The sequence below is a fragment of the Pipistrellus kuhlii genome, unplaced genomic scaffold, assembly GCF_014108245.1.
Source record: "Pipistrellus kuhlii isolate mPipKuh1 unplaced genomic scaffold, mPipKuh1.p scaffold_m20_p_15, whole genome shotgun sequence".
NCBI lineage: Eukaryota > Metazoa > Chordata > Mammalia > Chiroptera > Vespertilionidae > Pipistrellus > Pipistrellus kuhlii.
In genome coordinates, this window is record NW_023425460.1 from 33,152,593 (window position 1) to 33,397,944 (window position 245,352).

The following is a 245,352-nucleotide window of genomic DNA, read 5'->3' on the forward strand; positions in this document are numbered from 1 at the left end:
GGGAGGAAGCGAGAGGGAGAGAGATAGAAACATCAATGATGAGAGAGAATCATTGATTGGCTGCTTCTTGCTCATCCACACTGGGGATGGAGCCTGCCACCAGACATGTGCTATGATTGGGAATCTAACCGTGATTTCCTGGTTCATAGGTTGATGCTCAACCACTGAGCCATGCCCTGAGGCCAATTCTTGTTACTTTCTGACAGAACTCCAAAATAGGTATTTTGACATAGGACCCCTGAATTTGGCAGTGTGTCAGTCAGTATGATCAAAGGACATTCAAAGACATAGGAAACATTTAGATTAAAACTAATGTTGCATGGCCCATAGTGTGTGGCTCTGTGGTTGAGTTTCGATCCATGAGCCAGGTCACAGTTAATTCCTAGTCAGAGCACCTGCCTGGGTTATGGGCTCTGTCCCTGATAGGGGGTGTGCAGGCGGCAGCCGATCAATGATTCCCTCTTATTGATGTTTCTCTCTTCCCCTTTCCCCTCTCAGAAATCAATAAAAAACAAAACAAAACACTAATGCCACATGGACCAATGAATCAGCAGCCCATTGCTATATCCTATATAATAAAAGGCTGATATGCAAATCGACTGTAGAGCAGAATAACCGGTCCTGGTGGTCAGTGCGCTCTCACAGGAATTTCGTGCACTGGGCCTCTAGTTTATGTTTAAATAAATAAGGTTTGCGAGTCAGCAAACCAGTGACAGGTCCTTAGTTGGCGCACTTCCCAGGGCTTTTGAGGGACCCTAGCACCTCAGAAGGATGCCTGCACATCTCCATTGAAACCTGGGTTCCTCCTAACACTAGGGGGAGGCCAAGAGCTTTGGGACGCCTACAGGGGGAGGCGAGACTTACTGCCGAGGCACGCTGCCTCTGTGACTGGCACGGACGTCAGCCAATGGGGTCCGGGATCGGGCGCGCCGGGGCCCCGCCCCCTTGAGCGGCCCGCGGCCCCCCAGGCGCTCTCCGGCCCGCTCGGCGGCGGCCGCGGCCTGGGCGGACGGCTCTCCGTGCGCAGGCGCGGGTCCCAGCCCTCGCTGCAGCCCCCAGCGCCTCTGGGAGTCACACCTCCGGGGTCCGCCCGCCGCCGGCGCGTCAGTGCCCTCGCGCTCGCTCGTCTGTCCTCCCGGGTCCTCCCAGCGCCGGGATGGCGGAGCTGCGGCCTAGCGGCGCCCCCGGCCCCACCGCGCCCCCGGCCCCCGGCCCCACCGCTCCGCCGGCCTTCGCCTCGCTCTTCCCCCCGGGGCTGCACGCCATCTACGGAGAGTGCCGCCGCCTGTACCCGGACCAGCCGAACCCGCTCCAGGTCACCGCCATCGTCAAGTACTGGTACGGGGCCCGGGCCGCGGGGGACGGCGGCGGGCCGCGAGGAGTTTAAGCGCCCGCGGCGAAGTAGTTTGCGAGGGAGGAAAAGGAGGAGGAGGAGGAGGAAGAGGAGGGGGAATGGTTAAAGCACTGGGAAGAAGGGCTTCCTGCTGGGAGGGAGGGAGTTAAGGCTCCGGTTAGGAATGGGGACAAAGGGGTTAAAGAAGGCTGCGGGCAGCGAGTGGCTGACGGGGCTGCGGAGGCTGAAGGGTTAAGGGGGTTTGGAGAACGGAGTGAATTGGGTGTGTGGTGTGTGTGTGTGTGTGTGTGTGTGTGTGTGTGTGTGAGCCGAGGGGGGTCGGGAGGAGAGGGGGGACTGTAAACGTGGTGGAAGGAGGGGGCGCCTGCAGGGGGTCACCAGCGGGCGGGCCGGGGGAAGCCCGGAGGGGGTTGCGGCTGCACTGGGCCGGGCCGCGGGCGGGCCGTGGCGGGGGCGGGGGCGCCGTGGCGGGGCTTTGCAGGAGCGCGGCTGGCGGAGCTGGAGGGCAGGAGACTGGCCCGGGTACGGGTCCGAGGCGGGTCTGGGGCCCCGGGCTCCGCTTTGGGTGAGGAGGGGCGCTCGCTGTGAGCGGTGCGCTTGGGAAGCGGTGGAGGAGGAGGAGGGCAGCCTTTCTGTTGCTTTCCGGGGAGCTCAGACATCGTGTCAGCGCCGTGCTTTTGTGTCCTAAGTTTCACGAGACAACTCCCCCCCCCACCCCACCCCCGATAAACTTGGTGCTGACTCCGCACAGTTCTCCTCGTGCCGAGCTTCCCGCTAGCTCTGCAGCTGCTTTCCTTTATGGCACTGGCCAGGGCAGAGCCAGGGCTTGGCTGGGGATCGCAGGGGACCAGAGGAAACCCTCCAAGTGTGGGCCTCGGACAGGGTGGGGGGAAGGCGGTGAGATGCGGAGGAGCTTCCTAGCCACAAGCTTCAGGATGCAGGCAGCAGTTTCTCAGGGGGTCTCTGAAGGATCTCCGTTAAGGATCAGACCTTTTGCAGAGGGGCTGGCCTTGAAGTAGGAATGGTCTTCTCTAGTTTCCCATTCCTGTTTCATCCTGCAGCCTCAGGGCAAAACGGGCGTTATGGGAACTGTGGGAAAGAAAGCGCCTATCTTCATGATCTTTCTGGACCAAAAGTTGACTGAGGGATTGTTGAATATGTCCAGAACCACATTCTTGCAGGCAGTGTGTTAAGATGGAGCCCTGAAAGACTGTTCAGGCAGCTAGCTGCTTGGAGTGTGGCCATAGTTAGGATAGACCTGGGGGGAGGGGGGGGGAGTGAGTGGATGTCTCTTCTGGTTACCTCTCCCTTTAGGACTGAGTCTCCCCCAGGACAATGTCTTCCTCCAGAAATGGCAGAAGGTAGGCTCCGGAGGACTGGAGCATGTGAAGAAGTGGACAGTGTGGAGGACCAGCCACCTGCTCCTTAGGGGGAGCCGCGGGGAGCAGCCTGCTTCTGTCTGGTGGCCAGGAGGTGTGGCCAGTGGTACAATTCTTGGGTTGAGACGAGTTTATGAAGAGAGCTTCTGAATGAAAAGCAGCTCTTGATAACTTAATCCCCATTCTAATTGCACCTCTGTATTTAAATACGTATTGTGTTGAACTCTCCCGGATTGTGTCATGAGAAAAGTAGGCCAGGCTCTGCCATGCTGTTTGTTCAGGCCTCATTTGAGTGTAAAGAGGAATTGCTACACAGACTTGGGCGACTGTCTCTGTCTCCAAAGGATAGAGTTGTGTGTAAAAGGTGGCCATGAAGGATAGAGTTGTGTGTAATAGGTATGGGAGCACAGGCAAAGGACAAAGACTAGTTTGGGAAACTTACACCACCACCACCACCACCACCACCACCACCACCACCACCACCACCACCACCATCCCCCTCCTCCCCCCCTGTAGCAAGCTTGTTAACCAGGCAGGACTTATTTTCAGAGATGGACTAAATTCTAATGACGAGTCCAGGCAACTGTACAGCATTCTTTGCAATTAGAAATGCTTCCTAGATTCTTTATAGATTTGGATTGTGCATGATTAAGACCCTGAAATTAATTCATCGATTTCATTTGGGATTCCACCAAGGCCTCTTCAGTTCTCCTAACAGGATGACTGGCTGAGGCTGCCTGGGTCTGGCTGTGGCCCAGTGTACCTTGGGATTCCTTTTCTTGCAACAGAAGGGTGGCTCTTGGCTAATGCACCCTGGTCAGTAAGGACATTCTGAAAGCTGAGACTTCGGTGAGTAGGGATCAGAAGCAGAGAGGCAGAGCTTGTGCTCTGGGCCTACTCTAGTCCTGGGGAGTGAAGTCAGGTGTTCAAGGTACTAAGTCGAAGGATGCTGGGTCCTTGGATAACATCTTTTCTAAGTACAGAATATGAAAATTTTCTGCATACCCTTCTGCTTCCCATCAGGTTTCTGAGTAAGTAGAACAGAACTGTCTGTGCTGGGGATGAGGTTCGTTTGGTCTGACACTTGGTCATTCCCTGCAGTTGGAGTTTCAGGGTAAAGTCTCTCTCCTTGAGAGTGCGTCCTGGGAGCCGTGGCCAGAAAGAGGATTGTTGTGGAGTGGCAGGTGAAGCATGGAATGGCGGATGCAGTTTTGTCACTTGTTGCTGGGTGGACCAACGCTGAAGGAGGGTAGGACTGGGGTTTTGCAGCAGGACAGTGGAGCATACATGGAGCTTGTAGTCACTCCATCTGTTCTTGGGCTTTGCACTATCCTAGGGTCCTTTCAGAGTTAGCTGCTCTTTGCTTTTTTCCCTTCCCCGACAAGCTCTCCTAAATCCAACTGGTTGTGGAATTAGTCAGATGATTTTGGCAAAATCTGAGTTAAGGAAAGACAGGGAGATTTGTCCTTTTTTCTAATCCACTCAGTTGAAATTCTAAGCTATTTGTAGCAACTTTTTTTTTTTTTTTTTTTTACAAGTTCTAGAAATAACTTAGCATTTCTTAGCGGAGAATAAGGATTTTTACAAAAGCAAATAATATCCTGGCAAAGAGGATGAAAAGACACCTACTGGTTTTAAATAGTGCTTTAATTGCATGGTGTTGGCATGCTTGCTGGGATCACACATAAGCATGCTTTTTATTTGGTTGTCAGTGTTCCTTTAGCATATGAACCCAGTTGCAAAGTGCACTCTATCAATGTCCCAGGAGCAGCAAAGTTTTTGCAGTCTGTGGAACAGTCAGATGTCCGAGGCAGCTCAAATGCAGAGGTGTCTGTGAGCTAACTGCAGACTTCCTTCCACTGATGGTTTCCATTTATTTCATCTGTTTCTCAAGTCTACCAGTTTCCCTATCCATTCTGAAGAAAAGCAGGATTTAAGAAAAAGAGAGCACTAATTGGTCTACAAAAGGGAATCCTTATTGAATTAAATCCTCAGAATCAGGTAATGACCGAATCTCTTCCTCCACTGCCTTTCAGTTGGAATTATGTGGGAAGTTTAATGTGGTCTTCAGAGGCCCCAAATAATTTAATGTACAATTCTACCTTTGAGATGGTAGTCTGCTAGGGTCATCTTCCAGTTCTGAGCTCACATGGCTCAGCCTGGCTTCTCTGCAGTTATCTTTATCTGTGCTGAGGTGAGCTAGCCCAGGTTTGGCTTTTGTCATTTGCATGATGAAAGACCAGCTTTGGGCCCTGGCTGGTGTGGCTCAGTTGATAGGAGCATTGTCCTGTACACCAAAAGGCTGTAGTCCGATTCTCAGTTGGGCACATGTCTAGGGGTGCAGGTTCGATCCCTGGCCAGTCAGGGATCCCATGTGCAGGAGGCAACTGATTGATGTCTCTTTCCCCTCCACTCTCTCTCCCTCTCAATCAATCAATTAAAAAAAAAAAATGTCCTTGGGTGAGGATTAAAAAGTTTTCCCAGCCGAAACTGATTAGGCTCAGTGGTAGAGCGGCGGTCTGCGGACTGAAGGGTCCCAGGTTCGATTCCGGTCAAGGGCATGTACGTACTCTGGTTGTGGGCACATCCCCGGTAGGAGGTATGCAAGAGGCAGCTGGTCAATGTTTCTCTCTCATCGATGTTTCTAGCTCTCTATCCCCCTTCCTCTCTGTAAAAAATCAATTAAAAAAAAAAGATTAAAAAAAAAAAAGTTTTCCCAAACAACCAGCTTTGGTCTGTGGGGTACAGGCATGGATCTGAAGGCATTGGGTTTGTTCACAACAAAATGTAATTAACGAAGGGCACAGTTTAGTCTGTCCAAGAGGCAAGAGTGGAGCTGAGCCTCTGTTTCCATTCCCATTGGGGATGCTAAGGATGGTCTTTCAACAGAGGCCAATTGGATTGACAGATGCACCTCTTGCCTTGAAGCATGACATGTTTACAGGCACCATGAAGGAGAGATAATCCCTGCCAATCGCATTTGGGATTGGTAGTTTGAAACAGGAGGAAGCAAAAAGGGCAACCATCCAATCTGTTTTACTTCTAAAAGAGGTCCTACATGTTGGAAGGAGTCTGTCATGCGTGGGGAATTAGACAACTTCTAGCCACCTATCCCATGGTCTTATCCCAGAGAGGCGTGGCCTCCCTTTAGTTATCTTTCACCCCATTTTCCTTCAGTTTGGGGCCCCTCAGGTTTGTAAGACATCCCTTAGCTTCACACTGTCTGCTTTCAGATTCACACTAACAATCCTGTGTTTTGTCTTTTGCAGGTTGGGTGGCCCAGACCCCTTGGATTATGTTAGCATGTACAGGAACGTGGGGAGCCCTTCTGCCAATATCCCCGAACACTGGCACTACATCAGCTTCGGCCTCAGTGACCTTTATGGTGACAGCAGAGTCCATGAGTGAGTGTGTGCCACTTGTCCACCCTTCGCCTGCCTGTTCCTTAGCTTGAACCTTTTCTCTGAGGTTTTTCCATTGTAGAGATGATGATGTCATAGTCCTGTGGGGTTGGTACTTCTCAGGTGGAACTTCTGGGTGTCTGTCCTCTGCCTATATCTCCTTGTGCCAACAAGGTCCAGGTCAGCACCTGAGCTCTGCTTACCTGTGCAGGAAATTGTCAATGATGAGCAAGAGTTCTAAAACTATCAGGTTTTCCCAAGCTCGCTCTGGTGTTTGAGCTCAGAGGACAGGCAGCGTAGCTATGACTCAGAATTTGTGTTGATGCTTTTAAGTATACTTCTCTCCTACTAGCTTATTATGAAAAATTTTAAACATAAAGCAAAGTTGAAAGAAGCATATAGTGAATACTCATATACCCACTACCTAGATTCTGCCATTAACATTTTACTCTACTTGCTTCATCAAGAATATAACCATCTCTATAGCCATCTCTGTCCCTCCATCCATTTTACCTACTTCCTCTTTGAAACAGATTCATGGATTTTTATTTAATTTAGTGTTTAAAGATGAGGTAAGAATTGTGAGAGTTCTAACTTCTAGCATAAGTGCTAAGAGGTATTAAATTGGAATTATGGTAAGTGAATTTCTGGCAACATTCTTCTTCTACTGTCTTTTGTCTTCTTGTTTAGTGAAAAAAGGCCAGAAGCATTGGTTCCTTCAGCATACACTCATCAAGCACCTGTTTTGTAATAGAGATAGAATGTCATATGTGTTGGGAATAAAATTCCAAGAACATGGTTCTTACATTGAGCTCATGTTCTCGAAGGGAAGGAAGCGTAAAGAGAAGGTTGTAGTACTGAGTAATAAATGCTGCAACCCATGGATGTAAACATCCTCTAGGAACAGGAACTGTAACCAGCCTGCGGGGTCAGAAGCTCCAGGAAGGAGGTGACGTTTGAGAGGAATCCTGTAAGAAGGGGTCTGGGGTGAGAGCTGCATCTGACACTTGAAGACACCGACATTCACTTTGAGGACTGCGAGAGGCTTTAAAAATCTTCTAGCCCCATGTTTCCAAAACTTCTAGTGCTGCCTACATAATTTTTGCCACCTGTAGCATATTATCTACTGTGTCTTCTCTGTAAACTAACCCTCCTTTTAAAAATTGATATAAATAAATCTTTAAAAGTTAAATCGCTATCATATATGGAAACCAATATCATTTGCTGTATATTTAAAGGTAGTTATGGAAATAAACACAGTAATAACAAAGCATGGTTATTAAATTCTAGCTTAATACTGTGGCCTGTCACAGAATATTCTAAGCCTGAGGCCACCTTTCTCTTTGTTCAAAAGATTAGCAAGACATATGAGAGAGGTATTTAAAAAATATGTTAAGCCCAGCCTATGTGACTCAGTGGTGGAGCATCAACCTGTGAACAGGAGGTCATGGTTCAATTCCCGGTCAGGGCACATGCCTGGGGTACAGGCTTGAGCCCCAATGTGGAGCATGTAGGAGGCAGCTGATCAATTATTCTTTCTCATCATTGATGTTTCTATCTTTCTATCCATCTCCCTTTTTCCCTGAAATCAATAAAAATATATTTAAGGGGGAAAAAAGATATGCTAATACCAAATAGAACCTGACACCAGACATGATTAGAAAAACTGAAAGAGAATTGAAAAGGGAACTTTTTAAAAAGCATGATTCAGTATTATTTATTGTCACAGATAAATGGGAAACATTGATCTAGCCCACATCCCCTGGTTGTACAGCTGAGGTAAGTCCAGCAGCCTGCCAAAGGCCATATAGCAAGTTAAGGAGAGCAGCAGGATCTCCTGACTTTCCCACTGTTCTCTGCTGTCTCTTATGATTGGGAAGAAAGGAGTGTATGGGGCATTTTTTGTCTTTAAGATGATAATACAAGCAAACTTAAGAAGAAAAAAAAATTATATATATATATATATATATATATATATATATATATATATATATATATATTTCAGAGAGGAAGGGAGGGGGGAGAGAGAGAAACACCAATAATGAGAATCATTGACTGGCTGCCTCCTGCACGCCCCCTACTGGGGATCGAACCTGCAACCCTGGGCATGTGCTCTTGACTAGAATCAAACCTGGGACCCTTTGGTCTTCAGGCCGATGCTCTATCCACTGAGCCAAACCAGCTAGGCTGCCTTTCCATTTTAATTAATCACAATATATATTAAACATCTAGTGGGTAACTCCTCCCATTAATATCTTTCCTTCACCTCACAGTTTGTGGAAGGTAGACAAGCAGAAGCCCAAGGGTTCCCTGCATTTCTTGCCCCTGGCACGCTTCCTTTGGGGGCAGTAAGGGGAGCCCCATCCTGGTAGCCCTAAAAAAGGGTGAAGAGTAAACTGATTGGATGAGGCCTGGGATGGCTAGTTCCATCCAAGTTTTTTTTCTATTTACATTCATGAAAGGAAACAGGGCAAGAGAGCACTTGTTTGGATTAAAAGGTTCTCAAGAGGCTGTTTCTGAAGTTGGAGAGATGGAACAAGTTCCAGCTTGGAGCAGCCACAGGGGAGAACGGAGTGCTTTTCTGCGGAACCTAAGGCTACTCCCAACGACTTCAGCAGCAGAGACGGTCCTGTTGCTCTTGCCTGGACTTGGGAGGTGTGAGACAGCTGAACAGCAGCTGCCAAATGCTTGGAAGCTTGCAGCTCTGGCTTTTCCTTTGTGGCCAGACAGCTGTGGACTGGACTGTAGAGATTTGTGGGGCTCTGCAAGAGGTGGCTCTGTGAGGATTTTGGGCTGCCCCTGGTGCTGCCAGCAGCCCTGGCTGGACCCATGCTACGCCAGACCTAACCACAACGCACTCAGCTGACCAGGTGTAGATTATTTGTGATCTCAGGCAGTCTCCCCTAATGAGATTCCACTGGGCAGGTCATCTGTTACACGTCAGGCTGCTTCCAAAGACAGCTCTGGGTGGTATGGCCCAAAGTGTGGCAGCTCCACAGGGGGGAGCCTACGCCTCGCCCACAAACTGGCTTCTGGCAGGTGTGTCCATGGAGTTGGAGTTGTTCGCGCAACACACCCCCCCCCCCCCGCCCCCGTGGGGACTGGTTTTCTACGGCTGCCTCAGGTTTTGCCTTTCCCCCACAGGTTCCTCTCAGCTGGGCTCCCATGGAGTGAGTTATTTATTAAAACACTGGATACAGATTAACTTTTTCACTTGTTGTTTTGTGTGGTCTTAGTCCTCTACAGATGGGAAATGCTAATTTCCTTCTTACAAGCCTGGTTTGCAGGAACTTTTGTGCCATTTCATCCTCTAGGGTTCCCAGTGGAAACCCTGCCTTTGCCATAACACACCTGTCCTGAGAGCATGTTTCCCTCTTGGGTTGGGCATTTGCTTTCATCCCAAAGCTCTCACGAGACTAACAACTGGACTGCTTTTGTAAGCCACACACTGACAGCAGGTCCCCGCCCCGCCCCTAGCTGGGCCCAGCAGGCTGAGGAAGTGCTGTGTAGGCACATTGGAGGGCAGGCCTCCCTGAAGCTTCGGTCCCACTGCCTTTCTCTCAGCGGTCTCTAGTTTCAGGATGACTGTTGGTGTGACACGGTGACTGATGTCCGCTAAGGGCAGGGATCTGGGCTCCCGTGGGTTTAGCCCAGGGTGGGAGTAGGGGCCAGCAGTGGGACTAGGGCTCTTCCGGAAGCTGAAACCACCACTCTGGGTTGGATTTCAGGCTTCAGACCTCTGACTTTTGGAATGTTGAGACTTTCTTTTCTTTGGTAATCACAGGAACACCTAAGGCAGTGTGGGGCTCCCAGCAGATCTGTGCAGGTGTGTGGTTTCATCCTTTATCTAGCATTTCATTTGCAGCATAGATTAGCTCTTCCTCCATGGGGTAGTGATTCCAAATTGTTTCCTCAGCACTAAGGGACAGTGAGAAGAGGTTCCTTAAGCTGGCCCAGTCAAACTCACTTTAAAAAGTCCAAGAGGACGCTGTACCGGTTTGGCTCAGTGAATAGAGCAACAATCTGTGGACTGAAGAGTCCTGGTTTTGATTCTGGTCAAGGGCACATGCCCAGATTGCAGGCTTAATTCCCAGTAGGGGGTATTCAGGAAGTAGCCAATCGGTGATTCTCTCTCATCATTAATGTTTCTGTCTCTTCCTCTCCCTTCCTCTCTGAAATCAATGAAAAAATACATATTTTTTTAAAAAGTCCCAGAGGAGATGATTATGAGACTTATTGTGGTGAGTACTTGGTAAGGCATATACATGTTGAAAGACTGTGTTGTGCTCCTGAAATATGTCAAATATGTCATAATGTTATATGTCAGTTGTAACTTGTAAAAAGAAGTCTGAGAAGCCTAACTACTGACCAGCACTGGGGATTTCCTTCTCTTCCTGCAGAGAGAGGCATACTGGAAGCCTTTATGGATTTGACTTGATCAGATCTCTCAGTCCTAGGATTCTTCCCTGTTCAGCCTGTCTTTCTAGACTCCCATCTTTCACACTGTGACTTCTCCACATTGAATTCTGATCCTCACACCTGCCATGTTCTAGGTCTGTGTTTGTCAGCATCTGTTTGTCAGCAATTAGGAGCCAGTGGTCCAGATTGAGGGACACACACACACACCATTGCCCAGGTCCTGAATCTGGATTTTAACCTTTGACTCCTAAATTTATTCCTCTCTCCTGCCTCTGGGGTATCCCACTCAGCTATGTTTTGTTTCAGTATCTCACTTCTGATGTCTGTTCCTAAGATATGTGTGGAGTGATCCTATCCTGACAAAGTAGGAATCCAGCCGGGAATCCTTTGGTACATGGGACGATGTGCCCTTTGTCATGTGCCCTCTGACCTGAGCCCTGTAGAAATGGTCTTTTCTCCCCTGCACACATCCTTGACAGCGCACTGACCTGCCTGTGAGCTCTCCTGCACTCAGTGTTGGACTGTGCAGCACACCCCACCAGCAAAGCTATGTCAAGTTCCCAATACGAGCAGACTGTTGGAGAAGATGATATGTTGGGGTTGGGGACAATGAGAAGTTGTCATATCCCTAACTCTGGTCCCTGGAAACCCCAACATCTGTTTGACAAGAAATGGCAGTGGCTGGGAAAGAAGAAAGAAGATAGTGTGGATTGGGGCTGGAAACAGCTTTTGACTTTATCTGACTTCTCTTACCCTGTGATCTTCGGTGCTTCCAGAGACTTAAAAAATGTAACAATAGCAAACCCTTATAGTTTTTGCTGTGTGCAAGCACTCTTCTTAGTATTTTATATGAACTCATTTCATCTTCACACAGTCTTTATGGGGTAGTGATTATTAATATTATTTTCCAAGGAAACTGAGGCAGAAAGATGTTGAGGTACTTAGGTACTTAGCTAGTGAATCCTGGAGCTGAGCTATAAATTCAGGGACTCCTGCTCCAGATGTCCTCACCCTTTCCTTCCCTTCCTTTACCTGTGTAAAGAGGAGGGTAGGGCTAGAGACCATTATTACGATTATGCACTTAAGTTCAAAGGTATCTTGGCTTAATGGAGTGTGAATAGTTAAGGAGGAAGTGCTTTGTAGGGGAAATGTTGAGCTGAATATTGAAGTAACTTTACAGAGAAGAAAGAGTCCTGCTGGGTAATGGCAAGAGGGTAGAACTGGAGAGCAGGCCACAGAATCCTGTGTCAATCTGTGAAGGATTTTTGTTCTGATAAAAGATGTCTGCCCTGGCCGGGGTGGTTTAGTTGTTTGGGCATCGTCCCATGTACCAAAGGATTCCCGGTTGGATTCCTACCTCGTCAGGGCATAAGCTCAGGTTTCAGTTCTTATTTCCCAGTAGAGGGCATTTAGGAAGCAGCCGATTGATGTTTGACACATTGATGCTTCTTTCTTCTCTCCCTCACCCTCTCTCTTTCTCTAAAAATCAATTAAAAAAAATTTTTTTAAAGAAGAAAAAAAAAAGATGTCATCCTGCAGAGGATATTTTTTCCTTCAATCTTTATATGAATACTAGAGGCCCGATGCATGAAATTCGTGCATGGTGTGTGTGTGTGTCCCTCAGCCTGGCCTGCACCCTCTCCAATCTGGGACCCCTCGGGGGATGTCCGACTGCTGGTTTAGGCCCAGAACCAGAACCGTTGTCAGGACTGTTTGGGGCTAGGCTGTTTATCAGTGAGTTATCAAAGCTTCTCAGAGTGATGTGGTTCATTGGGCTCCAAGCTTTTTACTTGATTGTCAGTGAAAGCTAATGGCCTTCAAGGATCCCTTACCTTCCTACTCCCTCCCATGTTATTCAGGCTTCTTAAGTCCTGGGTCATAGAACCAGCTTTGCCACAAGAAGGCCAATCAAGGAGATGTTTTGTTTTTCCAGCACTGACCCTGAGAGTGCTTGGAGTCCTGCCTCTGACCACTAGTTTCCCTTACTCTGATCTCAGGCTTTTCAACATGAGGTCAGGAACTCAGGAGCCATGCCTGTGGGGAGGGGTAAGTACTAGAGAATGGGGCCTGGCCCAGGCTCCCGATCCCAGGGCGTCAAGCTGGCGGCTGCGATTTCTGCCTGTGATGGATTTGATTCCCAAATGCTTCAGAAACACTTGGTGGTTAGAGGGGAAAAACATAATGGAAACAGACAGATGACGCTGTGGCTTGCCCTAACCCCTTTCCTTCTTGCTCTAGTTTTTCCAGGATATTGAGTTGCAGACATGCTGGATTCCTGCCCTCTTAAAGCTAGTGTGGAAATTTCTCATTTCTGTAGCCAGGGCTTTTGCAAAGAGAAAGAGCCCAGAAGGATAGCAGTAGCGGAGCAGGGAGCCTTTGAGGTTGAAGCTTTGCAAGAACATTGCTGATGTGGGTCCCTTAGTTCTGTAGCCGGGGGCAGTGTCCACAGCATTTCATGCATGTCGCTCCCTGCTCAGAACCATCCAGTGGCTTTCCATGCAGTTGGTGCTCTCTGAAGTTGTACAGCGCTCTGGTCACTCAACCATGTGAAGATGGTAGGTAGTGAAAATAGCTAGTGCAAAGTCCCTGTGGTAGGAAGGAGTCCAAGGAACAGAAAGAAGGCTGGTATTTTTGGGACTTGGTAAGAGAGGAGAGTAGTGGAGCAAGATGAGGTGGAGAGTTTGAAGGCATTGTAAAGAACGTGACATTTGACAAGTTATCTGTTGATCAGAAAGGGAAGCAAAGGGATGATGTGTTGGATGGAGGCCAGAAGTGAGCCTTTAGGAAACCTTTGCAGTAATGTGGGACCTCAGCATTGGTACAAAGGCAAGAGAATAGAGTTTAGTGATGGTTTTATTTCCCTAAAAAGGAAACGGCAGCAAAAGTGGCTCAAAGGAAATGCCATTAAGTATTTGAATCTGACTTTGATAGTGACTGAGAGGAAGACTCATTGCTTTTTAATACTGTCTTATCTTGTTTGTGTTTGACTGTCTCAGCCTGATTATCTTTTTGGATGACAGTGGGAATATTATTTCCATTTAGCATTTGCTCAGCTGTGACATAATGTGCTCATGTACAGAACACGCAAAAGTACAGTCTTTGGGGAACTGAGATGCTGAAAAGATTTGTTTCTTCCCATTACCCTCAATCAGATTTCTTAATCTTCTAGGGCAGCTGGTTCCCAGAGTCCTGAAGGATAGTGGGTGGACAAAAGGTCCTTGTGAAGAATGCCTGGCTCTTGGGTATGCAGGAAGCCCCCAAGCTGTACACCTATAAGCAGATGGCGCCTCATTTCCAAAGTCAGACTGTGGCCTTGCTGCCTTTGGCCTAGCCTGTCTTGTCTTGTCTTTTCTTTTCTTTTTTCTTTTTTTAAAGATCTTTGTATACATGTTGCCTTATGCCAAAGCCAAGAGTGTGGCAGCTGTTAATGATGCCAAGAAACCAGGCACCAGGCTTTTCCTTAGCCCGAAATTCCTAGAGAGCATCCAGTTGGCTTGAAATCCCCCAGGGTATTGACTGACCTTTCAGTTCTTTGATGGCCGCTAGGAGTGGCGGGACAAGGTACAGTAGGTCTCCACTAGGGGAGAGTGAACGGTGAGTTTTCACCGCCCTGCAGAGAAAGGGTATGCTGCTCTGGGCTTGGTGTTTTTGTTCAGTTTAGTGTCTCAGTCTGGGAAGCTCTTTGCCCACTGGGATAGAGTTAAGCCACCCTAAGTGTTGGAAGCCAGGTGAGATTGCTTGGCTGGATTATCAGCTGAATCAGTCCTGGAAGCTACTATTTTTAAACTTGTGGAATGCTGTGGGAATGTGCTCCTTGGCTCCAAGCAAGGGATCTCAGGAAACATCAACCTGAGCGAGGCAAATGCATTCCCTATATCTGGTTGGATGGCATGTAGTGGAAAGAGCATCTCCTACTCAGAGTTAAAACTCAATGGTACCCTAGTCAGTTTGGCTCAGTGAATAGAGCGTTGGCCTGTGGACTGAAGGGACTCAGGTTCCATTCTAGTCAAGGGCATGTTCTTCGGTTGGAGATTCCCCGATCCTGGCCGGGGTGCATGCAGGAAGCAACCAATTGATGTGTCTTTCCTACATCGGTGTTTCTCTCTGTCTCTCCCTCTTTCTTCCGCTCTCTCTAAAAATTCTCGGTGAGGATTAACAACAAAACACCAAAAAACCTCAAATGTGACTGGCCTGCACGGTAGCCTCCTCAGACTTCCAGCTCAGTGTGAGGGTGCAGTCTTAGCTGTTGGGTTTTTTCTTACTCTTTCTTGTTTCTAAATTTCTTTTAAAATGTTTCAATTATGGTTGACATTCAATATTATATTAGCTTCAGGTTTATAGCATAATGGTAAGACATTTATATAACTTATGAAGTGATTCCCCTGATAAGTCTAGTACCTACTTGACACTATAGTTATTACAATAATATTGATTATATTTCCTTTCTTCTTGGCAGAGGTGACTGTTATATCCCTATGATTGTTTTTAACTTCCAGTTTGTACTTTTTAATCCCTTCACCTTTTCCCCCAGTCCCTCAACCCCCTTACCACCTTGTTTTTTCTCTATTTTTTAAAAATTGATTTTAGAGAGGAAGAGAGAGAGAGATAGAGAGAAACATTTATCAGCTGCCTCCCAAATATGACCTGACCAAGGATTAAAACTGCAACCTGGGTATGTGCCTTGACCAGGAATCGAATACTACCTTTCAGGGGGGGACACTCCAGCCAATTGAGCATACCATTCTTTGGCTAGGGCACATTCTTTTTTTTTCTTCTTTTTTTAGATTATATAAAATTAATATATTATAGCTGGAATTTAAAAAAAAATCTTAGCTATATCAGAATATTACTATATAAACGTATTTCAAAAGAATTTTATAATATTTTACACATAGTATATAAATATTATATATAGTACTTTTGTAATTATCAAATACCATTTTAAAATAGCTAATGAAATGTCAATAATTGTGAACTGTTAAAAATAAAAACATCATATTTGCAAATGTTAATTTAGTAATTATTTACTGAATTCTGTTGTAATAATGGCTGTCACTCAAAGCGTGATAGCAGTCAGGAAGAATCCAAGGCCTAATTGAGGGTTCTGGGAGGAATCCAACGTCGGGAAAGTCTCCTCTATTCATCTTCCGCCTGACGTTAGCGGTCATTTTTGCCTCTTGGAGGCCGAGTGATACCTTCTTAGTCAGATGCTTTGAGACAGACCTTTGGGCAGGTTCCAGGGATTGGGCAACTGTATCTAGGATTCAAGGCACATGTTCTTCCTGCCAGCAGGTTTGATGTTACTCTTAAGGCTGGCACAGCCTTGCCTAGGCTCGCCGTGCCTAGGACAAAGCCAGCCTGTCCCCTGGGCACCTCAGTGAGCAGGGTCAGTTCTTTAGCTGGAAACAATTTTTAGGGGCCATTTTACTCATACTTCTGCAACAAGACAGTTAGAACCCCGCAGCCCTGGTGATTCCTGGTAGTGAGTGAGTGAGGGGAGAATCTGTAATGTTTTTGTTGTTGTTTTTAATTCCTGTTGTAAGAAACTCCACCAACCAGTTTTTTAGCAAAAATCTTTTGCTCTAATCCAGATCCCACTTTCTGCCACACATGCTGATTTTCTCTCGTCTTCCTTTCCCAGAAGATGCGAGAGTCAGCTGCTCCTAGAAAAGGGGCTTCATCCTCTGGTCAAACAAAACAGCTTTGGCTGGAGAAGCTCTCATGTTGAGGAAATACAGACCAAGCCAGGCCCCTGCTGGGGACTTTAAAGACTGAATGACTCTGTCACTTGGCTATTGCCTAAGCAGTCTGCTTTGAGAGAGACCTGACAGGCCCCAGGTTGTGTGTTTATCCTGAGGCAGGCCCATTCCAAACTCATGTTTCAGAGTTTAGAGGTTGTGTTCAGCCAGCCTGGTGGGTGGTAATCAAACCCAGGTGGAGACCATCTGGATGGGCCTGCCCCTCCCAGTCAGTCCCATGAAAGCTGGCCTGCCCACCACACAACTGGCCTAGAAAGCACCCTGTGTGCAGGCAGATGGTGTACATGTGCATGTGTGCACAACCCTCCTCAAGAAAGTGGTGCTGCTTGGATACATTATTTTTCTCTCTCTGCATCCAAGGGTTCCCCCTATTGCACATGCCAAGGAACGTGTTTTTTTAAGTCTGTTTCTCAAGTTTTTGTGGTTAGAAATCATGTATTTTTCTTGGCCCAGCACGAAAGGCCTGGAGTAATCGTCTCATACATTTTACAAAGCTCCTCTAATTGGTGGCTGCTTGAAATCTTCCCTTTGACCTAGTAACCCAGCTCCTTTTGTAGAGTTTTAGCTCCCAGTCAGTCTTGCATTACCCCAGTTCCTCACACTCCTGTCGTATCCGCAGCCCTTGGGAAGCAGGTCTTCTAGCCTCAATTTGCTTAGCTGTTTCCTCAGCCTTCCTGCATGGCATTGCCCCCAAACAGGGCAGTTCAGCAAGGAAAGAAATATTATAGTTTACACTGCTTCCTGCCAAGCATCTTCTTGTGTGGTATCCAAAACTCAAGGCGTGTACCCTCAAAATGGATTTTATTTCCCACACTGTTAAATGCTCATAGCAAATGCAAGCCATGGACACCTCCTTTGCATAGAATTGGGTATGGCCATGGTGACTTTAAGGATGGGTTCCTTTTCAGTCCTTGAGAGAATTTAGCTGTGAGAGGTAATCTCCTCACCACAGCATGTGCAGGAAGCCTGAGTTCATCCAGGCACACAACCGGGTAGGGCTGGTGTCAGAGCTCCTGAGACTTTGAATATCTTTCTCTCTAGTTTCTGGGCCTGGTCTTTTGGGGTTCGTGGTGGTGATGATGATGATGACGATGTAAAGATGCCACATGAAATTCCAGGGTTCAGCATTGGCTGTCACTATCCCTTCAGAATTCTCCCCTCCGTTTCAAGCCTGTTCCAGTAGCTTGGCTGGCAAGGAGGTGTGGGCTGTCATCTTAGTTTATGGTTTGTATTTGTATGCTGAGGAACTAACATGTGTATAATCATTGTAGCTCATGTTTGTACAAGATCTAATTACTGAAAATTATATCATGAACACATTTTAGCTTTTAATACTTCCCATGCTGGCAGACCTCCTGAGCTCTCAGGAACTCTCCCTGGTGCTCCCCTCACCTAGGGAGGTGTGTCACACACACACACACACACACACACACACACACACCCCGCAACCAGGCCTTGCTCTCTAATCCATATAATTTCCCTCTCTCCTCTCGCAGAAGTCCATTCCAGGGACTTCGCTGGAGACTTACGGCTCCTGAACACTTCCTAGCAGACAGGGAGGCAGGTGCTCCTTGCCTCGTCATCACTGTGATGACTGTGGCTGCAGAGGCAGTAACTGGTCATTCTGGGCCGCCTAGATGGGAAGAGAGGGCAAACTTTGCTTCCTGAAGGTTCCAGTGATTGAAGAGTGCCCATGGGCTGCCAGATTTTAGAAATTCTTTGTGCTGATTAATGAATGCACATAGAATATGCAGGCCTCCCACACTCCCCCTGTGGTAGTGCACTGACCACCATGGGGCAGCTCCTACGTTGAGTGTCTGCCCCCTGGTGGTCAGTGCATATCATAGTGACTGGCCAGTAGTTCCAGTCAGTCAGTTATAACAGTCCCCTAGGCTTTTATACAGATAGTTTTCATAGATAGGTAATAGGTAGGCAGATAGACAGTTTTCATATAAATAACTATAGATTACCACACACACACACACACACACACACACACACACACACACACGTAAAATTATAAAGGCTGTGAACTATTTTGAAAACTGTTTTGTAGTTTCACTAAAAAAAAAAATCCACTTTTGAGTAATTACCTACAATATGTGAAGATATATATCAACAAAAGGACTTATTCATCAATGTTCATAACATTATTTATAATAACAAAATTCTGGAAATAACTCCATAGCTCATCATCAGGCAAGTGGGTAAATAAAGTGCAGCATATCACTATAAGGGGATTCTATTCAGCAATAAAAAGGGTTGGTTATTGACACATGCTATAGCGAAATTCAGACTCGATGAGATTAAACGAACATCATCTGCATTATCTTTCACCTATTTCATTTATATATTGATTTTATGAACACTGGAATATAACCCAAAAGTTGCAGGTAAATTAAGAGTCAAGGCCCAGGCTGGATAGCTCAGTTGGTTAGAGCATCATCTCAATGTGCTAAGCCTAAGGGTTCAATCCCCAGTCAGGGCACATACAAGAATAAGAATCAACCAATGAATGTCTAAGTAAATGGAACAACAAATCAAGTTTCCCTGTCTCTCTCCTTTCCTCTCTTTAAAAAGAAAATGAAAATAGCCGAAAAAAATAAAAATAAAAAATAAAAAGAATATGCAGGCCTCCCAGTATTTGGAATCTGTCCTGGGACCTATCTGAAAATGCACTCTTGTGGGCCAAGGTGGGGGTGGGAGCAGAGAAAGGGTCTCATCCTCACAAGCATACAGCAGGACTTGAACCTTAGCAAACTTAGTAGATGCTTATTAACAACTTGAAGGAATATGGAGCATGAATAGGGAAGGGTAGGCCCTCAATCACACAGAAAGGAATGCTCCAGAGCCACAAAATGTGGAACTCATAATTTAGGGTGCCAGGAGGGGAATTTGATTGGCTGGGCTAAGGTCATACACAAGTGTTGTAGCTGGCTGGAGGTGAGGTGAGTTCTGGTTCCTTATTGAGGTCCTTTTTGACCTCGAGGCTCACACAATGGGATATTCCTCTGACTAAGGGGTTTAGATGCTGAGGCCACCAAGAATAAGGGAGAACTTCAATTAGGCTTTCCAAACAGTATTATTGTTTTTTTCCTAAGGTAGTTGAACTAAAAACATTTGTTTTTTATTTCTTTTAGATTTACAGGAACAGATGGGCCTAGTGGTTTTGGCTTTGAGTTGACATTTCGCCTGAAGAGAGAAACAGGGGAGTCTGCTCCCCCAACATGGCCAGCAGAGCTAATGCAGGGCTTGGCCAGATACGTGTTCCAATCAGGTAAGAGCCCCAGGAGATGGTTGGTTGGTGGTTTTACTGTCATGGATTTGGTTGTCTTTGGAACTCACAGGTATGCTTTGATGTCTGCAGAGTGACCTTTCCTGGGAGTACTACACCCCATTTGTACCATGAGGGTGATTTGTTTTGCCTGATGTTTTGGGTGGAAAGCTACCTGGGACATGGAGGAGAAGGATATGCCACTATGACCTCTGGCAGCAAGTGAGAATCCTTGCTGCTGTTCTGATACCCTGAGTCCTGTTACAGTCTGCCAGCCATGCTTCTGATTTCCATTGAGCCAAAGGCCAACTTGGGCATGGAATGGATTAGCTCTTCTCTGTCTGCCCCATTTTCCATAATTAGCCTGGTCCTGGCTCCCTGCTGCCAGTGGCCTAAACCATCTCAGTCTCTGGGGCCTCAAGGATACATGTTAATCTTGACTAAGGATTGGGTGAATAGGAAGAGAGAGAAGGGGGAGGAGGGAAGGAGAGAGGGAGGGAAGGAGGGAGGGAGAGAGGGAGGGAAGAGAGAGAGAAAGAGAGAGAGAGAATGGGTGCTTCTGTACCTCTGCCTTCTGCTGCTCCTCTGAGTCTCGGTGTGCTTTTCCCTTTCCTTCTAGTTGTAGAATTCCACTCAGCCAGCCTTCCTGTGGTTCTGGATGATGTCTTTTACAATAGTAGTAGTTTTGAAATTGTTGTGCAAGGCAGCAGTTCAGGTGTTTACCCATGCTGCCATCTTGGTTTCTCTCCAAAGAATTTCTTTATAATGAAATGATTTGGGAAGCTATCACTTTAAGGAAATGATCAAATGTAGCAACACCAATAATGAAACAAATTATGTTGTTAGGTACCTCCTTGTGCATTGCAGTGTGAAGTATAAAATATCAACTATGTAGCACTTTTCCAAAAAAATGTTTCATATGAATTGAATTCTGAGCAAATGGACAAATCCAGATTGTGGGGCATTTAATTAATTAATTAATTAATTAATTAAAATATATTTTATTGATTTTACACAGAGAGGAATTAAGAGAGTTAGAGAGTTAGAAATGTCGATGAGAGAGAGTCATCGACCAGCTGCCTCTTGCACACACCCCCACTGGGGATGTGCCCGCAACCAAGGTACGTGCCCTTGACTGGAATCGAACCCGGGACCTTTCAATCCGCAGGCCAACGCTCTATCCACTGAGCCAAACTGGTTTCAGCTAGATTGTGGGACATTTTATAAGACAACTGCCTAGACTCTTCAAAAAATGTCAGTCCTAACCTATTTAATAAAGATGGAATATGCAAATTGACCATCACTCCATGACAAATCTGGCAGTGCCCACAGCCAATAAGGAGGGAATATGCAAATTGATACAACAAATATGGCAGCAGCCATTCCACCCCACCCTGACTACTCCAGGCATGGAGCAGCCTGGGCAGGGTGAGAAGTCTGCTATGAGGGGGGTGGCAGGAGGTGGAAGGAGCTATAGGAGGGTGGCAGGGCCGGAGTGAAGGCAGAAGTCGATGGCCAGAGCAAAGGCCGGCATCCCAGGTGCCAGAGGGAAGCCGATGCTGGCAGCCAAGGAATCTTCGTGCATCGGGCCTCTAGTGAAAGATATAAAAAGACAAGGGGTGGGGACTATCCTAAATTGAAGGAAACGACAGTTTAAATGCACTTATGATCCTGGATTGGGTCCTAAATTGAAAAAATAAGTTCATTTGTAGGGCACTTGGAAAAATAGAAATACATACTGTGTATTAGATAATTGTATTGTGCAACTGTGAAGTTCCTTGGGTATGATACATACATTATTATGGTTAATGTCCGTGTTCTTAGGAGATAATAGCTGAAGTATTTATGAATGCAATGATATGATATCTGCAACTTAATTTAAAAAAAAACTTTTGTAGGCTCCTCTGAGTTCTTCTTCTTCTTTTTTAAATTTATTTTCAGGGAGAGAGAGAAAACATTGATTTGTTGTTCCACTTATTTATGCATTCATATGGGAGTGAGGCACTGTGTTATACCAGATTTATAGAGAGGTGACGTAGCGTGTTCAAGATCAGAGCTCTAGTAGGTGCAAAGGCAGAATTTGAGTCTAGGCAGCGTAACACTAATGCCGTTCTTATAACCATGATGCCATGTTGCCTGTAGCTCAGCTGATGTCTGGGCTGCTGGATGTCTCGGGCTAGAAGGTGAGATTTGCCAGTCATCCATATGGGTGATTGCATGATCTCTGAGCTCCATGATACCTTGCTTGAATATTCAGGATCATGTGGAAAATCGAGGAGGGCAAACGCCTAATAAGTAGTGTCCATTTCCACACCTCTCCCTGTACTGTTTGCCATCTTGCAAATGACTGCCAGATCAAGGGAGCAGCATAGTATGATGGTTAAGAGCGTGGCCCCTGGATCCAGACTGCCTGCATTTGATCTCAGGTCTTCCAGTTACTGCCTCCTGACCTTGGGCAGTGTAACCCATTTACTCATCTATAACGCAGATTTAATAATAGTAGCTACACAGGAAGTTATTAAGAGAATGAAATGAGTTTAATACCTGTAAAAAATTTAGGACAGTTATGTAGTAAGAAGTATATAATATTACCTGCAATTATTATTACTCTGTTTTTAAAACTTTATATGGATCAATAAGGTGAATACTTTGGTCTTTTTTGTGTGTGACAATAAATACTCCATTTAACAGTAAAACCCTGTTAGGAAGGAAATGCCTTGCTTATCTTGGATCAATTACCTGCCTCAACTGATATGATGACATTTGGTGCTATCACTTTTATCCCACACAGAAAATCAGTAATAGTGCCCTGGCCGGAGTAGCTCAGCGGTTGGAGCATTTGGCTCATACACTAAAGGTTGGCAGGTTCAATTCCCAGTCAAGGGCACATACCTGGATTGTAGGTTCACTCCCTGGTCCTGGTCAGGGTGCTTGTGGGAAGCCATCAGTTAGTGTATCTCTTTCACATGGATGTTTCTCTCTCTCCTCTTCCTCTCCTTCCATTCTCTCTAGAAATCAAGGGGGGAAATATCCTCAGATGAGGATTATCAACAACAAAAAAGAAATAAAGAAAAGAAAAAAGAAAGTCGTTATTAGTGATACAAATAAAATTAACTGGTTTTGTTCATCACATTATACAACAACAAAAATTCAGTTCAACTGTGGCTCCTTGATTATATAGTTGACAGTATCTGTACAGCCTTCTACAAATCAGATCCTATTCTAAATGCAATGGAGCCCAGGCAGTTTCGTGGGACCTGTGGTACATCCTTTCATAAAGTAAAGAATCTTTTTATAGTGAGAATGTCTGCCCCTTATTGTAACTGTTTTGTAGGATTGGGCTTAGGTGTTTCAGTTTCCTCAGAGCAGGGCGCCCTGATGCTCGGAGAACCTCCCTTGAGATGTGTAGGCATTGTTCTGCCCCCTGATTGGTTACACTGCAAAGTTTACACAGATGTTATTATACAGAACATGTATTTTATGTTTGATGTGTACATAGATATACCTACATATGTAACTAGCAGCGGAATTCTGTTTGTTGGTCTTGCCTCACTTGTGCTGTCCATCTTCAACTCAGTGACTTTATGTGGTGCACCCCTCCCATTTGCATGAGAGAACATGCAGAGCAGTGTTATCAAGTAAGTGGAATGCTTAGACCTGCTTTTCCAGATCTAAAAGGCATCCACAGCCTTACCATCCAGGCTCGGAAATAGCATCAGGGAAGTGGTAGGCAAGGGAAAAAGGACGAGGAGACTCTGGGGTGGGCTGGTGATGGCTGCCCCCAGCTGTGGGGCTACGTGCGGCTGCCTCTGAAGGCTGCTATGAGAAATGACTCCGAAGGGTCCTGTACAGTAGCCTGACCTTCCGGAAGATGGATACCTTTTGGTTGGTTTGCTCAGAGATGGGAAGTAGAAATGAGAGAGGCCTGGGAAAGAATAGCCAGAGAAAGTAAAGGATTCAATGTGGGCGTGGGGCTGGTTGGTGTTTATTTTAGTTGTGATGCTTCTAGTTATAAGAAAATAACAGAAACCTAACTCCAATTATCTTAATAACAGACATTATTGGTATAGGTAACGGACATTCAGGGTTTCAGGCATGGCTTGATCTCTGTGTTCAAAGTGTCCCCAGGGCTCTGACTCTTGTGTTGGCCACATACTACAGACTGACTCTCCCCATGTGCCAGGAAGGATGAACGCCCCCCCCATCAGAGTTTCTGTTTCTCTGTTTGTAGTCCCAGCAGGCAGAAGGCCTTTCCTTCAACATTCCTACATTAATTCTGGGGAAGGACTCAGATTAGTTCCATCTGGGTCATGTGACCACCCTAGTTGGTGGTCGTGGTCCAGAGGAGCACCAGTGTTTATGTTTAAAGTCCCGTTCTTCCCCCCAACCCTACTTCTAACCACATGGAGTAGAAGTCCTTTAAAGCAAAAGGTAACTGCTGGCAGAAAAAGAATAGGTCTAGTTCTGGGTAGGCAAAATCAGTTGCTCTCACAGGGCCAAAGGGGAATCTAATACCCTTGTAATCCAGCTGTGCAGTTATGCTTGGAAGTTGAATCATTAGAGAATTGATGGATAGCAGGCATCTTTTGTTCTGTGTTGTTGTATATGCTGGGATGGGTTTGACTCCCAAGTAACAGAACACCCTGACTAAAATGGCTTAACAACAAGGGCACTTATCTTACATAGCAAGTCATCTGGAGGTGGGGCAGTTCCAGGATCAGTTGTCATCTCTTCAACAGTGTACTATGGCCCTGAGTTCCTTGTAACTTCCTGCTCTGCCTTCCTCAGCACTTTGGCTTGTCTTTTTAAACCATTTCCCTCGGATTCCAAAGATGACTACCATAAGTCCTAGCATCCTGGCATCACACTTGATTCGCAGAGTCTATCAGCAATAAAAGAACACTCCTGTACACCTTTTTAAAGACCAATCCAAACCTCCACAGAGGCCCTGGCCATGTACCTCAGTTAGTTAGAGCATGGTCTGATACACCACGGCTGTGTGTTTGATCCCCAGTCAGAGCACATACAGGAATCAACCAATGGATACATAAATAAATAGAACAGCAAATTGATGTTTCTCTCTCGTTCCCTCCTTCCCTTCCTTCCTTCTTCCTTTTCCTTTCCCTCTCCCCCCTTTCCTCTCTCTTTCTAAAAATCAATAAAGAAACATAAAAAACCTACACAGAACTGCCCTCATTGATCTCCCCTTGCTTCTCATTGGCTAGAGTTATGTCAGGAAAGTGAGACAGCCTTATCGGTTTACTAATCATATTCACTTCCTAAGGGCCGGGGCTGGGCCCCTGGTTCCCTGAAGGTCATGCTAAGGAAAAGCAGAGGAAGAAAATAGGAGTTCTGTTAATAAGAAGGGGAATGACCATCAGGTGGCAAACAGTATCTGTACTCCTACCCGAGAAGCGCCAGCCCTTCCTGGGGTCAGAGGAACCTTCCATATTGATCAGGATGGTAGGCCAGTACAAAAGTGTCATATGGAGAGAGAATGTTCCAGGCGTGAGGACAGGATAGCTGTCCTTGTTTCACCTGCTACAGCAGATTTAGAACCATATCGGGATGTATCATTTGGAAAGTTCTGCAGTAATTTACATCAGTGACTTCACCAATAGGTATCCAACTTCTTTCCTTCCTACCTTGAAGCCAGTTTCTCTTACTTTCCCATTCCCTTTTAATTTTATGATCTGCTTATTCTTTCTTCTCAGATTGCCAGTGACTGCTCCCTTGCCCCCCATCCTCTGGGTTTCATTAGAAAGAAATCATTTTTTCTCAGCTGCGCTTTAGAATTCTGCTAGATAGGCTGTCTGCTCTCAGTTCTGCCATTGGTAGGCTTTAACCACAAATTCCAAGGCAATTTCACTGGAGTTTTAGGAGAAATATGGCCCCCCAACCTTGTAACTGACACTGGAAATTCAAGTGCCTTTGTTGCTGTTTAATGGCAACCTCATGACTTATGCTGAGTCGGCACAGTTTGTGATTCCGTCCCAAGAAGGGAGACAGGATGTGCTGTGAGCCTCCTGAACCGTCATTGCTGGTGACTGACCAAACTCTGGTATTGACAGACTAACGCCAACAGAGACTTTATTTTTATTTTCCTTTTCCCATTTATAAAATAAGCCAGAGGCCCAGTGCACGAATTCGTGCACCAGTAGGGTCCCTTGACCTGGCCTGCAGGATTGGGCTGAAACCGGCTCTGACATCCCTGAGGGGTCCTGGATTGCGAGGAACCCCACCAGTGCACAATCGGGGCTGAGGAGAGACATGGGAGATTGGCCAGCTGGGGAGGGACCGAGGGAGATCTCCAGGGTGTGTCCAGCCTGTCTTACTCAGTCCTGATTGGCCGGACCCCAGCAGCAAGCTAACCTACTGGTCGGAGCGTCTTCCCCCTGGTGGTCAGTGCACATCATAGCAAGTGGTTGAGTGGCCTTAGCATGTCATTAGCATAATTACGCTTTGATTGATTGAATGGATGACTGGACACTTAGCATATTAGGCTTTTATTATATAGGATAGTTTCTCATTATAAAAACTGAAACATAGAACTATATGACACAGGAAATGAAAATCCTAAGTCATTCTCCACTGGAAAAAAAAGTTGGTGTTTCTATTTTCAGATTTTCTTTCCAGAACATGTTCTATATAGAATTAATATTTTAGCCTGGCCTGGGTAGCTCAGTGGTTGAGCATCGACTTATGAACCAGGAAGTCACAGTTTTATCCCTGGTCAGGGCATAAGCCTAGGTTGTGGGCTTGATCCCCAGTGTGAGGCATGCAGGAGGCAGCCAATCAATGATTCTATCTTATCATTGATATTTTTATCTTTCTCTCCTTCTCCTTTCCTCTCTGAAATCAATAAAAATAATTTTAAAAAAACTAACATTTTATAAAAATGGACCATGATTTTTATACTGTTTTTCAGCTAGTTTGTTTTTTTGTTTTTTTTTTACTTCATATATTTTGGACATCTTCCTATGTCAATATATATATATTTTTTTTATTAAGCTGTACTATGTTTTATTTAGTAACCAGTTTCTTGTTGTTGGGCATTTGAGTGATTTCCATTTTTTCCCTACCACAAATCTGCATTGAGCATCTTCGTATTTGTGTGTCTATACTCCTGTCTAAGTATTTCTATGAGATAAAGTCCCAAAAAGGGAAATGAACATTTTACATTTTAATAGCCATTGCAGATGAATACTAGTAATTATATTATTAGAATATTGGTGTAGCTGAAACCGGTCTGACTCAGTGGATAGAGCGTAAGCCTGAGGACTGAAAAGTCCCAGGTTCGATTCTGGTTAAGGGCATGTACCTTGGTTGCGGGCACATCCTCAGTGGGGGTTGTGCAGGAGGCGGCCGATTGATATTTCTGATTCTCTATCCCTCTCTCTTCTCTGTAAAAAAAAAGTAATAAAATATATATTTTTAAAAAGAATATTGTTGTAATCATTTAGTAAATGTTACAGTTGTTTTCAACAAACAACAGAATAATTGTTATATAAAATTATATTTATAGCAATGAAGTCCTCTCTTGAGTCCTTGATAATTGATTCCCATTTTTAGGTTATTTGGCCTGAGAGATTGTTAATTCATGTTCAATGACATACGTTTGGCGTTAGGAAGCTCTTACACAGTTTCATGCAGCTTAGATTTAGCCCAGGAACCCATCCCTCAGGCTTCCTTTCTCTGAAGTTGGAAGTGGTGAGAGATACAGTGTACCGCCTCAAATCAGAGACTTTTTCAAATATTGACAGCAGGTCAAATTTTATATAAAGAATCTCAATGAATTGTGGAGTTTTCTTGAGTTTTGCCTCCTCCTACCTTTCCAAAAGTGAAATTACACATGCAACTCAGGCGTTTTCTGTTGAGGCCTTTTTAAATTTATTTTTTAATTGACTTTTTGAGACAGAAACATCAATTTATTGTTCCACTTACTTATGCATTCATTGGTTGATTCTTGTATGTGCCTTGACTGGAGATTGAACTTGCAACCTTGCCACTTTTCAGATGAGGAAATGGGCTCAGAGAGGTGGTGGCCTGCAGCTGGTGAGTGGCAGGAATGAGCCCCTGGATGCTCTCCCCAGCGCTGGTTTGCATGCTGTAGCCTCTGAGCCTCTAAGAATCCATTTTAAATGAAAACAAGACTTGGGGGGAAGGAGCTCTTTCCATAGTTTTATTTTTTCTTTAAGAGCCTGCTACATGCCAAGGACTCTGTCACATATATCCGACCCCTGCCATAGGCAGTGGAGAGAGACACTGAAACCACAGGTAGATAAGTATTTGATTCCATAGACCACTGAAGGAAAGATCAGGGTGCACCAAAAGAATAAGGCAGTAGACTCATTTTTGGATTGAAGAGCTGGGCAAGGACAGGACTAACAGCAAGGAGAGATTTTTTATTTTTATTTTATTTTATTTTTTTGGCAGAGGGAATAGCATGTGGAGGAACACGAGGAACTGGCAGAAGGCTCCTGTGGCTGGAGGGAGGTGCGGGAGAGAAAGGAGCTCAGGGAAAGCCGGAGGCCTGGCAGGCTTGGGAAAGTGTGGGGTCTTGCACTTGTACTGAGTCGTGATGAAAGTCTGGAGTTGATTCTGAAGGCAGTGCAAAGCTGTGAAGGCATTTTAAGGAGGAAGGTGAAATGACCAGATTGGGAAGTATAAAACCTCCTTTTAAAAAATGTATATTAAGATGTGCTTGCATTTGCAGTGTCAAGACTTTTCTGCCTGTATTTTAAGAGTGGCTTTTCCCCAGAAGATGCTGGAGCTGTTGCAGCACTTAGAGCATAGCCACGGAGTCATAGATTTTTCTCTTCTCATTCTAATCCTTGGGGCCATAGCTCGGTACAGTCCTGGCTCTCCAGTCTAGAGAGGGACCCCTCTTCTCTCTTAGAGGTGTTAGCCCCCACATACCTCCCACAGCATACCACAGGGCTCTCCTTCCAGATCCAGGAGGTAGAATGGGTTTGCTTCCTGACTCCTGCTCTGCAGGTGAGTGAGGAAGTCAGGAAGATTGAGTAAGGAGCTTAGAGAATATCCCCAAGTGTGAGTTATGGTGGGGCTGTAGTTCAGCTTCTCATCAACAGCTTACCCACCTTTTTTCTCTAGACGTCCCAAGTGTATATGATCTTAATATCTTTGCCCCAAGTAAAGTTTTCTGAAAGGAGACGCTCCATTATTCCAGTGAGAGCTGTCGAGTTCTCTCGTTTACTGGTTTGGATAAGCTGCCCATTGCTCCAGTTAGCTAACTGAAGCCAAATGGAGCTGCCTGATTATATTAATATCATTTTTCTTCCTCATACTCTTTTTTATTTTCTTGACATTTTCTTTCCCTGAGCCTGAGTTATCTTCTTTTCTGGTTGCTATGGATCTGTAAAATATTTTCCCTTTCATCTGTTAGTAATACTGACCACAACTAGAAAGCAGGACAATCCCTGATTTCTCTGTTCCCTCCCAAGATTTAAGGTTAATAGTTAAAGGATTATATTCCCACTCCACTGGAAAAGAACAGGTCAGCCCTTCAGAAGTGAGCTTATGCCTTAAGCGGTTTGCATGTAAACTAGATTCTATCTAGCCAGTATCTAAATCTGGATACTTTTAGGGAAGACTTCAACCTTAAGAGCAGAGGCTGGCAAAGTACAAGCCTGGAGGCCAAATCCTAATGGCCACCTGTTTTTGTAAATAAAATTTCATTGGACATAGCCATGCCCATTACATATTATCTGTGACTTTTTTGCTGCTACAACAGCAGAGTGGAGTAGTTATGACAGATATGCAGCCCTCAAAGCCTAAAAATTTGATATCTGGCCTTTTACTGAAAAAGTCTGCCAATCCCAGACTTAGAGATCATTTTCCACTTTTGAATAACGACCAAAGTAGAGGAGTGGCCATCTTTAAGTCTCTATGAGATAGCCTTTTGAAATTAATTGCCTTAGCTGGGGCCTGTGCGATGGCCCATGATAGGGGGATCATATTTGCAAGAGGTTTGTTGGAGGAGGTGTGAATGCATCTTCTACTGAGCTGCTGTTTGATTTGAGACAAATTCATTTAGCTTCTATGGGTCTGTATCTTACAAAAATTTGGGGAGCTCTGGCCAGAAGCTGGAGTTAAAGTCCCAAATACATATTTCTTTCTTTCTTGTTTTTAAAAGTTAATTTAAATTCTTTATTATTTAAAGTGTTAAATATGTTTTATTTTTCCACCATTGGCCTTTCCCGGGCCACTCCCACCCCTCAGCACATGCCCTCACCCCTCTACTGACTGTGTCCAAAGGTTATGCTTATATGCATGCATACTAGTCCTTTGGTTGATCTCTTATCCTCCCCACCCCCCTTCCCTCTGAGGTTGGACCATCTGTTCGATGCTTCTGTGTCTCTGGATCTATTTTTGTTCATCAGTTTATGTTTTCCAGTATATTCTACAAATGAGTGAGATCATGTGATATTTATCTTTCTCTGATGCTTATTTCACTTAGCATAATACTCTCCAGGTCCATCCATGCTATTGCAAATGATAAGAGTTCCTTTTTTTTTTTTTTTTTTTTTTTTACAGTAGTATAGTACCACAGTTTTGTAGATGTACCATTGTGTAGATATATCACAGTTTTCACCTGCTGATGAGCACTTAGGCTGTTTCCAAATCTTAGCTATTATAAATTGTGCTGCTACGAACATAGGGGTGTATATATCCTTTCTGATTGATGTTTCTGATTTCTTGGGATATATTCCTAGAAGTGGGATAACTGGGTCAAATGGGAGTTCCATTTTTAATTTTTTTAGGAAACTCCATACTGTTTGCCACAGTGGCTGCATCAGTCTGCATTCCCACCAATAGTGCACATTCTCACCAGCACTTGTTTGTTGATTTGTGGATGGTAGCCATTCTGACAGGAGTGAGATAGTGCCTCATTGTCGTTTGATTTGCACCTCTTGGATGATTAATGACTTTGAGCATGTTTTCCTATGTCTCTTGGCTTTCTATATATCCTCTTTTGAAAAGTGTCAGTTTAGGTCTTTTGCTCATTTTTTTATTGGATTTCTTTTTTTTTCTTTTCTTTTTTTTTTTTTTTTTTATATTTTATTGATTTTTTACAGAGAGGAAGGGAGAGAGATAGAGAGCTAGAAATGTCAATGAGAGAGAAACATTGACCAGCTGCCTCTTGCACACCCCCTACCAGGGATGTGCCCGCAACCAAGGTACATGCCCTTGACCGGAATCGAACCCGGAACCTTTCAGTCCGCAGACCAATGCTCTACCACTGAGCCAAACCGGTTTCGGCTTGATTGGATTTCTTATCTTCCTTTTGTTAAGTTGTATGAGTTCCCTATACATTTTGGAAATTAAACCCTTGTTGGAGATAACATTGGCAAATATGTTCTCCCATGCAGTGGCTCTCTTATTTCTTTGTTGGTGGTTTCTTTTGCTGTGCAGAAACTTTTTATTTTGATGTAGACCCATTTGTTTGTTTTCCCTTAGTTTCCATTGCCCTAGGAGCTGTATTGGTAAAGATATTGCTACGACATATGTCTGATATTTTATTGCCTATGGATTCCTCTAAGACTTTTATGATTTCCCGTCTTACATTGAAATCCTTTATCCATCTTGAGTTTATTTTTGTGTATGGTGTAAGTTTGTGTTCTAGTTTCATTTTTTGTATTTATTTGTCCAATTTTCTCAACACCATTTATTGAAGAGACTGTCTTGACTCCATTGTATGCTTTTGCCTCCTTTGTCAAATATTAATTGAGTATAATGGCTTGGATTGATTTCTGGGTTCTCTCTTTTGGTCTATATGTTTGTTCTTATGCCAGGACCAAGGAGTTTTGAGGACAGTGGCTTTGTAATATAGTTTGATATGTGGTATTATAATTCTTCCAACTTTGTTCTTTTTTCTCGGGATTGCTGTGGCTATTCGGGTCGTTTTTTATTCCATATGTATTTTTGGAGAGTTTGTTCTAGGTCTATGAAATATGTGATGGTATTTTAATGGGGATTGCATTGAATCTATATTGCTTTGGGTAGTATGGACATTTCAGTGATGTTGATTCTACCAATCAATGAGCACGGTATATTCTTCCACCAAATACGTATTTCTTATATCAGTATAATAGATTGTAAGATAACAGAACCCCCCACCCCCAGGATAAACAGACTCTTCTTGATGAACTTTCAGATAGTTTTCAATTTCCCCCACTTTAAACAGCTCTGAGGACTGTTCACATATTAGTTTCCATTGCCCTAGTATGTACATGTTGGCAACTGTGTTCAGTTATCTCAGAATAAAGTTCTGACATGGGAGGGCTGGGTCATAAGGAGTGTACATTTGCAGTTTGGCGTATATGTGCCTTTGTCCTAAAGGGGATTGCAGAGGCAGCCGTTGGTCACGATAGCCCCAGTGCTGTCAACCTGTACTTGTGGCCACTTGCAGCCCAAGCACCAAGGAAACGCTGTGTGTTCTTTGAAGCCCACAAAATAAGTCACAGGAGTCATCCATCTTTTGGTAAATTTAAGGCTGGCCTAACTCCAGTGTGAAGGAAGTTCTTTGAGACTGGAGGGCTATCCTAGTAAGTTAAGTGGACTCCATGGTTCTCCAAAAGCCCAGTTAAATGCACTTCCAAGCTTACCCTCACAATTCAGCCCCTACTCCATCCCTCTCAGCAGGAAGAAAAATGTCCTGGCAAGGAGTCTGGCCTAAGCACTAAAATGTTATTACTCATAATTCACTGCTGTTTCTTCTTATAACAGATCCCCCAAATTTGGTTATTGCTAAAGCCCCTTCCTGCGTCTGATCTGATAGGAACTTTGGAAGTGCATGGGCAGACACACAGACAGCTGGGCGTCTTGCTCTTTACACATGTACTCAGAAGCCAGTGTCTGCTTCACGTTCCATCTCCAACACAACAGCCCCTCCTGGTGCAGCGTTCTCTGAGGGGCATTGACAACTCAGAGCATATCCAGGGAAGAGTGTTTTCAGACTGGCAGGAGTTCTTTAAACTGTGGTCTGGAAGGAATGGCTTTAAAACTGAAGAAACTGGAAACGTTTTAGTCAAGAAGAAAAGACTTTGGGATGAGGTGTGAGGAATGGTGAATATGACGCACAACAGGTGTTTTAAAAATATTTGAGGTCTTGCCATATGGAAGGGGAATTTGACTTTTTTGTTGTTACCCAGAGGAGAGAACTAAAAAGCTGTTAACTTTTCTTTGGAATGTGGAAGCACTTCTTAACATGGATAGGCCTCCAGAGACAGTATACTCACCGTCTCTGAAGTGGCTCTAGTAAATCTGGGCATCTGCTGGCCCAGGGCTCTGCGGAGCGGCTTTAAGTGATGGGAATGGGGCTGGTGATCTAGGAGCTCAGCCCACTGAACCCAGAGGCCACCTACTACATGCTGGTTTTTCTTCTAACCCAGTGTGTTGACAACTACTTCTGCCGGGCTCCTATCTGGCTACAAACCGCCTGCTTCCTTCCCCTTCTTGCTTTCTGTCCCAGGTTCTTCCAGGTCTGACTCAGCTAGGTGATCTTGGACAGCTAGGTGATCCGTAAATACTGTAGCTGTGTTTCTTGATGTAAATTAAGGTACCAAGAAGGGGGGGGTTTCGTTTTCTAAGCCAAAAATTAGAATCCTGGCTCCCGCAGAAGCTATCTGCTCTGCCACTGTGGATGGACTTTGTGTGTCTTACCTCCCACTGTGCCTTCCATCTTCATTGTTTCCTGTAAAACGTGGCCTTGCTTTCCAGTGATAGAGTCTTTCAAATAAGTAACGGTTCCTTAATTTGTATAGTACTTTCAGCACACAAGATAATTTTTACGTATTTTAATTCTTTTTAAAAAATATATTTTTTATTTATTTTAGAGAGGAAGGGAGATAGAGAGAGATAGAAATATCAGTGTTGAGAGAGAATCATTAATTGGCTGCCTCCTGCATGCCCCCTGCTGGGAACCAAAACCCAGGCATGTGCCCTCACCAGGAATTGAACCATGTGTGACCTCCTGGTTCATCATTCGACCTTCAACCACTGAGCCACACCAGCTGGGCTACATATTTTAATTATTTATTTGATCCTAAAATTACCCTGCTAGGTATACAGTAGCATCATCACACCATCATGTCTTGATACACAAAGAAACAGATGCAGAGAAGTTAAGTGACTTGTTTAAAGTCATAAAGCAAAGAAAGATGCCTTAGAAAATAAAGCAAAGAGAAGTGCCATTACATGGACTCTTCACTTGAGGATCTGTTTTTACCTTGGACTTGAAGGTAAACACAATATGTATATTTGGAGTGACTATTTGGGAAGTTGGGGTAGTGGTCATAAATGATTCAGGATTGTTCATGAGTTGATTATTATTGAAGGCAAGTGATGAGTATATGGGAATTAATTGTATTATTGTCTCTACTTTGGTTTAAAATTCACCAATAACAAATTATTATTTTTGTTTGCTTATTTCTGAAGCCTAAAATTCAGATTTGGAGGGAAAAATGAATTTTTTTTAAAAATGTGCTTTGGAGAACTTGGAAGTACAGGGCTGTAAGGTGGGCTGGCCAAGGCCTAGCAGATTAAGTGAAAACGACTTTTTGAACCAGGTCCTCCAGTGCTCATGTCTCTCCATTCCATATGCTTTCCTTCCTCCTCAGACTCTTTCAGTATGGCTGGGAAGAAAGGTTGAGACTTCTTGGTTTGGTTTGATTGATTCATCCCGTTTTCTCTACTGTCGGACTGAATCTAGTGACTCAGCAGTGGCTTCTTCCAGAGAATGCTGGGATGAAGCCCTCAGCTCCACACCGGGCCTGCCCTTCGATGGTCCCCCTTCCACTTTGGGTTATGTTTGAACTTGCTGTCTGGATGAAGATGGGCATGTTTTCTGTGGTGAGATCAGCACTTGAGCTAAGAATTTCTTGTTTTGTCTACTTAACTTTTTACCTGGCTCCAGAAAGTTTCTCTCTTCATAGTGATTGGAAACCAAATGCTTTATGTACACAGGGCCAGGGCAGGGCCAGGTACTTCTCCTGAAAAGTTCAAAGCCACCTTCTGGCCTCCTTATCCTCTCGCTTGAAGGGAAAACCAAGTGCCAGGAACAAAACTCTCTCCACTCCCCAAACAAATACAAAACAACAACAGAACAAAAAAGTTTATCCTAGGACACTGTGTCCCTCCTGATTCCCAGATTTCTGTGGGGCAAGATGGCCTCTCCCTTTGGAATTGAGGCAAAGTGAGGGCCATGCTAAAGTTCTTAGGCTTGGGAATGTTCATAGATACAAATGCAGCTTTGCTCCACAGCAAAAGTCAGCTTTGTCCCCCAGCCCAGAAGAATAGCAGGTCAGTGCACTATCTTCACCTGGCCTTTCCAGTGTTGGTCTGTAGATGTGTTTACCATTTTGATCTCAGATTTTAGATGTTATAAGGGCAGTGTTAACCCTGAGATACAAAGCAGTAAAAATGCTCAAAGTGCCGAAACCGGTTTGGCTCAGTGGTAGAGTGACGGTCTGCGGACTAAAGGGTCCCAGGTTCGATTCCGGTCAAGGGCATGTACATTGGTTGCGGGCACATCCCCGGTAGGGGGAGTGCAAGAGGCAGCTGGTCGATGTTTCTAGCTCTCTATCTCTCCCTTCCTCTCTGTAAAAAAATCAATAAAAAAAATATATTTTAAAAAATGGTCAAAGTGCTAGTAAGAAACAATGTGCAGTGTGCAGAAATAGGACTGAGAAACAAATCTGCCAGCGAGAGAAAGGGGATTGTTTTTAAGTAACTGACCATAACCACCAAAAGAAGAAGAAAAATAAAGCAGTGGAAAAAATTTGAAGTCTGTGGCAAGAGGACCAGCGTCATTAGTCTGGTTAATTTAGGAGAAGGTGGGGTGTTTGTTCAAGAACCTAAAAGCTAAGCTGGTGGAAGTGCCACTGGTGACATTTCAGATGTGAGCCAAGGATGGTCTCCTAGATACCTGGCCCTCCCGGCCTTCGCCCTGCACTCAGAGCGAGTGGCGTGGTGGCCAGCCTGGTGGCTGCGGGAGCTGCTAACGGGGCTTCTGCTATACCTCAGAGAGATGGAGGAAGGGTTCTCCTTGTTTTTTAAGTATGCAAGTAACACATAAATACATATTTGAGGTTAAAAATTCAAACTTCACAGATCAAGTTCCCCGTGACCATACAATCCCAAATCAAGCCCCTCCCTAAGGGAACTACTTTATCCTTTGGTGTGGATCCAGGCTTTTCTTCTGTGTATTCACCTTATTCCAGGTACCTATAAAAATGGTCTGGGTTCTTCTTTTATGTTAAGTGAAACTGTACTGCTTTTCCCAACTGGATTTTAAAAATTAGCTTCAGCAGCCCACCAGCCTCCACCTCCCCTGCAGTATGTCTTAGAGATCTTTTCATGTCAATATATAGAGATTTATCTCATTCTTTTAGCTGCTGCCTGTGATTTTGTAGCATGGATAAGCCATAATTTAACCATTCTTCTAGTGATGCACATTTAGGTGGTTTCCGTTTTTCTCTCTTGCCAACAGTGCACGGATGCTGTGAGCACCCTTGCTCATTCCTCCTTGTGAATGTATTTTGCTCTAGAGTGGACACTAAGTAGAATGATCAGGTCAAAGGGAATGCCTTATGCTAATAGAGTCTGCCATGCGACCCTCCCAATTGACTGTGCTAGTTTACATGTGTCTGGCAACTGCATGGATTTTCATTGTGGATTTAACTAGTCTCTTCAGGAAAAAGATGAAAGGAGTAGAAGCATATGCTTGATTTTAAAGCTTCAAAGGATCTCCTGACATTTGGGGCCAGAGAGTGTGGTGGTGAAATGTATAAGGGAACTGCAAGTTTAAAACCTCAGTCACTTCGGCTTTAAGAACAAAGGGGCTTGGGCTCTGGCCTGAGTGTAGGTGGCAGCCACTGTGCCAGCTATGGGGCTATGGCGCTGTGGCGAGTGAGAGCAGTAAGGGCAGGAAGGGCAGGTTTGCCCAGTTACAAGCCTTGGGGAAAAGACTCTTGTTCCCTCCCCATACTGACAGGTGTCTAAACAGATGGAGCTGTTTTAAAAGAAAAGTGAAAGCACTTGCCAGTTTAGTGGGAAAGGGTCTTTTAAAATGGTGAGCAAGGACCTGTTTCCTTACAGAAGGGCCTGGAACAGCCCTGGCCGGTGTTCTCAGTGTTAGAATGTGGGCCCAAGCACTGAAGGGTCAAGGACACTGGGCCGTAAGGGTAGTGCCTAGGATCACACCCCCTCCCAATGAGCATAGTATCATGCTTGTGTTAAGGACTTCAGAAATGTAAGGACACATACCTGGATTGCAGGTTTGTTCCCACCCTGGTCAGGGTGCATGCAGGAGGCAACCAATCGATGTGCCTCTCTCACATCGATGTTTCTCTCTCTTTCTTTCCCTCCCTGTCTCCTTCTTGCCCTTCCCCCTTTCCTTCCATTCTCTCTGAAAATAGGGAAAAAACATCCTCAGGTGAAGATTAACAACAACAAAACTTTCAAAAAGGGCATAGCACACAGCGGATGAAATAGGATTTGTCTGGTGACAGCTGCAAACTGCAGTAACAACCCTTGGCTGAGCTCCGTTTGCAGGTGAGGTGCCCTGTGTGCGCAGACCCGAGGCGAGTGCCTGGGGTTCAGTCCGCTCCCGGGGAAGCCGCCGTCGCCGGGAGTGGGCCATTCGGAAAGGTCTGCAGCCCCCAGAGACCCGCTGCAGCCCGCAGCCTCTGCCTTCCCTCTGTAACCCTGTGCCCGTTGAGTTTCCCTGCATATCAAAGGGATTTTTCTTACACTTCACTCTGCATTTATGATTGTGACTTTGAGGGAGAGGATGGAGGCTGGAAAGCCAGAGGTTTTGAGAAAATATGTAGGGAAACAATTTTGAGTCTCCTCTGACTGGCTTTCTGATCCTTGGTGATTCCTTTGATTCTAGGCAAAACCTAGAAGGAATATCCTTTATGTTTTCCTTCAGTTTTGTAAGAACAAACATGTCTCTTCTTGCTCTTTTTATTTAATCAAGTGTACAGCACATCCACTTCCCAAGCAGTGTCTTGCAACCACATTTAGCCAAATTAGTATCAGACACAATCTAGTTAAGGGGAACTCTCTAATCAAGCATTCAAATTAACTTTTCAAATTACAAGAACTGCATTCAGAATTTTAAAAAGGTGGGAGGGGGTTAGTTCTTGCTTCACTGCTTGACCAGTTAGAAAAAAACTTTACAATTGGCCACCATCCAGCTATGAAGAACTCTGCCTGCTAGCTACAAAAGCTCATGACACGTACGGAGAATGTTTCTCTTCCTCTCCCATACATGATTTGTTGTCCTATTGTTATTTTTTTCTTACTCAGGAGGAGTTAGATTTGAGGCCCTGCAGTGGGGCTGTTGTGCAGTTATGCTCGGATCTCCTTCTCCATGAGGATCTTGTCTGCTCTGCATGTGTGTGGAGAGGAGAGGGGTGTCAAATTCCATTGGTTTGTACCAAGTGAAGCCTCTAAGCTCCAGAATATCCGCTCTTATCCTCTCCTTGCAGGGCTCCAATGTTAAAGGGGCATTGCCCAGGACATGTTACTTTTTGCTCTCGTGTGATGTGCATACTAGTATATCACTGCTCTCAGCTGTTATCAGAGCTTATAGGGTAGGCCTTGCCTCACCACTGCTGCAAGGCTCTGAACTGAGCTCTCAGCTTTGGCTTGGGGATGGGATGGGAGTAGGGGTGGGTAGGCAGGAAAGTGCTCACTCACTCACAGCTTTATTTGGAGCCCAGGAGGGAGGAGAGCCGGTGTTAATAGGAAAGAGGAGAGTCTCCAGTGAGGAGAGAGTCTGCGGCCCTCCATTGGTGGGTGCTGTCAGGTGGAGATAGAAGCCTGAAGGAGGCTCTGGGTCTTAGGGGGCTAGGGCCGTAAGGGTAGTGCCTAAGATCACACCCCCTCCCAATGAGCATAGTATCATGCTTGGTTAAGGACTTCAGAAATGTAATCTGTGGCAGTGGCATCAGGCTGTCCTATATCCTATGACCTCCTCATATTTGGAAATAGAGTAACAAAAGGGTAAATTAGTCATACACATTCTCACGCCCTTCCCCCCTTGGCTTAGAGCCAAATTATAATAGGATTATGTGAGGGACCCAGTGAGGACAGTGGTCAGACTAAGAGGCTCCAGTTGGGAGCATCTGAGCTGGGCAGAGGCCATCAGGACTGACTTTGAACTTTACCTCTTCCACCGCCTAAGCCAGAGCTGGTTCATTTAGCAAAACCTCCACATTGTATTCTTCTCTCATGAGGGGTCATAAGGCTGCCTGGGCCTGTGCGGGCTCGTGTTTCTGCTCCCATAAATATATTTTAGTTTGTGGGCCTTCAGTTGACTGTAAAGGGGTTATCTTCCAATCTCAGAGGAATCCTTCTCTGAGCCCAGCTTCACCAAGCAGCCCCCAGTGGCTGCAGCAGCAGCGTGGACCTTCTCAGGAAGGAGGGTAGGCGTAGGCAGTTGCCAGGGTCTCCCCATGTGTGCTGGTTTCACCCTGGAACTTTCTGGAGACAGGAGGGCAGGCTATCTGACCTTCCCTACCAACAGTCTGTGCTGCTGCGGGTGACTCGAGTACACCTGGCATTTTAGAGAAAAACTGCTAAGCCCTCCTAGGAGCCAGCTCCGTCATCATCTAGGCCACTTGGGGCCTGGTTATGAAAGTAACCTGTGAGGACCTTCTTTTTGTGTGTGTGTGTGTGTGTGTGTGTGTGTGTGTGTGTGTGTGTGAGGACCTTCTTAAAGGCCAGAAAGATTGAGGCTGTTGCTCAAGAGACTATTATGGCTATCCTGTTGTTCAGAAGTTTGACCTCAACGTTGACAGACGCCAGTCTGCCAGCCTGTTTTGGCACCTCCTGCCTTCCTGGCCTTTCCAAAACACCTCTGCAGACCAGCCGCTTATTTGACACCTGACACAGTTCAGCAGGATTTCCTGCCCCTGCCCCCTGTCCTCAGAAAGCATGTGATAGCGCAGAACACTCAAAAGGGCTTTTGACTCCCAGGCTCCTAGCTTCAGCCATAGAAACCCACTCTTCTGGGCTTCAAAAGACAGCCGGAACCTGTTGTCCTCGGACCAATATGATAATTTTAACCACTGGGATGGGACATGGAAGTGGGATGGGAGGGTTGCTTTTTGCTTCGTGAGCTGTTGTGTAGAACATCACTAGGACTGTTGTTTCACAGAGAAAGAACAGTCATTCTCCAGAATTGGGATGAATTAAGAACTCTTAGAGCTGGGACGGGTTTGGCTCAGTGGATAGAGCGTCGACTTGGGGATTGAAGGGTCCCGGGTTCGATTCCGGTCAAGGGCATGTACCTTGGTTGCGGGCATATCCCCAGTAGGGGGTGTGCAAGAGGCAGCTGATCGATGACTCTCATAGATGTTTCTAACTCTCTATCTCTCTCCCTTCCTCTCTGTACAAAATCAATAAAATATATATTTTTTTAAAAAGAGCTCTTAGAGAATATATTTGTTTCTCAGTATTTCAAAGGCAGCACTAATTATTTTGCAAACAATTGCTGTTTTCTTTTGCAACCCATTTCCCTAGATTTTGCTACCTTATATCTGGCACAGTCCAGCTTCAAACCACCATGACTAAAGCTGGATGTTTGGTGGGAGTTGGGTCAATTTGAGGGACCAGTTAGAATCTACACGCCCACACCCCTGTCCCCCAACTTTTTAAATAGTTCTCGCCAGGGAGTTGTTTATTAATGGGGATAGAGACATAGAGTAACAAAACCTTTCTGTCAACAAAGCAAGGGCAGAGCTGTACCTGGAAGCTTCTGGATGCCTTTTGCCACCCTGAGGTGGTATTTCCTCTCCGGTGAATTTGCCAAACAGGCAGCAGCTGAGGGAGGTTTCTCATGGTACTTGGAGACGGAGCTCAGAGCAAGAGGGGAAAGACCTGCCTTCGGATCCCAGAGAGCCCTCTGCTGCGTGGTTTGGGTAGGGGTCCCAGAGATTTGCATCTTAATTTCTTGGTTAGGGTACTTCAGGCAGTCTGAGAGGGAGAGGGAGGCGCTCTCTAACCACTGGGCGGAACAGCTGGGCCTCTGACTGAGGCCGAATTAGCATTTGAAAACCCTCTGAAGGGGGCTGAGAGCTTCCTGGGGTGAGCGCTGGGGCCTGAGTGCTGAGACCCACCGTGGCTCCACACAGAATGGGGCTGAGCATCCAGAAATAAAGACCAGAGCAGACTCAAGAATGAGCCCTTTGTGGCTTTGTCCCAAGCTTGAAAACTGTGACCAAGGCTCTTTGATTGTTAAGAAAGGCTGTTTCTTGGCCACAGCAGAGCTAATACATCTAGTTCTCCCATCAGGCAGGGGTAGGGAAGAAAACACTGTCCCCGGCTACAAGGTTGTTCGCCTCCTGCTCTTTAAACCTTTCTGTGTGTGGTTATGCTTTCTCCTCACCTGCCCTCCTTAACTTGCTAGTACATTGCCAGAGCTTATCACACACACCAGGGAGGTGTGTTGGTCCTAGAACAGCAACTGGGTCTGTTTCCCTTTCCTGCTTTACAGTCTCCTCTCCCAGCTGCCTAACTTGCACTCCTTCCCAAATTAAGTGTACCTTTTATTTTTTTTAATTAAAAAATGTATTTTATTGATTTTTTACAGAGGAAGGGAGAAGGATAGAGGGTTAGAAACATCCATCAGCTGACTCCTGCACACCCCCCACTGGGGATGTGCCATAACCAAGGTACATGCTCTTGACCAGAATCGAACCGGGGACCTTTGAGTCCACAGACCAACACTCTATCCATTGAGCCAAACCGGTTTTGGCTTAAGTATACCTTTTAGTCATTCTTCATTTAAACAGTTTAGGTTTAGACAAAATAAATGTCGATTCTAGTTCATAAAAGATCATGGCTTCAAACCTTTCCAGTCCTTTCCCTATTGCCAGTCTAAGTATCTTTCAGGCTTGGGGTATATTTCTACAGACCAAAAGTCTGCTAGACCTGAAGCATTGGAGGGAACTGGCCCAGCTTTTTAAAATCAGGAGTGCTGGTGCCACCTAGTGGCAACTGCTGTTAGCTACAGGCTCTGTGGCTGGTCCTGCTTCCTGGTAAAGGAAGTAGGACCTGGGTGGAGTAGCTGTACTGTATTCCAGGTCAGGCGTGGAGTCATAACATGCAGCAGTGGAGAGCACTCTAAGTGGGTGCTCTTTTCCTACTTACAGAAGGGGAAACAGGCTTAGAAGTTGCCCAGGGTCACAGCTAGTAAGGGGCAGAGGCAAGTAGGAACAGGGCTTTCCCAACTGCAAAATTAACCACGATGCCATGATTTGCCAAAGCCAGCAGGAGATTTAGGTGGAAACTGGACAAGGCTTCCAGTAACATGAGTAGTGAGGACTCTCTTTCCTCTTCAGAGCTCTGACTCAGTCCTGCTGTTTTTGTCAGTTGATATGACTCACTTTTTAATTCTTAACAGCTCTAACCCTTGATCATTTCAGTTTTAACAAGGTTAGGTAAGCAACAGTATCTGTTAGAGATTTAAAATATTTTGTTTTCATTCAATCATTTTGAAGTCATCTACTTTACAGTGAGCAACACTGATTTTCCCTGTGTAGTGTTGTGATGGAAGGTTTCTATTTAAAGGAAGTTTGCTTAGGTTTTTAAAGTGAGTCAGTTTTAGTGGGAAAGGGGGAGACACAGGTGGTACACAGATAGATGTAAGAAATCCGGCCAGTGTTATGGATAACTCGGAAGTTTGGGAAACATTTCCCTGTGCTCTGTCGTCATTGACTTGCCCTATGACCTTGGGCAGTCTTGAGGGTCCTTTCTTCATTTGTAGAAAATGAAAATGTTGGACTAGGTGGTCGTTGGGTCACCTAGACTTATAATAAGTGTGGTGTCTGGGCATTATGAGTGAGGCCTCTCCCATGCTGGGTGCTTACCTGGAGGAGGTGGTGAAAAGGAATCCAGGGCGTTGGCCTGGCTTCACACACTTTGCCTCTCCCCCAGGTTCCTTCCTTTTGCCTTCTTTCTTTCTTTCTTCTTCTTTTTTTAAGTGTTTTATTGATTTTAGAGAGAGAGGGAGAGGAAGAGAGAGATAGAAACATCAATGATGAGAGAGAATCATTGATCAGCTGCCTCCTGCACCCTTCCCACCCTCCCCCCACTGGGGATGGAGCCCACAACCCAGGCTTGTGCTCTTCGCCAGAATAGAACCTGGGACCCTTCAGTCCTCAGGCTAATGCTCTATCCATTGAGCCAAACCAGCCAGGGCCTTCCTTTCTTCTTAATATCTTTATTAAGATGTAATTCACATACCATGTTATTCATTGTTGTGAAACCATCACCACAATGAACTCTAGAACATTTTCATCACCCCCAAAAGCAGACTCATACCAGTCACTCTCCATTCCTCCCTAGCAACCAGTAATCTATCTGTCTACACAGATGTGCCTGTTCTGGAGATTCCGTGTAAATGGCATCATATATGGCCTTTTGGGACTGGCTTCTTTCGGTTAGTGTAATGTTTCTAAGGTTCGTGATGTACAGTGTTGAATAGAAGTGGTAAGAGTGGGAATCTTGGTCTTGTTCCTGATCTTAGAGGGAAATAATTCAGTCTTTCACCAACAAGTATGATGTTAGCTGTAGTTTTTTTGTAGATGCCCTTTAACAGATTGAGGAAGTTCCTATCTATTTGTAGTTTGAGTGTTTTATCATGAAAGAGTATTGAATTTTGCTGAATGCCTTTTCTGTGTCTACTGAGATGATTATGTGTTTTTTTTAACCTTTAGTCTATTGACATACTATATCAATATTACATTTATTTTTTTAAGTTACTTTTACACCAACCTTGCATTTTTGGGTTAAATCTCACTTGGTCATTGTGTATAACCCTTTCATATGTTGTTGTGTTCAGTTTGCCTGTATTTTGTTGAGGACTTTGTGTCTATGCATCAGAGATATTGATTTATGGCTTTCTTTTCTTATGGTGCCTTTGTCTGATTTTGGTATCAGGGTAATATTGGCCTCATAGAATTAATTGTGAAGTGGTACTTTTAAAAAAAAATAGTTTGTGAAGAATTACTATTAATTCTTCTCTGAATATTTGGTAGGATTTACCAGTGAAGCCATCTGGACCTGGACCCTTTAATTGTGGATGAAGCTTTTAATTACTAATTCATTCTTTCTACTTTTGACATTGTTTCTAACTTGAAGATACTTATAGACATGCACTTCTGTAAAGGAGAGGAAACCTGGGCAGAGTGAGCTCAGAAAGAGTTTAGAAATTTGGGGGTTTATGATTGGCTCTGCCTGGAGCCAGGCTCTCTCTCCCCTTTATTGTTTCATGTCTCTTAGAGGAAGAAGTCTTTCTTCTCTCCCTGAATGAATGCTTTTGAGGTTAGGACCAATAACGCTAGAAAAAGTAGTGTATAACTTCACCTGACACAGGAAGGAGTATTTAGACCAAGACAAATGAGAGCAGATGTGCTCTCAGGCCTTCAGACTGATGTGTGTGTGTGTGTGTGTGTGTGTGTGTTTTCTAACTTGCTTCAAATATTGATAAAAAGTGAAGGGACCTCAGCTGTTGAGACTCCCTACGTTATATGTGATAGACCACGGTGAACTGCCATTTAAAGAATGAGGTAGCTTTCTCTGTGCTGATGTGAAATGATTCCAAGATATATGAAATGTACAAAATGGTGTGTTGTATATGTATTTGAAGAAACAAGATAGAGAGAACCTATAGATACATACAGGCGGTAAATGCCTAGTTCCTTTGGAAGATCACCCAAGATGAAAGTCAGGGGTAGTGGAAGACTTCATACCACATAGGTGGTTTTTCCCTTGTGGCTATGCAGCCTTAAACTTTTTGAGTGATGGATCTGTGTGAAGGTCAGTGGTGAGGCTATGAGGTGGCTGTGTTTGCACATATTTCTGTTGGGCAGCCTGGGCACAATATCTGTGTCCTCATGGAAACAGCCTCCCGCCCCCAGGTCTGTATGTCTCTGCCGCAGTGTGTGAGGCACAATTCAGACTTCTGTTTAGTCTCCAGTGTTCCTCCCTGAGGAACTGTCCCCTAAATCTGTCTTCCTGGGGGAAACTGCTGACAGGTCTCAAAGGCCCTGCAAGGTGAGGTGTTCTCTTTTGAGCAGTCTCAGCAGTACATTAAACCCTGGTCTGTTTGTCCAAGGTAAAAGGCTTTCACTGCCCTCCAGTCTCCTATTCAGGTGGCCCCACAATAAAGCACTTTATTCTTTCTTGGTGAGTCCAATCATGACTGTCCCCCACCCCCACCCCAAGAAGTGAAGGTGCTGGGGAAGTGGAGCAGACGCCAGAATTCTGGCTTTGGACTTGCCAGGCCTAGTGAGCATGCACACTAGCAGCCTGTCCTTTTCTGGAGAAGGCTGGCAGAACTGGCCAGAAGGAGTGCATTTGGCTTGGGGGAAACATTCAAACCCTGCTCTCATCTGCACGAATGCTTCCCCTCCTTCATAGACTCCCTTGGAAAACTTGGGGGGCTGGGAGGGGCCTTCCTGCCTGGGTTTCTCAGATCCCAGGTTGAGTTCTGGGCCTGGATGCAGGGCCTCAAACACTGAGAATTCTCTTGTCTCTCCCACAGAGAACACCTTCTGCAGTGGGGATCACGTGTCTTGGCACAGCCCTTTGGATAACAGTGAGTCAAGAATCCAGCACATGCTGCTGACAGAGGACCCGCAGATGCAACCCGTGCAGACACCCTTTGGGGTAGTTACCTTCCTCCAGGTGAGGCACAGGTTGGACATGGGCAAGAGCCTTCCCTGTAGGAAACGTCTTGCGAGGGCAGGAGGGCTTGGGTTGGGGGAGTGAAAGGAACGGGAGATTTCCTTGTTCTTTTCCCATTTTCTCCTCCATCTGTTTACCATGTCTATTCAGATGGTCTGATTTAACCTGCCGAGAGGGAAGAAGGGGGAAAGGAAAGGGACCATTTGGGTAGGAGAGGATGATGGTAGCAGAGGCGGGTAACAGGGAGGGTATTTCTGTAAACTAGTTAAGACCCAGGCAGCCAGAGGCACAGTAACTCCCAGCCTTGGGGTATGCATCCATCCCCGCTGCAGAGGGCCTCTTTGCGATCCTGATGGGTCTGCGTGAAGATTCAGTTGTTTCTCTTGAGATTTATCAAAGGCTTAGCTCCTGATGAGGAAGGGAGCTCTTCTGCCATCTGCTGGGCCCTTTGGTTGTTGTTTCGAGCTTGAAGAGTTTCAAAATCTATTTACATTCCCCATGATCCCAGATTGGGCAGCAACATTCCCTATAATCCCAGGGCCTCCACTACTTCTAGGGACATCCTGATTTTCTCTGCAGTCAAGGACTTAACTTTGTGTCACCAGAAACCTGACCTATCACAGCAGAGCAAAAATCAGCCATTAGTGCTACATCTGTGGACCCATCCATACCCTGGCCAGGCAATTATTTCCTCCTAAGGGAACCATCCCATTTCAGATGTACTAGCCTGTAGTCCCATCACTTGAAGTGACACAGAGTCTGGGTGGCTGACCTTCTGGATTGGTGGGAGGATTAGCCATTAACACACTATGGCATCTTGTCTCTGGGTCTCAGATCGTTGGTGTCTGCACTGAGGAGCTCCATGCAGCCCAGCAGTGGAATGGGCAGGGTATCCTGGAGCTGCTGCGGATGGTGCCCATGTGAGTACCTCCCCTCCCTATGAGGTGGGTGCCTGGCTTCCCAGGCCTGGGGGTGGGACCCCCTTCTTCCCCCACATGTGGGCTTCCCCTTACATTGCTGTTCAGTCACTGGCTTTTCACATCAGGGCTTCCTGACAACTCACTCCCTGATGGCCCCCGACCACTAACCTTGAGTGTTCTGTGCCTGGGGCAGCAAGCAGGGCAGGCTGTAGGCCCAGCCCAGACCCTCCTGCCCCCTTTCTTTATCCACAGCGCTGGCGGCCCCTGGCTGATAACTGACATGCGGAGGGGAGAGACCATATTTGAGATCGATCCACACCTGCAAGTATGTCTTGAGTGAGGAAAACCTTTCTAGCACACTGTGCCTAGGCCTCTTCCAAATAACACTGGCTTTCATCCTGGGAAAACAAGGAGCTTTATTTGTGAGTGAATGACATATGGCATGATTTGGAACTTGTCCTCTGAATTCTGCAGAGTGCTTAAGGGAGCAGAGATTTCAGACCAGAAAAACTGGTCTCAGACGCATGTATTTTTTAATTTTAAAAGGATACTTTTATTGTATGCAAATCTCATATCAATAAACCTGATGTTCAAAAATATGATCGCTAGCAACTAAATAATAGTGGATATAGCTTACCCAGTATTCACCCTCCCACATCCCCCTTCTATAAAGAACACAGACTTTCTTTCTGGGAGCCATCCCACCACTGTCACCAAATCCTATAACAGACAGAATAGGTGATGCAGTGGGAAGTCCTGATTGGTCAAATGATCTTATCCCCTTTCTAGATACATTTTCATCTTGATCAGTCAGATACCAAGCTCCTTCCCTGGGTAGGCTGGAATTTCTTGATGTGTAAAGGAAGTCTTTATACACACAGGCCTACAGTTGCCCACTCATGTGGCCTGGCTCTAGAGTTTCAATGTCATCTTTGATTTTTTAGAAGAAACACTATTTTTTGCAGGCAGGTGAATTTTCGAAGCCACATAGAGCATAACTTCCTTTCTTACTGGTTGCTTCTGATGCAGGAGCAGCAGGTAGCTATAATGTGCCTGGCATGTGTCTGCCTCTCCTTTCCCCCAGCCAGTTGCAGGTCATTGCTTCTATGAAAATCTTGTAGGACACAGGCAGCTGTCAGGAGTTACTATACATGTCCTGTAGGAGGGATAAGAGGTGGCAGGGAAGAGGTGGACACATAGCCAGCAGCCCCTCTGCGTTCTTTTTTTTAATATATTTTATTGATTTTTCTTACAGAGAGGAAACGAGAGATATAGAGAGCTAGAAACGTTGATGAGAGAGAAACATCGACTAGCTGCCTCCTGCACACCCCCTACTGGGGATGTGCCCGCAACCAACGTACATGCCCCTGACTGGAATCGAACCTGGGACCCTTCAGTCCGCAGACTGACGCTCTACCGCTGAGCCAAACCGGTTTCGGCCCCTCTGCGTTCTTTACTGCAGACCTGTGAGTTCTTGGGTAGAAACCCGGCTCATTCACAGATGATGCTCCTCTATTTTCCTAGTGCCTTTAACACTGAAGTTTTCAAATTGCTGCCAGGATCCTCTGTAATCTGTACTTTAAACTTGGTTTCATTGTAACTTCTGCTTATGCAAGAACAAGGTACCACCAAGGGTATATTTCCCTAAACCCTTGTACTATAGCCACACTGGATTCAGCATGGTGGAACACTGTGGGCTGTTGTTTTACCCCTATCACAAGTGCCAAGGATTGAGAAAGAACCAGTCCTTTGAGCTAATAGGGTAAGCAACCTATCATTTCCTGCATGCTAAGAATAGTTCTCTTCCTAATCTTTAGGCTCCCCCCTCAACCAACTAACAGGACCAAGAGTACCTAAGAGGTTGTTTTTTAATATATTTTTATTGATTTAGACAGGAAGGGAAAGGAAGAGAGAGAAAGAAACATCAGTGATGAGAAAATCATTGATCTGCTGCCTCCTGCATGCACCACATGGGAGATGGAGCCCACAACCTGGGCATATACCCTGACTAGGAATCAAACCGTGACTCTTCTGGTTCACAGGTCAATACTCAACACTGAGCCACACTGGCAAGGCCCTAGAGGTCTTTAAAAGTAAGCAGGCAGCCCTAGGTGGTTCGGCTCAGTGGACAGAGCATTGGCCTGCGGACTGAAGGATCTCTGGTTTGACTCGGTCAAGGGCATGTACCTCGGTTGCAGACTCCTCCCCGGCCTGGGCCCTTAGTCAGGACTCATGCAGAAGGCAACTAATCGATGTGCTTTTCTCACATTGATATTTCTCTCTGTCTTCCCCTCTCTCTAGTAATCAATGGAAAAATATTCTCAGGTGGTGATTAAAAATAATAATAATAATAATAATAATAAATAAATAAATAAATAAAAAAGTAAGCAGGCAGCCCTTGATGAGAAAATCCAGCTTTTTTCCTGGTGACTCTGTGTCAAGTGGGAACTCCTTTGTGCTCATGTGTGCCAGTCGGGCCTGCTTGCAAGTGGTTCATTTTAGAGTTGGCTCCTGTTCCTTTGCTCCAAGCTCTACCACTGGGTAGCTGTGCGCCTAAACAAGTCCCTTAACTTCTCTAGGCACTAACTCTTTTTTACGTATAAAGTAAGTGGTCTTAGCTAGTTGAGCCAAGAGGTATTCTTAGCTTTTTGCTTCAGTAAAGGGCTTTAGGGTGGCCACTAGAAAGAGGGGAAAAGTCAGACTCTACCCTGAGCAAACTAGGGCCCACATGCTCCTGCCTGGAGCACAGAGCTGCTCCCTTCCTCAGCCTGTCCCTGTCTCTGCTCAGAAGCCCAACTTTGTCTATGCGGTGCTAGCACTGGAAAGGAGGAGAGTGTGATTGATGAGAGGGAGGCATACAGAGCCAGGCCTGGTCTCAAGAAAAAGGACCTTACTAGTATGTAAGCTTACCTTGTGCTTCCCCAGAGAGGCTTCCTAGCCCAGCAGCAGCCAGATGGTGCCTGTGAGGCCTGAGGAGAAAGGCGTGCGGACTCTTTCTGAGGAGCTCACTCGGGAGCTTTGTTTGGCCCACATGGTTGTTTATGAGCAAGATTATTAGAGCCTTCCAGATGACCTTTAATCCAAAGCCCAACATCACAGAGCGATGTTTTACCAGAAACCCCAGGGGTGGGATGTTTGGGCATGACTCTTCCTCAAGGCCATTTGGCAAGGCCATTTGGAGGGTGTTTGGACTCAACAGTGCCAAGGCCTGCACGAAAGAAGGGCCTCAGGTGAGGTCTGCAGATGGTCACTGACCTCCAGGCACCCATTTCATTCCAAGAAACGGAAAAGAAACGTCATGCAAAGTCTTTTGTCGAACAAGTTAGCAGTGCAGGAAGTCCCGCCCTTCTGCTCTGTGGTGGTGCTTCACTGTGACGACACCCCCTGCTGTTAGAAGAGGGAACTGCTGATGTGGAGCCAGGGAGAAGTTGATCTGAGTCCTGGCCTCTCCCACCTGTGCCAGCTTCCATCCTGTTCTCTGTAGTAGCAACTGAGGAGGTTCTTCCTGGGCGATGGGAGGAGAGGAAGCACTGCTTTTCCTCAGGGAAATAGTTCCTGGTTCTGCCACATTAGCCACACAGGCCGCATGGTTGAGCAGAGCTGAGGCATTGAAACAGGTGTGAAGGGTTTTTTACTGAAGATTGATGATAGAAGAGAAGCTTCTCTTGGGATTTTTCTTCTTCCTGGCTTCCCCTAATCCCTGGTTCTGGAGGAGGGCTTGGCTGGCAGAGATGCCTGTGTGTTAATAACCGAGGACCTGCTCTTCTAGCACTTGTCCCATGCTCAGCACCTACAAGGGCTCAGTAAACACCGGAGAGGTGGTGTTGACCTTGGGCCACCGGTTCGCTGAAGGAACTCTGGCTCTTTGGTTCTTTCTAAGCAGGAGAGAGTTGACAAAGGCATCGAGACGGACGGCTCCAATCTAAGCGGTGTCAGTGCCAAGTGTGCCTGGGATGACCTGAGCCGGCCCCCTGAGGATGACGAAGACAGCCGGAGCATCTGCATAGGCACACAGCCCCGGCGGCTCTCCGGCAAAGGTAGGAGCTCTCACCGGCCTTTCTCCTCCTCTTTCCCCAAGCCTGGCTTTCAGGCTCTGTTGGATGGGTCTCTGACATAAACAGCCCACTCAATAGTTTTTTCCTGGCAGGACTTAAACAGCATACGAAGTCTTCCAGCCGTGGAATTAAGGGGGCGTTGCTGACCCATTTCTCCTGTTCCCTTTGTGTGTATTTCAAATGTACCACCAGCAGTGACGATTGTGTTTTAGATTGATTTATCCCTTGCAATCTGAGGTCAGGGAGGTGAGTGGAAGCCATAGAACAGTTACAGGAAAAGGCCACAGTCCACCCAAGTACAAGAGAACAAGCATCGGTCACCCATAGAATTGACTCAGGGCCCAGCTCTGGCCTGAAAGCCATGCCAGATCGAGGATCACTCTGGCCTCCGGCCTTAGACAAGAGAGGCCCAAGTGTGAGGCCAGCTTGCAAATTTCCCTGCCCCACTGCTCTGCAGATACAGTGCGAGGCGCTGTGGACAGGGAACTCTGTGCCCACTACATTCCAGGTGAGGCCATGGAGGAGGAGGATATGGCTCTCTCGTTAGAAGCTCATCATGTTGGTCTTGACTATAGAAATAGTTGTGGTATTTAGTAAAGAGCATCCAGAACTAACTCCAAAAGAAAAGCAGCCATTTACAAATATATAGCTTCTTTTTCTGCTTCTTTTTTCTATTCCTCCAATTTTTTTTCATTTTTTGAAGAATAAAATGCCTACATATGTGATAGCACTTACGAAAGGTTTTCTTCCCATAAAGGACAATTTAAAACCCTAACACAAATACCCGACCCAGTTCTAATGGTGTGCCAAACCCATGGGAGGTTTCAAGAGAACGTATACAGCCGAAACCAGTTTGTCTCAGTGGATAGAGCATCAGCCTGCAGACTGAAGGGTCCAAGGTTCGATTCCGGTCAAGGGCATGTACCTTGGTTGTGGGCCATCCCCAGTGGGGGTTGTGCACGAGGCAGCTGATCGATATTTCCCTCTCATCGATGTTTCTAACTCTCTATCCCTCTCTCTTCCTCTCTGTAAAAAAATCAATAAAATATATTAAAAAAGAAAAAAAGAATGGCTTCTTCAGACCAAAAGTTTTTTGAGAACATAATGCTTTATCAGCCCTGTGTCCTCACACTGTACCCACTCAGATCACACAGCTGATGCCTAGAGCAGGCTCAGGAGGCCTTCATGGGGGCCTTTCCCCAGCATATCTACAGAACCCGGTTTCTAGGGCCGGTTGGGGGATGTGGGAGTCTAAAGAACCACCAGACAACTTAGTGGTGTTGTTGCAGACACGGAGCAGATCCGGGAGACCCTGAGGAGAGGACTTGAGATCAACAGCAAACCTGTCCTTCCACCAATCAACACTCAGCGGCAGAATGGCCTCACCCATGACCGGGCCCCGTAAGTTCCCTATCACAGAGGGGCTTAGTACTGGGACCTGTTAGCGATGTCCCAGGGCTGGGACAAGGGGACAGTTTTGTCCTGAAGGGCCTGTTTCTGTGGCTTGCATGAAAGAGAACAATGCTGATAGCCCTTGCTGGACGGGCCCAGGGTCTGGGGAATACTGATCTGTGGGTCATAGATAGGAAAGGGCCTCAGAGGGGACCAGCGGAGCAGGATTATAAACATTAGTAAATATTTATATGGGCTGTGTGAGCAGACGGGAGGCCAAATTGGGGCAAAATCTGAGTTGGGGCCTCCCAGCCTTGTGGGAGCCCATTGTGCTGAGCACGGCTCCCCCTTATCTCAGCCTCGACCAGAGTTGCCCTTCCTTCCTTCCTGGAGCCTGGTCTCCGGCTGATAGCTGCAACCCCAGGGGCCTCACTGTCTGGCCAGCCCCATACGGGACGCCTGCTATGAGGCCCTTCTTCCTGCCTCCCTTCCATGGGGCCCAGGGCGGGAAGGGAAGTCCCTTGCAGGCCCCTGCTGCCTGTCCAGGGGCCTCCAGAGCCCTTGGGAGAGACTGTGGCCACCCCAAGGTCAGATCCGTTTCCTGCTGACCTCTTTTCCTCTGAGAGGGGACAAATGGTGGGTAGGGCTGGAGCTGGGCACCCCCCTCTGCTCTTAGTCCTAGGGCAGCTCTAGGGAATAGCTGCTGGCAGGGGATACCTGGGAGCTGGCAGGCCAGAGCAGGAACCTGGCCTGCCAGGGAGGAAGTTGCTGTGCTCTGAACTAAAAAGGAAGCAGCTCACTTCTGCAAGACCAGTGTAATCTGTCCTTCTTCTAAAAAGTCTTTATTACACACTTGCTGTGTGGCAGGCTCAAGACCCAGGGGTCCATCTGGGCTAAAGGTTCTTTTAGGGTCACACGAACAAGTTAATTAATTAATTAACTAACTAACTAACTAACTGACTAATTGGTGTGAGTCTGGCTGTCTTTGCAATTTTTTAGAAATACCTAATTCTTTCTATTCTAGCTCCAGATGCTCATCCACAAGCCCCAGGAGTGTTAGTGGTGTAATACACTGCAAAAAAGATAAGTCAGCATCATCAGGAGTAGTTAGGGGGGCGGGCTTCTCAGAGGAGGAAGAACATGAGCTATGGACCCTGAAGGCAACCTGGAATTGTAAAAGTAGGGAAGGAGCTGACAGGGATGGAATAGGGAGGCCTAGCTAGTTAAGGTTAGTGCTACCTGCTGGGAGCAGATTATGGAGCAGAGAGAGTTGCTTTGGGGGCAGGCCTGCCCATGAGGGCTCACCATGCAGAAGCCATGAGAACTGAGCTGTTCGGCAAGTGCCAGGAGAAGCCTCCACTGCCGCTTCCGAGCAGTTTTCAACCCTGAAGTAGCTGGCTGGAGGCACCGTCATCTTCCCTTGGCAGCAGCAGATGGCCAGGCTGGGTTGTGTGGCATCTGGAGCCTCTCTACCTGTGAATCTGGACCCTGTCCTAGGCCACACTCCTTGTGCCCTGAGCTTGGCTTCTGGGCCCCCAAGCCCTGGTGATAGGCCTGGAGGTACTTTAAGGCTTAAAGGCTCAAACGGATTGCCTATAGTTTGCAGACAGTCTTAGCCCAGGTGGCCCTTCCAGCTCTGGAAGGTTCAGCTTTCTAGGCAGAAGGGGCAGGGACTCCTGTGGAGACACCCCACTTGCCCTCTTGTATAGCTGATACAGGTCTGAAGTCTCACTTCCTGTCTTGGGTATACTTCTGGCCGGTATGTCCCCCAGACATTGCAAGGAAGCACAAGTCTTTGGGTTTCTGGATGCACACATACCGCTCCTTCAGACTGGGCAGTGGGCGTCAGACCTGGTCTGAGGGCTGTCTGTAGACACAAGACAGAGGCTGCAGCCTCCGCCCCTTGACCTGAGTTGGCTGAGCGGCAGAGAGATGGGTAGGAATAGACCAGAGGTGCTGGCCCTCTGGGATCTCCCTTTCTTGCAGCTCAGGTACGCAGTGATGTCTCCCAAGTGCCAGAATCTGCAGTTTGGAGGGAATCGGAACCTTTCCTCTGAGATTCTCAGTGCCGGTTACTAATTTGTTAACAGTTGGTTGAGAAATGGTTCCTCCTCCGTTGCCAAGAATATTTTCCAACACACGCCTCCAGTCTCTCAGGACTGGCTTCCTATTATCTCATGATCAATGATGATGGACTTGGTTCAGATAAGCAAGCACAGATGTAATATTGTGCTTCCCACTCTGGGACTTGACCCCGTTTCAGATAAACCACATGGTTTGCAACTGAGAAAGCCGACCCCAAATGTGTTGGCACCAGCATTTGCTCCTCCCTGAGAGGAGGCTGGGAGCAACCAGCACGGACCTTATTGTGTCTGCACGTCTGATTTTCCTTCAGTCAGGCTCTCTGGGCTGGGCATTCCGATGCATGGGCTTCCTGGGTCTGAATGTGGCCTGCGGGAGCTGCAGGTCAGAGGAGCTGATGGAGCCCGGACATCGGCAGCGGGGCCCTGGCCTACCTGGGAAATCAGGTATTTGCTCTTTTTATGCCTCAATAGCAACTAAGATGTGCCAAGTGCTGTTCCAAGTGCTTTATGGCATCTGAATTTAGCTCATCCTCATAGTCACTCTATGAAATAGATAATCTTAGATGAGGAAACTAAGGTACAGAGTGGCTAATGAACAACTTGCTCACGGTTACAAAAGAGTGGAGCTTATGGCAGGCTTAGCCATTCATACAGTGTGATCTTCCTCATCCCATGATTGGGGATCCTGTGAGGGACACATAAGACTGTGTCTCTGATGTGGTAACCCTCACTGATGGCTCTTACCTAACTAGTTGGAGCACAAATAGCAATCTTTCACGTAACATCAAGGGCAAGGCTAAATCCTGGAGTTAGAAGCTTACTCTGCATATTTAACCCTAGAGAGGACATTCCATCAGGCTCCTGCTTCCAAATCCCAGAAATAGCAAGCCGTGTCTATGGCATAATTGGCTCATTTATTCCAGAGCTACTTTTTGACACAGAGCCTTTTCTTCATGCTCAGAAACAAAACCAGCCCTATCTGTGGCCCCTCCACCACCTCTGAGGTTAGAGATTTCTTTCTTTCTTCCTTGAGGCCTTACTTCCTGCTTCCCAGAAAGGCAGGCCCCTCTGGGCAACCTGCTCCTCTCCCACTAGCCCTTGCCAGCCCTCCCTCCGCCCACCGCCTTCCCGGAAAGGAGAGTCCTTAGCCCTCTTTGGGGCTCCTTCCAGCATTTCACAACCCTTGCATTCCAGCTGTGAAATTTATATCTGGCTTTCCCCAAGATGATCAGTTGAGAAAAGCCTCCTTGGGCTTGGCTGGCACCTTCCTTCCCACTGCCTGCCCCAGTGAGTTTAGGAAGCATGAGAAATAGTTCCTTTGTCCACTCAGGAGAGCCTGGCTTAGAGACAGCGCCTGCCAATACTTGTACGGACCTGGGGGGAAAGTCACTGGGTGTCTTTCCTGTCTGAGGCTGCCGTTAAACACGCAGTTCTGGGAGTCTGGCCTCAGCTCCCAGCCTCCTATAGTGAGTGTGTCGGAGGATGTGAGTGTCCGGTGCATCATGTGGGGAGTGCATCATATGCGTTTCTATTAACTTACTCTGATGCTGGAAACCTGCAGCAGTGTCCCAGGCCCTCCCCTCCCTCTGCCAGTGACTCACTGAGGTGGGGGGACCCCTCGGGAGCCTATGGGTCAATATCCTTCCCGAGAGGGACTCAGGTGTGTGTGTACACAGGTTCCTGACTGTGAGAAAAACTCTTTGTAGTTGAGGCACCTTTAAAAATCAAACTAACCTTCCTTGCTAATCCAAGTTTCTTGGTCTTCTGGACTTGCACAAATAGTTTTTAAGGTGTGAGGTTTTTGTTTTTTTCCTTTTTGCCTTAATTTCTCAAAGAATTAAAGTTTCAAATTCTGTTGTGACATTCTCAGCTGCAGCCTCCCTCCAGCACGGACACACATACCCACACATAAATTTCTCTCCACTTTTATGGGTATTTCTGCTCCCATTTGTTTGGCCTCCTGGGTGGGGTGACTTTGCTGCCTCTCTTCTCGAATCTTGAATAGCTTGTGACCTGACTAGGGAGTCATCCTTTAGGAAAAAAATGTGTTTTGTTTTGCTCATCCTCAAAGCCATGAATGATAATTAGGAGAAGAAAATATCTAGTTTGCATCCAATGAGCTGGGTGAAAGAAGGTGAGTTTCCATCTGGGAAAACATCTGGGCTGTTGCTATTGCTGCTCACACGCAGGGCGGTCTTCAGTAACCCTGTTCTAAGGGGTCTGTGGCATCAATGCAGTGGTAAGCCAGGAGCCTGCATCTGTCACATTGTCCTCCCTCATCCCTCCCAGGCTCGGGAAGTATAGTTTTTTCACTGGAGAGAAAAACCCAGGAAGAAACAGGCCTGTTCTCAGGGTCTTCGCCAGGCCCCGCAGAGCTGAGGAGGACAGACCCGGCCTCTGTGATGTCCATGTGTCGTGCCGAGTGCCTGGCTTTATTTGCCTTCCTCAGAAATACATGTTTGAAAGGGTGAAACTAGGTGCTGCACAGCAAATCCGGCTCAGTGAATTTGTTTGAACTCCATTCTCTGCTCCGCTTCCCCGAAGAGATGAAGCCATACTCATTGTTGACTCCCCAGCCTCGAGTTCACGGCCAGCCCATTGAATTTCCCATCCAAAATACATCCCCTCATCCTCAAGTTGCACAATCGCCCATCCTTGATATTCATTGTCACCCAACACTTCAGCAGTGAGTCACTTCTCCAGAGAAGGGAAAAGGAAGGCTCAAAGGTGAGACTGGAGAGAGGAAATGACTCAGTGTCTCACAGAATGGGAAGCCAAGGGCTCTGGCTTAGAGTGGGCTCCTTCAGGAAAGCAGGGGTCCTATTTGCCCACCCAAGTCAGAGCCCAGGCTGGGATGGAGGTCTTTGGTGCCCATAAGAGTTGACTATTAGCTGAAACCGGTTTGGCTCAGTGGTAGAGCGTTGGTCTGCGGACTGAAAGGTCCCAGGTTCGATTCCGGTCAAGGGCATGTACATTGGTTGTGGGCACATCCCCGGTAGGGAGCGTGCAAGAGGCAGCTGGTTGATGTTTCTCTCTCTTCGACGTTTCTAGCTCTCTATCCCTCTTTTCTCCTCTCTGTAAAAAATCAATAAAATATATTTAAAAAAAAAAAAGAATTGACTATTAGTTAAGGAGTCCCTTAATAGAAGTTTTCTCCCTCTGTCTTTAGCTACACTGTGTCCCATTGTTCTGTTATCACATTCCATACTTGGCATATTCACAGTGAAAAGACTGCTTCTTATCATTTGGTTATTGGTTTACCAATTCCCTGCCTTTTACTACTGGTCTTGTCCCCTTCTCAGAATGACCAGATTGAGCCTTTTGCTTAACAGTAATTGTGGAGGGGAGGGGAGCTGGTGCCCTCATCCCCACCCATTCCCTGTTCTAGTCCTGCCCTGAAGACAGGTCTACAAGCAGTTCTTTCTCTGGAAAGTTCAGAGCTTTCGTCAGCAATCTGAAAGCAAAAGGAATAATCTCGCAGGCCACACACAGAATCCAGAGCCTGGGCTGGGCTCAGCAGGCCAAACCCACTTCACTTCTGAATAGTTGCCAACCCTGATGCCCTGGTTCCCACTCTGGGCAAACCCAAGGAGAAAGCCCCACGTCGTGTGGCTCATGTGTACGTCACCACTGTCATGGGACTGGGATTGTAGCTAAAAGGAGCCTTGGTTAGGCTTCTCAAGTTCCCACGCCTGCTGCCATTGATAGAATATAACCAGTATCCTGGAGTTAAAGTGGAAAAATTGAGACTTTTCCATCTGAAGAGACCACGGTGAAGAAAATGGATAAGGGTCTGTCAGTGTGTAGAGTGTGGGTAGGGTGAACAGGGGCATGTACTGTAAACTGTACAGCACTAGAGCTCAGGAGCCTTATCTTAACACTGGAAGGAGATGGTATTTTTGGATATGTAAAAAGTCACCTTATGCAGTGGGAAGTGTAAATATAGAATGTGTTATATAGACAGGTGGGAAAAGGGAAATGAATGGAAAGATTTAGATCAATTCCTGAATTACCAAGGTGTGCCTCTAAGCTATCTCATCAATCTCTGCTTGGTGTTCCCAATACAGGAGGAATCCTAGGCTAACTAGGTTTTTGTGGCCAAGCAGGCAGTTTTTATTGAGTATTGCCATGTGTCAGGCCCTGTGTGTGAGCTGCAGTTGTCCTCATTTTATAAATTAGAGCATGGAGGCCTAGCTGAATTATATAATTCACCCAGGGTCAATAAACTGGGAATAAGGGTCAGAGCCAAGATTTGGATGTTGGGTTGTTTGACTCCAGATCCAGGCCTCTTCACCACTGGATATTGCCTGTAAAAGAGGATAAAGTGGGGTAACTGCCTGCCAAGTCCCAGGAAAAAATAACTGGAAAGAAGGCCATGGAAGTCTACATACCAATGCACAGAGTAAATGTGGTATTTTAGTTTGCCTGAAACCCAAGAGGGTGGCAGGTTAGAAGAGAGGGGCCATTTGGCTGAGAGAAAGAGACTAAAAAATAAAAAGATGCTGGAGTATGTGCTCCATTGGAATGAGTGGGGAGAAGGTACAGGAAATGAGATCCAACAAGAAAGACAAGAGGGGCCCCCGGGGTGAAGGTGGAAGAGTGGTCCCACGATGACAGCTGTGCTGCAAGAATAGAAGGCAGCCAGTTCAGACTGGAGCAGTTTGGGAGGACCCTCCAAAGAAATATCTCTAAGAAGATAATATCCTATCTAATAAAAGAGTAATACGCAAATTGGCCATCACTCCAACCCACAAGATGGCTGCCCCCATGTGGTCAGAGATGGATACCTCCATGTGGACACAAGATGGCCACCACAAGATGGCCAGCAGGGAAGGGCAGGTGGGAGGGACCAGGCCAGCAGGTGAGGGCAGTTGTGGGTGATCAGGCAAGTAGGGGAGGGCAATCGGGAAGTACCAGGCCTGCAAGGGAGGGCAGCTGGGGGCGATCAAGCCTTCAGGGGAGGGAAGTTAGGGTGACCAGGCTGGCAGGGGAAGGCAGTTAGGGGCAATCAGGCTCGATGGGGAGCTGTTAGGCATCAATCAGGCTGGCAGAGGAGTGGTTAGGGGGTGATCAGGCTGGCAGGTAGAAGTGATTAGAGGCAATCAGGAATGCAGGTAGGTGAGCAGTTGGGAGCCAGCAGTCCTAGATTGTGAAAGGAATGTCTGGTAGGATCAGGCCTAAATGGGCAGTCGGACATCCCGTGAGGGGTCCCAGATTGGAGAGGGTTCAGGCTGGGCTGCGGGACACCCCCAACCTCTCGTGCATGACTTTCATGCACTGGGCCTCTAGTTGACAAATACTTGATGTATTTGAATCTCTTAGGAGAATCTGTAGACCATTGGTAGTTTAGAATTCAATCTGTAATAAACACATTGAAAACCAAGACAGTAAATCCAAGAAAAATTACATCAGAAAGGAAGAGTAATCAAAGTATACTACATGACTCAGTTGTAAACAGCATTCAGTATCGTATAACAATGTAAATACTTAGTAATGACTCAAACAAGATCACAATACACTTATCTTGAGAAGATGAGAAGGTGGGGTGTGGGGATGGAAGAGTACTAAAAGCTCATCTTCCATATTGGGAAGCCTGAAAGGGAATACCCAGAATTAGAAATAAAGCATATTAGAAATATTGAGGAAAATCCCAAAAGAATCAGCTTACAGATGAAAGTGGTTGTTTCTGAGAAGGGGATAGTGGGAAGATTGCTTACTACTGTAATGAACCTTACTTACAGAACTATTTGACTCTTTAACCTTTATATTAAAAAAAAAAAAAAAAAAAAGTTAAAGAAATGCTATTATAGTAGCTGTTATGGCTTGCCCTACCCAGGAAAAAGGAAGGATGACACTTTTCAGGAAAAAAATCACAAAGTTGGTGCCAAGGCAAGCCCTGGTCATGCAGAGGAGCTTCAGCTTCCCTGGCATTAGCTGAGAGCTGAGTAGTGTTTAACCATCCAGCAGGCCTCCTAGGAGTGTCCGTCTTGAGGTAAAGGAAATGATGAGAGACACTCGTCTGTGCACCTAATTCTGGCCAGTGAAGAGGTTGATGGCGTAAAAGTGACAGGGCCTTGGGAGAAAGCATGTTGGGCAGAGCAGTGCCTGCCGGAGAGTGGTCTCCAGGGGGAGGGCCCCCACAGCCTGTTAGGGGGTTTTGTTGGATGTTCAGTGAAAAGGGAGTTCTCAAAGACACAGACTCACACAAAATGAAACCAGTTTGCTTGCTTTCTATATCCCTCCTCAGAGTCTTCAAAATGCCAACATTTTATGAGTCTCTAATCTGAGATGCAGCATATTACATTCAGCCCTTGCCACATCTGCTTTTCTAGAAGCTTCTCTTAAATTAAAATTCCATCAAATACCCATTGGGAAGCCCTGCCCTGACTTTCTAGGAAGCAGTTCTTTTATGAGTTCAGGGGGAAAAATAGATGTGTCTTCATGGTCTTGAAACCCCCAGAAGAAAGACCACTCAAAGGGTTGGGAGGTTCTTAAGGAGTAATATTGTGGTTACATTTTTAGCTGGCGTCAGGAACCTGGGGATTTTGCTTCAGCCCTTTATTTGCTCAGTGTGTGACCCTGGGTTGGTTATTTAAGTCTCTGAGTTTCAGTTCATCTGTAAAATGGGGGAAATAATAGGGTTGTATGGAAATCAAAGTATTTAAAGGGTTTAGCATAGGACCTGCACCATAGTCTGCACTCAAAAAAAAGTGCCTCTTAGTATTATTATTGTAAATAGTCCCTTGAAAATTAAAAGGAGGTTGAATACTTCCAGAGACCAGTATAGATGTGAAAAAATAATTTATATAACTCAATTTTTTTTAATATTTTATTGAGTTTTTACAAAGAGGAAGAGAGAGAGGGATAGAAAGCTAGAAACATCGATGAGAGAGGGACATCGATCAGCTGCCTCTTGCACACCCCCTACTGGAGATGTGCCCGCAACCAAGGTACATGCCCTTGACCGGAATCGAACCTGGGACCCTTCAGTCCGCAGGCCGACGCTCTATCCACTGAGCCAAACCGGTTTCAGCATAACTCAATTTTTAAAAAAAATTTTTTGAGCAAAAGCTGGAAGGAGAAGTATGTTATAACAACACAGACTTTAAGGAACAGGGTCAAGAAAAGCTGATATTTAAGAACTGAGTCTTGCAAAAATGTTTTGACCAGCAAAAATGACTTCAGTTTTTGTACTTCTGTTTGGAACAGCAAGAAGGAAAACCTACTCCTTTTTGGGCAGAGTAAAGTTAATCAGTGGCAGAAAGGAGGCAAAATTTACTCAAGTTCTCTTATGCTTCCATTTCAAAAAGAATGGTTGTCAGATCAGGAAGGTGATCACACAGGCATAGGAGGATCAAAGCCATGATTTCAAATCTCCTGGTCCACATGTATTGTGCCCCAGAATCCCAGGCAAATTGGCAGATGAAATTCAGGAGGCTGAAGTCAGAATCTTTGAGGGGATGGGAGAGAGGTATGGGCATACTGAAAGCAAAAAGTATCTTGACTCTCTAATGTCTAGACAAGTGAGCGTGGTGTCAACTCGGGAAAAATTCTGGACCAGATTATTCAGCAAGTAGGCTGTGAACACTCCGTAAGGGAAACAGCCCCGAGAGTCAGCAGGGGCTCATGAACAGTCAGACCTGCCAGGCCATCCTCAGTACCTTTTTGGAAATAAGTTACTTATTTCTACCTGGTAGACAAAGAAAGTACTGTGGAGCTTTTATAGGTGGGGTTTAGTAAGACATTTTGAGAATGCCCTCTGCTATCATTGTTGGCAAGACAGAGAAATGTCCACAGAGCATCCAGGAGGGGGAGGGGCTTGGTGATGGGACGGTTGGGTTGGTTTATAGTTGGTTGAGTGAGCATACCCAAGGGTACTGATGTCAGTCTGTCAGCCTGTTTGCCTGGCCCTGTCCTGTTCAGTTAGTCAAAGCCTGGGATGAGAACATTGATGGCAGTTTATCAGCTTTGTCAGTGATGTGAAGTCAGAAGGGAGAGCTGATATGATGAATGCCAGAGTCAGTTTTCAGGAATATCCGAGCTGCTTAAAACACTAGCCAGATAGTGTGGAGTTCTGCTCTTAGCCCCAAAAACTCCACAGGACCCACAAGATGGGGGTGAAGAGGTCTCAGTGCAGCACAGGGGAGTGCAGTATGAGTTGGCAGTGCAATAAGGTTACAAGGAATAGACAATTTGAAGACAGTTTTAAGAGAAATAAAATATCCTGCACAAGAAAGCTCATAGTCCCTCTGTAATCTGCACTGGTTAGGCCTCATTGTATAGTTATTTCCACACACAACCTTTCACTTCTGGACACGACACTCTGGCTTTATGCGCCAGAGTGAATTCATAGGAGAGAGATGTGGATGGAAGGAAAATACCAGAACCTTGTCTTTAAAATATAATTGGAAGTAGGGGCCACAAATTCTGGAAAAGAGAAATTGTTAATGGGCAGTGAGAGCGGCTTTAGGGATTTGAAAGGCGGTCATGAGGGTGGATTAAACTTCCTGGGCATCTTGACGATGAGTGAGTGAGAACTACAGGAAGGCCGATGCAGGAGGGAGGCCTCAAGGGCTTTCATTGGCCTATAGTTGGGCCTTCCCAGGGCCCCTTTCCAGCCCCATCTCAGAAGCCCCCTCTCAAGCTCAGGGCAAAGCCTTTGCTCAGAAAGGGGGGATGACTTGGCCAGAAGCAGATGGAATATGGGCCCAGGGAAAAGGCAAACAGTCTGTATTAAGCTGTCAGCTTCTTGCAGGAGGAGCAGATAGTCTTCTAGAGGCAGCCTCTAACATCCTGGTAATGCATTCCAGATATATTTTGAGTGCCTAATACATCCCAGACACTGTTAGGTGCTTAGCTTGGGTCATCTCATTTAATCCCATAAAGAAGGAGTATTGTTATTTATTTCCATCAAGAGGATACGGAAGCTTAGGGAGAGGTTTAAGTCATTTGCCTGAACCAATGCTTTTAGCCATTCTGTCATCCTTCACCCCTGGCTCCATATCCCAGCAGTCCTAGGGGGTGTGAGCCATGCCTCCCTGGGAGCCCTTCTCCCTTCCAGCCCCTAACCTCTGCCTTCCCCTCCACTGGGAGCTCCAGGAGAAAACAGCCCCGCTGAAAAATTAGGCCATGCTAGCGAGCACACTACCTATTTTTTTATGACTAAGATTAAGCTGACAACCATGCAAAACATTGCAAACCTGTGTCGGCTGCAGATTTAATACCTCACCCAGCCCACACAAATAATTCATGCTTCTGAATCGATGTCCAGAAAAAACAAATCAGCAAAAAGCTGGGCTCCTGCGTGAGTGTGGAGCAGCCGCATTTCCATTGAAGCAGCATGCCGGAAATACCCGAGCTCCAGGACTGCACATCCAGCATTCTGCGATTTTTTTTCTCTTCAAAGATTAAAGTACGATTTCAAATGATTGAAGGTTGGTGGGAGGTGTAAATGTGGGCACTTGTCACATTAGTTCTTCAGATGATTAAGTTCTTTTCCATTTCTTTAAAGCTGTTTGCAGTTGGGTTTGATGTCCTCGTTCAGGGTGAGTGTGTTGTAGCAGTTACCAAGGTGACTTTAGCTGACTTTCAACAATTTATTTTTCCCTCCAGCTTGAGATGTCTCTAGTCCTGTGTGCTGTTGATTCTTCTCTCCCAGCCTCCCACCCCCACTCCCAGTTGCTATTCATCAGCATTTTTGCCTGTGCCAGAGAGGCCTGGATCCTCCTAGCAGGCCCTGCAGGCTCTGGGGCCCTGCCTGGCAGCCAGGCCTCAGCCTCTTTCCGGAGGGAGCACGATGATATGTCAGTGTGCACCAGGGTAGTCAGAGATGGCACAGGGAAGCAAGTGTAAGAGCCACGCCCTGCCTCTTGCACTTAAACTCACTCTGTGACCTTGGGCTTGTCACCTCACCTCTCTGAGCCTCAGTTTCCTCATCTGTAAAAGTAGGGTTAGCCTAGAATCTACCTGGGGTGTTTGATGCAAGGACTCAGAAAATCTCTGGGCTCCTAACTCGGGAGCAGAGGAGGGGCTCGGGGCAGGAGAGCTCTGCTGAGTCCCACCCTTGTCTGGGCCTGGGAAGGAGGCCATGTTTAGTGTTGCTCTCCTTTCTGGGGAGGGAGGCAGGAGGCCTAGCAGCTGGACATAAGGGAAAGCGCTGGTCAGAGGTCCTAGGCTCCCACACTGGCCTGCTGCAGACCAGTGTCCTGGCTCTGTTTTGTAAAGGAAAGAGGGAGATGAAACAACCTGAGTTTCCTTCCAGTGCTGAAATTCTGTGACCCTCTGGCCAGAGCGTTTGTCCCCTTAGGTCTTGTGAAAGGGTTTGTCAAAGGAGAAGCGAGAGCAAAGGGCAGTTTCAGAATTGGCTTTGGGAAACCAAGGGGAGGGAGTGCTTGGTGAAAGAGCAGTCACATACATCCAGGGATGGGTCCACCCAGCTCGTGGGGGGTCCCCATTACCTCAGGGGCTTTTATAAGCCTACGTCGCCCTTCAGCCTTTTGCCTGCTGACCTCACACCTCCCTCTGGGGAGGTCCTCTGCCTCACTGGCCGCAGACCCCAGCGCTCAGCCTTCCAGTGTGTGAGGAGGTTGGCCCTGCCCCTCACTGGCTCTCCGCCTGTCAGGCCCAGGCATCCTGGGTGGCTTTGGCCACTTGAATTATAAATAACTAGAGCTTCTCACCCAGTATTTTGATGGACACTGGGGGATTGTTCTGAGAGTCACTGCCCAAACCAGGATCCGGCCTTTTGAATGGGATCAGTGGGTAACCCTCATTTCTGGCTGAGGCAGATTTGAGGCGTTTCAGTAGGGGCAGCTGAACTTGAAAAAGCAAATCTTAGATTGCGACGGGACCCCGTGACTTAGCTGTGGGACAAGCTGTTGGTAGGAGGGAGTATGAGGCAGCAGTGACAGCTCACTGTAGCCAAGGCCACAGTCAGAGTCTGTACAGGGCTCTGCAGCCCATCCAGGCTCACCGTCTGCCTCTGAGAGCCTGGCTCCACCCCTCGCCGAGGACTGCAGCATTTCCTGCTCAGACGAAGGATGCGTATGTCACTGCAGCTCCTGGCCATCAGCAGAAGTGTGTAAGCCTAGAGCCTTTTCAGAGCAGCTGGAAGGAAGCTTTTGGAGCCTGTCTCCTGGGTTTCTAGTAACCACAGAGAACTCGGAGTCTGAGGCTCCGGGTCAGAGAAGAAGAACCCCAGAAGCTTCTGCTGTCGTCATAGGGAAAAACAAGTCACCGTGACACAAACATTTATACCGCGTGTTGGCCAGAGATGTGAGCTTCAGAACCAGATCTGTCTGCGACCACAGCCCAGCTTCACACTCCATGGCTGTGCAGCCTGGACAAGTTACTTACCCTCCCTGATCCTCCGTTCCTTATCTGTAAAGAGATAGAACAGTTCTGCCCACCTTGTGGGGTGCTGTAAGGTTGTTTAGCAAGTTCTCTTTTTAATTAAAAAATTTTTATATTTTATCCATCACCATTTATCCCTTCTATGCCCTCTTCCACCTCCACCTGCCCCCCACCACCTGTAATCACCACACTGTTGTCCATGTCCATGAGTTCTCATTCTTTTTGTTCCCTTTTTTGCTCAATCCCTTCATCAACCCCCAGCACCCCCTCCCCACCCAGAGCTGTCTGCCTGCTCTCTCTGAGTCTGTCTCTGTTTTACTTGGTAGTTCTTTTGTTCATTAGCTTCCACATGAGTGAAATCATATGGTACTTGTCTTTCTCTGACTGGGGCTTATTTCATTTAGCATAATGTTCTCCAGATCCATCCCTGCTGTTGCAAAAGGGTAACATTTTTTCCTTTTTGCAGCAGACTAGTACTCCATTATATAAATGTGCCACAGCTTTTTTATCCCCTCACCTCCTGATGGAGGCTTTGGCTGCTTCCAAATCTTGGCTGGGCAGGTTCTTATGGAGTGGGGGCTGTTGTTATTACCATCAATCACTGCCATTGTCGTTGTTCAGGATTCCAGCCTGGGAGACTCCCATCTTGTTCCGCCCGGTGGTCAGAGCCTATGCCTGTGCTTGCTTCACAGGAGCCGCAAAGACAGCCTGGAGAGCGACAGCTCCACAGCCATTATCCCCCACGAGCTGATCCGCACACGGCAACTCGAGAGTGTGCATCTGAAATTCAACCAGGAGTCAGGAGCCCTCATCCCTCTCTGCCTAAGGTGAGAGCCTCACAGCACCCAACTCGGTCTCAAGGAGCCACCGTGCCTGTGCTTGCCACCTCCCCCCTCCCCCCACACCTCCCTGGAGTCTGGGACCAGGGAGGAGCACTAGTCAGGCAGCTCCATGGAAGCCTGTCGGGAGCCTGCGGACTCCGAACCGTCCAGTAGCCCCCACTGTGCTGAAGATCTCTCCTTTGTCCAGAGAGGTGTCCCTCAACCTGTTCCCTTAGGAGGGGAGGGAGCTCAGTGACATAGGGCATCTCAGATGCCCCTGCCCTCCCCCAAACCCAGAGTTAGGGCTGGCAGGGTCCCCAGAGCACTGGCGTAGAAGGGCAGGGCTGTGGTGGATTGGCCTCTGTTTCCTCCTGCTTGCTGCTTTTCCCACGTAAAACACGCAGCTCTTCACACCCAGTGACCAGTCCAGCAGACTCCTCGAGGGGCCAGGAAGCCCAGCTGTGTCCCTTCTGCTACTGTCCACAGTGCCAGAAACCCAGCCCTGTCCGGAGTGCAGCTCCCCACAAGGGGATGCTGCACTGGGCTGCATCTGTTGCAGCTGGCTTCCTCCACAGCTTTCTGGGGTTCCACCCTCCGCTCATTGCAGGGAAGGCAACAAGAATAATTCGAAACATCAGTAGCAAGGAAGGAGGACAGGGGAAGAAGGAGCCCCAAAAGCTCCTGCTGCCATCAGAGGGAAGAACAAGTCATTGTGACATAAACGAAGTTTATATAGTGTGTTGGCCAAAGATGCGGGCTTAGAACCAGATCTGCACTGGTTTGGACCCTCCACACTGTCCCTGGAGCCTGGGGAAGGAGCTTGGGTGGTGACAGGCTGCGCCAGCCACCCTGGTTAGCAGCGCAGAGATAGTCGTCAGGACCAATGGCAGCTGGCAGGGTCCCCCGTTCCCCACAGCTAGGACCCCAGGCATTTCCTCCCCAGCTTCCTCTCAGCCAGGCTCAGGGCCTTCCGATTAGTAAAGGGTTAATCTGGGGCAGCCTGAGAAAGCAAAGAGCAGCTTTGCCTCCTTTGCTGACTGGCATCTTTGCCCCACTGGTTGCTCCTGCCTGCCCCTCCCCCAGATGTATTTCCAGACTGGGGATTAACAGTGACTTCTTATGCTCCCTCAGAGTGACCCCACTTGGCTTCAGCTTTCTCTCTCTCTCTCTCTTTCTCTTCCTTCCTTCCTTTCTTTCTTTCTTTCACATTAAAAATTGGCTTCTCCCTTTGGGGCTAGTCATTTATTTATTTTTTTAATTACTTTATTGATTAAGGTATCACATATTTGTCATCATCCCCCTCCATTCCCATCGCAAACCCCTCCCCACGCATGCCCCCACTCCCCTGTTGTCCATGACCACTGGTTAGGCTCATATGCATGCACACAAGTCCTTTGGTTGATCTCTCTCCCTTATCCCCACCCTCCCCTACCTTCCCTCTGAGGTCCAATGGTCTGATCGATGCTGTTCTTGTTCATCAGTCTGTTATTCATCATTTCCCCTAGATGAGGGGGCTAGTCATTTAAATCTGATGGGAGGGGCAAGCTGTTGGGAGATTCTGGGCATAGGGCTTGTGCTCTGAAGGCACTCCACCGTCATCCAGGAGCGTGGGAAATTAGGAACTACATCACCCCCCCATCCTCTAAACAAAGAGGCCATGACTCACCCACCCCACCTCAGCTCTGGGCATGACCCAGGGTGCACTGCTAACTGCCCTCTCTGGCCTCACCAGGACATGAAGGAGGCGGACTTGACTTCCCCCGAGGCCCTCTGAATGCTGCTCTAGTGTCTGCTAGCTTTGAGCGCTTTGGAAGAACGCCATGAGAGAAATTGTGAGAGGCTTCTCTTGGAAGGTGCTGAGATGACCATGTGTAGTTACAGTCCCCCTGGACTGGTGGGCCTTCAGGAGGGCATGTGCCAGGCATCCTGTCCCAGGGAGCAGAGCCCCCAATCCCTGAGCCTCAGCCAGGCCTGCTGCTCACTGTCTTCCTGTTCCCACCCCCAGGGGCAGGCTCCTGCACGGACGGCACTTTACATATAAAAGTATCACAGGTGACATGGCCATCACATTCGTCTCCACGGGAGTGGAAGGTGCCTTTGCCACTGAGGAGCACCCTTACGCGGCTCATGGACCCTGGTTACAAGTGAGAAGGCTCTTTTTCTTCTTCCCACCTCCTTCTCTGGGCTCTTCCAGCCCCCGTCCGCTCCCTCTCCTCCCTCGGCAGCTCTCGCGGCTCCTTCCTGAGGGCTGGTATGAGAAGCCCTGTGGGGTGTGGCTGCTGCTGCCTGTCCCCTCAGCTCCAGAGCCCTTCCTGGCCTCTCCCCTACCCCCCGAGACATGAGTGATAGCTCTCTGGGCCCTGGCCATTGGTAGATGTTTGCCATGGAAATCCAGGTTTTAGGGGTGTGCTCTGCACCCTGGGGAAACCAAGGGTGAAGTAGAATGGGGGATGGGTGGGGGCCACTCTCGAGTTCCTGTGGAAATCCCACCAGAATTCCTAGAAAATGGGCCTGTGGACCCGGAGCTGGGATGGGCAGGCCTCGGCAGGCGGAGCCTCTCCCTCCCCTCATCCAGTGGCTCTCCCATTCCTCCGGATGGAGACCAGCTTCTCTGCACAGAAACCTGCTGGCTTGTTCTCCTTTACTGTTCTGGCTGGAGCACAGCTTCAGTGCCACTGACAAACGGGGTGCTGGGCTGACAGCTACAGGCCCCCTTCCAGACCCCACCTGTTTCAGGCCTCATAGGTACTTGGTCTGTCCAGGTGTACTAGACCCGTGGTGGGCAAACTGCGGCTCACGAGCCACATGCAGCTCTTTGGCCCCTTGAGTGTGGTTCTTCCACAAAATACCACCGCCTGGGCGAGTCTGTTTTGAAGAAGTGGTGTTAGAAGAAGTTTACGTTTAAAAAATTTGTCTCTCAAGAGAAATTTCAGTTGTTATACTGTTGATATTTGGCTCTGTGGACTAATGAGTTTGCTGACCACTGTACTAGAGGAACATCCTTGTTTGTTGTTTGTTTGTTGGGGTGTGGGAGGAGGGACACTCTGCCTTACCTCTCTCCGGAGTATCAAGAAAGGGACTCTGACCCTAATCCAAAAGGTGGCCTGCCTTGTTTGTGGGTGGGGCTGAGATTACAGGAGAGGAGAAGAGTTTGTGGGTTTTGTGGGTTTAACACGGTCCCGGGTGGGATGGGGGAGGATCTGTGAAGCATATACTACACGGTTAATGTGGGCATGCTTTCTGTCTGCATGTGTGTGTTGTCTTGCAGCTGAATTTCTCCTCCTTTAGGCCGGCATTCTTTCCCCCTCCCCCAAAATACTAACCCTTAATTAAAACAAACAGCAGACAAGGGACACCAACCACACTCCCCAGACTCAGCCAAGGTAGAAGTGGAGGCTGGTGCTTTAGGGATATTGTGCTCCATAAATTATCTTGCCTTTTTCCACTGTTGTTATTACATTGTTTCATAACAAAATTACTTTGAACCATAAAGTTATAAATACATTTTAAAAGTCCCTCTTGGTAACATTAGATTTCTGTCCATGTGGTGTTGATAGTTACTGTAGCAAAAGCTCTGAAGTGTAACATTTGAAATTAGCTTAGTACAAGTGGAAAAGGCCTCCACACCCCACCCCCAGCGGTGTCCCGGGCCCCCAGGCTGCCTCTGTGGACAGCAGGTAGGAGCAGGCCTCTTGCCTGGGCAGAGCCAGACAAGAGGGGGAAGGTGGAGACCATGCAGGAGACCCCAACCCCTGAGAGCTCACAGGGCATCATTCCCAGTAGATGACCGAGTGCTGACAGATAACATTAGCGTATATTGGAGGTTCATGCAGTTTCTTGGGAAAGTAGAGCCTGGGGCCTCCCAGAACTCAAAAAGAAATCCTCCCACCCCAATACAGTTTACACCCTCAATTCTGAACCTGTTGTTGGAGTCCCACTTCCCGCAGGAACATCTTCTTGCCCTGAGGAGGGGGTGGTCAGCATCTCCAATTCTTACAAGCCGAGGAACCTTGAACTCCCAAGGACTGAGCAGATGCCATGTTGCCCATCAATTCCCCTACAGTTCTGGACCCAACTCTAGTTCCCAAGCCTCCTATCCCCAGCTCTGGCATTTCAGCCCACTTCCGCTCCCCTCGCCTCGCCTGCAGCCCCTCAGTGAGCTTCAGTACTAGGGCTCTGCTACTCCCATGCACATGTTCCCTCCCGTTCACTGTTGCCTGGGGAACCGGGAGCAGTGGGAACCAGCCGCTGGCTTCAGCATGTTTCAATAAAGTTGCTGTGCTGGGAGCTGCTTAATCAAAGGCCTGTGTTATGGGCTCATTAGTGTGGTCCACCACAGGGGCCAACTCACAGGGGAGCTCCCAGGAAAGCTGGCTAGGGCCTCACTCTCCAAGCACACACCCTCACTCACCAAGGGGTTTCTCAGGCCCTTTCCAGAAAGTCCTGGGAAACCTTCTGCCCTGCCCCCAGCTGGTCCTCACCATAGAACCAACACCCACAGCAGCCCTCCTCCCCATCCAAGCAGTCAGCGTTTTCTGCATCTGACTGCCAGCCTACTTCCTTTAGGGTCTTGCCACAGTGGTCATAGGCAGCTCCCTAGCTTGTGGGAACGTGGGCCTGTAATTACTGTGGGCCTGAAGGTCTCCCTCTGAGGCTGGTTGTCTCCCTGGGAGTCTGCAGGACCTCTTTGGGGCCTGGGATTAGGCTTGTCACCAGTAAGGGCAAGAGACCCAGACTTTTTTCTTGGCTGCTACTTGAACCTTCCTGTTGGTCCCCGCTGAATTGGGAGGGGCTGGATGACTTCTTGCATCAGCCTTCAACAGTCTTGGAAGCCTTCATTTCCAGCCTTGGCACCTTGTTCTGGCTACCAGCCCAGGCCTGTTATCTCTTGGGGGAAAGGCATGGCAAAGACACCCCACATGGGAGGAGAGTGACAAAGGAGAGGCTGAGAGAAAAAGGCAGAAAGTGAGGGAATCTGGGCCTGCACCTGTTCTCCATGCTGCTTTTCTCCCCGTCTCTCCAGCCCCACGAACGTCAGGCCCCAGCAGCACAGAAAGGCAGGGTCATGGCAACCCCACGGTGAGCACGGGATGAGTCTGGCTTCCTGGAGGAGCTGGAGAGGCAGAATCCTGCTCCAATTCCTAGGCTTCTCCATTGAGGTGGACACCTTGACTCCCTCTGCCCTCCCATCCTGCTGTTTTCACCCTCATCGAGATGGTAAAGCCTATTGGCTAACTCTGGAGCTGGGCAGGCAGGTCTTCAGACCTGAGGAGAGGCCTGCCAGCATCCTCTCCTGCCTGCCTTCCCCCAGAATTCTTGGTCTTGGTGGCTTGAAACAAGCCCTCTCCCTTGAGTCTGTCATCACCATGCTGTTAGTGCTGTGAGCAGGAGCCCAGCCCAGAGCTAAGTCATTCATCCGTCCCCAGCCAGGATGATCGAAGGGGAGGAAGTTGGCCCCAGAGGTTATGTAGGGGTCACATCACCAAATATGAGAATATTTTTTTAAGCCCTGCAATGCTTTCTCAGCTGTGTGGTGTCTGACAGTTCACCCAGGTGGTGCTCCCATTCCCAGCCATTGCCTCCCAGCCCTGACGGGAGGTCCCAGGCTTGGGAGAAGAAACCCTGCAGCTGCTCTGAGTGGCTCCACCCTGCAGGCCAGGTTTAGGGACTCACTGCTGGGCTCTCCTCCTCTGACTCATCACTGTCCTCAGGAAAAGCCCCTGCCCTCTCCCCTCCCTACCCACCCAGTTGGATGTGTGTGAAAGACACTTGGTAATCCCTTCAGTGCCTCCAGTTTTCCCTTCCACTGGTGAGCCAGGCCACAGCCCGTTCTCCCTGGAAGCCTTTGCTCGGGCTGTCGTGGTGACCTCATTGTCCAGGGGCACACCCATTAGGGTTTAGATCCCAGCACCCCTGGGGAAATATACTGCCCTCCCTTTCAGGAGGTGATGGGATGGCCCACGGTGCCCTCACCAGCCAAAAAACAGCCAGAGCAGGAGGAGTCAGAGCCACCTCCTCCCCACCAGAGCCAGCTCCTCACCACCCACTGAGAAAGGGAAATGGGTGAGGCTTACCTGCCACACACGCTGCCCCTGAGCGTGTGTGTGTGTGTGTGTGTGTGTGTGTGTGTGTGTGTGTGTGTTCTAGGCTGTTTCTGGCTGTGGTTGTAGGTTGGAGTGAGGGGGACACAGACTGGACCGCTTCCTCACCCCGCTCCTTCACTGCCATCATGGGTGCCAGAGCAGCTCTTTGGCTTGGCCCTGCCCTGTAAACAACAATTTCCTTCCCTCAGAGAAGGAAGAGAGAGAAAAAGAATCCAAACTTGTTGGAAAGCAAGAACAACGTGTCAACACGAAATGCAAACAAGGCCCCAGACAAAGTGTGGATTGTCGTACCAGGGGGACGGAGTGGGCATTGTCAGCACTATTTGCAGACTCAGAAATATCATTGACCACAAACATTTGAATCAGACCTGCAGCATCTGGGCTTCTGCCGGTAGCATAGCCAGACCTGCCCGGGGCAGGCACTGACAAACAGTCCCTTTCTGAGTTCCTTTTGGGACTTGCTGGGGCCTGGGAAATTGGGCAGCTGTTGACAACCCTCCCTCATCACCACCAGCCAGGCTGCCCCAAGGTACCTGTGTGAGTAACTTAGACTAAGTTACTGGCCTAGATTCCAAGCCCCCTCCCTGATCAAAGGTAGAGTGTGATGGCGGCAAGGAGCTACAGCCACCAACTCACCCCTGCTGGTTAAGCCTGTGCCCAAACTCCGTTCCCCTGTGAACCCGAGTGTTTCACACACACACACACACACACACCCGCCATGATTTTCTGGAGCGCCTTTTAAAATGCACACGCCTTGGCCTTGCCCAGGATATTCTGGTTCCGGAGGTCTGGATGGGGGCCTAGTCTTCATATTTTCAAAAATTTCCCAAGGGAGGTTGGTTGGGGGCTTTCCCCTCGCAGTAGAGTGTCTCTTCCCTCCGGGGACTGTTTGTGCACAAATATAAACATTTTATGCCCAGCATTTTGTGAGTTTAGACATCAGTGAATGCTATTTAAAATTTTCATCATCATCATCATCATTATTTATACTGCTGTTTCCTGACCAGAATAACTATTGCCTTATGTATGCATTCTCTAGCTAGCCTGGAAATTTTCCCTGCTGTCCCACTTGGAAACCATCTTTGGGCATGGGTTTCCCTGCTCTTCCAATTGGCCAACTTATTCTATTGGGTTTTTTTTTTAATGTTTTTATTGGTTTTTACAGAGAATGAGAGGTATAGAGAGATAGAAACATGGATTGGTTGCCTCCTGCAGACCCCCTACCAGGGATCAAGCCCTCAACCAGGCATGTGCCCTGACCAGAAATCAAATCAGTGACCTCTTGGTTCATAGGTCAACACTCAGCCATCGAGCCACCCCAGCTGGACATGTCCAACCTGGTTTTTGAGCAGGTATGTTTATGACCCTCAGGGTGCCAGCCCTTTTGAGCTGAGCAACTAGCCAGGAGTTATGTGGCTAGTTGGAGTTAGGATTGTTGATTTTCCAGGCATTGGTCAAAGCCAAAGTCATCTTCATCTCCCCAATCAAAGGAGAGAGCAGTGTTGGCACTAATTATATAAGGTTTCTAGAATCAGGGTGCCTTCCCCAGATAGAAAAAGTGCCTCTACTACCATGAGGTCAGATTACTATTCCCTTTTTTAAAAAATTGATGAGAGAGAGAAAGAAGGGAGGTGAGAGAGAGAAAAACATTAATTTATTATTCCATTTATTTATGCATTTATTTGTTGGTTCTTGTATGTGCCCTGACCTGTGACCAATCCCACACCTTGGTATATCAGGATGATGCTCTTACCAAGTGATCTACCCAGGACCAGATCACCAGATTACTCTTCTTTTATGTTAATCCTCACCCATGGATTTTTTTTATTTTTATTTTATTTTATTTTTTTTTGAGCGAAGGGAAGGAGAGAGAGAGAAAGAAAAAGAAATACGGATGTGAGAAAGACACATCGATTGGTTGCCTCCTGCATGTGTCCCGATCAGGCTGGAATCAAATCTGCAACCCAAGTACATGCCCTGGGTATTGAACCTGCAGCCCTTTGGTACACTGGCTGACGCTGTAATCATTGGCAGCACCATCCAGGGCAGGTCACTGTTCCTTTAAAGTCCAGAAGACACTTGTCCTGCTTGTCTACACAGTGGAAATGATAGTTTTCTCCCTTGCAGGACTGCCATAAAGATTCGGTGAAACAGTACAGGTCAAGCACTAAGCCCAGTGCCTGGCACACAGAGGAGGCATTGCTCCTGCTATTGGTGGTGTTGTCATTGCTACTGTCATTGTCATCACCGTTCCCGTTATTATTTGTGGCAGAGCCAGGCAGCTCCATAGGGACCCAATGAGCTTCAAGAACCCCAAACCCCAGAATTGCACAGGCTTTTCCCACAGTTGTATCACAACGGGGAGTCTGTTACTAGTGAGAGTGCTCCATCATAGCTGTCTATCTCCAGTGTCCTGTTGATAAGATCTGTTAACATTCTCAGCTCCAGGTCTGAAATATACAAAGAACGGGGTCTTTGTTGAATTCAAGCGTCTAAGGTTTAACTCCCAAAGGAAATTAAATTAGGTGCCTGGAGCTATGACAGTCTGTCGTGTTCCTTTGCAGGGAATGTCACCCTTAATATCATGCAGATCTCATGTATAATTTTACCCCGTTTAGTTTCTTTAAAATAATTTGAAGTTTCCAGCAGGAACCAGCAAATCATCAGAAGTGAAAATTAACCAGCAATTAGGGTTGGTCCTCTTTTTTTGGTCCTGCCATCCCCTCTCCCAGCTGAGTACAGAATGAGTCCACAGACAGATGGTACCCTACACCCTTGGTAGTTGTTCTACTAAAAGCCCCCATAACCCACCCTCTCCACCAATCCCAGGCCTTTGTCAGAGGAACTGGCTTAGCGCTGAACTCAGCGTTGGTGGGGTTCTCTCTTCCATTGCTGTAAAACAGCTCTTTGGAGTCACACTGGGTGGGCATAGTCCCTGGGAGCCTTCCCCCACCTCATCTCACCCCCAGAACTCATTACCTCTCTGGCAGAAAAGTCTTCTCCCTCCAAGTTATTTGTGGGTTAGAAATCAGCCCAGCCTGCCCCAGACTGGAGCCATTGTAATGTAACTGGGTTTTAGGTATGCTTATGTTTGTACTAGCATTTGAAGAGATGGCAACAAGTCCCGGAAATGCCAAAAATATGAATGTGACTTTTGTACTACTCAGGCAGACTGGTGATAACTGGTAGAGAAACTCCGGACTTGGCGGTGGGGGAGAAGTGTGGGGGGCGGGGGGCGGGGGGGGGGACCCATGGGATAATAGGAGGAGGAGCAAGGAGCCAAACCCCAGTGGGAGGATCAGTGGGATTGGGAACTGTAGTCCGTGAGAGGAAGTCAGCCAGTCCCACTGTGCCGAACTGGGAGGAAGAACTGGGCGGGGGCACCGCAGCCCTCGCTGGGGTGTTTCCCTAGATCAGCTTTGCCTGTCTGAACCTTGTCTCTGTCCTCACTTGAGGCCCAAGCTCCCCAAACAGAAACTTGAGTGAGGAGACGGAGGCCGGTGGTCGGAGCTGTTTTGTTCCTGACTGTGGGCTTATGGCCTGAAATGGAGATATCCTTTGGCTCCCTGTCAACAAGGGTTGGGGGGTGTCCAGGTGGGGAATGAACTGACTTCATTTCTATGTCCCTGGGGCTCCACCCAGGGCTGGGCCTAGCAGAGGCACCCAGGGAATGCTGTGGAATCATGTAGATTGTTGGGCAGATGAGTGGAAGAATGAGCAAAAGCATAAACATCATGTGGGTAAGAGTTCAGGATTTGAAATGAGGCAGTACTTCAGGCACCAACTAACTTCAAAGTCCAGGAATGACTGCGATGTGGTCTTGTCTCAGCCACTCACAGCTGTGAGGTGTTGGGCCGATGACATAACCTATCTGTGCCTCGGGTTCCTCATCTGTAAGGAGACGGAGGGGATAAGGCTGTGAGCATTTGTAGGATGCCTGAGGTGGTGGCTGGTGTATTCACTTGGGATAGTTTCGCTCATTCCTTGTTCCTATCTGTATCCCATCAACCTCCTCCCTTTGGAGTCCTCTATCCTGGAAGGTCCTAGTGACCCTGCTGCTTTTCCTGTCATTTCACTTCATATCCCAACCTGACTATAATATATATATATATATATATATATATATATATATATATATATATATATATATATATATAAAATTGATTTTTTTACAGAGAGGAAGAGAGAGGGATAGAGAGTTTAGAAACATCGATGAGTGAGAATCATCGATCAGCTGCCTCTTGCACACCCCCTACCGGGGATGTGCCCGCAACCCAGGTACATGCCCTTGACCAGAATCGAACCTGGGACCTTTCAGTCCGCAAGCCAACGCTCTATCCACTGAGCCAAATCGGTTTCGGTTCAACCTGACTCTGACTATATTCTAAATGTTGGAATTTCTGCTCTTATCAGAGTGCATAATTCCCAGGGGAAATCTGATGGGTATTTTCTCAACTTCTTCATCCCCATCCTGCTCATAGAGGGTTTTCCCTCAGAGGAATCCTTCACTTTGATCGTTGCCCATTGTTTTCCTTCCTCTGGCCGCACCAGGTCATTCAAAGTGTGCCGGAGGAGGCAAAGTAGCAGCAGGGAGAGCCACAACCTGGTGGTGGAGGTGTCTGGTGGGGGAGGCCCCACAGACAAGCACAGGGAGGAGCTTGGCAAGAGGAAGACCTCCTCAGCCTGGTCCTGGGGTGGTCAGGCCTGGGGTGGGCCTGGCCTGGCTCTAGAGCCAGCCTGAGCAGAGGAGCCGGCTGGGAAAATGGCCCATCGGGCTGAGGAAGGCCTGAGTGTCCTTGGACATCCCCGTGGGTGTGAAACTTCTTTAGAGGGTGAGGGTGGTGGTTGTGCCAGCTGACTAGCGGGGCCAGGCTGTCTTAGACATCAATGTATAACATGACAAGGTGGCCGACTGGAGCAGCAAAGTGGGACAGCTGGGAGGCGAACTGGAAAAGAGGTTTCTCCAAGGAGGTTTTGAGGAACTCGGGCTGAATGGGCTGCAGGACGGAGTTTGGGAGCTTCCGGCCCGAGAGAATGTGGGTACACAGATGGAAGTGGGAGTTGAGAGTCCCTTTACCCATTTATAAAACAAGAGATTGGTGCACAGATTCCACATTCTCCAGCACATTCTTGGATGTACCTTCCGGGGCATTTCCAGATTCCAGACCGGCTTGTATTCCAAATCCAAACAGATTCCTTTTGTCCTACCAAGTGAGGGCGAGGGGAACATGTGACCTGGTTGGGCAAGGATGTTGGCAATCACTCTTCTCTGCCCCTCGGCTTTTGTTCCCCTCTATTGCACTGAAACCTGCAGGAGGCCCCAACTGCCAAAACTGGCATTTGCCCACCCATTTCCCATATCCCTTCTGGGACCAGATGGCCCCACCTTGCTTCCCTATTGTCCTCTGATGCCCCCCCTTCTTAATCCTAGTTCCTCTGATATTGCAGGTAGGTGGGGGTGGGGGCGGCAGTGGGGTGAGGAGGGGGGACGGGAGGGGGGTAACCGTCAGAATAGGCACTTCCCTCTGTCCCAGAACAGATCACCGCAGGGGCTCATATCTTCTCCCCGGCCAGGAGACGGTCCATAGCTTGACATTTGGCAAAAAGACCATCTATTGAAAACAAAAGTCTTGTGCTTTCTTTCCAGATTCTATTGACGGAAGAGTTTGTAGAGAAAATGTTGGAGGACTTAGAAGATTTGACTTCGCCAGAGGAAGTAAGCCTATTTGATTCCCTCTGACAGAGGACTTAGGTCTCCAGGAGCGGGCATGCATGTCTGCGTTTCTCTTTCTCTCTCCCTCCATCCCTCCCTCCTTGCGCTCTCTCAGGTGTCGGGATAGGCTGGAAGGAGACTCTGGAGACGTTAAACAGCGTTCTCTCTGTCTTCCCACCACCCAGTCCTCGTAAGGACACCCGCACACTGCATTGCCTGCTCCTGAGAACCGCATTGAAGGGCAGCCAGGGCCTGCAGGCTAGTGCGTGTGCTCCCCGGCCCCTGCTGTTTCCTGGCAGGTTCTGAACAGAAAGCTCCTGCCTGCTGCCAGAGAACATTCCGCTGGGGAGTTCTGGTGGGCAGCAAGGGACTCCTGCTCTCGCCTCAGGCCACCCAGGAGCCACTCTCCTGACTCCTTTCCCCAGCCAGAGGCTCTCCCCTCTTGGTCCGCCGCCTCTAACCCAGCCCAGAGCCTGAGGAGCTGGCAGGCCAGGTGGGCGCTTGTGCTTTCCTTGGCTGCTCCTCGGGGGTACAGGACTGGAGCCCATAAAGCCCTTTGTTTTTCTTCCTTGTTCCCGGCATCCTCATTTGCAGGGACTTACCTCATCCTGGAAAGTCCCTTCACCTCCCCTGGCCTCCTACTAAGCAGCACCCCAGTGGGATCTGAGCCTTCCTGGCCTTGATGCCGATAGGTTAGTAGAACATTAGCAAGCTGGCCTTGGCCTCTGGAGAGTTCTCCTGGGCCCTCCCCGGCCTGTGGAGAGACAGGCCCTCCCTGGCCTTTTCTGCCGGGAAGTGTGTTTGGGGGAGAGCTCCTTCACTTCCCAGGGTCCAAGCTTCCCAGCCAAGGAGAGGCCAGGCAGGAGCTAGCTTTCCGCCAGGAGCTCCAGCTGCCAGGACTCCTGGGCGACACAGGACAGGTGGCCTCCAGCCTCCCGGGGTGCGGGAAGAGTGCACAGGGCGGGCCTGTCCTGTCTGGGGCTCCAGGTGGACAGGAACTTCTGAGAGCCTGAGGTCACCCCTCATAGGACAGTGTCTCCTCTCTCTTCTGGGATACAGCTTGATAAATTAACTCATTTATACATTCAAAAGTCACCAAGCACCCAGTCTGTGCCAGCCAATCAGCCCCCACAAGCCACTGGTCCCTGAGGCCCAGCTCCCATTCACACAGACCAGAGCCAGCTGCCCAGAAGACTTCCGGAGAAGCCATGTAGCACTGGATGGCGCTGTGCCAGCTGCTGCTCTGCGCTTGGATGTTGAGGGGGTGGGAGGGGGGCAGTCCAGGCAGGAGGGACAGGAGCCAGGGGAAGCTTAGGAAAGTAGGTCACTAAAAATGACTTTTTTTTCCCCCCTTCTTTCCTGTCCGGAGGCTGTCCCCATCCCTTGTCCCACTCTCCATTTAGTCCTGGCTGGACAGTCCCCCATCAGAGGGACAAGCCAGGAAATATCAGGGTTCGCTTCCAGCCCCAGCTCTAGACAGGCTGAGGGCCGCTCTTCCTCCTGTCCAGCTGGCCTGACCTCTCTCCTGGCCCAGGACAGTGAGCGTCCTGAAAGGTGGACCCTGTTTCCCAGTCAATGCACATCTATTGAGCACTAGCTGTGTGCCAGATCACACTCAGGGGCCTAGAATATGGAGGGAATAAGATGTGTCTTTCCTCTACCCCACCGGAAGCTCTGAAACAAAACTATAAGCAAATCAGTGATTCCGGGGGGGGGGGGGGGGGGGGGGCGGGCGCAGGAAGACCTTGGTCTCCTTGGCCACCACTGGGACCACTCTTGGCCTGGAAACCTTGGGAAGCAGATGAGGATGAGCAGGGGCGCAGAGTGGGGGTTTGCTCTCCTGGAGGATGACCAGACCCAGAAACCACCTCCAGCCATCCTGCACCTCTGCTCCCTCCCAGGCCAAGTCGGAGCCTCCTTCCCTCGGTCCCTTTGGCAAAAGCAACAGAGGGCAGGTTTCCCTGTCCTTCTGCACCAGCTTCAAAAGAGAAGCCATGGCAGGGACAGGTTTGCAGTTTCAGACCTCAAACCATTTCCCTGTAGCATCTGTACCCTCCCCCTGCTCCCCATTCTCCAGCCCCAGGGCCTCAGGGAACAGATTCCTTACATGCTTGTGGCCAGAGGCAGAACCAAGGAAGTGATCTGGAAGGAGGTCAGCACAGTCAAGAAAGAGTTAGAAAACATGCCTCCCGCAACCTGGGGTTAATGATTGGCCCGGCCAGGAGAGGGGAGGAAGGGGTCACGAACTCCAGCAGCTTGACTTCAGCCACCCACCTGGATCTAGCGTTTGAGATTGAAACCAGGCAACCAGTGGCCTGTCTTGCCCAGGCACCCTGGGACAGGTCTGGGTGAGAGTCCCAGCCCCTCTAGGCAATCTGGAGAGCAGGCCACGGGTTCTGCTAACATGTGCACGCTGGCTCTCTGCTTGCTCCCTCCACAGTTCAAACTCCCCAAAGAGTACAGCTGGCCTGAGAAGAAGCTGAAAGTCTCCATCCTGCCTGATGTGGTGTTTGATAGCCCACTGCACTAGCCTGGGCTGGGCCCTGCAGGGGCCAGGAGACCCGGCTGCTCCCGGTGACTTCGGTGTAAGCGAGTCCCACCAGTAAAAGGACAGACGTGAGGATGAGGAGCACCTGCAGGAGCACCTTCAGCCCGGCGGGATGCCAGGCATGGGCAGCTGACCTCGCCTCACCTGCGGTGCCAAGCCCACATGACCAGGCCCTGATCCCACTGGGTACCGAGTGGGCAAATGCAAACCTTCCTTTCCTGCTGCCGCCTCAAGTTCTGGTTTGAGAAGCGACTCTGGACCTTCAATGTGCCCCTCGGTCTCGGGCCGCCTCCTGAGCACCCAGCCGAGCGCCCAGCAGGAAGGAGGTGGGGTGGCCCTCAGGGTTCACTGCCCAGCTCAGCCTGGGAGCCTTGGTAGTCAAGCTCCTCTTGCCACCGAACAATTCCTCTGATTGTGTTTGGTTTTCTTCCTCTATTTTATTTTGTAGAAACCGATGGTATTGTATTGCTCTTCAGAGATGTCCAGAAGCTGTGTATATAATGTCTTTTAAACAGAACTTTATTGCCAGATGAACTTTCGCATTCTCTCAGACAAGGGCCTGGGGCTATCTCCCCCTGAGCCGCCACCAGAGAAGGTATGGTGTTCACCTGCCTGCCCAGGGCCCTAGCAGCCAGCTTCAGAGAGAGGCTTTTCTCCCCGGTGGGCCCGGTGGAGCCTGTGGCAGGGGAGAGCTGACACTCCCCCATGAAGCCCTGAGCCCACTTTGCTGGCCACGAAGGAGTGCTGCGGCTTCCCATTAGAGGACATCAGGACCTCAGATACTGGGTGGCCTCAGCCTCATCTTCCAGGCTTGCCTGGGAGCGGGTGAGGCCAGCGCCTCCCAGATCATCCCCACCTGCCACTCAGGGTCTGGGTCTCCAGCTCTTCGACCACTCCCGCCCCATTTCCTCAGCCCCTGGCCTCCCAGCCTCCAGGCTGCAGGACTCTGGCTTCTTAACCTCTCAACGTCTTTCACTTTGATTTTGCAAACACTGCATTCTACCGCTCTTCTGTCCTCCCTGCATCCGTCCATTTCTCATCCTTCACTCCCCATTCCTGTCCTGCCTCTGGGCCTCGGTCCCTTGCCCCAGTACTGCAGTTCTCATGGTCTTCCTCCCAGAAGCCAGTCTGTTTCTGGCCTGTGATTTTGGGGTCCCTCTTAGATGATCTCCCACTCTGTCCTGGAATCAGCAAGCCCCGTTCATGCCCTTTACCCCCAACTCCAAGGACTGCTATTTCAAGATCATCCTCCAGGCCTGTCCAAAGCAAAGCCATTTTGTCTGTCAGGGATCACATAGGACTGCTCTGTCCCACCAACACCACGTGCACACCAGGAGGCCATCGGGCCCAGCAGCCCCCTGATGGGAGAGCTGCCTCCGGGGGCCATGAAGACAGCGACCGTCTCTCCAGGGAGCAGCAGTTGGACTTCCAAGGGGCCTGGCCCCTTCTCTGCACACACTCTGAGGGCTACCTGGTTTATCCCATCAAACGCAGAGTGTCAAGGCAGACCAGCCTCTGGAGGATTGGGAGAGAGGGACTCCAGGCTTCCAGCAGCCAAGGTGCAACCTCTGGACCTGACACTGGCAGCAGCTGTGCCTTCTCAGAACTTTTCAAAAGGACGTTTCCCGGCCTCCGTCTGCCACAGCATCTCTGCCTTTGAAGCTCTTGTCTTCTGATGCCTTGTGGCCAAAGAGGTGCCATCGCCTTTCCTCCTCTCCTGCCACCTGACCTGCTCTCCACCAGTTCTCCTTCTGGAACCCTGCCTCCACCTGCCTGGTTTGGCGACGGGGAGGGGCTATTTTATAAGCTTTGTCATCAGTATGGGAGGCAGTAGGTGAGCTATGAGCCCGTGAAGCCTGTGGCCCCTGCCTGCCTCATGTTGGGAACCTCCCAGGTCATGCTGGGGCCAGGCCTCCATTTCCTTTTCCTACAGGGCAGTGACTCTGGGGCAGTGGCAGGGCACCCGCTGTCTCTGACCAGCCCTCCTTTCCCTGTGTGACCATGCCTTCCCAGGGGTACTCCATGAAGCTGCCTGGTGAGGGACAAGCAAAGCTGACCACGCACTGTGCTTAGCACAGCGCCTGGAACGTGGTGGCTGCTCACCAATATCCCTCCTTCCCCTCCCTGCAGCCCTTCTGAGCCCCGACCTCATAGTGAGTGGGGAGGTAAGAAGCTTCCCTCTTTCATCTGCCTCTTCCACTGGCCTCCCTGAGATTTGCCTGGCTCTACCCCACCCTCCCAGTCCCTGGTGCTAGGAAGGGGCGCCCCATGCTGTTTGCCTGCTACACAAGGCAGACTTCTGTGGCTCCTCAAGTCCAGTATGGGATGTGAGAGGACCACAGACCCAGCTGCCACTTGGAGGGGGTGGAGAGGCTCATGCAAGCTCTCGGATCTGGCCAGGGAACTGGCACTTCCCTGTCCTCTTCCTGTTCCAGAGGCCAGGCTCCCTCTCTGGGACTGGGAAGCCTTGGGGAGAGTCTAAAAGGGCTAGAATGTTTTAAAAATAAACACAGGGTCTTGGGCCTGGGTTTTGAGATTGAGTTGAGCAGGAAAAAAGCTGAAAGTTGGTGCCCCTATGGGGCAGACCAGTAGAAAATCCCTTGACTATTTTTTTATTGGATTGTGTTTCCTCTCTAGCTTCCAGGTCCTCCGTGCCAGGTGAGGTACCTGGGTCCCTATAATAAGTCAGGAGCCCTATAGAGAGAGCCCTCCTTTTGTATAAGTACCTGAATGCTGCAATAAGCAGACTTTTGTAAAATTTTCATTAGTTTCTAATGTCATTGGCGACTCGGTTCCTAGGGGCTGCAGCCAGCCAGGAACTTTTGTAAGAACGTGGCTGCCTCACTTAGATGTCGTTTCCTTCGTGCCCCTCTTCCTCTGTGTAATCTAAGTGCATTAAACAGGTTTGCAGAAGTGCCGGGTTTTGTGCTCCTTTCTGGCTGCCTGGAGTAGGGGTGCGGGAAGCCCAGGGCCCCGGCAGAGGGGGTGGATTGGACTCAGCCTTTTAGAAGCTGGGGTTACACACGCACTCCCCCCCCCCTTTGTCATCCCTCTCCCTCCCCCTCCTTCTCCCCCCCCCCCCTTGCCTTCCCTCTTAGGCACAAATCTCCAAAGCTCTAAGGGACCCCACAAGACTTGCAACCAGGGGTGCAGTGGGCAGGGCAGCTTGTCCCAGGCTAACCCCTGAATTTGCCTCCTAGGCTGTCTTTTCTCTGACTTCTCAGTGAGCCAAAGCAGTCCCGCCTAGGTCTGTCCTGTTGCGCTTCTGTCTTAAGTCCTTCCTCGTTTCACTGTCCCTGGCTTTAATAAACATACTCTCAACATGAAAAAGAAAAGAAGAAGCTGGAGTGGGGAAAGGTCCTAAAAACTGTTGCTGGGAGAATGTGTGTGGGGGTAGGGTGGCAAGGAACAGGATCATGCAGCTGGTGACTCTTCAGTCATGCAGAAATGACTCTGCTGGGACAGTCTCTCTCTTACTGGTTTTGAATTCCTCTCAGGTCAAGAGGGAAGGGGCATGGATGGGACACAGTCTGGGGAGATGAATGGGTGGGTAAAAACTTCATTCCTCTTCTCTCTTCCTCTCAACAAAACCCTTTCCCCTCCGTTCTCCTCACCTCCAGTTTGGAGTCCTTGCTCCCACTTCAGCTGGGCCAAGAGCAGCCACTCCCTCACTAGACTGCTAAATTCCACCTCCGAATCCAGAGCCTGGGGCAGGATGGAGGAGCAGCCTCAGAACCAGCACACTCACTGGGTGACACTGAGGCCCGCCCACCCTTCCTCTCAGCCTCTCTGGGCCTGGTATGCATGAGGAGGGGGTGGCTCTTCCTTCCCTGGATTGCCCAGCTCCTGTCTCTCCAGGGCACAGTGTGGGAAAACAGTTCAGTGCCCAGGGGAGAGAGAGCAACTGCCTGGGAACTTACAGACAGACAGGCGGTCTGTGCGGAGACAGCTCCCGGGCCCTGCAGCACGGCTCTGTCCTTATGCACTCGTTCTCTTGCTGCCAGGCCTAAGTAGCAGGGTCTTTCTCTTGGTGCTTGGGGTGAGATGCAGCTATAGCAATCAGGGTTCTACTGGGCCAGGTGACATAGGTCAAGAGGGCAGGGGGAAGGGTGTCAGCGCCTATGAAGGTACGGTTAGCTCCCTTCCCGGTTTTCTGTGAGAGCTAGCCGTATCTGGGAACCTTACCAGGAGGAGCTGTGGCTGGTCCCTGGAGCAGTGGAGCAGTTCCTGTCTGGGGCACTCGGCCCCTCTGGCAGTCAGAGCGAGGGACGTGGGAGGGTCTGGAGCCAGGCTAACCACCCCAGACGGCCCAGGCCACACCTTTCCCCCTCCTCCTTGGAGACCAGGGTGGGGTTCTTATCTAACCCTCCTCATCTGACTAACCAAGAGGATCCAGGGTCCGGGAGGTTCTTGCTCCAAAGATCCTGTGCTTAGGTGATTTCCAGAGACGGGACTAGGCTGGGGTTGTTTCTGGAAAGAGAAGGGCTCCTGGGGGTGGGGGGTAAGAAGCCCTGGCTGGGGGGCAAGGCTTCTTATCCCCCCACCCCCAGGGTCCAGGGGCTGGGGAGCCTGAGAGATTTGCCAAACTGGCCAGACAAGAAGGAGAACGCATGCTGAAGTGACTCAACCCAGCCCGTCAGGCACTGAGGCAAGCCGCAGCTGCAGAGGAAAAGCAGGTGGGAGGCCCGAGGGGAGTGATTTGCTGGGCAGCTGTGTCCCTAGGGGAAGGTCAGGGTGTCATCTGGGAGGGACGGCCAACTCCAGGCCCTCCTATGGGAGGCATGGGACTGGCCAGCCCCTCCTTCCTTAGAGCCTGAAAGCCTGTGGGGGAGAGCTGAGGGCAGTGCCAGATGGTGCTGGTTGTGTGGCACAGCTCTCTGAGTAACTTGAGGGGGTAACTTGAGGGGCAAGGCAGACTTTGAAGTTGTGGTGAGAGGAGTGGTCTTTTTTTTTTTTTTTTTAATATATTTTATTGATTTTGTACAGAGAGGAAGGGAGAGAGATAGAGAGCCAGAAACATCGACGAGAGAGAAACATCGACCAGCTGCCTCTTGCACACACCCCACTGGGGATGTGCCCGCAACCAATGTACATGCCCTTGACCGGAATCGAACCCGGGACCTTTCAGTCCGCAGACCGATGCTCTACCACTGAGCCAAACCAGCTTCAGCGAGAGGAGTGGTCTTATTGGGGCCAGAAAATGGAGGGAAACACCTCTGCTCCTTCGTTTTTCCAATTTCACCCATTGCCAGCCCATCTCCCATCTTAGCACTGAGAGCCCTGAAAGGAAGGAGAAGGGGCCCTGGGGGTCTCAGCCTTTATACTAAGACGGGGAAGCCTCTCCAATACCACTGGGGAAAGGGTAGGAACTAGAAAATATATCCACTCGCTTGTTCTTTCAACAAACCTGTAACAGGCACTCTCCTACATGCTGGGAGGCCGACACAGGCCTGCCTGGCCTTAAGGAGTTTGTAATGCAGTGAGGGAGAACAGACGAGAAACAATTACAAGGAAGAGCCATGAAAGAGGAAGGAGTAAGCTGCTTTTTGTCCTACCCCAGCATCACCAATTATTGTCAGTGTGACTAAGGCTAACGAACTTGTGCCTTCGTTTTTTTTTCATCTGCAAATGGATACTTGATTCATAGAGTTTTTGCAAGGATTATATGAGATTATGCACACAAGATGCCTGGCACATGGTAATTGCTCAGTTAGGGTTAACCCTTTATTAAAGGGATATGCTAGGGTATATACACACAGAAAAGGAGCTCAGCTCCATCTAAGGAGATTTTTTAAAAAAATTTTTTTTAAATATATATATTTTATTGATTTCTTTACAGAGAGGAAGGGAGAGAGATAGCTAGATGAGAGAACCATCGACCAGCTGCCTCTTGCACACCCCCTACTGGGGACAACCAACATACATGCCCCTGACCGGAATTGAACCTGGGACCTTTCAGTCCGCAGACAGATGCTCTACCACTGAGCCAAACCGGTTTCGGCCATCTAAGGAGATTTTATAAGGCATCCTGAACCCGGACATCGTGGCTCAGTATGAACCAGGAGGTAAGGGTTCAGGGCTCATCCCAGGTGTGTGGTATGCAGGAGGCAGCCAATTGATGATTCTCATCATTGATACCGTATTTCTCTTTTTCCCTCTCCTTTCTAAAATCAATTTTAAAATATTTTAAAATAACAAAAGGCTTCCTAAAAGAAATGACATTTAAGTCAAACCTGAAGGACGCTTAGTAGATGAACTGAGCAAAAGAGGGGCTTTACTTTCAAAAGCTCCCTGGCAGGCAGAACAAGGGCAAAAGCCCCAAAACTCTTCTTGGGAACTGGAGAGTCCAAATTGCTATATGGTTTTAGGCATCAAGCTTTCTACCTTTGAACCACCCCCTACCAGATTGTAGAGGACCTTGCAGCTAATTATAAAAGTTTGGTTTTTATTCTGGTTGAAGTGCGAAGCCACTGGAACATTTTGAGCATAAAATTGACATAATCTGACTTGTATTTTTTTAAAATGACTCTGGCTTCTCTGTTGAGATTGACTCCAGGAAGTAAGGGCAAAAACAGAGAAACTAGTTAGGACCTACTGAAATAATCCAGGCCACAGATTATAATAAAGTAATAGAGATATTAAGAAGTAGTCAAGATTTGCTGAAAGGTTGGCTATCAGATATTTGCCGAGAAGCAGAAGATTGAAGTTGGCAGAGGTTTAGGGGGAGCAGAAATTAGGATGGTTTTTGGATATGTTGAGTTTGGGATGTTTGTTGCACCTCCAAGCGAAGACGCTAAGTGAGTAACCAGTGTACAAGTAAATTATTGGAGATTTAAGAGTAGGATCTATAGGAACTGAAGACTGATTGAACGGATAAGAGAGACGAGAGGGAGATGTCAAGGTTGCTTCCCTAATCCTTAGTTTGGTAACTAAGTGGCTGACATGTCCACTGACTGAAATGGGGATCACAGTGGAAGGGGAACGGGAATGTGAAAAGGATGACATTTCCTTTTCAATACATTGAATTCAAGGTGCCTGTGGGACATCTGAGTGGAGAGCATAGTTGACTACATGGATCTGCAACTAGGAGGCTGATGATCTGGGCCGGAGATACTGCCTGGGGAGCCATCAGTGTATAAACAGTAATAAAGCCATAGGAATAAATGAGATGCCCAGGAAGCAGGTATAGATTAGCAAGAGAAGAAAATGGAGGGCAGGATTCTGAAGACCAACAGCATTTATGAGATGGAAATTAGAGAAGTCTGTGGTTAAAAAAAAAAAAAAAAAAAAAAAAGCCAGAAGAGTATGATGTCTTACAAGTCAAGGGAGCAGTCTAGAAAGGTGAGAAATGAGAGGGATCCTTTAGCTTTATTATCTAAATAAATAACAATGGAGGTCATCGTTGAGGAGGCCCCAAAAGGACCCTCTGGCTCCAACCTAGACCTTGTGTTACTGCTTTTTAAAATTATCTTTATTGATTTGAGAAACATCGACTTGGTGTTCCACCTATACATTCACCCACTGGTTGATTCCTGCATAAGCTGGGGATCCAGGCTACAGCCCTGGTGTGTAAGGACAATGCTCCAGCAAGGCGAGGCCTTGTTATTTCTTTGCACCACCTTTAGAATATGTAATTAAGGACGAGGACTTGAAACCCATTTTCTCCTTTTTTGTTCATTGAGGCATGCATGCATTCAGTCATTTTTCATCTGTTCAGCTTGTGAGGGGATGCCAAGTGCTAAAGACACAGACTCTCCTCGAAGGGACCACATTAGCCCTCACATCAGGAATAAGGAGAAAGATTGTGCAGCAGGAAGGCCCTCTGGTTTTATGGAAGGATCAGCACCCGCGGGTCATACTGAACTGGATTTGAATTTGTTCTACCATTTAAAATGTAATAGCTGATGACTCTGAAATCCATAGTAGTCTCTAGCACAAACCTCCCCCTTGAGTCTGTGTGTACCATTGCTTCCTCAACATTTCCACTGGGATACCTGAGTCAACTTAGACAGCTACTAAAAATCTCCCCACCCAAACCTGCCTACTTCTCTTCCATTCATTCTCAGTAAATGGCACCACCATTCAGCCTCCTATGGAGGCCCAAATCCTAGGAATAATTTTAAACATTTTGGGGGTAGTATACACACACATATATAAACATATATATCACATAAACTACATAATGTTTTTAAAGTTCAGAAGGATATATACTATGTATAGTGATAAGCACATCTTGATCCCATTCCTACTCTATTAGTATTATGTATTGATTCCCCTCCATCCCATATCTAAGCCTTATCTAGTCCTATCGTATTAGCACTACTTCCAAAATATATCCCAAATCTGACAGCTTCTCACAACCAGCTTCAAGTTCAAACTCCTTACCATGATCTACAAGGAAGGCCCTGTGTGTTCTGGCCCCTACCTGTCTTCTCCCTCACCACACAGCTTCCATTCTGCCCTAGTACATGTCTAATCTATTGCTTTTGCATTTGATTTTCCTCTGACTAAAGCACTCAGAATGTCACTTGTTTGACTCCTAGACATGCAGATTTTGGTTCAAATGCCACTTTTTTAGAGAACAGTGTGTGAGCCCCTTTCACAGAAATTATCCTACATATTTAATTTAAAAAAATTTTTTTTGTACATGTTCTCTGAGGAATCCCTGGATCCTAGAAAAAATGCCTGGCACATAAAGGCTTTTGTTAAGTATTTGTTGACTGATGGACCTATGGCAGATTACTTCCGTTTTTTAAGCCTCTGTTTCTTTTTAAAATATTTTTTTTTATTGATTTTTTACAGAGAGGAAGGGAGAGGGATAGAGAGTTAGAAACATCGATGAGAGGGAAATATCAATCAGCTGCCTCCTGCAGACCTCCTACTAGGGATGTGCCCACAAGGTACATGCACTTGACAGGAATCGAACCTGGGACCTTTCAGTCCGCAGACCGACGCTCTACCCACTGAGTCAAACCGGTTAGGGTAAGCCTCCGTTTCTTTATTAATATTAACTGTTGATATTAATATTCAATCTTGTTTAGTAGTTTTAAGTGTCAGAAGTGGGGGGTTTAAAGTGATGAGGACGTAGGAAAATTGTCCCACAGTGAACCTTTGCAGTCACCTGCTCATGATGGAATGCAAAGGTTCACTGTGGGACAATGAGCAGCCCTCCTTTCCCTCTCAGGTAAGAAGAGCGACGGGTGAAGAAGCCCCCGGAGAGGCGGTCACCATCGCCCTTTTAAGAAGCGCGGAACGCTCCTCCCACCCGATGTTTAATGAACCTAAGTTAGTGCGAGTCACGTGAGGAGCTCCGGCTGGCCCGGCCTTAAAGGGGCGGGGCCTCCGCCGAGGGCCCTATAGCTGGAGCGTCCTCCGACTCCAGACGGGGAAAAGGGGCGGGGCCGGGCGCCTCCGCCGCCGCAGCAGCACTTCCGGACAGAACGCCCCGGCCCCGCCCCACGCTCGCCCGTCCATTTAGTTCCCCTGCGCCGGGCGGGCCGGACCGGCGGGCGCTGATTAAAGGCGCCGCGGTTCCGCGCCCGCTTTCTCCTCGCCTCCCCTCCCCGTCTCTCCGCCCCTTCCCGAGGAGCGGGGCCGGCGGTGAGGTAGAAACACCGCCCTCCGCCTCTCTGCGCCCCGGCCCCGGCCCCGGAGTCCGGCTCCCCGCAGCCCCCTGCCCGCTCGCGTCCCCGCCCGGCGGCTGGGGGAGCCCATTGTACCCGCACCCCCCGGCCCGCACACTCCCCGGCCGGGCCGCCGTGGGAAGATCCGGGACCCCAGGGCGCCCCTCCAGCCGGTCCCGCGAGCGAGGGCCCCTCCTCCGCCCGCCCTCCTCGCCGCTGCGCGGCCGCAGCCCGGGCGCCCTTCCCTCCCGGCGGAGGCCGAGGCCAGCTGGCGGGCGGCAGGGCGCACCCCTTCCCGAGCCCCAGCGGCGAGGCCCCCGCCGCCGCGCCCCCTTCCCAGGGGAAGGAGAGCCGCAGCCCGAGCGAGCCGAGGCAGGAAAAGGCTGCCGCGGACCGCCCGGCCCGCAGATCATTTTTTATTATTGAGATTATTATTAAAAAAGAGGGGGGGCGGGGAGCCCGGCGTGCGGGGGAGGGGGCAAGAGACAGCTCTATTTTTATTAAACAGATTATTCCCAAAATAATACGCGCAAGATGGCTGAAGGTGGCTGTGATGAGCGCTGGGGTTTTACATCCTCCCCCCCCCCCTTTTTTTTTTTTTTTTCTGATCTGAGGATAAAGCTCTGAGGCAGCGACAGCGGTAGCCGAGACCCTGCCGGAGCGCCCTCCCCTCCGCGGAGTAGCTGCGGGCGGACAGACGGACCCGCCGACCGAGCGCCTGGCGCGGGCCCGCCCCGGACGCGTCGCCAGGGCAGCAGCCGGGGGGGGGGGGGGGGGGGGGGGCGCTCGCCTTTCTGCCGACTTCTTCCAATTCTCATCTTTTTTTATTTTCTGGAAAGGACCGGGGTGGGTGGAGCAGAGGTGGAGAGGAATCGGGACTTGGCATTTTCTCCCCTCTCTCCTAATTTGAGAGAGGCCGCCAGCTCTCCCCTTTAAGAGAGAGGAGAGAGAGAGAGGAGGGAGAGAGAGAGGAGAGAGGACTGCAGGACCCTCGAGTGCGCGCCCGGCCCCCGGCCCCGCTCAGCCCGCCGCGGCCGCAGGAGCCCAAGATGGCTGGGCGCTGAGGGAGGCCCGGCCGCGCCGCCGCCGGAGCCGGCCAGGCCGGAGCGGAGGCCGAGAAGAAAAGAAAGTGTTGGGGGGAAGGGGGGCGGGGTGAGGCCGGGGCGGCGGAGGGGGAGGGCGGCCGGGGGAGGGGAGCGGGAGCCGGCCTCGGCTCATTAGCAGTTGGGAGGAATTCCTTTCTAGTTGGATCCCTCCTGGTCCCCCGGCAGCGCCGCCCGCCCGCCCCGCGCGGCCGGAGAGCGGGTCTCCCCGCGGCGGGGGCGCCGGCGCCGGGCCCGGGGAGCGCACCCGCGGCGACGGGGAGGTCAGGCCGGAGCGCCGCCGGGCTCCCCGCCCTCCCTCCCTCTCTGGTTGGCGTTCTTTTTTTTTTTTTTTTTTTTTTTTCCACTTCTCTCCCTCCCCCTTCCGTTTCTATTTGTGAAGGGAGGGAGGAGGAAGGCAGAGGCGGGCTGGTGTCTCTGGCCGGGGACTGGAATTTCATCTGAATGACTGCCCCGCCGCGCACGCAGCGCCCCGGAGCCGGCCCGCCCGCGCCCCGCAGCCCGCGCCCGCGGACGGACGGCCAGCCGCGGGGCGCCCGGAGCCCGCGGGCCCGGATCTAGCCGTCCGCGCCGCCGCAGCACTTGCTTCCCCGGCCCTCGGACCCTGGACCGGGCGCAGGGGAGCCGGGAGGGAGCCACCATCGCCGCCGCCGGAGGAAGTGTGCGGTTCCCGGGCTCCGTCCGCCGCGGGGCGCGCCCCGATGCCAGCCGCGGGGCCCGGCGCAGGCCGCGGGCCGGGGCTGCCCTAGCCGCGCAGCCCGGGAGGCGGCCTCTTGTATGGAATTTGGACTCCGGCGCCCCCCCTCAGGGCCGGTGCCCCGGCCGCGGCCCTGGCGCCGCCCGCCGCCTCCCGCTAGGCGCCCGGGAGCCGTGAGGACCTAGCTCCCCCCGGGGCCCGGCGCGCGGAAGGCGCCGGCGACTGAGCGACTGTCCGGGCCTCCCGGGGCCGCAGCTCCGGGCTCGGCGGGCCTACAGCGGCACCGGCCGGACCCCCAGGGTTGGGGAGCTGGGAAGGTCTTGCCCGGGCCGCCCGCCCGCCCGCAGCCGCCATGGCGGAGAATTGGAAGAATTGCTTCGAGGAGGAGCTCATCTGTCCCATCTGCCTGCACGTCTTCGTGGAGCCGGTGCAGCTGCCCTGCAAGCACAACTTCTGCCGGGGCTGCATCGGCGAGGCGTGGGCCAAGGACAGCGGCCTGGTGCGCTGCCCCGAGTGCAACCAGGCCTACAACCAGAAGCCGGGCCTGGAGAAGAACCTGAAGCTCACCAACATCGTGGAGAAGTTCAACGCCCTGCACGTGGAGAAGCCGCCCGCGGCGCTGCACTGCGTGTTCTGCCGCCGCGGCCCCCCGCTGCCCGCGCAGAAGGTCTGCCTGCGCTGCGAGGCGCCCTGCTGCCAGTCCCACGTGCAGACGCACCTGCAGCAGCCCTCCACCGCCCGCGGGCACCTCCTGGTGGAGGCGGACGACGTGCGGGCCTGGAGCTGCCCGCAGCACAACGCCTACCGCCTCTACCACTGCGAGGCCGAGCAGGTGGCCGTGTGCCAGTACTGCTGCTACTACAGCGGGGCGCATCAGGGACACTCGGTGTGCGACGTGGAGATCCGGAGGAATGAGATCCGGGCAAGTATCCTGCACACACACACACACACACACACACTCCCTACCGCCTGGGACCACCCACCTAGGAGGCAGGCTGACTCTTGTGACCTCCGGCCGGAGGCTCCCTTCTCGGAGCCTCTAACGCTCAGAAAGTTTGGGGGCAGGCTTCTGGGAAGAAGGATCCTCCATGGCTACCCAGGGCCTTTCTGCACCTGTGCTCTCGTGAGTCATTTGTGGAACTCAAGTGTGGGGCTGTTAGAGCCGAGTTCGGGTGTTGCTTTTCCGTTCCCCGCACAGCCCCCTCCCCCAGCCTTGTTTCTGTAGGCCCTGCAGGAAGTCACCAAGGCAGTGACCCAGGTTCTGCATCTCCAGCTGCTGTTTATGTAATGAGTGTCCTGGTGCCGCTGCTGTGGCTGACATGATCCATGATGTTGGCATACCAATGAGGAAGTAAACAAAAGCAGCCATGTTAGTTTCAAGCCCTACTGGAAACGCATTGGGGGGTGGAGGGGAGCTTCCGGAGGGAGGGCAGAACTCCCCTGTCTGTGAGGACAAGGCCCAGACAGCCAGCAGTGTCCGGAGTGTCCCAACTGTTTGGATTATCCTGGATGGCCCGCTCCATGTGTGGGAACCGCAGCCCTCTGTGTGCCTGAGTGTGTGTGTGTGTGTGTGTGTGTCTCGAACGCTCCTGCATGAACAAACCTTAAAGTATGTGCCTTCATCACCCTGAGCCCTTTGCTCCCAGCCCAGCCCTGTATCACAGCCCTCCCACATTTGGGGAGGGGAAGTGGAAGACGGAAAAAGAATCCTGTGGGTTTAAGGTTGAGCCGCCTTACAATCTGGTTTCAGGCAGCTGGCTCCCCTGGGCTGCCGGCTGAGTGATTACGGAACCACATCCCCTCCCATTGTATACACCCTGCAGCAGCCGCCAATGTCAAAACCGCCTTCCCCCTCCGGCCTGCGGGCCAGGCTTTGGAGCTGGACTGAGGCAATACTTCCGTCCCCTCCGGTGGAGGGGGCCCCTCCTCCGTCCCTCCCTGGTCCCCCGGCTTTCAGAGTTGAGTCATCCCCCAGGAAGGGGCTTGGTCTGAGCCTGGATGTGCCGTTTCGGAAGCCCAAGCTTGGGGCCCGGGGGTGAGGTTGGGCTCTGGGAGGACTGGGAGTGTTTCTGGGTGGGGGCCCCTGGAGGCTAGTTGAGGCCGGTGGGGAGTTTGGGTATGAGGAAGCAGGATCTGGGGGACGGCTGTCGACGGGGCTGTTTCCTTTGGAGGGACAGTCAGAATGAGTCAGTGTTTAGCCATTAAAAAACATACACAGACAACTAACAAAAGGCAAGAGGGCCGCCGCAAGCTGAGGGCAGGGACAACAAATAAAATTTGCTGTATAATTAGTTTCCAATCCGATGGGCGAGCTCTGGGTTTTTGTGCCAGTACAGGGCCTCTGGTTTCTCAAAGGAAGTGTGGGGGGTGGAGAGAGGAGCCATTTCCACTCCCTCCCGCTGGGGTTAGAAGAGGCAGGAGCCTAGGGGAGGCACATGAGCCCCAGGGCCAGCGGAGTCCAGGCTTTCCTCCGTATTGGGGAGCTGCTGCTGCTAAAAAGACGGGAAGGCCCGGGAGAGGAGCTGGGGAAGGGCAGAGGCAGGAGAAAGGGGCTGTCCAGTTCTCAGTCCTGGGCTTGGCAGGGCAAAGTGAGAGGAGGGGGGAAATCTGAAATGTGGCTAAAAAACAGGAGGGGGGCAGCAACCAGGGTGATGAATGTATGTGTGCCCCCACCCAAGGTTTTGCTCTCAGCTGTGTCTGTTCCAGTGGTGTCTGTCATTTGGGTGGGGGAGAAAACATGATTGTACCTAATTCGGCAGTAAGAAGGTACCTCTAGATGTGTGTGTTGGCAAGTGTCTTTGCCCTCAAAGGCACCTGTCTCCTGGTTGTGTAGTTGGGGTGTGGGAGGGATGGCACATGCATGCAGAGGGCATCCTGGGGTTCCCACCGGCAGGTCCCTGATCCCCAGCTCATAAGAGGAACTGGATGGGAGCAGGCCCCGAACTTTGTCAGCAGCTGGGTGCATGTGTGCGTGCGTGCCTCTGTGTGTGTGTGTGTGTGTGTGTGTGTGTGTGTGTGTGTGTGAGTTCCTGTCCCTAGCGTGAGCAGGGACTCAGAAGTGGTGGGTTTCATCAGGGCCAGATGTGCAATTCTGTTTGCTCAGCATCTGTGCCCCCCATCCTGAGTCTCATCCCCCCTCTCCGTCCTCCCCTCCAGGCCCTCAGGATTCTCTCTGGTGCCCAGGGCCCTGGAGTTGGAAAGCCTTCAATAGCCCAACACCACTCAGTATGAGTTGGATTTAGTGAATGTGGAGGAAGGGGGGGGAGTACCATCCAGGGGGAGGGAGTGAGCGTTGGAGAACTGAATGGAAGAACCCATTTCATTCTCCATCCTCTCTGGGAAACGGGGGAGGAGCCTTTTCTCTTGGGAATCAGTCCTAAAGGTACTCCTCTGGTACCATGGATGAGGGCAACAGAATTCTCCCGGATATAGAAACAGGAGCATGGGGACCCAGCACATGCCTTAAAATGTAGCTCTGCTTCTTGTGCTTCTTCTTCTGTCCTCCCGGGAGAGGGGAGAGGGTGGCTACTGGAATGCCCTATCGCCTAGAAACAGAAAATCCTGATCAACTTCTCCCTGGCGGCCCCTACGTGCTTATTCAAAAGCACGCACGTGTGCATGGAGCAGGGGCCCAGTGGGAAGGCAAGCAGGGCCTCCGTTCAGGGGTGGGCCCTCGCAGGGGGTCTCGGAGTTAGGCCTGGGACGTCCACAGCCCCATTCTACACTCGGGAAGCCAGGGTGAGGCCACATTGCCCTGAGGCCTGGATGCCCACTGCATGGGCCTCAGAGACCACTCTCTGGGACATACAAGATCCTAAATACGTCCTAAGGGCCCAAGATTAGGACATTTAGGTGGGTTCCGGTCTGGTAGCCTTGGTGTGTTCAAATCCTCTTCTGTCCCCTAAAATTAGGGCTTCTTCTGAGCATCATGGTACTGGTATGAGCTGTGAGTGCCTCTAATTCATGACCGACCTCCCTCAACATGGAAAGATGACTCAAGATAAGCCCTAGTTATCTTGTGTGAGGGGCTATGCAAGGTGTGTGTGTGTGTGGGTGTGTGGGTGTTTTCAGGTCATAGTTATGCCTGTGTCATTCCTAGGATCCCAGCTCAAGGCTGGAAATGTTCCTTGCGTTCTTGGAGGTTTAGAGTTGAGGCGATCCCACTGCTTGGGCCAGGTTGGAGTGGCTCTCACATTGCCCCTGGCTGGAGGGGTTGCATGGGACCCTGGGTGTCCACTCCATGTGTCCGTGCCAGGCAGGCTGTGGGAGTGAGAGTGTCCTGGTCTAGCCCACTCGGACAGTGCGGAGCCCACTGCTGCCTCCTCCCCCCACACACACACTCCCGGGCAGAGTGGAAGCTGGGGTGGGGAGGCTGTGTGTGTTCAGGGCACCAGGGCCATAAGCGCCCCTTCCGTGACCATCCTGAGGTTTACACAGAAGGGGGCCTGGCTTGGCCTTGCTCCCTGGGCCCCAGACAGCGGCCCACCCCCACCTCCTCTCCAGGATACTGCTGACACAGCCGGGCGCCTGTCACGCACATCCTATTGATTCCTCTCCTCCTGCACTCTAGCTGTGCATCCATGTCAGTCTGCAGGTGTGTGTGGCCAGCATGCCTGGCTGTGTCTCTCACATGTGACCAGTTTTTTGTATCTCACGTGTGTCTCTCTGAGAAGGTCTGATGTGAGTGAGTGACTTATTTCTGTAGTTGTCTATGTATGTGTGATGTGGGGTAAGATTGTGTGATTATGTGTGTGTGTGAACAAGCATGCCGCACACCTACGAGGTGAAGTTGAGTGTGTGTGCATGGCTGCTAGCGTGACGGCCTGCTCGGGCTGTGGTTGGTGGTTGTGAGTCTTGTGCGACTTTTCTCACCTGGTGGGGTGGGAATTGGGGAGGGAAGGGGGAGATGGGATTCACCGAGGGGTGAGCTTATTGCTCGTGGCAGCATCAGGGCTATAGCATCCGGGTGGATCCTGCGATGCTGTATTGGGGGCAGTCGGGTGGGCATGGGAAGAAGGCGAGCCTGGTTGGGGCCCCTACCCTGGATTAAGCAGGCAGCCTCATCCCTGGCTCTGGAAAGGCCGCCCTTCCCGGCTGGCCTGGCATTCAAACCCACACAAAGGGGGGCTTTCTCTCTCGCCTCTTTGTTCTGCTGCCCCAGAGCACTGCTCTCTGCATGGCAAAAGCTAATTTGCCTCTGCAGCTGGGAAACCCTCTCTGGGGTCTGCGGGGCCTGCCTCCCAGGTGCTGCCTTTCTTCCTGCCCTGGCTTCTGCCCTGCCACCTCCTCCCTCGGGGGCTGCGGGTGCCCCGCCTGGAGACTCACAGGGCAGCCCACGGCAGGATCTGAGGCACGAAAGGGCTTCTATGGCAGGCCGACGCTGCTCTGAGCCTGGGGCCCAGGAGCGAGGAGGCTACCGTCTTCCTGGGATGAGGTCTTTGGTGGGAGAGTGGGGAGGAGTCAGGACAGGGGAGCTCTGGAGCGGGGGGTGCAGCCAGAGCTGGAGCCAGCATGAGAGTCCTCCGGGCAGGGGTCTGAGTGGCTTAGCTCCCTCTTTCTGCCCCCACCCTCCCACCACAGGGGCTGTTGGGCCCAGCCCTGGCTTTGTCTGAAAACCTCAGGCCTGCTTCTGGCCCAGCCCCTGGGGCCCTGTTCCCTCCTGACCTTGCCTCTCTTCAAGGTTGACTTGCGGGTTTTATTATTATTTATTAACTTTTATACAGCCTCCAGTCCCCATGGCCTCACCCGTCTGCCCAGTCCAGTCTGACACCAAAAATGCCAGTTGGGCCCGGCCAGTCCGGCTCCACAGGGACACCAGGCTTCCCCAGGGCAGGAAAGGGGCTTGTGGTTGCCCCCTCTCCAGGCTGGGAGGGCATCAGAGGGAACAGCTCAAGGCGCAGAGTCTAGACCCCTAGGTGACAGGTGTGAGAAGCAGGAGGTGCTGGGGCCTGGGGGGCATGGGAAGTGCTGGGAAGCCTTCTTGATGCTTTTGCCCTCGCAGATTCAGAGCTGACCATGGAAGGCCTTAGGCCTTCAGGGACAGAGACCGGAGTGAGCTGGACATCTGGACCGGGACCTGTGGGGCGGGGCGGGGCTCATAGTGTCCCTCCTGCTGGAGGTGGCCTGGTCCCTCAGTGCTTCCAGTCTAGACCATGGTTCCCCACTTTGCTCCTCTCCACTCCCCTCCTGCACACTTGAGGTGTGCCACCGTCCAGGTGACTCACTGTGGGCTGGGCGACGTTTATAAAGTGCCCTCCACCCGGCAAGGAGAGCCCTTGCTCTGAATCCGGGTGGGATGACCTCAGCTGTGGCTCTTTCCCAGGTGAGCAATGGGGCCTCCAGTCTCAGCCATTCCCTGGAGGCTGAGACGGAAAGAGGCTGCTGGTAGCGGAGAGGGGTCCAGGCCTTGCTTCCTCTGTTCCCCATCCTCCAGCTTCTCAGCAACCTGATTTAGGCGTTTGGGGTAACGGAGATGAGAGGTAATGAAGGGGGCTGAGAGGTAATGAAGGGGGCAGCACATCTCCCCAATTTCCCAGGGCCTGAGGCGGCAGCAGTCCCCCACCCCTGCCTTCCCCTAGGTGTTATCTGTGGCAGGATTAAGAGCACCTGGCCCCAAGGAGGGCATTCCCTGCAAAGGTAAGCTGGCAAAGACAGGAGCCCAAGAGCGTCTGAGCTGGGGCAGGGGAAATGGAAAACCCAGCCACCTCCTAGGGAGGGTGGCACTGCCTTTACCAGGGCTGTGGGCAGGCGGGAACCAGGACCTGGGACTGGTGAAGCTGGGAGAAGATGCTACAGGTCCCAGGGTAGAGGTGCTGCCAGGAAAGGCTCTGAGAAACGCCTATAAGAAGAGAGAAAGGGCCAAGCCCCCAGACTGGACAGGAGGTGCCTCCCATGGCTCTGCCTGAGGGGTCGCCCACAAACTCCCAGAAAGGGTTTCCAGGGGGCAAGGGAGGGGCTTCCCACTGGTCTGGAGGGTGGAGCAGAGCAGCTCCATTCCTGTCCTCTGAGGGAAACAGCTGGGAACTCACCTGGGCCGCCCTTTCCCACCCTCATTGGGACTCAGCCCCAGGTGCTCTCCTGTCAGATGAGGGTGAGTTTGAGCAGGGAGTCCTTGGTGATGGGGGCCGTGGGGCACGGGACCTGGGCTTTCAGGTGTCCAGGGCATTGGGAAGGCAAGAGTGAGGGATGCATGGGGGAGGGGGCTGTCTTCCTGAGTGTGGGTGCAGGAAAAATCTGAGGGGAGGTAAAAAGGCATTGTGTTCCTAAGAAGGTGCCCTGGCCACCTTGCCTTTATGGCCGGCCTCCCTCCATTGTCTGGGGCCTTCAGGAAGCCCAGCCTTCACCCGGAAGGGGGTTGGACGCAAGTACCTGTGCACCTGGTACAGCACTCTGCATGAGGTATTCGCAGGGCCCAGAGGCAGTATGTGTGCGTGCGCGCGAGCAGTTGTATGCCTATATCTGGGCCATACACTGAGGCGCTGCCTGCCCCCTTCACACAACTGGGGGCTGTGTCACAGGTGGGGAGGATCCATGACTACTACCTGTCTCTTCCTGCCTCGCACCCAGCAGTGTTTCTGAACAGGTGCTGATCCCAGATTGGCCACAGATCCCTGTGCATGTTGGGCTGGTGGGGGAGCCGGCTGGAAGGGCAGATGCTGGGGGCAGGGCGAGGGCTCCTGAGGCTGGTTCTCAGCGGTCCTGTCCTGGGTCATTGGAAGGTTAAGTTTCTCAGGGAGACTGCCCCAGGCGTCCCCACTTAGCTAAGAGCCTCGCCCCCACCTCCTCCTGGTATTTTGTTTAGCAACCAACACAAAAGGGGGTCACTGAACTCCTGATTGGCCTAACGGGGTGGGGAGTGAGAAAGGGATTGGAGGCAGGTTGGGAGGCCACCTGGGTGTGGATGGGAGTGGGAGTCATGGCATCAAGCTTGAGGGTCACTCGGAGGCCCACACTGTGAGCAGGGCTCTGCAATTGGCTTTGCAGACCTTACTTTATGTGTAAAACCCATGGTTTGTTCAGAAACATTAAGCATCTATAGGTGCTGGGACCTGGCTCAGAAGGGAGGTGAAAAAAGATAGCAGCAAAGCCCTATTTTCGAGGGGCCTTGAGTTTTGTAGGGAGATCAAACCACAGTTTATGAAACAAATTACAGAATAATGTATCCTATAGATCTTTCTAGGGTGGTGTCTGTTTTGTCTCTCTAATATTCAGTACGTTTGCCAGCTATTGAGCACTTACACTGAAGCTGGTGCAACTGAAGAACTGATGTTTAATTTCACTTACTTTTAATTAAATTTAAATAGTCCAGTATGGTTAGTGGCCATCATACTGGACAGCAGAGCTATAGAGGCAGGCAGAATGTGACAGCCCCTTTGCATGGCCAGGACTGGGAGGGGCCTGCATACACTCTGAGCAGGGCCATGAGAAGTCTCCTAGAGGAGTGGGGTCTGGAAGGACAGACAAGGGGAGGGAAGAGGCCTGTGGACTGAGAAAACCATCAGCGGGGGGCAGGGAGTTCAGATGTGCACAGAGTGCTGGGGACAGGATACTCTCAGGTCTTAAGAGAGCCTTCATTGCCATGCCAAAATGTTTGGAAGGAGGGAGTCATCGAGGGTTCTGGAGCAAGAGCAAGGCCCTATTTGAAGAGGTATGTCTGGTGAGGGGGATGACAGGATGGATGGAGCAGCTGGGATGGGCAAGCGGGAGGAGAGGGGTTGTAGAGAGAGGATGTGAAGGGCTGAAATAGTAGCTTGGTCCAGCACCTTGCAGCAGACTGGCCTCAGGCCTTAGGAGAGTCAGTGTCTCCTTTCCACCTGGGTCCAACTGAGGGTCTGAAGCAGTTAGTGAGGACTTCAGAGGCCTGGCTCTCAGGGTCAAGAACAAGGGTGGGGGTCGCTGGCTTGATGCTCCCAAGTGTAAGGTTTGACCCTCTGCTTAGGGCACTGATCTCTAAACTAGGGCTCCCAGAGAGAGGCAGCACGCCTTGGATAAGAACAGACCTTACTGCCTGTCGGAGTAGCTCAGCTGGTTGAGTGTGATCCAGTGCACCAAAAGATTTGCTGTTTCGATTCCTGGTCAGGGCACATACCTGGGATATAGGTTTGATCCCCAGTCCCCCTTTCTCTCCTTCCCTCCTTCGTGCCCTCTCTCCCTTCTTCCCTTCTTCTCCTTTCTTCTCTCTAAGCATGTACTCGAGTGAGGATTTATTTATTTATTTATTTTTTTTTTTTAAATATATTTTATTGATTTTGTACAGAGAGGAAGGGAGAGAGATAGAGAGCCAGAAACATCGATGAGAGAGAGTCATCGATCGGCTGCCTCTTGCACACCCCCTACTGGGGATATGCCTGCAACCAAGGTACATGCCCTTGACCGGAATCGAACCCGGGACCCTTCAGTCCCCAAGCCGACGCTCTATCCATTGAGCCAAACCGGTTCCGGCTCGAGTGAGGATTTAAAAAATAGCCCTGGCTGGTGTGGCTCAGTTGGTCAGCCGGGCACTGGATTCCTGGTTCTGTTCCTGGGCACGGCACATGCTTGGGTGGTGGGCTGGATCCCCGGTGGGGAGCATACAGGAGGCAGCCCATCAGTGTTACTCTTTCACATCAGTGTTTCTCTCTCCCTTCCTCTCTCAAAACCAATAAACTATTCTTTTAAAAAAATAATTAAATCATAAGAACAGACCTTACTGCCAGGTCACCTAAGTTTGTGTCTCAGCTCTGCCATTTACTAACTGTATAGTTTGGATAAATTACTTAACCTCTGGTTTCCTCTTCCCTGAAATAAGGATAATAATAGTACTCATCTCATAGCATTACAGGAATGATAAGATTCATTGGGGGTGGGGGAGGGGTGCTTAGAACTGAGACCGGCCTGCCCCTGCCCTCAGAAAGCTCACGGTTAGATGTGTGTGAGAAGCCATTCCAGGCTTTGATCTCCTGGGAGCTCACCATCCTTGGTAAGGGGTGGGGCTGACGCCCCTGCCTCCTCTGTCCCTGCAGAAGATGCTGATGAAGCAGCAGGACCGCCTGGAGGAGCGTGAGCAGGACATTGAGGACCAGCTGTACAAACTCGAGTCAGACAAGCGCCTGGTGGAGGTAGCTAAGCCCACGTTCATGGTGTGGGGTGGGGGCTGCTTGTGTGCAGGGCCCTGGGCTAGTCCTTGTTTGGTCTAGGATCTGCTGTGTGGTCAGCTCTGTGCCAGAACCCTTTGGACAGCCATTCCGTGAACTGTTAGTTGCTGAGCCCTACAGGGGTAGCTGGCACAGAGCCCTGAGCTACCAGCAGGTCAAACTTTGCCCTGAGGAACCCTGGGCAGTCTCGGGGTTTGGGGTCCCAGACTCTCCCATCCAGGATGTAAGACAGGCAGACGCGGCAGCCAGTGGTCCCCAGGGCTCACCTGTCCCCTGCGCCCGCAGGAGAAGGTGAGCCAACTGAAGGAGGAAGTGCGGCTGCAGTATGAGAAGCTGCATCAGCTGCTGGACGAGGACCTGGGGCAGACGGTGGAGGTTCTGGACAAGGCCCAGGCCAAGTTCTGCAGCGAGAACGCGGCGCAGGCGCTGCACCTGGGGGAGCGCATGCAGGAGGCCAAGAAGCTGCTGGGCTCCCTGCAGCTGCTCTTCGACAAGACGGAGGACGTCAGTTTCATGAAGGTGGGCTGGGCCCTGGCCAGATGGTGGGACCCAGGGCATTCCTAAATCGGAGCCTGCAAAACATACTCATTTTTTTTGTTTTTAAAAAAGACATGTTTTTGTTTTTTTGTTTTTAATTGATTTTAGAGAGAGAGGAAGGGAGAGGGATAAAGAGATAGAAACACTGATTATTTGCCCCCTGCATACTCCCCACTGGGGATCAAGCCCGCAACCTGGGCATGTGCCCTGACCAGGAATCGAAAAAGCAAGTCTGCGATTCTTTATTCCCAACCAGTTCCCCCCCCCCAGTGTGCTCACAGGGCTGTGGAGCCACCCTGTTCCTTCCGGCTTTGTGACCTTGGCCAAGTCCTATCTGTTCCTTATGCCTCCGTTCCCTCACCTATCGAATGAGGTTGATAATACAGATCTACTCTCCTTTATCCTCAATTCCAAATTTTAGTAATCTCTGCATACTCAAAGAAAAAAATTCTGGCAACTCATATAACAGCAAAAATTGACCTGAAGTGATGTTGGCAATGTATGGTCTTTATTTATCTCACCTGGTACACATATTTAAACATTTTGCTACAGAAACATTGGTGTATTGAATTGTGCCTACTGGGGGGTGATATATACTATATGGTACAGGCACTATATTTCCCTTCTGAAATCCAAATAATTCCACATCTGGCCCCAAAGATTTCAAATAAAGAGGATTGATTTCTCCTGCAGACCTTCCTTCTAAGGTAGTTGTGTGGATAAAATGATGGATATATAAGAAACACTTGCAATATCGCCTGTCACATAGTAAGTGCTCAATAAATGTTGGCTCTTCTTCTAGAAAAGCAGACACCCCCACTCTCCCACCACCTCCCGGCCACACTAGCCAAGGGCTGTCCTGCCCGGGGAGAGGGAGGAAAGGGCAGATAGGGCAGTGCTGTCTTCCCCTCGGCCACGCTGCCTTTCCACTGACAGCCTTTTCTCTCTCCCTAGAACACCAAGTCTGTGAAAATCCTGATGGACAGGTGAGCAGGTGGTTGCTAGCTCTCAGGGGAACACGTCGTGGGAGGGTCAGGCCCACGGGGTGGGGGGAGGTAGGGCGGGCTCACCGGTGACACCTCCTCACAGCAGATGCCCCGTCCACTGCCCCCAGGACCCAGACCTGCACGGGCAACAGCCTCTCTCCCCCTAAGATCGGCCACCTGAACTCCAAGCTCTTCCTCAACGAGGTGGCCAAGAAGGAGAAGCAGCTGCGGAAGATGCTAGAAGGTGAGAGGGGCGTATGCCAGAGCCTTCCCTCCGAGGCAGCGTGGCCTCGTTAGGTGGCCCTTCCTGCATGTCCTGGCTTTGCCACTCCTGGCTCTGGGACTTTGGCCAGCCATAGTACCTCCCTGAGCCTCAGTTTCTCCAACTGTAAAATGGGAGTAATAGCATCTACCTGCTAACGGAGCAGTGAGCACCGACCCAGGGGAGGCTGACATGGAGGGCTTGGTCCTATGGATGAGAAAGGTCCCCGGGGGTGAGGAGGACGTGCACGTCATCGTGTTTTGTCCCAAACTCTCCGCAGGCCCCTTCAGCACGCCGGTGCCCTTCCTGCAGAGCGTCCCCCTGTACCCCTGCGGCGTGAGCAGCTCCGGGGCGGAGAAGCGCAAGCACTCGATGGCCTTCCCCGAGGCCAGCTTCCTAGAGACGTCGTCGTCGTCGGGCCCCGTGGGCAGCCAGTACGGGGCAGCGGGCACCGCCAGCGGCGAGGGCCAGTCGGGGCAGCCCCTGGGGCCCTGCAGCTCCACGCAGCACCTGGTGGCCCTGCCCGGAGGCGCCCAGCCGGTGCACTCGAGCCCCGTGTTCCCCCCGTCGCAGTACCCCAACGGCTCCGCCGCCCAGCAGCCCATGCTCCCCCAGTACGGCGGCCGCAAGATCCTCGTCTGTTCCGTGGACAACTGTTACTGTTCTTCCGTGGCCAACCACGGCGGCCACCAGCCCTACCCCCGCTCCGGCCACTTTCCCTGGACAGTGCCCTCGCAGGAATACTCACACCCGCTCCCACCTGCTCCCTCCGTCCCCCAGTCCCTCCCCGGCCTGGCCGTCAGAGACTGGCTCGACGCCTCCCAGCAGCCTGGCCACCAGGATTTCTACAGGGTGTACGGGCAGCCCTCCACCAAACACTACGTGACCAGCTAACGCCAGCGGGCGGCGGCGCTGGGGAGTCTTCCCCCCCAGCCCCCAGAGGCTCGGGAATTATGCATCCAGAGACCTGTCCTTCCTTCCTGTCCTCCCTCCCTCTTTCCCCTAAGTCTTGTCCTTTTGGATTTCGTTTTGTTTTGGGCTTTGTTTTTGATTTTTTTTTTTTTTTTTTTTTTTATGAATCTCTGGACGTGGAGTGACAGTGGGAGCTGGGCTGGGGCCGCAGGTGGCCCTGGAGTTGGGAAAGCGTCTACCTCAAGGCGCTGAGCTCTCTCTGTCTCCTGTGCTCTCCCACGCCTTCTCCCTCTCACCCCTGCAGCTGAAGGGGCCTCAGCTTTCCCTGAAGCCTTGGGGGGTGGGGCAGTCCTCCTCACCCAGCCCTGGAGGAAGGACCAGTGCCCACTGGTCTGCTTCCCTTGTTTTTCTTTTGGGCAGTTTGATCACTGACTGAGTAAGAAATGACCTGTAGATTGTGGGGCTTTTGTTTTTTAATTTTTTTTTTAAACCAAGAATGATTTCTCCTGCTTCTTTCTTCTCACCATCCTCCTAGATGGAGTTCAAAGGCCACTTCTCAAGCAGCTTTTGGCACCTTCAGCCTCAGAGTGGAATCTTACAGACAGGAACCCCATGTCCAGGAAAGAAAAAGAAGGAACTTTGCCAATAATAGTGACCACAGCAAAAGCAAATAATAATATTAATAATAATAAAGAGAAATAAAAGAAATAATTAAGTAAAAAAACCATAGCACAGCCCTTGTTGAGGTCAGCAGGGGAAGAGGGGCTGCCCTGAGTTGGGTCCTGGCCTGGATTTTGACACAGCAACTTCCTGTAGTGAGCACTTTGTATGAATCGTGGACTTCCTGTTCTCAAGGCGCAGGTATTCTGTAATCTGTCTAGAGCACACACCGAAATCCGAGTTCTAATAAACAATGGCGCAGTCCCATCCCTGCCTTGCCTCTTCCCCCAACTCCTTAGGCCGGGGGTCTCCAGGCACCGGGTGGGGAGGGGCCCACTAGGAATGGAAGCCCAGCCCGCCTTCCTTTGATTCTGGCTCCAGCTTGTTCCAGGCCTGTGAATGGCAACCTGTAAGGCTCTGATTGCATCTCGGCCTTGGGTTCATTTGGGGAATGTTGGCTAAGGGTCTCCCATGCCCAGTCCTCGGCTGTGTAGGCCCTGGCATCTTAGTTTCTGCTAACATGCTCTAAGCAAGGACAGACAAGGGAAGAAACCTTTCTATGAGTCTTGCAAAGTTTACCTCCTTCAGTCCAGTGTTTATTGAGCACATGCTAAGTGCTGCATGAGCAGAGCGAGACCCCCCCCCCCCCATTGGGAGGGTGGGGTCACTCGGCTCCAGGCTGGCCCCTGAGCATGGAAGAACGGGCAGGATGGATAGTCTGGCTCTGGGAGGCATGGAAGTGGGTAGCAGCAGGAGAAGCACATCTTCCCTCTGTCCCCTGAGGCAGAGCTGCTCCAGGTCTCCAGCATGTGTCGGGAGCTTGCTGAAGGGCTGAATCTTAGATCCCCACGTAGACTCAGTCTGAATTACTGGAATCTGCACTCCTAACTCCCCGGGAATTCTGACAGATCCTGGGGTTTCAGGGGTGCAGCCATGAGGGACTGTCCAGGCTCCTGCATGCCACAGGGGCCCCTGGGGTGGAAGGAGGGGGTGGGGTACACCAAAGGCCCTTCTTTCAGGGGAGCTGACCTCTAAAAAGTATCTCTTGATTTGTTGCCTAATCCTGCATGGGTCTGCTTACGTTGTGAAGAAGCCTGTACCCTTCCATACAGAAGCTTCTGGGGTAGAACCAGGGGTCCACGCCTCACAGACCCCTAGTCTCCCCTCTTCTCAGAAAAAAAGGAGAGCCAGATTGGAGGACATGGGCTGGCCGGGCCAAACCAGCCTGGTCCTGCTCAGCCCCTCTGCCCTGTCCCATGGGAGTAGAAAATGACTGTGGGGCGGGTGGGCCCCTGTTTCAGTGCTCCCCCTTCTACGTGGGCCGGGAGCCAGGAGCAGGATGACAACAGCTGGCCTGCCCCTCCTCGCCCCCTGCACCTGCTTGGGGCTAAAGAGAGGGGGCAGATGGCCGGAGCGCAGCGCCCTCCCGCCCAGGGTGGAAGGAAGCCCGGGGCAGGTGGTGGTGGACACAGAGCGGTTTAGCTCCACTCACATCTGTGCCTGTCGCACTGCCCTTTCTCTGGTTGTCAGGGACGCTGGGGCATCTTCTGTGCCAGGAGTCAGAAGCCAGGAGCAGAAAGCTGCCCAGTTTCTCTCCCACTTGGCCCAGTTTTGCCCCGGCAGATAGGAGGGACCCTTTCCCCAGGTGCATCCGCCAGCTTGGGCTAGAGGAGACTCAGGTGGCGCCGGGATGGGCTTGAGCCCCCACACCTGTCCCAGCTCTGCAAGCCTCGCGCAGACAAGCACACGCGGAGGCTGGAGGCAGAGCAGCCAGCCGCCTGGGGCACGGCCTGCGGGTGCCGGGGCAGCCCGGGGAGCAGGGAGTCAGAGCTCGCCCCATCCAGCTGTCCCGGCCTCCCAGCTGTCCCGGCTTTGTGGGAGCAGCTGTCACCGCTTCCGAAGCGGCAGGGGCAGCGGAGGCCCAGGACGCGGCCTGCGGAGAAGGTGTGTGTGTGGGGGGGGGGGGGGTCCGCGGCCCGCACCGGTGAGGGCGCTCAGGCCCTGGGGCACCCACAGCACAGCCTGCCCTCCCTCTGCCGAGGGCCCGGAGACGCGCTTTCACACCCGTGCCCTCCGCCCCCCGGAGGAGCCTTCCGGGAAGGCTGGGCGTCGGGAGCGCGGCTCCCCCACCCCGCCGCCAGGGGGTGGGGTGGGATGGGGGTGGGGGTGCGGGCAGGGAGGGGCCCAGTCCTGGGGCCCAGATGTACGCGGGCGGGGGGGGGGGGGGACCACCGGGGGCTCCTGAGCCTCCCCCGCGGCCGGCGCTTTCATGTCGCTGCCTCCCCGCCCCGCCCCGCCCCGCCCCGCCCGCGCCCAGCTGTCTTCGGGGCGCGGCTGGCAGCTGGGCAACAGCTGCAAGGGGGGGGGCGGCACCCGGTGCCCCCGGCAGCGGCCGGAAACGGTCTCGGTGCCCCGGACGCGGTGCGGGGGGCGGGGAGGGAGGGGCGGGGCGGGGAGGGAGGAAGGGCGGGGAGAGGAGGGGAGAGGAGGGCCCGAGGGCGGGTCGCTCCCCGCCCCTCCCCCAGCGCATCTGGCCGGCGGGGCGGACCCGGATCAAAGCCCCTCCCGGCTTCAAAGGCCCCCCCCTTCCCTCCTCCCCCTCCCCCCGGGCGGCGGGGGCGGGGCGGGGGGGGCGGCCGCTGAGTCGGGGCCCCGGGCCCTCCCCTCCCTCCGGGATCTTCCGCGCCCCGTTCGCACCACCCACTCAGCTCCCGGGCTGTCACCGCGTTCTCTCCCTCCGCGGGCGGCGGAGACCCGTGATCGCTCTCAGGACCAGCCCTGGCTCCTGGGGGATTCCCTGCCCCACTTTCCGCGGCACATCCGGGGGCAGGGCGGGGGCGGGGGGCGGTCCAGGTCCGGCTCTGACTCACCCGGGCTCTGGGCCGCAGAGAAAGGGGCAGCTCCTCCCTGGGGCTGAGGGGTTCAGGGAAGTGGAGGTGGTTTCTGGGCGTCCCCGGACAGACCCCCGCACGCCAGCCCCTCTCCTGTCTCCCTGGATGGCTTTGGAAAGCCCCGCCTTGGAGGTGCTCAGGAGCAGCGGTCTCTGGAGCCTGGGTCCTGGTCCTGGTTCTGGAGCCCCTGAGGCCTTTTTCCTGAGCGGAAGGGGCAAGGAATGACCTGGAGGCCCTCTGGGATCGCCCTCCCCTCCTCCGCGCTGAAGTGCTGAGGCCAGGCCCCGGGACCCAGGCTGGGACCCCAGAATGGCCCCTGGAGGCTGAGGGGGTGGGCTGGAAGCAGATCCTCACGGCAGAGTCCTGGGCCCGCAGGAGGCTGGCCTTGGAACAGCAGCTCCTTCCTTCCGCTTCTCTCTTCCTTTCCCAGCACCCCCTCTCTCCACCTGCACCCCAAAGCTTCCTTCCCTTCCAGGAGAGGCGTCTTCTCCCCGGGGACAGGGAACTGACAGCCTCAAGGCGCTCTTTCCCCGGGAAGGCTCTGACAGAGAACACAGAAACCTGGTGGGTGGAGGGGACTCGGCCCTGGTGAGGGAAGCCTTCGGGAGCCCAGAGCTTCTTCCCTAAATCCCGCCCCTGGCATCTGTGGCGCAGGGACGGGCCACAATGGGAGTTCTGCACGGGAGTCTGGGTGTTTCCTCCACAGGCGGCCAGTGTTTGAAAAATGCTTTGTGGTTGATTCCTCTGCACTGAGATATGTATTTATCCTTGCACTAGGTCTTTAATAATTGGATATTTCTTGAGAGAGAACTCATACATTTTTTGTGTGTGTGTTTTTTTTTTTTAATTTAGTTTCAGGCAAGAAGAGGGTGAGGTGTGAAGTGGTGTGTGGTAGTTGGTAACAGCTTGCAGGAGGGTGGGGGCGGGGGAGTTAGAGATGGCACAGGCAACATCTCAACACTGCAGGTAAGGAGCGAAATGAGGGAGCAGGCTTCCAAGAATCGTGTGTGAAGGGTGGTATGGACTTCTGGTCTACCTGGAGGCCCTGGCCGCCTGCTGTAAGCTGGGTGTTGTCATCAGGCACTGACTCTCCGTGGGGCCGGGCAGGGAGGAGGGAGGGAGCATCCATGCAGAGGGGCAGCTCCAGGCCTCACCAACAGTTACTCCACAGCCACACCCAATGCCATCCCTCCCGCGGCAGCTCCCTGTGCTCCCCATCCAAAGCCTAAGCTTCGTCAGTCCTCCAGCCGCCCGTGTGGTGTCAGGCCCCCGTAGCTCTTCTGATCCCTCTGCCTGGCGGTCTGCTAGACTTACAGCCCTGCCCTCCCTCCCCCCCAGGACCTCTCTCCGCCCTCTCCAGAGCGAGGAGTCATGAGATGACCCCCGTGAAGCGCCAGGTCTGTGCTGGCACGGCCCGGCGTTCAGGCATCGATGGCTATCTCAGTGTTTATGTTTCTGTGAGCCGGTCCCACCCCCATGCACGTAACGTTCTTCCCTGGTATTTTAACTGACTGGCTACCAGCTGCATCGCTTACTTGTCCAACGAGCCCGTGTGTCCCTGGAGGACACGGAATATTAGTCATCTTCGGTTTTTCCAGAGCCGAGCACAGTGCCTGTTCCATTCATTCCCTCAGCCGTTCGCTCAGCAGGTAGTTACTGAGGTTCTAATGCTGGCACCGTTCCCAAACGGGGGTGTTTTGGTGAACACAACAAGCTCTGCCTTCTTGGAGCTGATAATTTAGGGAGGAAGGGACAGATGACAAACAAGAAACCAATCGATGTGAGCTGAAGATAAGTTCTATGAAGGAAAGGAAAGCAAGGGGCGGGGGGGGGGGGGGGTGTCACAGAAGAGAGAGGCAGCGGAGTTTTTATCCAGGGAAGTGGGCGGGGCAGGGGACATGGAGCAGAGGCTCCAGAGCGAAGGAGGCAGGTCTGGGGCTCTGCAGCTGGAGTGTCCCAGGAAGAGGGAACAAGCGTTGCCCGAGGCGGATGATGCCTGTTTCAGGAACCGGAGAGGGTGGGTGTGGATGGAAAGGGTGAGTAAGGGGCAGAGAGTGGGTGATGAGGTCAGAAAGGCGTGAGGGAACCGGCCACGAGGGAGGGAGACATTGTGAGAGCTTGTCTCTGCCCAAGAGACATTTGCTGAGTAAATGAGTGAATGGACAATGAATGAATGAATGCCAAAAGCCTCTGCTGTCAGGGCTCTGGAAGTTTCAGAGGGAGCCCTGTGGGCTCCAGGGTACTAGGCCATCTGCCTCAGGGGACAGAATTTGAATCATGGCCTGAAAAAGGGGGCAAGGAAAGCACAAAAGAGGAGAGATTCAGGGAGGAGGTGGCTCTGAGCACAGGTGGGGAAATTAGATTTTGGGGTGACGTTGAGGGGCAGGGAGGATAGCTCACCTGAAGCTCAGGGTAAGTGTGCGAGTCCATGATTGACAGGTTTATAAAAAGGTTTGGGGTTGCCCTACCAGTTTGGCTCAGTGGATAGAGCATCGGCCTGCAGACTGAAGGGTCCCAGGTTCGATTCTGGTCAAAGGCATGTACCTTGGTTGCCAGCACATCCCCGATAGGGGGTGTGCAAGAGGCAGCAGATCGATGTTTCTCTCTCATCGATGTTTCTAACTCTCTATCTCTCTCCCTTCCTCTCTGTAAAAAAAAATCAATAAAGTATATATATATTTTTTAAAGTTTTGGGGGTCAGTCAGATCAGAGGGGCCTTGAATGGCAGGATAAACAGTTTGGCCTTGAGTACCCCACAGCAACAGGGCCTCTGACGGCACCTGAGTGGCAGAACTGCATTTCAGAACAGAGTGGGTGCGTGGCCAGGCAGGAGAGGGCGAGGTGGCGAGAGAGGAGGCAGCCTCAGGTCCAAGTCAGGGAGGAGGAGGGGGGCAGGGGGCCAGGAAGGACGGTGGCAGGTCCTGCTGCTCAGGTCAAAGGATGGAAGCCCAGACCAGGCCTCTTCCTTCCCTGCCAGCCCGCCTGGGCCCCAGAGTCAGCAGAAAACACCAGCCCTGGGGAGGCGGCGGGCGGCTCGGAGCCAGAAGCTGCTGAGGGAGCACTGGCAGCAAGATGCCATTGTATGGCCGCAATCAAGATACTTCAGAGGAAATCAAAAGCACCAACTGGGGAAATGAAGTGTGCACTCTCGCTTTCTCTCTCAAACACACACACACACACAAACTTCTGCCTCCAAAATGGGTCAAGTGAAGGCTGTGGGCGTGGGCTGTGGGGGGAGGGGGAGGAAGGGGGGGAGGCCCAGGCCTGGGAGCCGCAGGGGTGCTGTGCCCACTCACCCTTCTGGCGGAGGGGAGGCGGCAGCTGCAGGGCGGGGTGGGCCGGGAGGATAAATATACACCTCCCCATGCATATGGATATGCACACAGCTGCCCTGCCTGCTTTGCGTTCATTAGGACCAACTGTCTCAGGAGCGGTGGCAGGCGGGCAGGAGGGGGTGATGTGCCCATTCACAGCCCGGGGGTAGGGGGCTGCCTGCAGCTGTGCAGACACCTCCCCCCCTGCCTGGATCAGCATCCCGGCCAGCCCTTCCTTCCTCTTTTTCTTCCTTCAACTCTCCACTCTGGCCGATCTGGGGGTCTCAGGGGGTGGGAATAGGAGCTAGGGAGTTGGCTGACTCCTCGCAGGAGCTGGGGGAATGGAAGGGAGAGTGGGGCCAGACTGCACCCCCTGTTGCTTACAAACCAAAGTTCCTCATCCCCTTCTTCCCAAAAGCCACCTGCAGCACGCAGGCAGGAAGATGTTTTGGTCCTGGCATCTGGAGGCTCCAGGGAGGCCCCATGCATGTTCACAAGATCCGTGCCCCCGGACAGATGCCAAGGGCCAGGGGGTGGTTTCATGTGATTCCGACGTCTTGGCAGTGACTGGTCGGCTCCAGCTCAGGAGCAGGTCACCCAGGGGGGAGTGAGGACTGGGGGGCTGGGGGGGGGGGGGGGGGAGGGGAATATTGAGAGCCAGACCGGTTGGTGTACTAGTTAGGGCTGTGCAGCTTTGGCCCTACCCAAGGCCATGCCGCTGAGGGGCCCTGGGCTCCTGCCAAGCCTTGCACCCCGGTGTGCACATCCTCTCCCATACGGGCCAGCGGTGGCCCAGGCGACAGGCCTGTCTAGTGTCAGGAACGTGAGTAAACAGGCAAAGGAAGACTGGGTGGGCAGTGGATTCGTGCATGTGTCTCCAGTGGGCCCTTCTCTTTCCCCTGGAGAATCTAAGGGGGCGGAGGGCTGGATGGGGCTGCTGAGCCCTGGAAGGGGATGGAGGCAGCTGACGCCAGGTCAGGGCCCAAAGAGCAACAGCCATCCAGCCTCTTTGCTGTCAGGTTGGGGCTGGGGCCCCTGCCCCCTCTGCTGGTGGCCTCCAGAGCTGCAGTCACCTGGGTCCTGAAGAGGAGGTGGGTGGCACACAGAGGTAGGCCTCTGGCCCACCACCTCCCTGTTTCCTGGAGCCCCGCTCCAGCAGGTCAGGGCCCTTCCTTTAGACAAGAAGGCAGGCGTCCCGGAGGAAAACGGGCTTTGGAGGGGGCAGGAACCCCCGCCACGCCATCTCCTGGCTGTGCGACTCCAGGCAAGTGACCTCACCTCTGCAGGCCTTGGTTTCCTCAGCTGGGAAACAGCAGTAGCCAGTGACCAACAGGAGCAGCAGTTGGCTTAGCTTCGTGGCAGTCCTGCCCCCAACCTTGTAGCCTTCAGCGTCCGGTAGCCAAGCAAGTTCTCCTCAAACCCTGCCCCTCCCGGGCGCCGCGCTGCAGGCCTGCCATCAGTGTTTCATTTCTGGAGCGAAGGCTTGGTGTGCTTGGGGCTCGGCTGTCACCTGGGAACAGAAACCTCTCCATGTCCCTTTGTGCAGGAGGCCGCCTCCGCCCAGTGGTCGGCAAACTGCCGCTCGCGAGGCACACGCGGCTCTTTGGCCCCTGGAGTGTGGCTCTTCCACAAAATGCCACGGCCTGGGCGAGTCTATTTTGAAAAAGTGGCATTAGAAGGAGTTTAAAAAATTTGGCTCTCAAAGGAAATTTCAATCGTTGTCCTGTGGATATTTGGCTCTGTGGACTGATGAGTTTGCCGACCACTGCCTTAGCCTCTTTTCTGGGCTTAGAATAGGGGTGTCGAACTCAATCAGAGAAGGGGCCAAAATCTAAAATCCAGCCTAAATTGCGGGCCGAATGGTTTACTGAACAGTCATAAACTGTCATTGTGATGGAAACGCAGCGGGGTGCAGTGATGACAGTGTGGTGCGGGCCACATTGCAAGGCCTGGCGGGATGGATTTGGCCCGAGGGCCTTGTGTTTGACACATGTGGCTTAGAAGCCTAAAGGGAAAGAGAAACCATGCTATGAACTTGGAGCCCCGTAGTCAGACAGGCTTGGGTTCAAATCCTGACTCTGCCTTGCTCTTCCTGTGTGATCTTTGAGCAAGTGAGTCAAATTCTGTGAACCCTGGGTCCAAACTGTGGGCGATACTACCTACAGTTAATAGTGTTTGCAAGGATTACATGCTAACTCTGCAGTCCTGCCCTGGTCTGACGGACCCTGGGGGGTTGGTCAGATCTCCACAGGCTCATGTGTGTGGCTGGCTGTGGACACACACACACACACACACACACACCCCTACTCCCCTGACAGTGCTGGCCCAGCAGATTCTCTGCAGGGAGTGGGAGCTCTCTCCCTCCTCCCGGCCCGGCTCCTGCAGTGCTGGAAAAGGAAATTACTGAACAGATTGCAATTAAGCGGGGAGCGGAGGGAGAGGGAGACAGGGGCCCTAAAATGCAGCTTGACTGAGCGCTAAACTGTGTTTTTGCCCGGAGCCAATCAGGAGCCTCTGACAAGAGTGTGTTCCCACTTACGAACCTGATTGCCGGGGGAGGGGACTGCCAGCCTCTCCAGGAAGGAAAGTTGCCATGGAGGGGCCAGGCGGCCGGGCAGAGGGCCTGGGGGCCCGGGAAGGCCTGGGTTCAGAGTTTCCCCCGTGGTAACAGTTACCGATGATTTGGCATAGACTACGCACTGGACATGCAGGCCTCCGCTAATCCTCCGGAGAATGCCTGGCGGGAGATGACTATCACCTCCCTCTGCAGATAAGAAACTGGAGGCACAGAGTGTCCCCACTGCAGGCTGACTGTTGCCCGAGGTCTAGGTATTTTATTGACATTTTATCTCCTTCCAATCTCCCTATAACTTTAATCCCATTCCACAGGGGAAGAGGCCAGGCTCGGGGAGAGTAACCAACTTGTCCAAGATCACAGAGCTGATTTATAGACGACTCCAGAGGACACACTAAAATTGTACCAGAGCCAGGCATTCTGGATAGCGTGACTAGATTTAGCAAAATAACAAAACCCAGCCGAAACCGGTTTGGCTCTGGATAGAGCGTCAGCCTGCGGACTGAAAGGTCCCAGGTTCGATTCTGGTCAAAGGCATTAATACCTCGGTTGCGGGCACATCCCCGGTGGGAGGAGATGTGCAGGAGGCAGCTGATCGATGTTTCTCTCTCATCGATGTTTCTAACTCTCTACCCCTCTCAATTCCTCTCTGTAAAAAAAATCAATAAAATATATGTATTTTAAAAATAACAAAACCCCAAAACCGGGATGGCCAGTTAAAATTTGAGTTTCAGCCGAAACCGGTTTGGCTCAATGGCTTGGGGACTGATGGGTCCCGGGTTCGATTCCGGTCAAGGGCATGTACCTTGGTTGCGGGTATATCCCCAGTAGGGGGTGTGCAAGAGGCAGCTGATCGATGACTCTCTCTCATCGATGTTTCTAACTCTCTATCTCTCTCCCTTCCTCTCTGTATAAAATCAATAAAATATATTAAAAATAAATAAATAAAAAATAAAATTTGAGTTTCAGATAAACAATTACTACTTTTTTTTCTTTAGTGTTATAAGTATGTCCTAAATATTGCATGGGATATACTTATACTAAAAATGATTCCTTGTTTATTTGAAATTTAACCGAATGTCCTGCCATTTATCTGGCAACACCAGACCTCTCTCCTTTGGCCTCAAGCTCCCTTCTATTTTGCCAGCTGTTTGCCGTTAGAGGTGGGCCCTTAGAGAGCCAGGCGGTATCTCCTCTGCTCCAGGGGGCAGAACCCTGGACTCGTGCCTGCTCCACCACCTCCTGTGTGGCTGTGGGCCCGTCTATCCCCCTCTCTGAACCCCCTTGAAAAGTAAGACCCAGGATCAGATCATTGCAAACATCCTTGTCAGCCCTAACTTTCCTGTTGTCTTCACCCCTTTTTCCATCTGTGCAAAGGAAGGTGTGAAATACATGGTTGTGGCCTGGCTGGTATGTTCAGTGGTTGAGTGTCGACCTATGAGCCAAGAGGTAATGGGTTTGATTCCCGGTCAGGGCGATCCCCACTTTGGGGCATGCATGAGGAAGCCCATCAATGATCCTCTCTCATTATGGATGTTTCTCTCTCTCTCACTCTCACTTTCTCTCTGAAATCAATACAAATATTTTTAAAACAAACAAACAAAAACAGGCAGTTGTGCTGTGAGGACAGAAGATAGCCAACACCTGGGACAGAAATGGCCAGGGAGCAGAGCTGGGCGTGAAGGCTAGGGGCTCGGGCTGCTGGGAAACGGGCTGCTACTGTCCTTGGCTCCCGAGGCGGCAGCGGGCTGCAGCGTTCAGGCCCGGGTCCCAGGCCCCTCCTGCACTAACAGCTCTGTGGTCTTGGGTAAAACCCTTCACCCAGGAAGGGCCTCGGTCTCCTCCACAGCAAAGTAGGCCTAATGCTGCCCCACGATGCGTGCGGAGTGCCTGGTAGGTGGGGGAGCTTACTAAGCGGTTATTTTTATTTTTGTTATTGGTGGTGTTAATATTACGTCCTTCTGAGAGAGAGAAAAAAAGCACCTTGAGGAATGCTAACCTCTGAAACAACAAACAGATCTCAGGCCCTCTCTGAGCTTCAGCAAAGAACACAACACATTCCAGGCGGCCTTCGCTTCAGCTAGATTTTATTGGCTGGATTTCTGACGGACATCTAAATTATACAGTGAATTTTCCACATGACCAAATACCGCGTCCACGTCTTTATCATTTTCAAAGGGGACTATATAAAAAGAAACTTTCGATGGATCAGACTGAACCCTGAAACCACATGGAGTGCAGAGCTAAAAATAAAAGGGAGTAAGAACTTGCCCCTGAGAAGGAAAGAGAAATCAAAGGGACGAGTCCTGGAGGGGGTGACATGGCGTCACCCTCCAGGGCAGGTCCGGATAAGGAGTGGCCACAGTGAGGGTGAGGCACAGAGGAACACAAAAATAGCCACCGCTCAAGCCCAGAGGGGAATAAAGAAATTTGTCCAAAGCCAGGATGGAGGAGTGGAGGGAGGGAGGGAGGGAGGGGGCAGGACGGTGGCCTTCAGCAGTGTGGGACCCGTGGACTTCTCTCCCGGCACATTTGTACCCACCGGCATACGCGCTGACTTTCAGCTTCGCGCCTGCCCGCCTGACATGTTCCCCCGGCTCAGCCCACATCAATGACACCCTTGTTTCCATAGTAACCAGGGGAGAGTGAAGGGGAAAGGGTGTGCTGCACTGGGCTTGGGGATCCAGCCAGGAGGAGCTGCACTGGGAAGGTCAGTGGGAGGGGAAGGGCGTGTTTCTCACAACTGGTCTGAGCACACATCCTGGGGCCCCACCCGGGCCTTGCTGCCCCTCCCTCCCTCCCCCGCACATTCAGATGCAGAGGCGCATGGAGGGAGGATGGGAGACCCACCGGGCATCCCCTTTCTAGCTTCACATTCTATCTTCTGGTCATGGCCCCGGGGGGTGGGAGTGGGGCCGGGGAGAGGAGAGGGGACTTTAGAAGTATTTTGTTTTTACAAATGGGAGCTCTTAAAAGTCTGCCTTTTTCAGGCATCTCTCATCTGCCCCGTGAGCCCCCAGGGGGGGCCAGCAGGGTTCAAAGGGAAGATGAAAGCTTGTGACATCTACCATGCCACTCTGTCTTTAGCTGCAAAGCAAATGTGAACGTTCACGGAGGCTGTTATCAGAGGAGGGGAGTGGCTTCTGCCTGTTGGCCCGGGCCTGGGAGGACTCTTGCAAAGAGTTCCTGAAGTTGGTGGCAAAAGAACAAAAGTACTTTGCAGACTATCCAGTGCCAAAGCTCTGATCACATCTTTCCAAAATCACAGCCCTCACAGCAGGCTGCTGTCCCTCAGCTCGCATCCCCGGTGCACTATCTGGAGGGAAAACCCATTTTTAAGCCCTGGAGCCACATTTCCAGCTGGATGGCAGGGGGTGTTGGTTTCTTGTGATTCTGTTTTCCTTGTTCAAAGTGGGAGAGGCCCTTGGGTGAGACAAGGAAGCCAGAGGAGGAGGCAGCAGGAAGCAGGCGTCTCGGTGGTTTGGGAAAAAACCTCACCTCCTTCTGTTTTACTAGCCCTCACAGGCCTGTCCCCGGGGTGCACCCCCGGCCCAGCCTTCCGCGCCTGCAGGAGTGACACCCAGCCCAGGAGGCTCTGAGGCTGGACACGCTTCAGCCTCACCTGCGCAGCGTGGTGCAGAAAAGCTGGGCGCGGAGGGCTGGGCTGGAGCGGCCTCAATGGGTTTGGGAAGGGCCACCTCCTGGGCTGAGAAGGCAGCTGGCCCCCTGAGGCCCACCAGCCAGCCACTGGACAGTCCCTTATTCATTCTCGGAAAACCCCTCGGCTCAGGCACCAGAACAGAGTTCAATTCAGGAGCTGGGTGATGCTCTGGCCAGCTTTCATGCTTGAAGCGAGGGATTTCTTAAGACTCGGGAAAACAAGCTCTTTTTGCAGCCGTGGGGCGGGAGCAGCCTCCCTCCAATCAATCAACAGAGGACACATTTTGCTGGAGAGGCAGGGGAGATGGGCAGCTGGGGTGAGTCGGGCCTCCCTGGGAGTGGCCCCTGCAATCACACCCCTTCTTCCCAGCAGCAAGCCCTCTCCGCCTGTGAGCTCCACGCACCCCCACGTTGCCAGCACTGTAAAAATTGATCTTGAAAAAAATCGATCTGCCTGCCTCTCCTCAGTGGAGCAGGTTCATGGTAAAGCTGCATTTATTTAAAAAATCTGATAGCGACGGCCTATTGTGATCATTTAGACACAGAATTCTTTGAGCTTTAGAAATCCCTTCTATAGGACTGCCGCGCCGAAGCCAGCTAATCTCGGAGTCGCTGCTCCCTGCTCCACTGAGCCGGAGAAAGCCTGTTTGCGCTGGCCCGAGCCCTCTGTGTGCGGGCTTTCTAAGGACCTTGTAATTTTTCTGGAATTAAACCTCCCACCTCTTCTCACATTCCACATGTCATTATAGTCAAAAGTCATAAGAATTTGCTTCCCTGTATAGCTGGCCGGGGGGGATGGGGATGGGCTATGTTTATGTGGTGACTTGTTTGCAAGAAAGGATTTTTTTTTTTTCCTCTCCAAAGGGTGAGGATTACACACTCAGCCTCTACCTGCATGACAAGATGGTTTAATCATCTGCTCTTCCTCCCCTTCCCCCAGCGGCCTCCCTCCGGACGGAACGCAGCCCTGGCCCCGTTGGTGATGGTAAAAGTCACTGCCCAGCACCAGCAAACACTGTCCGAGCTTCCAAAACCACGGGGAGAGCAAGGGACAGGTCAGTAAATAAACGAACGCAGCATAAGCTGCTTCTTTCTCTTTTACTTTTTTTTTTTTTTAAAGGAAAAAAAAGGAAAAGCCCACTGGAATTGTCTGAACTGCAATGCAATCTCTTGCTCATTTAAAAGATCTCATTTTCTAATCATGTGCTTTGAGACATTTAATACTATTTCAATTATGCAGAGGAAATAATTCCTTTATTTGAAAAATGATACCGAACCTCAGAGATCAGTTAAATCTACTGCTGGAATAGGGATTCTTTTTAAACTGTGTTGTACCCTCTCTTCAAACAGCTGTAGCTGTACACAGATGGAAAAACATTTGGTCAGAAAGCAGCAAATTAGTGTTTTTTTCAGGACAGAACTCAGTTCCTGAAGCTCCCGCGTCTCCATTCGTCTAGGTTTTATTTCTTCTTTGTGATGACATTTTTGCACACCCAGTTCATGCCGTCCTTTGAGGAAAATGGGCAGAGAAAGGCAGCGTTAGTTATAAGAAAGACACCACACAGGCAAGCCCGGGGGCGGGTGTGGGCCTCCCCTCCCCTCCCACTCCCTCCAGGGAGCCTCTGCCCCAGGGCCCACCTGGGTGACCAGGCACAGTGACCTCCTGGGGAGGCCCTGAGAGCACAGGAGGGAGATGGGAGTGGGAGTGCCCAGTGTCTGAACTTGAGATGGATTCTCAGGAACTCCCTCTGAAAAAATAAACACATCTGCTTGGCTCCAAGGCCTGATTGAGGCGCTATCAGGAGAGAGTCCAGCCCTTTTTGGCTTTTTCTAAAAGCTGACCTTTGCTAGGGCACTCCGTTCAATAAGCCACTCTTCTGGTGCCCGGTGTGTTTACACATGGCCGTGAACATGGGTTAAATTAAATTTCTTTTTGGAAAAACAAACCAGCTGCAGTGTGCGTTACTAGACACACACTAGGGTAATGTGCATTTATTTCTCTCCGTGCAGCGCCCCAGGGTCCGGGCCTGGTTCTTGTAGCTTTAAGCGTTACCCAGCGGAGGGCCTGGGGAGACGGTTCCCTTAAAGGCACAGTGACCTTGAACGTGTCCTCTCTTAGAAGGCTGGAGAGGGACAGAGGTAAAAACCACACAATGCCTACAGCCACCTGGCAGGTGGCAGGATTTCTCCTGGATGCCTGGCCTGCCAGAGATGACCTCCTTTTCAACCCACTTTGGAGACACCCCTGAATACTCTCCTTTCCCCCAGAGTCTCTCCGACCTTGAGGGGTGTGCAGAGTTCCCTTGGAAGCTCACGACAAAATCAAAGCAGGATCCTTTCCCCCCGACCCCCACCCCCCACCCCAAATCCCCGGCACGTCTGCAGTACAAGCTAGCTGAGGTCCCAGTCACATTTGCACATCTCCGGGCACACATGACACGAAGAGCCCTGCACTTCCTGTGACCACGGAGCTGGTGGTTGAACCTGAACAGCTGAGCCAGCTTAAAGCAATAAATATCCGCTGACACCTCTGGGCTTTCGGAGCATTAATCCCATAAACAATACATCACTGCAAAACCACCAGCAGCCACCCTATCTCCCGGCTAATCTGACCATAACCTGCATCTACAGTGATTAAAACTCTGCCAGTTGCCATCAGAAGGCCTGGGCGGGAGAACCAGATACTCTGATGGCTGCTCCAGAGCAGACCTCGGCGCCGGAAGGTGGGCAGCCCCTGGCACGGACGGGACAGAGGGGGTAGAACGCCGAGGTGGGAGAAAGGTGGCCTCCACACACGTCTCCAATCACAACTGGGTCAGCTGCCGGCTTCCAAAGCTGAGGCCAGTTTCAAGACCATCTTATGAAAAGGATTAATTTAAAGAGAAGCATGTTTAATTTTAGTAGCTAATTGGTTTCCAGGAGAAAAAAAATGATCACCTGCCAGGAGACAGAAAAGATTTTACAAACACAAGAGGGATGAATAAGATAACCATCTTCTCTCTGCTCTCCAAGCTGAATAGCTCAGCACTTAGGTAGCACTTTCCATCTTCAGAAACCCGCACGAACACTATCAAAGGCATGCACCTCCATATTCTCTCCTCTGCGGAGACCTGCAGTATTTAATCACATCATCTCAGAGAAATCAAGTGCTCCCACACTCTTTGGATGCCAGTTTGCCCCCTGGTTTTATGGCTGATTACAGGGGGGTAGTTCTTTTTATTAACTAAACACGAATACAGTCAGAGAGATAGGAACAATATTTACTCAGCTGCAGGAACCGAAGCAGAATGTGGGGGTGCGGGGCAGCCTTCTTTTCGGTATCTGTGATGGAGGCGGAGGGAGGGGATTTAAATGCGGGAGCCCCGCAGGGGAGCCATGTGCTCCAGATGTCTGTGAGGCCAGCAGTGGCAAAGCCCTGTCAGCCACAGTCCTGCCAACAGAGGGCGCTCAGAGGTCAGTGCTCACCAGCTCTCCTGCTGGTCCCTGAGCCTCTGCAGCTGCCCCGGCAGTCTGGAGTTTGGGAGGCACAGGGAGATTTAAAAGGGGCCCAAGCCACAGCTGACTTGGCTCAATGAGTAGAGCATCAGCCTGGGGACTGGAGTCCCAGGTTCGATTCCGGTCAAGGGCACATGCCTAGGTTGTGGGCTTAATCCCCAGTGTGTGTGGTGTGTGTGTGTGTGTGTGTGTGTGTGTGTGTGTGTGTGTAGGAGGCAGCCAATCATTGATTCTCATCATTGATCTCGCTCTCTCTCTCTCTCTCTCTCTCTCTCTCTCTCTCTCTCTCAAGTGTTTGAGGAGTTGTACCTTTCCTGTTATTACTTGAGGAGAGAGAGCACTGGAGATGAGGGGCAGTTGGGGAGGCAGCAGTCAATGGGGCTAATACCTCTCCAATTAATTCAGGACAAGCTGTGCCAAATTGGCCACCGAAAAGGAGAGATAATATGTTGTCCAAGCTCCCTGAGGGGAGGGTCCACATCAGACTGGCTTGAGGTTGTGTTTACAGAACCTAGCATGGTGTCTGGTCTACAGTACTTAATTTATACCTTTAAAAAAAAATTAAAAATATATTTTTTAATGATTTTTTACAGAGAAGAAGAGGGAGGGATAGAGAGTTAGAAATATTGATGAGAGAGAATCATCGATCAGCTGCCTCTTGCACAGCCCCTACTGGGAATGTGCCAGCAACCAAGGTACATGCCCTTGACTGGAATCAAACCTGGGACCTTTCAGTCTGAAGGCTGACACTCTATCCACTGAGCCACACCGGTTTTAGCAATTTATACCTTTTTAATGAACACTTTGAACACCCTGTGAAGGAGGGACTATGATGTCCACATTACAGAGGAAGAAATGGGACACAGCTCAGTGTGTGGCAGAGGCGGGCTGGGAACCCAGGCTCTCTGGCTCCAGCGCCCATACTCTAACCCACATGTGTCAAACACAAGGCCCGGGGGCCAAATCCGTCCCGCCAGGCCTTGCAATGTGGCCGGCACCGCGCTGTCATCACTGCACTCTGCTGCGTTTCCATCACAATGACAGTTTATGACTGTTCAGTAAACCATTCGGCCCTCGATTTAGGCTGGATTTTAGATTTTGGCCCCTTCTCTGATTGAGTTCGACACCCCTACTCTAACCACTGACCACTTCTCAATGAGTGCGGGCAAGTGCTGGCGGGAGGAGCTCTGCCTGGAGCTTATGGAGAAGCGGGGAATCACCCTAAAGTTGGGAAATAGCAATTCTAGTTATTTCTTCCTTAGGATTTCTGACTAGAGGGGCCTGAGGCTGGGGCAGCCCCAGGCTAAGTGCCAGAGGCTGTTTTTGGCCACTCAGTGCTCAGGATTCCTGGCTGCCAGGTACGCTACCTGCAGGAGCTGCATGTTTACCTGCTGCCCGGCCCAGCAGTCACTCCCCGCCTTCATGGAAACGCTACATTTAGAGACAACATCACAGCAAGCAGCAGAACCTTCTGCTTCTCAAGTTTAAATTAGTGCTCCACATCACTCTTGCCTTAATTTGGCGAGGCTTTGTTGTTGTTTTTTCAAAACAGACTGAGAAAAAGTGATCAGTTACTTGAAGTAGGTTACTGCTCTGCTTCCAAAGAAGGAAATAAACTCATAAGTTTGTTTAACGGTGGAACCTTTATTGTTAAAAACTGGTTTGACCAAATTTCTGTACATTTGATCTTCGTCATGGGGGTGACAATATTGTGGCCTGAGCAGTCCTCCCCTTCCTTCCTCCACCACACTTCTTGTTGAAACTGAATTTAAATTGATTAGCTTTAATTCAATAATAGAGACTAAAGCGAGACATTGAACCTCAAGTACTGAGCTTTGTTTGGCCTCGTGGAGAGGAAATAAATTTTGCTGTGTCATGAGATTATCCCCTAATATGGCCACTGGGAAAAATAGAAGGCTGCCCCTAACCACAGGGGTGGAATACTCATCACGGATCTCAGAGGCCCAGGAAGGGTGGACCAGGGCTGCACGGCTCCCGTTAATTTGATCACCCTACGATGCATCCATCACTGCTCAGTAGTTGGAAGGAAGCAGTGGCAGCCATGGTTGGGTGGGCCTGGCTTTTTATGCCGTGAGGACTACATGCCACATCAGTAATTGCTTTAGGAGGAGGCGGAGCTCAGGCCCTCGCTGAGCAATGCAGCCTATCCCATTGTGTCACCAGGCCCCCAGGGTCAAGGAGCAGCTGGATGCTGCATACATAAAATATTGCTTGCTATTAATATTTTTTTTTCTGGTGACAAAGGGCAGTGCACCAGAGAAGTAGCAAAATTGCCTGTCCTGAGCTTGCTTTCTTAGTCTGGAGAGAGGTTTGAAATTTTAAAAATAAACCTGAGGTCTGACTTGCAGATAATGAACACTTGGAGTAAAAAATAACTGATGCCAGGCCTGGAAAGCAGTGGTAAATGTCATATTTAAAAATACCAAATCCTATTGGTATAATATTAAGGGAAAAGGCCCCTAGGCCAAGGAAAAAGGAAAAAGAAACAAGGAGCTGGGCTAGGAAATGTGTAACGTTCCCTGGGAGGTGCAGCTGGTGTGCAGCTCACATACCAGGCTCCAGCTGCTATGGCCCTTCCTAGTGGGGAGACCACAAGCTGAACCACTGCTCCTGTTTAGAGGAGGAAGGAAGACGGAGCGTGGGAGAGATGTGAAAAGAAAGTGTGAGCATGAGGTGGGGCATGAAGAGGTATACCCGAGAACTTTCTGCTAGATCAAAGCTACTGGTGGAGGCAGGTCTCTGTTATGACGAAGGCTAGAGGCCAGGCTGAAACTGCTGATCTCTGCACCGAAAGAAAATTCTCTTCCAGTACAATTTTACACACACACACACACACACACACACACACACACACACACACGATGTTTTACAGAGAAAAAGTCTTCAAACACCTGACACTGCAACCGACAAGGACAGCGCTGTGGTCTGGGTTCAAATTCAGATGTGCAGGTGGAAGAGGCTGATTTCGCTCTACCTTTCTCTGGCTCTAAGCCAAGCCCTTTGTTCGCTGTTTGTAGAAGAGTCCCAGGGCTCGCTGTCATACACCAGGAGAGGCCCTAGCAACACGGCCCAGCCCCCAGGCGCAGAGGGCGCGGCCTCCATGTCTGGAGGCAGTCTGGCTCAGGGGCTGCAGGGTTTCCCTCCCAGGCGTTGTTCCGTTTCTCCCCTTTCTGCCTCCCTCTACGTGACACAACTGATCTCTTCTGATCGCTCCTCTGGACTCTGGGCCTCCAGCAGGCAGGGCTTCCAAGATGGATGTTCTCCTTCAGCTTCTACTGCCCTTTGCCTTTGCCCTCCTCTGGACAGTTTCTCATGGAAACCCGCTTTAATTACACAAGGGGCTGGCCTCCTGGTCACCATCTGTCAGGCAAAAGAAAGGCCTGTTCTGAACTCCCTGGAAACTCTCAAAAGTCAGTCTCCACATGCACAACAGGGGCGGCGGAACAACATAGGGGATTGCCTGTCCTTGTCAAGACTGCACATATTTGTCATCAGAACATCAGGTAGAACAAGAATCTGAAATCCATCCCAGGAATCACTAACTTCCATAACCTTAAGTCATGTGTTTAGGCCGCTCAGCTAAGAAGTGATCCTCCTGCCCCCTGAGTCCAGAGGTGTAGCTCACCACCTGGTGGATCTGTGGCTGCTCCCCCGGCTCACTCACTTGAGGGTGTTATTTATGAGTAGAAGACGGGTCTCTCAAACATTCTGATTAAAACACACACACACACACACACACACACACACACACACTAAAAATAGACCCCATGTCTCTAAACACTTGAAACTGTAGCAAAAAATCCGGAAGTTTTTTTGTTTGGTTTTTTAACCTTTGTACATTTTTCCTTTTAGGGTCATTAGAGCCATGGTGCCAGATGTTGTTTGAGTGTCTGATCATTTTAGTAGCTCTGCCCATATTGACTGGCTCTCCTGGGGCAGCAGGAGGGGAGGAGGGAGGGAAGATGAAACAGGAATTTAGGGAATTTTAGTAATGACTATGCAGTATCCATGTCTGAAAGTGATCTTATGAACATTTTTCTGGTGAGGTCTTTCATTTTTAGGAATCCTTGAAACCTTAGAAAATAAAAATAATTTAAAGCCTGCACTTGAATTAGGCAATGCAGGAAAACAATTCCTCCTAAGTGACTCTTTTTAAAGTAAAAACCATGACACTGGCTGGGTTGACGAGAGCCTAGGTCACAGGCGTTACTGGGGGAGGGACATGGCCAGTGGGTGTCTCACAATGAAATGCTTCCACAGAAAACGCCACGACCTTTCTGCAGTCCCCAAAGGTTACCATTAAAGGACAATAGAGAGCAGATTCCCTTCTTAATTAACATTTTTATTAAATAACTCATTTCAAATAATGGTTAAATTCTCTAAATTTATATCATTCTATTAACCATAATCTAATCTCATTAACCTTGAAATCCCAGTCTTAACTACCCAATTCTATACACCACGGTACTATCTAATAAACTAATTAAGTGACCTTCAAACTGTTTCTCCTCCATATAAAATCATTATATATATATGTTTTTTTTTCTTTCTTTTTTCTCATAGTTCTTTGTTAGATTTTTCTTGACATAATTTCCTGTGAATCTGGTTGCTGAAGGTCTTTGATCTAAGAAGAACTTGAACAAAAACAAACCATACATGGTTGTCTCACTTGATTTAAACTGACTGATTTTAAAGCCTTCCCTGGCTCTGCCTGATAGCTCACTGCTGCTTTTTTGGTCTAAGATCCTGTGACTGAGGGGAATGCCATTTCTGTGGTGGTTACACAGCCGAGAAAAGAGCTCTCCTCCCTGGAACCTCCCCACACAGGTTGGGGTGTGGGAGGTGGGGGCTGGGAGGACAATGACAGAGCTCCCTCCCAGTCTCCGGGCTCTGAGGAAGTACCATTGACATGAATGCCACTACCCAAAATGCTGATTTTAGATAACTCTAGTCCCTGCTTCAGGCTGGCTCAAGGAACAAGGACCTTTACTGTTAATCTGTTTTTTCGTTTTTTCTACACTCTGACCAAGTGAAAAAAGATCACGGGCTGCCACTTTCTAAGCAGTAGGCACACAGAATGTGTGCCACCTTTAGAGCCCCCGACCTTGAGATGTTTTCTCTATATTTGTGTTTGAGGCCATTTAGACAGGCAGAGTTCTCTTGCTGGAGTGGTTTGTATAAACACAAGAAAGCTTCATCCAAACCCAAATCATTTTAGGCCTCATGAAGGCCATCTTATGCACAATTGAGGGAAATACCTTAGGCTAAACTTGATTTTTTTTTTTTTTTAAGTGAGAAGCTAAAATGATTTGAGTTTACTTATTAAAAAACATTCTGGGGCCCTAGCCAGTTTGGCTTAGTGGATAGAGTGTCGGCCTGCAGACTGAAGGGTCCCGGGTTCAATTCAGGTCAAGGACACATGCCTGGGTTGCAGACTCAATCCCCAGTAGGGGGCGTGCAGGAGGCAGCCAATCAATGATTCTCTCCCATCATTGATGTTTCTCTCTCTCCCTCTCCTTTTCCTCTCTCAAATAAGAATAAAATAAAAAAATAGAAACATCCTGGGTTGTAGTATAGTTGTTGAACCAGCCTAAATTAAGCTGAAAAAAAAAAATGCAGTTAATTTGAAACTAAATAGATCTATAATCACATATGTGATTATAATTTTAAAGAGGAGACTTAAGAAGAATAAAACTATTAATGATAGTTTCTTTATCAAGTGGGATTAGGGGAGAGGAAAAAACTTTACAGTTTTAAATTTTATATGTTTTTATATGGTTAATAAAGAGAATATATTACTTTTATAACCAGAGTCTCGGAAAGAAGGAAATAAGACTTAACACCTCCCCCCCTAAACAAAAACCTCCCAGAGGCCCACAGAGCTCCAGCATCCATTTTGGGGAGGTAGCTGAGCTCATCTCTGGCTATTTTAGAACACCCCCCCCCCCCCACACACACACAGAGGGTGTAGGTACCGAGGGCTGTAGAAGAGAGGGTGCTGGTCTTGTGCTGACTGGTCTGCTCTCAGATCTAAAGGCTGAGCACAGAAACAGGCCCTGGTTGTTTGTGTAACAAAAAGAGAAAAACCAAGCAGCAAGCAGATGGAACAAGTGAGATAATGCTAGGACGTGACTATTTTCTTGAAATAAAAGCAGTCAGGCGGTTTTAAGACAAATCAATGTCACATGTCCTCAGAGAGAGGGAAGGAGAGTATTAGAAAAGAGATGGAGCCGGGACCGGTTTAGCTCAATGGTTAGAGCATCGGCTTGGGGACTGAAGGGACCTGGGTTTGATTCCGGTCAAGGGCATGTATGTACCTTGGTTGCGGGCATATCCCCAGTAGGGGGTGTGCAAGAGGCAACTGATCGATGACTCTCTCTCATCGATGTTTCTAACTCTCTATCTCTCTCCCTTCCTCTCTGTACAAAATCAATAAAATATATTAAAAAAAAGAAGAAAAAAAAAGAAAAAAAGAAAAGAGATGGATAGAGGCTGCAGGATGACTGAGAAGTTGCAGGCTCGTACCCCAACACACCAAGTTCAGAGAAAAGCAAACTGGTCATACCATTAGATACACACGCCATATGGCAATGAGGGAAGACACACTGTGTTAGATGTTGATCCCCACAGCGTCCCAGAGCAGTACAGTCCGACTCTCACCTTGTGGTGTCACTTCCCCGGCAGGTCCACCGATGTTTAAAGGGAGGTGTGTGGGCCTGCCGGGGCTTTGGAATGGAGAAGTCCTAGAGCGCTGACTCCAAGTGTCACCTGGTTTGCGTCTGCTTGGTGGGAAGCATCAGAACTGAACCTGCTCACCATTCTTTGAGGATATACTAGGAGCCTCTCAGTTACTATCAAATGAGGGGAGCCTGCTCCTCTGGTATGTAGTCCTCAGTATCAAACAAGAGCCCTCAGTGAGCAAAAGCCCACCAGTGGGAAACCAAACTGAAGTAGCAGGAAGCAGACACCAACTCTGAAGGCAATGAAGACAGCCAACAGAAACAGAACACTTCGACAGGGTAACTAGTGTGCATCATTGTTGATGGCTCTGTTACCTTGGCCATAATATGAGACACAACACAAAAACCCCAAAGAATCATCAGAGTCCTAGAGTTAGAAAGCATCCTCTAAGTCAGAGGTCGCCAACCTTTCGGACCTCACTGACCACCAGCTGGTGACTGCTGCTCTAAGTCTTCTGTTCTGACCTCCTACCTAGTGAGGTAGTTTGCTGCTTGTGTGGGTTGGGCTTGCCTTTCCTAGCGCAGTTAATGAGGTCACACTGGCTGCTAAGTAGGAAAAAACTAAACTCTTCATGTCCTTCACATCCTGGATTGTTCATCTGCCAATCAAAGGCTATTTGTTTCATATCTTTCCTGTCTAGATCAGCCCAGCCAAGGAGACAGACTACTTTGGTTGGCTGTCGCGTTGCCAGGTGACCAAGCCTCCAGATAATCTCACCTGAACGCCCTCTCCTGTGAGAGCTGAGCAGGACTGGATCTGCCAGACTCGGTCCCGGATGGTGTGCAGGTTCAGTCCTTCTGCAATTTCAGAGGCAGGGGCTGCCGTGAGCAAATCCTGCTTATTAGCAAAGATGAGCACTGGAACACAACTTAGCTTTTCTTCCTCCAGTAATTCAGCTAGCTCCTGGATCATTTTGAGAATGGATGGGGAGGGAAGGATGAAAGCTATGATATTTAACCATTAACTTCTAGCTAGAAAAACAATAGAACAGTTAAGCTGATCAACCAGCAACTTTCAAGGGCAGTGGTTCTCAAACTTGAGCCTGTGAAAGAATCCCCTGGCAGATTGCTGGGCCTACCCCAGAGATGCTGACTTTAAAAAGTCTGAGCGAGCAGAAACCTGTTTGGCTCAGTGGATAGAGTGTCGGTCTGCGGACTGAAAGGTCCCGGGTTCAATTCCGGTCAAGGGCATGTACATTGGTTGCAGGCACATCCCCAGTAGGGGGTGTGCAGGAGGCAGCTGGTCGATGTTTCTCTGTCATCAATGTTTCTAACTCTCAATCCCTCTTCCTTCCTCTCTGTAAAAAATAAATAAATAAAATAATAATAATAATAATAATAATAATAATAAAAAGTCTGAGCAAGGGCCTAGAAATCTACCCTTTATCTTATTTATTTACTTATTTAGGAATCTGCATTTTAACTAGCTCTCCTGTAGTAGTTCTTCTATAGGGATTCATAGATCATACTTTGAGAACACAGTTCAAGGGAGAACACAAGTTGTGACAAAAATTTAAAATTTAGCCAAAATAAAATTTAGCCAAAGTTGTTATCTGCAAATAATTTTCAAGGTGTGTGTGTGTGTGTGTGATTTATTTGAATACTAGAGGCCCAGTGCACAAAATTTGTACATGGGTAGGGTCCCTAGGCCAGGCTGGCGATTAGGGCCGATTGGGCCCTTCTAGTTGTCAGCCAGGGCCTTCCTTCATTCTGTGCTGCCCCCTGGTGGTCAGCACATGTCATAGTGAGCGGTTAAACTCACAAGGGGACAATTTGCATATTAGCATTTTATTCTATAGGATAAATTGAAAATGACAATTGCTTTAAATACTATAATTCTGTTTCATCAATATTTACCTCCAAAACATGTCCATGCATTACGCTTCATCAAACCCACATCCTAAAATAACTGTATTAGTCCACCTGGCAAGGTCTCTGATTTTTAGGCTATCGGTTGGGGTCTACCCTGTAGTTTCTGTCTGCAATAAGTATAGGAGAGGGTGTGTACTTACCTAAATATGAGGACCCACCTCTCCCATTAAATCCACTTTTAACCCTACTTAAGACACTTGTGCTGTCAAAGAGAACTGGAGGGTTCAAGAGGCAGATAGTTATACGACACCCTTCACCTTCAAGCTCACATGAAGTGATGAACCAGAAGTCATCAATGTATAGGAGGGTTATCCTGAAGAGTTCTCAAACTAATTTCCAGGAAAAAGGAACAGAAACATGGGACGGCTACCTTTGAAAGGCCACCACTGGTAGTTTAGGACATAAGCCAAGGACTCTGCAATAAAATGCTTCTCCAAAGAGGTCCACTCTACCCCTTGCTTCTTATCAGTGTACTCAGTAGAATGGTCTGTGCCCACCGCGTCTCTGTTTAAACCATGTATACAAATTGCACTGTGTAACCATGTTGACATGTAGTCTGCCTTTGAAGCCATTTTTTGGGTTCAAGGATACCTATCTTTTGGCTTGGAAACACAAGCAGGTTAGTCTTGGCTTACACATTTCTTCCATCCCTTTGAATTTGTTAGTTGCCCTTGGGTCAATCAAGTTGATATTGAAAAATGTACGTAGAAATAATAAGTGAATTGTTCTTCTGGGTTCATTTCTATGTGGAATGAAGAGAAACTGAAGAGCTTTTGGGCATGGTGGTAAATTCCATTTTCTTATAACTTGTTTATTCAATTTGATTTAAACTAAAAGGCTTTAATACAAAAAAAAATTGTTTAAAGGATTCTGAACTAATTTTTTTTTTTTTTGACAACTGGTATTTTTGCCTACTTGCCAGAGTGACTGCCTTATTTAAACTGCAAAGGTTAAACAACAAAGAAAAAATCTCTCTCACTGTCATACATTTACAAGGCAGATTAATGAATACCCAGTTATTTGGGAAATAGGTCAACAAAAGAATTATTTACCTGGCCCGTCTCTTCAAATCTTTTTCTGTCTGCGCTGTCAATTACATATATCTGTAAAGTAAAAAAAAAAAAAAAAAAAAAAATGTTATCTCAATAGCAGATATGTAAAAGACAGTGCACCTTTATGGAAAGAGAGATGATCCTATCAGCCAATTTTACATTAGCATAGCATATAGAAATTGAGCTGGTAATTATTACCTCACCTATGGATGCAAAACAAACAAACAAATTAACTAATTAATTAATTAAATGGAGGGTGCCCCCAAAATATCTCCAGCAAAGCTCCAAAGTAAAAAGTAGAGCTATGCAGGATGAAAATAGCTACACTTACTGTGCACTCACTAAGCATTCTTGCAAGATTTCTCATATTAATCCTTGTTACAACTCTATGAGATAGATTGCACTACTTTCTCATTTTATACATAAACTAGAGGCCCTCAGCCTGGCTTGCACCCTCTCACAGTCTGGGACTCCTTGGGGGATGTCCAACTGCTGGTTTGGCTTAGGCCCAGTCTCCGGGGATTGGACCTAAGCTGGCAGTTGGACATCCCTCTCATTATCTGGGATGCCTTGCTCCTTACCACCTGCCTACTCGTTCCTTACTGCTTGGGTTGCTGCTTCTTAGCGCTGCTGTGGAGGTGGGAGAGGCTCCTGCCACCACCGCTGCACTCACTAGCTGTGAGCCCGGCTTCTGGCTGAGCAGTGCTCCCTCTGTGGGAGTGCACTGACCTCCAGAGGCAGCTCCTACATTCAGCGTCTGCCTCCTGGTGGTCAGTGTGCATCATAGTGACCGGTCATTTTAGTCGTTCGCTGTAATGCTCACTTAGGCTTTTGTTATATAGATAAACATAAGCCCAAAGAAGTTAAGTAACTTGCTCAAGTTACATCAAGTACTTGACAAAATTGGGATTCCAACTCAAGCATACCTTAAGCACTCTACTAATACTGCATCTCAAGTTGACTGAGAGAGATGGTGTTTTGAGACATCTACAAATCGTAGTCTTTGAACATCATCACGCTGAAAGTATCATTTGAGTATTAACTGTACACTGACTTCATGTACTGAGGCAGGAGACCCAGTGATCTCCACCCCTTCCTACCTTGCTTATAACCTCCAAGGCTGCTAGGAGCTGTAAGCAAATAGCAAGGGCATAGCCTTTTCCAGAGTAAGAGACGCCTTGAGATTCACCATAAGTTAAAAATCTCAAGCTTTCTTTCCCATCACTGAATTTTATTTATTGCATAAATGACACCCTATAACAATAAAGAAAATAAGGGAACACCAAAATAAAGAAAATTATTTATAGTTACAGAACCCAAATATATTATTTTAATTTCTTATGAATGTTCTCTTAATTCTTCTTATGAAAATTTAAAAAGAAAATTAGATATAATATTATAGTCCTTTAAAACAATTGAATGATATATTAAATATTTTCCCAGTTTCTAATCTTTTTTTTTTTTAATGGGTCCAGTTTATTTTATTTTTAAAATATATGTTTATTTTTTTTACAGAGAGGAAGGGAGAGGAATAGAGAGTCAGAAACATCGACAAGGGAGAAATATCTATCAGTCGCCTCCTGCACACCCCTACTGGGTATGAGCTCGCAAACAAGGTATATACCCTTGACCAGAATTGAACTTGGGACCCTTGAGGCTGACGCTCTATCCACCGAGCCAAATCGGTTAGGGACCAGTTGCTAATCTTAAAAATTATCAGATTTTCTAACTTTTAAAAAATAATTTAGAACTGTTATTAAACTAATGGTACAATGAAAACAGAATTTTAAAAGAGCATACAGTAAATCCTTAACGTCATCAATAGGTTTTGCAACTTTAAGCGAAAAGACATATAACGAAACCAACTTTACCACAGGCTAATTGACATAAACAAGAGTTAAGTTCCTACAGCTTCTCATCCATGTTATAATGAAACAATGTTGAACAAAGTGACATTACTTGAGGGCCTGCTGTATTCATTTAGAAACAACAACACAAACAACTCTCACCTTTACATGCCTTAAATTACATAAACTAATATACTACAATATACATAAGCATTTCTGTATGTATGTTAAATTCTGTGCTACTTGAAAATTTGCTCTCTTTTGAAAGAAAAAATTACAATTCCTTGGTTTAATGCACTCTCATTTAGAATCACTAATGCAAAATATGCAGGAACAAAGTTTAGGCTTTCCTCTGAGAATACCCTATGTTTCCACCTATGTTTCTTTCATGGGGAATCATAAAAGGAGGAAGGATGTTGTCTCAGTATTTTTTCCCCCAGCCTTAATATCATTGTTGTAGTTAATATTACTCTTGACTCAGTGTCAATAGGTTCTGCACACCACAGACACCCAGAATTCCAGACTGTTTTCCACCAGTGAGGCTCTCATTATTAGGGAGCAGATATAGTATAAATGTAGATGTAGAACGAAGGAATGTAATGGGAGGGTGAACCTCAACATAAAAGACCTAATTAGGATTATTTGGGAGGCTATAGTGGATTAGGATTATCTTCACCCAGGAAATAGTTCAAGATGTGAGGGAGGGGAGAGGGCCAAGTGAGCACAGGGAGCGAGTTTGGGGTTCAGAGGGCTTAATGAAGGCTGTGTGCAGGCCACTGGGCAAGAAGGGGATTTCAAAGTAAGAAAAAGTGGGTCTGGGAGCAAAGGTGTGAGTAACAAGGGAAGAAAAGAGGAGGTTGAACCAAAGTGGAAAACACAAACATAAAGTTAGGAAATGGATGCTTGATATTATGAAAAACAGTCGGGAGAGGATAAGAAGGAATGGGAAGAGATTTAAGGACAAGAGAGATGATACCAGAGAATACAGAGGCTGAAGATCAATGAGAAGAAAGTTTTAACTATTACTTATAATTACTTGCTATTTATTGCCTCCATTAAAAGATTCAGTATAATCAAAGGACGGTTTTCCTCAACTATACATTTAGCCTAATTCTCTCTATCATTTTGCATAATTTTTATAAAATTTGACAACTACTTCACAATAATTCCAGGAAGAAGTCTAATTTGGTGATACACCAATTTGTATTTCTGCAGTGCTATATGCTTCTCTTGGTTGCTCGCCAACCCAGTGCTGCCCAGTATCTGTTTTCTTCTGGTCAATAAATAAAGGTAAGGAGAGTGCCAAAACTGGTTTGGCTCAGTGGTAGAGAGTCGGTCTGCGGACTGAAAGGTCCCACGTTCGATTCTGGTCAAGGGCATGTACGTTGGTTGGAGCACATCCCCGGTAGGAGGTGTGCAAGAGGCAGCTGGTCGATATTTCTCTCTCATCGACATTTCTAGCTCTCTATCTCTCTCCCTTCCTCCTCTCTGTAAAATATCAATAAAATAAAAATAAAAAAAGTAAGGAGAGCATCTTGCCTTAAGGGGGAAAAATAATATATAGTTTTTTATTATATATATATATATATATATATATATATATATATATATATATATAACATATATTAGTATGTATGTATATATATGTAAAAAAATTTAATCCAAAAATAAATAATAAAAGTACTCAGAAAGTATCGGATAAAGTTAAAACATTTATAATGCTTCTGACCTTAAAATATTATGGAGCCTCAAAAATCAAGTTTCATTAATCTGCTCTAAAATATAGTTATCCATGGCACTCAGAATGATGCTTTAAGCAAAGCCAATTCACATCTTCCTTGGCAACTGCTTTGAAATTATTATTTGGTTATGGAGGAAGACTAGAGAAAGAGGTTTTTTGTTTGTTTTTCTGAAGGAAGTACAGCCTACTCTGGATTATCCAGACTGACTATCCAGCTTGTGGATGGAGGGTTCTTTGTTTCTTCTTTTGCTTCTGGTCCTCCTCCCTCCTGCTGCCACCTTTTGGTCATTTTATTGCTCCCAAGTATTTCTCCACTAAAGGGGTAGGGAGCCAAGTAGAGATGATACTAAGATGTGTGGCTTTTTAATGACCACTTGAGCAGAAGTCTAAAAGGAGGTTGAAAACAACAAATAAGGTTTTGGGTAATGCGGTTTTCAATTATGTGTGCTGCAGCAGTATCGATACCCAGGTGACTCGGGTGTGAGTGGCATTACGGAAATAATACATGAGACAGTTGTTAGAGATCTCACTTAAGTCCTACACACTGGAATGTAAATGATGACACAGTTGCTTTATTTAAATTATGTTGCATTTAAACACAAAACTGATAACAATAAGTAAATAGAGTTTAGTAATAATATGAACATACCTTAAAAAAAAAAAGATGTATTTTTATCTATTACAAGGCTGTTATTTCCTGGCCTAAAAGAAATGGAAGACAGCCTCTCCCTTCTTTCTATCATACTTTAGGTTTTATTTACTAGTATTAGTCACCTCCACAATTAATGAAGGCGAAGTAAAATGTTCTCAGTATCATCTTCCCTGAGAATAACTTCGGCACTCTTAGGAGTTGCCCTAACCCTGTCAAACCCCTAGAGACCCATTTAATGATCTAAACAAATCTTTTTCTGTAAGGGGTTAGGTAGTATGTATTTTTGGTTTTGTGGCCCACACAATCTCTTTCACAACTATTGGATTTTGCTGTTGCAGTGTGAAAGCAAACATAGAAAATACAGGGTGTGCAAAAGTAGGTTTACAGTTGTAATGAAATAAATATAATAATTAAATAATAATAATAAAGTAATAAGCTCTGTTTTGCATGCTCACAATTATAAATCTACTCTTGCCCATCCTGTACGCAAACAAGTGGATGTGGCTGTGTCACAACAGAACTTTCTGGACACAGAAATTAAAATTTCACTTCATTTTCATGTAAGGAAATCTTATTCTTTTGAAATTTTTCAATCATTTAAAAATACTGTATAAAGATATATATATATAATATATATATATATATTATATATAGTAATACTTTAAACAATAAAATAAAACTTAAAAATAAAAAAACTATATAAAACCTATAGGAGGCAGACTAGATCAGTTTTGTAGACACCCACTTTAAAGCAAGAACTTATTATGGCGCTCTAGAGATAATTGAAAAGTGTTAACCAGGCAACTAACTGTGTCTAGCCTCAATTCTATTGTGGAGCCTAGTGTAATAGATCTTTTTAAACAGCAATGGAAAACTATTAAATACAAACAAATATAATCCATCAACCACTGCCACTGCAAGCTGCTACTGTCAGAAAGAACTAAGAGTCACAGGCCTTAGAATTTAACGCTGGGGACCCAGCTGCTCCCCAAGAGTTGTTTAATCCCAAATGGCACTGGGAAATAATGGAATGTTGACACTGAATCCAAAATACTGTCTGGTACTGGCAACGTAATGTAGCTGGTAAAAGCCCCTGCAGGGTTGCTCCCAGCTGATTTTTGCTGGCTAGTTCTATAATTCCCAGGCACTCCAAGCAAATGGGAAGTGTGGAATCCAGAGTCAGATTATCACTCACTACCTTGCAGTCTACCCTCAAAGTGTTAAGAGTTTATAATTTAAAATTCTCATTCCATACCTGGTTTGGCTCAGTGGATAGAACATCGGCCTGTGGACTGAAGGGTCCCAGGTTCGATTCTGGTCAAGGGCACATGCCCAGTTGTGGGCTCGATCCCCAGTGGGGTCTTGCAGGAGGCAGCCAATCAATGATTCTCTCTCATCATTGATGTTTCTATCTCTCCCTCTTCCTTCCTCTCTGAAATCAATAAAAATATATTTTAAAAAATTCCCTGACTTGAGGACTGGAAAGTTTCCAAGACCTCCGTATGGAACCTTAGAGTCATTATGTCCTTATAAACTGCTCTTACTTCAGTATTTCTTTCCAAGTACCTTAAGCCAGGAGACAAACAGTAGTTCTAAAGAATGTGATGGAGAGCTGAAAACTAACATCCCAGCCTCTGCCTGAACAAAGGCCACCTGAGCCAGGGAATTCCCAGTGCCTGAGGCAGCTTCTTTAATTCTGGGCAGTTGCAATTATAGGAAAGTTCTTCCTTATTCTGAGTTAAACTCTACCATCTAATACTCCCTGAACTGCTTCTAGTCCAGTCCTTTAGAAATATTCACAATGAGGCTAATCTCTGATTTAAGATAGTTCTTAAAGTAGCTGAAGACAGTTCCAAGTGTTTCTTTTCAGGCCTTTCAACCATTCCTTACACATCACTGTTCCCAGGACTCTCACTACTATCTTGGTTGCTCAGTTTGGGATACTCTTGATTTGTGGATATCCTTGGGATGATAGAGTTAGCTGCACAATCTTCTGACTTCCCTACTGCTGTTCAAATCACTATGGTAATAAACAAACACTTTATTTGCCAAGGTGGGTGTGGGTTCAACATCGTTACTGAGCGACAGCAAAACATCTTATACAAGTTATACAAAGATGTTTCTCTCTCACAATCTGGAGCCTTCTGCTAGCCCTAAATTTAGTGATTGATGTTATGGCAATGGAATTATTGGCAAGACAGAACCTTATAGAGTTAATGTTCCTAACCCAGCAGAAAAGACTATGAATTAACACATCAGAAAGAGTACTTACAAGAATATCAGTGTTTTCAAAATAATTCCTCCAGTATGGTCTGATTTTCCTCTGTCCACCAATGTCCCATACATTCAGTTTAAACCCTTGTGATTGTACACTTTTGATGTTAAAACCCTGCAACCAAGAAAGGTAAGTTTTATTAAGCTTTGATATCATAATTCTGACAAAGTTACACTGGACAGCTATGTTATTTACTAATTCTGAGGTACTCTGCCAGATGTGACACTGATAATACTGAAAACAGTTTGCTATGATAGGGAACAAAGAAATGTATTTATACATGCTTACTTCATTCAGGTTGAAGTCAGTGTTAAAACGCCATGGCTAACATGATGTGCTTCCTATCATGAGTACACACACACAACCACTGAGGACAACTTGGTATGAGAGAAGCTCTGATAACACAGGCCATGCCTCTGATGAATCCTCAGGATGGTACATTTAACAGGACATTACTTGTAACTAACAAAAAAACCCTGTAACTGAATCTGAAAACTTGACAGAACAGAACAAATGCTACATTTAAAAAGGCAAAAACCCAAAAACAAACAAACAAACAAACAAACAAACAAATAAAAAGGCAAAAGCAAAAATCAGGCAGATTGCATTCTTTAGCAGTTCAAAATTAAAAAATTTTCTCATATGGATTACCCAGGAAAAGGAAGGAGCTGAACTTAGGAAACTCTGGTGGAGGCTGGCTAATAACTGGATTGTGAGCCCAGTGAGAAAGGTAGGGCTGCTGGGACAGCCTGTTCAAATTCTGAAGTAGAGCCCTCAATTATAGGCAGTGATGAAAACAAACCAACAAGCAGGTATTTGAAATTATTCTTTAGTAGGTATCTCTAATGAACCTGAAAAGAAAGCACTCATTTTCAGGATAGGTACTCAAGGTGGAACTTTGGGGAAGGCGAGCAAATCAGAAGCAGGCAGAATGATGAGCTGGGAGGTAGTGTGCAGAGAAACAAATTAACAAGAACTTTGGGGTTTGGAGAGAAGGCATTTCATGAGCAAGAATAAAAAAAAATATCTTCTTGCAAAAATGATTTAGTGAAATCAGGCTCTGAAAAATCCAATCACCAGTGTGCTACCCCAGAAATGACATTTCATCCAGAATAGCTGGAGTTAAGCACATCTGGGGGTGCCTCCAAACATTTGCCTCATCTGGCAGCCTGCCGGCACTACTGCCTCGCCCAGCAGACAGGCGCAGTGCAATGGTACAGGAGCACTGCCACCCAGTTTCTCCTGAGGATAAGTAATCACTAGAGAATAACTGGGGTGATGCTGATTGCAGCTCCTCTAAAATGCCAATGACTGAATAAATAGGAAGTTCAAGAACTAAAGGGATGTGACTTCAGATTACTGTAAAAGGCTGCTTCATTCTGACTCATTGACAAAACCATTTTTATGAGCTTAAAAATACTATACATAACTATAATATTACATGTTAAATCCAATTACATTAAATCCTTCTAAAAGGAAGCAGGAAATAAATAAGAGTAAATCCTGGAATTCAACCATATGTATCAACTGTCTTAAAATTCTATTGTCATCAAACCTAATAAATCTACTAAGAAATTATTCTAAGAAAATAATGAGATGTATATGATATTCATATTTATAATAACAAAGAAAGGTGTTACATATCTTGTATTGAGTGAAAAAGATGATATAAAACAGCATATTCTCTATAAACCTTTTTTATTTATTTTAAATATATCTATCATACATATGCATAGAAAAGAAATCGAATGCATATATCACTAAATGTTAACAGTGGTTATGTATGAATGGATATTACAGGTAATTTTTAATTTCTCAATTTTACTTATGTATATTTCTAAATTTACTATAATGAACATCTATTACTTTTTTAAATATAAAAACAAAAATACAATAAAAGTTTGTTTTTAAAGAATATGAAAACAACTTAATACATGATGTGGCAAAAGTAGGTTTACAGTAGTTAGTACACAAAATAGAGTTTACTCTTGTGTTACTTATTAATTATTGTATTATTTTCCATACAAACAACTGTAAACCTACTTTTGCCCTACCCTGTAGAATAAGAGTTACCTACAACACATCAAACAAAGCCTGAAAGTTAGAATTGGAACTTTGGATCCATACTTTGAGTTCATTTCCATGGTTGTAGCATGTTCTTGAGAAATACAGCCTATCTCGAATCAAACAAACAAGGCCCCGCCAAAGAACAAAACAAAACAAAACAAACACCAAAATCCAGCACTTCCTTTTCTGGCAGAAATCCTCGCACACTAATGTTTTCAGCCTTTCTAGGCTATACTACTGTAATATGCTCCTCCTTCGACTATACATTAAATTTATAAACTTGCTCATTTGATAAGAGTTGAAATGACTTTCCTGCAAAGTGTTTTGAATCAGTAATATTCATAGCTGTGAAGTACACACCCCCGCACAGCTATTCAAACCTGACACCACACTCTTAGTATAGTATGGCGACAGAAAATGCTAACTAAACCAGGTTTTGCTGACTGTTAATGCTGAAGCACTTTACAGTGACTGGGACTGACTGATAGGGCTGTTCCTACTTAGGAAATCTAAAGACTTGGCCAAAGGTCCAGCTTTCTCAGAATTTCCAACAGGAAAGGAGTCTAAAGAAGCAGACTGGAGTTCTTCCAACCAGGACTTGTCCTTCAACTTCCATACAGTGAGCACCACCGTCTTATCCTTTGTGCTTTACTTGCTAAGCATTAGGAAAGAGGAAGGTTGATGAGACTGCATTAAAAATATGGGTAATTTTGCCGAAACTGGCAAAATTGGATAGAGCGTCGGTCTGCGGACTGAAGGGTCCTGGGTTCGATTCTGGTCAAGAGCATGTACATTGGTTGCAGGCACATCCCCAGTAAGGGGTGTGCTGGAGGCAGCTGGTCGATGTTTCTCTCTCATCGATGTTTCTAGCTCTCTATCCGTCTCCCTTCCTCTCTGTGGAAAATCAATAAAATATATTTTTAAAAAATATGGGTAATTTAAAAAAATTGATATATATTTGTGTTTATTAAGTCTGAAAAATACACACTAAAATATTAACAGTGGGTTTTCTCACAGTACTCTTTGCTTCTATTTATACTTTCTCTATATTTGCTATATGAATTAATTTCATAATCAGAGAAGATAAAGCTATTTTTTAAAGGAATCTCTTAGATCTGAGGGACTTGATTGTGTGCTGACATAAGTATAGATATATATTTGCATTATTTAAAAATTATTTTAAAAATTATAAAATATACATAAAATGAAAATGTACCATTACATTTTTAAGTGTACAGTTGAATGGCATTAAGTACATTTGCAGTGTTGTGCGACCATCACCACCATCCATCCACAGAACTTTCTTCATCTTGCAACACTGACTCTGTGCCCATCTATATATATAAAAGCCTAAGTGACCGCTTGACCCAAATGATGCACACTGATTATCAGGAGGGCAGACGCTCAGTTAAGGAGCTGCCCTCAGTGCACTCCCACACCCAGGAGTGGTGCTCAGCTGACCGATGGGCACCAGATACCGGGCTCACAGCTGATGAGCCTCTCCTGCCTCTGCAGCAGCACTACAGAGCAGCACTGCGGCAGGCACAGTTCGGCTGGGATGAGCAGGAATGGTGAGGCACCCAGCCTGAGCTTGGACTCCTCCCAGGCAGCCTGCCACTTCCTGCATTACTACATCCCTCGGGGATGTCAGGCTGTCGGTTTCTGTCTTATCCCAGGGTAGGGCCAAAATCAGCAGTCTGACATCCCTCAAGGAGTCCTGGATTGCGAGAGGGCACAGGTCAGGATGAGGGACCTCATAGGTGCACGATCCGTGCACTGGGCCTCTAGTTAAACACTAATTCCCAATTTCCTCCTCTCTTTCCAGCCTCTGGTAACCATTATTCTACTTCCTGTTTCTATATATTTGACTAAGTATCTCATATGAATGGAATCTCGATACATTTTTGAAATCTTAAGATTATTTTATACAGTGTATACTTTTCCCAGTAACAAAACTTAGAATGGACAAAACTATATTCCTCATTTTGTCTCTCATATTGCTATTATCGTATTCTGTGAGTCCCACAAATATCTGGGGCCAACCCAGTGCTCACCTGTGTAGGTGTGATGTGGCTGATGTCTTCAGATGCAAGCTGCTTCAGAAGGGTGGTCTTGCCAGCATTATCCAAACCCAGGAGAAGGAGTCTCACCTCCTGGTCTGGTGCACTTTTCAATTTTCGCAAAATTGAGAGTAAGCCCTTGAACAACCATAAAAAAGATTACTTTTGGGGCATTGACTTTCATATTATCAAACATTAGAGTACCTTCTCCTTGAAAAAAGTAATGTGGATAGCTTAATTATTATTATTTCCTGCTTTGATGCCATTTGTTCCATTTGCTTTCCCCTTCTATGTTTTGGCAGAAGTAGGCTAGTAAATTCAACAACTTAATAAATAGCATGGCTTATTTCTGCTCCTTCTATTAATCCATTTTAGTAATCACCCCAAATCTCCTAAAGCTCTTTATATAAACTTAGAGTACAGTACTCATCGAATCAGACTACAGGTGACTGACTTTTGTATTTTCCTCCTTTAGTAGAGTGAAGTTTCTCATGGTTAAGGACTATAGTTTCTGTTTCCCACATGCCTGGCACTAGATAGATACTAGATAATAGTTGTTTAATTAAACATAATTAACACCCAAGTTAATGTAAGTTAAAGGTGCTATACAAAGAAATACAAAAAAGTTATATGAAATTGTTTTTGGGCTCTCTGTTTCAGACTTCTTCATTTAGCTCTGGCCCAGTAGCTCAGATGGTTAGAGCGTTGTCCTGCTATGTTAAGGTTGCAGGGCATATACAAGAATCAATGCATAAACCAGTGGAACAACAATTTGGTCAGGGAACATACAAGAATCTCTCTCTAAAAAAATCAATAAATAAAATTTGAAAAAAGAAAAGAAAAAATAGCCAGGACCGGTTTGGCTCAATGGATAGAACATCAGCTTGGGGACTGAAGGGTCCCGGGTTCGATTCTAGTCAAGGGCATGTACCTTGGTTGCGGGCATATCCCCAGTAGGGGGTGTGCAAAAGGCAGCTGGTTGATGACTCTCTCTCATGGATGTTTCTAGCTCTCTATCTCTCTCCCTTCCTCTCTGTACAAAATCAATAAAATATTTAAAAAAAAAGAAAAGAAAAGAAAAAATAATTCATTATTCAAAATACTTCATCATCATGAGACCCTTACAGGACAGGTACACAGTGTGGATTATCTGTGTTTTTCCCCCCTCCAGATTTGTTCCAATAAGGCATAGTTACAAGAACCAAAGAATACCAGATTTTAAAGGGCATTTAATCTAATCTCCCAGCTCAAGCAGAAATCCCTTCAAACTCAATCTTAGAATTATATAAAATGGTCATATATATTTTTAAAAAAATATATTTTATTGATTTTTTACAGAGAGGAAGAGAGAGGGATAAAGAGCTAGAAACATCAATGAGAGAGAAACATTGACCAGCTGCTTCCTGCACACCCCCTACCGGGGATGTGCCCGCAACCAATGTACATGCCCTTGACTGGAATCGAACCTGGGACCTTTCAGTCCGCAGACCAACGCTCTACCACTGAGCCAAACCGGTTTCGGTTAAAATGGTCATATTTTTTTTATCTACATTGCATCAGGCAGTTATTCAAACCAGCCTATTCACTAGGATCAAATAATTCTATGAAATAATTCTCAACAACTGAGTCTATGGATAATGATATGCAAATATGCCTAATTTTTAAGAATTCCTTTCTCTTGAGAGACTCTTTGTTTACTACATCTAGTACTGTATTTGCACTGACTTGCTAAGGACCACATTAACCTCTCTATGCCTCAAATTTCCCAACATTAAAATGGAAGGATTGGTTAAAGACAGAAATACAAATTCTACACCAAAAGATCTGGGAAAGAGAGGCTGAACAGATTGAAACTAACAAACAAAAGATAGGCATGACACTTCTTTAGTTTTCATCTCTTCTGGCCTTGAATACTTTGATACCATTCCTTTTTTAAACTATATTTATGAGAATTCTCCCTGGCTTCTGTTAGCCACATTGCAATCACTCATTTATAATACCCTCTTTCAGAACAGTTAAAATTAGAATTCTGAGATCCTCAGGGGACTGGGATATAAAAAAGCTAAGAACAGGGGAAACACATTGTACTACTCCTGAGTTCCTGGTTAGATGTCCTCATTACCTTTCCAATAAAATTATAAAACAACTGGAATTTATCCCATTAGAACATTAAACAACAGTACAGGTACAGTTCTTCTCATAGAAATCGTGAAAGAAGGTCCGTTTTCTTTTTTTTTTCTTTTTTTTTTTAAGAGTTTCTTTCTTTTCTTTTTTTTAAAAATATATGTTTTATTGATTTTTTTCACAGAGAGGAAGAGAGAGGGATAGAGAGTTAGAAACATCGATGAGAGAGAATCATCGATCAGCTGCCTCTTGCACAGCCCCCACTGGGGACGTGTCCACAACCAAGGTACATGCCCTTGCCCGAAATCGAACCCGGGACCTTTCAGTCCGCAGGCCGACGCTCTATCCACTGAGCCAAACTGGTCCCGGCAAAGGTCCGTTTTCTATAAAATATTTTGAAGGTTCAAAATGAATGTTTCCTCACGTGTCTCTTCTTTTGAAAAACTATTAAATAAAAATACTGCATTCTGCAGGCTGAAATTTTTTTATGTACTCATTCTATTTGAAACTGATTAAAAGAAAAATACAATTTCTATTTATCTTAAAAGGAGAAAAGCAAAGCACAGATGAGAAAGAAATCATTTTAACTATAGTTAAGCTTTATTAACCTAATGGTATACAAAACAAGGCATCTACATTTCTAATGGGCAATATTCCTCAGCGGGAAACAATGGCTTCACTTGTTTCACCTTTAAGTGAAATTACTGAGAAATGAAAAGTTCAGCTAATATTTTCTTCCAGCAAAATAATAAATGGCATTTCAAGCATGGTCCAGGAGAGACAAATGCAAATACAATACAGCCTCATATTAACCCAACTACTGAGCACAGGGGATCACAGGATTACAGGGTTTGCTAAATAGGGAAGAGGATATTTATAGATATCAGGATTCTGCCTGAAAGGTACAAAGTAAGCTGGAGGAAAGAGAACAGAATAAGTCTATTCTGTGTTTCTATCTATTGATATAAAGGTCCATATTTCATTTTAAATGTCAAATGAAAGAAGGCAGACATTAGAAGTTAATTTTATTATGGAGCTAAGTGTGCAGAATAAATCCAAGGGAATGGATTTTAAAGGTGTATTTTTTGTCAAAACATTCATTCATTCATTCATTCATTAAATTCCCATAATGTGCCCAAGTGCAGTAGTGAGTAAAATAGACACGATCTCCATGCAGGATTTGTGTTCCTATGCCATTAAACAAAGGCAATTTAAGAAACAAGAACTTCAGTTCTCTGTGGATTGTGTTATCACCATGCATGTACTAATATACAAGTTGTATGCACCCTGGTGGATAAAAGTGGTCTGACTCGCCCATAAATGTTTATACAAACTTTCTTACGGGCAAATCATGAATAGGTGTGCTACATTATACCTGCCTCAAAATCAACTTAAACTCAACTACTGGCAGAGGAGTGGAAGCACTGACCTAAAATGATACAAACTAGGTCATTTAAAGAAACTGGTGTAGTGGAATGGGGAAAGGAAGATAATGGTATATGGAAAATGCATGCGGCTCTGAGGAGCAGCTAATACTTAAATAATCCAAAGTCATAAGGCAACTGTCACGTGCATGCACTCCCCATGACTAGCTTAAATAGAACTGACTTCAATTTATTTTTACCTCTTTAATCTAACAAAAGATTGGTGCTGCCTAGTAAGACCTTAACTAATTTTCAGGAATTCCTATGGTTTAATAGAAAGAACTTCACCCAAATTTTGCCTTCTTTCTCCTCACCTCTCAACTAAATAAAACACCACGTTTCTTGAGGAATAAAATATGGGCATCTTCTCCGAAAGATTGTGGGTTCCCACCTCATCAGAATACTAATGAAAAGAACATCATGGGGTTTAGAGTTTCATAGATTTGTATTCAATTTCCCTATATATGTAACTCCAGGCATAGTTAGATCTAGAAAATGGGGACAATACTTTTAAGAAAAATGTTAGAGCCTGGCCAATGTGGTTCAGTCGGTTGAGCATCATCCTGTGCACCAAAAGTGCGCCTGTGTGATTCCCAGTCAGGGCACATACCCAGGTTGCAGGTTCGATCCTGGGTTGGGTACTTATGGGAGGCAACCAATAGATGTTTCTTTCTCACATCGATCTCTCTCTCTCTCTCTCTCTCTCTCTCTCTCTCGTCAATAAAAACATTTTTTTAAAAAGAAAAAATGTTAGGAAGATTAATAAGGTAATGCATGTAAAGCATAGGCACATATTAGGCACTCAAAACCATTGTTGTGTTTATTCTTCTTCTTTTTACTTTTCAATGACTATGTCTGACCAGAAAACAATCTTGGCAACCACCTTCAAATGTTTAATACTATCACTAGGTTCATACATGTAGAAAGCCGTCAGTAAGTAATTCCTGAATGAAGGAGTCATTATTAAATAACAATAATTAGTTATACCCTAAAATTACTGCCATCTTAGTATTTCACCAAGGATGTAGAATCATAAGGGGGGTGTGTGTGTAAAATAGCTGACCCTAAATGTTCAGAGAAACCCCAATGGGTTTTTGTTGTAGTACTCTCCAAATTAAAAGTATGTATTAGTCATAGCTGAAGATATATTAAAAAAACAAAAACAAAACCACAACCCCAAACCCAACACCCTGGGACTTACTGTTCAGTTGAACAATTACCATGGGGGCCCATGGGATACAAGATGTGACACCACTGACCCTTTAAATTCCATGTTCCACTTTCAGTTCTAAGAATAGCTTGCACTTTGGGAGATAGGGGAAAAAGTGTATTTTGGAAACCAGATAAAGAATCCAGAATAATTTGTCCTAATTTCCTATTGCTCATTTTAAGTAAAAAGAAAAACAAAAAAAAACAAATCTGTCTTGATCACTGAACAGAACAGTTGCATAACAATGTTGCATACACTGTGTATTTGTTGTATGCAGTGTACTTTTCACCTGGAAACATGAGCAGTGGTTAATTTATTGTGGTCCGTAATTATAAGCTAAACAATCATGAAATTACAGCCCATTTGATTGATAAAAAAAACTGGGAAAAAGGCTACTCTCATACATTTCTCATTTATGATGACATCTCATTCTCGATTAGGTTGGCATGCCTTTTTCATTTCAATTCTAGTTATTTTCAATAAATATAAATATGTATGTTTATATTCATTTGTTGAGAAAAGCTTAGCCTTTAAATGGACAACTCATGTATAAAGGATTAATCAAAAGAAAATGCAAAAATCTATTTAGCCTGAGGCTAATAAAACAATGTAGCAAGTGTGAAATGTGATTGGCAACTTTAGATCAAATAATTCTACTTCTTTATCAGTCTGACAGTGTAAAATCAATAGAAAATTTTTTTCTTATCGGCATTTATTCATTAGATAATCTGACCAAAGGTACATATTTTTTCCTTGTGAACACTTAGTAGCTTTTTCTTCTAAATCAATAGAAATGGTTCACCCTGGCCAGTGTGGAGCATTGAGAGGTCGCTGGTTCTATTCTGGTCAGGGATATGCCTAGGTTTCGTGTCTCTCTCCCCCTCTCCCTTTCTCTATCTAAAATCAATAAAGACACATTAGATGGAAACATATATATATATATGTGTGTGTATATATGGATATATGCAGTTCAACATTTCTAAAAGTAAAAAAGAGATTGGGGTTGGGGTAGGGAACTGACTCTTAAGTGTGAGTACTGGCTCTTTACAGTTGGAAAGCCAACCAACCTGTTCTAAACGCTTCAAAATCCATTTTTCTTTGCTTCCTCCTAAGACTACTTAATTTCATTTTAACACCCTCCAGTTAACTTCAAAGAAATCATCAAGGAACAGATGATTTCTGGTCAAATCTGTCACACATCATACTTTACAGTTTTGGGAAGGTTTCCTTAGGTCTGACGGAGAAAAGGATTGCCCCAGGTTGATGCCCACCCTATAGTTTTCATTTCCCACTCAATTTCGTTTGCAGACCCCACGCTGAAATTGCCCCCGTGGTTCTGGTGTGGCCATCCGCAAAAGAAGGCTGCAGCAGGTTCTGCAGGAAATGCCAGGGACTGGGCAGCAAATCTGCTTCCATCTGCATGGATTAAGTATTGATCATCACGTACAACCAGACCTTGCAGAAGCCTCAGCAAATAGCTCAGGACTGCAGAAGCAAGCCCGCCACACACACACACACACACACACACACACACACACACACACACCGAGCACACCGAGGCAGCGTAAAATCCACCAGGCACATCTTCCAAGCGGGACCTCTTTTGTGTCCTGGGATTTACACCCTGCCCCCCAGACGGCCGCACACCGCTAGGTGAAAAGAAAAGGAGCGCTAGGCTACCAACTCCCACGGTACCGCTAGGGCGCCCTGAGCCGCGGTAGCGCTGGCTCTGCTCCCCGCTTCTGGCCCGGGGGGACCCCAATGTCTGGCGGCGTGAGGAGGCCAGTTCCCTGCGAGCATCTAAGCAGCTCCGCGGCTCCGCCCTCACCCCAGTCCCCTGAGTAATGATGGAGCCCAGGCTCCGAACGGAACATCCACGCACCCTTCCTGCCCCTTCTCCCCGAGCTTCAGACCGCTGCACGTCCCGCCTTCCTCCCCAGGCCCGGGTCCCACACCCTCGGGGTTCCCCGCCACCCCGCGAAACCGACCCAAGACCAGCCAGCAAGCTGAGCTCCATCCCATTCCCAACTTTGCTGTAAGCGCGGTGCCCCGCCCTGGGCCCGGGGCCGAGATGGGGAGTAGGGGAGGAGGGGGAGGGATGACCGACGGGCTTAGGAGGGGCCCAGGCCCCCACACTCACCATCCTTCTGCCGAGTCCCTCCTCCTCCTCCTCCTCCTCCTCCTCCTCCCTGTGCCACCCCCGTTACCAGGGGCAACTGTTGTGGCGCCGCCCCCGACGTCCCTCGCACGCACCGCAGCGGAGCTAAGCAATAGAACGCGCGGGTTCCAGCGCCGCCGTGCCCGGAGTGCGCAGGCGCGCCGCGGTTCCCGCCCACTGCGCAGGCCCGCCCCCGGGACGGCGGGAGGCTCTGGAAGAGTGAAAACTCGCCCACGTGGCCGGCGGGCGGCCCGGCCTGTGATTGGTCAGGAAGGAGCGGCGTAGGGGCGGGGCGAGGGGAGGTTCCCGAGCGGAGTCTGACGGGGCTTCCGGGCCAAGCCTGCACACACTCTTCCCGGGACCAGGTAAGTGGTCTTGGGAGCCAGCCGCCTGCTGCCAAGTCTACCTTTTAGTTCTTCAGTCCCGGGAGGGGGCTTGTGTGTCTGTCCACACTCAGACCGGGCTGGCCTGCAGCGCGGCCTGGGCTTCTTCCACCTGCTGGAGCCACGTGGCGAGCGGAGTGGCCAGGACCTGCCTCTCCGGTTTGGCCCCCAGCAAGCTCCAACTGTCAGTCTGAGGGGAGGGGGCCTAAAGGGTGGTGCACCCTTCTCCACTCCCCACTGTGGAAAGCCTGGGGTGGAGGAGGCCAAGGGGTGGGAGGCTGCCTGTCGGAGGAGGCGACAAGCTGCTGAGGAACTGTTTCTGAGCCCTGAAGTGAGCTGACAGCGCGGGTGAAAGACGTGGTGGGTTAGCGGGGTTTTGCTAAGTGACTTTAGGACCGGGAGGTACGACTTTTGCAGTCCCCAAGGAGGCCAAAAAATAATAATAATAATAATAAAAATGGGCCTCTTCTTCTAGGCACCTAAGACGGAGGGGAGTCTGGGTGAGTTGGGAGGTCCTATCTCCCACCTCCTCCCCAGGCAGCGGACAGGAAAAGAGTATTCACAGGGAGCCAGATCCTGGAGACACAGCAGCGCACAAAATGTACCCTCTTGGATATTACATCCTTATTTCGCACAATATTTCGTTTCATTCTCAACCCTAGGAAGTGGTTAGTTTAAGCAATGTAGAGGAGATTTGAACCCATTTCTGTCTGACTCTTATGTAAGTTCTTTTAAACGTTTTTGTATTGTCCAGAACAGAGTGGCCTATATTTGTGATGTAAACCTAGAACTTTTTAATAACCAATATAGTGTGTGTGTGTGTGTGTGTGTATGTGGGGTGGTGGGGATATACCTTGACTGGACATGCCTGTGTGCCTTTTACTCACCTCCCTGGGTAGGTAAGGATTATACAAATTATAATTGGAGATTATATAAATTATTACATGTCCAGTTTATAGAACATTGCCTGGCACATAGGAAGTGCTATATAGGACTTAGCTATTACACTCATGCACCGCATAACTTAGTATCAATCAACAGTAACATGTGTTCATATATGTTGGTGACCCCCATAAGATTATGATGAACTGAAAAATTCCTATTGCCTAGTGACTCTTGTAGCTGTCCTAACATAGCACATTACTCATGTGTTTGTGGTAATGATGCTTAAATAAACCTACTGTGCTGCCAGTCATATAAAAGTATAGTACACACAATTATGTACAGTACATCATACTAGAAAATAAGCAACTATATTAATGTTTTATGTATTTACCGTACTGTACTTTTTATTGTTATTTTAGAGTAAACTCTTTATGCTTATAAAAAAAAGTTTGCTGTACAACTATTCTGTTACACTGGAAGCAGCCTCCTACCTATCGTGTTTACCATGTCTCTTGTTTTCATCATTTTCTCTTGCACTTGGTTTAAATTTGTATTGTTTTATATAGTAACATGCTGTACAGGTTTGTAGCCTTGGAGCAATAGGCTATCCCGCATGTCCTAGGTGTGTAGTAGGCTGTACTGTCTAGGTTTGTGTAAGGCACTCTGGTGTTCACACAACTGCAACGTCACCCAATGAGGCATCTCTCAGAGTGTATTCCTGTCGTTAAGCAGAGCATGACTGTATTAATAGTTTCACCTAGGTTTTTAGACTTTGCCCCTCTTCCTGACAGCAGGTTTTCTAGTCTGGTGAAGATCATTGGAATGAAGGTAGACTTCCCCTGAATGGTCCTTAGCTATTTAAGAATCCAACTAAAGTAATTTTTTAAACATCTGCTCCCTGCATACCTGCTTCAGATCATTGGAGAGAAAACTCAGTTAACATCCTTGACCAATGTGGGGCTCTGTAAGGCAAATCGGTGTGTGATTTGCTGTCCAGGCCAACTTCTTATAGGTTCTTTTGGAGTCAGGTGAACGCTTTCCCCTCTCCCACTCCTGGCTCAGTTGGGACTGAGTGAAACGCCTTTGGTCTTTGAACCAGCCTGCAGGAGGCCGAGTTAGCCTGTTCCTGGAGGCAAAGCCCAGAGCTCCATGGGCACAGGCTGTGCATGTGAGCTTGTCATTTTCTGTGTATGGAAGATTCTGAGTTAAGGTGATATTTTAAAGAGAAAAAAAAGAGACATATAACCTAGTAGTGGAAGATATAAATTAAATCTGAAAATTATTCATTATAAAAATGAGTAGGTGTTATTAGTGAAAAGGGGAAGGAATAGCACTCTGGACAGGGAATGTATTTGCTAAGGAACAGGTGGCAGGCAGCCTATTGCATCTCAGAAAGTCCTATGGGCCCTAAATGGTTTGGCTCAGTGGATAGAGCGTTGGCCTGTGGATTGAAAGGTCCCAGGTTCGGTTCCGGTCAAGGGCATGTACCTTGGTTGTGAGCACATCCCCAGTGGGAGGTGTGCAAGGAGGCAGCTGATTGATGTTTCTCTCTCATCAATGTTTCTAACTCTCTATCCCTCTCCCTTCCTCTCTGTAAAAAAAAAAAAATCAATAAAACATTTTAAAAAAGAAAAAAGAAAGTTTTTTGGCACTTGAAACTCAACTTGTGGAAAAATAAAACTTACTCTTTCTCCCCCCCCCCCCCCCCCCCGAAAACCTATTTTTCTTTTTTTTTTTTTTTTTTTTTTTTTTAATATATATTTTATTGATTTTTTACAGAGAGGAAGATAGAGGGATAGAGAGTTAGAAACATCGATGAGAGAGAATCATCGATCAGCTGCCTCCTGCACACCCCCCACTGGGGATGTGCCCGCAACCACAGTACATGCCCTTGACCGGAATCGAACCCGGGACCTCTCAGTCCCCAGGCCGACGCTCTATCCACTGAGCCAAACCAGTTTTGGCCGAAAACCTATTTTTCTATATTCTCAGACTCAGCACATTTTTGCCCAAATCAGAAACCCCAGGTATCACTCTAAATATTTGTGATGTGTCAACTTGACTAGGCCAAACAAAATTCCTTAGCATCCCCCTTCCCCCCTCATATGTTTGTATTGGGCTATGAGGGAGAAGCAGCCGTTCCTAGCCAATCCCTTCCCACACACTTTCTCCCAGTTATTCCATGGAACACTAATTTAGGGACTGTGGTGAAGGAATTTTGCAAATGTAATTAAAATCCATAATGGGTTGGTTTTGAATTAACCTAAAGGGAGATTATCCTGGTGGTCTGACTTAATCAGATGGAATCCCTTTAAAAGAGGGCTAGGCCCCCCAGGAGTCAGAGACAGCTGGGCCTGCATTACTTCCCTTTCCCCCAGGATCAGCCCTTTCTGACTGTCTCTTTTGTTGACCTCCTGCTTACTTAGCCAACTCCCATAATTACATAAGCCAATTAGCTAATTCCTTGTAATAAATCAATTTTTATCAGTGTGTGTGTGTGTGTGTGTGTGTGTGTGTGTGTGTATGTGTGTGATTTTTGTTGTTGGCGGAAACAAAGTTTATGGTGGATAGACAGACTTCCTGCCGTAAGAGGGCAGCAGGAAGGGGGCCCAGAGTGGATTGCCTGTGTATGAGATTTTATATGTCTATATATTTCTTATTGATTCTACTTCTCTACTTAAACCTGACTCATAATATTCCTCTTATACCTGATCACTTAGGTTCTCTAATTTTGGGCCCTCCTCTCTGATTAGTGCATTTGGGTTCATTTGAGCCCCACTTCTTGCCTGATTATTAGGGTCCTCTTCCAGCTCCCCTTTCTGAGTCTTTATCTCATACTAGAGGTGCAGTGCATGAAATTTGTGCACAGGTAGGGTCCCTAGGACTGGCCAGCGATCAGGGCCAATCAGGATCTTCCTTTGTTCCATGCCATCACCTGGTGGTCAGCGCATGTCATATTAACCTTTTATTATATAGGATGATTGTTCTGTATAAGCTACACATCTGATCTTGTCACTCTTCCTAAAAATTTTAAAAAAAATATATTCCATTGATTTTATACAGAGAGGAAGGGAGAGAGATAGAGAGTTAGAAACATTGATGAGAGAGAAACATCAATCAGCTGCCTCTTGCACACCCCTACTGGGGATGTGCCTGCAACCAAGGTACATGCCCTTGACCGGAATCGAACCTTTCAGTCCGCAGGCCGACACTCTATCCACTGAGCCAAACCGGTTTTGGCATCTTCCTAAAATTTTTTAATGGCTTCCTAAATTTTAAAATTTTTTAAAATTTATTTTTAATATACTTTTATTGATTTCAGAGGGGAAGGGAGAGGTAGAGAAATATAGAAACATAAATGATGATAGAGAATCACTGATTGGCTGCCTTCTGCATGCCCCACACTGGGGATCAAGTCCACAACCTGGGCTTGTGCCCTGACCTGGAATCGAACCACGACCTCCTAGTTCATAGGTTGATGTTCAACCACTGAGCCAAGCTGGCTGGCCTTCTTCCTGAAATTTTTAGGCAAAAGTTTCTAAGCCTTAGATTTTTGTTTGACTTCAGTTTCTCTCTTCTGTTAGCATATTTATTATTAATTTTTCTTTTGGGAAAATTTTTTAGTGGTTGCCCTAGCGTTTGCAATATACATTTTCAACTAACTCAAGTCCACTTTCAAATAATACTATACCACTTCATTTCAAGTACCTTATAATAGAATATTCTCAGTTCCTCCCTCCCATCCACTAAATCGTTCACTTATCTACAGCTATAATCACGGGATACATGGTTGCTATCATTATTTTGAATACACTGTTATCTGTTTACAATTAGAATAAGAAAAGTAAAGATTTAAAAAATATATATATATTTTATTGATTTTTGGGAGAGGGATAGAGAGTTAGAAAGATTGATGAGATCAAATCATTGATTAGCTGCCTCTTGCACACCCCCTGCTGGGGATGTGCCCGCAACCAAGGTACATGCCCTTGACCCGAATCAAACCCAGAACCTTTCAGTCTGCAAGCTGATGCTCTATCCAGTGAGCCAAACTGGTTTCAGCCTCCTTTATTTTTTAAAGGATCGTTTTGTTTGATGCAGAATTCCAGGTTCATGGGTTGTTGTTTTATACTTTCAACACTTACAAGTAAATATTTCACTCTACTCTTGATTACATGGTTTCTAAAGAAATGTCTGATGTAATTCTTTGCTCTAAGTAAGGGTTTTTCCCCCTCCTCTTTCTGGCTGCTTTCTTGATTTTCTGCGGCTTGAATATAATATGCCTACATGTAGATTTTGGGGCATTTATCTTGCTTGGTGTTCCCTGAGACTCCTCAATTTGTGGTTTGGTGTCTGTCATTAATTTTGGAAATTTTTCAGTCATTCTTTTTTTTTTTTTTTTTTTACACCAAGCAACCTACATAGCTGCTTTTCAATCATTACTTCTTCAAATATTTCTTTTCCTTTCTTCTCCTTCTGGTATTCCCATTATGTGTTTGCCACATCTTTTGTAATTGTATCAAGGTTCTTGGTGATTCTATTCTTTTTTAATTTTCTCTCTCTCTTTTTTAAAAAAAAAAATATTGATTTCAGAGCAGGAGAGAGAGAGAGAGAGAGAGAGAGAGAGAGAGAGAGAGAGAGAGAGAGAGAGAGAGAAAGAGAAATATCAATGAGAGAGAATCCTTGATTGGCTGCCAGAAGCACTAGGGGATAGTTTTCTGATCTTCACCTTGAGAACCTACTGGACTCCTGGAGGTAAAACTCACAAAAGTAGTGTCCCCCCAAGATTGAGTCCCCACCTGTCCACATCGAGCTCCAGAAATTCGTTGATTACAGTTTTAAGTTTTCCAGTGAGACTTGCCCAGGCAGTGGGCTTCTGCTCTCAATGAGCTGAGTGACTCCTTACCTGCCTGCCTCCAGGTTTTGAGGCAGTGGTTTGCCCTGTGATCTCGGTTCTCTGATGGGTCTAAGAATAGTTGTTGATGTTTAGTTTGTTCAGCTTTTTTTCTTCTTGTGAGGGTAGGAGTGACATTGTGCACACCATGAGCTTTAAGTGCTGGCTCTTCCTTTTGCTTGAAATACTGCTCTTCCATCTATTTAACTTCTATGTGTATTTCCAAAGCATTGTTTATTTCTCATACTAACAAAGTGTGTTCAGAATCCCTCATCTAGCCCAGAACCCACGGTGGCAGGCTGTGGGGGTGGAGGGGTGGCCCTGGAGTGGGGGATTTGGGATCTAGCATGGTGGCTGTGGGGCTGACAAATGGAGAAGAAAAAGCCTTTGGTGGCTGTGAAGGCCCTGATGCCACATGGCCCAGGTCAAGTTGCTGAGAATGACAAATGAAATCAATTTTAGAGAGATCCCTTCATATGAACTATCAAAAGCATGCATGGCCGAGACCGGTTTGGCTCACTGGATAGAGCGTTGGCCTGCAGACTCAAGGGTCCCAGGTTCGATTCCGGTCAAGGGCATGTACCTTGGTTGCTGGCACATCCCCAGTGTGTGTGTGTGTGTGTGTGTGTGTGTGTGTGTGTGTGTGCAGGAGGCAGCTGATTGATGATTCTCTCTCGTCGATGTTTCTAGCTCTCTATCCCTCTCTCTTCCTCTTTGTGAAAAATCAATAAAATATATTTTTTAAAAAAGCATGCATGTATTTTACTTACAAGGTTCGCTACACTAACAGCTTCACAGAGATTTCTGAATTCCCAATTGCACCTGAAATTGCACTGGAACTGCTGATGGCTGAGAACTTCCTAGATTGTTAAATAAAATAAATTATAAACTGTTAGCTATTTTCAGTATTTAATACCGGTAATTTGGTTAGTAATTTTTTCATAGATAGTATGTTGCTTGTGTGCGATTGAACTTTAAAGTCCATTGCAAAGCAGACTATCGTCTCTTCTTTTGTATGACACAGTTGAAATTTGTTTTGCTACATCAGCAGATTAAGGACATATTCACCAATTGAGAAATAAACAAATATGCCATTTACTCGGTAGTTTGCCCTTACCCTTTGGATGTGATTTTTAAAATCAGAGCAGTGGCGATATAGTAAATGCTGAAATTTAGTCATAAATGAACATATTCTACAGGTAAATATTGGGGCTATGTATTTTTATGTTCTTGTGTTGTTGTTTTTAAACCTATTTTGATCTTATAGCTGTCATTACTTTTATTAAAATTATGCAAATAATTGCATTGTAAACATGTTTATAACTTAGACATGTTGATTTTTTTTTTTTTTTTTTTTTTTTTTTTTTTTTTGTCCACGAGGGTTCCTTTTTCTCCGCAACCTCGCCAACACTTGTCGTTTGTTGATTTGTTGATGTTGGCCATTCTGACAGGTGTGAGATGGTACCACATTGTTGTTTTGATTTGCACCTCTTGGACAATTAGTGACTTTGAGCATGTTTTCATGTGCCTTTTGGCCTTCCTTCTGTGACATGTTGATTTTTATAACTGTCAAAGACATGAGTTGAAATTTCTTATCTGTCTTTTGATAAACTGCAGTATTGTTTTAAATGTATCTTGTCTTTTTGTTCATTGCTAAAATTTAAGAACTTTATTTAAAAGCAATTTGGAAGATTACTTAGAAAGGCTATTGGAGTAGTGACCTTTTGAATTGTAGCCATGTGGTCAATAAGTGAAGTACAAGACCTTGATTTCATGTGTACTGTGCATTTTGGCCAACCCAAAGTATTGTATTTTCATTGATTACAAAACTTCCTTTGTAATATTCATTCTTCTTACATAGGCCCTTGTTATGATTATACTTCTGGTTGCTTAAATGTTTTAAAAGATTCATTGTGAACTTTACTCACATCTTAAAAGCTGTACTTTTCTGAACAAATCCAGTCTTCCTGTATCCAACTGAAATGTTATAAAATATGACAAGCATGTGGACAGATATAGGGAAAATCTTGTAATGCATTGTGATATAGTATATGAATTATCTTCTATTAATTAAAATTTGTCCCAATAAATATGCCCATCATCTGTGGGTCTCCTACTGATATCTAACTTGTAAAGAGGTCATTCAGCTTTTATACTAAGCAGACCAAAAATGTTTCAAAAGCTATGACAGAGCATCTCTGCTTGGGCCTGGGAAAAGAGAACTGTAGTTTGGTTTATTATTGTTTCTATCTTAGGAAATCAAAGCTATCATTAGGGTTTTTAAGTTTCTATCTTAGTTCTTCAAGACTGGTTTAATATGGACCAATTTTTATGGGCACTGCAAAAGTCATAAACAACCAAGGTCTATAAATGATTTTCCTCTTAGAAAAACTTAACATACTTTCTAGCTTATTGAAAGCAGTTAAATATATATGTTAATTCCATATATTTAGTAACTTATTAAGATATACTGCTGGTACGTATTTTAGTATAGAAGATTACCAAGTACAAGAATTATATTCTGCTACTTGAGACAAATGATGATAATTATAAATCTAAATAATAAAAGGTTAAGCCATGAGGCTGGCATGGCTCAGTAGTTGAGCGTTAACCTGTGAACCTGAAGATCCCAGTTCGATTCCCGGTCAGGGCACATGCCAGTGTCTTGATCCCCAGTGGTGGTAGAAGTGGTGGTGGTGATGGAGGAGGAGGAGGAGGAGGAGGAGGAGGAAGAGAGGGCATGCAGAAAGCAGCCGATTGATATTTCTGTCTCATCAATGTTTCTCCTCCCTTTCTCTCTCTAAAATCAATTAAAAAATATATTTAAAAAAATAAAAAATAAAAGGTTAAGGTGTTAGTTAGAATCAAATTTTACTTTGACCGATTTTAGTAGGTTACTTCTTATGTTAGATTCACAGTAATCTTAAGTTAAAATATTGAAAAGAACTGAAAGATTAGGAAAACATGTATATCTTGTGGCAAATGATACTTGCATATTAATAAAGGCTCTATTGACTAAAAAAAAAAGAACCCCTCATCTATTTCAGATAAGGTGACCATTTCATTTATCATCCAAATTGGGACACATCCACATTGAGAGTGAAAGGGGTGCTATTCGTAATGACCCCAGGCCAACACTCCTAGGCAAACTGGGAGATATGATCATCTCAGTTTTAGATGTCTCTTTGCTGGCTTTCCCCTGCTCCCAGTGTCTGCTGCCCTTACTGAATTACTTACCTGTTTAGCCTCTATTCTGAAAGCCCTTGAGGGCAGACATGGCGCCTCACTCACAGCCATGGCCCTGAAGCTCTCACAGGGCCGCCATGCACCACACACACACAGACACGGTAATGATGGAAATGATCATGCCACGTTCATTTCTACTTTACCTGTGATAGTTTCTACCTTTAACGGGATCCCCTGCCTTCTACCTCCTTCAGGTAAACCTGTCTTCTAGGGCCTTGCTCACATTCCACTCCTCCTGGGAAGCCCTCTTTGATTGCTCTGCTCCTCCGCCCCTCAGTCTCTGCTTCTGCCTATTTCCTGTTTTGCTGTACATATTACATACTGTTCCACTGTGGGCTCTTGTTCCTCAGTCAGTCTCAGCTCTCCAAGTACAGGCACTGCGTTGACCCTTTCCCAAGTCTCCCCCGTACCATGACCAAGCATAGGGCTGGCCATTAGTAGGCACTCAGGAAACACATGTTGGTACCCAGTTGCTCAGTCTGAGCCCTTCCCAAAATGAGTTAGATGACGGCAGTGGCTGGTGAAAGCAGGCAGTTCACCAAAGTGGGAGATGGGGCCAGGTTTTTTTTTTTTTTTTTTTTTAAATATATTTTTTATTGATTTTTGTACAGAGAGGAAGGGAGAGAGATAGAGTTAGAAACATCAGTGAGAGAGAATCATCGATCAGCTGCCTCTTGCACACCCCCTACTGGGGATATACCCGCAACCAAGGTACATGCCCTTGACCGGAATCGAACCCGGGGCCCTTCAGTCCCCAAGCCGACGCTCTATCCATTGAGCCAAACTGGTCCCGGCTGGGGCAAGGTTTTGATTTAGGGAACAGCCCTCATTTTTCCTGTCTTCCTTAAGTACCCAGTTGTGTGTGAGCAAGATGGAGCCTGACCTGTCTGGTTTTAACATCGATGCCCCCCGTTGGGACCAGTTCACTTTCCTGGGGCGGGTGAAGCACTTCTTCAATATCACGGACCCTCGCACTGTTTTGGTACCAGAGCGGGAGCTGGATTGGGCCAAGATGATGGTGGAGAAAAGCAGGTGAGTGGCTAGGGGGAAGGGTTGGAGGCACTGGGGCAACTTGGATGGGTTCCCTACAGGAGGTGGAAGCGGAAGATGAGGGTATAGGCAGAAATCTCAGGAAGGAGGGAGAAAGTAGAGCAGGATGACTTGGAGTGGGGGGACAAGGGGGTAACTCTGTCCTTGGGTGACAGGATGGGGGCCGTGCCCCCAGGGACTCAAGTGGAGCAGCTGCTGTATGCCAAAAAGCTGTATGACTCTGCCTTCCACCCTGACACCGGGGAGAAGATGAACGTCATTGGACGGATGTCCTTCCAGGTTCCCGGCGGCATGATCATCACAGGCTTCATGCTCCAGTTCTACAGGTGGGATTTGGGAACAAGGCAATGGGAGGTGTAACCACTTGGGTCTGCTCGGCAGGGAGCCATATTATTATAATAGCCATCATTATTGAAACTTTCCGATGCTAGGCACTGTGCTAAATTCTTTGAACGTGTTACCTCATTTAATTTTCTCAACAGTCCTACAGATAGGTACTATTACCTCTCCATTTTATAGATGAGAAACTGAGGCTCGAGAGAGGTTATATAACTTGTGCATGATCATATAGCCAGGAAGTATTCGTACCTGGATTTTAACATAAGTTAGTCCTTTCTAGAACTTTCAGTGAATAAACTATGCTAATTTCCTCTTTAGAAAGTGCTTATATTAACAATGAATTCAATGTTTTTTATAATCTACACTAATAAAAGAGAAACATGCAAATTAACCATCATTTTGCTACACCCACCAGCCAATCAGGAGCAAGTATGCAAATTAACCCAACCAAGATTGTGGCCACCACAGAGTTGGAGCAAGCAGGAGGCTTGGGTTTCCCCAAGCGATGGAGGAAGCCAAGCTTCCTGCCCTGGCTGACCCTGGCGTCCGCTCAAGGCTACAAAGTTTCAATTATAGAAGATAAATAAATCCCACATACCTGTGGAGGAGCAAGCAGGGTGGTGGAGGCAGGAGGGAAGCAGGCGGGACTTTGCTCCCTTCTTTGCTTTACTCAGGAAGCCCTATTCTTGCAGGAATCTTCCTGCAACAAGCCTCCTATTAAAAAAAATAGGAAGGCCCTTTCAGCTCACTTGGGGAGAGAATAAACGTAGCTGCTGCATGTGTGACTATTCCCCTTCCTCTCTTCATTCTTCCGTGCCCTCCCCCCCCCATGCATTTATTTGTCTTGTTATTGAGCCAGACTTTGAGCCCCAGCTCTTAGGAATATAAAGACTTTAGTCCTTCTTTCCCCTCAAGGAGCTTCCAGTTTTGTTAGAGACCAAGAAGTAAGTGAAGAGTTACAGTCCAGCTTGCTAAGTAGTAGGTTGAGGAGAGAATATGGGATTGTAGGAGTTGGGAGCATGGGATGACTTTGCCTCAGGAAGGGCAGGGGAAGGGTCAAAAAGGTTCCAAGGAGAAAGTAATCTCTCAACAGGGTGTGATTTAGCCATGTTTGGAACAGTGTGAGAGTGTGAATGAGTGTTGTGTGTGTGTGTGTGTGTGTGTTCCAGGAAGAGGGGAAAGGCTGTACAAAAGCCCAGGTGTACAAAACACGGGGACAGTTTGGGGAACAGCTGTTAACATGGTTTGACCTGTGCATACCTCCCTTCATTCTCCTCTCCTTTCCGGACCTCGATTCCTGGTAGGACGATGCCCGCGATCATCTTCTGGCAGTGGGTGAACCAGTCCTTCAACGCCTTAGTCAACTACACCAACAGGAACGCGGCTTCCCCCACATCAGGCAGGTAGGAGACCTGAAGCCCAGGCTGTGCACCTGGGTTTGGAGGAGGTGGCTGTCCTTTTGCTTCCAGGGGAACAACCTTGCTAGAGGGTTCTCAAGCTGTCTGTCCTCCCCGCGTAGGGTTCACACTGGACAGGTGACAGTTTCCCCTTTTCAGGGTTTGGAAGTGTTTTCTTAGGCTGACTAGGAAAGCATCTTCTTCTTGGACCAATTCAAAATATGTTCATTCTAAAAACATTTCTTCTACATTCATTCCACACATATGCAGGAATGATTCAGATGCTAGGGATACGTTTGAGTAAGGCACTTGTGGTCCCTCTTTTTGTAGACTTTAAGGTCTAAGAAAACAAGTGCAGTAACCTCAGATTGTCGCCATTAGGAAACACACAGGTGACAAATTAGGGAACAGCAGAAAGGTGTCTGTGTAGATGGGCTGGTCAGGGAAGTCCACAGCTGGGAGCTGGATTTTGAAGAATAAAGATTTAGCTATGAAAGAGCCCAGGGAGCCCAGCCAGTGTGACTCAGTGGTTGATCATTGACCTATGAATCAGGAGGTCATGGTTGAATTCCCCCTCAGGGCACATACCTGGTCTCGATCCCCAGAATGGGGACATATAGCAGACAGCCAATCAACGATTCTCTCTCATCATTTTGGTTTCTATCTCTTTCTCCCTCTCCCTTCCTCTCTGAAATCAATAAAAATATATTTAAAAAGAAAAGGAAAAGCCCAGGGAAGAATACCCTGGGAAGGGAGCAGCAGCGTGCAGAGATCCTGAAGTAGGAAAAAGCTGGGTGTGTTTAAAGTACAGAAAGGAAGCACCTGGAATGATATATGACACATAATAGACACTCAGTAATGTAAAATTGAAATGTAAATAAAGCACAGAAAGGAGGCCCAGGGGGCTGGGTCATCTGGAGTTAGGGGGAGGCCACGAGATGACACAGGACAAACCCCATGAGCTTCTCAGGTATGAAGCCCCATTTCCAGACTTTCTCAATCAAGCCGTGGTCTTACTCTCATCCAGAAGGGCCCCCCATTCTTAAGCATCTCTCTCCTCCACTAGGCAGATGGCTCTTGCCTACGTCACAGCCACAACCACTGCAGTGACCACTGCTGTGAGCATGAACATGTTGACAAAGGTACTTCTGGGATTGCTGTGGGCATGGTAGCCACTAGGGGGCAGCAAAGTCCTAGGGAGAACTAGGCATTTCCCCAGTCTGGGTGAGTTGGGGTATAACCAGAGCCCAGCCAAGTAGTGGGGAATGCAGCAGGGCTGTCCCCAGGTTGGTCTTTCTCAGGCCTCTGAGGGAGTTTGGGTTCCCAGATGGATGTCTGGGTGTGTGGGAGTAGCCCTTGTTTTGTAGTCCATAAGTCAGTCCCTTTACCCTCATCTTACAGCGAGCCTCAGCAACTCCCATTGTTCCCTTTCTCCAACAGAAAGCTCCACCCTTGGTGGCCCGCTGGGTGCCCTTTGCTGCTGTAGCTGCTGCTAACTGTGTCAATATCCCAATGATGCGACAGCAGTGAGTACAGGGGTCCCTTTCCCTCCTTACAAGCCACAAGGCCAGCAGGGAAACCAAGGCAAGAGACCCGGCTTCTTGGAGCCGGGGTGGATGTGGGGGGAGGCTGGCCTCAGAAGAGTCCCCGAGGATTGACTGCTCCAGTAGTGAAGGCCAGTCCAATAGAGTGGCGGGTGATTTAGGTATAATCTGTGATGGGTACGTGGGAGTCATTTTTTGGATGGTGTGGGATGGAGACTTAAGGGGAGCCTGTGGGTTTTATACTCAATCATGTCCTTCCAACTGCAGCTGTATTTAAGTGTGAGCGCTGCCTTCTTCCAAAGCCCTGGGGATGGTTTACACTGCACATGTGTCAAACACAAGGCCCGCGGGCCAAATCCGTCCCGCCAGGCCTTGCAATGTGGCCCGCACTGCGCTGTCATCACTGCACTCCACTGCGTTTCCATCACAATGACAGTTTATGACTGTTCAGTAAACCATTCGGCCCGCGATTTAGGCTGGATTTTAGATTTTGGCCCCTTCTCTGATTGAGTTCGACACCCCTAGTTTACAGGATGAAATGCAGCAGAGTGAGGTGTCCATAGGAAGAACAGGGCCAAGAAGCTTTGAAAGAAGCCCGTGGAGTTAGATAGATGTTTTCCAGGTACCGGGCTCTAAGAATAGGTAAAAGGAGAAACCTGTTGTGTCTCAGTTCTTATTTCTTGACTAGAGAAAGCATAGATGTTCCTCTGTTATAACACTGAATGATGTAATATATGTCAAGTCCTCAAAATAGCACCTAGAAAATAACAAGTGCTATATAAATGTTAACTTTTTAAGAAATATATATTTTATTGACTTTTTAAAGAGAGGAAGGGAGAGGGAAAGAGAGTCAGAAACGTTGATGAGAGAGAAACATCAATCAGCTGCCTCCTGCACACTCCCCACTGGAGATATGCCTGCAACCAAGACACATGTCCCCAACTGGAATCGAACCTGGGACCCTTCAGTCCGCAGGCTGATGCTCTATTTACTGAGCCAAACCGGTTAGGGCTAAATGTTAGCTTTTATTGCTATTGTTGTCGGCATTGCCTTCATCATCATCACCAATTTCTACAGCCACATTTTCTTAGAAGTGTTAGTAAATGGGAATGCATCACACTTGCCCAGAGCACACTACTGGAATAGTCGTGCATACACATTGCTCCTCTCCTCTCTCCCTTCCCCATCCAGTTGCTACTTTCCATCAAACGAATAAGCCCCAGCCACCTACCATGTTTTGGGTTGAGTGCTGTCAAGAACTGGCCTGAGAATAAAAACCAGAGCAGCTACTGTTTGTGGTGCAGTCTCTCCGTGTCAGTCACCGGACTAAGCACTTTGCAGGCATTATCCTGTTAAAACACTGAGTCCTAGGAAGTGGGTGTCAGGATTGTCTCCATTTTGCAGTTGAGGACAACTGAGTCTGTAGAAGGACTAGGGAAGTTGCTCATTAGGGAAGACACGCTCTGCAGTTTCAGGGCTCAACCTAGGCAGTCCGGGCTCAGGACTGGCTCTCCTAACCAATGCCCTAGATCACTTCAGATTCCACTCACTGGAGTGCAGAGGAAGGTCACAGGGCAAGGCTACGGAGGTGGCTCCCCAGAGCTTGAGTGCCCTGGCCGTAGTCCCCTGGTGTGTCACATTGTTGGCAGACTTCCAGCACCCCTTCCCCATATCCAGCATCTCCTGTCTGTGTCTAGGGAACTCATCCACGGCATCTCTGTGAAGGACAAAAATCACAATGAGATGGGTCATTCCCGGGTGAGCAGAGGTCCTCCCTTTGGGTGGGAGGAGGGAACTCCCTTTCATACCCTTTCCTGTTCTTAGGGGTCCGAGCAGGCGTGGGCTCCATTATAGGACCTCCCCGACTCCACTCTCATTCTCCTCAGTTTCTCCCACGTTTCTCTGTTTGGGACATTTCTCATGTCCTTTTTGCATCATTTCTAGTCCTAAAGCTGGCTGGGTTGGTGAAGGTTGGGAGAAGTCACTCAAGCCCTGGCAGGTCCATCGCTTCCCCATTCCCAACTCAAGCTTGGCTGTGACCCTGACTCTGACCCTGACTGTGGCCCAGTCATGGATACTGGATAAGGTCATTCCTAACAGCTTGCTCTTCTTTGCCCTCAGAGAGCTGCGGCCATAGGCATCACTCAAGTGGTAATTTCTCGGATCACCATGGCAGCCCCTGGCATGAGTAAGATGGGGAAGGCTTCCCCTCTGGGGGGTCCCTGGAGCACACGATAGAGGCCTCAGCCACACTCAGCTTTTGGGTGGGAGGTGGAATCCCAGCTTCTATAGCGAAACTTCTCTTACCGGTTTGCTTGAGCGCTGAGAGCCACAGGAATACCACACTGTAGTTCTTGGAACATCAATTGATGAGACATTTTAAAATATATTTTATTGATTTTTTTACAGAGAGGAAGGGAGAGAGATAGAGAGCTAGAAACGTTGTCAATGAGAGAGAAACATCGACCAGCTGCCTCTTGCACACCCCTCACCAGGGATGTACCCGCAACCAGCGTACATGCCCTTGACCGGAATCGAACCTGGGACCTTTCAGTCCGCAGACCGATGCTCTACCACTGAGCCAACCAGTTTTGGCTTGATGAGACATTTTAAGTTATTTTTATTCAGCACATATTTCTTAAGTGTCTTCAATGTACTGGACACAGTGTGGGGTGCTGGGGAGACAGTGATAGCAAAAATAAACCCCCTGCCCTCGTTGTGCTTCCAGCAGGGGCAGGTTACAGAGTAAGATAAAAAGGCTGTCTACATGAGCTTTCAGAGGTAGTTTGAGTCCTGAGGACACTTTGGGCCTGGGGCACATGTTCTGTGATTGCAGGAGTGCTTGGGGAAGCAGCCTCCTGCTGGGACTCGGGGGCCAAGTCAGAGTGGCCATGCCTACAGTCCGCCATTCTCCCAAATGAAAAGTATTTTCTGGAACTTCTGTGGGAGGAGGGAGAATCATTCAGTCCCTGATCTAACTCCGGAAAGGGGTCTTAGGGATAGTCCTACAGGTCCCCCCAGCTTCTCCCTGGTTTCTTTCAGTCTTGTTGCCAATCGTCATGGAAAGGCTAGAGAAACTGCGCTTCATGCAGGTGAGTGGGGTTACCTTTTGCCTCTTCCCTGCCCAGCGTCTTCCCACCACACCTGTGCCTGGGAGCTCCTGACCCTCTCATCCTTCCCTCTAGCTTCCAGTCTTCATCTCACGGAAGTAGGGCTCATCAGACCAGTCCCCCCTGGCTGCCCGCTTCAGACAGCATAGCCGGTTGCTCGGCCTTGTCTACAGAGAGCAAGGAGAGCCCTTGTTCTTTCGCTCAGGGCCAGCAGTCTTATATCTGCGGCTGGTTGTTCGCAGGGCAGGCGAGGGGTTCACCTTAAGGTATATAAGCCCCATGTGGGTTTTCCTGTTGTTTGTTTTTGTGCAGAAAGTCAAGGTCCTGCATGCACCGTTGCAGGTTATGCTGTGTGGCTGCTTGTGAGTAGCACGTTTTCTTGGTTTGGGTTCTGCGGTGGCTGGGGCACCAAGATCTGTCTTATGTCACCTGTGTTGAAAAACACGTCCTCCTTTGCCTGACTTCCACAGTGCTGGAGCTCAGTACATCTGTGATCCATCTAGAGAGCTCTCACCTCATCTTTTTGGAGGAAACCAGGCTAGCAAGGCTCTGTGCACACAGTCGCATGGGAGGCAGAGTGCTTGGGTACCCTCCTGTCCCAGGGTCTTCCCTCTGACCTTACGTCTGGAGAAGAGACAAAAACGATGAGACACATGGGAGATATCTGTAATACTATCAGCAATAAAAACTGTATTTCAAAGGAAAAATTTAAAAAAAAGATGAGACAGTCCCACCATGAAAAAGAAGTGATAGTGATGTGACAGAGGTGTTAGCTAACACTCAGATCATTGTGTTACGATATGTGAATGTATCAAATCAACATTTTAAACTTCCACATTGTTATATGTGTCGATTATATCTCAATAAGATAAATAAATAGATAAAATACACAAAGAGACAAAAATATGAGACAGCCCGGGGCTGTCAAGTATCTCAACCTCACACAGGAGGAAAACACATCATGGCAGCATTATCAACTGGACATGCCCTACCATTAATCATGATGCCTCACAGGACTACAGCGCTAGTGGCAGCAACAACAACTGACAATTATTGAATGTGCCCCCTGTGCTAATGCTGCACATCTATAATTTCACTTACTCTCCTCAGCCCTAGAGGCATAGATGCCCTCATCTTCTTTTACAAAAGAAGAAACTAAGGCTCAGAGCAATGAAGACACTTGCCCAATTGCTGGAGCTGAGATTGGTCCTTGGCAGACATGCTGTACTTCTGTTTATTGAATTACTTCTTCTGTTCATTGAATGGACACTTGCCATAGGTTGGGCGCTGTATATAAGTCATTATCTCATTGAATCCTCACAGTGATGCTGCAAAGTAGACACTCTGATCCTCCCTCTGCTGGCCCTGAGATAACATGCCCCAGACGGTACCACTTTTAAGTGTCAAAGCTATGATAGGAACTCAGGTCCATGACTCTCAAATCTTGTAAGACATGGTCCTGGAACTGCATCGTCTGAAATCTTGTTAGAAGTAAAGACTCGCAAGCATTTCCCGAGACCTACTGATCAGCATCCCATTTTCATAAGCCCTGGTATGCACATTGAAGTTTGATGGACCCTGGCCTTTACTGTTCTCCAACAGTCCAGATGCTCAGTGAAGAGAGGAGCAGGATCTTTGGATTCACACCCCTCGCTGCTTTCCCTGCATGTCAGTGGATGCATGTGGTCTTTAGGGCTGCTGCTTACACTCCCTAGTGACTTCATGTGCTTGAACAACAGGGGTGAATTGGGGTAAGGGATGAGGGATGGAGGCTGGCTGATTTTAGTACGTACTAGAATGAGCATCCTGGCACCAAGAGACCAGGAGAAGGGTTGAAGGGAGAGGAGTTATGGAACCAGATGGGAGGCCAAGTGAATGGGCATCTGCCCTATCCTTTAGGAGGCTCAGGCATGTGGGAGGGCCTGTGGGGAAATGCCCCCTAATGCTTTGGTTTCTCCTTTTTTTCCAGCCTCATCTTCATGGTGCCAGTGGCATGTGGACTCTTCCCACAGATATGGTATCAGTCATTCAATCCTTACTTTGTTTTACCAAATGTCCTGTCCCTATTCTCCCTGCCCTGCTTGCTGTCCAGAAGGAGAGAGGGAGGGGCAAGAAGGGCAGCATTTGTCCAGGGACAAGTGCCTCTCAGCCTAAACTCTGGCCCTCTTAACCCTGCGTGAATGGTAAGCCAGAACACGTCTCCAATGGGATGAAGTGCTTCCTCCCAGTGCAACAAGGGCTGCCTTGGAGAGAAAGTGGCGGAACAACAAGAGACTCTGTCCTGCTGGTTGGGTTATTAGTGAATCTCCCCTGGCTGGATCCAGTCTTTGAATTTGAACAAGGGGACAGGTCCTTATCATGGCTCTTATTTGCCAGAGGGTGGATGACTTGAACCTCTTCACTCCCCTTGCGTGTCATGGAAGGGCAGCATCAGATGGATGGGAGGAAGGACTGGTTCCAGGAGACCGGGTATGAATACATACCTGGAATGTATACCGAGGAGATGCCACTCTCCCCTCTCTTAGTGCTCTTAGCTCAGTGGTCATCTGTTAGATGTCTCCTGTGTTCCGAGCACTGTGCCTGTAATCTTGTGGAGAAGGTGGAAGTTGAGCACCAGGGAGAAGGAAGACAGGCTTGAGTAGAGGTAAAAGCAACATATTGTGGGTGTACAGCAGCTACTACTAATTCTGAAGGAAAAAATGGGGAAGGGGCTTCTTAGAGCAGGTATTTGCGTTGAGCTTTATCTAAGGGTAATTTGCTGCTGTGGCATACTCATAACCATCTTCTCTCTTCTCAGTGAATTGCCAGTTTCCTACCTGGAACAGGAGCTCCAAGACACCATCAAGGCCAAGTATGGAGAACACGTGCCTTCTGTCTACTTCAATAAGGGTCTCTAAATGTCCCACCTCAGCAAGGACAGGTCTATCCCAATATTCACCAGCTCCTCCTCAGCTGCCTGTGCCCTCATTCCTCTTTGCCAACAGGGCCTAAGACTAGGGTGTATTTGGGGGTGTATGAGGCAGCAGAATTCCTCATGCTTATACCCAGGCACTTGGTTTATTGGGCTCCAGGGGATGGAAGTGAACAAGGGGAGGAAGACCAAATTCTCTTTCTGCTTCCCCTTTCATCCCATGGAAACCAGGAGCTGAGGCCCCCTCAGGGGGGAGTTGCTGGGACCTGAGGGGGACATTCAGCAAACCGATTGGAAAAATTAGGAAAACTTTGGGACTCTGGTTCCAGCCAGGATTGGGAAGAACCTCTGGGACAAAGAGAAGTTCCTACTCTTCTTTCCTCTTCCTTCTGTGTCATCTTCTCTTAAGCTATGAAACCTTTACCCTTGTAATTCTAGTTAATGCAGGAAGTATGTGGGGGGGGGGGAGGGGTAATCTGTGTCACTCTGGGGCTCATCTCCTCTCTCAGAAAGGTTCTTTGGGAGTGCTGCTAACCTTGAGTTTTATCAGGAACGTGGGAGTTCTTAGTGCTGAAAAGAGGTCATTGTGTGAGGCAGCAGAGTTCTGTGGTGCTCAAGCTCAGTCTATTGATACTTTGTTCTGCTCTAAAATCATGTCTGATTTCACTTCTGTGTTTTGTTGTTGTTTTTTTAAACCTTTTTAAAATATATATATATTTTATTGGTTTTTTACAGAGGAAGAGAGAGGGATAGAGAGTTAGAAATATCAGAGAGAGAAACATCGATCAGCTGCCTCTTGCACACCCCACACTGGGGATGTGCCCGCAACCAAGGTACATGCCCTTGACCGGAATCGAACCTGGGACCTTTCAGTCCGCAGACCAACACTCTAGCCACTGAGCCAAACCGGTTTCGGCTCACTTCTGTGTTTAAAAGATAATTCTGCTCGGCCTGTGTGGCTCAGTGGTTGAGCATTAACCTATGAACCAGGAGGTCACAGTTTGACTCCTGGTCAGGGCACATGCCTCGGTTGCGGGTTCGATCCTCAGGAACTATCCTATAGGAGGCAGCCTGTCAATGATTCGCTCTAATCATTGATGTTTCTATCTCTCCCTCTCCCTTCCTCTCTGAAATGAATAACTCACACACACACACGCACGCACGCACGTACACACGCACACGTACACATATATAGAGAGATCTAGAATGGCTGTGCCTTTGGTCACCTTGAAAAGAAAAAAAAGATAATTGTAACTGTGAGTATAGAGGATGTATGTAGGCATCAACCACACACTGTAATGGGTATAATTTTCTGGCTACCTCCCTTCTTCAGCCCATTAGGTTAAATACCAAAGACTGGTGTGTACTGACTAGGAAAGGGAAGCTTTATTTGGACGCCTGTAAGAGAAAACTAGCAGGACCAAAGAGCCTTCAAGGACACATAGCAAACCACAGTCACTTGTCCTTCCCATCTTGGCTGCTGTAGGCGATTTCTTACGCTCCTTGGGGGACTATTGTGGCATACCTGGGGTCAATGTCTGTGTAAGCTTTGTCTAGTAGAATTTACTGACTGTTCAACGGTACCACTATGAATAAATTTCTTAAAAGCACAATGGACTGTCTGTAGCCTGAGTTAATAACACCTGGATGGAAAATAGGACCTGGACTTTGGCCTTGTCATGGAGGGAGGGGAATATCTTTCAGGGGAACCTACCTGTCTGAAGCCCGGAAGCCATTGTCCATTTACCTTGTTACAAGGGAAAAATCCACCTGTCTTTGCTGGAAGCTCCAGAGATCTCCCAGAACAGGAGCTGTGTTGCCTCAGAGCAGGAGTTGCAAACCATGGCTCAAGGCTTTAAAGGGTTGTAAAAAGGAAGAAAAGGATATATGACAGAAACTCAATGTATGTAACATGCAAAACCTAGAATATTTACTCTCTGGTCTAGGGGTGTCGAACTCAGTCAGAGAAGGGGCCAAAATCTAAAATCCAGCCTAAATCGCGGGCCGAATGGTTTACTGAACAGTCATAAACTGTCATTGTGATGGAAACGCAGCGGAGTGCAGTGATGACAGCGCGGTGCGGGCCACATTGCAAGGCCTGACGGGACGGATTTGGCCCGAGGGCCTTGTGTTTGACACATGTGCTCTGGTCCTTTACTCTGGAAAAATAGCTCTTAAAAAATGCATCAGGAGCACCTGTTAAAACAGATCGAATGGCTTCCTCTTCCAGGATTTCTAATTATGTGGGTCTGGGGCAGACCCTCAGAATTCACATTTCTGGTAATTTTCCAGTGATGATTCTACATACTACACTTGAAGGACCATTGCTCTAATGAGAAGGGCCTCCATTCTGCAGTCACAATACTGGCTGCAATTTAATTTTTTCCTCCATTAAAAAAAATTAAAATGTAATCCATATAATATAAATTCATCCTATTAAAGTGTACAAATTAGTGATTTGTAGTAGACTCAACAGAGCTGTACAACCGTAATCATGATCTAATACCAGAACTTTTTCATTACACCCAAAAGAAACTATGAATTAAGTCACTCCTCTCATTCTCCAGCCATAACCCTTCACAATCCCTAATCTATTTTGTCTCTAGTTTTGCCTGTTCTGGACATTTCATATAAATGAAATCACATAGTGTGTGGCTGTCTGTATCTGGCTTCTTTCACTTAGTATAATGTTTTCAAAGTTCATGTTATAATATTGAATTTGATTTTAGCTGATGTCGGAGCAGAAAGAAAAGGTCTGTGTCTGTGAGCTAGTTTTCTTAGGATAGCGATTTGACTTCAGCTTTGCCAACTTCCAAAGACAAACAGGGAAATCCTTACCAAAGCTCAGAAGCAGTTTGACATTGATGTTCTTTCAATAACCAACCACCTTTCCCTTCCCTTCCAAGTTTTGTAAGCCTCCTGGCATTCCTCTTCTCTTCACAGATGATTACTCTTCGGAAAAGTCTGGAGTATGTAGTGGCTACAGTTCAAAGGTACTCTGGAAAGCATTCAGACTGCATTTCAGCTCCATCTTGTAAGGCCTCTGCTTTCTTTCAGTTGGCTCTTGTCGGGGTGTGGAAATAAAGTTGGTTAGAGTGACTAAAATGTCTTGGTGTGGGAAGTGCTAATCCAGACTAAGTGTTTGTCCTGTCCAGTAGCTCAGTTTGAGCTCTCAGGTAAAGGGAGAAAGGGAAGTTGGGACAGAATCCTGTCTGCCAAATTGAAGCCTTTGGGGTTTCCCAATGATGAGAATATCTGACCTTTATATGGCCTCTGTAATTCTTTGATGCCAAGATTAAGACCCTCTATGAAAATAATTGGGCTCTTGCTTAGTATTCAATTTTAAAAAAAAATTTACATAAATTTCCTTTTTCTTCTATTGACTTCTCTCCCCGGCTGCCCCTAACCCCCAGCACATACCCTCACCCCCACACCCTGTCTGTGTCCATTGGTTATGCTCATATGTATGCATAAAAGTTCTGTGTTGATCTCATCCCCTCACCTCCCATCTTCCCTCATAGGTTAGACAGTCTGTTCGATGCTTCTATGACTCTGGTTCTATTTTTGTTCATCAGTTATGTTGTTCATTATTTTCCACAAATGAGTGAGATAATGTGATATTTATCTTTCTCTGACTGGCTTATTTTGCTTAGCATAATGCTGCCCAAGTCCATCATGCTGTTGCAAATGGTAAGAGTTCTGTCTTTTTTATAGGAGTAATATTCCATTGTGTAGCTGTACCAGTTTTTTTTTTTAATATTTCTTTATTGATTTCAGAGAGGAAGGGAGAGGGAGGGAGAGGTAGAAACATCAATGATCAGAATCATTGATTGGCTGCCTCTTGAACATCCCCTACTGGGGATTGAGCCCACAACCCGGGCATGTGCCATTGGCCAGAATTGAACCTGGGACCTTCAGTCTGCAGGCCGACACTCTATCCACTGAGCCAAACCAACTGGCTAGGGCAATGTACCACAGTTTTCTAATTCACTCATTTGCTGATGGGGCTTAGGCTGTTTCCCAATCTAGCTATTATAATTTGTGCTGCTATGAACATAGGGTGCATATATCCTTTCTGATTGATGTTCCTGGTTTCTACTAGGTCAAATGGAAGTTCCATTTTTAATTTTTTGAGGGAATGCCATACTGTTTTTCACAGTGGCTGCACCAGTTTGCATTCCCATCAGCAATGCAAGAGGATTCCTTTTTCTCCACATCCTTGCCAGCATTTGTTTGTTGATTTATTGATGATAGCCAATCTGACAGGTGTGGGATGGTACCTCCTTGTTTTGATTTGCATCTCTTGTATGATTAGTGATTTTGAGCATATTTTCATGTCTCAGTACTCAGTCTTTATTTATACCCTATGGAGCTTGATTGTGGAGTAGATAAATTTCTAAGAAACTTGAAATGGAGAAAAATACTTGTCACCTTTTGCAGCACTTGGGAAAGCAGGAGCAAGACAGAGGTAGAACTATGGACATTCTTATATTGGGGCAAAACCTGTTTCCCACTTTGCCACCACTTAAGCCAAGAATGAACTCCCTGTGGGCTCAGGCATAGGCCGGATTGGGCCAGGCTGTATAATGCTTTGAGAGGAAATTTACAGCCGCAGGTAATTGGTTTCTCTGTCATGGGTCTTCATTTCACTTCACTACCACTTATTAAGTTCATAGTTAGGTCCTATACAGGATATTGTAGGGATTTCTTAAGAAATGAGTAAGACTTGGTGTGCTGTATAAAAAGCTGCAAATTTGCTCCAGCTGGCTTGGTTCAGTGGCTAGAGTGTCAGCCTTTGGACTGAAGGGTCCAAGGTTCAATTCCAGTCAAGGGCATGTACCTTGGTTGCAGGCATATCCCCAGTAGGGGGTGTACAGGAGGCAGCTGGTCGATGTTTCTCTCTCATCGATGTTTCTAACTCTCTATTCCTCTCCCTTCCTCTCTGTAAAAAATCAATAAAATATATATTTTTAAAAATAAGTAAAAAGCTGCACATTTAGTAAGAGGGGTCAGCCAGTCAGATGCAGATTAGATACACTGAGGGAGGAGTGTAATGTGAATCCAGAAGAAGAAAGGGGGGGAACTAGGAGTTTGTATGTGTAACGTGTAAATGATGTTAAGTGTATTAGGTAACACAGCACACTGAGGATCTCCTAAGTGTATACAGTGTGAGCAGAATGTGTGGGTGGCAGTGGAGATAAAGAGAAGTATGCAGGAATCAGGACACAAGACCATATTAAGAAGTTTGGACTATATATCTTGTAGGTAGTTTATTTATTTATTTATTTATTTATTTTTTTTGGGGGGGCACTTTAATCCTCACCCAAGGATATTTTTTCATCGATTTTTAGAGTGAATGGAAGGGAAGGGCCAGAGACAGAGAAACATCGATGTGAGAGAGACACATTGATTAATTGTCTCCCTACAATCCGAGGTAGGCACCCTTGGCCAGAATCAAACCTGGGACCCTTCAGTCCACTGGCCGATGCTCTATCCACTAAGGAAAAGCCATGAGACAAACACGGTGTTGTGTGTGTGTGTGTGTGGTGGGGGTGGTGGTAGTGGTGAGGGGGTTATGAGCGTGGGGTGGGATAGTAGAGCACCCTTGTTGTGTGTGGTGTGTGAAAGGAGACCATTTGTGTTTAGCCAGGAAGAGGAGAATATGGGTTAAAGCCTTTGGTGTGGACTTCAGAGCTATTTTTGTAGCAGAGTGACTAGAATTTTGCCCCAGGAACTTGTGGTGACGAAGCACTGTGCCTCAGCTAAAGGCATGTCTCCTAGGAACTACAAGTTGCCCTATTGCTTGGCCAGTTTGAAACCAGCAGAGGGACCCTGGTACTGAGACTGTGCTTCAAGACAAAAAATATCAAACAATTTTTAGATTGCAGTTGTTATATTCTTTAGGAGCACCTGGCTACCTTCTTAAAAAAATAACATTTGCCAACACCATTTCGAATCATCATGCTCCTTCTCTTTCTTGGCTGAACTGTGGCAACCTAGTACTTCCGCCACACTCAAGATGGCCACATCCGAATGCGACTGTTCAATACCACGCGTTCGAGGAGGCCCCGCCCCCCGACCGGAGCGACTCCTGACACTCCTCCTCCACACCGGCTGGCAGCACCCAAGATGGCCCAGCTTCCTCCTACTTTCCATTGGCTGGCTCCGCCGGTTTTCCGCCTCCGTGGGGCGGGACTTCAGTGGGGGCGGGACTTCGGTTTGATCGATAGCCATTTGGACGAATGGACGGAGGGCACGGGCCAATGAGGCGCCGGTACCGGAGAACCTCCCCGGTGTTTGGGGGCGGGGTGTTTTGGCCGGGGTGGAGTAGAGCCGGAAGCGGGAGGGGGCGGGGGGAGAGAGTGAAACAGGAAAAGAAGGGAAGAAGGAAGAAGAGGGAAGAGGTGGAGAGGGAAGAGGAGGAGGGTGGTGGCGGCGCCGTGGCGGAGGAGCAGGAGCAGGAGGGGGATGGAGAGGAGAAGGCTCCTGGGTGGCATGGCGCTCCTGCTCCTCCAGGCGCTGCCCAGCCCCCTGTCAGCCGGGGCGGAACCCCCGCAGGTAAGGGGGAGGGGGCGTCCGGGCCCGGCGGGGAGCCTGGGGGTCGTTGAGGCCTGGGCTGGGGGAGGCTTGAGGCGGCCTCGCTGCTAGCTGGAGGGGGCTGAAGAGTGTGGCTGCCAAGAGTTGAGGGGTCCCCAGGGGGACACCTGGGGGTGGAGTGGACAGGACCTAAGGGGGCGTCGGTGTGCAGCTGAGGGACACCTGTTTTGGTTTCTGGGAGGTTGGCAGGGGCATGGTGCCAGGCGAGTGCGGGCCTCTGAGACGGCTGTTAGGTCAGGTGGGCTGGGATGCCTGTGACTGGGGAGTGGTGCCAAGCTGGGGCGTGTGGGGTGCATTCGTGTTCCCCGTGGAGCAAGTTCCAAGCAGCGGTGCCGCGTGTACGTCCGTGCGGGTGCAGGTCGGGCCCGTGGGCTCCCGAGCTGGCCTGAGGGAGGAGCGGCTGGGAGGATATTTATCTCAGGCTGGAGCAGGGGCATGTTCTGAGGGCACCATTTTTAATAGTGCTGGAGTTAAGGGGTTGGAGGAAGGACTCTTGGAAGGCAGGTGGGATGAGGTGGGGGGGGGGGCGCACTTGAGATCTCAGAAGCTTTTGCTGTTAGGCTGGCCGGCCTGCGAGAGCCGGGCGCTGACGCTGATCTGGGCTAGCCTAAGGCTTTTGAGCAAACGGATGTGCCGATGCCAATAGGGGCAGCAAGTGGAGCACCCTGAGTGGAGCTTTTCTTGCTAGGTGGCTTGCTTTTTATTTAGGCAGAGAAGCTGGCTTGTATGGATTCCAGCTCCGGCTGGCATTTCGAAACCTTAATGGGAGCATTACTCCTAATGCCAAGTTGGGTGGGGTGCACCAGGGGTAATGACCCCTCCTTTCCTTGCGTTTGGCAAGGCTTTCCCATTCTGTTTTTTTTCTTCACTTTCCGTTCCCTTCCCTGTCTTTGCAGACAGACAGACAGGCAGACAGACACACACACACACACACACACACACACACACACACACACACGATGGCAGAATCTATACAGCCTAGTACTTGAAACCTTGCGTTGTGATCAAGAGTAGCAGCTGAGTCCCAGCAAAAAAATACTTACCTTTTCCCTGAGGAGTTCATGGGCTGCCTAGTTACATACTGTATGCATCTTTGTTTTGTCCATTAGTATTCTTTATTTTAAAGATTAAGTGGGGTGAAATTCACATTTAAAACCATTTAACCATTTTAAAGTGAAAAATCCAGTGGCATTCAGTATATTAACAAGGTTGTGCAACCACCACTCTATCTAGTTTTAAAACTTCCCAAAAGAAACCCCTCTTCCCATTAAGCAGTTCCCCCCTGTTCCCCACTTTCTCCATCCCAGGCAACCACCAATATGCTTTCTGTCTCTTATGTGTCCACCTATTAAGAATATTTCATATAAATGCAGTTCTACAGTGTGGCCTTTTGTGTCTGGGTTCTTCCCTTAGCACAACGTTTTCCAGATTCGTCCGTGTTGTAGCATGAACCAGTACCTAGTTATTTTTTATGGCTGTGTAATACTCCACTGTATGGCTATACCACAGTCTGCTTATACATTTATCGATTGACGTGTCCTGTTTCCCCCCACCCCCCTTCAGAGTATATTTATGTATATTAGAAATAACATGTGAATGTAATAGAGCTCACTTTCTGGGCCAGTATATTCCCTTTTCTAAGTCTGAACTCTTTCGTTTTAGGCTTTGTTGGGGCTCTTTATTTTCCCAGTTAAAATCAAACCAGCAGGAGAAATCAATTTTCTATGTCCATTCAAAAGTCACCACCATTTGGACTGGTAAAATTAAGTATAAATGCTGACAGAACAAAACATAGAACAAACTGTTGTTTTCCCTTTGCACCTGTCTACTTCTGTCTGTCTAAAGGGTGTTTCCAGTTACCAGTGAAGAACTAGCCTTGCTAAAGGGTTGATTGAGGAATGTTGAGCCTCCGGAGGTGGGTGCCCAGAGTCTGTGGACTGCCTCGCTCTCTTGGAGGGGAGTGGTAGACCTCAGAGTCAGTGGTGGGAAACATCCCTTTCTTTAGTGGGAGGAAGGATGGCAAGTGGAGCTTCCTTACCATGTCATGCAAGCCTGGGAGAAAATGTGGGACAGGATCTTCAGTGTCATGTCCTAAGAGCAGTTTGTTGAGCACAGGCTATTTTCTTATCATGTTTCTGGCACTTCCAATACTTACTTTGGGGACAGGGTGGCTTTTGTACTTTGTTCCATTTGGATGGATGCACTGACCTGCAGCCATTATGTGGTTACAGTTCCTGCAGAGAAGGGAAGGTTTTTGGAATGAGTAGTCTCCCTCTTCCTGACCCCTTTCCTCCTGTCTCTTTGTCAGGGAATACTGTATATCTGTCGTGAGATTTGTATTTTGAATCTTTAACTTTTGGAATGGGAGCTATTATATAATTATTAACTCGGAATCCACCACAGGTTAGCCAGTTTGGTTTTTGTTCGTTTTTGGTTTGTGGAAATCAGGAAAGAAAAAAATTCAGGTACGCACTGTCCTTATTTCAACAGGTGACTTTCAGCTAACCCTGAATTGAGGACTCTCCACACTCCTTGTTGAAATGGCTCTATTAAGTACAACTTTCCCCCCCCCTTATGTATTTAATATACGAAAAACATGATATTTAGGTGCTTCCCTCTTAATAGCTCTGAAAGAATTTCTTGCTATCCTGGCCCAGAAAAGTTCATTAGCTTAGCTCACTTCTGTGGTTAGGAACTTAGACTTAACTCACCTATAGGTTATGAGGCAATTCCGTTATGAGTCCTTGAATCCATAGAGAATAAAAAAACAACAACAAAACCCCCCCCAAAAAAAACCCAGTAAGGTCTCTAAATAGTAAGGCCTTGGCATTTGTCTCTTCCAGTTGAATTATGATTGAGATAACATAGATTTCTTTTTTATCTTTTTGATTGGGCTTAACCAGGAAAACCTGGCTATAGATCTAAAATAAAGATTTAGTAAAGAAGTCTTTTTCCATGAAGTGACTCAACCAGTGGCTTGAGATGCGGTCATTCCTTCTCCTCTGCCATGCTTAAATCTTTGAATTGGATGGGGGCCCTCGTCCCTGCAGTTTTTCCCCAGCTCTCAATGGAATACCCATTGGCCCCTAATTCCCTCCTTTACTCACCTACATTGCCCCAGTTTTCAGTCCAGAAGGCTTTCTTTCTTAAAAATGGCATTTCAGTACAATCACCAACACTCCTCGTAGAATAATGGGATAGGAGACTTCAGATTCAAATCCTCTTCCTTCATTTTTGAAGTCTGTTTTAAAATATATTTTATTGATTTTTTACAGAGAGGAAGGGAGAGAGATAGAGAGTTAGAAACATCGGTGAGAGAGAGTCATCGATCAGCTGCCTCTTGCACACCCCCTACTGGGGATATGCCCGCAACCAAGGTACATGCCTTGATCGGAATTGAACCCGGGACCCTTCAGTCCCCAAGCCGACGCTCTATCCATTGAACCAAACCGGTTTCGGCTTGAAGTCTGTTTTACACACCAAAGTGAACAATGTTGAAAACCAATACCTTGAGTTTCTGTAAATCCCTTTAGTAGAATTCAGCAACATATACCGAAATGTCTACTCTGCAGCAGGCTATTATTATTGCTAGGCATTGGGAACCCTCAAATAAGTAACAGATTCCCTGTCCTCAAGGAGCTGGTCATCTTGTGGGAAAGACAGATAGCACACACAACGATTTGTAATCCAGAGGGATCAATGAAGTGCAAAGGCCAGCGGGAGCAACTGGTTCTGCTAGGGCCAGGGGAAGGTGGGCGTTAGGGAAGAGGCATTTGGATGTGCTCTGAAGGATGAAGGATAGGTGGAATGTCTGTAGACCAAGAGGGGGGAGAAAATGGAGCATGCATGTGGAGGAGGCATCTTCCTATGGAGACGGACTCTTCCTATGTGGGTGTGAGAAGAGGCGTGTGAAAGTAGTGAGACTTGAAAAATAGTTAGATGGTAAAGGAGGCCTTTGACCCATTCATTGATGCAGTGCTTATCCAGTAGAATGTTCTGTGATGTTGGAGGAAATGATCTTTCTGCACTGTTCATTTTGGTAGCCACCTACCCACGTGTGGCTCTTGCGTATTTGAAAGGTGGCTAGGATAACTGAGGAACTGAGTGTTTAATGACATTTAGTTTTTTATATCAACTTTCTTGAGATATAATTAACATGTCAAAAGATTCATGCTTTTAAAGTGTACATAAAATGCCTTTTTATAAGTTACAGAGTTGTGTGACCATTACCACTATCTAATTTTAGGACAGTTTCAATCACCCCATAAAGAAGCCTCATAGCCATTAGCAGTCTCTCTCCTTTTGACACCCTCCTCCCCCAGCCCCTGCCGACCGCTGATCTACTTCTATCTCTATGGATTTGCCTATTCTGGACAGTCCATATAAATGCAGTTATACACTTATGTGGTCTTTTATGACTGGCTTTCACTTAGCATAATGTTCTTAAGATTCATCAATGTTGACAGATCAGTTTATTATCACATATATCAGTATATTATTTCTTTTGTTAACATTCAGTTGTATGAATTATTTCTTAACATTCAGTTGTATGAATATACCACATTTTATTTATTCATTCCTAAATTGACGGCCATTTAGGCTGTTTCCAGTTCTGGGTTATTATGAATAATGCTGTTGTGAACATGCGTGTACAAGTTTTTGTGTAGACATATGTTTTCATTTCTCCTGGGTATGTATGGAATTGCTGGGTCATATGGTAACTCTATATGTAATCTTTTGAAGAACTGCCAAACTGTTTTCCAAAGTGGTATGATATTTATTTTAATTAATTTAAATGAAATAGCTACATGTGGCTACTGACTACATATTAGACAATGCAAGTCTAACAGCTTTCCAATGAGGGCCTGGGGTATAGTCTAACACAGTGGTGAGGTCATGAGCTCTGGAGGCAGCCCACCTGAGTTCCAAGCCTGACTCTTCTACTTAACTATCCTTTGAGCAAATTACCTAACCTCTTTGTGCCTTAGTTTCCCCATCTGTAAAATGGGAGTAATAAGTAAATAAACCTAGTGGGTTTGTCCTGAGGTGAAAAGACAATATATGTAAGGCTCTTGGAATATGTTTAATGGTTATTAAATATAATAATCATCACTTCTGTTAATATTGGTGGTCCTCAGAGTACATTGTAGTTGGTAAGTACCGTATTTTTCGGACCATAAGACGCTCCGGACCATAAGACGCACCAGTTTTTAGAGAAGGGAAATGAAGAAAAAAGATTCTGAAACAAATAGTGTCCTAAAATATTTTATGTGCATTAAAACCCAACATCACAGTCATAAACACATGTAATCAACCCTGTAAAGTAAACAGCAGCATTTAGAACCATTTTAGAGCCAGGCAAGCACACAGAGACCACACAGAGCCGGGCAAGTAAAAAAACTTTTTTTTTAAAGTATATGTGTAGGCTATATTTGAACCATAAGACGCAGGGACTTTCTCCCCCCACTTCTGGGGGGAAAAAAGTGCGTCTTATGGTCCGAAAAATACGGTAATTAACAACTCCCAAACTAAGTTGGGAAACTGAGATTCGAAAGTGACTTCCTTGACTCTATACCATCACTTGAGTTTAGTTTTGTCCCTGTTATCTTTTAGCTATGTAGGTCACTTTCCACGGTGAATCTATGTGTTCAGAGTAGTGGTTCTCAGTTAGGGACAGTTTTGCTGCTTCCAGAGGACATTAGTCAGTGTCTGGAAACATTTCTGGTGTGTTATAGTTTGGGAGTGCTACTGGCATCTGGTGAGTGAAGGCCAGTGATGCTGCTTAACATCCTACAATGCTCGGGATGGTCCCTCTCCACAAAGAATTGTCTTTGTTGTGAGTAGGGCCAAGGTTGAGAAACTCTGGTATCTTACCAGATCCTACTTAGTTACCACAGGGTTCGAGGTCAGCTTTCCTACAAAGAGGGAGCATAGCATTGTGAAGTGTATGAAATACCCTCTGACAACACATTTTAGGTGGGATAACTTAAAGCTTTAAATCCTGATTCTTGATTACACTCAGATTTGTTGACATGTCAGTCCTACTTTGTCAGCCAACATCAGACATTTTGAAAAAAGCATATTTTTTTTTAGTCTGTGGTTTAGAAAGCAGGTGAGCCCTCCCTTAGTCACCCAGTTTTGAACTTTCTTTTCCCTTGCTTTGGGCTGCCTTTGTGGTTTTTTTGAAGAACATGTTTGTTTTCGCCCCAGTGAAGCTGATGGCCAGTTACTTTCTTTTCTCAGTGTCCTCCATGGCCCTAATCGGAACTGAGTCATGTTCTTACAACTTTTTCCTCTCCCCCTTCCAAGTCTTGGCTCTGCCCTCACGTCCAGCCTCACGGACGTTTGCTTGTTCTCATACACGCTCAGCCTGCAGAAACTATTAGGTGTTTTCAGGGTCACCAGGAGGAAAGCCGATTCCTGCATGCCAGGAAGGCCGTGACTAGAGGAGAGTCTTCTCCTGCAGGCCTCAGGATACAGCTCATTGTGGATGTTGGGCACTAGCCAGCAACTCTTATAAATACTGTGGCCACTTTACATGGCTTTGGGTACAAAATTCCAACTGCCTTTGGAATTCCTGGCCATCCCTATGCCCTAGAGGGCCTCTTTCCTGTCGTAAATTGTTAGGAATAACGCTGGAGAAACCATCGGGACCCAGGTGGGTTTATTTCTTACCCTGCAACCCAGTTGTGGGCACTGCCAGGACCACCTATCCGTCTGAGCAGCCACTGAGTGACGGCGCTGTGACCTGTCGTCAGTGGCATACAACAGGCAGGCTGATGTCTGGCTGTGGGCACCTCCCTTTTGGACCATCCTTTGTATTTCCACTAGGTGGAGCAAAGTCTGGCCAAAAAAAACTGCTTGCAATGTGGAAACCACAAACAAAGACATACAAATAAATAGAGAACATTGCAATCTGGGAAATAAGGAGAGGGAAGGAAACATATCTCATCCTATTGAATTCTACGGCTTGTTGATACAATCCTGGGCTTTCCCAGGGTGGGAATTAAAGTAGGTCATTCTCCCAGACTTGTAGATCGCCAGTCTTGCATGGGATGCTCTTACTTACTCAGCTACATTCCCATGGCCTGGATTTATTTACTTTTGGTTTCCTTCCTTCCCTACTTTCTTCTGTGGGAAAGCGGGTGAGCTATGTACGTATCTTCTGTTTCTAGTGCCATCATCTCCCTCAGAGGGCCATAACTAAGGTTTGATTCATGATTTTAGGTGTTTTAAAGAATTTAATTTAAACTTGTTTTGAAAGAGGTAAAAGTGAGCGAAAGACGATGCAAGGATATTTGTGGCTGGGAAGGGTGTGGGACCTAGAGTCAAGTTATAAAAACATGTCTGTTTTTGTTTTTAAGTGTCAAGCAAGACAGATCTTATGTCATAACACTGTTTCATTAAACATTCTTGCAGATCAGAGGCATCTGTTCATGGCGAAAGTATTCATGTTTTTCATAATTCTACATGCTTTTTTTGTTCACCCTTTCCTAAATTATGTTCCTCACCTGAAATCGGCAGTTTCACTCCATTTGTATTAAAAACCAATTTAGCATAGAAACAACAACAAAAAACTCCACAGCTTCATTTATTGCCCGGCCGTTGTGGCTCAGTGGGAGGGCATCGACCTATGAACCAAGAAGTCACAGTTTGATTCTCAGTTAGGGCACATGCCCGGGTTGTGGGCTCCATCTCCAGTGTGGGGCGTGCAGGAGGCAGCTGATTAATGAATCTCTGTCATCATTGATGCTTCTTTCTCTCCTCCCTTCCTCTCTGAAATCAATAAACATATATTTAAAAATAAAATAAAACAAAAATAGAACTCCATAGCTTCATTTATTGGTCAGAACTTATTATTTTGCCTTTAGTGGCTTTTTTTGGGTGAGAAAGTTAATATTTGGCTTTTTACACTGGGATGTTGGAGCATTGTAGCTTTTTAGTAGTTGAATAGTGTTTGAGTTCAATAGTGTGAGAAGTTCATCATCCTGTGTAGTTTTTTCTTATTTCTTTAAATATATATATATATGTATATGTATATTCAGCTTTCTGACTGGGAATTGAACCATGACCTCCTGGTTCATAGGTCGATGCTCAACCACTGAGCCACACCAGCCGGGCTCACATCAGTTTTTAATTACACAAAAGTAACACATGATCCTAACAATGTTAAATTATCTAGAAATACAACAGTGCTTAGAGTAAAAGGTGAAAGTCTGTGGTTTGGTGTGTATTCTTGGTGGTTTTTGTGCTTATGCTGTCAATTTATAAATATACAGGGTGGACAAAGGTAGGTTTACAGTTGTGAGTACACGAAACACAGTATATTTTGTGTTATTATTTATTATTATTATTGTATTATTTGTATTATAACTGTAAACCTACTTTTGCCCAAACCCTTTAGTAGTAAATTCACATATATACATTTATTTACATATACACACATGTGTATATGTGTATGTATATATATATTTTTTTTCTATAAATAAATGTAAAGTTGGTGGTATGTGTAGGGTTCTTTATTGTTTTTCATTATTTATTTATTTATTTATTTATTTAAAAATATATATTTTATTGATTTTGTACAAAGAGGAAGGGAGAGAGATAGAGAGTTAGAAACATCAATGAGAGAGAGTCATCGATCAGCTGCCTCTTGCACACCCCCCACTGGGGATATGCCCGCAACCAAGGTACATGTCCTTGACCGGAATTGAACCCGGGACCCTTCAGTCCCCAAGCCGACGCTCTATCCATTGAGCCAAACCGGTTTCGGCTGTCTTTCATTTTTTAAAACAAAAATGGGGTAATTTATAACATGAACTTTTAAAAACCTGAATATATTGTGTTATATCTCTGATTTAAAAAAAAATTAAACATTTTAAAACTTATATCCACTTTTTTTTTGTTTCTTTTAAATCCTCACCTAAAGGTATTTTTCCCATTGATTTTTTTTTTTTTTTTTTTTTTTTTCTTATAGAGAGAATGAAGGGTAGGGGGAGAGAGAGGCAGAGGCGGGGAGAGAGAGATGAGAAGAGAGGAGAAAAGAGAAGAGAAACATCTATGTGAGAGGGACATATTGATTGGGATCAAGCCTAGGGAATTGAACCCATGACCCTTTGGTCTGCTGAGCCAAACCGGCCAGTGCATCGCTAATGTTTTTTAAATGCCTGTATGTTATTGTATTAGACCTTTATTTATTTAATCACTCCTTTATAGATACATGCATTGTGTCCAAGTTTTTGCGAGGTAAACATTGTTGTACTTAATTTCTTTCTGTAGTTGTGCTAGATTCCTATAAGTGGCATTGGGGATGGTGAAGTTATGGGATAGGAAATTTGGGTTCAGTAGTGCCAAGTTGCTCTCCACAGTGGTTCTTTCAGTTTACCTTCCCTTTATTAGGGTATGCAAGAGCTCATTTCCCCAAAGTGTAAGCAACATTTTTTTTACCTGTGTCCTGTGAATATCCTTGAAGAGGTTCCTTCTGATTGTCAACATGAGCACTAGGGGAACATTTCACTTTACTTGTTCAAAAGTTCAGTCCTTTCCCCATCTGCAAGCCCATTGTTCCATTTGCTGAGGAGGAGGATTCACCTAAGGACTGGGAGCCTGTGGCTGGAGAAGTAGAAATGCCTGCTGGGCGCTGAAGGAAGTGGCTTGTAGTCCCCTGGAAAGTGTCAGGCAGGTGCCCTGGAGCAAAATGTCGCCCAGTTGCTATGTAACGCACACGTCTAATTGCATGCCCGCCCAACCAACCACCTATTTGTGATGATCATCCCAGGATAAGGGACCCTTGGATGTAACATTGCTGAGAGTACAGACTCTGTCTGGAGCCACACTACCTCCCTATAATCTTGGACTAGTTCGTTAACTCAGTTTTCTCATCTGTATAATGGGATGATAACACCTAGCTTATAGGGTTATGGTGAGGATACATTGAATTAATACTTACAAAGTACTTAGAAATTAGTAAATGCTAATCTCCCTTATTATTGCTATGTTTGGGGAACCTTTTTAAAAAATATATACTTTATTGATTTTTTTACAGAGAGGAAAGGAGAGGGATAGAGAGTTAGAAACATCGATGAGAGAGAATCGATTAGCTGCCTCCTACAACCCCCCCCCGCTAGGGATGTGCCCGCAACCCAGGTACATGCCCTTGACCGGAATCGAACCCAGGACCCTTCAGTCCGCAGGCTGACGCTCTATCCACTGAGCCAAACCGGTTTCGGCATGTTTGGGGAACCTTTAAGGCTTCCCTATTTCTTGACTGACCCAAGACCCGTTTCCAGTGGAGGAATTTAGGAATATATTTTGGTTAACCCCTAGTCCAAAAGACATGCGCGTTACTTTCCATAGCATCCGATGAAAGGTGTTTTTCCAGCTATTGTTTTCTAATAATAAAGAACGAAACTGTAGAGCAGGTAAGTTAGAATATGTACTATTATTCTGATCTGTACATCATTGTTGTTCTCTTGAGTAGAGAAGAGAGTGGAGGGTTACCACCAGCAAGAAAGTGTGATGTCTCAAGAGTGGGAGTTTGGTTCATCGTCCGTTCTGACCACAGTGCTAGACCACACGCAGAACTCGGTGTACTGTTCTGAGGTGAGGCGCTCTCTGGGGCTGCTTGACATCTGACCCAACCTCCATTTGGTACATCCTGTCATCCTGTTCTGAGGTAAAAATGGTTTTTGAGGCTGTTTTTTTTGTTGTTGTTGTTAAGCTTTTTGAGATATAATTTAGATACCATAAAAACCATCCTTTTAGATTGTACAATTCAGTGGTTTTAGTAAATGGAATCATACACCATGTGGTATTTTGTGACTGGCTGATTTCACTTAGCATAATATTTTTGCAAGGTGCATCCATGCTGTAGCATGTGTCAGTATTTCATTTCTTTTTATGGCTGATTACTATTCCATTGTATGGGTGTAACACACTTTATTTATCTCCTCATCAGTTGACTGACTGTCGCATCCTGCACTCCCTCTACTGGGAATCGAGCTTGCAACTGGGACATGTGTCCTGACGGGAATCGAACCGGCCACCTCTTAGTACATGGGACATTGCTCAGCCCACTGAGCGACACCAGCCAGAGCTATGTTTATTCTTTTGTTTGTTTGTTTAATATATTTTCATTGATTTCAGAAAGGAAAGGAGAGAGAGAGAGAGAGATAGAACCATCAGTGATGAGAGAGAATCATTGATTGGCTGCCTCCTGCACACCCCCTACTTGGGATCAAGCTGCAACCTGGAATATGCCCTAGACCGAATCGAACCCTGGACCCTTCAGTCCACAGGCCCACACTCTATCCATTGAGCCAAAACAGCTAGGGCGATCTATGTTTAACTTTTGAGGAACTGCCAGATTATTTTCCATAGCAGCTGTACCATTTTATATCTCCACTAGCAAAGTATGAAGATTTCAATTTCTCTACATCCTTTTTATTTGTCTGTCTTTTATATCGTAACCAACCTAGTGTATGTGAGGTAGTACCTCACTCTGGTTTTGATTTGCATTTTCAATAACTATTGATTGAACAGCTTTTCATATTTTTATTGGCCATTTGTATATATTCTTTGGGAAAAAATCTATTTGATTTTTGGCCTGTTTTAAAGTTCTTTATCTGAAGGGAAAGGTGTCAGCCCAGGGGGAGATTTTCCTTTCAACTAGATTTAAGGCTCTGGCCATGTTACCACCTGTTCTCTGGAGTCTAGGCCAGCTGCTTTACCTTTCTGAGCTTTCATTACTTCTATCTTACTGTCCAAAGACTGTCTGAGGCAGCCATTATCTGCAGTAAGAGGCCCATGTGGTTAAAGAAGTTGCTGTCTCTTTTGGAGATTCACAATGACCCTACTTTACAGTGAAGCCACTGGAGAATCCTACAGTTAAGCCTAATGAGACCTTTGTCAGATAAATGATTTGCAAATATTTCCTCCTTTTCATTTTTATTTTATTTTATTTTTTTCACTTTCTTGATGGTATCCTTTGAAGCATAACATTTTGATGATGTTCAGCTAACCTATTTTTTTCTTTTATCACTTGAGCTTTTCGTGCTCCACAACCTGGGCATGTGCCCTGACCGTAAATCAAACTGTGACCTCCTGGTTATAGGTTGATGCTCAACCACTGGGCCACACCAGCTGGGCTCCTTAGTTCTTTTAATAAAAATAAAGAGAACCCATGTACCCATCACCAACTTCAGCAATTTTGTCATGAACAGTCTTGTTTTATCTATTTCCCCTCTCATTTTAATTCATCCCAGTAAAATTATTTTGAAGCAAATCGTAGATTTCACATTATTTCAACCATAAATAGTTCCATTTGAATGTTTAAGAAATAAAAGCGTTCTGCTCCTCAAAATAAACACCATCACATCCCATACCCTAAACATGGACAGTAATTTTTTACTGTTATAAGATAGGATCTTGCATGAAACCATTTAAATTAGATTCTGGGGTAAAAATTCAACTAATTATGACAGCTCTTCAGTTTTCATAAGTAATTAACCCTCACTAAGTATTCCGCTACTTAAAAAACGTTACTCCCCATCTCTGGCTGGTGGCTCAGTTGGTTGGAATATCATCCTGTACATGGAAAGGTTACGAGTTCAATTTCCAGTCAGAGCATTTACCTAGGTTGTGAGTTTGATCCCTGGTTGGGGCTTATACTGGAGGCTACCAATTGATGTTTCTCTCATCTCCCCTTCTCTCTCCTTCCCTCCCTCCCTCCCTCCTCTCCCCACTAAAAATCAGTGGATGCACTTTGGCTGGTATGGCTTAGTTGATTGAAGCTGTTGTCCTGTATATAATAAGGTTGTTATTCTGCAGAAATCGGTTTGGCTTAGTGGAAAGAGCATCAGTCTGTGGACTGAAAGGTGCCAGGTTCGATTCCGGTCAAGGGCATGTACCTTGGTTGCGGGCACATCCCCAGCGTGGAGTGTGCAAGAGGTAGCTGATCAATGTTTCTTTCTCATCGATGTTTCTAACTTTCTTATCTCTCTGCTTTCCTCTCTGTAAAAAATCAATAAAGTATATTTATTTAAATAAAAAAAAAAGGTGGTGATTGATTCCTGGTTAGGACATATGCCTGGGTTGGAGGCTCGATCCCTGGTAAGGGGACATGCTGGAGGCAGCTAATTGATATTCTACTCTCATGTCAGTGTTTCTCTTTCTCTTCTTTTCTCTCTAAAAATCAACAAAAAAATATTTTAAAAAATCAATGGCAGTTTACCCTCAGGTGAGGATTAAAAACAAACAAAAAACCCCACACAATACCCTTCAAAAGTGCTTCTCCAACCACAGCTTTCTCTTGTTTTACTTGAACTGGTCTAGTGGTGGAGTTAATCCTGGCAAACCTTTTTTACACCGCTTTGTCATTTTGTTTGGCACACGTTCATTTCTAACTTCTGCCCAGTACTTAAAAGTGAAAGATTAGCTTATGACTTTTGCCCTCAATTTCTAGTGTAGGGAGACTTTTTGGAAAAAAAACAAACCCTCCCCTTATCTGAGATTGCACAAATGTTCAGAGAAATTTGGGAAAATAAGGAGACCCCATGAGTGCATTTTCTTTCTTTCTTTTTTTTCTCTTTTTTTTTAAATATATTTTATTGATATTTTACGGAGAGGAAGGGAGAGAGATAGAGAGCTAGAAACGTCGATGAGAGAGAAACATCGACCAGCTGCCTCCTGCACACCCCCTATCGGGATGTGTCCGCAACCAAGGTGCATCCCCTTGACCGGAATCGAACCCGGGACCTTTCAGTCCGCAGACCGACGCTCTACCACTGAGCCAAACTGGTTTCGGCTTTCTTTTTTCTTTCTCTTGTTAATCTTCACTTGAGGATATTTTTTCCATTGATTTTTAGAGAGAGTGGAAGGGAGGAGGAAAAGTACAGAGAGAGAAAAATCTCATTGATTGGTTGTTTCCCATGTCCCTACCCAGCTGGGAATAGAGCCTGCAACCAAGGTACCCTTGATTGGAATTGAACCCACGTCTCTTCGGGCCAAGGGCCAATGCTCTAATCGGTTAGGGCCCCATGAGTGTATTTTCTCCTTTTTAAGCTGTCCAAGGGTGCAAGCTCTGTGGTCCCCTTTCCCCCACTGCCCAATCCCTGCCTGGCTAACTGCCCACCCTCAAGATAGAGTATTAGGGGTTTCACAGCAGATGCGCAAGGCTGCTGAAGGAGAAATGGGACATAGAATATGGAGGCTGAAAGACTGTAGAGATAACGGTGCTATGAAAAGAAGTTTAGTAAGAGAGAGAGTCTGTGCTATTCAAAATGTAGCAGATTTAGAGCTGAACAGGCTTAACTGTGGGACTCTTCAGAGGCTTAACTGTAGAGCACGTGCATAGTAAATCTCCAAAAGTGACCTTAGACTTCTTTGACCACAGGGGCCTCTTATCGGCAGAATTGGCTGCCGGGGGTGGGGGTTGGGGCTTGAGGGTGAGAGATGGTGTCTCTGGATAATGCTAACAGAAGTAATATAGGCTCAGAACAGTAAAGTAATTGGCCCAGGGTCGTGAGAATAGGTTGTCGTATGGCTGATGGGTCTAGAATGCCAGGGCCCTGACAGAGTCTAGTTGAAAGATAAATCTCCTCCTGAGGGTACTCACTGGGGCTCCCTGGGAAGACCTCTGTCCCCTAGATCTTACTTCTGGGACATTCACACTTTCATACCTTCAGTAGACTCCTCTGAGAAGTGGGGATTGTAATAACTGTCTAGCCCTGTCACCAGCTGATGTAAGGAACAACTAAAATGGATATGAAAATAGTTTATAAACCTTGAGTTCTCTGCAAGAAAGATAATTTATTGTGTTTCTCATTGGTTAGTGCCACCTTTTCTGCCATTTCCCTCTTCTTACAACTTATGGGAGTGATAAACTGTGAATGTTTTCAACCATGAAATCTTAAGAACTGGCGTAGATTTGGTTACCGCATAGCCTAAGGAGAGAGGAGGTAATATTTGATTTACATAAGATCCAGGAAACGAGGGAAGGCATGGTGCTGGTGCTGGGAGCTGTGTTTCCAACTAGATCTTCCTAAGTTTCACAATCCTTTCTGCAGAAAAGGCAACTTCTGGGTGTTGCTTATGGAGTTATCTGGTGAATGGGACACAAAACCAGGAGCAGCTTTGTCCCACTCACGTAATTAAAAAAAAAAAAAAAAATGTTGGGGGTGTAGATCAAGTCTCTTGAAGACGGGACTTTTGCTTTTGAGATGGCCTGAGTACTTTAAATCCCTCAGCTGCGAAATTAGAGACGTACAGATAATGAGATCCATAGAGGGTTTCCCAGTAGTAGCATCAAACCTTGGAGTAATATCCAGGTGCTTTCTTTATCTCTTAGCTGTTTATCAGGTTTCTATGACCAGGAAAATGTTATCCACATTAATTGAGGATTTAGCTATATGAGCTTTAAAAAAAAAATTATTGTATTGATTTTTTACAGGGAGGAAGGGAGAGAGAGAGAGTTAGAAACATCGATGAGAGAGAAACATCAAACAGCTGTCTCCTGCACACCTCCTACCGGGGACGTGCCCGTAACCAAGGTACATGCCCTTGACCGGAATCGAACCTGGGACCTTTCAGTCAGTCCTCAGGCCGCTCTATTCAGTGAGCCAAATCAGTTAGGGCTGAGCTTCATTTTTACAAACTTATTTTTAGTCGTGAAGTCTGTTCAACCATGTAACAATCTTTTATTGAGGGCTTATTTTGTGCAAGGTATTGTGAGGGACACAGAAGTGAGAGTTATGGATCTTGCCCTTAAATTGCGTGAACTTAAAAGAGAACTAATCCCGAGAATAAATAACTTTGCTGAGTGTCTGAGCACAGAAAACAGGTAAGTGGGTTTTTCTGTAAAAGCACAACCAAGATGGTCTCTCGACCATGCAAATGATTGCTCTTATGAGGGTCTGGTTAGAGGGACTGCTTCCAGGGATTCAGAGTCAAAAGTGCCTTTAATAAAATGACTTTCATTTTAGTTTTTTCTGTGTGCCTGCCACACTTTGCATTTACCTTCCCACCTAATGTAGACCACATCTCTCTTTGTTTTGCCCCAAGTTTAAAAGTGAAAGATGAAATCAGACTTATAGAGACCTGGAAGAATAATTTTCCTAATGGATTCCTCTTCCCAAGTTCTGAGTGTGTATCATTAGTGTGAGTGACCTCTGACCCTCCTTATGTTGTTATTCCAATCTTTGGTTTAAAGAACAGTTCATTAGGAGAGACGAAATGTGTCCGGGAACAGCCCTGAGCGTGGCTTGCTAATTTTCATATAATTCTTGGCTACTTGCCAGTTTGGTTGAGGTTGAACTGTTTCTAGGGCAGGAAAGATGAATCTTGTGTTTTGATTTGTTTTGTGTGTGTGGGTGTGGTTTTTTTTTTAATCCTCACCAGAGGATATTTTTCCATTGATTTTTAGAGAGTGTGGAAGAGGGAAGGAAAGTCAGAGAGAAATACCAATGTAAGAGAAACACATCATTTGGTTGCCTCCTCCTGCACACATCCTGACTATGACCTGGACGGGGGAGGAGCCTGCAACTGAGGTACATGTCCTTGACTGGAATGGAACCTGGGACCCTTCAGCCCGCAGGCTGACGCTTTATCCACCGAGCCAAACCAGCCAGGCCAAACCTTGCATTTTGGTATGAGGGTAGACAGGCTGCTGTTATGTTTGATAAAGCTAAATTTGCATATCCAGCAATAGCCCATTAACCATCAATGATGGCCCACTGTCAGTGGTGAGTTTCAGAGACCCCTGTACTCTCTGGAGAGGGAAGCAATGTTCATACATGAAAGTAATAAATATTGTGGAGTGATTGATTGTCAGCACAAAAGGATTTTTGTTTTTTGTTTTGTTTTGTTAGAGGATGAGAGAAGCAAGAGGCAGAAACCTTAGGAAGCTGTTGTAAAGTGGCTTCAGCTTCTGCTACTTTGAAGCCACTTTACAACAGCTTGTAAATGTACAATGTACAAAAGGTACATTGACCGAGTATCTTCCTTCCACCTCTCCCACTCCCATAGTATAACAAAGTCAGCTAAAAGATTTATCATATTTTAGTAGTAAATATAATTAAACAAGCAAAAAGAGAGCCCAAGATACTTAGTAAACCAGAAATTCCTGTCCTAGATATTTTTGGCCCTACTGTCATCATTCAAAAGAAAAAAATGTGCTGGTCAAAAGTACTCAGTAAAGACACACATTGTAGGCCTCTACAGTCTACCTCCAGCTGACCTTTGTTTCTTCTTCCACCTTTCTCGGATGCTCCTTGTGTCCTTGTTTCCATGGTTTTGGCCATTGTTGGCTCTTCCTAGTGTGCTCATCTTCCCACCCAAACCCTACACCTTATTTTAGTACCCATCTCTTAAACCTTTTTTTGGTCACTCTCAACACCCTCCCTAGTTCAAGCCCTTCTAGGACTTAAGGTCTTTACTCCCCTCCAGTATTTATTATGAAGTGCCTATGTTTGTTTCTGCGTCTGCTATCTTTTCTTCCAAATTGGGCAAATAAACAAATCCTCCAGGGCAAGACTGATTCGTTCAGTAGTCCATCCTTCTCATTCCCATAATATATTCTGGATGACTGGATGTGACTGTGACATTCATAGGTGTTCAAGACATTTTGGAGCCAAGTATGCCTGGTTGAAACACTGATTCTACTGCCTACTAGGTGTGGGTCCTTGAATGATTTGCCTAACTTCACGTTTTTCATTTGTTAAATGTCACATATCAACATATGTTAGGATCCTCTCTCTCTGAAATACATCTTTTGGTGTTCAGCAAGTGATTATGTACTGCATTTCAGAATGTATGCCTAGGCTTCTTCCTGTGAAGACTCAATAATGAGAGAGCATCCACAGGTTTTTGTGGAGACCCTGTAAAGGAATAAGCCCCGTGACTTATAAAGCTCCTCGTCCTCCTCAGAAACTAGGAGTGGTGTGTTTTCTTGCCTGGGCAGGCTCGCCTTTGTTCAGCCCCAGGACACAGATAAGCTAGTATTCTTGGCTTCTGGCCGCTAACTGATCCTTAGCATTTCTCCTTGGCAAAGTTCTGAAAAAAATCTTTGTTCTGAGTTTGGAATTCTTCCCATGGAATTCCCCAAAATAATGACTGCAGGATTCTTTTACTGAGGTTCATGCCGTTGAAGGTACTTGGTTTGACTCGTGGTGGCACTCACCTTGCTTTGGGTTTGCGTTAGTATTCCAGTCTGTTGTGTGTGTTTTTTGTGAGAACTCTAAAACATTTAAGTGTACCTATGCCAACCTGAGGAAAAAAAGGTCTCTTATCTTAGATGTTCTGTGTCTGCCTAGCAGTCTCTAATCAAAGCTCCTGGAAATAAAATGGCCTTAGATCTGGACTTATCTCTTACCCCAGAAGCCTGGAAGTTGCTGTCCTGTTCTGATAAAATTCTCTTTCTTCAGATTTCTTTACTTCAAAATTAGAATTCCCCTTCAGTCTCAGCCATCCAGATGACTTTTGTGTGGGAACAGGTCACCAGGTTACCTGAGATCCAAGGCATGGGAAGGTCTTCCACTCTAGCTTGCTCCTTGTCTGGGGCCCAGCTGTGTGCTGGGAATAAATGAGAACCTTAGGGCTTCCCCAGTCATTTACCTCATAGAACCGTGGCTGCAAAGTGAGTCAGAATGGCAGTTCTTGGGCGCAGGGGCCCTGGCTCCACATTCCCGAACACCCCTGTCAGATCCAGTCTGAGTGGCTGTCTTTTAAACGAACAGGGTGCTGGGGCACTGACTGGGGACAATGTTCAACTGACCCTTATTTTATTTTTATTAGTAACTTCCGATCTAATATTATTATTTTTTTAAAATATATTTTATTGATTTTTTTACAGAGAGGAAGAGAGAGGGATAGAGAGTTAGAAACATCGATGAGAGAGAATCATCCATCAGCTGCCTCTTGCACACCCCCTACTGGGTATATGCCCGCAACCAAGGTACATGCCCTTGACCAGAATCGAACCTGGGACCTTTTAGTCCTCAGACCGACACTTTATCCACTGAGTCAAACTGGTTTGGGCCCGATCTAATATTATTAATATTATTGTAAAGGAAAGAGTCTTTGGAGTAAGATACTTCATTGAAATTCTTGCTCTCCTACTACTAGCTTTGTGACTTTGGGCAAGGTCTCACCTGTCTCAGTTTCTGCAAGTGAACAATAGGGTTCATGCTACCTGTGTTGTGGGGGAGTTGTGGCATTGTGAGCTGTTGGTTAAATGGAGTTCCTAGCACAGAGTGTCGCTGATTGTCAGTGCTGAACAAATAACTTTCTCAACCTCTGTCCCAGAACTAAAAACTACAAATACATAGGCTGCCAAGGAAAATGTTGCCAAAAGATTCTTAAATCAACCACAGTGAAAGAATGAATGCTAACTGGCCATGAACATATATACTGTTGTAGTATGTTTTCTTAAATAATAATCAGGATACAAAGGCTTTTTAGCATTACTGTTTTTGGGATTCTGTGAACTGGGACGGAGGGGGCTGGTCAGTAGAAAGATGTCTCAGACACTGCTTGAGGCCATAAACAGTTGTTTAACTGCAGCATTTTGACAACATAAGCCTGCTTAATTCTGGTTTAGTTCCCTTTTTTAAAATTGGAGAATTCATCGTTGAATTTAATTCTGCATTATCAGACAGATGACTACAACAATTATATGATGAAGGATTGGACTTACCTTTGATCTACCATGTATGAACCTGGATCACTTACACAAAAGAACCCTTTTTTTCCATACTAGCAGAAATTGCTAATGAACAGCTTGCCTCTTAAATCCCAAAGCTGACTACTTTGCCACTGGGCTGTGGCAATATTTCCAGGGCATGGCAAGAAATGAAGCTGCTTTCCTTGGAATGCCTGCATTTACCAATTCAGCCTCTTTCTCTCCTCACCCCTCCAACTCCCCAAATCTCAGTGCTCAGTGAGAGTTGGTCAGCAAGGGCTGGGCAAGAAAAAGTAGATTAGTGAAAAGAAGCCATCCGTGGTCAGTAACCACTCTATTATAGTGTATGATATTGTGCTAAGTGTAATGCTTTGGGTGTATGATATTGTGCTAAGTGTGTAATGCTTTGGGTTTAATGCTGCCTTGCCCACAGGAATGTATAATCTCATAAGTAAAAAAAAAATGCTGATTAGAAACACTGTCTTGAGTCGTATCCATTAAAGTAGTATTTATTAGGGGACATCAGGAAGTCTATGATGCAATTTTGATCATTGAGATTGAACTTCTACAAAATTATTATTTGTTTTCTAGTAATTTCGTTGCAATTCCACTTATGCTGAGTATTATTTAGAAATGGGGAATGTTTACATAGCCTAGCAGAGCAAGGGTTCTTGGGTATTTGTTCATGGTGGTATCTGTAGGCCCTAGAACAGTGCCTGGCACACTGGGCGTTCAGTAGATGTGGAACAAATGAGTAAGTACACTGACGCCATGGTACTCCTTCTGGAGAACTGCAGGTGCCACTCTGTCTTGTTGGGTAGGTTCAGGTCAGAGTTGCTCATGAAGGGCTTAGGATGCCTTTCCTCCAGTTTGGTTGTCACACTTAATGATGCACTTGTTTTGTGGTGGTCGGCTGTTGCCAGGGAACTGAGGAAATGAAAAAGAAGGCATTGAAAACAGCTCTTTTGCTCTTCTTTGGGTGGCTGTGCCTTGATGTCCAGGCCTAGGTGGCTGGCATTTTGGCCTCTGGGTGAGGACTGTAGCAAGGCATGGGGTAGACAGTATGACCGTGTCTTAAGAACACATATGCGCCAAAGAATGGTTCCCGAGGCCATTCTTCTCTCCGCACATCTCCCCTCTTTTCCTCTCCTTGGCAGTGAGGCTGTGATTCATTCTTTTTGTAAGCCTTGAGGAAATGGCTCAGCTGGCTTGCCCCGTTCATTTCCTTGTCAGGAAAGTCGATGTGACCTTGACCATCAGTGGGAGACCTGAAGCAAGCGCCTAGTATTTGGCTGGATTCACTAATGATTGAAAAATACTTCTGGCAATTCACCATGCTCTGAGTGCTGTGTACTGCTAATTTATTATCCTAGGTGGGGGTGAAAGATACTAATTTGCAAGACTCATTTCTGATTTACCTGGATCACACTAAGCACCGTGCCACTCCCAAGGAGGCCTTTGATAAATATCACTGAAAGAAAATGGTTGAAGAAAATAAGATGATGAGATATACCTGCTTTGAGTCATGGAAACTATCCCTAATTTGCACCTTGCGAAGTTAGCAGAAAGTAACTTTGGATTTATAAAGTTCCTCTAAAGATTGTTTTCCTTAAGGAGAGTTATGTCTGCAAGTCCAAATGCAAACATAGGCCCTTTGTCCTCTGCTGGCGTTTTCTTTGTGGAGGATTGCAGGTCAGAGAGCTACTGTGACCTGCCACTTAGGGCAGGTGGCCAGAGAGCTGGCTTACATCACTGACTAGGAAAAGTCAGATCAGGACACCAGCCCCAGGGGCCTTTGCTTTTTTATGCAAAGCTTGCTGTTAAGTGAGCCATTTTCTCCATAAACTGAGCTCAGAGGAGAAGGCATAACAAACCTAAGGCGGGTGAACTTTTCAGAAGCAAGAGTTAGTTTAAATATAGATGATCTGCTTTACTGGCAACTGGGAGGCTGCCGTGGGACTTGTTGTACCTTTTGTAAGACAAGTGAGGAAAGATGTTGGCACCTGTACATGCGCAGTTTGTTTATGAAATAGAAACTCTCCCGTTGAAGTGAGGGCTGGAGAGATCAGTGTCCAAGGTAGCAAGCATGTCCTATCTTAGCTGGGAAAGAGGTGCTTCTGCACGCCCCCTGCGAACTGTCTGAATCCCTAGGGAAAGTTGGGACAGCTAGAGACTTAAAGCACTATTTGTTGAGCATGGACTCTGCGGGGGGGGGGGGGGGGGGGGGTCGCGCAGGAGGAGGAGGAAAGCTTCTGTGAAACTAAGTCATTTGGCCTGATTTTCTTTCCCAAGGAGGAGAAACAATACCTTGGAGGTTGCAGTGTCCGGTCCTTATTCAGAGAAACGTAGCTCTTCTCAGCTTTAGACTCTTGCTTTACGTACACCCACGCCTGCTCAGAGCCAAGGGGAGCTGAGAGGAGTGGGGCCGTTCTGCCCTCCGTTGTAGGCTCCAGCGCGAGGGGGTCCAGGACTGGCCACCGGGGGTTTGCAGCACATCCTCCTCGCTGTTCCCCAGCAGCTGTCTGGAGCTTTTTCTGCTGTGCCTGATCTGATGTCATTTCCCCCTTGGCAGGCAGCTTCGGCTCTGCTGCGTCTGAGCTATGTCACGAGAAGGTGGGGGTGGGTTGGAGCCAGACAGTGGGGAGTAGCACGGAGAGCAGGAGGTAGAGCGCCTGCTTGGTCTCAGGACTCTGTTTACGTTCTCTGCTCTGCTCAGGAAGGCTGCTTCGCACACAGGAGCACACAGGCCCACCAGGGGAAATGCTCATTCCGAGAACTTAACTTTTAAAAGCCCTTTGTTGCACACGTTAGTGTGGATGATGCCCTTGCAGGATGCCTTCCCTTTTGGGTCTTAGACAGGTAACGAACTGGCTGTATGTCCGTGGATCCGGGTGGGGAAGGGAAGAAGGGTGGGAGCTTGTTTATGGTACTACTGCTTGGGGTGGAGGTTGGAACCTTTTAGAAAATGTCTCGCAGTTGTAACAGGACAGCTCCCATACAGAGACTTCTAGTCTTCCCTGGGTGTTTATAGCGGCTCCTTACGCCTAGAGCCACCATATTCTTAACTCCCTACATCCCTGAATCTGTCTGGGGCGTCCATTCTGATTTCCCCTTAGACACCGTAAGACCAGTTTCAGAGCTTCTTGGAGGAAACAGTTGAGAGAGATTGAGGTGGGGGCGGGGGAGAGGCAGAATGGGATTCTTGATCAGAAACCCTTTTTATTCCTTCTCGGTTTTGATTTGGTTAGTTAGCAGAGATTTCTTCACAGTTCCCTGGTCTAAAGAGATTTCTGAGTGGGGAGAGGGGACCTTCTGTTAATGGAAAGGACCTTCTCCCTTTAAGCCTGTGGTCAGGGCTGCTTGCCCGAGGGACATCCTGGGCACCGCTGAGGGATGGGGGTGGGATGGACCACCTTTCGGCCTTCTTGATGGATTTTTCAAAACCAGCAGACCCCTGCAGCCGAGTCTTGGTTGTTTTGGGAGCTGCTGTTCGAAGTAGGGGCACTACATTTATAGTTGGTAACCTAGTTGGGATGAGAAAACAGTAGCAAGGGACCAACTGCTGTCTGCTTCGGACACAGCTGTTGCTGACTGTTTGTTCCAGGGCTGCTGAGAGTTGGCCATCCCACCCTCTCCGTGGTCTGAAAGGCATGTCTGTATCGGAATGTGTAACTGTAACTGGCGGCTGCCGCTGTAAGAGGGGGTGGGGAGGGACACACACCCTCTGCTGCCTGTTGGTGGTGAGGCAGAGCCACAGGGAAGATCAGACCTGAAGCCTTAGAGAGTCCCTGTTAAGGAGTGCTGGTCTTAAAAGTGCTAGGTGAGCAGATCTCCCTTGAGTTGCCTGAAATTCTTTTAAAAGTAAGCTTCTCTGAATAGCTCCACAGATGTCATTATTGCTCTTGTTGGTCTTCAGTGTTCCTTCAGTGCAGTTGATGAGCAGAGAGTGAGGTCTCATTTGAGCATCTCCTCTGCCATCAAGACTGTCATTTTAACCCACGGGCAGAGTGAACCCTGGTGAGGCTTTTGAGCAGCATTGGCAAGGGCGGGGGTGAAGCACCCCAGGCTGGGTCAGGTGACGGGGAGAGAGCCTGATGGAGACGAGAGCAGGGCTGGGGAGCCAGAGAGACCGTGTTCATGTCCTGTATCCTCTCTAAATGTTCTGACTCTCATCTTTGAAATGGAAATAATAAAGCCTGCTCAAAGAGTTATTGGGAGGGTTTCACTAAAGAATGTATTTGAAACAGTAGCACTTTGGCGGGCTGAGAGTTGGCATTTCGTTAAAAACAACTGTTATTTTTATCTACTCATTCCTGAAGGATGCAGGACCAAAGGGCCACCAGAAAGCAGAGGGCGGACTATGGCGGGTGTGGGTGGGCAGGAGCTCCTGCGCCAGTCATTTGGTGACTGCTGCGGTGCCTTGGCTGAGAGCTGGGAGATGTGTGTACCAGTACACATCTTACGTATTGGGGGCGAGAGGAAGTCCAGCACCCTCCCCTCAGTGAGGTGAGAGGATGCGGTGACGGTAAAGGGCCCCGTTGGTTGTCAGTGAGGAGAACCTCGGAGGTTTCTCTTGCTTCTGAACAGGTTCCTGGTAGAAGGCGGAACTAGAGAACCTCTTGGAGGCCCTTTGTGCCCTCGGCTTCTGGGATTCAAGCTTTGCCTTAAAAACCTTGAGTATTTTGATTACAGAATTTTGTATATTTCTAGCGTTTCTGTGCGATAGTGTAACTATGCTCTTTATTGGACCTATGTAAAAGCCAGCCTTGTAAAGATTACTAGGTAATAATGTTTTTTTAAAAAAAAATAACATAAACTATATATATGCTATTAGTTTTTTAAAAAAATTATCTTTATTGTTGAAAGTATTACAGATGTCCTTTTCCCCCCATTGACCCCCTCTACCCCATTCCACTCCCACCCCTTTCTACTCCCCAACCCCCCTTTACCACACTTTATTGTTTGTGAGCTATGCATATATGCTTATCAATTCCCCTGTTAATCTCTACCCACCCTCCCTGTGCTATTAGTCTTTATTATAATATGTATGCACTGTAAAAATATTTTTCCCCTTTTAATCCACAACTCATAATCTTGTTTTATATGATAGTATGATTGTGTTTCTACAAAAGTACATTCTGAGTACTTGCCCAAAATTCTCCAGCTCATTAGGAAAATGGTAGATGAGTTTTATTTTTTTTTAAAAGCTTGAAGATTTTCTCACCTAGACTGCTATGCCTAATGTCTTTGAGAGGAGAGTAGGATTAATTCCAGTCGGGGCATATTTTCTGAGGGTTGTTATCCCAGGGACCATATAAGAAAGACATTGCTCTTCTCTGTGTGAACATTTGCATCATCTACCGAATAATATTGCTGCATGGAGATTTTGGACACTTAATGAATGGGGTTAAGGCACAAAGGATGCTAAGACAAAATAAGCACAGTCCTTACTTTCTGGAAGCTCACACTCTAATGCAGTTCTTAAAATGCATAAAAATCGCCTGTGAATCAGGCTATTAAAGTTCAGATTCAGTAGGTATGGGTGTTGGGATATGCATTTCTGTGAAGTTCTTCAGGTGGTTCTGATCCTGGAAATTTCTGGTCACACCTTGAAAGACGCCTCCCCATTCCACCTGACCTTCAGTAGCCTGGAAATAGTTACATTACAATGTGCTGAGACCACACCTGAGGAATCCCCAGGGCCGGTGATAGCTGAGGACGGGAAAGCATCTAAATCTGGTTGGGGGGTGGGGAAGGGAAGTGGCTTGGAGGCTCTCCTGAGAAGGCGATATCTGACCTGAATCTTGAAGGATGAGGAGGAGTTTACCAGACATATGAGCTGGAGAAAGAGCCTTCTAGACGGATCAGGTTGGGACTGTTGTTTTTGTTTTCTCCTGTGGATGAGAAGGGAAACCGTCATCTGTGGGTCTTTGTTCAAGAACTTGGCTCACCAGTATTGGTGTCCTGTATGTCAGAGAAGGAGGAAACATTAGGCACTTCAGGCAAAGTGAGTGTGGCATGAATTCAGTGTCTATAAAGGTCAGGTAGGCCTGTACCTTCCTTCCATTGAGCTGTCTTTACTGTTCTTTGCGTGGAAGAACTAATAACAGGGTTGACTAAAGAATAGTTTTTGTGCTTAGAGGAGCTAAAGTTCAGAAGAAAGTTATCTGCTGAACTTTTTTTTTTTTTTTAATATATTTTATTGATTTTTTTACAGAGAGGAAGGGAGAAGGACAGAGAGTTAGAAACATCAATGAGGGAGAGTCATCGATCAGCTGCCTCCTGCATACCCCCCATTGGGGATGTGCCCGCAACCAAGGTACATGCCCTTGACCGGAATCAAACCCGGGACCCTTCAGTCCGCAGGCCAACGCTCTATCCATTGAGCCAAACTGGTTTCGGCTACTGAATTTTTTTTTTGAATAGTGCGATGTACCAAATTTTAGATAAAATACTCATTTTTAAGCATGCTATTTTAGTTTGTTTTTGTATTATCTGGCAAGATCAGTTTTCTGGTTAAGGGAAAATCTATCATGTATAGCTAGCAGATGGATTACTGATTTTCAGAGAACAAGATTTCAATAGAATGTTCTTCGACTGCTGATTTACATGAATTTTATTTCCTGTTTGACTCAGAAGGCATTGATTTTATAATGCTGAAGGATTCTTATGGCCAATAGTCTGGATCTGAAAAGTGTTGTGCACCTATTTTGTTCAAAACACGTTGTGCATACAAATACGTATAAACTCTGTCCCTGCCCTCAAGGTTTACAGTCAAGTAGGGGACATAGAACAAGTGCGCAGGTAACTGGAACATTCGGCAGGTGAAGCTGAGTAACATGGGAGAGGAGCAGAGTGCTCTGTGAGTGAAGAGGAGTGTAGAAGTAGCTTTCTACTGGTGGCCCTTTCCACAGTCCAGTAGTCTCAGTGGCACTCACTGTAGGGCCAGTTGAAGATAAGTTCTAGTCGATGGGATGCAGGCTAGATCCATCAAGACAATAATTTATATCTTGTACCTCAGAATGTTGTGGGAGGGGCTCACTGCACCCCAACTTGTCCTCACCGATAAAGTAAGATGACCTCTGATACTAGAAATGAGTAGTCTCCAATAAAGCTGGGGTAGGTCTGGGGCTCTCTCAGGCAGTGTGCTCTTTCCATGTTAGAATTTGTCATGGAGCCAAAACCGGTTTGGCTCAGTGGATAGAGCGTCGGTCTGCGAACTGAAAGGTCCCAGGTTCGACTCCGGTCAAGGGCATGTACATTGGTTGCGGGCACATCCCTGGTGGGGGGTGTGCAGGAGGCAGCTGGTCGATGTTTCTCTCTCATCAATGTTTCTAGCTCTCTATCCCTCTCCTTTCCTCTCTGTAAAAAATCAATGAAATATATTAAAAAAAAAAAAAAAAGAATTTGTCATGGATAGGGACATCTAAGAGGAACCAACTCCTGGCCTAAGGGGCTCTTTGCAGTCTTGAAAGGGGGAGCCAGAACTTACAGGTCCTTGCTTGGCCGTATGCTTGTTGGATTGTCAGGTCATCCAGATGTTGAACCCCACATGCTCCCTTGCATGGTAAGAGATCTTAGGGTCTTACAAGGACACACTAAAAACCCTGTGATGATAGCCAGCCTAAAGCTGACTAGGAAGAGGGAATGTGCCAACGTCTAATTTACTCACAAACTACTGGATATTATCCGATATTTACATGATACTTTAAAAATATATATTTTTATTGATTTCAGAGAGGAAGAGAGAAGGAGAAAGAGATAGAAACATCGGTGATGAGAGAGAATCATTGATTAGCTGCCTCTTGCATGCCCCCCACTGGGGATCAAGCCCATAAGCCAGGCATGTGCCCTGAACAGAAATCGAAACATGACCTCTTACTTCATAGATGGATGCACAACCACTGCGCCACGCCAGCCGGGCTTACATGATACTTTTATTATTTCATCAAGACAGGATGTAGGCAGTCTTATCTCCTTTCTGCTGTGAGGAAACTGAAACTCAAGCAGTTCTCTCTTCAGAACCTCACAGCAAATGGTGTATCTGGGCCAGGTCTTCTCAGTGTGGTCCTGCTCTTATGTATTGCCCTGGTGCGGTACCAGCACCAAGACCTTCTCTGTGCGTGTCTGGGCTCAGCAGAGGACTAAGTATTGACTTCCAGTCACCATTCCCCTCTTTGTGTGCTTAGCCTCTCTCTACCAGGTTCAGGACAGATTGAGCAAGATCCTGCTCGGAAGGTAACTGGCTGTATATGGTGCAGCACACGCCAGGTGACACTTGTTTGTGCTGCCTAAGGTTGGAGCCAAAACTCTTCTTGGAACTGACTTGTAAAAGTCTAATGACGGCATCAGAGAACACCTCAGTTCACTATTGTCCCCAAAAGGTGAGAAAGGGTGGCTGTCATCTAAGCCTTTTCAGGTGAGTTTTTTTTTTTTAATCCTCACCTGAGGATATTTTTCCACTGATTTTAGAGAGAGAGAGAAACACCAATGTGATAGACACATCCACTGCTGCAGAAGCCCTAACCAGGGCTGAGGATTGAGTCTGCAACCAAGGTACATACCCTTAACTGGAATTGAACCACAAGTTGACACTAACCACTGGACAAACTGGCCAGGGCTTCCGATGGATTTTTGAACCCCAACCATCTTTATTATAAGAAGATACTTTTTAAAAGGAATCTGTTCGGTTCTCATCACATTCCTGTTATCAAAGCAAAGTGAAACCAGTGGACTGGACGATACATTAGTGGAAAAGGAGACTGTCTGCTGATTTTGAAACTTTTACCCAGGATGGAGCCAAAGAAAACATTTACTTTCTCCAGTGACATCCCAGGAGTTTGATCCACCCCTTCCCTCCCCTTTCCCTTGAAGAGGTGAATTTTAGTCCAGAAAAACAGTAATTTTAGGCTACTTAAAAAACTGGGCTGTAAAATATCTTCTGTTCAATTCCCTACCAACCAAATACTAGATTCTTAACTCTATCTCCTCCCTTCCCCCTCTCCCCAGCAAGCCCTTCTTAACTGTGCTAATCTATAGTTGAAATAACCCGGCAGGTTGACCTGTTTTTGCCATTTCTGTGCCCCTCTGTAGCCATCGCTTCCTTGGGCAGAGCTCAATTGGGCTCGAACCCTGGACCTCACACGAGGCCTCTGTTGCCAGTTGTTGGAAATGGTGATTCAGTCTGAGGTGACTGGCTTGAATTACCTTGTTCTTTTAACTGAAAGGGAGCGGAGGGGCAATGGTGGGAAGCTGTGCATTTTAGGAGGGTGGGAGACATGCTTTGAGAATGGCTGGAATAGGACACAGTGCCTTCTTTTCCTGAAAGTGGCTGAGGGTTTGCTGGGTGGGACTGTCTTGCATGTAAGACATTGGTTCCCTTGGGCACTGCATCCAGGAGGCCAGAGTATTTATTATCGTTTGGTTCTCTTGTTTAGCACCCTCCTCTCAGGAGCTTCCACTAACCTGTGACACACGGTCTCATTCATAGTTTTATATACTGCCCACCTTATCGTGTGGTGCGGTTTCCATCAAGGTTTGGAAATCCCTAGTTACCCACCAGGCTGTGGTGTGAATACCTGTGACCTCCCACTCTGGGTGTGGCTCTGGAGTGTGGTGAGGAGGCCCAGGATAGGCTGGGGCAGGCTGCCAGCAAAAATAGAATGTGCAATCACTCCCCTGTCTCTGGGTGAGGTTCCAGAATAAATCTGGGCCGGGCATAGATTTTGCTGGGTTACTGTAAACCTGTCATGACCAGAAAACCTTGGGGAGGTCCCTCAGTGGTAATGTGAAATCACATCACCTCCGCCTAAGAGTTGGAGGATCCCTTCTCGTACCGCATAGCTAAGAGGCACAGGGAGTGCGGGGCAGAATCAGGAGTTCCTTGACTGTGAGTCACCAGGATCAGTACTTTCCGGAGGTTTTGCTAGGGTAGGTGCACTTGAGAGACTGACATGAGTCCTGTGCTCAGGGAACTTACAGTGGTTGGGGATCCCCCGAGGCTATCAGTCAACAAGACTGGATGGAACAAGATCTGCAGTAAATGGTGGGGTAAAATTTGGAACAGTGGTTCTGAAACTAGGGGAAGTTTCCCCCCCCCCCCCCCTCTCCAGGGGACATCTGGCAACGTTTGGACATTGTTGGTTGTTACAAGGAGGGTGGGGTGTTGCTACCTTCTTCTATCAAGTAAAAGCCAAGGACACTGCAAATAAACATCCTGGAAAGCATAGGACAGTTCTCACAGCAAAGAGTGATGTAGGTCCAAATGTCAATGGTGCCAGAAAGTCTGGGTGGGAAAATAAGATCCTATCCTGTTGCTCAGTGGTTAGAGCATCTGCCTGCTGACTGAAGGGTCCTGGGTTCGATTCTGGTTAGGGCACATACCTCAGTTGCAGGCTTCCTGGCTCTGGTTGGGGTGTATGTGGGAGGCAACCAATTGATGTTTCTCTCTCTCCCTCTCCCTTCCATTCTCTCTTTAAAAAAAAAATCAAAAAAAAAATCAATGGAACCTAAACCGGTTTGGCTCAGTGGATAGAGCATCGGCCTGTGGACTGAAAGGTTCCAGGTTCGATTCCAGTCAAGGGCATGTACCTTGGTTGTGGGCACATCCCCAGGGGGGAGTGTGTAGGAGGCAACTGATCGATGTCTCTCATCAGTGTTTCTCTCTATCCCTATACCTTCCTCTCTGTAAAAAAATCAATAAAATATATTTAAATTTAAAAAAATCAATGGAAAAAATATCCTCCAGTGAGGTACAAATATATTTAAAAAATAAAAATAAGATCCAGCCCTCTGGAACTGACATTTCATCACTTAATCTGAATAATCTGGATAAGCAACCCCCTGCAGGGTAGGATCCCAGTAGTGCCTAAATAACTTCATACAGTTTAAAGACCAGTTAGGCTATGGTTATTTTAATGGCAGGCCGTAATTCAAGCCAGGTGCCTATTGCTGTGTCTTGGGTAGGTGCACGTGAGAGATTGACATCCCTTTTCTAAGTCACCTTTTAATCTTTAAGTATGAGGTCTGAGAGTTCAGAAAGTTCTTTAGAGTTATTCAGCATCTTTTGGAGAAGAAGCCTCTGGATTCTGAAGATTAAAAAAAAAAATTGTATCTGTTTGCAGGGAGACGGTTTTTAATGTGGCCCTTTGTCCGAGGTACAAGTAAACCATTTCCTTGAACAGTGTTGAACTTTTTATTGGCACTAGATCTCTGGTACTTGTCTCTAGACCAACAGGCACACAAGACAAGTCCCATTATTCTTTAGCTCCCAACAAAAGTCTGCCGCGGCAGGATAGAGCTGCTGGCAAAAAAAAAAAAAGGGGGGGGGGGGAGTTAAATTTAGAATTTTGCTTAAAATGAGGACTGTGCCCATGTGTGCTCTTCACTGTTAATGAAACTGGTGTATCTCTTTTAAAGCACATTAGCAACAAATTAACTTGTACCTTCAGTATTTCAGATCCCTTTCAGAGAAGTAATTTATTTGATCAAGAGCCATGTTCAAAATATAACAAAGACTTTGATGAGCTAAAAACCAGTCATAGAAATAATATTGAACCATAAGCCAGAAGACCAGGGATTTAAGGATACCAGTTCTGTCATCTGCAGTCTTATGCTAAGTGTTAGTTCCTTATCCATAAAATATGGGTAAACATTAAATAATTTTTTTTATTGATTTGAGAGAGAGAGAGAGAGAGAGAGAGAGAGAAACATCAATTTGTTGTTTCACTTATTTTTGCATTTATTGGTTGCTTCTTGTGTGTGCCCTGACTGGTGATCGAACCCACAACCTTGGCATATTGGAAAGACACTGTAACTGGCTGAGCTGCCTGGCCAGAGATAAACTTAAAAAAAAATTTTTTTTTTTATAATCTTTATTGTTGAAAATATTACAGATGTCTCCTTTTTCCTCCCGTTGACCCCCTTCTCTCCAGGCCTTCCCAGCACTATTGTCTGTCCATGGTTTTTGTTGTTGTTGTTGTGTGTGTGTTTTTTTAACTTAACAGAACTTAGTACGAAGTTCCTCAAAGGCCAAGTTCACATGTTACCGGTTGTTTTTGTGCCTGTCACCATATAGTAGGAAAGTTTAGGTTAAGCTCTAAACATAAAATTCTTTCCACTAAAATTTGGGCTTTAGGTTGAGAAAACTTGTTCTAGCTGTGTGACCACTCTAAACTAGTTCCCTCATTTCCTATAAAGGGGAATATACGACATATATAAAAATGCCCAGCCAAATGCTTAATTAACACAGACACTGAGCAGAACTTGGCTCTCTGTCGCATCTCTTGAATGTTAAGGCAGGAGGTTTTCCTGATTCTGCAGAGGTATTTCCTGTATGCAAGAAAGGGGGGGCCCTCTTTGTCCAGGTACCCGTTTCACATGTCCCGTGTAAGGTGTTTCTTGAGCTTCAGCATAGAGAATTCAGCTGTCTGCTGTTTATATTTGGGCCTCTACAGCATGTCTTAATCTCAAATCTATTACTGAACATGAGAGCAAGAGAAGCTAATCAGATGCCTACAGGGGCCAGGCAGTGACGTGCTTGAGTCAAGTAGATGAGGTATTTAGACCGTAGGGATTGTGGGGGAGGCTGTGGTGGAGCCAGAACTCATGAACATCTGTGACTCAGCCTAATTTGGCTTAAGGCCCTAATATATGGGTCCTGGATTTTCAAGAGCATCTGGAAATCTGAATTTCTGTATGAATTGTTCTCATTTTAAAATGTTATACAGATAATTTAATTTTTTAAAACATCGGGGAACAAGTACCATGTGGATATAGAATTGATTAGTAGAAGGCCCATTGTGTCCTGAGGTCCACCAGTTTGCAAGTCCCCGCTTTTATTTTTTATTTTTTTATTTTATTTTTTAAATATATTTTATTGATTTTGTACAGAGAGGAAGGGAGAGAGATAGAGAGTTAGAAACATCGATGAGAGAGAGTCATCGATCAGCTGCCTCTTGCACACCCCCCACCGGGGATGTGCCCGCAACCAAGGTACATGCCCTTGACCGGAATCGAACCCGGGACCCTTCAGTCCCCAAACCGACGCTCTATCCATTGAGCCAAACCGGTCTCGGCTAAGTCCCCGCTTTTAACAGGAGAGTCAGTGATACAACATGGGAAGGAAAGGACTACCCTCCTAGGACCAACTGTGGACACATGCAGTCTGCTGCTGAATTGCCCACCTGCTCTGTCACATGCTGCCTGCTATTTTGTTTCTCGGCTCTCTGCACCAGCTCTTGCTGAAATGCCACATTTCTCGTATTTATCTGAGGGGAAACCAATGATGAGCCCTGGCTGGTGTAGCTGAGTTGGTTGAGCTCATCCCATGTACCAAAAGGTCACTCACGGGTTTGATTTCTGATCAGGGCACATACTTAGGTTGTGGGTTTGATCCCTGGTCAGGGAGGCAACCAATCAATGTTTCTCTCTCATATCGATGTTTCTCCCCCATTTCTCCCCCTCTCCCTTCCTCTCTCTAAAATCAATTAAAAACAATTTTTAAAAAGAAAAGAGGTGTATCTCTTAAAAAAGAGAGACCAGTGATGAGGGATGGTCAGGGGGTACCATAAGGTAGGACTGCTTTTTCCTTCTAAATATCGGGGGCGGGGGGTGGGGGTGGGAGAGTGACACGTTAATCCAATGTCCAGTACTGCTGCAGCCTGCCAGACCCTGCAGGCCTGCTTGCACTGACAAGTAGCCTTTAATAAAACCATGGGATATGTTGCAACTTCCAGTCTTTGCTCTGCGATTTTTCTACCAGGGTCAAGTGGCTTTATCTGAGTTTGTTATTCAGGTTCCTAAGAGCAACACAGGAAATGGATTTTAATTTATTTGCTGGCTGCTCTGTTTGGGGGCTATTTAATGAGGATCCAGTTTCAGCGCAGCTTTGGCAGCAGCAGTGCTGGAGTTGATAGGAATGCACCCAGCTGACATATTGCTTTAAAAAATCACCCTTGTGGTATACTATATGTATATTTGTATGGATTGAGGTAGAGAGGTTATAAATAATTTAATGTCTTGATTCAAAAATGGCTATTCTTGGGGGAAACTATGTTGGGATGTGTTTGAGATTCTAGAAAAAGAATATTAGCCGAGACCGGTTTGGCTCAATGGATAGAGCGTCGGCTTGGGGACTGAAAGGTCCCGGGTTCGATTCCGGTCAAGGGCATGTACATGGGTTGCAGGCACATCCCCGGTAGGGGGTGTGCAGGAGGCAGCTGATCGATGATTCTCTCTCATCGATGTTTCTAACTCTGTATCCCTCTCTCTTCCTTTCTGTAAAAAATCAATAAAAAATATATTTAAAAAAAAAAAAGAAAAGAAAAAGAATATTAGACTAGTGCACTTTTAGGGGGCAAGAACTGTGTGTATTTTACGTTATTATAAATCTAGGGCAATGCTTCTCAAACTTGAATATATGTGAGCATAATCAGGGAAGTATGTTTTATTTATTTATTTATTTATTTATTTATTATTTTTTAAGAGAGGGAAAGGGATAGAAACATCAATGATGAGAGAGAATCATTGATCTCTCTCCTGCATACCCCCTCCTCCCCCTCAGGATTCACTGTTTTGCCCTTCCTCAGATTCTTGGAGTGCCATTCTTTAAGAGAAGACCGATATATTTATTCCAGGAGGCCCTCACAGGTTGAAGTAAATGCACCCCTGTCCCTGCTGCATCAGGGGCTTTTGGGACCACCTTTCAGCAGCACACACTTTAGCCAAGTCTGGAGGCAGCAGTTGCTCCCATTGATTCTAGGCTGTTCTCAAGTCTTGCCAGTAGCTCCAGTCTTCGGCTTTACCCTGAACGGCACTTTACAGCTAGAGGGTGGAAGACTGGGTGTTCCTGAGCCCAGCAAGCTGGCGTCCAGCGGTCTTCAGGGCACACTATCCAATTTGAGGGATGAGGCTGAATCTTGTCAGATAAGGTTTACTGGCTTGGTTAGGGAAACCTGCCCCACGCTATTTGTTGTTTTTTTTTGGAAAATTACTGAACTTAATCGAACATCATAAAAGTTATTTCCTAATATACCAGTCCATACAAAGCAGGGTCTTGGCTGACTTCTTAGCAATGGCCTGCCCTTCCTTTGTCATAGCTCCTTTAGCTAATAAAGCTAAAAGGCGTCGTTGTCATGTACAGAGCACACTGTTACTGGGATAAAAGTAGTATATAACAACGCCTGCTGTCCGACTGTGGGGGGTCAGACTGAGCGATGGGCCAGGACTCCTTGCTGAGTCAGTCCTCCCTCTATCAGAGCTTACTTTCCTCTACTCCCAGTTCTTCTGTGACTTCAAAATCTGTGCCTTTGGACAATTGCACTCATTTTCCCAGCTCTTCAGAAGTATTAGGGGTTGAAACCAGTTTGGCTCAGTGGTAGAGCATCGGTCTGCGGACGGTAAGGTCCCAGGTTCGATTCCGGTCAAGGGCATGTACATTGGTTGCGGGCACATCCCCGGTAGGGGGTGTGCAAGAGGCAGTTGGTTGATGTTTCTCTCTCATTGACGTTTCTAGCTCTATCACTCTCTCCTCCTCTCTGTAAAAAAATCAATAAAATATGTTTTTTTTAAAAAGAAAAAAAAGTATTAGGGAAAAGTGAACTTAACTTTCTTATTGTAAAGTACAGTGTGTCCTCCCAAATGTACACACACTAATGGGCTAGTTGTTTTTCTAGTCTGCTCTCTCTCTCTTGGAGGATTCTCACTGTGTGCTGGTGCTTAGTTCCAGGTAGGCCCACGAGCAGTAAACGCCACTTTCCAGGGCAGCTGGGAAGGCTTGACCTCGTTTACCAGTGTAGTTTCCCACATTTTTGGCTCCTAGGGATCCTCCTTGCTTTCTTAAAAGCTCAGCTGTGTAATTAAAAGGATATTGTTATGTAGCCAGTATTTCTAGGGGTTCTGACAGGAGATTTTTTAAGTTACCTACCCAGCAGTAGTGCCAGAAGCAGGATCTCTTCCCTGAGAATCGCTAGCTCATTGCTGTAGGTGTAGCATCCAGCACAGTGCCTGGCACCTGGGGAAAGGGTTTCAATACATATTTGATTTGTGGAATTGGGCGTTTCCATTAGAAACCGTTTATTTTCCCTGTAAAGAAAGCCAGAAGTTGTGCTCCAAATTCATTCATCTTTAGCAGCCAAAATAGTTAGTGTCCTGTGCCTGAACATCCTGTGAAGTAAGAGTTTTCCTATTTTTTTACTTTGAAACTTTAAAAACTTCAGTGCTTTCTTAAGAACACGAAGATGCTGTTGCCAGTTGCTAACAGATTTTTCCAACCCCATAAATTGGCAAATTAAAAACATCCCTGGGCAACTATTACTGCCCAGTGTCTCTTTTTATGCTGGCACTTTGAAAGTTCTTATGCTGATTAAATTGACCTTTACAGTGGCTCAGCTAAGAATAGCAACTATAAGACCTGGAAACTCTTAAGGAAAATGTTGTTAGTCCCACAGTTTATGCTGCCACCAAAGAGATGAGATAATTTTTTGCATATGTGCAAAAGGCACGCTGTTCATCCTTTTCCGTTGTAATAAATGTTCTTTCCAGTTCGGTGTTGGTCATTCTTGCTTCTTCTCTGTGCCTGTGCTTTTTGTTGAGTGACCATAGGTGCCCCGTGTCTGGGAGTCGATCACTGTGGTACCAGGGCTTGAAGGCACCTCCCTGTAAACACGAGGATTCCAGTGGTCATTGCCATAGTCCTCCCTGAGGTAAAAGACCTCAGCCTAAAAGCACAAAGTTCATTTATGTGAAGTTTTACCTTTCTAGCATTTTTTGGCCTTGGTGTTTTATGCAGATGAAAACTGCATAAAGGAAGAAGGTATCTTTAAAATGCTCTGAAAACAAACAAATTAATAAAATGCAATCTGATCTTGTCATCTCCTTGCGAGGACTGGTTCCCGCTTATCTAACTTTCCTAACTGCTAGCTAAAGTGCTTTGCTTGTTTCCCTTCCTCAGCCTGTAACGTTCGTTCCTTCCGTCTGTCCCTCTTCCCTGGTTACTAACTTTCCAGCCATCCTGACTATCTCAGTTCCACTTTACCTTCCTCCCAGAAGCTGTTCTGGACCTTTTTATGTGGTTACATTATTATTATTGCTATTATTATTTTCCGGAGACTGCAAGCTTCTCAAGGACAGGGATCATGACATTGTTTAGCCATTTTTCTATTGTGTTGCCCACCTCCAGCTCAGTGCTGATGCAGGTTACTCAGTAAATGTTGAAGAAAGGAAGGTAGACCTGTGTTCCACACTGGGATGCAACACCAGTGTGGAACACAGAAAATCAGTGAGTGAAAGTATGACCTTTTGAGCAAAGAAAGGAGGAGTCCCGTGTTGCCTCTCCTCGCTGCCAAGTAGAAAAGGAAAGATCCTGCTCTCGAAGTCAAAGAGCTGTACAGAACAGGGTCCTTATCTTTTCCACAAAGACACAATGTTGATTTTATTTTATTTGGGGCTTTTATTACATTTATTTAAGCAACTGAAGTGGTAAAAGCAACTGAAAAAGTAGAACTTCAACCAAAGAGGCTCTCCTATATAGTAAAGAGGGAATATGCTAATTGACCACCACACCCTCACAAATATGTCAACCCACAGCCAATAGGGAGAGAATATGCTAATTGACTGCCATGCCCTCAAAGATGGTGGCGCCCAATCCCCTCAGCTCCACTGGGGCAGCAGATGCGTGGCCCGGCCAGGCTCGGCCTGGGCACTGTGCTTATACTGGGAGTGGGGGAGGAGGATAAGGAGACAAGAGCTCCTGTCCATAGGGCGAGTGCAGCTCATTCTCTGGTTCCCCTCTGCAGAAAGGGGTGGGAGGGACAATTACTGGTCACTCCTCAAGAGCTGGCTTGACCAACGTATGTGTGTAAAGTGCTTAAAGATGCTTGGGAGAAAAGCAAAGGATGATCATAAAGGGTGCTGAGAATTTTCCATATTTGAAGTTTCCATTGCATGTTCTCCAGTTCCTTTTCTTATTTTTGTGTCTCTGGACCAGCCAGTGAACTTTCCTATTCTGAAAGAGTTCTAAGTGAATTCAAAGTGCTGTTTGGATGATCTTTCATGCTGACAATCATGGTTCACAAAATAATATTGATATTAAAAGCTCAGAGAAGTTAAGTAACTTACCCACTCTCACACAGTTAATAAGCATGGTGGGCTTAATAAGTTAATAAACTGGGTTTTGAACCCAGGCCTGACCAAATCTTAATCACTTCTGCCTGACAGATCTTGAGCCATGTGAGGTCTGGGAGAGTCCACTGGGTAACCCACTGTTAAGCCATTCTTTACAGGAGAGGGTGGGAAGCACCAGGCGGCATTTGCACACGTCACTGTTCTTTGCTGTCACTATGAATGGGAGGAGACAGATTACAGGAGCTCCTGAGTTGACTCAAGGCTGTTATGTCAGAGGGATGGGTGGTGTGTAGGGTAATAAAGCCTTACTTAGGGTTGAAGGGGACATTAGAAAGCATCTTAATAAGTCTTAGGACCACTGAGGAACTTAACCAAAGTTCTGTTCCTCTGTGGTGGCAGAGCTGGGACCAAACGCCAGGCACTGGATTTTTTTCCTCACACCAGCAAGTCTCTGGAGGAGTTCACCTTGACACGTCTCACTACCCCAATCTTCCTTTTTTTCTTTGCTAAAAGTCCATGAGCCCACTTATATATTCCCATTCCTTAACTGCCCACTGTCTTTCCTTTCTCCTGCAGCAGAAAATGACAATTCCCATAATCAAACCTTCCCAGGCAGCGTGGGGGCTCTGTCTGGGGGCAGAGGAAGGACAGATGAGATATATAGTTAGTGTTGGGAGAGCTCTGTATGGAAGGATGCTGCTTCAGTTCTGCTGTCCCTGGCAAAAAGCGTGGGCTCCTGATTATATCAGGCTTTCTGCCTCGGGAGGGAAGAGCCAGGAGAAAAGCTGACACCAGTCGGTCATGAGGATGCCACTTGTCTAGATTTCAGACATGTTCCATTCCACGCCTCACTTAGGACCAGTTGGCTACTGTGTTCAGAGCCTGGACCTCCTCTGGTACATTTTCCCGAGGCAGAAATATCACTGGATTCTTTAATGTGTCAGGGTATAAACAGCACAGCCTCTATGTGGACTTTTTTGTTGTTGTTGTTTGTGTTTTTAAAAATATATATATTTTTTATTGATTTTTTACAGAGAGGAAGGGAGAGGGATAGAGAGTTAGAAACATCGATGAGAGAGAAAACGTCGACCAGCTGCCTCCTGCACCACCCCCACCAGGGATGTGCCCGCAACCAATGTACATGCCCTTCTCCGGAATCGAACCTGGGACTTTTCAGTCCGCAGACCAACGCTCTATCCACTGAGCCAAACCTGTTTCGGCTATATGGACGTTTTTGAATTGTGCTTTTGTGAGTCAGTGTCAGAAGAACAGTATTTCCAGGCTTGTTAGACTTGGGAGAAGCTTTTTAAAAAAAGTTTGGGGTTTTTGTTTGTTTGTTTGTTTTTTAGAATAAGAGAAAGGAAGAGGGAAAGACAGATAGAAACATCAGTGATGAGAGAGAATCATTAATTGGCTGCCTCCTGCACCATCCCCACTGGGGATCAAGCCTGCAACCCAGGCATGCACTCTGACTGGGAATCAAACTGTGACCTGGATCATAGGTCGACGCTCCAACACTGAGCCATGCCAGCCAGGCTGGGAGAAACTTTTTGATATCCTTATGAAAGCAGCGTCTTACTCTGAAGTCAGAGAGCGTATATTCTAGCAAAAGTGAGCACAGATCTGCTTTCTCCATGTGCTCCAGGCCTCACAGGTGATTGTATTCTGTATATGGTATACACAGGAAGGCAGAGACAGAAGAATTGTTTGCAATATTGTGAAACCCTCATTGTCAGAGTTTACAAATGCCTTTCCCTTGTTTCTTCTCCCTAAACCCCTTTACACGGGGGTGTACGATTCTTTAAAGACCAGGAAACACCTGAGAATGTGTGGTGGAAACCTGCACTGAGCCAGGGATCTGGTTTTTTAGCCCTTCTTATGGCTTCAGGTACCTGTATTGTTGCTCTCTGGCCCCTGTCCCTGTAGAGAGTCACTGGCATGCTTTGTTTATACCCTCGGCCAAGTAGATAGACTAGGAAAGCCAGGTGCAGAGAGCATGAACCGACCATGTGACTTAGGTTTCCACTGGCAGGCCTCTTCCCGGATGTGTGCTGTGGGCAGGGTCAGCCTGAGTACCAGCAAATACAATACTGTGGTTTGAGTTTCTTTGCTGAGTAGGGTTTTTTCCCTTCTTAACTCTGAGCTTTTTGAGGATAGGAACAATGTCTTCTTTATTTATCGTTGCATAGTCCTCTTACCGAGCTCAGTGCTTAGCACAAAACAGTGTTCAGTAAATCCACGTGTCACTTCTTTAGAATAAAGAAATGTTGAAAGCCAGATAGAGCAAGTGATTGATTTACAGGTCTCATCATATACATTGTGGTCCAGAGAATATTTTGGGTTGAAGTTCAGGTTGGCTGGTGGGGTATTTCATATTTAAAGTGTGAAGTGTAAAAAATCTTTTTCACCTCCATTTCCATTCCCCAGTGCTGTGAATAGAATTTGGCAAAAAACGGCTAGATGGTTACCCAGCAGTACCTTTTCTGTAGCTGTCCCAGAGAAGGGACAATATGAATCCTGTATCCGGTCAAGATTACTAAGAGATCATTCAATATGCTAAAAATGATCTAGCAAATTGAATTTGGACTAGGTCACTTGTGCAGGCCACCTCTGAAAAGTGAAGAATTTAGTAGCTGGTTTTTTAGCCTTTGTTTAAATCACAGTGTAATTAACCTTGGAGATCTTGTGTTTTGAAGGGAGGATGGAATGCCTGACTAGATGCTAATCCTAATCTTAGAATCCATACTGTATTAATTATTCCAGGAACTTTCACAGAAAAGCTGGTTTTATTTAAAACCACTGCTAATTACAGGAGAATCATCACCTTGCTACCAGCTGAGTTGAAATAACACTGGAATATACAGTGTTTCTGCTTGGATATAAAGAAAATGACATAACCCTTTCCTGTCTGAGAAGAATTCTGCTCTTTACCAGTCAGCTGTGTGTGCTGAATCCTCCCCCCCCCCCTTTTTTTTAATGTGGACCTTAAAAAAATAATTGATTGGGGGGGGGGGGAGAGAGAGAGAGAGGAAGGAGAGAAACATTGATGTGCCATTCCACTTATTTAAGCATTCATTGGTGGACACTTATATATCCCCTGACTGGGGATCAAACCCACAACCTTAGCACATTGAGGCAATGCTCCATCCAACTGAGCTTCCTGGCCCAGGGCCTCTTCTCCCTTTAATAAACCATTTCCCCTCCCCCCTTAAATTTGCTGTTCTCTCTAATATTTTTTCTTTTTTTTTTCTTTTTTCTTTTTTAAATATATTTTATTGATTTTGTACAGAGAAGAAGGGAGAGTTAGAGAGTTAGAAACATCGATGAGAGTCATCGATCAGCTGCCTCTTGCACACCCCCTACTGGGGATATGCCCGCAACCAAGGTACATGCCCTTGACCGGAATCAAACCCGGGACCCTTCAGTCCCCAAGCCGATGCTCTATCCATTGAGCCAAACCGGTCCCGGCTAATATTTTTTTCTTAACGGAATAAATATTAATACAATCCATTTTGGTGGAGAGTGAGCAGATGACCAGAAAGAGGGGGGATGAGAAGTAATTTAATATGCTAAATTTTATTTGCTTGCTTTATTTATTTATTTATTTATTTATTTATTTATTTATTTTAGGATAAGGAAACCTGTGTGGGTACCAACAATCAGAGCTACATCTGTGACACAGGACACTGCTGTGGACAGTCTCAGTGCTGCAACTACTACTATGAACTCTGGTGTAAGTTCTTGCCTGGAGCTTTCTTGGAGCCCCGGGGTGCTGGTTACTGCCTCTGCTCATTGTCATTGGAAAACTGGGGACTGGTCAGCCTTTTTCTCATTCTCTTGGGAGCAGTGTTGGCAAGTAGAATCAGTTTCCTGGTTCCGTAAGTGATTCCTCCTCTGTAATGGAGGAGGGCTCTGATGTTCTTTAGACATTGGGTGCTAGAGACTGAAGAATATGGTCTGGGCCTTCTTCAGGGGCTGTGATTGCCAGGTCTGCTGCAGAAACTCCTGCCTGGGTTCTCTCTGATGCTCATTTCAGTGTGTGCCGAGCAGTGATAACCTTGGGCCTTTCCATGGGCATCCCAGGCTCCTAAGCTTGCCCTCTTTGTGAAGAGAGGTTTCAGCAGCTAAGCTGCTGTGAATGCCAAGCTGGGCTCTGGGAATGGCTGTAAGTCCATTTTTTAATTTATTTTTTAAATAAGAACCACAAGGTTTCTGGCCAGTGTGGCCAGTGAGTGTTGACCTATGAACCAGGAGTTTGGTTCCCCGTTAGGGCACATGCCCGTTTACGGGTTTGATCCTCAGTAGGGGTCATGTCAGGAGGATTCTCTCTCATCATTGATGTTTCTATCTCCTTCTCCCTTCCTCTCTCTGAAATCAATTAAAAAACAAAACTACAAGATTCTGGAACTCCCCATGGAGCATCAAGGAGCTGCTTCTGTTCCTGAGGTCCCTCTCAAAGGGATAATCTTTCTGTAGCTCCTGCCTGCAGAGCCCTCCTGGAGAGAGGGAGCCCCGTGCTCTCAAGCTGAAGTGTCTGGAGGCTTTTCCAATGCACCAACCTGTTACCGTCAGCTCGTTGCCCTGTGGAGACAGACAGTCCTTGTCTTGCCACTGGTTTGGTTGAAGCCAGGACCGCTTGTACCTTCCAGAGATGCCCAAGGGTGGGGATACTGTTCACTAACTCACTTTGTACTCTGATCTTCGGAGTACTCAGACAAGACACTATCAGATGCTCGAGGAAGAATGGGAGGGTGGGAGAGTCCTTAGGGCAGGTGGCCATCACTGCAGTGGTTCTCACAACTGTCTGCTGAGAGAGGAAATGATAGGCAGTTTCTCCAGATAATTCTAAGCACCCCTAGCTCCCTCCACTTGGAAATGAACTTTGGACTTGTTTGTCAAACCATTCCCTTATTGCCACCAGCACCCCTGTCCCTGTTCCCTCTCTTCTTTTTGAGTTCCTATTCCCCCTACATCAGTGATATGTCAGAAAGCAGCTAGAAGGGCTATGATCTGGAATGGAGAGGAAATCAGACTCTTGGCCGGGAAGACTCCCTCCAAAAGCAAAAGGATCTTGTAGCCAGTGGGAGTGGTTTTTACAAAACAGGACCTCTTTTCACCCTGGTACCTCCCCTTTGAGACTGAGAACCTTTCTGAGGAATCCCAGGTGGGGGTCAAGTGTAGACTCCTCCCCCAAGGAGAAGACAGATTTCAGGATATTCCCCTTTCCCGCAGTCCTCCCACATATCAATATATAAACAGCCACCAAGGAGGCTCAGAATTATTGTCGCTATTTTAGAAGGGGTGGGGCTGAAGGACTTACTGGAGAACACAAAGTGCCAAGCAGGTGGACAGACTCTGTTTAAATGTTTTCAAATGCAGATAACCACAGGGTTCAAATTCTCCCTCCCACCCCTTGTTAAAACAAAAGTCGAAGCCAGGCTGCCAGAAAGCCACAAAGCTGACAGTTTGTTTTTCTGGGGCCTGGCCCAGGCCCGTCATTGCGGAAAGGGCTGAAGTTGATGGCCCCATCTCAGACTGACAGAGCCTCCTGGGCTGCTGGCAAAGCAGGCTCCGTAGCCACCAGAATCGGGTCACCGAAGCCAGGGCAGGGTAGTGGGGTGGCGGGGTGGCGGGACAGGGAGACCCAGATGGCAGGGAGGCTTGAAAAAGCCGGAGGAAGAGCTGCACGAGTGGCCAGTTCTCTCTCCAGTTATGGTCAGCTGGGAAAGGGGAGGCCAGATAGAAACCAGAATCTGAACGAGGAGAAAACCATTATTCCAGTTGGTTCATGCTTTCTAAGTTCTTCAGGCATGGAGACTGTAAAAGCAGAACTTTCCTCTCACCTGTGCTCAGAATGGCTTCTTGGTAAGAGATGCCCAGAGAGTGCCCCACCCCCCTGAGAATCGTTTGGTTTTCCTCCTCATTAGGGTCTTGACCGTCATCTGATGTGTATGGAGAGAGGGTTGAGTGTTGGAATGTGCCGTTTTAGTTCTCATCAAAACTGTACTTTCTGTGGCCTTGAAACCTACTCCCTCTAATTGCCTCTAAACTTTGCCTACAATGTGCAAGTAATGGGCTTTGGGTTATTCTTTTTGTCTCTTTACTTTGGAAGGAAGAAAATATCAGCCAGGAAATCCTTTGCAGAAGGCTTCTAGGGGGAAAATGCCATTTGCACCAACCCTTTTATTTCTGTTGAGCTGAATTTTCCTGTGTGCTGAGGACTGTCACACACACATATGTGCGTGCGTGCGTAGACACACACCCACACACACACTTGCACTTTAACTCATCATTCAATCATGTATTCGTTCAGCAAACCCTTATTTCAGTGGTTCTTGAACTTTGGCAAGCATCTGAATTTCCTGGAGGACTCATTAAAGCACAGTTTTCTGGGCCCTACTCCCGGATATTTTGATTCAATAGGTCTGAGGCCGACCTGAGAATTTGCAATTCTAACAAGTTCCTCCTGAATGCTCTGGCCTCTTCTGTGTTGGAAAATGTGGGCAGATAGAATCCTTGCCTTCAAGAATGCCCTGCAGTAACACACAGCAGAGGGTGGAATGTATTTGCCAGAACTGCTGTGAATGTCCAAAGGAAAGTTTGCTTTGGCTGGATAGGAGTTAGGCAGGCTGGGTGGAAGAAGCAGCATTTGAAGTTGGACTTAAAAGGTGGGTAGATTTAAACACATGGTCAAGGTTAGAATGATTTTCCAGGCAGAGGAACACCATAGGCCGAGGCCCAGTGAGAAAGAACAGAGTATGGATCACATTGTTAATCTTTCCCCTGCGGCTCCACTGGGAAGAAACGGCGATAACATTGGGTGCTAATGTGCATAGAACTCTCCTAGTGCCAGGCACTAAGCTGGTTCCTCATGCACATCGTCTCCTTTCACCTTCGTCCTGTGTCTCTGGACCAGGGGTATGCAGCTGAGTAATAAAGTCAGTGCTCCTCACTCCACAGCCGTCCAAATGCCAAGTGCCAGGATGGAGGGTGATGGGCCCAGGTCCTGGAGGGTCTCGAATGTGCATATTTACTTTCCACCTAAAGATGCAACAAAACCAAACCAAACCAACAACAACAACAACAAAATGAGACCCGGGGAGGCCAGGAACATACTCACGGCCAAACAGCCTGAACCTGGACCTCCCAATTTTCATCTCTGGGCTCTTTCCATTCACCCGGCTCCACTTTCTAGGGAGCGGTCAGAGGAATTTTTGCTCCTACTATAATTTTGGGGAACTTCAATCAGGCATCAATTTTCCCTGGTTGGGGCTTTCATGAGGCACAGGGGAATTTTCCTGAGATGACATCAGACAGATTATTAGCAAATTCAGTTAATGCTGCACATCTTTTCACATTTTAGCCTTTTTCTTAATTTTTAGTTTCTCTTAAGATACTTATTGCTGAGCTGCTCTTAAGGAAGGCCTAGGGCATTTGCCCTGCTGAGCCAAGGAGCTGGGGCCTTCTCGAGGCCCTGACTGGACCCCAGTTCCCTAGCTCTCCAGGCTTCAGAACAAGGGCAGGCTGATCAGTGTAGATGGGTTGGTTTTCCAATGGATTTAGACAAGAATAGAACCTACAAGCAGATTATGGATTAAAAGAGAAATTTAAAACCTTGCCTGTAACAACAACAGGAGTAATAATAAACTGGGGAATTTAAGTTGATACCATGGTTCTGAATACTCTGCATATATTAGCTAATTTTCCTCACAGTGACCAAGTCGTTAGAGAGCATCATTCTCCCCATATTACAGATGAGGGAAGTAAAAAAATGATCGGCCACAAAGCTAGGAAATGGCTTTGTGCGCTGGGATTTGTACCCCGGTTGTCTGCCTCTTTTCTGTTTGCAGTCATGCTTATAGGAAACTTGTCCAGTCTTTGAGATCAAGTTGCAAGTCCGCTGAAGTCATTTCCCAAATTCAGGCCTTTTCCCAGTGGTAGTGGCAGGAGCTCCTTCTGAGAGGTGTAAGGAGCGCAGGGGGTCACGTACCATCCCGAAAGAGGAGAGCTAATTTCCAGTATGCTGTGGCTTCTAAGGAGGAATTTCCTGCCATTTGGGGAGTGGTGTTTTCTCAAGTTTATTGTGAACTCTGGGGCACGTGACTCTGTGCGAACATTGGACTCTGATTGTTTTTAAAAGCATGTTTCCATTTTGCTTAGCATGACATATGCCCCCTACCATGAGGTCACAGGTTTCAAAGTCGTCATTGAGGGATTTAATCACTGGGTAGGTATGTGTCTTTCACTGTGTCACTTTCATTAAGTTTTCCTTTCTTAAGCTCTTCCTTGTTTGTGAAATCTAGCAAAGAGATCAAAAGTTGGCACAACTCCATTAAGAATTAGTCTGGATATTCCCCCTTGAAAGTTGATAGGACACTGCTTTGACTAGAACGGCTCCCAGGAGGATCCGTTTTGTGAGGGTCAGACAAGAATGCCTTCCACCTTCCATTAAATGGATGCCTTCTGCCTTCCATTAAGTGGGATCAGCTCATTCGAGGTCTTTTCTGGACCTTTACTATAATAATACTATGTCATCACACGTACCACTAGACTCATTTTGCTCCCCACTTTAGTTTTCCCATAGTTTTCATTCACACAGTAATCCAGTTGTCCTTTTCTTTCCCCAGTCCCCTTGACTTGCTTAATTTTTCCTTTTTTTTTTTTTTTAAAGGCCCTCTTTTTCTTTTATATTTATAGTTCAGTGGATCGCAGCCTTTTTCTGGATCAAGGATCTGCTTATGAATCTGATTAGTCTGCCCTAGCTTGTTTGGCTCAGTGGATAGAGTATCGGCCTGCAAACTGAAGGGGCTCAGGTTTGATTCCAGTCAGGCACATACTTTAGTTGTAGGCTCAATCCTTAGCTCATGGTACATGCAGGAGGCAACCAGTCGATGTATCTGTCTCACATTGATGTTTTTCTCTCTGTGTGTCTCTCCGTCTCCTTTTCACTCTCTCTAAAAATCAATGGGGTGGGGGAGAGGAGGATCTGCTGGACCCTTTAACCCTTTGTAAGCCATAAATGTCTATAGACACAGTGGGGATGGTTTCTGTTATGGATGTGTGGCAGTTAACTGGCTAAATACTCTCTCTCACCTGAAAAGCCTATAAATTCATTGCATCGGTCAGTCTAGGTTATGCTGCAGTAACAAACAAGTTCAAACTCCTAGCGGGTTAAAACAACAGGTTTACTTCTCACACTATAGTATGTGTGTGTCGCAGATTGGTTGGGAGCTTTGTGCTCACTTCATCATCCTCTAGGACCAGACAGACCCTAAAGTCACTTTCTTGAATGTTGCCAATTGCCATGGCAGAAGGAAAACTCTTGGAGAGTCTCACGTCAGCAAGAAGTATCCTGGCCTCTAAAAGATGTGTCATTTCTAATACGAATTCATTAGTTAAAGCCAGTCCCAGTGCCTCATTCAATCAGAAAGGGACCAAGAAGTTCAACCTACCCATGTGCCAAGAGCAGGGGAAACCAGAAATATCTGGCCAGTGTGAAAACCAATGCAGGAGATTTTTCCTATTAAAAGCAATGTTTTTTGTTTTTGTTTTGTGTGTGTGTGTGTTTAAGCATGTTTAAAAGCTGAGAACTACTGCCTTAGATCATGAATTTTGTGGCATGAATGTTAAAAATTGTTTTACCTTTTGGTAAGAAACTACAAAAAATGACTAGAAGTAAAAAATAATAGAGTTAAATGTTGATTCACTAATGCAGGGGAAGGGAATGTCCAGCCCCAGGGCCATGTAAGGCCCACGAAACCATCTGGGTTGGCCCTGCCACGGCATTAGCGGTGAGTTAATTAAATGACCAAATACAGCAGGCTAATTTCTAAGTTGATAATTTTGTATGGCCCACGAATGATGTAATAAATACCCAAATGGCCCTTGGCAGGAAAAAGGTTCCCCACCCCTGATCTAATGGAAGAATGTATTTTATAAATTATCAAGTAACACAGAAATATGAAGGTTATGCTGGAAAATAAGAGAAATGTAGATAATATAGAGAGTTCAGCCCAGAGTCTTTGTGATTTTTAAATACATTGGTAGTCAGGCTCTTCAGCAGAATGCACTGTGCTTATTTGTGGAGCCTTTCTCCAATGCAGTCCCGCCTAAGAGGCTGGAGGTAACTAGATCGACCTGGAGGCGATGTTATAGGATGGCAGCAGGTAGCCAGTTCTCTTCAGAGCTCCTTTCTGGCCTCAACACATCCTCCGGGCTCCGCTAACAGTGTCTGTCTAGTCTTCAGTCATCCAGCAACAGGAGAGAAATGTAAGTTGAATAAGCAAATGTCAGTAGTGAATCTGGGAAGGGAAAGAAGACTTCTGAGTTCAAATTAAGTTTATGTTCTCTGGTTGGGAATGAGGTTTTTCTGTCTGCTATTGGGGAAATGGGGGAAAATTCCTCCGCCCATTGCCCTCCGCCTGTTCTCTTGCCAGGGCCGTGCAGAAAGTTCCATTGAACATGTACCACAAGCAGTTAGGTGCCACACAGCTTGCCAGAGCCTGGCGGCTGTGCTGCCTTGCCATCACCCTGTAAGGCTGGCTCTGTGGGGAGATTTAGTGGGGACACAACTGGGGAACGGAAAGAGCTGTTGCCAGAGGCCACACCCTAAATGTCAGTGGGATCTTTTAGAATAGTGTGTTTTGGTACAAACAGGAAAAAAAAATAAAAAAATCAGGATTCTATTCATTTATAGGTCTGTCTGTAGGGAGAGTAAGCCTAAAAAAACATGATGTTAGCTCATTCTGGCAAGAAGTACATGTGGAAATACTTAACAGATTCTAAACAGATTTATAATTATAAAGCAGATGATAAAAACTAGATGTAGCATTTGTAATGGAAAAAAATCTGAAGTTATTCAGAATAGGCAATAAATGAACAGTAATGTAATCTATTCTCATTTAATAACAGTTTACCTACAAATTGTTCCTCAGATAAAATTTTTTAAAATATGTTTTTATTGATATCAGAGGGGGAGATAGATGGACACGTCAATAATGAGGGTCATTGATTGGCTTTCTCCTGTATGGCCCCCTCCCCAGGCTTGTGCCCTTGACTGGAATTAAACCTGAGACCCTTCACTCCGCAGGCTGATGCTTTATATCCACTAAGCCAGATCGACTAGGGCCAGATCCATTTTTTAATTTCTAAGAAGTACATTCACCTTAGAAAAATTAGGAAATGTAGATAAGCAGAAAATGAAGGAGCTGTTACCAGAAATATGCCCTGATATCCAGGAATAACCTTGGGATTAACTTCCTGATCATTCCTAAATGTTTAGGTAGACTTTTTTTAAAGCAAAAATTGGGATCATATTTTATACTGTTTTGTAATCTGCTTTTTAATTTAATACTAGAGGCCCAATGCGCGAAATTCATGCACTGGGGCAGGGGGGCGGTCCTTCAGCCCTATGATTGATCACCCCTCAGAGGGAGGCCCTATCCACTGCCGCCAGCTGGGTAGCCTGGCCTCCCTCTTTGGGGCAGTCACAGAGCACCCTGGCTGGTGACCTGGGCCTCCCTCAGCGGCACAATCATGGAGTGATGGCAGGAGCCCTCCGACCAATCGCATCGCAGCCACCTTGGCAGTGGCAGTCAGTGAGCAGTTTAGCCCACTTGACAGTCCCCACCCACCCCAGCCTTCTGCACACGCAGCCTGGTGTTCAGTCATGTGTTTGGTTGTTTTGGATGTTACGGACCCTGGCTCTTTATATATTAGGATTAGAAACATCTTTAAAAAAACAGTATCTATGAATAATTTTTTAAAAAAATATATTTTATTGATTTTACACAGAGAGGAATTGAGAGGGATAGAGAGTTAGAAACGTCGATGAGAGAGAAATATCTACCAGCTGCCTCTTGCACACCCCCCACTGGGGATGTGCCTGCAACCAAGGTACGTGCCCTTAACCGGAATCAAACCCGGGACCTTTCAGTCCACAGGCCGATGCTCTATCCACTGAGCCAAACCGGTTTCAGCTCTATGAATAATTTTTAATGACACCTGTCATTTCATTTTATGAATATATTCCCAGAGTAATTTGAAAGTCCATCCAAAAATATATTAATTTTAAAAATAAAAACCTGCAAAAATAAAATTAATCACAGATATATTAAGTTTTCATTTACTTCGTTTTGATTTTTATAATTTGAAAGAAGAAAATAATTGGGGGGGAGAATTAAAATTTGTCATAATCTCACTACTTAAAGATAGGTCACTTTTTTTGTGTGTTTTTTTCATTCCAGTTCCCCCATGTGTATATATATTTTAAAACAAAATTGCTCATTAATTAAAAAAAATTTAGGAAGCTTTTTTTGTATGCATTTGAAAATTGAAGAGGGGCAACTAAAAACCAGTGGGAAATGGGAAGTGAGAAGAAATGAGAAGAAATAATGCACCCGGAGAAAAGAGGGCTGTGGGCCTTCTCCCCTGTTCCTCTGCTCCTCTCTGGGACAGGGTGGAAGGAGGGGAGGCTGCTCAGGGCCCTGAGTCTAATGCAGCTGCAGGCCAAAGGGAGGTGGGAGTGGATTGTGTGATAGGAGATGGAATTGTACCGGATTATATCAAGAGCTGAGGAAGTCATTTGCACTCCCTAGGGAAGAGATGGACCTGAGGCAATTAGAATTTTCCACTTCTAACTTTAGGGATTCTTACATTATGGAGGGTACTGGTAAAGAAAAGCCCCAAGTCCTTTTGATGATACTAGGAAGACCCTAAGAATTGCTTTATCAGGCAGTCCCTCCCAGGCCCCTTTGTAGTTAATCAGCTGAGCTGTGGCGATTTTGGGAGGCTCTTTGCTTTTGGTGAGTAGCCTGGTATCAGCAGCAAAAGTAAGCCTGGAGCTGTCCTAATGGGAGAAGATAGACACTAAGAGAAGCTAGAGCATGTTCTCAGAGATCTCTCTTTAAAAAATGTTTTTATTGATTTCAGAGAGGATGAGAGACAGAAACATCGATGGTGAGAGAGAATCATTGATCGGCTGCTCTCCGTACACCCCACACTGGGGATCAAAACCCAGGCATGTGCCCTGACAGGGAATTGAACCGTGACCTCCTGGTTCATGGGTTGATGCTCAACCACTGAGCAACACTGGCTGGGCTCTCAGAGGTCTCCTAACAGAGGAAAAGTACACTGTCCTAAAAGGGGAGCATATATAATGCCCATCAAACCAAAAATACGGGAGGACCAGTGGGCTGGAGAGTTGCCTTGGCACTCTGCCCTTCCCCCGAGGTCCCTGGAGGCCCCCCAGACTGAGTGGCCTCCTTTACTGTCATTCTTACAATCCTGCCCTCTTCCGTCCCACATGTCTTTCACTTCGGCACAAATATTTATGAAAATGGAATGCAGGTTCTAAATGTGAATTCGCTGAGTGAGGCCTAACAGTTCCAGCGCTGACCAGGTGGGCACTGCTGAGAGCTGCCCTCCGGCTGGTGTTCACTATGTCCCTGCCTCTCTATCTTGCTTTCCCACCCCCAGGGTTCTGGCTGGTGTGGACCATCATCATCATCCTGAGCTGCTGCTGTGTCTGCCACCACCGCCGAGCCAAGCACCGCCTTCAGGCCCAGCAGCGGCAGCATGAAATCAACCTGATTGCCTACCGGGAAGCCCACAATTACTCAACGCTGCCATTTTACTTCAGTACGTACCCCAAAGGCCCCCAACCCCACCCTCGGGAGCCCAGGACACACAGACTGTGTGTATTGGTGGCCAGGGCTCCAATGGGCCCCGGGGGTTTGCCTCCTTGCCAAGCACGGAGCAGGGCTTTGAAAGTACAGGAGAAGGGGGCAGTCACATCAGCACAGAGCAGCCACTGCTAGGGGTGCGCTGGGCCATTCCACACCTACGCTGTCTGGGTTCTGACCAGGTCTCTCTGCTTCTTTGGCAGATTTTTTTTAGGCAGGTAGTTGGATGATGGATGATGTGAGTTGAGATTTAGTTTACTAAATCATGCTGAGCAGAGGCTGCCATGAAAGAGACAGGTGTGTGTGGAGGTGACATTTCTGAGAATCAAGAAACTCGGTGACTCACTAAAGGGCACTCACCTGACCTCTGGGCCTCCATACATAGGCCCTCTCAATCAGTGGAGGCCTGGCTAGGCAGCTTGTCCAAAGCCATTTTGCAGTATGTTCTATAGAAAAAAATGATCACAAATGTGAAATTTCACATCTAGAAGGGTTAAGTGCTTAATACAGAGCCTGGCATGTAGTAAGTGCTCAATAAACGCTAACAGTTACAATCAGATCATCAGTGCCTCAAAGCATTCAGCACAGGGAAAAGATAACTCACCTGGCATGTTCTTACTAAGTCTTGGATGACAGGCCCTCACCCTTCACTGGTAAGCCATCCCCTCTTGATCTGAGTCAAGATGAGGTTTGGTTTGTCTTTCCAGACCACCTCCAGCCACACAAGAGTGAGAGACAACACAGATTTACAACCTCCCAGAATAAGGCCCTCTTCATAATATACATCTGGAAGGGTGAGGGAAGAAAAAAGTGGTCAGAGTCCTAAGTTAGGGTCCCTGACCCCGAGGCCTAATGGGGCATAAGCGGAGGACAGTCTGACCGTGAAACAGGAGACGTGCCTGCATGTGAAGCAGGTCCATTCCAGACAGAAATGATCTCTTGGCCATCCACCACATTTTCCTAACCCTCTGCCTTCGCTCCAGACCATACAGGCAGAAATCTTTGCCTATGAAGCAGCTTTAGGGGTTCTCAGGTTTCAAGAGGCTAGCTTAGGTGACTCCCACAGCCCTCTGCCCTGCCCACAACCAAGAGCTGTAGCTGTCATTCGGTGGGTATGCTGGGGTGGGAAGAGACAAATGCGGAATGTCTCTGTCCTAGAACAATTGCCAATGCAATAACTTCTCCTCCCTGCCTCCCCATTTTAGGGTTTTTGCCAAACTATTTACTACCTCCTTATGAGGAAGTGGTGAACCGACCTCCAACTCCTCCCCCACCATACAGTGCCTTCCAACTACAGCAGCAGCAGCTGTCTGCACAGTGCGGCCCTGCAGGCGGCAGCCCCCCAGGTGCTGATCCCGCCAGGGGCTCCCAGGGCGCCCAGAGCAGCCCCTTGTCAGGGTCCAGCAGAAGCAGCACAAGACCCCCGAGCATCATCGCTGACCCTGAGCCCTCCACCATCGACATGCCAGCCGACCCAGCAGCCACCAAAGTCCCTGGAATGGAGCCCAGCGGCTCTGTGGCTGACCTGGGGGAGCTGGCCCCCGGGGCCTTCATGGACAAGGATTCCGAATGTAAGGAGGAGCTGCTGAAAGATTACAGCTGCGAGCAGGGTGGCGCCCTCCCCGACAGCAGGGACAAGACGCCTGGCAGACATCGCCGCTTCACGGGGGACTCGGGCATCGAGGTGTGTGTGTGCAACCGGGGCCACCACGACGACAGCCTCAAAGAGTTCAGCGCCCTCATCGACGACGCTCTGGACGGGCCCCTGGAATTCTGCGACAGCTGCCACGTGCGGCCCCCGGGTGACGAGGAAGAAGGGCTGTGCCCGCCCTCCGCCGAGCAGGCCCGAGATCTTGGGCATCCCCACCTGCCCCGGCCACCGGCGTGCCTGCTGCTGAACACCATCAATGAGCAGGACTCCCCGAACTCCCAGAGCAGCAGCTCCCCCAGCTAGAGCAGGCCTTGCCCGGATCTGAGAACTTGGCAAAGCAACCAGGGTAGGGGAGAACCACGAGAGAAGCATTAAGTGACTTTCCAAGAAAGTGGTACAGCCACTTGGTCTTTTTTTTTTTTTTTCCTCTTTTTTTTTCCTTCCTTCTTTTCTCCCTCCCCTTCCCCCTCCTTTGTTTCTGCATTTTCCTACATCTCCAGGTACAGTTTGGGGCGTGGATGCCCCGCCCCCCATAGAAGCACAGTATTGTGGAGGGCTGAGAAGTTGGTTCTGTGACTCATTCCTCATTCCCCACCCATCTCCTTTTTTTCCTTCTCAAGTCATATTTCACTACCTGCCTGGTCGGAGGTACTGTGTGTTTAAGAAGTCCCCAAGGAAGTCACCCTGAGGTGACTCTTGGTGATGGAGTGGATTTTTGCTCTGGTATTCGTGTAAGAGAACCTTGCTGTGTCCGTCGGGAGAGGCAGCAGGTCTCAGCCCTGGGTGAAGGAAGCCTGCAGAGACCCAGGGGTTGTCATCCCTCGATGCCAGTGTCTGCAGAGCTGGACTTGGCCCAGTCCTGTGGGAGGGTGAGGGCTGATGGGTTGCTGGTGGTAGTAGGTAGGTAAGGGTTTGTTGCATTCCCAAATTCCAGGTGATGAGATCGATGCCTCACTTCATCCCTGCCCAGCACGTTCTGGCTGGCTGCAGACTGGTGCAGGCGGAGAACTTTATACTGCCTTCTCTTTGTATTTTTTTTTTTTTTAATAGAAAAAGAACAAAAGCGAGCTGAAAACAAGAGCTTTACCAGAGGGCAGGCAAGAATTCTATTCTGGAAAAGGGAAGTCTGCGGCTCTTTCTCAAGCTGGCCTTCAAAGAGCCAGAGGAGTTGTTCTGTGTAGCGGCTTGGGCGGAGGCTGTCTCCGGACCTTCTGTGGGTGCACAGGCAGCCCTGAGCCACAGTGGTGGGTAGAGGGGCAGCCTTCTGCATCTCTGCCCTTTGGTCTGTGCCCACAGGTAGCCAGGGCCCGCCCCCAACCCAAGCATGCAGTCTTTGGGCCTGTACGTCTCACTGTTCTCTGAACAAACGAGGCTGTGGTGCTTAGCAAGGGCAGCCCTACAGGCCGGTTCTCACACAGTATTTTCTCTTGATTCTGAATAAGTTTGTTGTTGTTTTAACTAACCACTTGGGGGGGAAATTGCCTTGGTTATCTGTGGTTTTCATGCCCCCCTCCCCTTGTGAGTGGGGTAACCAGTCGTAGCCTATGTAAAGAGTCTGAGTGGCCCCAGGAGGGGGTGGAGGAGCCGGAGGAGCCGTCCAGAAGGATCGCGGGATCCTTGTCACTGCAGTTTGGCTTCAGATAACCAGTGGAGCTTTGATGGGAAGAATCTGAATGGAGAAAACAAGCAGCCGAAACTAACATTCCCTGCTCTGCCCTGTTCATTGGAAGAGTTTGGTTCTTCCCCCACTCTTGAACGATGACATTTAGACTAGGCATTGACCTTTTGATAAGAAAGGGAAAAAATATAGACATATACAAAAATAGACAAATCCAAGGCTGTGAGGTGAATGAGTGTCTGTGTTTGGAATCCACGAAACCAAAATCTGTGTTGAACAAAGTGAAGTCCGTATACAATGACTTTTTGGATAACCTGTGTGTGTGTGTGTGTGTGCGTGCGTGTGTGTTGTGTATGAGCCCCCAACCCTGTTTTCCTGTGAATATACTTTGACTGGCAGCCATTCTGTTCCCATTTATCACGTGTTCGGAGCAGATATGGCCCTCTCAAGGTAATTTATTTTACGCATTTACTGTTTACTGAACAATTGTCTGACTGTGTACTCGGGTGTATTCAGCAGCATTGTCGACGGCAGTCCCGTGTTTGCCAGAAATACTGTCCTCAAAGTAGAGGTTTTCCTCTACCCATCACTGCAATTTGCACATTGCTCCGCGGACATGCGGAGGCCTGTGTTCTGTTCCCTGTAAATGGAATCGTGCTCTGAACCTGTCTGCCTCCCTCGGCTGCTCCCGGCCCTCGGTATCAGCCCCCTGGGGGGTGTTCACAACCACTCGGCGCAGAAGGTGAAGGTGGAACTCCAGACCGAAGGCTTAATTGGATCTTCAGGGACAAGCTTGGACTAGCTGTGGCCCAGACGTCAGCTCTGCCCAGAATTGCCAGGAGGTCTGGCAGACACCGCAGGGCTTACCTTCCTATGCCGAGGTCCAGCTCATGTCAGCAAGCCGGTGCGTGGCGAGAGTGGGCGGGAGTGCGTCAGCAGCCCTCAGATGCCTTGCCTTCCACAGTTAAAAAGAAAAAATCCCAAACAACTCACTGAAGTGTCTCCAAGAACATCAAGTTTTACCAAAATGAGTCTGCCTTCAGTTCACTGATCAAATGGATAAATTCTGGCCCTCTCATGTTTCCTGCCCCGTTAGAGGGGGGAACTGGTCTGTGTGTGAAGCTTCACTGCGGCGTCCCACCCTAAGGCAGGAGTCTGGGATAATGGAACCCGGAGCGGGGCTTGATTCCAGCAGTCACAGTCTGTCCCTGCTCCAGGAGGCTGCCCTGCATGCAAAGGGAAGGGAAACTGGGAGTTGAAGGACTGGTTAGGGGGCCAGGGAGATTTGGTGGAGTCTGGTTTTCCAGGTGAAGGAGAAGGAAGGGGTTGGTCGAGGGTTTGGTGCTACAGTCAGAAGATTTGCAAATGCTAACACATTCCTGTGTGCGGCACATCACCATTTGTCAGTTATGTGAATTTGTGTATTTTAAGCAATAAGATTCAGCTGGTCAGACCTTTCTGGGCAGTCTCGGTGACGCATTTCCTGTGCTGTGATTGTTCTGAAGACAGAGTGGCTCTAACCACTGTGAGAAGCCCAAATAAAATCAATCCCAAAAAGTCCCAGCGCGCTTTTTTTCTTGAAACACTTTGTTCCTTTTTCCTCTACTTCAGACTTCAGGGAGTCGTGCCTGGAGATTGCTAACCACCAGCGCGTTTCCCTCCTCCACACACAGGCTGAGAGGCGCCCTGCAGTTGAGGACAGGCTCCCAGGCCAGGCAGAAACTGCAGGGCCAAGAGCAGGCCGGGGGACGCTGCTGCTGAGGCCAGGCTTTGTGCTGAGGAGTTTCCCTGAAACCCTTCTTCTGCCAAAGGGTACCTGTCTGATGTTTGAATACTTTGCAAAGTTCCACAAACAGATTAAAATCAGACCCCCGAAAAGCAGACCCTAGTTTTGTCAGATACCTCGAACCTAAAACATGATCTTCAAAAGGAAACAAGTACTCTGAAATCTGTTAATGCTATGATAGCAATGTGAATGGCCTTGGAATTGACTATGCAAAATATGTCTTAGTGATTCTTCCACTTGGTGCCCAACACTGTGCCAGATACTAAGGAGAATGCGAAAGCAGTATGTAAGTCGGGCCCATGCCCTCTGGAAGTTAAATTATACTTGGGAAGACAAAACCATACCCATGTGAAAATAGGTAACAATATGAGGTGGATTGAGGTGAATGAATGTTACAGATTCAGAGAACCCCAAGGAGTCGTGGGAGGTAGTTTGAGGCAGGGAACTCAGAACTGATTTTTAAGCTGTGGGGGAGCCATTGATGTGCCAACATCTGTCACCTTGGGACAGGGATTATTCCCGAGACTCACGGTTACTACTTTCTAAAGACTACTATTACATTTTTTCAGATGTTGAGTTCTTGCTCAAAAGGAAGGAACAGACCAACCCAGCAAGACGTTTTGGGCAGCCTACAGGTGGGCAAAGCAAGGTGATGTGGAACCCTCCCTGAAGGGGTTCCTGTCTCCCCAAGGGGAGCAGTCACTAGTGGGGGTGCTGGCAGAGAGCAGAGCGTTCTGTCCTAGTCTTGGAGTTTACCCTGCGGTCAGCATTATTGTTTCTAAGAGCCCAGGGTAAGCCAGACATGTCCCTGCCACCATTTTGACCCTCAGCTAGAAGTCCCTGCCCTGGTCCTTCAGTGACTCAAGTGGGATGGTGGCTGCCTACTTCCTTCTGAACGGTTGGGCTCCTCCAAGTATTCCCAGGGGAGCCACGATTGCATCTGGAGACAGTCGAGCTCTAACCCCAGGGAAGACGTGGGAAGTACATCATTCTTGTCTTTAATCAAATGTCTGAGTGACAGGAAAACTAACATACAACTCAGAGGTGTGCATATATACCCTTGTTGCCTAGGTCTGCAGCCTGCCCCCATCACTGCACACCAGCCTCCTGGTCACTGAGTTCCTTTGCCAGGTGACCAAGTTCAAGTGGAGACAGTACCAATGCCCTAGAGCACAAAGTAGGGTAGCTTTGATGAATTCGAATTTCAGGAAATTCCCCATTCTCCACTTTGCTCAGTTTTAGGGGGAGGGCAAAAATGGCTTCACTCAGGAGAAGGAGTGGGAAGTGGTTTGGCTGATTGTTGACCTAACCTGCTGGAAACCTGCTTCCGGCTGAGCCTACTGCAGAGGGCAGTGGGTCCTGGGAGGTGTTTGAGGTGTTTGGGATACGGTTTCCACTCTGTGGGTGAATGGCGTTAATTTAAGAATTGAGCATTTATTGAGCACCTACCGTGTGCTAGGCATTGGGAATGCAGATGTGCTCTAGACCTGTATCTCTAGAAGACCTAATGGTCTAGAGAGGAAGAAAGGCACGTAAACAGTTTCAGTGGCACATGGGAAATAGCATGTGGTGCACCGGACACTGGAGGAGTATGTGCCCACCTGGGCCTTCAAGACAGCCTTCCTGGAACAGACCTGAACTGGTCTTACCAGGTGAAGAAAGTATAAAGGGAATTCCAGGCAAATGTTCAGTCTGTAGATATTGAGTGCCCACTATGTGCCAGGTGCTGAAAAGTACAAAAACACACACAAAACAGTAGATCTAAAACAGGAGAGTGTGGGTGTTATTCTAAAGCTGGGAGCAGCCCTAGCTGGTTTGGCTCAGTGGATAGAGTGTCGATCTGCAGACTGAAGGGTCCCGGGTTTGATTCCAGTCAAGGGCACATGCCCGGGTTTCGGGCTTAATCCTCAGTAGGGTGCATGCAGGAGGCAGCCGGTCAGTGATTCTCTCATCATTGATGTTTCTGTCTCTCCCTCTTCCTTTCTGAAATCAATAAAAACGTATTTTTTTTTTTTTTTTTTTTTTAAGCTAGGAGCAATTTAACCTTTCTAGATAATTGCATTCTGGGAAGTGACAGGAGATGAAGCTGGAGAGGTAAGCTGGTAATGAAAATAATTTAACTTGTCCATTGTTTCATTTATTGACTTGACACAATGCTGGGTCTTGTGTAAGCATCTTACCTACTTTTTTAAATTTCAGCCTCAAAATAGCCCTCTGAGGTATGGACTAAATTATTCCTGCTTGATTAATGGGATTCAGAGTTGTTGACTCACTTGTCCAAGATCACACAGCTAAGTGATAGTCAGGATCTGAACCTAAATCAGTTGACTCCAAAGCTCAGGCAATCCACTAGTCAGTGCAACCATTGCAATGTTGGTGTCACGTGAAGAACTCGTCTTTTCAAAGGTGTACTGAACAGGAGTAGCATGGTGAAGGTGAACCAGACACCAGTGCCCTAAAGCCTACTTTATCCCTTTTTCTCCTCCCCCTTTCCTTATCATAAGCCCTCAGAGGCCCCCACGCCCAGCCAGGCTCCACCAGCGGAGCCCCTCGGTGCCGCAATGGCCTCCTGCCTGGGACAGCGGTGGTGCCTGCTGCAGATCACTCTTCACTACCACGGGGAGGTGTCACCTCTTGGAAACACCGTACAATTGTCAGAGTTTAAGCTCTGGGTCTTCGTGGCTTTCCCTTGCAAGAGTGTTTTGGTCTTCCTCTGAGGACATAAAGAGCTTTGGGTGGCTTGTGAGGGGGAGAGGAGGATGTTTGATCTGAAGTCGCTCCTCACTGCACAACTCGCCAAGAAGTCTCAAGAAACCAGCCCTGGAAAATGTAACAAACCACCGTCCGTGTGGGAGCCATGGAAAGCCTGTCTCTGGGCTCTCCGCCCTCTCCCCCACTGCCGGAGGAAGGGCCTGGAGGTCCTGTCCTGATGGACCATCTGGACACCCTGCTCCTTCTGACCAAGCCCGTGTCCTTTGGGAGGTTTGTATAAAACCCTTAGGGAAGGACTTGCTTTGTGGATCTGGACATAGGCAGTGACAATGAAGGCAGTGTTTATTGAGGCACCGACACTGAGGGTGATACACCTCAGCCCCCCATGTTACAGATGAGAAAACTGAGGTTTTAGAAGTCCAAGTAAGTTGCCCATGGTCATTTGGTCTGTAAATGACAACACCGAACTTGCCTCCACAGCCTGACTTCTTACCTTCTGTAACTCCGGTTGGTGTGGAACTCTCCTGCTCACACAGCCCTTTCTGCTTTTCATCCTCACCAGAGCCTCAGATAATGGGCAGCACAGGTGGTAAGTTGCCCCACTGGACAGCTGAGGAAAGTAGGGTTCAAAAAGCTAGCAATGGGCCTAAGATCCAGGGCTAGGAAAACCAGAGAGTCTGGGGACTAGAACCTGGGTGACCAGGTCCTCGGTGCGCTCTCCACCCCACTCTGCAATGGGCTTCCTGTCCTATAAAGTTGGGTGTTTATACCCATAAGTATGACTGGTGAGAAGACTCCTCATTTGCTTCAGGTTTTGTGGCCACAAGGGGCCGACCAGAACAGTCATGTACTCTCATCACCCACACTGCACACCTAGGTGACCAGGGAAGAGGTCCTCCCCTCAGACCGGAAGCTGCTCTTCTAAAGGACAGGGCAGCTCATTTCTCCTAGGGGGGCCAACTCTTAGCTCACAAGAGCTGGTATTAAATTTTCAGGAACTTTACGAGCTGTAGTAAATGGTATTTACTATCCTATATAATAAAGATGTAATACGCAAATGGTTGTTACACCGTGAAGCATAACAACCAGATCATGGATCATCAGGAGGGTGGGGCAGCGAGCTACAGGAGGGGACAGGGCAGCAAGTTATGAGGGGAGCAGGGGAGAGGGACAGGAGGAGCTATAGGAGGGCAGGGCAGCGGGCAGATAGCTACTGGAGGGTGGCAGTGAGCTACTGGTGCACGGGTGATAAATAAAAACTGTGCATCTATTCCCAACTCTCTGGTCCGTGACATCACATTGGTGGCTTGAAATTGGTCATGATGGGGTGTCCACATGTAACCAGCACACATGACACATCAGGGTTATTCCTCACCACCAGCCCCAGAGCACTGGTTTTGTTCAGTGTCTGTCTATCATCACATCACTGGTTAAGAGCAGTCCGAGGCTGGAAAAGTGACTGCCTGAGTTATTGGCAAAGACCTTCCAGCTTACCCAAAGATCTGGGCTTCCTTCTGCACAAGGAGATGGAGTCTGTTTATCACTGGACCAATTAGCCAGGTAAACTTAGAGCATCTAATTCGGTCCTCTTGTGTGTCTAACCTATTTGCCAGGTGCCACATGCAGGGTAAAGAACATGAGAGGGCTCGGTCTTGAACTCCAGAGATAGAGGGGTAGGCAGTGTCTCTTGGGGACCCCACACCCATTTTAGGCCCAGGAAGGTGCTCAGATGCAGTCGGGATTTAGTATCAGGGAACAGAAGCCGAGGGGTAGGAGTCGAGAAGCATGACCTGGAGAAGGGCTTCCCTGAGATTCAGGTGGGAGGACTTAGGTAAGGGGTAAGAGGCCCTTCAGGCAGGGGAAGAGCAGCTGGGTAAGAATCAGAGTTCATGAGGTCATTTCCTGAAAGGACACTGACTGAGCTTTGTACTCTCCCCAGTTAGACACCCGAGCCCTCTGCGTGGACGTGGGACAGGTAGGAGAGCACGGCCACTCCTCATCCTGCATCTCTGAAATCCTGGGTTCTGGTCCCAGCCCTGCTGCCTAGGGCTTAGGGCAAGTCCCTCCCCTGTGCCCACCCTTCGCTACCTCATTGGCCCTCAGTGTTGTCATCTTCAAATTGAAAGGTTAGTCTCATTTCCCTGCCATTCAGTGATCTGATTCGACAGTTGGAGTAGTTTCCATCCCAGTAACACTCTCCCTCTGCTTCCATAGAGGACACAGACGCTCCGCTAGCTGTTTACCTGTTTATCACTAGCCTGTAAAATGCTTTTCAAATTTTGAGCAAATTTGGAATACTTAACTCTCCTCCAACCCATCGAGCCTGGCACCAGTGTGGGGCAGGAGGGAGGGGATATCCAGTTTAACCCTTTCCCATGAGCTCACTGTGGTGTCCACATCTCTTCAAGCTGCTTATGGTGAGGCTGGGTCAGCCACAGCGGCCCACAAACTCTCCTGTGGGCCCTTAAGCAAGGCCCCGGGGTCACTGGCCAGCGAAGGCCAGGACTGAGTTGGGGGGACAGTAGGAATGGTCTGCCACTGGGTTTACAGAGCTTGTTCTTCCTTCCTTCCAAGGAATCCCTTTATTTCTTCCCTCTGAGAACTTGGCCAGGCATGGTCCTTCCAGAGCCCCTCCCAGTCCGAAGGGAAGGACACGATGTTGATGATCTGACCCTGGTCTGGCTGGCGCCAGGGAGCTGGGACTGAGGCCTCTCTCTAGGCTAAAGAGCAGGGTCAGTTTTTCCAGGGACATCTTTCACTTGCAGCCTGGCCAGTGGCCAAGGTTTAAAGATGCTGGTTTCAAGGTTTGAAAAAGTCTTTTTTTTTTTTTTTTTTTTTTAATGTTTTTATATTGATTTTAGAGAGGAAAGGAGAGAAACTTTGATGCCCCCCTCACGCCCCCTACTGGCGATCAAGCCCTGACAGGGAATCCAACCTGCAGCCTGTCAGTGTATGTGATGATGCTCAACCAACTGAGCCACATGGGCCAGGGCTGGGTTCCATTGTCTAGCGAGGCATTTATAGACTCCCTGGGGAGTGGGGAGCAGGGGCGGAGCCCGGCACCTTAGCAGAAGGCTGTGTGGAAGCCCTGTCCTGGCAGTGGCCGCTGGACAGGACAAGGAAAAAGAGAACTGCTGGTCACTGGGGACCAAGACAAGAGTGATGGGTAGGGGTGGGTTGAGTTTGTGGATTACACGCACTCCCTCTAAGCCACATACAGCTGATGACTGTTTGCATCAAAGCAAACAAGATCCCTTGCTCTACTCTCAAAATATAACTCAATCCCACCACTTCTCACCATCTCCACTGGTGTTGCCAGCACAGCAACCTCCTCCTCCTCCCTCCCTGCCACCACTCTCATCCCTCCACAGGTTAATCTCCACTCAGCAACTAGGATGATCTTTTTAAAATGTGAACCAGCCTGGCCTGTGTGCTTCAGTGGCTGAGCATCAACTTATGAACCAAGAGGTCACAGGTGGATTCCTGGTCAGGGCACATGCCTGGGTTGCGGGCTCGATCCACAGTAGGGGAGGCAGCCGATCAATGATTCTCTCATCATTGATGTTTCTATCTCTTTCACCATCTCCCTTTCTCTCTGAAATAAAAAATATATATATTAAAAAAAAAATAATATATATATATATATATTTTTTTTTTTATTGATTTTTTACAGAGAGGAAGAGAGAGGGAGAGTTAGAAACATCGATGAGAGAGAAGCATCGATCAGCTGCCTCCAGCACACCCCTCCTGGGGATGTGCCTGCAACCAAGGCACATGCCCTTGACCGGAATCGAACCTGGGACCCTTCAGTCCACAGGCTGATGCTCTATCCACTGAGCCAAATCGGTTAGGGCAAAAATACATTTTAAAAAGTAAAGTATGAACCAGACCTTTCCACTTACATGTTAAGCCCTGCAGTGACTTCCTGGCACTCTTGGAATAAAAACCTAGATCCCTTCCTGCTAATTTCAAAGGCTCCATGGGACCTGGCCCCTGTCTCCAGTCTGGCCTCATCAGGGACACTCTGCCCTTCATTTGCTCCACTCTGCCCCAGCCACACTGACCTCCCGCCTGGAGAACTCCCTGGCTGCTCCCTCCACAAGGGGGCGCTGTCCCACAGGTCTTCTGCACCTTCCCCTACCACTTGTTTGCAGTAGCCACTCCCCACCTCTGCCATTCTCTTTTCAAATCACCATCACCCGGTATCAGTGGACTTATGAGTCTCTGAAATGCTGATCTATTTGTTAGTTCTCCTTAGAAATGTAAGCTTCAGGAGACCAGGAATCCTGAGTGTCCAGGGACAGTGAGTGGCACTTAGGAGGTGCTTAATATTTATTGAAAGAATGAGTGAACAAATTAAATGAATAAGCTACTCAGGGCCCTTTTTTTTTTTATCCAAGGAGGGTAACACTGATAGTAAGGAATATAATAAGTTCAGGGACCTTCTTAAAAAAAACACGCCTAAGCACATCACTGTCAGGGCTGCGGGGTGGGAAAGAAGGCAGGGTGGGCCCGGAGGAGGGAGGAAGGGCCGGGAGGGTGGAGGGTGGTGTAACACCTCTCGCCCTGTGCTGTGGGGCCACACAGGGCAAGCACACTTCTAGGTGCTCCCCTCACCCTGGGCCTCCTTCCAGGCCTTGCGAATCTTAATCTTCACTTTGTAAGAGTCGATCAGGAAGACCACGTTGGGGATGCCCTCCAGGGAGGGCAGCTGCCCGTCATCCGGGGCCTCCAGGTCGAACCTCTGCAGCATCCAGGACATGAAGAGGAAGAGCGCCTGGCGGGCCATGTTCTCCCCTACGCAGGAGCGGGGCCCGGCCCCGAAGGGCAGGTAGCTGGAGGACGGCGAGATGAGCTGGCTCCCCGTGGGGTCCAGGAAGCGCTCTGTGGGCACGGGGGATGCATCAAGCAGGGGCCAGGGCTGGAGTAAGTAGAGGGCCCCCAACCTGAGGACAGATAACAGCCTGCGCTCAGGTAGCCCCTGATCACGCAGAGGAGATGAACTACTCGGGAAGGATAGAAAGGAGGGGTATCGCGACCCATGGGAAATGCCACCATCCGAGGGGAGGAGGGGCCCAGTTCACGGGGGGCATATGCCTAGGGGGCTTCTCAGAGGAGAAGGTTTGCAGGTGGTGGGAGGGGAAAGGAGGAAACCCAGCTGTGAAGAGGTGGGGGGGGAGGGGGAGTCCAGGTGGGATGGGGTGTCAAGTAGCTTCCCGTAATTGGAGGCAGGCGTTTGCCCGTTGCCACCTTAGCAGAGGGGAAGCGCTGGAGTGGCAGAGCACGGAGACCAGGTTGGCTGCATGGCCCGGTGGCAGGACAGACAGGACACGGACTCACCGGGCATGAACTGGTCGGGCCGGTGCCATTCCTTCTCATTGTGATGCAGTGCCCACAGATTGATGACAACGTTGGTGCCCTTGTCAATGGCAAAGTCCCCGATGCTGCCCGAGAGGGAAGGGAAGGAAAGGAGGGATCTGGAATATTGTCCTCCCCCACCTGCTTAGCCGCCTGTTCAGCCCTGAGTCTCTACAGTCCTCCCTCCCCCCCCCCCCCCCCAGCCTGGGGAAAAGAGCCTTCCTCGCCCTCACGCCCACGCCCTCTCCTTTTCCTGAGCTTCTGCCAGACTCAGTACGAATCCAGCTCTTCTCCAGCCCTCTCTTCCTGACATGCACTTATGTGTCACGTTGTATGTGGCTATCTGCATCTGTCAGGGCCCACTGCGTATGCATATTGTGCCGGTGCACTGTGTCTGTGTGGTGGCTACTGGACTGAGTAGGAGCGAAAAGGACCAGCTTCCAGCGCAGACCTCGTGTCCCCAGAACAGCAGGCAGCTCTGAGGGAGGGCAGGTAGGCCTGTGGGTCAGTCCTTGTGCGTTAGTGAGTGGGGGATACATTGATCAGTAGGGTCATGGTGAGAGGACTGCCAGTCAGTGGTTGACTCCAGGTGGATCAGCAAGGTTGGGGGCTGAGGGAGTGGAGGAGGGCTGGCAAGCAGTGCTGAGTGCCTCTTAGGGCTGGACGTTGTTGGGCGGGAAGGCATACCTGGAGTCCACGATAGCCTTGTGGGGGATGAGCGTAGGGGCCACGGGGCGAATGCGAAGCACCTCCCGGATGGTGGCCTCCAGCAGCACGAGGTGGTTCCGGTCACTCATGGTTGGCGTGCGGCCGAAACCTACGTACTGTTCAATCTCCTCCTGGATCTTCTTTTGCAGCTGGGGGCCAGAGAAGGGCAGATGTGACCAGAGTGCTTTTAAGTCCAGGAGAGGCAGGGACTTAGAAGAATCCTGTTGTCACATCTAGATGAGCTGGCCCTTGCCCAGCCAGTGTGGCTCAGTGGTTGAACATCAACCTATGGATCAGGAGGTCACGGGTTTGATTCCTGGTCAGGGCACATGCCCAGGTTGTGGGCTCTTCTCCCAGTAGGGGGCATGCAGGAGGCAACCAATCAAGGATTCTCACTTTTGATCTCTCTCTCTCTCTCTCTCTCTCTCTCTCTCTCTCTCCCCCCCCCCTTCCCTCTCCCTGTCTTGCTCTCGCTCTTGCTCTTGCTCTTGCTCTTGCTCTCGCCAGAGTTGCATCTGACTGGTACCAGGAGTGGCTGGGAACAGCAGTAAGGAGAAGCCCACCTCAGGATTGTGCAGCAGGAAGGCCACCGTCCACTTCACCACAGAGGTGGTGGTCTCCAAACCGGCCCCGAAGATGTCGCCTATTGTGGCAAGAATGTGTCGATCCGAAAGCAGCTTTGACTCCTGGTCTGAGCCGGTGTTGTTATTGCTTGAGTTCACCTGGGCTTGGATCAGTATGTCCACTAGGTTGGTGACAGAGTTGCTGCTGAAGTTCTTCTGTTTGGGTCAAGTTGGGAAATGTGAGAAGGAAGGATCCCCATCTGCAGCACCCTCCCACACTTCCATCCTAGGCTGGAGATACAAAAGCTGCTTCCACTTGGAAGTGGGGGACCAGGCGAGTCTAATCAGGACCCATGAGCTTGTGGAGGTGAGGCAGCTCTAGGTCCTCTGTAAATCTGAAGTGGTAGATGGGTTCCTTCTAGGATCCTCTTCAATTCCTCACTTCCCCACCCCTATTCATGATTTAAGTCAGTTTTTATTGAGCACCTACTATGTGCCAGGTTCTCTGTTAGCTTCTGGCGATGCTACATGTTAAAAATGGACCCCAATCCTGGCCTCACGATACTTTCAACCTAACTGGCAGTCTCTTCTGCACCATTACCTACCTTATGTTTTTCATAGATTTCAGTTAGCAACTCATTTCGCATTTTAGTACAATTCTTCATTGTTTCCAGGGCTTTGTTGGGGAAAATCTGGAAAGCAGAGAGGCATTTCAAATTCATCTCTCTTGCATTCTGCTTCTACAGCTACCAGAATCCCTCCTGGGGGAGATACTCGCCTTCTGTCTCGGACGAGTTCCCTTTCCAACCCCAACCTTCCACCAAGATGGAAGGCAAGGAGGGGACACAGAATGGGAAAGGCAGAGGTCTGGGTAGCCTCAATCTCTCCAACCCCACCCCTTGTTTGGAATTGGTCTCCACTTCCCCCTCCCCATTCAACCAAACATCAAGCACTGGTGTTTACTCAGTAGACAGGCTCTGTGGTGTGCTCAGCCTTTAACTGTAAGATCCACTTGAGTCTGAAGCCATGGGCAAGTTTCTTAATCTCTCAAAGCCTGTATTCTCATCTGTATGGGGATAATAAAACCTACCTCCAAGCGGAATGCCATGATGAATGCATGTAGAGTGCTCAATACTGGCACATGACCATAAATAGATAGGATCCATTATTATAACATGCATCTAGAGAAGCAGCAAAGTTTTAAGAGTCAGAGAAGACAAAGATCACTGTGGCCAAGGTGGTCAAGAAAAAGGCGAGTCCAGCCGAAACCAGTTTGGCTCAGTGGATAGAGCATCGGCCTGCAGAGTGAAGGGTCCCAGGTTTGATTCCAGTCAAGGGCATGTACCTTGGTTGCGGGCACATCTCCAGTAGGAGGTGTGCGAGAGGCAGCTGATCAATGCTTCCCTCTCATCAATGTTTCTAATTCTCTATCCCTCTCTCTTCCTCTCTGTAAAAACTCAATAAAATATATTTTTAAAAAAAGAAAAGAATAAAAGAAAGAAAAAGAAAAAGGCGAGTCTGGTGCTGGGCAGTAGGAGGAAGAATTGGGGAAGCTGTCAGGCTCTACTGGGACCTGAAGGTGGGGCCTGTTCTCATCCTTACCTTCAGCTTAGGGAATATGTCTACTATACTGTTCGTGCCCAGAGACTCCATGATGCCATCGTTGTATGTCTGGATGGTCTTCATTATAGGATGTTCGTTCTTGTAGGAGGTGTTGAAGCAGATCAAGCAGATTATTTTGGTCACCGCCAAGAAGAGAGGCAAGCCCAAATCTATGGACTGTCCATCCTGGGTGGCCAGGAAATCACAAAACGAACTGATTTCCTGACATACTGAGGGGAGAGAGGAACAGGAGGCTGGGGAATTAAGCAGCACCCTCACCCATCTCTAGTTCCACCTCAGTCAGGGACAGGGAGCAGATGGCCACTAGGTGGCAGCTGTAGCCAAGAAAACGCTAGGTTGAACCATTCCCTGTTCCTTCTTCCCTCCCCAGCCCTCTTCTCCCTCCAGAGCCCTAGGGGCTGGCAGGGCACTTACAGATCTTCTCCAGCTTCAGGTTGCCATCCTTGAACAGGGCAAAGGTGGCCAGCACCAGCTTCCGATGCAGCTGCCAACCGGCACCATAGTCGGCAAAGGCAACGCCCTTTTGCTTGTCTGACAGGATATCTAGAGTCGTCTTTGGAAAACAGGAAAGGCTGTAGGAGTTAGACACTACCCATCCACCCTTGCCCCGGGTCTCCTGCACCCATTCCCATGCCCTAAGAGATAAGGCTGTGGGGCATCCCTGCTTCTCTCCATGACAGTGAGGCCTTGGTAGGTCAGGCCCTATGCCCCTTTAATTCCCAATTCCGAGAGAGAGAGAGAGAGAGAGAGAGAGAGAGAGAGAGAGAGAGAGAGAGAGAGAGAGAGAGAGAGGGAGGGGAGAGAGAGAGAGAGAGAGAGAGAAGAGAGAGGAGAGAGGAGAGAGAGAGGAGAGAGAGAGAGAGAAGAAAGAACACTCAGAATGCAGGGGTTCTTGGGTTCTGTTTAATGACAGAGGACTTCTGGACCTCTCTTTTCTCATCCGTTTCTGAGTGGGGAGGGCAGCTGTGGATGGGACAAGGTCTCTGAAATTGGGCCTGTCTTGGGGACAGGAGTGGGGATGGGGGGCTTGTAGAGACTGAGGACTACCCATACCTCTACCTTGCCCTAGGCCCCCTGGGAAGTGCTAAAGGCACCGGAGTTTATCTCCTCCTTGTGCACTCTTCCATTACAAGGCCATGTCCCCCCACACAGCCACATCTGAGAGTGCAGATGTCTTGTCCACCCACTCTACACTTGGGTCAAACAATCTCTTCCCAGAGGCACCCCAAAAAAGCATGAGGGTCCAAAGCCTTCACTCTGCCCTCCCCTGACCTGTAAACCCCAAACAACTAGCCGCCTCTTTCCTCTTTCCACTGAAGAGAAGAGCTCACTAGAGTTGGGAAGCAGGTAGTAGGCTAGCAAACCTGGCTGACTGGCCCAAGGGAAAACCAGTCAACCCTTGGCCTGATCAGAGATGCATGGCTTGGGGGCTCTGCCTGGGGTGCTCAGGGGAGCACTCAGCAGCAGGGAGGCTGAGATGGGCATTCGCAGTGTTTCTTGATGGTTAGCTCCCCGTTCCACCAGGAGCACCCCCAAAAGCTCTGTAGGATGGAGCATCAGCATCTTAAAAATGCTACTGTGGGTCAGAACCCCCTTCCTCCCTTGAGCTGGAGCAGCTGGGGACGGCTTCAGAGAAACAGCAACCCCAGCCCTCCCAGGACAGGCAACCCCTTGCACCTTCCCACAGAGGACAGTATCCACTATCCCCATTTTTCACATGAAGAGGAACATCCATAAAACTAGTCTGCACTGGGCTGATATTTACATGCACAGTCTCAGTTAGTTAGGGAAGTGTTAGGCTCCGAGAGATCATTATCCAGTCCCAGGATGAGAGGACAGGAGTGAGGGCTCCCTGACCCCCTCAGGCCGTTACTCCCATCCCGCTTCACCTTCTGGGCAGCTCAGAAAATGAGGCCTTCCTTTAGTTCTTCCTGCCTAGTTTAGAGGTTGGGGAGTTGCTCCCCCACCCAGAACCCTGATAGTCTGCTTTGGGGAAGAATTACAAGATGTTTGAAGCTGAAAGGGTCATTCTAGGCACAGTCTTAGCCCAAGAACTGAACAAGGGTGGGAGAGAGGAGGGACAATGGGGCCTGCTTACCACTTGGGGCCGCCCGGAGAATTCCTTGCCCTTCTTGATAAGCACCTCCTTGGCCAGCTGGTGGTGGCCGATCATCACTGTAGTCTTGCTACCCATACGAAAAGAATAGATGGGGCCGTATTTCTCCTGCAGCTTGAAGAAGTTCACGTGCGGATGGCCATCTCTGGGGAGGAATGGCAGGCTGCCCACCAAGGGCAGGGATGGGAGGCTTTTGGGGTATTTGGCACCGGGGCTCTTCACCTTGGGCCAAAGAAAATAGGCGAGGGTGAGCAGCAAGAGAGCCAAGAGCTCCCACATGGTGGCCAGGCGCCGGCAGGCAGGATGGACAGCTCTGGAGGGGAGAGCTGCGGCCACTCTAGGGTGCAAGGAGGCCTTTTTAAGGGCTGCCGTGATCTTCACCTTGACTTTGTGTTATCTCTTGCCTTGTGGAAGTTTATCCTGGAGTGCAGCCAGACCCGAACCCTCTCCCAGGATGGGGAACGGAAGGGGGAGTGGAGGCCTCCTCAAGGGCTGGCTTAATTCCAGGGCAAACCTCTCAGGGAGGAGCAAAGTGAGGGGTGGACAGCCGGCCCCCTCCCTATTCCCAGTGTGTGCCAGAAGCAAATGGTAATCTGGGCCAGGAATCAGGTTTGGGGCATTCCATGCTGTAAAGTACAGATCTCCAGACAAATGACTGCCAGGAACCATCAAGGACATTTATCTCGTCTTACAAGGTAACGGTTGAGGAAAGTGTGATCTTAAAAGGTCAGACTGCACAAGTCACACGAGACAGCGAGGCGAGAACGCAGATGTCCTGATTCGTGTCTTGCTGTCCTTTCCAGAGGCAGCGAAGCCCTAAGGTGGAGAGCATGGGCCTTAGAGTCATAAATTGGGGTTCAAGTCCGAGCTTGACCACTTTCTAGCTATATGATGTGTGTGTGTGTGTGTGTGTGTGTGTGTGTGTGTGTGTGTGTTTAACAAATTGGTTTTATTATATTCAAATGTATATAACAAAAGTTATTTTAACCA

General features: G+C 47.5%; 6 protein-coding genes and 1 long non-coding RNA gene across 22 annotated transcripts; 4 read left to right on the top strand and 3 right to left on the bottom strand.

Moving 5' to 3' along the window:
- The first annotated feature begins 945 nt into the window (after positions 1-945).
- Positions 946-83,213, top strand: SUFU (SUFU negative regulator of hedgehog signaling). Of its 10 annotated transcripts, none has more exons than XR_006741717.1 (13): positions 946-1,338; positions 6,003-6,137; positions 19,453-19,589; positions 45,169-45,311; positions 46,146-46,231; positions 46,484-46,556; positions 50,112-50,268; positions 51,576-51,687; positions 65,807-65,941; positions 67,941-68,079; positions 73,333-73,391; positions 77,687-77,755; positions 81,527-81,566. XR_006741717.1 is itself a non-coding variant. In XM_045582044.1 (13 exons), exons 1-12 carry the CDS (start codon positions 1,157-1,159, stop codon positions 78,395-78,397), a joined length of 1,419 nt encoding a protein of 472 aa, XP_045438000.1. In that variant the 5' UTR covers positions 946-1,156; the 3' UTR covers positions 78,398-78,444; positions 80,193-83,213. The 10 variants fall into 10 exon arrangements, 6 of the variants coding, with proteins under 6 accessions (XP_045438000.1, XP_036293804.1, XP_045438001.1 ...); XR_004987979.2 differs by lacking the exon at positions 81,527-81,566 and adding an exon at positions 80,193-80,272; XM_045582044.1 differs by lacking the exon at positions 73,333-73,391 and adding an exon at positions 78,347-78,444 and having other exon boundaries at positions 80,193-83,213.
- An 8,145-nt stretch (positions 83,214-91,358) lies between these two features.
- Positions 91,359-105,480, top strand: TRIM8 (tripartite motif containing 8). 2 transcript variants are annotated; one of them, XM_036437866.2, is made up of 6 exons: positions 91,365-92,645; positions 101,725-101,820; positions 102,142-102,375; positions 103,348-103,379; positions 103,508-103,623; positions 103,922-105,480. In XM_036437866.2, exons 1-6 carry the CDS (start codon positions 92,076-92,078, stop codon positions 104,533-104,535), a joined length of 1,662 nt encoding a protein of 553 aa, XP_036293759.1. In that variant the 5' UTR covers positions 91,365-92,075; the 3' UTR covers positions 104,536-105,480. The 2 variants fall into 2 exon arrangements, with proteins under 2 accessions (XP_036293760.1, XP_036293759.1); XM_036437867.2 differs by lacking the exon at positions 101,725-101,820 and having other exon boundaries at positions 91,359-92,645.
- A 13,405-nt stretch (positions 105,481-118,885) lies between these two features.
- Positions 118,886-148,543, bottom strand: ARL3 (ADP ribosylation factor like GTPase 3). Its single transcript, XM_036437956.2, has 6 exons — positions 148,374-148,543; positions 141,470-141,613; positions 137,346-137,462; positions 130,834-130,884; positions 128,628-128,813; positions 118,886-119,161 (listed from the first exon to the last, which is right to left on the bottom strand). The coding sequence occupies exons 1-6, from the start codon at positions 148,374-148,376 to the stop codon at positions 119,114-119,116; spliced, it is 549 nt and encodes a 182-aa protein (XP_036293849.1). The 5' UTR covers positions 148,377-148,543; the 3' UTR covers positions 118,886-119,113.
- Positions 142,606-168,827, top strand: SFXN2 (sideroflexin 2). 2 transcript variants are annotated; one of them, XM_045582046.1, is made up of 13 exons: positions 142,606-142,616; positions 149,585-149,587; positions 158,656-158,831; positions 159,005-159,175; positions 160,493-160,591; positions 161,652-161,727; positions 162,026-162,111; positions 163,827-163,887; positions 164,251-164,317; positions 165,172-165,221; positions 165,552-165,601; positions 167,209-167,256; positions 168,037-168,827. In XM_045582046.1, exons 3-13 carry the CDS (start codon positions 158,671-158,673, stop codon positions 168,134-168,136), a joined length of 969 nt encoding a protein of 322 aa, XP_045438002.1. In that variant the 5' UTR covers positions 142,606-142,616; positions 149,585-149,587; positions 158,656-158,670; the 3' UTR covers positions 168,137-168,827. The 2 variants fall into 2 exon arrangements, with proteins under 2 accessions (XP_045438002.1, XP_036293761.1); XM_036437868.2 differs by lacking the exons at positions 142,606-142,616; positions 149,585-149,587 and adding an exon at positions 148,668-148,756 and having other exon boundaries at positions 158,649-158,831.
- Positions 168,828-174,377: 5,550 nt separating this feature from the next.
- On the top strand, positions 174,378-228,262 carry WBP1L (WW domain binding protein 1 like). Of its 5 annotated transcripts, XM_045582051.1 has the most exons (5): positions 174,378-174,708; positions 185,228-185,349; positions 216,176-216,278; positions 226,022-226,183; positions 227,433-228,262. In XM_045582051.1, exons 1-5 carry the CDS (start codon positions 174,393-174,395, stop codon positions 228,179-228,181), a joined length of 1,452 nt encoding a protein of 483 aa, XP_045438007.1. In that variant the 5' UTR covers positions 174,378-174,392; the 3' UTR covers positions 228,182-228,262. The 5 variants fall into 5 exon arrangements, with proteins under 5 accessions (XP_045438007.1, XP_036293814.1, XP_036293815.1 ...); XM_036437922.1 differs by lacking the exon at positions 185,228-185,349 and having other exon boundaries at positions 174,480-174,708; XM_036437923.1 differs by lacking the exons at positions 174,378-174,708; positions 185,228-185,349 and adding an exon at positions 191,234-191,291.
- Positions 176,305-177,990, bottom strand: LOC118718937. The gene is made up of 2 exons (XR_004987994.2): positions 177,855-177,990; positions 176,305-176,981 (listed from the first exon to the last, which is right to left on the bottom strand). It is a non-coding gene; the product is annotated as an uncharacterized LOC118718937 (long non-coding RNA).
- A 10,129-nt stretch (positions 228,263-238,391) lies between the features above and the next one.
- LOC118718912 (steroid 17-alpha-hydroxylase/17,20 lyase) lies at positions 238,392-244,743 on the bottom strand. The gene is made up of 8 exons (XM_036437907.2): positions 244,345-244,743; positions 242,661-242,799; positions 242,226-242,455; positions 241,229-241,315; positions 240,624-240,839; positions 240,040-240,209; positions 239,335-239,438; positions 238,392-238,878 (listed from the first exon to the last, which is right to left on the bottom strand). Exons 1-8 carry the CDS (start codon positions 244,639-244,641, stop codon positions 238,595-238,597), a joined length of 1,527 nt encoding a protein of 508 aa, XP_036293800.1. The 5' UTR covers positions 244,642-244,743; the 3' UTR covers positions 238,392-238,594.
- Between the last annotated feature and the right edge of the window lie 609 nt (positions 244,744-245,352).

What these genes read in the sequence shown, in the direction of transcription:
- SUFU (XM_036437908.2), top strand. Translation starts at nt 1,157, where the DNA reads ATGGCGGAGCTGCGGCCTAGCGGCGCCCCCGGCCCCACCGCGCCCCCG. An exon ending in GGGTAGTTACCTTCCTCCAG is followed by an intron (nt 45,312 to 46,145) that starts GTGAGGCACAGG and finishes TCTGGGTCTCAG; the next exon opens with ATCGTTGGTGTCTGCACTGA. An exon ending in ATTTGACTTCGCCAGAGGAA is followed by an intron (nt 77,756 to 80,192) that starts GTAAGCCTATTT and finishes CTCCCTCCACAG; the next exon opens with TTCAAACTCCCCAAAGAGTA.
- TRIM8 (XM_036437866.2), top strand. Translation starts at nt 92,076, where the DNA reads ATGGCGGAGAATTGGAAGAATTGCTTCGAGGAGGAGCTCATCTGTCCC. An exon ending in GTGAAAATCCTGATGGACAG is followed by an intron (nt 103,380 to 103,507) that starts GTGAGCAGGTGG and finishes CACTGCCCCCAG; the next exon opens with GACCCAGACCTGCACGGGCA. An exon ending in GCTGCGGAAGATGCTAGAAG is followed by an intron (nt 103,624 to 103,921) that starts GTGAGAGGGGCG and finishes AACTCTCCGCAG; the next exon opens with GCCCCTTCAGCACGCCGGTG.
- ARL3 (XM_036437956.2), bottom strand. An exon ending in GCCACATCACACCTACACAG is followed by an intron (nt 137,463 to 141,469) that starts GTGAGCACTGGG and finishes TCTTGGTTGCAG; the next exon opens with GGTTTTAACATCAAAAGTGT. An exon ending in TCACAGGAGAGGGCGTTCAG is followed by an intron (nt 119,162 to 128,627) that starts GTGAGATTATCT and finishes TTTTCCTCAAAG; the next exon opens with GACGGCATGAACTGGGTGTG.
- SFXN2 (XM_045582046.1), top strand. Translation starts at nt 158,671, where the DNA reads ATGGAGCCTGACCTGTCTGGTTTTAACATCGATGCCCCCCGTTGGGAC. An exon ending in CATGGCAGCCCCTGGCATGA is followed by an intron (nt 164,318 to 165,171) that starts GTAAGATGGGGA and finishes GGTTTCTTTCAG; the next exon opens with TCTTGTTGCCAATCGTCATG. An exon ending in GGACTCTTCCCACAGATATG is followed by an intron (nt 167,257 to 168,036) that starts GTATCAGTCATT and finishes CTCTCTTCTCAG; the next exon opens with TGAATTGCCAGTTTCCTACC.
- WBP1L (XM_045582051.1), top strand. Translation starts at nt 174,393, where the DNA reads ATGGACGGAGGGCACGGGCCAATGAGGCGCCGGTACCGGAGAACCTCC. An exon ending in CTACTACTATGAACTCTGGT is followed by an intron (nt 216,279 to 226,021) that starts GTAAGTTCTTGC and finishes TCCCACCCCCAG; the next exon opens with GGTTCTGGCTGGTGTGGACC. An exon ending in AACGCTGCCATTTTACTTCA is followed by an intron (nt 226,184 to 227,432) that starts GTACGTACCCCA and finishes TCCCCATTTTAG; the next exon opens with GGTTTTTGCCAAACTATTTA.
- LOC118718912 (XM_036437907.2), bottom strand. Translation starts at nt 244,641, where the DNA reads ATGTGGGAGCTCTTGGCTCTCTTGCTGCTCACCCTCGCCTATTTTCTT. An exon ending in TCTCCGGGCGGCCCCAAGTG is followed by an intron (nt 242,800 to 244,344) that starts GTAAGCAGGCCC and finishes TGTTTTCCAAAG; the next exon opens with ACGACTCTAGATATCCTGTC. An exon ending in CCTGAAGCTGGAGAAGATCT is followed by an intron (nt 242,456 to 242,660) that starts GTAAGTGCCCTG and finishes CTCTCCCCTCAG; the next exon opens with TATGTCAGGAAATCAGTTCG.